The 288,358-nt window shown below is 45.8% G+C and overlaps 2 protein-coding genes across 5 annotated transcripts; both read left to right on the forward strand.

The window, feature by feature from the left end:
- Positions 1-6,598: 6,598 nt before the first annotated feature.
- On the forward strand, positions 6,599-98,593 carry LOC147673642 (uncharacterized). The gene is made up of 5 exons (XM_086947579.1): positions 6,599-6,756; positions 37,255-37,439; positions 58,471-58,614; positions 82,654-82,821; positions 98,120-98,593. Exons 2-5 carry the CDS (start codon positions 37,275-37,277, stop codon positions 98,249-98,251), a joined length of 609 nt encoding a protein of 202 aa, XP_086803705.1. The 5' UTR covers positions 6,599-6,756; positions 37,255-37,274; the 3' UTR covers positions 98,252-98,593.
- LOC147673643 (protein S100-A16-like) lies at positions 82,706-209,287 on the forward strand. Of its 4 annotated transcripts, none has more exons than XM_086947581.1 (5): positions 82,706-82,821; positions 154,196-154,353; positions 168,970-169,113; positions 198,137-198,304; positions 208,814-209,287. In XM_086947581.1, exons 2-5 carry the CDS (start codon positions 154,216-154,218, stop codon positions 208,943-208,945), a joined length of 582 nt encoding a protein of 193 aa, XP_086803707.1. In that variant the 5' UTR covers positions 82,706-82,821; positions 154,196-154,215; the 3' UTR covers positions 208,946-209,287. The 4 variants fall into 4 exon arrangements, with proteins under 4 accessions (XP_086803707.1, XP_086803706.1, XP_086803708.1 ...); XM_086947580.1 differs by lacking the exon at positions 82,706-82,821 and adding an exon at positions 108,700-108,946; XM_086947582.1 differs by lacking the exon at positions 82,706-82,821 and adding an exon at positions 108,731-108,946 and having other exon boundaries at positions 154,196-154,323.
- The last annotated feature ends 79,071 nt before the right edge of the window (positions 209,288-288,358 follow it).

A 288,358-nucleotide genomic window follows, 5' to 3' on the forward strand; every position in this document is an offset into this window, starting at 1 on the left:
AAAATTAGGAATCCACTGCCTGCAGTACGACGTGATACCTAAAAAGGCACGCACATCTCTTTGGGTTTGTGGCACAGCCATGCGCGCAATCGCTGCAATTCTCTCTGGGGTCAATCTCCTTCCCTCCTTTGACAATAAGTGACCTAGGTAGGTTACTTCTTGACAACAATATTGCAGTTTAGAAGGTGACACCTTGTGATGTAAGTCACAGAGATGTTGCAGCAACGACACTGTAGCTATTTTGCAGATGTCCTGAGTATCAGCAGCCACCAATAAGTCGTCGACGTATTGGATTAAAGCCGCACCAACCGGCAACCTAAACGCATCTAGTTGACCCTTCAAAGCTTGACTGTAAATCGATGGACTTTCACAGTAGCCCTGAGGAGCGCGTTTGAACCGGAAGCTACGTCCACCAAGAGAGAAACCGAAAAGGTCCCTACTCTCTTCGGCAATCGGGATGCTGAAAAACGCATTTTTCAAATCAATCACCGAAAACCATGAAGCAGTAGCTGGAATCAGAGTCAGTAGCGCCGTGATGTCAGGCACAACAGGGAATTGAGGAACCACAATTTTATTTACCTCCCGTAAATCGATAACAAAACGATAAACAGGCGGTTTGGTAGGATCAGTACGTTTAAGAATGGGCAGTACAGGACTATTGCACACGTTTCCCCGAGTCTCTTCAATGACATCTTTCTCGATCAAATCATAAATGATCGCTAACAAAGCTCGTTCACCATCAAGGGAGATACGGTATTGGGGAATACGTGGCAATTGCACATTCGATTTCAACTGAACAACGTAAGGGGAGATATCAAGTAGGCCCACGTCATTTGGACCCGTTGCCCACAAAGATGCAGGAAGAGAACTCAATTCCGGTGGAAGCTTATCAAGAGACAAGTACATGGGAGAGACTACTCTCTCTCCTAACGTAAGCTTTACACCCGCAGGAGAACAATACAAAGTTGCATACAAACGTTTAAGCAAATCCAGACCCAAAAGATTTTCACCACAACCAGTAGACAAAATCAATGGAGCTTCGAGCTCACGAGGCCCAATTTTAAGGGGCAAAGGGCGCGAAACTGGATTGCTAACGGGGGCGCCAGAAAATCCAACGGAAACATTTGTTAAGCCAGACAAAGGTGCGCCAGGGAGTTTCGAATGCATGATAGAACTTTTCGCTGCACCAGTGTCCAACAGAAAAGGCTCAACGACGCCCGATGTAGCAACTGCGACGTAAGGCCCTCTCTGATCAACCGGAACTGATACCACTCCCTCTCCTTGTCTTTGGCTGTCCTAGTAATTACTATCGTCAGTTCCCTGATCGACGTAATAATCGTCTACATTGTACTGCGCAGATCGTCCTTGCGATGATCCACGTTGATCGAAACAGTTATTAGAATTTGATGAATTGTCAGAGCGATCATTCTGAGCACCACGACCCCTACCACGCGATGCGTGCTGTGCACCACCACGACCTCCTCTAGACGAATTACCACCACTACGGTCATTTAAAGCAGGACAATTGAATTTAATGTGTCCCTCCTGTCTACAATAAGCACATTGGTTGTACCCTAATGAAGATCTCTGGAAAGAAGAATCATTGCGCGACTGCGATCGATTCGATTGCGACTGTGATCTATTCTGCTGAGGCGCATTCTGATTAGAACGCGGCGGATATGCTTGTTGTAACAACACTTTAGTTTTCAGCTCTTTCGTTTTTTTATCAGCACGGTCATTTTCCTCTTTTTCTCTATTCTCGTAATATTGTGCCGTAGCCAATATCTGAGCTGAGGTAGAGACAGCCCACGCACTCTCTGAATTCTTTAATTTATGGCTCAAGTCGGGCAATAAGTTTGACACAAACTTATCCACAAACAACCTCTGTCCACCCTCAGTACCCATATCCTGTCCACTATGATCAATGAATGCTTCCTCAAACCTCGTAAAGAAATCGGAAACACTCTCATCTTTCTTCTGCTTACAAGCTGACAACTTGTCCCAATTTACCTTCATAGCTGGCATAAGCGTTTTCATTAATGTAATGATTCGTTGGGGAAGAAGTTCAATCAACTGATCGGGTTTAGTAGCAGCCACTTGTCCAGCGTCTGCCGCTGTAATGGCAGCCCAATCACCACCTAATTCATTCGCGTGATCTTGGTGACGAATCTTGGCCCATACCGGTTGCGGTACGATATTACCAAACAACATGTCGATATCGGCCAGATTCATTATCGTAGCATCCACAAGCTGCGATAATTCTTTGTAATACCCCGCAGGATTTTTGCGAGGATCAGGCAAAGTTTGTTTCACCTGAAGCACTTCCGATCGTTTCCAAGGGAGGTGTATCCACACTCTCTGGAAATGTGCCGCCACTGGAGCATTAACATTAGTATTATCAGCGGGTATCCAAACTGGCGGAACTTCACGCATAGGATATTGGCCAGACCCATCTCCTTTCTCAATGTCCTCAACGAACAATGCATGAGGAATAGGAGCGGGACGAAGAGATAGCAACCGCTCAATAGCACGTCGGACATTAGTGTCAACTATCAGTCCACTTGCGAACTGAAGCCGAAGTTCGGACAGGGCGGACAGCACCTCGTCAGGCGCAACGGCCACTATCTGATCATGTAAGAACTTGCACATCTCATCAAACACATACCTCTGAGTAGGTATGTTGAATTGATCAAACGTTTCGAGGACAACACGTGGTGGATTTCTAACAGGGTTTATCATCCAACCCATCGCCATATTGTATAGCGCAACACGTTCTCTATTACCAGGAAGCTGACTACGTCTCTGAGGACCATCGGAACCAGCAGACCCAAAAACAGGTCCGAGCGACTGAAAGAAGTTTGTCGCAAGGGGAGAATCACGATTACGAGTAGAGGGAGAAGAATAAGACACAGGACTAACAAGAGAAGGAGTAGAGACATTAGCAACAACAGGGGTTAACAACACAGGAGTAGTAGCGGGAACAGGAGTATGTGGAAGCGGAGGAGCAGTAGGAATAGAACCAGGCAAAGGAGCAGGAACAGTCGGAAGAGCGGGTGCAGGGTGAGGAACAGGTGGAGGAATAACAGGTGGAAGAACAGGTACGGCAGGGACCACAGGAGCTGCGATACCCTGTACGTACGGAGGTGGCGACTTCATAAGATAGGACATTAAAGAATCCTCAACTGCCTCTTCCTTCTTATCCGACTCCGTAGGCAAAGCAGGATAGCATTTGTCTATGGACATACGCTGTAGCCTCTCAAACACTTCCTTATCCTTATCCTCCTTATCACGCTGAAACTGCTCAGCTTTCTTCACTATAGTAGCAACATTATCTCGCTCACTGCGTTTATTTTGTCTGATTTCTTTCTGTCGGGCTTCTTTGCGCCACAACCGAAAGGCATCAAACATGGCCGGCCTAGATTTGCGTTCGAACAACTTTATTTCCAAATTATCTAAGATCGACGCTTCGAAGCTACCGTGAGGTGGCCAACGAAGATCGCCGTCTTTCTTTGTATATTTTATCCAATAATCGTTAAAAGCAATCGGGCCTAGCCCATGTTTGCTATATAAATCATAAGTAGGAGTTCCAACCGGAGGTATCGGACACGAGTCCTCCAGCAGGGAATCCGCACCACAAGGTCTAAAGCAACTGAACAAAGTACTACGACCAGGCATCTTGCACACTAGCCGAGTTTCACAAACTTCAAGGGTTACGGGATTTCGGGATTTACCAAGTCCCAGCAAAGAACAAAACCCTCGGTTTTTGGCGGCTGCAGTCGTCAAACAAATACAACAACAACAAAGTACGCTAGCAAAGTGTCACCGACAAAAACACTCACACAGCGTGTACAACAAAGACACCCGCTAAAGTGTCTACAACAAAAACACTCGCTAAAGTGTTTACAACAAAGAACTCTGGGAGCGACCCACAAATACTTAACTCAAAGATCAATGGCGTCCTCAGGAAGGCCCGTCAATCGTCTCGCTATACCAAGGTCTACGCCAGGCGCCAAAACAGGTCTACAGTCAGGGCAGCAGTCCGTCGCAGCCGTTAGGAGGCGGGAATCTTCGCGGGAAAAGTCTTCGGGCCACTTATTTCGACAACAAGATCGATGAAGCGGGGTGCACCTTCCCTCGGAGATTTCACACGAAGTTCCTCACGATCGTCGGGCTTGGACCGGTACCACTGATGCAGTCCCATCTGGGGTGCCAACTGAAGGACTGGGTTCTTTTGGACCCAGCGGTGCCAGGGCACAACACCTGAAACCTTCGTGGGTAACCTGCTCCGGCGTATAAGTCACAGAGACACGGGACACTTCCTTCGGCGTCAAAGAGTCAAGGTTTATTTACTGCAGGGAACACAGAAGTCACAGGAAGTACATCGAGTGTAGTTCGGGGAGACTGCTTCAAATTGTATTTGTGGTTCGCTCCTTTTATACAGTTCTTACCCATAGGATAACATGATACACAATAGTTTACAACCTGGTTCCCACAAGTCGCTCTCAGAGGGGTCGTTTTAGATCACTTTGAAACACACAAAGTCCGGAACATAAGTGCGGAAACATTTGGCGGTTCCCAACTGTAAAAACCCATCTTCCCACCATTAGCACATTCCAATCAGCAGTAAAGTAGATCGAAATAGGAACGAAGACAGGTGCAGAGGAAGACGGAGACAGTGGGGAGCTCGGAAAAGGGTGTAAAAGGGGAGTGTCGAGAAGCACGAGATACAGGCATCAAAGGGACGTGCCTAATGAGATGCACGGCTGAGACAATAAGCCCGTGCGGCAAGATGAGCCTCGAGCGGCGTCATCTGCCTTACAGTAGCATCCCCCTTGTCATAAAGACACTTACAAAGGGCATGTGTCTTCCGCCATATCTTGGAAGTCCCAGGGTCGCGAAGCGGACAGCATCCGTTCGCTGGCTACTTGAGGGCAAGAGACAAAATGGATGCCGTATCTAAGATGGAACCCGTGGGTACAGATGAGAAACCCACATAACAAGCGAACGGTTTAAGTTAGCACAGCGAAACTGCGCACACTTACTAAACTCGTCATTTGCGGTTCATAGATACTAGACTCGACCATATTCGTACGAGTCGAAAACATCACTGACAATTGTCACGGAACCTCAGGGTCAGGCCTCCCTTACGTACATTCCTCCTCACAAGGTAGAATTGAGGCTCACAGAGGTATGACGTAGTAGATAAAAAAGAGAAGGTATTATTTTCGGGGACTCCTATGTCAAACTATAAATCACCTTTATAGTTAGTCTGTAAACCGAATGGCCTATTTCTTAGTAACTCACTGTCACCTAGGCTTAAAGGAACGAACACCGCAAGGCACAGCGTGCTGCCTGATCGCGCGCAGGCAGCCATATGTTTTGCAAATGTGTCATTTTAAAATGCAGGCTGGTACTTATTTGGACCGGAGGACGGTAGCGCTCCATTAACTGCTGGCCATTCACACCCAGTGTGTGCAAGGCAGGCTCAGGCCTTGGGCCACCGCAGGCAGCGGTAATTCGGATCTGGCGCCCTGGCCCGCCTCCAGTTAAAGTTGTCAGTCCAGGCTGAGCGGGGCCGTCCAGTGACAGAATGTCCTGGCGATAACTGCAACCCTGGTCATCACTGACTCCTCTCCAACTGCATTCGGCGGGGGGGTATTGCCGCCAGTTGGGTCCGTACCGCCTGATAAAATAACCGTCCCTTGCACAACTTTGTCATAGTTCGAGCAGCCCTACCATTGCATGCAGCCTGCCACAAGTTTTTTTTAAGTGTAGCCGCCCGCCCGCTCACGCTCCCGGCGCTGTAGCGTCATGACGTATTAATGTAAAGTCATCAATCATGCCGCGTGCGTGTAGTGAATTCTGCTACAGTGTAGCAGCTATAATAGCTGCAGACTCACCAATGCCCCAAAGCCTGCTGATCAGCACGTGTGCCGGGACTGGAGCAGCAGAGCCGGGGCACAGCACCAGCGGCGCGCACTGCCACCCTGCCGGTACTAGCTAGAGTCAGTCTGAGTGTGCCATAAATGCGTGACAATGCATTTCAGTGCGGTGGGGCGGAACACCACACTGAAATGCGTGAGCGTCACATCTGTTGAGTGACACTTGGCAGGCCTGTTCATTTGCATCGAGGTGTGAGGCTCCTGACTGCCCCCAGCCAGGAGACTCCAACTAAAGGAGGCCTAATGACCCCCCAGATTTAACCTTTGTTATGGGCCCAGCAGGAGTTTGAAATAAGAAAGACCCCTCCCCACATGCATATTGTTGGGATGGAAAGCAGACAACGTGCAGGAGCTGCTGAATGTGTCCTGGAGTTTGCAAATTACACAGGGATGAATTCAGCATTTTTTTCAGGGGGCCCAACCTCATGGCGGTGTGGACGGTGTCCACCCTGTGAAAATAGTGGGTGGACGCTGTCCACCAGCGTGTACTCTGTACTTATTTGTAAAGAACTCCGTTCACACGATGTAGATATCAATTAAGTTCTTCATTGAAAAGATCCCTCCCTGTATGTTTTCCTTAAGAGTAGGTTATGGAGTTCATAGTCCTTCCTTTGTTTCGGTATGTTCCCCTACAAGGAGTTTACAGCCTGTTGCTCAATCGGGTTCGGGGAATGCCCGTCCCAGCAGATAGAGATTCCGACGGGGACCTCTCAGGAACGCCGCGTAGGTGGGAAAACGAAACCTGCTGTGAACGCTCAACATAGAGCGCAACTCAGAATGCACCGCAAGAGACACCGGTAACGGCCGTGCCCAGGTAAGCGCTTAGGAGGGGGTCATTCTACCGCCCCTCTTTCTAATGGTACGCGCGCGCTGCACGCGCACCGTCGGTCCATTGATAGAAGTGACGTCGCCGGTCGTTCCTGTTGACCAAGCATGCTCCTCTGTCCCATATCGCCCCATGTTGTGTGAAATCTGTGCTTTCCATTTACCGGGCGTACAATACAGCTTAGGCTCGTTGACTAAATGATTACGCACCGCAGCTTCCGGCGCCCGCTGATTCGTTCCGTGAGAGCGCGTACCCAGAAACCTGGTGGACACACGGACGAGCACTCCCTCCGACCCTTATTATACCGGAACGGGGCATTGTTCAAGTTCATGGTGGGCGCAACGTTTACACGGTGTGGGGCTTATTTATAAGCCCCTTGCGCCACCCCTACGTCACTTTTCCCATGTTAAAAATGACGCAGAAGTGGCGCAAGGGGCATGTAAAAAAGCCAGTGCGCAGACAAAATTAGTTCTGCTAGAACGAGGGGAACGAAGGCCTTGCACCGCCGATGCGTCACTTTTAAAATGGGAAAAAGTGACGCACCGGTGGAGCAAGGCCTTCATAAATAAGGCCAATGGGTTTAGCCAGGATTTCAGGTCGCAATAGGTGCCTACACAAGAGTCGCGCCGTTTCAGCACAACCCTCCTCCCGTTTCTAATGTGAATGGCGGCGCCTCTCAGGGACCACAGCAAATCAAAGCATCTCTGTGCATTTAAATAAGGCTATGCAGAAGACAGCTTGTTTGTATTAGGTCTGAGGTGTACATTGTTAAATACATCTGTTACATAGCAGCCAGAAGCGATGATATTCAAGAAAGGGTCCTGTGGTATCTTGGGTGTAGTCCTGATGTGGGGTCTTAGATGGATCGCGCATCAGGATTCCCACGTATCTTGATGCATCGTAGAGAAAAAATACATATATATTCTTCTCGGTATTTAGAGTCTTAAATTGCGACAGCACTTCTTTATTTTGGAAGTCATCAGCACTGCACCGATGCTATCAGTGGGAGAGTACTTGTACTTCTCAGCAGCACACAGGTACTCTGGGACAAGCAGTAACTTGCACCTCTATATTTCCATTTCAAGCACTGTACCGACGGATGTAAGACTTACTTAATCAGTATACTTTTTTTAAATAATAGTTTCGATTTTTTTTGAGTTTATGATGGTATAGTAATTTAGAAACTACCACATATGCTGAATGTTTTTGGTAATGGTTTCATTATTTTAGGGTGCTCCGAAGTTTATAGTGTTATAGAGGAGAGTTTTGATGTGGTGTTTTCTATGACTACTTCGGTGATTAAATGTGGTGTAATAAGGTCTTAGAAGGAGTTTGCCTGCTTTGAGTCATGTTGTGTGTTGTGATTGTTAGTCTAAAACATTGTGGTGAATTCTAGTTTTACATGGTACCAGAGGTTTCCCACCCTATTATGGAATTGTACCTTAGACTATGGTCATCACTTGCTTTTTGATTGTTGCCTCGTTTCCCCTATGTTCTCTGTGACCCTGTGAATGTCCTGATGCAATCAGATTTGCTTTGCTACTTGGACTGTTGGTCGGATAGTTACTGCATTTGGTACCTGGGGATGAGTAGGGAAGTGCCCATACAGCTGGTACAGTTATACTGAAAATATGTACTTTTAACACGTAACTGTACTTGATGTTTCCTGAACCTATCTTGATGTGTGAATACATACGCTACCGCTATGTACTGTGGAATCCATGTTGATGACTGCAGCAGAAGCCTTTGCTAGACACCATGGTTATGTAACATCAAAATAAGGAATATATATTTATGGCTGGCTTTATCATAGCCAAAAGTGAGATCACAGCACAATGGAAAGACTAAGCCAACCACCAATGGGTCTAGGACAAGGGTAATGCAAAATTGGATATCAATGAAAAAATTTATGCAGTAAGATGATCTTAAAAAACATTTCTAAAGTCGTGGAGAGGTAGCTTCTTTATTGACTGAGTAAATAAAAAAACCTGAAAATGTTGACAAGCGGGATGAGAAAAGTCTCAAGAATAAGTGTAATAAACTTCAGTGAGTTGGTGTCTTGGGGGCACATGCACCATTCCTGCGGGCCCTAGGCCCATAGGAATAAATGGGAATTGCATGCGCAATTTGCGAGTTCCAAATTGGTACTCGCAAATTGCGCATGCAATTTCAGGGGTGATGGGGGACCAAAAGGACACCCTGATGCACCCCTGAAGTGCAATTAAAAATCATGTTGCACACACACATGCCCAAAGGGCATGTGTGTGTGCAACAAGGAACTTTGAAAAATGCACTTTCAATGCATTTTCAAAGTTTTTGCAAATTACCATCAACTTTAAGTTGTTGGTAATTTGCATTTCTTCTAATAGTTAAATTGCTAATTTGTTGTTCTTGATTTGCATTTACGGATTCACAATTTGTGATTCCCTAAATGCAAGGGCAATTTAAGTAATTGCAAATTTTGTGATTACTTAAATAGTGATTTTTGCATTTGATATGATGCATCCCAAATGCAAAAATTGCGGTCGCAAAGGGCAGATTCTGCGAATCTGCCTCTTTGTGACCGCAAAAAGCAATGATGTATGTGCCACTAAATCTCTCTGCCAAGATTGGCAACCAAGAGAATGCTTGTACATATTGTTATGTGTTTACTAATCTGTGCGGTAACCAATATGATTTTGGAATGATGGAAGGGGTACTCGGATTCCATCCCCCCAATCCCTGTGGCCTACCCACTGGGGCGCCTGACCATTTGAAGCTAATTTGTTGGAACATTGCGGGACTGGCCAACAAATTGGGGGAGCCAGACTGGGAAAATTACATCAAAATGGGGGACATTTGTATGTTCCAGGAAACATGGGCACGTGAGGACTATGGTCACCAAGGCTTTGCATCATTCTACATTCCAGCACAGTGGGAAGGCAAGGGTCGTCCGTCTGGCGGGCTTACGACCTGGGTAGCTTCTCATTTGGGCTGTGTGGCCACCCGTTTACCATTTAATTCTATAGACATACTTGTGGTCTCACTACTCTGGCCAAATAATGTGAAACTTGTGCTGGTTAACCTGTATTCCAGGCCGATGGGAAGGGCAAAGGAATCACCAACCATTGATGAACTTTCGAACCTTTTATCTGAACTGTCGAATGATTCATATTATGTGGTGGGTGGGGATTTTAACTCTCAATTTGAGCCATTACCCGGCCTTCTGGAAGGGCTTACAGTGGAAGAAGACGCAAGGTGGTCAGTTCCCGCGGTGGAAGCCCCGCCTGCGAAAGCTTGGTCCCCTCTAGCATTACAAATTACTGCCCTTACCCTAAGGTTTGGAATTAGAGCCTGTAATGGGCGGTGGGGATCCGATATTCCAAGCAAAACTACCTACAACAGACGGGGGAGAGAGTCTCGGTTGGACTATGTTATGGTCCAATTAACGAGGTGGGCCACAATCCGGGACTTTAGGGTGATGGAAAGGAGTGAGAGCGATCATAATGCCCTGGAGCTTGATCTGGTGCATCCAGGCCCCACAGTTTCGGGGACTTTAGTGGAAGGGAATAAACCCGCGCTCCTCCTAGATAACAGCAGGAGAAGAATTAGGTGGGAAAATATGGTTGCAACCAAGGACAAACTACCCCTGCTGTATGCTGAGATTGTCCCCATTTTGGAAGCTGTGGGGAGTGAAGACATGAGGAATAATAATATAGACTCCCAGACCAGAGTATTCAATGCCCATGAGGATCTCACAAAAATTGCGGCACTACATTTTACTAGTAGCGCACGTAAGACCAGAGATAGGCCCCGAGGTAAAGCACGCTGGTATAATCAAACTTGTAGACGGGCTAAATCAGAACTGCTCAAAGTAGTAAAGGAGGGGGTGGGAGGAGAACACCTGAAACATAGCAGGCAAGTCCATAAAAGAATACTGGAGCAGGCCAAAATAGAATGGGAAGAAAATCAGTGGGAAGATCTCACAAAGGCCCTAGCACTCCAAAACCAACGGTTATTTTGGAGGATAGTGAATGGGGGGTCAGGGAATCTACAATCGGCATTGGAGCCAAATATAGCACCTGGGGTTTGGAAGGACCATTTCCAATCGCTCTATAGCTCTGAACCAGGTGAAGCCCCTGAATCTATCGAGGTGGAGGGGCTGGGCCACCAAGGGGAGGCAATAACGTTGGGGGAGGTCAATGCCGCTATCTCGGGCCTGGCTTCCGCAAAGGCGCCAGGTCTGGATAGCTTACCGGGGGACTTGTTTAAACAGGAGCCCACTGTCTGGGCACCCTATCTCACGGCCCTTTTTAACAGTGTTCTCGGTGGGATGGAAATCCCTGGTACTTGGCTGGGGGCAGAGGTGGTCCCTATCTTTAAAAAGGGCTCCCCTCTTCTCCCAGCCAACTACAGGCCAATCAGCCTGATCGCTGTACCACAGAAGCTGTTCCGCAGGGTCTTGCTGAATAGGCTTCAGGACTGGATAGAGGAGGTAGATGCCCTTAGTCCCTATCAGGCGGGGTTTAGGAAGGGGGTATCCACAGTGGACCAGGTTTTTAGACTAAATCTGATATACTGGAAGACAGCAAAGTTCGATGGCGGCAGTTTGTACACAATTTTTGTGGACTTACGGGCCGCTTTCGACCTGGTCCCCAGGGGGAAATTATGGAGCGTCCTGGCTGAGATGGGCGTCCCCCCGGACATCCTGTCAATCTTACAGAGGCTGCATCATGGGAACTATGCCCGAGTGAGGTGCGGGAGGTCTGGGTAGCTTACTGATAGGTTCCCCGTTGACCGAGGGGTAAGGCAGGGCTGTGTGCTGGCGCCGACCCTGTTTTGCCTCTTTGTCAACGGGGTAATCGCCCATCTCAACGCCACTGAGCATACCGACGCCCCTAAACTTAATGGCCGCAGGGTGCCCGCAATCATGTTTGCGGACGACACCCTGCTGCTTTCTAAAACCCCTATGGGTATTCAAAGGATACTTGACTCCTTTTCCGCATTTTGCCTGGATAGAGGGTTAGAAATTAACGCCACTAAAACCAAATTCATGGTTTTAAACCCGAGTCACAAATTGCGCCAGAGTCCGTTGCTGGGAACTGCGCGGCTCGAGAGAGTGGCCACCTTCGAATACCTGGGTGTAACCCTCAATGAAACTATGACCTGGGGATCCCACCAGAGCAGGGCAAATCTCAAACTCGTGCAAACTACTGGGGGCATTGCACGAATCATGACCGGCTCGACGTACCGGCCGTTGGGCGCCTTAGTTCAGATATATAAGGCCCAGGCGAGGGGAGCAATTATGTATGGGGCTGAACTGTGGGGGCACACGCCTTGTCATAGCCTTTCTGTAACAGAAAACAAGTTTATAAGAAGGGTGGCTGCTCTCCCCCCGAGCACTCCGCTTCTTCCACTGAGGCTTGATTTAGGATTACGGCCTCTAGCGGATGAGATAGGCCTGAGACCCATAGCCTTCTGGCGCAGGCTATGGAGTAGTAACGATCTCACGGATTACAGGGCAGAATTGGTCGAAATACTGAAACACCCCAAGGTGCTTAGTGTCCCCTGGGTTAAAAATATCCAAGCCATCTGCATGGATTTGGGGCTTCCTGATCTATGGACAGACCCGGCCACGGCAGCACCCAATATTTCTAAGAAGTCTCTGTCGAATTTATACCATCAACACAAATTGGCAGGGGCTATAGCTGCCCAATCAGACGGGTCTTTGTCAGCCGTGTTCCTGCAAAGCAAGGACACTTATAAGTTTGAAAAGGTTCTGGACCCTATTTTTCCCTTACTGGCAAGAAGACTGTATCTCCAGTGGCGGTATGGCACACTACCCCTCCGGTCTTTTACTAGTCGATGGTCGCCGGCTGCCCCCAGCAAGTATTGCCCTGTGTGTGAGGATAGGGAGGAGAACGACCTGCATGTGGTCTTTTTTTGCCCAGCCTACAGGGCAGCTAGAAAGTATTGGCTGCTTCCGTTGATAAGGAACATGGGTGGTAGGGAATACGCACCAATGTACAGGGTTTTAAAAACTGATGTTACTGGCCCAACTGTTTTTGCACTTTCTAAATTTTTTACCAATGTGTGGTTTACACGAAACCGTTTTTTAAAGAATGTTGGGTAGTGACTGAACTTTTTTTTTTAAAAATTCACTATAAAGATGTTTATCCCTGTACTGAACTCTTTCTGCGTATCCATATTTTAAATGCAAAGTTGTTTGAATATGTGCTTTTTCTTCTTTGTACTGTGTATCTTTTATGACCAAATGGTCGAAATAAAGATTGAAACTGAACTGAATATGATTTTATAACGCAGTAAGGGAATTAAGCACTCTTTGAAAGGGGCAACCTCAACAAGGCAAACATAGCTTGGAAGTGTTCTTAAGCTGGGAGATAAGAGGAGTAGTCAGGGATGATGGGTTAATAAACAATACACATTCTAACTTACATCCAGGAGCATTTAAGGAAGTGGTATTAGATAAGTTAATGATGTGACACATGGTAAAGCCTGTCCACACGTGCAAGGCAATTTTAAAAGTAGAAAAGGCAACAGCCATGCAGTAAAATATATTGTAGGAGGGTGATGAAAGAGAGTGTGTGTGTGTGCGTGTGTGCCGAAACGCGTCGTCTTAGTGCATACATAAATACTTTTAGGCTGTCTGGAGTTGTGCCGCTGTGTTTATTCTTGGAGTTCCAGGAATCGCCTGAAGGATATTATATATATATATATATATATATATATATATATATATATATATATATATATACACACAAACACTCCATCTCCGTTTAAGGCAGCTGTAGACCCTTTCAAGGCGGCCCTTGCATGCGGTAAAAGGACACTCACTAACATCACTGCCACACTCCTCCAACAAGGAAGCTGCTGTACGCCAGATTTTGGAAACAATATGCGCTTTATTAAGAATCACAGACTGGACAGGCACCTTAATACATCGCTTAGGTGCTTTATTAAGAATCATAGACTGGGCAGGCACATTAATACATCTCTGACAGAGATGTATTAAGATGCCTGCCCAGTCTGTAATTCTTAATAAAGCGCCTATTGTTTCCAAAATTTGGCGTACAGCATCTTCCATGTTGGAGGAGTGTAGCAGATATGTGTATGTGTGTGTTTATTTATACTTATAGGGCATTGAATAACTCCTAAAAGAGACCTTATTACAGCGGTGGTGCCAAGTCCAGATTAAGTGTGTAGTGCGTACTTTATTAATCCCAACCTCTACCAAGTTACCAGGTGAAAGGCTCCAGTAAAGCAAAGGCCACAGAGACTGGATAAGAGAAAGCTTGTGACTCAGTCAAGATGCATTACTTGCACCCGAGTAAAAATAGAAATGTCTCCTGCCTTTTTTCTTAATTTAGAAAGCTCCTCTTTCAGCACCATTATCAGGCTCTCACTTTAACATCCAGCCTTCGGAGCCTCTGCCATGACCTAGGCTACGGAGCTTCTGCTATGAACTCCATTCCGTATTAGAATAGGTTCTTGGGAAATTACCAATCGTAATGAGGGAACTAGGAGTACTGAAACCTGCAACTTTGTATTTTGTTATTTACCTGAAGACTTTCAAATGATAATGTTTGGATTGGATTTATTTATGACACTATTATGCAGTGAACGTATATGAAATGAAGTATGTCTACAAAGTAGATGCAAAATTGAATAGGCAGTGTTTTTCTGAAGAGTGATGAACCACAATAGAAAAGACAAAAACACTATATTAAATCCAGTACGTTCAACTTCCTCTCAGAAAAGGATATCCTTGACATCATCATGAGCAGACCATCAGGATCATGTACATACTCTGCGCCACCAAAAACCTGTAATGATACACTTCGGACAAACTATGCAGGGGAGGGGAGGATCCTTGGAAGTAGGGTCATTCCCATCCAAGCTGAAAACCTTCATTAGATCACTCTTCGAATAGCAAAACCTCAACCCATCTGCAGACCGATATCTAATGGAACATTCCTATGAAAAATATTTCTAGAAGCAGTGTTTACACAACTTTCCAGGTTTTACTGAGAAAAATAACTTGATGTCGGACCATGAGTCTGGTTTCAGACCAGGCAGACAAGAAACAACCCTGGTCCGACCTCTTCTCGGAAATACTCTGCTATGCTTCTGCATTCTTTCAACCCCTGCCACTCATCGTCCCACTGCTGCTGCAACGCACAGCTCACAAGGAGCCTTCTCATGCACAACCTGCCACTTCACATTTAACACCAGACTCACAACACAAGCACCACCTACAACCAGACAGCCCTCAGCACACTGACCTGCCCGACCAGCAAACTAGCACCCTCCAGTACAACTCCCATGCATGCTATGCAGCATCCGTTCACTCTGCAGACGCATCACTGAGATGTGGGACCTGCTCAGCAATGATGCCCGAACCTCCTACTTCCCACACACGTCATGCCCCGGACATCGCCACAGCATTTCCATCAGGATACAAATTGCAAGGCAGGACTGACAACACAAACCAGGACAAGGAGTCACAATCATCTTCAAGGAATCCAACACACGACCACCTTCATGGAGCACTCTCACTTCAAACTTCAAGCTTCTCCCTGAACGGACCCCTCACCTACCGCCCACCTAGACTGCAGACAAATTTTACCGAAGACATCAGACTTCAGCACCCCCTCACCTTGGACCCCAAAGCCTACATCCTCCTAGGAGACCTCAACTTCTATCTGAAAGACCAGACTGACCCCAGCACAACAAGCACTCAGCAAAAGCCTCAGCGTCCTTTGACTCACCCATCACATCACCAAACCCACCCACGCTGCTGGATACACCCTCGACCCCATTTTACCACATTCAACAGAGTCCAGTTCACCGCCACTACACCCCTCACTTGGACTGACTCCATCATCCACTTCCAGATAACCACCCCTGCCTCAAGACACCCTCCCATACTAACCAGACAAAATGCAACTGGAGCAGTAGCTCAAAAGCATCCTGGGACCACACCCTGTTCAATACCAGACCCACCTTCACCAGGACATAAACACCAACTCAGTCCAACTCAACAATTGGTTATGCAACTGCGCCAGCACCCTGGCACTCCTCAACACAGCTACCAGAATAGAGTCAAAACACCTACGAACCATTACTCAGATGAACTCCAATGAACACTGCAAACAATTAGAGATCAACCGAAATGCAACCTACAATGACTCTTTTAGGGCCGCCCACAGACCATACCACCATCAGATTAGAGAAACTAAAAAGAGTGCCTTAGCTGAACGCATTGAGAAAGCGCAAACAGAAATAAGGAGATCTTCGTGATTGTTAAAGACTTGAGCTCACCACCCGTCTCCTCAAACAACAGCACCCATCGCAGGACCTGTGCGACCGACTATCTAACTACTTCAGTGACAAAATTCATACTGTCTCCAACAACTTCGACCCTCAACCGGACCTTCACAGCCTTGCCGCCAACCTACCAACTCACCAGACTGGAAGCTCCCTGTCAGCCTAGTAGACCATCACCACAAGAGAAACAACAAGCATTATTAGAACAATCCACTCCGGATCACCTACTGACTCATGTTCACACCACATCTAAACATGGTTGCCCACATGATCGGCGTACCACTCTGCCACATCCTGAGCACCTCCATCTCCACCGCCACTTTCCCAGATACCTGGAAGCACGCTGCGATAAATGCTCTGCTCAAGAAACTTTCGGAAGACCCTACTCAACTAGTAAACTACAGCCCGATCTTCATGCTACTACCCTTTCCAGCAAAGATCACAGTTAAGGTCATAAGCAGACAATTCTCCAACCACCTAGACCAACACCAGCTTCTCGATACCTCACAATCTGGATTCTGACCAATGTACAGCACAGAAACCGCACTCATCGCAGGACAAACGACATCATGATGGAGGAGAAACTGTGGCCCTTATCCTGTGCAACCTCTGTGCCTCTTTTGAACTGGTTTCCCACTCCACCATGATCAAAAGACTACATGAGGCTTCCATTCAAGGCTCTGCCCCGAAATGGATATGCTTCTTCCAAGGGAATAACACAAAGTCAGCATGACCATCTACAGGTCGAAAGCCATAAAGCTCATCTGTTGAGTTCCCCAAAGGCTCGTCTCTCAGCCCGACCCATGTACAACATCTGTTTGACACCACTAGTCGACATCATCAGATCCCTCAACTTTCTATTCTATTCAGACGACACCCAACTCATACTCTCCCTTTCAGATAAGAATCACGTGACCAAGATCAACTTCAACACCTGCATGGCTGCACTAGCCACATGAATGAAGTCCAACTGGCTCTAGCTCAACAGGGACAAAGCCGAGGTAGTGATCTCTGGAAACAAAACTTCCCTGTGGTGGCTGACGTACTTTGGACCCACCCTTACCTGGGACTTATCATGGATGAAAAACTGGACATGATACTGATGGAGCAAGGATTCGCACGTAATGTGACTTGCTTGAATTCAAGAACCTCGCATAATCAATAACATTATTAAATCAACCTGTTCTGTTATTAATATTGCACTTTCACACTACACGCGGGTGTTCCAGAGACGCTTGCTTATGTGTTTTCTAATCATAACAAAGCTTGCACACTGACTGGTCGCTGCTATGCGGGATTTCAGACTGCGCATGCGTCGGTCATACCCTTGTGATGTGACGCACTCGTAGTTCTGGAGGGATTTTTTCGCACATGCGCATTATTGCAAATATGGCCGCTTTGTCTTTAACACGCATCTTGCTTGCTGCCGCTGCTTTGGCACAATTGTCTATTTCTGCCTAAAAACCTAATGCTATAGATATTATGAAGTAAGGGATGTAGCATAGCCAATCACGGTATACAGTGTATTCATTTTTTCAGTGTTTCTAATTTGTTTTCGCTTACTTTTCATGTACCGCGTATCTGTGGGCCTGGGGAAAGGGAGCCACTCCATCTTTGAAACCCATGTCACCCTAATCACGTGGTAAGGGAGAAACCGAAATGCGCAGGAGTGAAACTAAGCCAGCTGGCTTCTGAAGCAGAGATGCGCCTGGGAAAGTGACCCTTGTACCAGGAGAAGATTTCAGCTGTACCTAAAACTGATACAATGTACATATTTTATGTGTGTCCTATTGTATTACACCTTCCACATGCCATGGGAACTGGAATGTAAGGGGTGGGTTCGAAAATATAAATATTCATTGTGGGAACCCTAAATTCTAGGTGGAGACAATGACCTAACCACCTCTCTTGTCCAATCCAAAATTGGGGATCCTGTCATTTGCAACATTTGTGGGTGGTCCACTGACCCGAAAACAGTATAACTAGCCTAGTATTAGATAGAGAAATTGTCCGACTTGTCCAAGTAGCAGACCTGTCACCGACCCTACGAACTCTATAGGTGATTGATACAGAGAGCTGCGGAGCACTCTGTCCGTAATTTCCACAAACTCCAAGGGGTGGAATAGATTTAAGTGCTGGCGAAGCACTTTGCTGGGAGATTCGAAAACCCAATCGGGGTTATTGGCAGATTCCGTGCAGAGAGGGAGTAGCGCAGGCGTTGCATCCGAAGCTGCAGGTGTTGGTCGTACCCTTTGATGAGCCCAGTCCTGATCCAAATCCTGAGGGGTATCCTGTCCTGACGGTCCATGAGCTGTACCTGCTCGCCTACTGGCATCCTAAGTCCTTGAGGGTCCTTGTCCTCGCCTTTCCCTAACTGACCCGTGGCCTGAGTTAGTCCTCATTCCCGTCCTAGGTAAATATATATCTGTGGGTGTTCATCTATCTATACTCTTTTCTCTCCTCCTTTAATAAAGCAGCATTGCCTATGTTATTTTTTTTCTGTCTTTTCTCAAAAGATTTTACATGCACAACTGTTTATTAGTTATGTTCCACTTTTACCCTCACCTGTAGGATATTATTAAATTGTCTGCTTATTCAGAGTGTTCACTTTTACCCTGCCTTAGTACCTAAGCCTTCAAGTAGTAAATAGCATAGGGTCTGTCTTTAATAGATCACTAATGAAATCTAGAACTCAGCTAAGTAGTATGTTCATTTCCACTTTACCTGCCTTAGTATAAGCCTGAAAACTGAATAGCATGTTCCCTGTTACCCTTTTCCTTTAGTTTTCTGACATTCAATGGTGCTCACTCTCATTCATAGTTATATTATAGTTCTGATCCTAATTATAGATATTCTAATCTGTGTGAACTTTATTCTCATGGTATATGGACTTTAACTTTTACTATATAAAGTCTTGAAAACCCTCCAGGTGTCTGTGGTTATTACAATAGTATAAATCATTATTCAAAATGTATATGGTATTTCTGGTTAACCTTATCTCCTACCCCTGCTAGCTCCTGATTCATCAGGAACATAGGTACCTGTGACAAGGATTGGTAAGTCAGGTACTCTGTAATCAATAGTAAGAAAACACAAGAATATAGTAAAAGTTAAAGTCCACATGCCATGAGAATAAAGTTCACACAGATTAGAATATCTTTTACTATATTCTTGTGTTTTCTTACTATTGATTACAGAGTACCTGACTTACCAATCCTTGTCACAGGATATTGCCCTTGATGATACAATTACAGTGATTGCAGTTTAAGCATGGTTGAGTACCTTTATAATGTTTGGTTGTAGGTGTAGGTTTAGTGAGAATCTCTTTAATGTTCTTACTCCGAGTATAGGCGAACAGAGGTGGACTTTGAAAAATGTCCCGAAAATCGGGTTCCATTTGTAGAATTGGCCAGTGATTGAGAATGATTCTCTTGTAGATGGTACTTGCCGTTGAGAATTTAGATACTAAAACCGTGCGTTGTTCAGCTTTTTTGGATGTTTTTAGTAAACTTTCCTGTCTGGTGATTTTAGCCACGCGGGTCTGAGCTTCCTTGAGAATGTGTTCAGGGTAACCTCTATCACAGAAGCGATCATGCATTTCCTTGATGCGGATGTTATAGGTTGGTTCATCTGATACTATGCGTTTGACTTGTAACATTTGAGAAAACGGCAAATGCTTCTTGAGTGATCCCTGGTGGAAGCTAGTGTAGTGTAAGGTGTTGTTGCGGGTCGGTGGTTTTTCTGTGTAAATCGGTGGTGAGTCCTTCGTCGGTGATTTTGATATTGACATCTAGGAATGATATTTCCTTGTCGCTTATTTGCCAAGTAAGTTTGATGCGTTCATCCTTGGTGTTCAATTCATTTAATGCGTGGCTGAGAGAGTCTTTGGTGTCCGTCCACATTAGAAACAAGTCGTCAATATATCTGACGTACATTTTCATCCTTCTTGTACGCCTCAAACCAAGACTGCTCAGTAATACAAGGACAAAATTCAGTGGCATCAAGGGCAGCAACTACACATTCAATATACTCAGCTTCCTCAGCTCCAGAAGAATCCTGCAAAGCCATGCGTGACAAACAGTCAGCTCTGAAGTTTTTTCCTCCAGAAAAATGTTTTATGCAAAAATGAAATTCATGCAATTTAGACAACAGTCTGACCAGCCTGGAAGAAGTTTTACCAAGACCATCACCGTTGAGCAACTGAGTGAGAGGTTTATGGTCAGTAAACAAATCAAACTCACGTCCCAAAATATAGTTCTTGAATTTCTCTATAGCCCACACACAAGCGAGTGATTCGCGTTCAATGGTACTATAATGTGTCTCTGAATCTTTAAGTTTCCTAGAAGAAAAAGCTATAGTATGCTCTTTTCCTGACACCTTTTGGCCTAAAACAGCTCCTAAACCCGTCAAACTGGCATCTACCATTAAAAAATATCTGGAAGAATCATGAAACGGGTGTAAAGCTGGAGCCTCAACAATCATGTTTTAACTTGATCAAAAGCAGAAGCAATATCCACTGACCATTCAAATTTTGACCCTTTACGTAAAAGAGCATGTCATGGTTCCACAATTTGTCCATACCCTTTAACAAAGCAAGCATAATATTCTGATAGGCTAGAAAAGAGCTACGGTCATCTTTATCTTTGGGTGGAGTGGCATGAGTAATAGCTTTGACAAGTTTTGGGTTTGATGCCCTCTGGGGACAAAGTATGACCTAAATACTCTAATGACTGAGTACCAAATTTATACTTATCAGCTCTGACTGTCATGCCAGACTCATCAAGTTAACTCAAAACAGAGGTCAAATTTGACAAATGTGAATCCCAATCAGCAGAAAATACCAAGATATCATCCTGGTAGGCTTGGACTCCGGGCATGTTCTCAAAAAGATTGTCCATAATCTTTAGGAAAACACTGGCCGCAGAGGCCAAGCCAAAAGGAAGTTTCAGATATTTGTAAACTCCAAAAGGAGTAACAAACGTGGTAAGCTCCTGACAATCCTTAGTCAATGGTACCTGATGGTAGGCTGAGCGTAAATCGATGATGGAAAAATATTTCGCACCCCCTAAGTTAGCAAGTAGATCATGGATTTTGGGGAGGGGGTGGCAGTCGACTAAAATATTCTTATTTAATGTGCGCAAATCAGTGCATAACCTGACCTCGCCATTTTTTTTCCCGAACAATTACAATGGGAGAAACCCATTCCGAAGAGTTGGAGGGTGCAATGATACCATTAACACATAAAAATTTGAAGCTGGTAGCACAATATATTTCTAAAGGTTGTCCAGAAAGCAGAAAACTTTCTAATGAATTAAAGGCTTTTGCCATGGTGGCTTCTGAGTTATCTTTGGTCAATAATATGATTATGAGACATGATGTTTTTGTACTTCCTTTTAGAATCAGAAATGATATTATTTAATTTGCGCACCAAGGTCATCTTGGAATCACAAAGACTTCTCAACTTATTAAGTTGCATTATTGGTGGTCCTCCATTGAATCTCAGGTTAAGTTCTTCATTGATTCTTGTCGTGAGTGTTTATACTTTCTGACAAAAAATGGAAGGTCATGAACACTCCCCTTCATCCTGTTTCTTTCCCAGAGAAACCTTGGGAGAAGGTTAGATTAGATTTTTCCGGTCCTTATGATATACTTTCTCATGAAATGAAGTATCTTATTTTATTGATTGACTATCATTCCAAATGGGTATATTATATGTTTTGTGATTCACCTAGTTCCACTAATGCTGTGAAATTTCTTAGAAACTTGTTTTTAATTGAAGGTTCTCCCTCTATTGTCGTGACAGACAATGGTTCTCGTTTTACTTCGGAGAAGTTCTCTTCATTTTTAAATGAACATGATGTTGTTCATTATAAAGTGGCTCTTTATTCTCCCACATCTAATGGTTTAGTGGAGAGAGCCAACAGGTTAGTCAAGGATGCTATTCAAACAGCCATTTCCTCTCACAAAGATGTTCAAGATTTTCTTGAGACTAAGTTGTGGTCCTATAACATTTCCCCACATTGTACCACAGGTGTCTCCCCATTTTCACTGTTAAGAAATAGACGTGTTCATACCAAGTTATATCCCAATTGGTTAACTCACAAAAATAATTGTAAAGTTGATAATGGGAAATTTACAGACAGGGTTTTGAAAGAGAATCTTGACAATCAAAACTTGACTGACAGGGTTTTGCAGAAGCAGAATCTTATGAAAACTAAACACGATTTTGGTAAAGCTTTTGTTTCATCTGATTTGAAAGTGGGTGATTGAGTTATAATAAAAAGTCCCAAGAAGGTTATTAAAGGGTCCTCAAAATGTTCCCCTCCTGTTCAAGTTACATCAGTCAGTAAAGCCTCTGCTTTACTTGGCAGCAGAGGTTGGTGGAATAAGAGGGCTTTGGTACATTTGTCTATCTCTCAGGCACGTTCATTACTCAGTTTGAATACAGATGAGTTTGAACACTGTGATTGGGCTTTTTGGCATAAAGTTCCAATCTCAAGTAGTTCCAATATGACTACATTAAGTTGTTCTACCAATCATTCTTTGTTGTCTGGTCCATCCACTTCGAATTCAACTTCTGAAGGTATTAATAATAGTGTACAGAGTTGTTCTACCAATCATTCTTTGTTGTCTGCTTCAGAATTGGGAGTCCGATGCAGGAGATTACCTGCAAAACTTAATGATTATGTCTTATCGTAAGCATTTTGTTTTTCTCTGTTTGTGTTAATTTTATTTTGTTTTCCTGAAGATTGAATTTTGTTTTCTTTGGAAAGGGGGAGAAGATGTAGTGTATTGTATTGCATGCATGTCATTGGTCCTCGTGCTGCAGTGCAGTGCGAGGACACATGTATACTCTTGAATGGTGTTCCATGTTCGGATGCCGCCGTCCTGCTCTTGGATTCCAGCAACGTTAGTCAGTTGCTTGGTGTCCTGGAGCGGAGCGGGAGCGTCTGGTCGTGGATGCTTCTACTATAAAGAATAAATCTACATCAAGAACATTTCCTGACGTCTTTGGAGTTATTTATACTACAGAGAGCGGAAGTGTTATGATCTGCTCACATGGTAACACTGCTGGGGGTCTAGAATCTTACCCATGTCATGGTTACCTAGGAATTGGAACAACGCCTGGGTCACTAGTGACATTATAGGGCATCACACAGTGGGTGTAGGGAATGGTTGGAGTGTTTACAGATCCCTCGAGTGAGAGGCAAGGTGGAGCTGATGTGGTAAGAGTGAAAAAAGGGTGAGAGATAAAGCTTACTGAGTAATAGCGTTAAGGTGAAGGAGAGGGCAGAGAGATGGGCTGAGAGAGAAAGAGAACCAAATGATGAAATGAGAAAATGGAACAAAGTGCTATATGGAGAGGGGGGCAGAGGTAGGGAACGAAAGAGAAGTTATCGAACCACTGGAATGCATCAAGAACAAAAACTCAGGTTTATACACAAGCAGACGGGCAGTGCTGGGCAGGGAAAAGGGGGGTCATAATTTGCAGACCTTGAGAAGACAGTCAACCCAGTGGTGTGTATAGTGATAGGAGCAGAAAGAGGAAGCCGAGATAATTAAAGGACAAAGTGAAGTTAGTTAAAAGAGGTGATGGGTCAATAAATGAGTGAAGAATAGAGACAGACAAGGTACGTGAGTTAAGAGAAGCGGGATGTGTTGTCTGTGGAAGTGGAGCAACATGAGAGGTAAGCTGCAATGAGACTCTAGCGAGAAGAGACAGTAGTTTGAGAGTGGAGGAGAGAGAACCTGTTTGTGTGTGTGAAGGTGATGATGATACTTTAAGTGGACCAACACAAGTATTAAATAAATACTAGGGATATATGGATAATGTTCTGGTAAGGCCTTAGTGTATTAATTGATGGTACACACTGTATTCAGCTTCAAATGTATTTTTATTCTTTTTCAGCTTCATTCACGGCATGGAGCAACTCTTCGGTCTGAAGGTCGAACCGCAACTGTCCTTGCCATTTGAACCTTCCTACCAGCGTTCACTCCGTGCACTAGTATACAGTCAAATCACACCAATGAAAGAACATTCAAAGCCATCCCCATACTACATCACCTCCCCCTTATATAAAATAAAACAAAATATATAAATAAATAAATAAATGTTCAAGATAGGGATAAACAAGCAAAACATTCTTAACAAATAACAATTACATTGCATGGCCTTCCCCCAAAGCCTGAAGGGGAAAAGCTAATTATTACAAAGTACACTTGCAAGTTAAGATAATAATGTATTTATTTAAGTAACATGGAGCAACCCCATGGCATGTCTGCATCTGCATCAACTGCCTTCATCCTCTGAGCAGCTCCTCAGAACATTCTAAGATGGCATGGTAACCATCACTAGGTAACATCCACAACATGGATGCTGGGATACAACACTAATATCTAACAAAATCATTGAACCTAATAGGAGCTCTTCTGACCCGATGACTAGACTCTTCCCTCACGGTAGTAGCACCTACCTCAGACCCACTGGCATTTGGATCTGGCCCCTGAGGTACCACTTCCAAATCACCATCTGTCACCGTTCCACTCCCCGCCCCAGATTGTAGCCATTCGTGATCCTTCATCCCGTCCTTCCTGTGCCTAATGATCTTTGCCTGATCCTATGTCACTTTCACCAGCTGCCTCTTGTCCCAGCAACCTTCACCTTCCATAAAAGCTGCTCCTTTACTGACCTTCCTAAGCTGCACAGGACCAGAAAATACAGAGTCCCCTTTCTTTACCTTGAGAGGCTTCTTAATTATCACCCATTCCCCCGCTGACACGTCCCTGTCAGTCAGATAACTCTTTATTGTCAAATAAAAATTTCATCAATAACTTCTTCACCCTCACCTTAGTTGCCACACTTCCTTCACTTAATTCCACACCTGCTTTCTCTGTCTTCATTTCCCACAACCAAGACGGAAATGAAACTGTGTGTGTCTTTCTGCCCCATAACAGCATAAATAGAGTAGCTCCTGTGGAACAGTGTGGTGACGTGTTATAACTTCACACTTTCTGCTCTAGGAACTCCCCCACATCCAGACCCACTGCAATTGCTGTTTGTATCCCTTCCATAACACTTTATTTCCTTGTTCAACCAAGCCATTTGAACTGGGCTAATATATCACCACTTTGAGGTGCTTTATATTCCACATATTCTTAAATTTGCACATTTGTTCGGACACAAAGTGTGTCCCGTTGTCTGTGACTAAAGCCTTAGGTGCCCCTCCAACAAAAATATCCTCTTTAAAAATGTCATAGTATTATCCGTATCAGGTGATTCCGCAAATCTTTAATACATTCACTTTGAATAATAAACATGGCCTAAATCAAGTACTTAATTTCTGTTGGTAAAATAGTATATGGCTCCGAGAAATCCACCCAATTTTTTCCCATACTGCCCTTGAAAATTGAGGCGGTGCAACAGTGTCTATACTGTCTTCCAGTGTTACCCGACAACAAACACTCAGCACAATTACTAATCATCCTCCTAACCTGAGTATCAATGGCAGTCCACCAATAGCCCTGTTTCACTTTCATACTTGTCTTAGTAACCTCCATGTGCCCCTGGTGTGCCACTCTTATGATAGACTCAGGGAAATCTGAAGGAGGAATTAATCGATCACCTCTCATTACCATGGTATCTTTCACTGATAACTCCTCAAGTCCCCATTCAAACATCTTACTTCGGGCCATTTATGCATAGTACACTCTATTACTTTAGTCAGTGTAGCATCTTTCCTGACCGCATCCCTCCAGCCGCTTTCCAACTAACCGCATTCCGCTACTGCATCCACCACTGCCACACTTTCCACATCACCCTCAATGAGATCATCCTCATCACCCTTCTCCATCAGCATTCTGGATAAGCAATCAGCTCTGTTTTTTCCCCTTGCAATGTGCCTTATCTCAAAATTATACTCTTGTAACTTTAACACCAGTCTGGTCAACATGTTATTGCTTTTTACCTTATTAAAAATGTAAGTTAATGGTTTATGTTTCATATAAATTTCAAACTTGCGACCCCAAATATACATTGTGAATTTTTGTGTTGCCCACACGCAAGCCTGTGCCTCACGCTCATTTGTACTGTACTGACATTCGAACTGGTTCAGGGATCCCGATGCAAACGCTACGGTCTGCTCTCTCCCTTCCACCCTCTGGCTTAGTACCGCCCCTAAACCTTGCATGCTCGCATCCAGTTATAATTGAGTTGTGGTCCTCATGAAAAGCATGAAGAGCTTGAGCGGATATAATTAACTCTTTTTCAAATACCACCTCAAGCTCCTCAGACCAGGAAATGTTTGTCCTTTCTTTAGCAGAGTGTGCAATGGCTCTACCGTCTGAGAATAATTAACTACAAATCTGGCATAATACTCTGCCGAACCCAAAAATGAGCGAAGAGTATCTCTATCCCTGGGGGCTTTTGCATCCTTTATCGCTCTAATCACCGAGAACTTTGGTCTAATGCCCACTTCTGACACCATGTGTCCCAAATACTCCAACTATCACTGGAAATTTGAAATCTGTCATCTCTTACAGTCATACCCCATTCACACAGACTAGACAACACCTTCCTTAATAACTTAGTGTGTTCTTCCAAGCTCTGCACAAAAAATCTAAATATTATCCAAATATGCCTGCACTCCCTTTGTGTCTCGAAACAGAGTGTTCATAAGCCTCTGGAACACGCTGGCCGCTGAAGTCAGTCCAAATGGAAGCCTCCGTAACTTATACACCCCAAAAGGGGTTACATTAGTCGTCAATGCCTGAGAGGCCCTTAATAATGGCACCTGATGACAGGCTGACCTTAGATCGATCAAGGAGAACGACTAAGCTCCCCCGATGTTCGCTAAAAGTTCCTGAATCCTAGGCAGGGGGTTGCAGTCCACAACAATATTTTTGTTGAGGCCACGAAGGTCTGCACACAGCCTAATCTCCCCTGACTTCTTCCGCGCCATCACTATGGGCGCCACCCACTGTGGCAAATTAGTTTATTGTATAATACCCTGTACACACAACCCCTGCAACATGGACTTTAACACCTTGTGTGCTACCGGTTGCCCATCCAGCAACAGTTTAATTAGGTGTTCCACTCCGTGCACAAGCCCTACTTGTTCACAGAATACAGTTTTAAACTCAGCTAACAGCTGCTTGACATCATCCCTTGTTTCATTCACATTAAACATACATACATCCCGCACCCTTATAGGTTCGTCATCGCTGGGCACCAAATACAGACTTATTCGCGCCAGTTCTTTCCACCTGACTATATTCTTCCCCTTGACTGCTACATGCACTTTTGTAAAAGTCTCTCAGCCCAGTACTTGTATTTTGGCCACGAAATATCCCATCATCTCAATATCTTTTTCCCTGAAAGCCTTGGGGTTTAGGTCTGTTTTCAGCAAAACAAAGTCTTTTCCTCAGTTTTCATAAAACGTGGAATCCTTAAGGATTGTTATGGGTGACCCTAAGTCTGCCATAACTTGTAATTCATTGTCATCAATAATAACCATACATAACAGTCCTTTCACTTTAATAGCTTCCACCTCGTAATCTAATGTTAACACCATATTGTTAAGAGATTGCACACATATGTCCGCTTCCACATCCACACTGCCTACCTTCATAGGCTTCTTATTACCCCTGAACACCTTCTGAAATGGCCCACTTTCTTACAATTCAAACAACGTTTGGCTATGGCCGTGCACCCAGTAAAATTGCTTAAATGAGATTTCGAACCACATCTGTAGCAAAAACTGTAACCTCTTTTTTGCATACCTTTTTGTGATTTATCCTTCGTGCCCACCGTGTACAGCCCTTCTTAATTGGTCTCATCCTGAGAAGAAGCCATGTTAACCCTATAAATCGTCTCCAACTGCATTGCCTTTGTCGAAATCGCAGATCTTTCTACACTAAATCAATATCTTCAGTTAGAGATGGATATTTACAACTCAGCAACCTTTCTTTGATTGAGAGCGAAGCACAGTTGAACACAAATTTGTCCCTAATGTAGTCATCTGACAAAGGGCCAAACCCACAAGTGGTTGCCAACACTCTCAATGCTGGTATGCATTCCTTCACCTTCTCATCTTCCATTTGCTCAGGCGTGTAAAAGTTATGCCGTTCCGGCATAATATTAGGGGTGTAGTGTAGTTCCTATATCCCTAATAGGCTCTGCGCATTGGAATAATATACACTATAGATTTGACATAAGACTGAGGTCAGTATTTCTCTATTGAGTATACTAAACTTAACTGTGTGTGTGCCAGCTAACTCAGAGGTCACTAGAAACTTTATCGAATTAACAAGAAGGTATTAGTGTCTGACAATCGCATAAACATGACAACTAGATAACTATTTCACTCAGTCAATCATGCATGCTTCGTTTCTACAGAGTGGCATAGAAATAGAGAGACAGGCGTTTCAATAAAAAGGGGTTTATTGAACAGTCTTCCTTCTCATGCAAGAGATATGAACTGCTACAATTGTTAGACAGATTGTGAAGTATAATGCGTACAGCGTAAACAGTAATATAAAATAATACTGTAATAGCATTGTCTGCTGCTATGCCATATATAAAAATATATACATAAATAACACAGGCTAAAATACTCAACTGTGCATTTGTAGGGCCCATGTCAATGCCTTTGTAACCATTGACGTGATTCTGTAGTAGAACCCCTAACACCAGAATCGCTGATATTACTTGTGTGCCTTTAAAGCCATGCATTCTCAGATGTATCTATAGATGTTTTTGCAAAAGACGTTGACTAACTGATATATATCTTTTTTGATATATAATTATAGTTGATTTGTTTTACTTTATATGATTCCATAAAGAAAAGCGAAAAATTTCCAACAAAACTCTGTATATTAAGCCACGTGCTTCCTCTGCCGAACCACTGATACGTCTGCTTCTATAGACCCCCAACAGCACATATAGAAGAATTGGCATGCAGTGAAAATGCCTAAGCAAATGATGTAAATATCTGGTGTAACATAGCATCTGGCTGAGACTCGTGCCTTTCCCCCAAACTCGCTGGAACCAAAATTCAATCACTGCAATATGCAGATGACACCATACTGGTCGAACAAACTCAAATCGGGTTGCAGCGGCTCCTTATTGCACTGTCACTATACTGTAAAACAAATCACCTGAAAATAAAGACTGCAAAAACAAAAGTTATGATGACCTCCAGGCAAACAAAGAGGAGAGGCTCATGGCACATCGGATGGAGGGGGCTTTTTGTAGAGCGAGGAACACCGATTTTACTAATTTAATCCAAGCTATGGGAGCAGTATGATTACCATAAGTGGCTCAAGGAGCAATAGCCTTTAATGACAAGATGTCACTGTGGCTGGACAGAGCTCATCCAGCCTGCTTTTGTAAAGTATTCTTTCTACCTTCCTCCACTTCTCACGGCCAAATCCAAATCCGTATGGAATTTAATCTGACATCTCAAAAATGTACACTAAAAGCCAGGTTTATAGCATACTACCTAAAAGCCAAAGAAGCATGTCGCTGAAGCTTATCTGGCAAATGATAAATGACCCTGGTTCAACCTGGCAAGACCTTTTAATACATTCTCTTGAAACACTGGCAGCCCGCTAAATAAGGGCCTCTCCCATTCCCATTTTGGCGGCCGGTAAACTTTTAACTAAACAAGTGGAAATAATGTCGGCGGACTGCGATGCAACAACTCCGAAAAAACTAAAGCTCCCCGTTAATGGCTCAATCATTTATTGTTTTTTAGGTCTTGCGTCTCAGTGCGCAGTACTGCTCGCGCAGCGCGAGACCTCTTGTACGGGGTTCTGAAAGCTGATCACACGCTTGTTCATGTGATCAGGCTTTCGCCGGCTGCCATTGGGTTTAGCCTGTCTTTTTTATAAAAATAATGCACGCAATTGGGCAAAGGTGGGCGCAAGTCCCGCCTTTGCTCTACCCAATCCCAACGATGTCTAGCACGCGCAGCAGCGCACATTCGCCTTATTGCCGCGCTCTCTAGCCCCCGCTCCTCTGTGGTGCGTGCGCACCAGTGGTTTCTTTGATTCCTGCCCTCGCTCAACTGTGGTGCGCGCGCACCACTGGTGTTTAAAGAATTTGCCAATCCCAAGCGTCGTGCTACGTAACTTGTTTTTATCAGAGCATGTTGGAGATGGAGGACTTGAGTTTGGTGCTTCGAGCCCGGGAGCCGTGCAGCTGTGGCAGTGGATGGAAACGTAAGAACTGTTGCTACAAAGTAAGAATTTATGTGCACTGTGACCTTTTATGGCAGCTTGCACTGTGCCCAGGGTGCAGTGCGCTGTTGCAATTCTTTAGGGCCTTTCATCTATCAATGAAAAGATGCATTTAAAACAGAGGGAGGGGCGGGAAAAGTAGTTTTTTTCATCTAAACACATTGCGCATTCCAAGGGATAAATTGCGTAACGAAGAGGTTTGTGTGGCTGTAAAGTTTCTCCCTTGGGGGATGCCTTCAAGGTGTTCTATTGTGTTTTGTCCAGTGCTTGATTTGTGATTGTTTTTTTTCTTACGCCGGCCTTATTCTTTTAATAATAAGTAACTGAAGTTAACAGATATCTGGACCTTAGTCACGTCCGCCAATAATCTTTCTTGCTACTGGTAGAGCTAAATTACAGAACGAAAAAAACACATTAGCAGGTAGAAAACCTAGAAAATTTCTCAGCAGTTTGTTCTTTTTTTAATAACGAAGTAGTTTATGTAGTGATTTTATTGTAGCTAAGCATTTCACGGAATCAGTGCCTGGGTCGTTCCATGGTTGTTAGGCATGACAAAAGCGTCTCATGGAGGGGCAATGAAACGAAATTTCATCAAGGAAATGTTAGTTATTTTCCTCCTCTTTTTAAAACAAACTCTGTAAGAAGGTACTCATTGATTTTGAATAGGCTTTCTTAGACATCACCTCTAACCTGTTGCTACTCTCTCAGCAGGCCTTGCATGTAGAGGCTGGCTAGACGCTAAAAATAATGAATATTCTTTGATCATCGTCTATTCCAAACTATTGTAGCGTTAACTTCTATTCCAAGCTATTGTGGCGTACACTTTTGTTCGTGTTCCATATCTATGAATCACAGTGAAACGGGGAAGTGACAGGCTTTCTAAAGCAAGGAGAGTACACTCTCTGATTTTGCATGCCAGTTCTTTAATACAAAACAAGATTCTTCTAGCTGTACAGAGTAATCATTTACTTTAGTGGGATAATTCCAAGTTACTATGTAACAAGGGTGGTTTCTGGTCTCCCTATTCTTCTATGTTACAAGATACAGGTGGAAATCCGTGGCAATATGTGAGACTATAGGGAGATCCTGTTGAATTAATTTGTAAACCCTAAACCAGTCTTTTAGAATGTGTGGGGGAAAAATGTTACGAAGATTTATAGGGGGATCTGCAGGGCTTTAAGTGGGATGAAAAAACGTGGTGGTCTCTCAAAGGGGCATGGCCGATGGAATTTAAGGGCTTGGCTTTAAAACACTTAACGCTAAAAATCTGTGTTTTGCTTAGTGTGCCGCCCGACGTAACAGTCACTTCATTATCTTGACTAAAACTATGACAATATGTATGGATGCTGTTTTAACATATGAGTTGCAACGGATACCAGTTTGGTTTGTGCTCCTTCAATTATGTCCCTTATGCAGGTATGATTGTTATGAAGCAGAACCTATATTATATTCATCTTTGTTCAGTGTAATGATTTTGTTTGTTTTTGATGTTGAGGCGTGCCACCTCCAGTATCATCCTTAATACTATGGAGTAGTCTTTATATTTATTGTTAATAGAATGGAAGCTTACCCTCATTATGGGTGTTAAAAATTCCTGCAGACTGTTTTGCAGCGACACATACCACAAGTTTTGCCTATTTGTAATGATTTGTAATTTATGATAATAAATGTCGGGTCCCTCGAAATATTGTGGTCTGTGTTGCTTACATTTGGAAACCTTCTAAATGTGGTTCTCTTAATCTGGCTGTGTGTGTTGACTTGCACCCTACATTGTAAACCTGTGTTGATACATTCATCTGGAAAGAGGGAGGTGGCAGTGTGTGCTAAGTCCTAAAAAAGCAAAAAAGGAATCTCGGCATTTTGGATAAGAATACCATAAATCCAATATGTCCTTGAGATAGATTCTAGATGGAATAGTTACGTCTACTGTAAGCCTCTACGAATTGTTTTCTCATTTTGATGGGTCAGCACTCCAGAGTTTCATACATTTAAATTAGGATGTTCTTTACATTTATCCACCCACCTTAATCTGTCATTTTAAGAGGTAAAAGTTACTTTTACAATAGTAAAGAGTTAATTAAGATGAGCAGCAGGTACAGCTGTTTATCTTTTGGATACATCTCTACCACCTTTACACATCTAAATCTGGCAATTTCTGACCTTTTTTTATTACAAAACAGTTCCATGTCTCTCAGGACCCTTAAAGATCCGTTACAGATCCCTACAATCTTTATGCCACCAAACTGGCAAGGCTGATCAAGCCACATGGTTTATCAGCGGTATCATATGCCGACAATATCCAAATTGTGGTAACAGTATCCAACCTAGAAATATAGCACTAACATTACACTATAAAGTGGTGACATCTCCTAATCACTGTACCTATTTAAGTTTGTGTTTAGTGATATGGCGTGTGCTGAAGTAATTTGTGACCTCATCATGAATGTTGCCAATTCTATGACAGCTCCACCACCTTTTCTCATGTCAGCGGGTGAACCAGCCATGGAATGGGAGGATTGGAGGAATTGTTTTGAAAACTATTTTTCGGTATCCCCTCTGCCTTATCACTAATGCCTTCTATTCTCTCTTATCCCTCTCTTCTCGCTAGTGTTTCAGCTAATTTTTAGGTGGAGCCTGTAGTAGTGCACATGCAAAAATGCAATGCAATAGCTATTGCTATTGGTGTTGCATTATTATTAGCAATGAGAATATCTCAAACTTTAATAATGCGAGACCTGTTGCATTGCAAATGCTTGTTGCTCTTTAGTTGCTTGCGTTATAATACTAAGGACCGTCTATTTCTTTCATGTTATTGGATCTGCATTAGTTCACCAGCTGGCTAGATATTCATGCAGCTGAGAGCTCTCTCATTCTTCCTCTGACTCTTGACATAGTCTGACTGTATACATCATGATTTCCTAACTGGAAGAGTGCATTCTATTATTATATTCTTTGATTTAACCCATCCTGTACCAATTTCCTATAAAGACATTTGTTCCCTTTTCGACCAGTTACCATCCATTCATTCCTTGAGATTGAAACATTGAACAAAGATCAATAAAGATTGCACAATTTGTCTGACCTGATCACTTTACGACCCCTATCTGTCTGCTTGCCATACTACCAACACACCACAATACAAAAGAGAAAACCAAACCATCAGATCCTTCAAAGGCTGCTCCACAGAGATCCTAATGCTTGAAGTCATCTCTCACCGTATCATCTCAGCATCTGACGCCAACACCATTCTAAACAGATGTAGTCATTTTTCAAAAAACAATGTCAACATCCACGTCCCAATTACAACACGCACATGAAAGTCAATGCATTCACCATCTTAGTATTTTAAAGACCTTGCTGGCGATAAAGAATCCATCCGCCGACAGGAAAGGAAATGGAAGAAAAACAGAACTCCAGAGGACCACCTGCTACTGAATTCCCTCTTTGCAACACGCAGACAGCTTATCACTTCAGGCAAAACAAATTACTATACTAACACCTTCAATGAAGTAACTAACAGAAGCAGAACACTGTTTTAGACAATCACTGATTCAAACCTTTGCCAGACCACAGATTCTCACCCCACCGAAAAGCGTAATGACATCAACCTCCTCGTCACTGACAAAATGCAGAAGATTTGACAGCAGATCGACAATACTGATCCGGCTTCATCTCTTACACCCATCTCTTTCTGTACAATCCTGCAATGATCAGCCTTCAAAACCTTATCTCCCCCAGATCTCACTTACATACTCAACTCCATCAACGCCACTTCTTAGGAAGATGATGTTTTGCCATTGTGCTTCTTCAAAGCTCTCTCTAGGGATGCTCTACTATCCCTACGTACCATAGTCAATGCCTCCCTCACTTCTGGCATCTTCTTAGAAGCGCTCAAGACAGACCATACCCCTCTGCTTCTACAGAAACCTACACTAGACTCTGATGACCCCGCTAGCTTCAGGTGATTCACTCACTTACCATTCGTAGCTACAGGCAATTCACTCACTTACCGTTCATCAGCAAGATCATTGAAAAAGCAGTCAGTGTTCAACTTCAAGATCACACCACTGCTAACCATCTCCTGTATGAATACCAGTCTGGCTTCATATCACACTGCATCATGGAGACCCCTACTGTACACATAGAAAACAATGCACTCTTATTCATAGATGAAGATGACCCCCTGTCCCCTTATATTGCTGGACCTCACTGCTGCCTTAAGACACAAGCTGACCATCCCCACCCTCGAACGCACCCTTCAGTCCCGAAAAGTATTCACTGTCAGTGTCCTTCATTGGTCTTCCTCCTAGCTTTCCTAGCGCCACCAATTTGCTCACATAGGGACCTCCAGATCCCTATCACCGGTGGATTCCACCAGGGTTCTATCCTGCCTACCGTCATCTTCAACCTTTACTTAGAGCTGCTTGGTGGTATACAGCCTCACGATTCAGCAATATGTGAATGATGCTCTACAGTACTTGAAAATCTCCTCTGCTTCGGAGATCCAAGTCCTCAAACACAGCTGGCACATCATCCGAACCTAGATGCTCAACATCACATGCTCAACAAATGCCAAGTCACTTGGATTCATCCTGGACACCAAAGTCAACCTCATGGAACGCGCTGCCAAAAAACAAAGGCAGCTGGGTACCAGCCCCCACTTCTAAAGTCAAACCATTTCTTCCAGAACGTGATTTTAGAACTCTGTTAACCCTCCTATTCTTCCATCTGGATGGTGGTAATGCCCTACACCTTGGCATCCCAGGCTCCTCGCTTAGGGCATCCTACACACAGCAGCACGTCTGATCGATGATCACATTACCCCTATCTTGATGTAACTCCATTTGCTTCCCTTGCCAGCCTGCACCCTCTTCAAAACCAGCGGCGTAATTTACAAAGTCAACACGTCAAGCATCCCGGCTTATCTAGCAGAGTATTTCACCATATCTGGTGGTCCTCGGCACGCCTGCAGCCAGGACACCATCAGACTGCAGGCCAAGAAAAATCCAAGGCAGCAGGCCTTTTCCATATGTGCAGGCTGGGTATGCAACAACATCCCCATATTCATCATGACCGTCCCAACACAGCTCCAATTTAGGAAAGAGTTGAAGACTCTCCTCTTTATGGAACACTATATCACTGTGCATTACCCGTCCACATCCTAGTGTCCTCTCCTATTACTCATTGTTTTTATACTTGTCACTGACCGCGTAACGTGTCCCACTGCCCGTTGGCTTGGCTTGCACTATAGAAATACCATATACATGCATATATACTTTGCTGAATCCTGGTATGCTAACATTGGACTCTAAGCAAATGGAGCACAGTTCCTCATCTCAGGAAAGAATGTATGACGTTAGAACGCATGCCTTTGCAACAAAGTTTTTACATCGCAACATCACTTACAACGCATTCCATTACATCGCATTTTTAGAAACTACCTTTACAACGCATTCCATTACATTGCATTATACCTTTACATTGCATTTCAGGTAAGTATTGTATAGTATGGGGTAAAAATTACGATTCTAACTCCAGGGGGTGCAACAGTAAGGTAAGTGTTGGATAGTGTAGGGGTAAAAATTCCTTTCCTAACTCCAGGGGGTGCAACAGTAGGGTAAGTGTTGGATAGTGTAGGGGTACTATACGTTGTAATGGTATGCGTTGTAATGCCTGCGTTGTAGTGACATGCGATGTAATGTCATGCGTTGTAATGGTATGTGTTGTAATGCCTGAGTTGTAGTGACATGCGTTGTAAAGGATGTTGCGATGTAATGACTGCGTTGTAAGTGTAGTACGATGTAATGGTTGCGTTGTAAAGGTTGTTTCCCCTCAGTAAACAAAGTACGTTTTTAGCAGTGCAAAGGGGTCTTTCCTCCTACATTGAAATCAGGAGAATTGAGCCTCTCTGGGATCGAGTAAGTTTTGTCAGAAAACAAATACTTCATCATAACATTCTACCTTGGGGGCTTTGCTGAAGACCAAAAATGGATTTCCCTGAGGTTTTCGGATATTGGGCCATATGTATGAAGCTATTTTCGATTCATAAAGGCCGAAATTCGCCGAATTTCGGCCTTTGCGAATCGGAAACGGCCATTTTTGCACATTTGCAATGTATGAAAAAGTAGCAAAATAAGGAATTGCAAAATTTTGCGATTCCTTATTTTGCCATAGCATTTAAGGAATCGCAATTTTGCGATTCCTTAATTGCTATGTAAGAAGCTTTTTTCTCTTGCGAATTTGGTTTAAGGAATCGCAATTTACCACCAACTGAAAGTTGGTGGTAAATTGCGATTCCTATTCAATAAGCACAAATTGGCATTTTTCATTGTGGCATGTGACGCACATGCATGCCCTTAGGGCATGTATGTTTGCCATATGCGCACACATGTCATTTTCAGGGGTGCAGCAGGGTGTTCTTGAGACACCCCCTGCACCCTTGAAAAATCGCACAATTTGCGATTAGCAAATTGCGATTAGCAAATTTCCCCTTCATTCCTATGGGCCTCCTGGCCCATAGAAATGAATGGGAGGTATTCCTTATTTGCGAATTCGCAATTTGCGAATTCGCAAATAAGGAATAGTAAGGAATCGCTAAAATTCCTAGATTACCTACATACATACCGTTTTGTGAATTCTAAATAGCGATTCCTTAAGATTCGCTATTTAAAATTCGCAAAACGGAAGTATGATAAATATGGCCCTAAGATTCAACGAATGGGCTACCATGCCCTGAGCTGCATGCTGATCCAGTGCCTACACTGAATAATTTGTAAACCATATTAGTTGACCCGAGAGTTTTCTGAGTGCATGAAGATGTGCCTAAAATTTCACAGATGACGACAAATTTTAGATTGCTGATTTTCGTTTTGGAACATCTCTCCTGACTGCATACTTCTATTTTTTTTTAAATTTGTTTAGCCTAGGTGTGCTGTGCAGTCATGGCGTCAAACCACATTGACCCAGGGGCCTGCATCATTGTCCTGGTGAATGCTTTCTACCAGTATGCCGGGAAGAAGGCTTTCTACCAGTTTTCAAGGAAGAGGAGGATGAACAGGAAGGAGTTTCAGAAGATGGTGAGCACGGAGCTGAACCACATCCTTACAGTGAGTGAAAGCCGCCCCTCTTTTCAATGCAGCATGGTACATGTCGAGTAGTGCTTTACGTTGGATGCGAAGGTTGGGGAATCTCAACAGGGGCTGTGGTCCAAGTAGCACCATCAAGGAACATTTATAACAGACATGGCCAGTGTAACTAAGGGTGTTGTCTAATACGTGTATACTGTGTTTGATAAACGTCAAATTTATACCTTCAGTTGTCTTCAGAGTAAACAATCGAAAACATTTAAATTAACAGCAACATAATTTCTATTCAACATTTTACATATTATATACATCCAACAAAAACCGAAAATAAGAGTATTTTGGAAAACCAAGGAGGCTATTTTCAGTCTTCCTCTAAGTGTATTTATTTAAAGAAACTGATGGTAGGGTGGTTGGGTTGCTGATAGAAATGAGCAAAAAAGAGTGCAATTACTAGTTTTGCACACAAATGAGTGAACTGAACAATTGCTCAAAAAGTGGTGTAGATTGGAGATATTTCCCTTGCAATTCTCATTCCCCCCACTGTCAACAAAATTCTCTTTTCTGATGGACTTTAGCTTCTGGAGATTACTTTGGAATCCCACCCAAGGCCCCTACCCAAATTGGAACTATTAAGAGTTACAGGCGCCGGGTAGGTCCACCTGGCTTCCGATGGCCATCTCACAACTTCTCTGCATGTATCGGAGCAGCCCTAGATATTGCAGCACACAAACTAGTGATATCGAGTCCTTTTTCCCGGACACCTGGATATGGAGCCGCAGATAGATTTTTCTTGGTTATTCTCCTTTAAAGTCTTTCGGTTCAAAACTATGTTCACCATGTCGCAGATCATGTTTGCTACTGACCCTCATACTGACTGATGGACTGAAATGAGAACATGCAGGCAAGCAGTAACCCATTGAAATGAGAACATGCAGGCAAGCAGTAACCCATTGGTTGGGTGGCTCCTTTATACCGCTTATATGCAGTGGAGTAACATTTGTAAAAATAAACATGAAAGCATTGAGGCAATCAGTTTCAGTAAGTCTTTATTTCGAAATAAAATTCATAAAAGACAATATACAATTCATGAAATATTAATAAATCATCATATCAGAAGAACATTTAAAAAGTTATTAAACAGTTGATAAAGACTTTACAATAAAATGCCATTGGACATTGTCTATTATAAACCAGCATCAATATATAAAACCATCATAAAATGTTCAAATTCCTAGTACGAATAATCCATGCCCAACCTAGGAACTTGGCCACACCGACCACAATAAACTCAGACAGGTTAGTGCGAAAAATCCTCAGGGCTTCAAGGTACCCCTTGCTGTCCAGTCTACAACATAAGGGTTTAATCTATTTTAGGCGTGGGGCACGATAGGCTGGGCAGGCAAAACAAAAGTGACCAATGCTCTCTAGATGATCCGGACAACAGTTATTTGAATTCACAGTCCACTTAGCAGTAAAGGAGTTAATAGGAAGCGTCCCGACACGGAATTGATGATATAGTTTCCGGTCGAGGGTTTTACAAATCACATCCCAGTATGGCTCAAGGGAAGGTGTCAGTTTATAAGTCAAAAAGAGACCTGTTAAGTTGGTAGCTTCCGATTGGGTGACTGCAGTTAATTTAACAGATGCCCAAATCTGGTCTTTGAAATCTTGTTTAGAGGGAAAGATGGAACCCCCCGGATTAGTCCAGAGCTGATGGAGACCCATTTCTATCAAAACCTTTTTCACTTCCCTAAGCCATGGGATTCTAGAAGCTCCCCACAAAGATTTAACCTCATCTAATTCTTTGGCAAAAAGGCTGAGGTCCGGAGTCGTCCAGATCCGTCGCCATAATGCCACCAAACGGAACCGGGCCATCTCATTTAGGGGTTTACAACCTTAGTCTAGCAACAACGGTTTGGTAGGTGTAGACTGAGGAAGGCCTACGAAATTTCGCAAAAACTTATTCTGTGCTTTCACCAAGAGGGATAAGTCTTTAAAACCCCATATGTCCGCACCATACAAAGTGGCTGTATTAATCTTAGCTTCATAGATTTTTAGTACAGGGGCGATTCGTTTAGTCAGGGATTTCTTTTGTTCCAGAAGCAAACAACCTGTGAGACGTACAAATTTGAGGTATAATGTCTCAATCTGGGGTTTCCAACTTAGATGATAATCCAGAGTCACACCCAGATAAGTCACTACCTGCACCTGTTCTATCGGAACACCATTCAAGCTAACAGAGCTAGTGATTGAATTTTTATTACTGAAGACCATAAATTTAGTTTTATCAACATTAATCTGCAGGTCATTTACCCTGCAAAACTCTGCAAACCTATTCAGAGCTGTTTGTAACCCACTGCGAGTTTTAGAGAGAAGCAGGGTATCGTCAGCAAAAATTAACATCGGGTATTTAGACCCGCCCAGAGCTGGTGCATCTGTCTGAGATGTGGAAAAAAAATTGACGACCTGGTTAATGAACAGGTGAAAAAGAGTAGGGGCCAACACACATCCCTGGCGCACCCCACGTGTTACCGGGAAGCTGTCGGTCACCTGTCCTTGTTTGCCCCACCTAACTCTGGCAAAGTTATCTTCGTGTAATCTCATAACTATGTCCAGAAGGTCTACGGGTAGGCCCATAAGTCTCAGTGTGTCCCACAATTTTGCTCTAGGAACCAAGTCGAAAGCCGACTTAAGATCCACAAAGGCGGCATAGATAACCCCTCCACCCAGCAAAACCACCTTCCAATATAACATAGTAAGTCTGAAGACCTGGTCTATGGTACTAGTGCCCAGTCTGAACCCAGCTTGCATGGGGGACAATATGTTTTCCTGCTCGATCCACCCCTGTATTCTTGCCAGTACCATCCTTGCAACAATTTTTTGAAGTGAATCTATCAGACTTATAGGGTGGTAATTTCCTGGGATTGAGCAGTCCCCTTTTTTAAAAACAGGTAGGATCTCCGCCCCTTTCCAGGAGTCGGGGATCCTAGCCCCTGCTGCAATGGCATTGGCCAACTTGGTTATGTACGGAACCCATACATCAAGATTCAATTTAAAAAGATCAGCAGGGATTGCATCCGATCCAGGTGCTTTCCCTATCTGTACTGCACCAAGGGCATGCTCTGTCTCAGTGCACAGGGCCGGACTGGGAACTGAAAGCAGCTCTGGCAAATTTTGCCAGATCAGCCCCCGTCCGGCGCGTAGCGAGCGAGCGCAGCGAGCGAGCCAGACCGCTTGTAGGAGGGTTTGGGGGGGTTCTCCCCCCAAGAAAATTTTGGAAAACGACAGACCAAAATGGTGAATTTTACAGCACATTTTTCCTTACGTATTCAATTGTATTAACTTTCAAAGCACAGTAAATAGTAGATGATGACCTTAAGGTGCACCAGGTTACCCACGCAGTCATATGTACCCATAGACATTGTTTCATAGACACAGTTCGGGAATCAGAGAGAACAAAGTAAAAGTGAGACTAGCCCCCGCATGGGTGTGTAGCAAGCAAGCGCAGTGAGCAACCACTACTGGGGGAAGTTTGGGGTGTTGAACTTGCCAATTCGGTGTAAGCCAATTTTACCATGATTGAAAGTAAAGCGCAAGCACTTTAGCACTGGTTAGTGGTGGTAAATTCACTGAGCCCTAAGAGCCAACAAAAATGGCATTTTTTGATGTAATAAAGCAGATCAACCCAGATTTTAATTTGGTGGAATCTGAGGCCGACAAGGACTTATCTAACCATGTCTCAGCAGTCAGTATGAACAATATGTATCTAAAAAGCATTTTACATGTGCTAATGGTGCTGGGACTTTTTATGAGATAGCTTCCTTCTATATCTCCTTGGGTACCTGATGAAAAGGATGCAGTTTAGAATGCAGGCATTTATCATCAGTTAGTGTCCTTTCCAAGTTCAATCATGGGATTAATTACTTACATTGTTTTTCAGTCCATGAAGAAAATATGACAGAGTGTCTTAATGTATGGGTCTTTTTTACCAGAAAGTGGCAGCCCGAGTCCAACATATATTTTGGTGCACAGAAGAACTACTCAGGCACCCTTATAAAGCAGATATTTCTGGATCTATATGTTAAATCTAATGCAAATTACTCATGCCATCCTTGTTAAATCATTATACATCGTTAATACAGTAGTCAGGGTAGAACCAAAACACCCAACAGACCTTGAGCATATAATCAGTTCTACCCTCTTACTTGAACCATACTGAAACCTGACCTACTCCCCTTTGTAATAATAGATGTAGTGATTTTGATGGTTAATGTAAAGCTTCCTTCTCCATACAACTTTAAATTGGAAGCTGGAAAGAATATGTAAAAAATTGGCAACATTCTCAGCTTGAATATTAAGTCTATTAAACCATGTGCCATGTTTTAAAAATCATATCCATGTGCCATTGTACACCAGAACCATGCCTTATCACTGCAGCACAATTTGTTCCTCGTCTGGCTCCCAATTGTTTTTCTTCTATGCTCTGTGTGCTACAATGCCTTAGTAACCAAAGGCTGTGCGAGAAAGGCTCTGACAATGTTCACTTGCAATTCCCCGCCTTCCTGCCTTTATTTAAGCAGAGAGCCTTAACTGTTGATTATAATACATCTCCTTTCAGATCTTCAATTGCATTTTTTTCAGATGAGCCAACCAAGTAACTTTATGAAATTTGCATGCAGAATATATGCTTAAGGCTAAAGTCACTTAATTAAGATTTATGCCAATTAACTTTGAAAGCACAGTATTATTAAATCTTAAATGCAGAGTTGGTAATTAAACACTATTCAGAACTCGAGTTCATTTGCTGCATGGCAGTCACTGGGAGATTTGCTGTTATGAGCTTGGTATTTTAGCACAAAACACAATGATTTGAATGGTGTCATTGCTTGTTATATAGCAAATGCTGATCTCCACCATACGTTTTCAGGTGAATTAATATAAGTACCTTATCTCAGAGACTCTGGCTGGTAAGAATGAAACTCAGTTAGGGGTGGCCATTGGCCAGGAGTAGCAGCTCCCACCCCTGGCTTGCCCTTGGGTACTCATGGTGTGGCACTGCCTTTGTTGGATTCTACCCCTGCACCAGGGGTAATGAAGAAGGCAGGAGCAGAAATAGAAACTACGGAATGTTTTAAAGGGCCTATTAGTGTGTGAAGTGCCCCATACCTGAAGACTTTAAAAACTTTTCACTATAAGAGAGAGGCGGAGAAGGGGCATAAACAAGGAGAGGTATGGCTAGCAAGTAGCCTGAGAGCCACACTTCTCCCTACCCTAAAAACTCTAGCAAAAGCTTCAGAGGCTACCACTAATTTCGTAGGGAGGTTGCTTGCAACCCGCTTTATGGAAGTCAGTAATGCAGAGCCTACACACACAAGCTGGAAGGCTGCTCTGTGCAAGGGTTTCCAGCTCCCCTTGTCTAGCACTTTGAGAATAGCTCTTTCCCGGGTGACCATGTGAAGGGAGCCAATAGACACACACTCACACCGTGTGAGGTAGCAGTTCTAGCTTCCACATCTTGCCCTTGCTGCCCCTGGGCCCTTAGGTGCAAGTAGGACTAGGAGGCTGTTGAAGGGCTTGGGCTGGGATCAGAGATCAACTCTGTGATGTCATCAGAGGATTGGTGATGTCATTTGCCTAACACTGCGCCTTCTGTAGAGAACTCTGTGCAGCTAATTTGTTCCAGATTGTAATCGATGCAAGGCAGACCCAGCCTTTTCAGCTTTATTAGGCCAAAAAACACTAATACTATTCAGCTGGATAATCTGTTCCTTAGACATTGAAAACAAAACATCATAGAACACACAAGAATTGGGTATTATGAAACAGCAAGACTCTTTCGAAAACTTCTGTCAGACTGCATACTGGGAACTGTAGCTACTGTACCATCACTGTGGTCCGATTGCATCTTTTAGAAGTGAACCATCCGCTGAACAGCAAAATGTGCACATTTTAACAGCGCAAACTCCTTTCATGTGAAATCCGGACTGAAATCCGGACAATTAAAAAAAATAGAGAGGTCACGAACCAACTGAGCCAGTGTCAAGGGAACTCACTGAGGGCTCCCAGAAATGTACATGTTAGCCTAAGTGGCAAGTGCCAGTGGCAACAACACCAGTGGCAAACAACACAAAAGGACTCAGTTGTGTTAAACAAACAAAAAAACACACTAGAAAGCCCTGTTGTTTGCTTAAAATATATTTGTCAGCACAAGCCTTGTGCTTAAAAATATATTTTAAGCAGACTTGCTGACTCCAACCTTCGCCCAAGTTACAGCCCCCAAGAGTCAAGCAGCACAGCGCCACCAAAGGGAGCAGCACACATATCCTGCCTGCTGGCTCTGAATATTTCAGCTGGCCTGACCCTGCTCGGAGTTGGATACACACACAAACTCCACCGGACAAAAAGAAAACCCATTTATACAGAATATGACCTGAGATCATGTTTGAGGTCAGTGCTGCACTGCTGGGGCGGCGGCCCATGGGCCATGTGAGGAGGAACCGAAGGGCTGCCAGTGCCCTTGCTCAGCATCCTGTGATTCTGGGCAAATCACATAATCTCCCCTTCCCTAACAAAATGAATGTGTATGTCTGCAACACAACTGGTGCTCATGTAAAGCAGTCTGATACCTTCAAGTTGAGGTTGTGCTATATACAACTCCAAAAAAAGGGCGACACAAAACCTTGATAAGTGTGGCCCTCAGTCTTTGATGAGACTATACAGTTATCTGAATCTGCAATGGTATACTGAGAGTGAGCTTAGAAGTGTATGCACTATCAGGCATCTGTCTCTTTGCCATTGTGAATAACACATCTTACAAACCGTAAAATGTCAATAGAGCGGTGGCAGATGGAGAACATTCCAACAGCTGTCGCATGCACATCCTGCCCGCACTGCACTGAGTTAACAAAGGAAGAGGGTAAGCTTGACTGCCACAAAGGGCAAAAGGTTGAAGGGAGGTGGGTCTATCCATGAGACAGTATGCAAAACAATGAATTAAACAATACATCTTACAGTATCATTTGAAGACTCTACCTCTGATGGACACTAATAAAATCATCCACTACTTCATGGACGGCTAACGCAAACATTCAGAATATAATTAAACCAACTGGTGCAATTTACAGTACCCCTTCACAGATACATTGATTTACAAAGTGTTTTGCAGCAAGCTCAAACTACTGTATTGTTTAATTTAATCTAGTTTTATATGTCCCCGTCTCATCAGCTTGGGTATGTACCAGCACCAATGTACGTTAAATAGGCCAGCTTCTACAATTAATTGGGTATGCCTTATGAGCTAGTAAATGCAGTGTGGCAGATTTATACTACCAATATCAAAATACTGATTTTGACAACCAAAGGTTTGTGAAAGTAGGTATCTATAGGGAAGAACTTTTGATATTTAACTCCACATATATGTACCTTGACAATATATCCTTATACTTCTTCAAAGTATGTAGATGTTGAGTTAAGAATGCTAAATCAATCCCTACCTATTTACTGTAAGAAAGTAGTAGATTATTGTTTGTGGTGGACTGCCACCCACCTAAAGGAAGAATAACACTAAATTGTCAGGGTGAACCCTAAAGTCATTAATTTCACCTGAGCTTAACCCCAAGGTGGCTATTGTACAGAGGAGTAATTATGCAGTATCAAAACAGTAATAAAGTTAAAATATGAAACAATAAAATGACTGAAAACAATTTAGAAAAATTTAGTAAGTTTTAATGATCAAAATGACACCAAAACAACAAACATTCATCAAGTGGATTCGGAGATGCCAATTTCTAAAGGCTTAACTTCTTTGATGCGTTGGGCGGCCCCCGGACATTTGACGTCACAGTGGGCATGTGCGGAGGATGGCCGGGGGCTTTCCGAACCGCGCACGTGTAATTTTTTAAGTCCGGCGCAGCGAAGAGGATAAGTAAAAATAGTACCTAAAAGTACAAAGCACCCAGCACCCATGATAGCAATATAGAAGTGGTCGGCCTAGACCTAGGCGTGATATCGGGGAGATCCCGATGGAGCGTTGGTCAGATACACCAAGCTACTTCATCCAGGTCAAAGGTTTTACCGCCTGACTTCTTATGGAGCTCTAAATCCTCCAGCAGGGCAAGCCTGAAACCCTACCAGAGGCAGGTGCAATACAATGGGCATTTTTACTGTGAGGACCCCCCCCTCCCACAACCAACAGATCTAGAGGTCTTGGAAGTCCAAAAATGGTCACAGACCCAACTTTGCAGGGTTTCTATAGAAGCTCCTCTAGGTCACCTCTAAGGCTCTGAGTACCTAAAGGACAGCCATTAGGGGCCAGGAATAACTTCAACAGAGGCCACTAAAAAGGTCCAGTCCATATCCAGTTGGTACTGGCCAAATGGTCATTCCTTGAAAAAAGGCCTCTTGCCGCTTGTTAAGTCCGAGAACATAGAAGTCAACCTCATAAACCTTTGGCATCTGCTTCTTTGACCTCGTTGCAAGCGAGATAACGTCTAGCCCTTCAGGGTTTCTTTCAGATTACACTGATGGGCCTTGTGTCCTGACACAATTTAAAACTCGTGCTTTTTCTTTCAGTGTAGGATGTTGTATAATAATATATTCATTAGGAAACACTGCATCAAACTGGGATGGCATCTCCTGGGCCATTAATATTTGCCTTCTGTGCATTCCGTTCAATTTCACCTGTCACATTTATATTCTCAATGGTACACTCACATGAGACTTCCTGCTTAGGATAAATATTGCTCCCATGTAATAAAGTAGTGGACTCTGCACTTTTGGAAAACGTCATAGGCTTCTCACCAGAACTTGCTACAAATTCTGTATATTTTGATCCATTTAAGGTGAACAACAAAGTTTATTGTAAAACATCACTATGCCCATTTTTATAGTGGAGAACGCACCCAAACTTTCCGGAAAATGTTGCCCAAGCTAACTCTGTGGCCCCTGGCCCGGTGCAGTTGATTTAAATATATTTGCCAGGGTTGATTTTAGTTCCCAGACAAACTGTAACCACGGTGCGATATTTATCAGCGCTACAGTCTTTAATCAGCACAGTAGCATGAAGTTTCCCAATATATTTATGACAAAATATTTAAAATGGAGAAAGAGGCAACTCGCTGAAATATTAATCATGCAGAACTATCGGCTCTGAAATGATCGAGCTCGCAGAATTCAGCTTTATTCTGAAATTAGTGAAGTCACACTCAGGGGGCCAGGGCGCTAGAAGTGCGCTGTGCTGCCTGCGTCGGGCCAGGGGTTAAACAAAAAGGTATAGGCCAAGGCCCTGGGCCTGGGCCGGAATTAGTATTTTTTTCTTACACAGTTAAATTACTCTTTTTTAAAAATGTACTTGATTTTAAAAGAGATAAAGAACTATCCCTGTTTTTTTTTACATACAGGCTGTGTCTGTTAACCCCAGGGCCGTTTCCTCAAATAATCTTCATCACTGTAATAACAAATGTATTTGACATTGAGACTGTCATACCTTATGGGAAAGTCAAAGTACATTCGATGCAGCGGCCTCGTTTGCTAATCTCCGCGCCTCTGCTGCTCCTGCTTGTCAGCTCCACGGGATGCCAACAAGATATCACACAGCACTGATGGTACTGTTAATGTGCAGCGCTTTCACTTGTTGCTCCGATCCCGATGCACAGACCGACTTTGCACAGGCACAAGAAGAGTATTAGAAGCCTCGTCTGAGTAATTGGGACAATGCTGCAGGGGGTGGGTGGGGGCGGGCTACACCTTTTGTTTAGTCCTGTCACGCCCCGGTCCACATTGCCATTGGGAATCTGATTGCGGCGGGCGGCACAAGGTACAGGCAGAGCCCAGGGCTAGAAATAATTTCATTATGGGGTGCTGCCTTACCTCGACACGTTTTAGACAAACTCTGGCTGTGTTCTGGATTGCTCCTCTCGACCTGCCCTGGGCTCATGGGGTCACGCGCACGTTTTATTGCGCGAGCCACGGCGGCAGAGACGTCTGCGCGCTGCGCACGCCCCTATTAAGCATTGCACAATTGGTTCTCCAATGCATTATTTTTATGGATCATTGAAGTACAGAATCCACTCCGCAGAGATTGGTGATAGTTGTGCTTTTTTATGCCCTCATGGAGCACGGAACCAGGGGACACGAGGGGTAGTGAATGATTACTGTGAGTGAACTTCTTTGATTTTCGCCCGAACAAAAATCGGTCCCCAGCAACAACCGGCCCCTGGCCAAAAAAACCGGCCCCGCCCCTGGCAGCCTACCGGGGAATTGCCCGGTGCCCGGCCTTGCCAGTCCGGGCCTGTCAGTGCATGAAAAGGTAAGCACGGCCCCATCAAAGGGAGTCGGATCTGCTGTAAGCACCTGCTGAGTTTCATGTAATGCACTCATATCTTTAAATTGAGCAGAGTAGAAGACCACCCAGTCTACTGCAGTACTGAAATTAGTTTACTGTGAGCTACCCTACAACTCTTATTATACCACCTTTTGCGAGCGTTATCTTTCTTTGACCTCAGTGGCTTAGTGAGCAAAATTTTTAGTTCCCTGAAACATTTCTCATGTAAATCGATTATTAGGGAGTTAACACCAGCGTGAGATGGAAAATCCGCCATGGCACCCATTGTTTTCTTTACTACCTCCTCTTTGTTTTTGATAAGGGAAGGGTCTGCAATGACCTTGGTCCATTGTACCCGTCTACTGTCATTACACAGAATGACATCAGATGTTAAAACTGCTGTTGCAGAGGGTCCAACCCCCGCACCGGGTATCCTCAGTCCCAATGAGAGAGGGTTATGATCACTCTCAGGCCGAACCACAACCTCCATATCAACCACGAAAGACCAAAAATCTAGTTTAACTAGTACATAGTCTATCCGACTCATACTAATCCCATTATTAAAGGTAGGTTGACCGGACTTATCAGAGGGTGTACGCCCATTCACTGCCCTCAACCCCCACTCCAGACAAAATCCTGTCCAGAGAAGTGCCGCCTTGGTTCCCCTGACCCCCTTACTTATGGTCAATGGCGGGATGTTCCAAACAGTATCCTCATCATCTCCCACATTCTCCACTAAACTAGGGATAGGTTCAAATGAACAATTTAAATCCCCTGCCACTAGGATAAAATTGTCACTCCCTAATTCCCTCAAAAGCAAATCGAGGTCGTTCAAAACTGGCTGTTTACGTCCTCCTTGGCAGCCCCGGTCATAAATATTTATTAATACAATGCTCCGATCATTTCCCCTATTGAGTTTGATACATAAAAGGTCCGGGTTGTCCACCAGAATTTCAGAGGGTCGGTACCCCAGAGAGTGTCTAATCCACACCACCAATCCTCCAGAGGCTCTTCCCTTTAGGCCCTGGATAGCAGGTTTATGGTAATTTAAATATCCTGCTCTAAATAACGGGACTGTTGCCCAACTCTCCTGCAGCACGACAATGTCAAAGGTGTTGATGAATTCGGCCCAGTCTTCATTGTCCAAACGACCCCTTAACCCTGCTATGTTCCAGGAGACCACTTTGAGCAACCCCGCTTGGCTACAGGCGAGATTAGCCTCTAATGAGTTAACATCCGCCACCCTGGTCTCAGTGATCTTAAGGACAGGACTCAGGCTCATGCTCTGACTGGGACCTTCAGGCAAACGTGCAGTGTCTTCACAATGTTCAGGTGGGATAGAGGCAGTACTCACAGAAAGGGGGATATGTTCAGGATCATAAGCAGGTACCTTTATCCTCGTGAGTCAATCGACCTCATCTAAACATCCATACCGATTAAAAGTTGGGGCCCCTTCCCAACAACCATTTCGACCTTGCATTCCATCCATTCGCCCACCCCGCACTGGGTTTCGAGCTAATGACCAATTCCCCTCTTGATTTAAATTTGGCCGTGGGGGGTAGAAGAAGGTAAGTGGTCTAACAACAATTGTTGAATTTTCACCTCGTGCATCCCATGAGCATAGGTGTTGTGCCGTGTGAGGATCTGCAAAGGAGACAACAATGCAGTCACCAGGTATGGATTTAGAAGTTGGGCCTATCCATGGGATCCTTCGCACCATTAGGACATTACTTCTTAAATGAGTAGGTAATTGTCTATTTGTATTAAGCCAGTGAATTACCTTATTTTTTAATGACCAGAAATTCTCCTGGGATTGTGTCTCCAATACAGGCACTCCAGCCAAGATCACAACATAGGGCCTAGCATCTGGGGGTAGGTCTATAAAAACCCCACGAAAGTTATGTGCATTTCGGGATCCCTGTGGGTGTGCGCGATGTATCAGTGTTATTTAGTTTTGGGGGAGCAGCCTGTTTGGTAAGTGGCATACGTTGGGCGGGGCGGGGAGCGCGGGCAATTGTTTGGAGAGTAGTGGCTGTGGGATTATAACTCTTTGTGCGTGGTTTGGGTATTGGTTTGGGCGGGGATTGGGCAGGTGTAGCTGCTACTGGTACCTGCACAGTATTCTCAACTCCCAGTAACATTTTTGGTTCCATTTGCTTAAGGCTAAGGCTAGCTAGTGTGACAATCGTCTTGTCCATCTCTAGCAGATGGTTTTCTATGCGTGAGAGTCTGAGTTCAAGGGGGGATAAAAGCTTTTTCAGGGTCTCCCATACTGTTTTTAAAAAGTTTTCATCACTCCCCTCTAACTCGCACGCGGGTCCACCATCAATCCCCGCGACAGGATGTGAGTGAGCCTCATTGGCTAGTATATCTAATTCAACTTTGTCTGTGCTTGTACAGGGCTCCTCATCACTTAGACTTAGGTCAGCTTGGGGCACATCTTCATCCACCCTGCTTAATACAGGGGGTCTTCTATTATGAAAGAATTGTGCCTTTGCAATTTTGGCCTTCTTTTTAGCATAGGCTGATCTTGCAGTGCTTTTTCTTTTTTGAGTGACAACCCTATGATGATTGGGACTCACGATCACATGATTCTTATCAGAATTTTTATTGGGGATATTTAGATCTAGTACAGGGGGAAAAGACTTCGGCTCAGGCTTAGGAGAAGCAGGCCCTGAAGTAATAGCTTGCACGGATGGTAAAGTGACTGTAGGGTGTTGAATGACCGCCTCTGTTATTATTAACGGGCGCTCGGGGGTTTTGGCGGAGGCAATTTTACCTAAGGATGACCTTTTAGACATGGCTAGGTCCTGGGATAGTCTTCTAGCCGCGTCTAGCTCGATAGAAACTCTATGTTGCATTTTGGTAATTTCATTGTCAATAGCCGTGTTGGTCTTTGTTATGAAGTCATCAAGTGTTCCGTTCAGCATTTTCCCTCCCTTTGCGGTCTTACTGCGACTTCCTCGTGAACACATGGTATGTCTCTTGACCCAAATGCAAACAGAATAAAATGGGCAACGAGGAAAGTAACAAGGGAAATGGCCCAGTCCAGTCCTTACCGTCCTCGAACGGCCTCAAACGGCCCGCTCTTTGCCCGGTCTTCGCCCCGAGCTGCGTCCCGCGCTGCGGGAGACCAGCCCCAATATATGGAGGTGGTTGCGGCCAGAGGGCGGAGCAACAGGGAGAGCGGACCGGAAGATGGGTGTCGGTCAGGCAGGGACTCCTGGGTATTGGAGTCCCTGCAACGCTCGCAGCCCCGTTGCCTGCCTCTACCCGGGTCCAGTGGATCACGACACCCTCGATGGCAGCCTCTATCTCCGCAAGGCGAAGCGGCACCCGCGAAGCGGGTGCGGCGAGGTCCGATGTGCAAAGTTGTGCGTTGTGCAAAATAAGCAGGCAAGTCCTCCTCCCTTCAGCAACTACTCTCCGCCGGTAGGGTCTTTAGAGGTGCGCCCGCCAGGTAGCAAGAAGCAGGGGATTTAATGCTCCTCAGGTGGCCAGAGGGCGGAGCAACAGGGAGAACTGACCGGAAGATGGGTGTCGGTCAGGCAGGGACTCCTGGGTATTGGAGTCCCTGCAACGCTCGCAGCCCCGTTGCCTGCCTCTACCCGGGTCCAGTGGATCACGACACCCTCGATGGCAGCCTCTATCTCCGCAAGGCGAAGCGGGTGCGGCGAGGTCCGGTGTGCAAAGTTGTGCGTTGTGCAAAATAAGCAGGCAAGTCCTCCTCCCTTCAGCAAATACTCTCCGCCGGTAGGGTCTTTTGAGGCAATCAATTTAGGGCATCAGCACCTTGCCAAAAAACTATAACTGGGAAATATATTGTATCAGCACTTTAACAATGGGTTTATGTAACGTACAAGGAAAAAACAGTAACTTCGCTGAGCTGAAGAACTGAAGGTCAAATCTACAGAAATTTGAGTTAAAAGAGCGATCAATACAAAAGAATCAAGACAACGCACTTTAAAACCCGGGACAACGAGAAAGAAGACCCTTGGATTGAAATGCACCTCTGCATAATAGCACTTTAAACACTAGCTCTTGTATATTGAATAATAGGATCGCATAAAGCCCTGAGAAAAATTGACATGAACTGAGTAGCAAGTTTTTCAAATTGAGGACATACAAGAACTGCACTTATGTAATTGTTATACCTATTTTTAAAATGAAAGTACAAGTTTTTTTTAAAAGATTTGTCAGAAACATAAGTTTAGAATAACATTTTATGAAATGTAATGAATGATTGACTGTGTAACGGTTTTTATTGACCAAAAGCATAAAACTAAATAAAATACAAAGAAATAGACTGACTGTCTGCCCTGTGGTATTTGAGTAAGAAGCACAGCAGGGTGCTTCCTCTGCGCTCAAAGGCATCCAAGACTAACTGCTAGACAAGAAACCAAGCTTTACATGACATCCATCATAAGTCGGTCTAGGACTCCACTGAAAACCAAGACCCAATCTGTAACCACTCCTTCAGAGAAAGGACATACAAATATAAATATGACGGCAGATCATATTTGATTCAACTTTTTTAGATTTCGGCTCTAGACGGCCCCCATACGCTGTCTCGAACCAAGACATGCTATATCTGCTTTGTGGTACAGAAAGTATTTGGGGGCATATGTAGGTAATTTCCATTTTGCGATTCTCAAATAGCGGTTTTTAAGGAATCGCTATTGGAGAATAGCAAAATGGAATGTAGGTATTAATTCGCAATTTTTTTTGCGAATCTCTAACATTCCTTATTTGCAATTAGCAAATTGCGAATCACAATTAAGGATGAGTGTCCCATTCATTCCTATGGGCCTTTTGGCCCATAGGAATGAATGGGGATATAGTCTCAAATTGCAATTTTCTGTGAGAAAATCGCAATTTGAGAATCGCAATTCCAAGGGTGCCTGAGTGTCCAAAGGACACCTGTTGCACCCCTGGAATGTGCCTGTAAGTACATGTGGCGCACATACATGCCCTAAGGGCATGTCTGTGTGCCACATGGCACTTTGAATTTTTTTTAAAAATGCATTTTTAAAGGAAATCGCAAAATACCATCTACTTGAAGTAGGTGGTATTTTGCGATTCCTTATGCCAAAATCGCAAATTTTAAGGCACCCCTAGATAGCATTCAAGGAATCGCAAAATTGCGATTCCTTAAATGCTATAAGCAAAATAAGGAATCGCAATTTTTGCGATTCCTTATTTTGCTAAGTGCCACCTACATACCAAAGGGGCGTTTGCGATTCGCAAACGCCTACCTACATATGCCCCTTGGTCCAGAAACTCTCTAGATAATGCAATTAAATGAGCCTATCCTGACTCAACAGCAGTCGTCATAGAACTCCAATTAAAAGGAGAGTGGAAAATACCATTCTTGAGTCGAGGGAAGAGCGTGACACCATTACAACACATAAACACAAAAATCAATTGAAAATAATTCAACATTTTATGGAAGCCACATACATATGTACACATTGAAGTGGTTGCTCCATTGTGCACAATAGAAGTGCTTGAAAAAAGTGCTCGCTCATAGTTGAAAAAGAAGTCAAAAGGAATACAACATAATTTAGGCAAATTGAAACAGCGATTTATGTAGTGCCTTGGCCTGTCTGAGACCTTTACTTTTGAATCAATCAATTTCCATCCACGATATATAGGTACAGTGATCAAATCAGTACTGTCCTGGCTAATTTAATTGCCGTATCTAGAGAGTTTCCATTAGGACCAAATCTTTTCTGTACCGCACTGTACCAAGGTCATACACTCTACTGGGTTACCCCGTTGTTATGTAATCTATCTGCTTTGTGGGCTTCATCCCGTCCATAGGCTTGCCATTTGATGGCTCCAACATCGCTCTGTTATTCCTTATCCTCATTTGTCCTTGACATGCATGCATCAAGCTTCTTGCCGTTTTTACCACTCCCTGAATGCTGGGACCAAGAACACTAACCCTCCATTATCCCTTATTGTATGATGAATTTAGGGACTTTTTAATCTTTGTTTAGGAGCCCTCAGAAGCGCCGTTGTTTTTATTCTCGTTGCTTTAATCGTTTTTTTCTTATCCCATCCCTCCCCCCATGGCTACTTGCCTTGTGCTTCCCCACGATCACATCCCCTTTATTTTTAAAGCAGACCTGTATCTACCACCATTGTGGCCGACTTTGAGGCTCATTTAACATCGGCTCAGCTAACCACGATCACTACTGCTAAAGAGTAAAATAACTGAAACACAGACCGGCCCCCACACACTCACCTGCCTACACCCTACTTCCGACTCTTCCCTTCCCACTAGTCAGACTCCTGCCCTTCTTCTCCTCTCATTCCTCCACCAAGCCCAAATACCTTCTTCCCACCACAGTTATTACCCTTCTTCGCCTCAACCAATACACAACACATCTATTTCTTTCAGTGAATGCCCTGAGAACTTCATTTACTCCACAGCAGCACCCACACACATTTCCTGTCAACAACACCTGACATTGCACCCTCCACACCATAATCCAATACCCCCCACATCACCTCACCCCCACTTCCTCACTCCACCTCTCAAGAAAGAACTTCCGTCAGAACCCGTCGCCCCTCTAGAGCAATTTAATATTCCATGTTCAGTTCTGCCTACCCTTGAAAATAAACTAGTTTACCTCAATTCCACAATCTCTCATCTTGACGCTACTATCTCCCACATAAGCTCTAAAATGTCTACTGTACTCAACTCCTTACTCCCCATGATGAGCAGACAATACCCTAAACTCCTAATCCTGAGGAGTACTCTTCTCCTTCGCCCTAAAAAAGCTGCGCATAGTCTCTCCCTAACAGAAAATTGCTAATTTACTTGTTAGCTATAATACTTCTAACTCTCCCACCATACCCTCTCCAGGCAGCACACATCTATGCAATATACCTACCATCTTCCTGTTCCGAACCAAATGAAGCCACTTACAAACCAGGCACCGACCTACAGAATATAACCCCTATGCCTTTCTCCGGAACTTAATGTGCAGCATCTTTGCCATTTACCACCCGCCAGGTAACTGCTCTACCTTCACTGAGGAATTCACTGACTTTGAAAATGACATATATTCACAAAGCGATAAATTGATTTTTCTAGGAGACTTTAATCTTCATTGAGGCATCTCACAAGATTCGGCCACCAACCAGCTTGTTACATTCCTCTCAGGAAATAATCTTTTACAACACAACCATGAGCAAGACGCTCCAAAGACTCCACACTTGACCGAATCATTTCCAAAGATGACCTGCTAACAACTGATGATTCTGTGCAGTGGGCTAGTTTAACCATTTCCCTTTCTCACTGCACCTCTCTCATTTTGTAACCCTGGGCCAACCTAAAAGAGTACGGTATCTACCTGGTTTTGCAACACTAAAAACATTGACCTAGACAGTCTCTGCGACACAGCCAAGAAGGCACTACCCAGACTTCAACCCCAACTCCAATGTTAATGACTTGACCACCCATTGTCTCACCAATATTTACGTCTTGATAGACAATGTAGCACCACTTCAAAGGAAAAAGAAAAGGCCCACAGCCTCTGTCCCATAGTTCAATAAGTCCCTCTAGGATGAAAGGGAAAACCAGAGATACCTGGAGAAGAAATGGAGATAGCCCCCCCCCCCATTATTAATCTCTCAAATCTCTTTACGCAAGATCGTGCTTTCACAAACACATCTTTAGTCAAAAAGCGAATCACTTTAGAACCCTCCTCGATTCTACCAAGAACAGACCAAAGAAACTCTTTGACCTAATGAAATCTACAAGCAATGCCGCCTCATCTTCAACCATCAAATTTGATGCTCCACCTAAGAAAGCAGCAGAATTTGCACAATTTTTCTAAGCAAATGTGAAATCGCCCCTTGACCACATCCGACCCAACTTGAGAACTGCAAATCCAAAGGCTACTGGCACAGCTTTGACGTCATCACTTAAAAATGCCCTCCTCAAGAGCATTCTGAAAATAAAACCTTCAAACCATTCTATTGACACTATCCCTAGCGACATTGTAAAAGACTTCTACACCTACACGCTCCCCTAATGGACTAATCTGGTTAACCTCTTTCTCAGCCAAGGCTCCTTCCCTGATGCCCTCAAAACAGGTCAGGTGACCCCACTTCTAAAGAAATCCTCCGCTGATGTGAATGACTTTAACAACTTCTGCCCTATCACCAACCTCCCCTTCCTTGCTAAAATCACTAAGAGATGTGTAGTGGAGGAACTCTCCCAACATACCAAGGACAATGACCTTCTTGATAAATTTCAGTCCGGCTTCAATCAAGGATGCAGCACTGAAACTGCACTGCTACATGTTATCGACGATGCCCTGCAAGTTTGTGACTCGGGCAGAAGTTGTTAAAGTCATTCACATCAGCGGAGGATTTCTTTAGAAGTGGGGTCATCTGACTCGGGCAACTCCTGATCCTTCTTGACCTTTCTGCAGCCTTTGACACTGTAAACCATGAGACACTTCTGAACACATTAAAACAAAGAATGAGATTTGAAGGCACTGTCCTCAAATGGTTTGAATCGTACCTCACAGGCAGATCTCAGATGAGTAAAATGTAAAACTGTCTCACCACATCAAGGGCTGTGAATCAAGTTTTTACATGGAACCACTGGGAGACCTACTGAAAAAGACTGGGATCTATTATCCCCGCTATGCTGACGACACCCAACTCTACCTCAAGGTGTCCTCCATACATGATATTTCATTCCTCCCCACCACCCTCAACTCCTTCCAAGAATGGATGATGTCTCATCATCTAAATCTGAATCCCTCTAAAACCCAATTCCTTCTTATCTCAACCTCAAACTCTCCACCTCCTGTGCAATCATGGATGGATAATCTTAGCATTCTTAACAGCAAACCTACCATTGTTGAAAGTGCCAAATCCCTATGTGTCATCCTGGACAAAAGACGTAACCTCCAATCCCAAATCACGACAATGGCATAGAAAGCACGCTTCCAACTGCACTTTCTCTCTGGGATCCAGCTTTTCATTCCTGAGCAAGACCGGAAAACTCTGGTTCAATCTTTAGTACTCCTCCAGACTGTACTACTATAACTCTCTTGTTGCAGGCCTCCCACCAACCTCCCACCAACCCACCTATCCCTTCTAAAATCCATCTCCCATTCAGCAGCGCGTTACATCTACGTGGCCAAAAGAAACAACCATATTACACCCATACTGATTTCTCTTTGCTGACTTCCCGTTGTAGCTAGGTCAATATATAAGACAGCGTGCACCGCACACACTTTCACCCTTCCACCCTTGCTACCTGGCTAACAAAATCAAAATATCAGGCGGCTCCAAAACTTCACCCAATCCTGAAAATCTACTGCTCGAACCTCCAACTTTTAAAAAGGAAAAACTCATGGCACAGTCCTTCTCAGGTAATGAGAATAGAATTTGGAACTCGCTACCTCCAAACCTTCGCACCACCACCCCTTTCGGATTTTTCAAAACGGCCTTGTTTGGCCAATTTGGGCACCTACAGCTAACATCTCACCATTTTTTTCATTCCTACAGCTGCAAAATCTCATGCAGAGGCAGACGGTCCCGGTAGTCATCTCTCACCTACTCCTCTGCTCCAATCACTATATTACCTTCCTGAGTCCTTCAGATGTTTGGAACATATGGGGGATCAGCTGGTTTTTCCAAATTTGTTAGGCGAGAACAGCAGATCAGTGGTTTCTGTTAATAAAGAGATCGGATTACTCCCTGTCATTCCTCCAAACACCCACTTGTGTCCCACCTCACCCTGCCACCCCTCACCAGCGTCTGGCTGAAAGAGGTTCTTCCTCTTCTTGTGCAGCATTCAACGGGAACACTTCCTATTTGTCTGAGGGAAATTATGTTATCTCGGATACCTGCTTGAGCTGATGAAAGGTAAAGGGATAGGCTCAACTCTTGATTAGTGATTTCTGAACAAATTTCTGAAACACAAGATGGTCAGAATAATCACCCCTGAGCAAGTCCTTTCTTTTTTGCAGGAACAAGATGTGATGGCTCGCCGAGACCTTTACGATGCTGGATTTCTTAGTTATAGGTAGTGACAGTTTTAGGAAGGCCTGATTGAGAGAGATGTTGTCTCTGATGTAAGTGATTGTTTCACAAAATGTGGCAATAATTCACTGCATTTGTCAGTCAAGAGAAGGACATCTAAAGCTGGAGAAGAGGCCGGTCAGAAAAACTGAAATGATGATGAGATAAAGGCAAATTATTGCAATACTCTCTTTAGAAAACAGAAGCTGTAATTAGATAGTGATTTTCTTCATAGGGTTTAATCTTAAAAAGGGATTATCTGTGATGTATGGGTTCCAGCAACATGTATTTTATGCGTATGTTTTAATGACAATTCAAGCTAAGTTAAAAGTATATTGGTATTCCGCTTTTGGAATGGAGCTCACCTGAATGAAGTGGTTTTCAGGAGAATACAACTGAAGATACAATCTTCCTGGAACTTATAAGAATAGAAGGATCCACATTTGTTGTCCTTTAAGGTACAGACTAAGTCTAGATAAGCATAGACGGTAATTCCAGGTTTCTAGTTCATTATGCAATGTCAGGAGTTCTTCCATTGGCAATTGAAGGCTTGCTGGTTCACTATTTTATTTTTATTTAAGTCATATTAATATTATTGGATCTTTGAAAATAAATCGAGCAACGCATTTCTGAAATATGCCCTTGTCAATCATTTTTTAATTTCCTTATGCCTAGGGCACCACTGACACCGAAAAGGTCAATGAACTCTTCGAGTCGTTTGATACCAATAAAGATGGCAAGATAAGCTTTGAGGAGTACTGGGGCCTTATTAGCTCGCTCGCCGACTCACAGAGCGATCAAATGGCCATGCAGTCCGAAGTAAGTGGCTAGAGGAGAAGCACCAGGGTCTGTGACTAATCTTGGCCATGAGAGATTGCAGATTTTATGGTGGGTGCAAAATTCATTCCTTGTCCATTGTTTTAGTAATGGTAGGTTACCTTTCCCAAAATACACTCTCCCGTTGTGTTCATAGCAATGGATAATTGGGAGCAATGCATGCACAAATTAATACAATTTATGTGTAACATGAATATTTTTCCCTCTGGTGCGTTTTTACTTTTTGGGGCAAGTCTGATGGAGGAAGTTGAAAGAAAACATTTTTTGCAGGATTAATCTCCCGTTTATTCATTTGCTGTGCATTTTGTATGTTTTTTTGTATGCATATATGTGTTATAAGTGTAAAGTGAATCTATCCAAAATGCAGCGGAGTGCTGTACAGCGTCAGCTTCAGACAGCAAGTGACTGGAGGGATAGCTAGTTTCTGTGCATAGAAGTGAGCTATAACTGTACTTCGATGAAGCTGTGTTCATGGCGGCATCTAAGCCGAAATTTTAAATAAAAAGATGTAGTAAGATTGTCAGCATATGGATGAATTTTGATGCTTTTATCCGGAGTAGAACTTAAGGGGCTTCATGTAGAGGGTGAAGATTACTGTCGACTGTTATGGGGTTTAAATCAGATTTCAAAGCAGTGATTTGATGTACCAATACAGAGCAGAGGAGCAGGCAATGATATGAAGACCATGCACTAAAAGGGCAAAGGACAAGAAGAGGACAGAGAAGGTAAGGTAACCCTAACATGTACAAGTAGGGAAAGGAACCTAAAACTGGTCAAATACACTAGATTGCCATAAGGTTTAATCAATAAATCAATCATTTGTACAGCGTGCTACATACCCGTGAGGGTCTCAAGGTGCTGGGGGGAGGTGTGGGGGGGACGAAACGGGGGGCTGCTACTGGTCGAAAAGCCAGGTCTTGAGAAGTCTTCTGAAGGCCAGCAGGTCCTGGGTCAGTCGTAGGCCGGTAGGGAGAGTGTTCCAGGTCTTGGCGGCGAGGTAGGAGAAGGATCTGCCGCCGGCAGTGGTTTTCCTGGTGCGTGCAACTGTGGCGAGGGCGAGGTTGGCTGAGCGGAGGCTGCGGGTGGGGGTGTAGAAGCTGAGTCGACCGTTGAGGTATGCTGGTCCGGCATTGTGTAGGGCTTTGTGCACGTGGATGAGGGGTTTGAAGGTGATCCTCTTGTTTACGGGGAGCCAATGCAGGTCTCTAAGGTGGGTGTGATGGGGCTTCGTTGGGGGATGTCGAGGACCAGTTGTGCCGAGGCGTTCTGGATGCGTTGCAGCCGTCTCAGGAGCTTGGTTGTTGTTCCTGCGTAGAGGGCGTTCCCGTAGTCCAGTCTGCAGGTGACAAGGGCCTGGGTGACGGTTTTTCTCGTGTTGGAGGGGATCCACTTGTAGATCCTGCGGAGCATTCGGAGGGTGTTGAAGCAGGAAGCGGAGATGGGGTTGACCTGCTTGGTCATGGAGAGGGCGGAGTCGAGGATGACCCCCAGGTTGCTTGCGTGGTCGGTGGGTTCTGGGGCTGTTCCTTGCGATGTTGGCCACCAGGAGTCGTCCCAGGCTGAGGGGGTGGAGCCGAGGATGAGGACCTCCATCTTGTCTGAATTCAGCTTCAACCTGCTGTCCTTCATCCATTCGGGGACGGCCTTCATTCCTCTGTGGAGGTTGGCTTTGGCGGTGCGGGGGTCTTCGGTGAGGGAGATGATCAGCTGGGTGTCGTCAGCGTAGAAGATGATGTTGAGGCTATGCTGTCGGGCGACGTAGGCGAGTGGTGTCATGTAGATATTGAACAGCATCGGGCTGAGGGATGATCCCTGTGGAACGCCGCAGATGATCTCGGTGGTCTTGGAGCGGAAGGGTGGGAGGCGGATGCTCTGGGTTCTGCCGAAGAGGAAGGATGTGGTCCAGGCCAGGGCCTTCTCTTGGATTCCGGCGTTGTGGAGGCGTGCTGTTAGGGTGCGGTGGCAGACCGTGTCGAAAGCTGCTGATAGGTCCAGAAGGATGAGGGCGGCTGTTTCTCCTTTGTCCAGAAGGATCCTGATGTTGTCGGTGGCGGCGATGAGGGCGGTCTCGGTGCTGTGGTTGCTGCGGAAGCCGGACTGGGATGGGTCCAGGATGTTGTTGTCTTCGAGGTAGCGGGTCAGCTGTCTGTTGACGATCTTCTCCGTGACTTTCGCTGGGAAAGGGAGCATGGAGATGGGCCGGAAGTTCTTGAGGTCCTTGGGGTCCGCCTTGGGTTTCTTTAGTAGGGTGTTGATCTCTGCGTGCTTCCAGCTCTCCAAGAAGGTTGCTGTCTCGAAGGAGATGTTGATTGTTTTCCGGAGATGGGGTGCGATGGCTGTGCTGGCTTTGTTGAAAACGTGGTGTGGGCATGGGTCAGATGGGGATCCGGAGTGGATGGAGTTCATGGTCTTGATGGTGTCTTCGTCGCTGATGTTGGACCAGGCGGTCAGGCGACTGGTGTGGGTGGTGGCCGCAGGGGTGGTGGTCTCGGCGGTGGATGTGGGGGTGGCAGTGTTGAAGCTGTCATGGATGTCGGTGATCTTGCGGTGAAAGAAGGTGGCAAGTGAGTCGCACAGGTCTTGCGATGGGGGAATGTCGTTGGTGTTGGAGCTGGGGTTGGAGAGTTCTTTCACGATGTTGAAGAGCTCTTTGCTGTTGTGTGCGTTGCTGTCTAGGCGGTCCTTGAAGGCGGCCCTCTTGGAGGTCCTGATGAGTTGGTGGTATCTGCGGGTGGCGTTCTTGTGGGCTGTGTAGCTGTCTGGTGTTCGGTCGCAGAGCCATCTCTTCTCTAGTTTCCGACAGGTGCGCTTGGAGGTCTGGAGGTCTTCGGTGAACCATGTGGCTTTCTTGTTGGTGTGATTGGTGGCGGGGGTCCTGAGTGGGGCGAGGGTGTCAGCGCAGTCATTGATCCACTGTTTGAGGTTGATGGCGGCGGTGTCGGGGTCGGTGGGGTCAGCGGGTGGTCCCAAGGCGAAGGTGGTGGTCAGTTGGTCCTCGGTGACCTTGCCCCAGCACCGGCATGGCATCTGTTGGGCGCAGTGGTGTGTGGTGGGTTTCCTGAAGGTGAAGTGGACGCATCTGTGGTCGGTCCAGTTGGGTTCGGTGGTGTGGTTGAAGGAGACGTGGGGACTTGCGGAGAAGATGGAGTCCAGTGTGTGTCCAGCGGCGTGGGTGAGTGTCGTTACGAGCTGTTTGAGTCCGAGGTTGGCGAGGTTGTCGATCAGGGCGGTGGAGTTGGCGTAGTTGTTGTTCTCGAGGGGGAAGTTCAGGTCCCCGAGGAGGATGTAGTCCGTGGAGGCGAGGGCGTGGGTGCTGATGAGGTCGGTGATGGTGTCGCTGAACTGTGGTTGGGGTCCGGGTGGTCTGTAGATGAGTGTACCTCTGAGGGTGGTGTTGGGGTCGGTGTGGATCTGGAAGTGCATCTGCTCGGCGGTGGTGACGGTGTCGTCGGTGTTGGTCGAGACTCGGAGGGTGTTCTTGTGGATGATGGCGATTCCCCCTCCCACTCCGTTGGTGCGGTCTCTGCGGGAGACCTTGTAGCCTTCTGGGATGGCTATGGCGATGTCTGGTGCCGAGGTGGTGTTCAGCCAGGTCTCCAGCAGGAAGGCGACGTCAGGGGTGGTTGAGTCTAGGAGGTCCAGAGTTCGATGGCGTGTTTGCGAGCGGAGCGGTGTTAGACCTGGCACCTTGGCGTGAGTCTCCCTTCCACTTTTTGCTGATGTGCCTCCGATGTTTTGCTGGTTTTCCGATACTCAGGGCACTGCGCCACGGCTGATCCGTGCCGCAGTGCAAGTGCTCCCTACTGTAAATTGTACTTACGATTGGTATCCATGATTGGTGCATTGGATCTACTGTCAGTCCCTAGTAAAGTGCACGAGAGAGTGCCGGGGCTTGTAGATGCCGATACTGCTGGTGGGCCTGCAGCGCTGGTTGCGCCACCCACCGAAGCAGCCGTAAAGATGTGTCTGGGAACTGCGACCGCAGAACCCGCGTGCGGTCTCGTGCTGTCACGCTAGCTGGGCAAGTGTCCCCACTTGCCAGCACCGACCCTTCCCTTGACTACATATTAGTCACCCCTATGGTAGGCCTGCGGGCAGGGTGCGTTGTAGGTGTAAGGTAGGACAAGCCCTGATGTGCGTGGCATGTCCTGGTAGTGACTTACAACGAAGACCGTATTTCACTACTGAAGGCTACCTGCTCCATTAGGCCAGACTGAGCTGCGAGGATTGTTACACCCTATAATCCCCGCAGGCTCAAGGAGCATGGTAGTGAGTCATGTTTAGTATGCCTGAACTCAGGATAATGAGATATTTCTTGTAGTCAAGTTTATTTTAGTATCCTGGGTTTGCAAATGCTACTTTTAGAAAGTTAGCATTTGCTTGCTTAACCATTTCAGCCGCCTCTGCTGGTATGTGTATCTGACTGTCTGGGATGTGTGAGTGACAGGGCTGGAGGGATGACAGGTGGTGAATGCGCAGATTACACCTTAGTGGGAGGTAGGAGTGCCTCTTGACTCGAACTGTCACTGTGCTCGGCCACCACAATGCTGGCTCCACCCTCCTGGGGAGCGGCGGATGACTCTGCCGGCACCTGGCCCAGGAAGGGCGAAACCCCCATCAACAAGGTACTCTGGCCACTCCTGTCCAGACAATGCTGGCTCCACCTCCTGTGGGGCGTCTGATGCGCCTGCCCCTCACACTGAAAGCAGAAGCCGGAGTACACCCGCCGGGGCACTCCAGAACTGAGAGTGGCTATGCAAAGGGCCCCCTGGCCTGCGAGAACAAAAGAATTGGCCTATAAAAGAAGGAGCCCTGCTCCTTGAAAGTTAGATCCGGTTTGGGCCACAGAAGGACTCTGCCCGACGAGAAGGACCGTGAGAGACAAGGAGGGGTGCTGACTCTTGCCTGTGTCTGGTGCCTTGCTGCTGAAGGAGAGACAAGAGAAAAGACTACGAGAAGACTTTTGCTTTACTTTGTGCCAAACTCTGCTAAAGAGATCTCCAAGGGCTTGCCACTGAACTTGCCCCCTGACCAGCGTCCCAGGACCAGTGGACGCTAACCCCCTTGGAAGAAAGCGACTGCGGGTGCTGACCATCGCCGCAGTATCGACAAAGAGGAATCTCCTCTAAGGCATCAACGTCATCCCGACCACCGTGACCGGGGCCCACAGCAACAGCGGGAGCAAAGCAAGGACCAGCCGCCGCTGGCCCGAACACCGTGACCGCAACTGCACCGGGAGCCCGAGAGCAAAGGGAAGGAGGACCCGTCCGGTCCGAGCTCTCGAGGAGACTGCATAGCGAGCAGTCACTCACCTGCAAGGACGGGCAGCTGCCCTACGAGAATCCACAAGGTCGGTAGCCTGCCCGACAGCCCAGCTGTGAGCCCACAGCTGCACCGACATTTGGCCGGGTACGTCCTGCACTTGGGGACCGTACTGCCACTTGTCACCGCCGCACAGCCGCCGTCTCCAGGGTCGGAGCGGACGACGAGGAGAGGACCCTGCCGCCACAGAACACCGCTGCCCCGGACGACCAGTGACCTGCTTGGCCGAAGAGCCGCAACGATCAGCGACCCCGGGAAGGCAACGCGACGTGGGACAGATCCCCTGGAAGCCGCCGGCTCCACAAAAGAACTTTGACCAACACCGGCCTACGGGCCTCAAGAGAACTGCTATAAGAACTGTGGTAACCTGAATCAAGTAATCTGCAACCGTTTTCATAAAGTATATCGACTGTATTCACAAGCCTGCTTAAAATCTATATAAAGATATATATTTTTGCAGAATACAGTCTGGTCTCGTTGTGTGGTGGGTTGGTTGTAAAGGTGTACTATTGCAAGTGTTTAACCTTATGTGCCCCAAAGATTAGCCTACGACTGCTTAAGCCACACTACCTAGAGGGTAAGCAGAGGTTGTCTGGAAGGTAACCCTCAGCCCTGACGAGGAAGAGAGAGTCCCTGCTTGTCGCCAGTGTTGCACTGCGCCAACTAGAGCCTCCCCCTTCCTACATTGGTGGCAGCGGTGGGATTTCGAATTTACACTTGCGATATCTATACCTGAGCTTCTGACCACTACACAAGGATTACGGTCCAGTTACTTAGCCACAGACTTTGCTTTTTGAATTTTGCCGAAAGAAGATTCCGAGTGCAGAAACCATGCCGGGCACAAAGAGCCTGGATGGAGCGGAGTCCACGACCTCCGAGGTGTTGGAGATAGAGTGGGATGCCGCAAAACTGGACAAATACTCAAAGATGGAGCTGAAGTTTTTCTGTAGGAAACTAAAGGTTCCGCACGCTGGTTGCAAAAACAAGCCGGAGCTCTACAAGGCCCTGAAAGCCTGGGTGGAGTCCAGAAAGACCCCGGAAGAGCAAGACGTCCTCGCCGAGCAGAATACGACGGAGGAGCAGAATGCGCTTGGGGATCTGATCGATCTAGAGAGGCAAGACAGCGAGCACAGCTTGGGTAAAGGCCTGTCGCCAGAGGAGCTGGCAGACAGGAAGGAAACCCGGAATCACGAGAGAAAGTTGGCAGAAATGAAAATCCAGCTGGAGCTTGAAACCAAAAGAATGGCGCTGGAAGAGCGAAAGCACCAGATGGATTATGAGGTGAAAATGAGGGAGATAAGTCTCAAGGAGAGAGGCTTGGATCGTCCTCCCTCTGGTGGCAGCACATCGCCAGTGCAGGTAGAGTCAAGAGTGCATATCCCGAAGGACGTAGTCAAGGAGTTCTTTAAGGGGGATGACATAGGACAGTGGTTTAGGGCATACGAGGTAGCCATGTCCTCCCACCGGGTCCCTGACAAAGATTGGGGAGCGGGGTTGTGGGGAAGGTTCCTTAGCGAAGGGAGAGATACCTTGCTAGATTTGCCCGTTGAGAATCAGAGATCCTATGCCCACATGAAAGAAGCTTTATTGAACAGGTACGGGCTTACCCCTGAAATGTATAGACAGAAGTTTAGGGGATGTACTAAGCGGCCTGGGAATACGTATGTGGAGTATGTGACTTACTTTTGCAGAGCACTGGATGGTTGGGTGAAAGGTAACAAAGTTAATGATTTTCAAGGTCTCTTTGATTTAATTGCATGGGAGCACTTGTCTGATCACTGTTTTCCTGAGTTACGCCAACACCTGATCGATAGCAAGCTGTCCAACCCGAGGAAGCTTGCTGAGGAGGCGGACCGCTGGCTCAGCACCAGGGTCCACAAGGGTCCCGTGGGAGATTCCGCCAAAAGTGGGCAGGGTCCCCAGCAGAAGAGTGGGGGGGACAAGGGGGGAAAACAGAAAGGGTTCCAAAAAGGCCCCCAAAGTAGTTCCCAAGGGAATCCGCAGCAGGGTTCTCAGCCTCCCCCACCCCCGAAGCAGAATGGGGCCCCGACAGGTAAACCTGTTCCAAAGGGGCCCTTCAATTGTTTCAAATGTGGCGAGCCTGGGCACATATCCAGTGACCCCAAGTGTCGCCTATTTGGAAAACCCGCACCCACTGGTGCTCCGCCCCGACAAGTGACTAGCGTTCACCTGGGAGAAGAAATGATGGTCCCGGGGGGTGGAGATCCCGTTCACATGACCCTGGTCTCGTTAGGAGACAGCGAGATGATCCCTACGAACTACCTGCCCTCTAACACTAAAAAATATGGGCAGGTGGTGATCATCAATGGTAAGGAAGCCGAGGCTCTTAGAGACACAGGAGCCAGTGTGACTGCAGTGAGGCAGCACCTGGTGTCTCAAGAGCAGGTTGTACCCCATGCCTACTGTAGGGTTATCAACGCTGATAATTCTGAGAGTCAGTGTCCGATGGCTCAAGTTCCCTTCGAGTGGGGGGGGGTCTCTGGTACTCTGCAGGTCTGTGTGAGAAAAACCATGCCTGTTGACTGTTTGCTAGGGAACGACTTGGAGCACTCCCCTTGGGAAAAGGTGGAGAAAACGACTCACCTGCGGATGGTGGGTCTGCCTGACTGGGCGTGCGTGACCACCCGGTCGATGGCAGCCAGTAGGGGTGATCGAGAGATCCTGGGGCCTGATGGAGAGGCCCAGGAACCGGCCTTAGGGAGAAGGCGCAGGGGGCGCGGGAAACCGGCTCCTGAAGTTCCCACGGTCCAGGAGGAAGCAGACCTTGAGGGGGATGCCCTGGAGCCTACAGGGGAACAGATCGCCGAACTGGGGGACCTGCCTGAGCTGACCCATTGGCAGCAAGAAGGAGGACCCTCCAGGGAGGAATTCTGCAGGGAGCAGAAAGAATGCCCTTCTCTCGTGGGTATGCGGCAGCAGGCTGCAGACCAGGCCAATGGTGTCCAGGCCAAAACACATTACGTGTACTGGGAGAACGACCTCCTGTATTCCGAGCCTAAGGCTGCTGAACCTGGGTCAGCCCGTGTGCTGGTGGTACCCCAGAAGTTCAGAGCCTTCCTACTGGGTCTGGCTCATGATGTGCCTTTAGCAGGACATTTGGGGATGGACAAGACCTATGACAGGCTTGTCACCCACTTTTACTGGCCCCAAATGCATAAGAGCTCAGACGCTTATTGCAGAACCTGCCCGACTTGCCAGGCAAGTGGGAAGACGGGAGGGAAGAACAAGGCTCCCCTCCAACCCTTCCCTGTGGTCGGTACGCCATTCCAGCGAGTGGGTATTGACATCGTTGGGCCTCTGGACCCCAAGACAGCCATGGGCAACAGGTTCATCCTGGTCTTGGTGGACCATGCCACCCGGTACCCTGAAGCCATCCCTCTGAGGACAGTGACGGCTCCCGTGGTGGGGCGTGCACTGATGGGAATTTTCTCACGAGTAGGATTCCCTCTAGAGGTGGTGAGCGACAGGGGGACCAATTTCATATCGAAATATATGAAGTCCCTTTGGCAGGAGTGCGGCGTAACGTACAAGTTCACCACACCCTACCATCCCCAAGGTAACGGGTTGGTTGAAAGATTCAACCGAACCCTCAAAGGCATGATCATGGGCCTGGAAGGTCCGATGAGGCGTAAGTGGGACGTCCTCTTGCCATGCCTGCTTTTTGCATATCGCGAGGTACCACAGAAGCCCCTAGGGTTCAGCCCCTTTGAACTGCTGTACGGCCACCCCGTGAGAGGACCACTGAGTTTGGTAAAGGAAGGCTGGGAGCAATCTCCCAGGAAACCTCCCCAGAATGTATATAGCTACATGCTGGCCTTCAGAAACCAAACCAGACGCTTCAGACAACTTGCCGAGGCAAATCTGGAAGCGAGCCAGGAGGAAATGAAGCGGTGGTACGATCAGAATGCCACTCTGGTCGAGCTTCAGCCTGGACAGGAGGTGTATGTCTTGGCCCCAGTGGAGCCCTGTGCCCTTCAGGATAAGTGGACAGGACCATTTGAGGTTGTGGAGCGCAAGAGCCCCGTGACATACTTGGTGGACATGAAGACGCCCAGGAACCCTTTGCGGGTCCTACAAGTCAACCGCCTCAAGCCCCACTTGCGAAGGTCCGAAGTGGGCATGTTGTTGGCAACCGATGACGGAATGGAGGAGGAGTCAGAGCCTCTTCCGGACCTCTTGGTGGCCTGTGAGAAGGATGGGTCAGTGGATGGAGTTAACCTCTCACCCTCCCTGACCGCCGAACAACAGGAGGATTGCCGCCAGTTGCTGGGGCAGTTTCCAGACCTGTTTTCCCTGGTTCCGAGTGTCACAGATTGGTGCGTCCATGATGTGGACACTGGAGACAGCTTACCGGGGAAGCATAAGGCTTACAGGGTAACTGACAGGGTACGGGCCTGCATCAAGGAGGAGGTCTCCAAGATGCTTGCCCTCGGGGTGGTTGAGTCTTCCAGCAGTCCTTGGTCCAGCCCCGTGGTCTTGGTTCCGAAGGCTGCTGCGCCGGGAGCCACACCCGAACTCCGGTTCTGTGTGGACTACAGAGGACTCAATTCAGTCACGAAGACTGACGCGCACCCCATCCCCAGAGCTGACGAGCTCATTGATCGGCTAGGGGCTGCCCGGTTCCTCAGCACGTTTGATTTAACGTCTGGGTACTGGCAGATCGCCTTGACCGATGGGGCAAAGGAGAGGTCGGCATTCTCTACACCAGATGGGCATTTCCAGTTCCGGGTTATGCCATTTGGAATGAAGAATGCCCCTGCCACCTTTCAGAGATTGGTCAACCAGGTGTTGGCTGGACTGGACGAGTTCAGTGCCGCCTACCTGGATGACATCGCGGTGTTCAGCAGCACCTGGCCCGAACACCTGCGACACCTCTGGGAAGTGTTGATGGCCCTGCGCAGAGCAGGCCTCACAATCAAGGCAAGCAAGTGCCAGATTGGGCAGGGTTCAGTGGTGTACTTGGGACACCAAGTTGGGAGTGGCAAGGTGGCCCCCTTGCAGCCCAAGATCGAAACCATCCTGGCTTGGGAACCCCCCAAGACCCAGACTGCAGTGAGAGCCTTCCTGGGGCTCACTGGGTATTACATGAGGTTTGTCAAGGGCTATGGCACGATCGTGACCCCCTTGACAGAGCTGACTTCGAAGAAGCAGCCCAGGAATGTGATTTGGACTGACACCTGTCAGATGGCTTTTGACACCCTGAAGACTGCCATGTGCACGGCGCCCGTGCTCCTGGCTCCTGACTTCTCCAAGGAATTCATAGTGCAAACAGACGCTTCAGAGCATGGTGTAGGGGCTGTTCTTTCACAGATGACTGAGGAGGGCTTTGACCAACCCGTAGCCTTCATAAGTCGGAGGTTACTTCCACGGGAAAGTAGGTGGAGTGCAATAGAGCGAGAAGCATTTGCTGTGGTCTGGGCGCTGAAGAAGCTAAGACCCTACTTGTTTGGGTCTCACTTCCGAGTTCAGACGGACCACAGGCCCCTCAGATGGTTGATGCAAATGAGGGGTGAGAACCCGAAACTGTTGAGGTGGTCCATTTCTCTACAGAGTATGGACTTTACGGTGGAACACCGCCCTGGCACCGATCACGCCAACGCTGACGGTCTGTCCAGATTTTTCCGCCTTAGTGATGTGGAACTCCCTGGGGAAGGGTAGTTCCCCCCACATTTCAGCTGGAGGGGACACATGTTAGACCTGGCACCTTGGCGTGAGTCTCCCTTCCACTTTTTGCTGATGTGCCTCCGATGTTTTGCTGGTTTTCCGATACTCAGGGCACTGCGCCACGGCTGATCCGTGCCGCAGTGCAAGTGCTCCCTACTGTAAATTGTACTTACGATTGGTATCCATGATTGGTGCATTGGATCTACTGGCAGTCCCTAGTAAAGTGCACGAGAGAGTGCCGGGGCTTGTAGATGCCGATACTGCTGGTGGGCCTGCAGCGCTGGTTGCACCACCCACCGAAGCAGCCGTAAAGATGTGTCTGGGAACTGCGACCGCAGAACCCGCGTGCGGTCTCGTACTGTCACGCTAGCTGGGCAAGTGTCCCCACTTGCCAGCACCGACCCTTCCCTTGACTACATATTAGTCACCCCTATGGTAGGCCTGCGGGCAGGGTGCGTTGTAGGTGTAAGGTAGGACAAGCCCTGATGTGCGTGGCATGTCCTGGTAGTGACTTACAACGAAGACCGTATTTCACTACTGAAGGCTACCTGCTCCATTAGGCCAGACTGAGCTGCGAGGATTGTTACACCCTATAATCCCCGCAGGCTCAAGGAGCATGGTAGTGAGTCATGTTTAGTATGCCTGAACTCAGGATAATGAGATATTTCTTGTAGTCAAGTTTATTTTAGTATCCTGGGTTTGCAAATGCTACTTTTAGAAAGTTAGCATTTGCTTGCTTAACCATTTCAGCCGCCTCTGCTGGTATGTGTATCTGACTGTCTGGGATGTGTGAGTGACAGGGCTGGAGGGATGACAGGTGGTGAATGCGCAGATTACACCTTAGTGGGAGGTAGGAGTGCCTCTTGACTCGAACTGTCACTGTGCTCGGCCACCACAATGCTGGCTCCACCCTCCTGGGGAGCGGCGGATGACTCTGCCGGCACCTGGCCCAGGAAGGGCGAAACCCCCATCAACAAGGTACTCTGGCCACCCCTGTCCGGACAATGCTGGCTCCACCTCCTGTGGGGCGTCTGATGCGCCTGCCCCTCACACTGAAAGCAGAAGCCGTAGTACACCCGCCGGGGCACTCCAGAACTGAGAGTGGCTATGCAAAGGCCCCCCTGGCCTGCGAGAACAAAAGAATTGGCCTATAAAAGAAGGAGCCCTGCTCCTTGAAAGTTAGATCCGGTTTGGGCCACAGAAGGACTCTGCCCGACGAGAAGGACCGTGAGAGACAAGGAGGGGTGCTGACTCTTGCCTGTGTCTGGTGCCTTGCTGCTGAAGGAGAGACAAGAGAAAAGACTACGAGAAGACTTTTGCTTTACTTTGTGCCAAACTCTGCTAAAGAGATCTCCAAGGGCTTGCCACTGAACTTGCCCCCTGACCAGCATCCCAGGACCAGTGGACGCTAACCCCCTTGGAAGAAAGCGACTGCGGGTGCTGACCATCGCCGCAGTATCGACAAAGAGGAATCTCCTCTAAGGCATCAACGTCATCCCGACCACCGTGACCGGGGCCCACAGCAACAGCGGGAGCAAAGCAAGGACCAGCCGCCGCTGGCCCGAACACCGTGACCGCAACTGCACCGGGAGCCCGAGAGCAAAGGTAAGGAGGACCCGTCCGGTCCGAGCTCTCGAGGAGACTGCATAGCGAGCAGTCACTCACCTGCAAGGACGGGCAGCTGCCCTACGAGAATCCACAAGGTCAGTAGCCTGCCCGACAGCCCAGCTGTGAGCCCACAGCTGCACCGACATTTGGCCGGGTACGTCCTGCACTTGGGGACCGTACTGCCACTTGTCACCGCCGCACAGCCGCCGTCTCCAGGGTCGGAGCGGACGACGAGGAGAGGACCCTGCCGCCACAGAACACCGCTGCCCCGGACGACCAGTGACCTGCGCGGCCGAAGAGCCGCAACGATCAGCGACCCCGGGAAGGCAACGCGACGTGGGACAGATCCCCTGGAAGCCGCCGGCTCCACAAAGAACTTTGGTTAACACCGGCCTACGGGCCTCAAGAGAACTGCTATAAGAACTGTGGTAACCTGAATCAAGTAATCTGCAACCGTTTTCATAAAGTATATCGACTGTATTCACAAGCCTGCTTAAAATCTATATAAAGATATATATTTTTACAGAATACAGTCTGGTCTCGTTGTGTGGTGGGTTGGTTGTAAAGGTGTACTATTGCAAGTGTTTAACCCTATGTGCCCCAAAGATTAGCCTACGACTGCTTAAGCCACACTACCTAGAGGGTAAGCAGAGGTTGTCTGGAAGGTAACCCTCAGCCCTGACGAGGAAGAGAGAGTCCCTGCTTGTCGCCAGTGTTGCACTGCGCCAACTAGAGCCTCCCCCTTCCTACAAGCGGGTGTTGAGGAGGATGCACCGGAGGTGATTGGGTTCTCTGATTTTTTTTTAAAAACCTTTATTTGGAGATAAGCTGGAGACAGCAGCAGTGCAATCATGATACATACAAATGTATAAAGACAGTGCAATATGGCATTACAATCAGAAAGTCCAGAGTACAGGTCGACATATAGGACAGTGCATACAGTAATGGAAAAGGCATATAGCAATCGCAAACGTGCATCGTATAGCGTATCCAAACAGAGTAGCAGACTGTGGCAGGGGCATAAGCTTTTAGCGTACATTCTTGGTGGAAGGGAGAATCGTATCATACCAGCGGACGATCCAACCCCCAAGCATTATGTGGTCCACACAGGCCCACCCTCCGATCACCATCGATAAGAAGACAGGCATCGGCCCACCATCCCGTACACTGGAGTATCATAGTAGGGCATATAGATTCCCCATCTCAACAGAAGAAGGAGATAATCACCACCCCAACCTACGCTAGAGACCCAGCAAATGTCAGTGCAGCACAACAAGCTCTACGCCGGCGTTAACCAACCCCAACCCGGTCCTCACTTTCAGAATCAGAGTCCTGCACCGCCCTAGTGAGGAGGTACACCTGTAACGGGCTCCAAAAATCCTTGGGCCTACATCTCACGGGCATCAGCTCCGCATAAACGTTATATTGGTCCTGACAATAAATGAGATCACGTAGCCAATCCTTAAACTGTGGCACCCTGCCACGTCCCCAACAACAGGCCACTCTACGTTTAGCTAACAATAAGGCCATATCAGCAAATCTACGGTGGAGGGCAGGTACCTCCTTGGTATACCCCAGCAGGAGGACCAAGGGGTCGAACAACACTCCATCCTCAGTCATAATCTGAAGAGCAGCATGGACCTGCACCCAGTACTCCAAAACGTCCGCACATTCCCACGCCAGATGCAGGAAGTCGGCACCCTCCGCCCGGCACCTAGTACATCTATCGTCCTCCGACAATCGAAACCGAAGTTTCCTTGCCGGGGTATAATAAAACCTTTGGACGAATTTGTAGTGTATAATTTTCAGACGGCAACTGGAGGAGACATTAGCAGTACTTCCACTGTTCGTCAGTGATAGTGATGCCCAGCTCAGCGTCCTATTGCTCTTGCACCCGACTGGCCGGGACAGCACGTTGCCGCCGAATGGCACCATACAGCTTCGAAACCAAATGACGACCATCAGAAACCAGGAGTACGTGGAGTGGGAGGGTAACCTCCGGTTCCGTAGGGAAATCCGGCAGCAAGACACGCAGGCCCTGCCTCAGGCGAACATAATAAAACAGCTCCAAAGGGGAACAAACGACAGCTCCAAAAAACTGAGCCCGGGTACGGAAAGTGCCCTCATGAAAAATGCCACCCCATGTAAGGATCCCAAGCCGCTTGCAAAGACGCTGAAACCCCGTCTCCTGTAACAGAGACAAAGCAGGGTGATAGGCTAGGGGCAGTGCCGGCGAGTAAAGAAAAGAAACACCCAGTAAACGCGCCACTCGTTTCCAAGCATCTACCGTGCACGTCACCGTCGTCTGATGCGTGTCCACATCGGCCACATTGCCCAGTACCATTCCCTCCAGTGGAAGCGGGTGGGCGACCCAGTGTTCAGCCGCAACTTGTGGCATAAACGGCGTGGTACGCATCCAATGGTAAGCATAGTGCGTTTGATCGCTAAGGTAGTAAAGTTCAAAATCAGGGACATCAAAGCCCCCATCGGCATAGGGTAACGTAAGGGTAGCCCACGCCACACGTGGCTGTTTGCCCCCCCAGAACAACCGGATGAGCTCCGACCGGAGTCGACGAAAAAAGTAAGCCCCAGGGTGATACGGAATATTTTGAAACAGATACAGAAACCGGGGCAGAACCACCATTTTGATAAGGGACACCCGACCAGCCATGGACAGAGGTAACGACATCCACCTTGTGACGTCATCCGCCAGCTTAGTAATAGCCACGCCGTAATTAAGCCTGACAGTCTCCTCTCTGTCCAACAAGACAACAATACCGAGGTACCGCAGCTCCGAGTCGCACCACTCCAAAGGGAAATCCAGAGGAAATCGATGAACCGCCGCAGTGAGCGGGAAGAGTTGGGACTTCTGCCAGTTGATATGTATCCTGGAGACACCCCCAAAAGCAACCAGCTCACGCAACAGCGCATTAAGATTCGTCTGTGGATCTTTCACATAAAGTGTGACATCATCCGCATATAAAGAGATTCCGACTTGGCGTTGAAAACAATTGAACGCGCTCTGTTGGTGCCGTTGGCGAATCCGGCAGGCTAGGGGCTCTATGGCAATGGCAAATAGGAGGGGCGAAAGGGGACATCCCTGTCTGGTCCCCCTAGTAAGAGGAAACTGGGGGGAAAGCACACCATTCACCACCACTCTCGCCACCGGGTCGGTATACAATAGTTTGACCCAAGATATAAAGATCCGAGGAAATCCCATCCTGCACAGAACATCAATAAGGTAACCCCACTCCACTGAATCAAACGCCTTAGTGGCGTCTAGAAAAACGGCTGCAACCGGGAGCTCAGGAGCAATAGTCGGGATAAGGGAAAACAAAGTTCGAAGATTGTGGGAAGTCGCGCGGCCAGGCACAAACCCAGACTGGTCAGGCAAAACAATAACGGGCATGAGCTCAGACAGCCTAACCGCCAACACTTTTGCGAGTATCTTGACATCACAATTAAGTAATGAAAGGGGACTATAAGAACCCACGTCTAGGGGATCCTTACCTGGTTTGAGTAACGAGGTAATAGCGACTTCTCTCATAGAACACGGCAGTCGTCCCTCCTCCAGGGACTCCTCAAAAACCTCACGGAGAACAGGAGCCATAATATCCACGTAACATTTATAGAATTCAGCAGGAAGGCCGTCCAAACCAGTGACCTTCCCGTTGTTTAGGGACATGATGGCCCCCCTGATCTCCTCCACCTCAAGGGGTCTACCCAAGAACGCCCTATAATCGTCCGACAGCCAACAGAGTGCCAAATCATCCAGGAATCCGCCATATCGTGCCTCCCCTAACTGCTGTGTTGTGTACAATTGGGTGTAGTGGTGAATAAATGTCTGCTGAATCTCCGCAGTGTCCCTACAGTGAGTGCCATCCGGCAAGACCAGTTCCAGCACGTCCGAACTATACCTTTGATGCCTAGTAAGCGCAGCAAGGACCTTCCCAGGTCTCCCCCCCTCACAGTATCTCCTCGCCGTCCAATACTTCCCCCTATGTTTAGCCTCCCTGGCAGCCTCTTCCTCATATTCTGAGAGCTTGGTTCGAAACTGGCCCAAGAGGTCGGGATCAGAACCAGCCTGCAGTCTATGCTCCAAGTGTCGTAAATCACCCTCTAAGCCCTCGAGAGTTCGAACTATCAATTTAAGCATTCCACAACTCTTGGAGATAGTGACACCCCGGATCGTAACCTTAAATGCCTCCCATATCACCTCCACACTATCAACAGATCCTTTGTTTCTCGGAAAGAAAGCTTCCACCTCCTCGCCAAGTTCCGCCTTAAACACAGGTTCCAGCAGGGCAGTTGGGAAAAGTCTCCAGGGTGGGCGCGGCCTGTGCAGCCCGGGCACAGAGAGCACAACCTTAATCGGGCAGTGATCAGAGTATGTCCTAGCCAGGTGTACCGCCTCTCGCAGACCAGCTACCAGCCCTCTGGAAAGAAAGACATAGTCTAGCCTCGCCCATGAGCGCGCGTGTGCAGTGTAATGTGTGCCCTCTCTAGTGGTTGGATGAGCATACCTCCAGCTGTCGATTAACCCAGCCTCCTCCACAATACCCCGCAAAACATCCCTAGCTTGCACATTGTACTGAGGGCAACCTTCCGACCTATCCACCAGAGCCTGAATCGCAAAATTGAAATCCCCCCCCCATACAATATGGGAGGCCTCCACAGCAAGCACGTGGCCCCACAGGGTAAGGAAGAAAGCTGGCGTATCAATGTTAGGTGCATAGCAGTTGACAAAGAGCACAGTGATCTGCCCAAGCCGCCCCCACAACAGCACATAGCGCCCATCAGGATCCACCATAGACCCCAATTCTTGAAAGGCGAGCGATTTCTTAACAAGGATAACAGTCCCACGTGCATATGAGGAGTACGATGCAAATATCCTAACCGCAGCCCACCGCGCACCAAACCTAGGAGCGGGCACACGCCGCAGATGCGTCTCCTGCAGGAGAGCCACATGTATCGCATGCCTATCCAGATACTGTAATACACTTCGACATTTCCTGGCATCATTAAGACCCCGTACATTCCAAGACAATATTGATATCTTGTCTACAGTTTCAGTCGACATCAGCCATGATCAGGGTACCATAGGACCCAGTGATACGGGGCACTGTCCCAAATTCCCAGTGCAAGACAGCGACAAGCCACCAGCACACACCACAACCGCCCCAACACACACACTCCACAGACATCCCAGCCATCTCCAAACCAACCAACCAGAGACCCCCCTCCCAGCCCCAAACAACACCATCCGTGCAACAGGCACGCAAGAAGTACCAAGTGCTTCGTGCGGCACACACATCCCGTCCGGTCCACAACACTCACGTGCATTTCCTGTGCAGCTCGCTCTCGCCCATCCACCACACTGCAACAGCGGCCATGACACTCAGGCACAGTGAACACGTGAGCGCACTTCGCAGAGCCGTTAGGGTCCAGCACGCCAGAGGACCAACCAGTGCAGCGGCCATGTGCCAATATCAGTGCAATCACACAGCAGGAGCAAAGATCACCACAAGGACCAGGCCGAACACGTGACGCCAACGTAGTCCCCCCCCCCCCCCCCCCCCCACCCACCTGATGAACCAACTATCAGGAACCCCAGACACCCACCCCCCACCTCCCCCAAACATCCATCCAGTCAACCAACAAAGGACTCGAATCAAGAAACCAAGTAATAGTGGGGAACACCCAGTGGGGTACCCCCTAGAGGTGCACAGCACCACTCCCACACACCACGCCATTCTCCGAGCCAACGGGCTCACACACGGCCCAGGCGCAGTGCGGGGGTGGGTGCCCGGAGCACAAGAAAGTCGTCAACCATCGTTCCCTCACTGACCCCCAGTAGCTGCACCCAAGAACCAATCGGCAAACCATCATGTTCATCCCCCCACAGTACAAGGCAGGGAATGCCGAGGCCCCAGGAGCAGTCAAGCAAATGGGCGCGCCATCACCGTCTCGTCAAAGAAAAATCACCACATTCAAGCGTCCTCCTCCTCTCCCGCCGACCGGTCGCCTTCAGGGTCCCGCTCACCCTGCCGGTCCGCTGCAGATCGTTCCCTCCTGAGGCGTTTTACAAAGTCTTTTGCATGCTGCGGGTTCGTGAAAAAATGCTGCTTTGCCTGATGGGTCACCCTCAGCTTAGCAGGATAGAGCAAAGCGTAGTCCACTTGAAGATCTCGAAGTTTCTTCTTTACCCCTAGGAATTTACGACGCTGGTCCTGCACCATCGGCGTGAAGTCAGGATACACGGTGAAGTTAACCCCATCAAAGGAAAGGGTGCGAGTAGTGCGGGCCGCTCGGAGGGCCGCGTCCCGGTCGCGATAGTTCAGGAGCCGTGCAATTATAGGGCGCGGCGCAGATCCAGTGGCCGGCCTCGGCCCAAGGGAACGGTGCGCCCTTTCGACAATGAACTGCGCAGAGAAGACCTCCGCACCAATGGCACCAACAAGGAGCCTTTCCACATACGTCTCCATTTTCCCAACATTCGTCGTCTCCGGCACACCTACAATGCGTATGTTGTTGTGCCGACTCCTCGCCTCCAACTCCTCATTCTTAGCGGCGATCACCCGCAGGATATTGTCAATTCTCGCCAACTGGGTGGTATGGGTGGCAGCAGTATCGTCATGATCAGAGATGCGCTGTTCCGCCGATGTCAGGCGCTCCTCATGCACATCTAGTTTCTGCACCACCGCATCCATGCGCGACGACAGTTTGTCCACTTTGCCCACAATAGTGGCAAATCCTTGCCGCATCTCCTGCAACATCTGCTGAAAGTCCGGGGCGTGTGGCTGTAGCCCCGCATTGGCGACGGGAGGGGGGGAGAACGCGAGCTCCCAGCCTCCTGTACTAGGCGCGTACCCCTCCTGGCCACCACCGAGTCAAAAGACAATTTGGGCTGCTTATTGTCCGGTTTCCCCATGACGATCCGCTACCAGCTCGGGGAAGCACACAAATCGATAAAGGCCACTGTGCAGGTAGCTTCCCAGCACGTTCCAAAGCACCACAGGCGGGGGCACGAGCAGGCACGAACACCCCGCCACTCCCGCCGGAATAATGGCCGCCGCTCACCTCGGGCCAAGGGCGCGATACCTTCGCGCTTCAACGACAGGCTCCGGTGTATCTGCTACACCACAGCTCCGGAACAGCTCGCAATGGAGACCGCCACTAAGTCTCGTTCCAAGGGAGTGCTCAGCAGCGTGCCCAGTCCTCAACCGGATCCGGAGGGGGAGGGGGACCTGGGCCTCCACCCCACGTGCGAAGCCTCGGACTAGAGTAGATAGGGACGCCGGGCTATGGAGCACCCGACTTCCAGAGCGCCAGTCGGGGAAAACTTCGTGTCCTCGTAACTTCCGTCAGCAGGCACCGATCAGCACAGGAGTTGGACCAAGTGTGGCCAACAGGTATACCAGCAGGATTCCGGGGTCAGATCAGGGTACAGTGATGGTCAACAGGATCAATATACGGATAAAAGCTCCGGGCTGGGTTCTCTGGTTGATCGTTTGGTGGGCCGGGTGCTGGTGAAGCTGCAGTTCCGGCAGGTGAAGGGCCGTTGGGTGCGCTTCGGGGTGGCCCGGTAGCAGGTGTGTTCTCGTCCTGGGTTGAGTGCGTGGAGGGTGCTGGAGTCGTAGTGCAGTCTGGTGTTGTGGCGGCTTCGGGATCCAGGGGTTCTGGCGCTCTGCGCGGTCCAGGTGCGGACGGGCACAGACGGGCTTGCCATTGGTGCACCCCTGCGCTGCCGCGCAGCGGCCGCCATAAGAAGGGGAGGAGCAGCTGGGAGGGGGGAGGGAGTCAATGGGGGCGGGGCCGCAGGGGACGCAGCGGCGGGAAGAGGGAACGGGCACAACAGGAAGGAAAACAAGCCCAAGGTAAGGCAAAGCAGCAACAAGCACTGAAGTACAGAAGCAAAAACGGTCACAGAAGCAAACAGTCACAAAAACTGGGGGCACAAATACAGACGGTCACAAAAGAGTTCTGGGGGCACAAGTACAGGTGGCAACTACATACCTAAGCAGGGCTCGAAAAATCCAAAGATTCTTATTAGACCGGCAGGTCTAGTAACTTCAAAAATCTACTCGACCTAACTGTAATGCACTTGACCTCTGTGAGCAAATGTGACAAGTTAGCACGATTTAAAGGCATTTTTATTGCTCATTCACTTTGTGAGCAGTAACAATGCTTTTAAATCTTACTATCTTGTCACATTTGCTCTGCTTTCAGAGACAGAGGTCAAAAGTAAGTCTGTTTTCCTACTGGCCAGAAAGGGCGAGTTGGACCTAATAATAGCTTGCCCTATTTAAATCTGGCTCGCAAATGCGAGCGGGCGAGTGGATTTTACGAGCCCTGCTAAGGCCCACTGGCCACCAGGGATGAGGCGCAGGTGGTAGCCTGCGAGTGGAGGCGGGCCTCGAACACCCACAGAACAAAGTCAGGAGCGGGAGCACAGGAGCATGGGCGCAGTCAGGTCGAGCTGCGTGGCGTGGGGAGCGACCTACCTGAAGACAGGGTCAAGGGTCGCTCTCACTGCCGCGCAGCGGCCGCCATAAGAAGGGGAGGTGGGAGGGAGGAGCAGCTGGGAGGGGGGAGGGAGCCAATGGGGGCGGGGGGACGGGGCCGCAGGGGATGCAGCGGCGAGAAGAGGGAACGGGCACACCAGGAAGGAAAACAAGCCCAAGCTAAGGCAAAGCAGCAACAAGCACTGAAGTACAGAAGCAAAAACGGTCACAGAAGCAAGCGGTCACAAACACTGGGGGCACAAATACAGACGGTCACCAAAGAGTACTAGGGGCACAAGTACAGGTGGCAACTACATACCTATGGCCCACTGGCCACCAGGGATGAGGTGCAGGTGGTAGCCTGCGGGTGGAGGCGGGCCTCGAACAACCACAGAACGAAGTCAGCAGCGGGAGCACAGGGGCACGGGCGTAGTCAGGTGGAGCTGCGCGGCGTGGGGAGCGACCTGCCTGAAGACAGGGTCAAATAAGTCTTAGTCCCTTTGTACTTTTGTAATCTTTGTACTTTGTACTTTTGTAATCTTTGTACTGTGTGCAGCATTGGAATACTTGCTAGAACCGAATGTGTTGGTACCAGAAAGCAAAGATCTATTCCACTGTTAGGATTTTGGGAGATTTTGTGAGAGGCCAACAGAACAAAATCAATAATATATCAGGCAGACACGTAACCAACTCTGCCACAGCCCTGCTGGTCCTTCAGTGGCACATACTTGTCATACAATCTCCTGATTGACCAATCCACTGTTGCTTGTGAAAGTTGGAACCATTCCTTCTCATCATGGCTGCCTATTCCTAGATGTGTTCTCCAATTACAGTGTATAGTTGAGTGGAGTCCACGAAACTTCTGCTTGATCGCCTTCTCCTTTGCTCTCCTCTTCTTTCCTAGGTTAAACCTTCAAATGCTCAGGTCAGTCGAATAACCGATGTCGAACGTTCCATCAATAGCATTGTACGGTATTTCTATGAACATTCAACTGCACTTATAATTGGGGCAGATCACTAAAAAGAAAGCATTTAAAACAAGCATTTGCAATGCAATAGGTCTAGTATTTCAGTTTGCGCTATTGGCATTGTAAATGACAATGCCTTTTATTAATGTGTTTTGAAAACCTGCAAGCGGTGCATGAACACGCACTTAGTACTGATAGTACTTGCTTACGAGAAGCAAGGCTGGCAGTAAAAGAGGTGCAGCTACTGCCAGCCTTGCTTCCCCTAAATAAGGACTACAAGTACAAAGTGCGTGTTTAAGCAAAGCTTGCAGGTTTTCAAAATGCATAAATAAAAGGCATTATCATTTACAATGCCATTAGCTCAAACTCTCGCAAATGCGAGACCTGTTGCATTGCAAATGCTTGTTCTTAACAGTGTTGGATAACCCTATGTACATGCTTCTATGTGCCAGCACTGTCTTGCGTTGGTTTAAGTCAGCCTGGAAACTACACTTACTCAGGCTTATGCCTGCACCTCGAGGAAATGTTTTGACTTCTGTAGACATACATGCAACACATTTTAGAAGCGGAGAGAGGGGGATTTAAAAAACTAAAATCGTGTGAATGTGTTTCTTTTATTGACTTCTATTGAAGGAGATACAATTTCAGGTGGGAGACAGTCAAAATAATGACAAAAATTGGGAGTCTCCCTGGTGAATCGGATCTATTTGCATGTATGCACAGATTTGTCACAGAGTGCCCCTTGGAATCTACATTTCTTGCTTATTCCCAGGACTGCTCGCATGCGTCTTCACAAATAAAATATACTTTTCTTCTACTGTTCATGAAATATATAAAGAAAATAGTTGTTTCTGTGGGAGAACATTTTCCTGTGGTGCAACCTCTTGTCCAATTGCTCCATCAGTTTTAGGAGTGTTCCCTCCCCACATGCACTCTAAAACTTTATTCCTGCATTTGACAGGGGTAAATCCCTAAACATTTTCTGGGAAGGAAGATACCTCCAAAACTTTATAGAATACTGACAGCCTGTGCGTGATCACCAACGTTTGCAGGTGGAGCCACTTTGAAACGTTAACACACCTGGCTTTACTTTTGAGCTAATCTGCTCAGACTGGTAGAATTTCTGAGTAAGCACATCCACATTTCGTACTGGCAATATACTATAATTCCGATTCTGTGCATCAGAAACTAAAATATTTACCTACAAATAGTACTATTAACACACCTGTTTCACTTGTGCAAATAGCTTTATACTCGGGCCTTAGGACTCTACCCTAAATGAAAACTGTGATGAATTTGCTAAGTTGGCTATTCCCAGGCCTATAAAGGTTTGTTAACATTGCTAAATCCACAATGTTAAAAAATGGATACTAAAGAATAGTGGGTAAAAATCCCACAAAAAGTAGATTTGGTCAGAGAAAAAAAACAATAAGTGCTACTTTTTGGGGAAAATTCTAACCAAGAATTTGTTTGCAAAATTAATCTCTTGCAGAAGCATTTGTGTGCTGTACAATGGATGTATGAATGTTTTTTTGCAAATTGGATGTCGAAATTAGCATTGAATAATCTTTGTACTGTGTGCAGCATTGGAATACGTGCTAGAACCGAATGTGCTGGTACCAGAAAGCAAAGCTCTATTCCACTGTTAGGATATTGGGAGATGATTTTGTGAGAGGCCAACAGGACAGAATCAATAATATATCAGGCAGACATGTAACCAACTCTGCCACAGCCCTGCTGGTCCTTCAGTGGCACATACCTGTCATACAATCTCCTGATTGACCAATCCACTGTTGCTTGTGAAAGTTGGGGCCATTCCTTCTCATCATGGCTGCCTATTCCTAGATGTGTTCTCCAATTACAGTGTATAGTTGAGTGGAGTCCACAAAACATCTGCTGATCGCCTTCTCATTTGCTCTCCTCTTTTTTCCTAGGTTAAACCTTCAAATGCTCAGGTCAGTCGAATAACCGATGTCGAACGTTCCATAAATAGCATTGTACGGTATTTCTATGAACATTCGACGATGCAGGGGAACACGAAGACCGTCACCATAGAAGAGTTCAAGACAATGTTGGAGGCAGATTTCCTGGACTGCATTAAGGTGAAGGCTTATTTTTCCCCAATCTTGTGCTCTCTGTCCTTCCTCCTGTTCACATTGCTAAACCTTGTGTGGCAGCATGCTGTCCATAGAGTAGGGCTCAGGCTCCACTAGGCAAGAGGCTGGAAACTAGAGCAAGCATCCAACCCATAAGCAGTGAGCCATGCAGTGCACTGACACTTTGTGTGTTTCTGAACAACTATGGACCTAGAAGGGATCAGCCCTGACACCAAAAACCAGTCCGCAGTGCGGGGAGGATGAGTGGGTCGGTAAGGAATCTGCGGTTAGATCATATCTCGACCAGATAAGACTTTATCAAAGGTAAGTAACTAGTCCATCTGCTAGAGACATCTAGTCAGATTCCTTATCTTTGACTTGACACCCAAGCTACAACATCCCCAGGGAAGGGACTGCAGATAAGTTTAGACAAGGAAGCCATGCAGGACAGATCGGCCAAAAAGGATGTCCCTTTAGATTTTCCTGTCCAGGCAGTAGTACTTGGTAAACATGTGCAGAGATGCCGGCGTTGCTGCATCACAAACGTCAAAGACTGGAACACTGCATTGCAACACTGTGGTAGCAGCCTTCGCTCTGGTGAAGTAAGCTCTGAAGATTTCAGGAGATTGCTATTTGGCCAGAGCATAGCAAATTGTGATGCAAAGGATGACCCATCATGAGATAGTCCTCTTCTGCACCCCACAACCTTTCTTAATTCCAGCGTACCCCATGAAGAGTTGGCACTCCACCGGGAACTCTTAAGTGCGTTCAAGGTAGAAGGACAACACTCTTTTTGAGTACAGACAGTGGAGTTGCTCCTTTTTAGGTCTCGCACCTGCAACGCATCGCGAAGCGATGTCGAATCGAGACCTTTTGTCGGCGAGTTTGCTTTCATGGAGACAGGAGATGGGCACGCGCAGCATGCCGTAATCGGATCAGGTTGCGCGTGCGTTCACCATCTCCTGTCTCCCGTGAAAGCCTCCAACACACACAGCCACACCCCCATGCTTTCATGCATGCACACACACACACACACACAGACACAGGCATGCACACACACACACGAGCACACACGCAGAGAGACACATGTACGCACACACACAAGCGCACATACACGCACGCACACACACACACACACATACAGAGACACACACCACACACGCCACCACCCCCCCGCCGCCGCCACCCCACCACCCCCCAGTACAACTAAGTCCCACTCACCGCATCGGCTCCACTCCGGACTTCTGCAGCCTCCGCCGGGCTCTCCCTTTGGCATGGGAGCCCCACGTCACCACTGCTCCTCTGGGCCAGCCACTCCACGGAAGTCCCGCTCCACAACAGGCGTGACGTTCCCTAACTTCCGGTACATCTCCTCGCAGCTTGTTTGGTTTGCGGACAGTCGCAGAATCAAAAGCACAGACTTTCAGTGACTGTTTTTTTAAATGTATTTATTTAAATCGATTATTATGACTATGCTTTTGTCCCTGCCTGTTCAGCTTCAGCGCCCATCTTTGCCGCCCCCTCCCCATCACTTTGTTATTGTTTCTGCAAAGCGGAGCAACCGGATTCCAGCAGAGCCGAAACCCCAGTAGGTCGCCGTACACCACGTTAAGGTAGGGGAATTACAAGTCCGTTTCATGCTAGATTTCAGTCTAGTTTCACGTTAAGTTTTCAGTTTGGTATGACTTTTTTGTCGTTCGTAGTGCTACTTAAAATGAGCGTCATTTTTTCATCTGCAGAATCGAAACAGTGACCTACAAGAAACACATCACTGCATCGGGCTCTTAGCTCAGTAAATCACATTAAAACTTCAGAGCTAGTTACCACCACAGAGCACATTTACCAATCCAAGCTCAGGCGCTTTGGTAGCGGCGATGGGACTATGCAATATTATTTTGGTTGGTGTGAAGAGGCCACCTCTTTGGGTCTACAAAAAAAGGACTGCGCATCATGTGTGAGTTGATATGTGGAGTGCAGAAATCATTTAATTAAGCATATGCCCCAGAAAGTAAAAGCCTTGTACGTGCTTCCACTCAGCACACTAAAAGTTAACAAGTTTTTGCAATGCAATAGGTCTTGTAATTACGTGTTTTTGTAGCATTGGATGCATTAGTCCACTGTGGACTTTTAACTCTGTTGATACCTCGCCCTGTTGCCACAGACTCCCAGACAGTATAAGTTAGAACAGCGAATCCACTGATTGAGGGTCTTGAGCCCCTGCCTTGTGCCGTAGTCTGTCAGCAAATTCTCAAGGAGAGTTAATACCCTGCCAATGGGGATGTTAATGTAACCCTGTGAATTGCAAGGAGGCGCAGGGCGGAAGCAGCGTTCTGACCGGGATGCCTGTACACAAACAACACAAATTGAGAGGTACGGCAAAAAAAACATGCAGTGCCAAGAAGTTGATAGGCAGCGCCGCTGCTGCAGCATACCAAAGCTAACACACAGTGAAGTGTACATTTCAAGATAATTTGTTTACACTTTAATTTTTTTTTTAAAAACACAGGAACTTAGTCTTGGTCTGTTTTATAATAGTCAGTAAAAACAATTTCCGGTCCTGTATGTGCTTTTACCTCCCGAACAGCATACTCTCAGTCTCTTTCCGTTTAAACGCCATCTGGACGAAATTGAGATGCTTTTAGTGCCTGACATCTTTTACTTCTCTTGTGTCTAGTTTGGTTATCCGAGTGCACTTTAATGTGTATGTGTGTGCGTGCTTCACCTCCCAAAAAGCATACTTTCAGCCTTTTCCAGCTAAAACTTCTTCGGGACGAAATTGAGGTGTTTCTATTGCATGTTATCTTTTAATTTAACTCTTGTGTCTAATTGGGTTACCCGAGTGCACTTCAATGTATTTGTGAGTGCGCGCATCTGAGCAGTCTGATGAAAGCAGGTTGTCACATTTACAATGCAATAGGTCTTGCATTTGCGAGAGTTTATGCTATTCAATCAATCAATCAATCACGTCATTTGTATAGCGCACTACTCACCCGGGAGGGTCTCAAGGCGCTGGGGGAGGGGAAAGTTACTGCTCGAACAGCCAGGTCTTGAGCTGCTTCCTGAAGGCGAGATGGTCTTGGGTTCCCCGAAGGTGGGTGGGGAGGGAGTTCCACGTCTTGGCTGCCAGGTAGGAGAAGGATCTTCCTCCGGCGGTGGCTCTGCGGATGCGTGGTACGGTGGCGAGTGCGTGGCCGGTCGATCGTAGCTGGCGGGTGGGCGCGTAGAAGGTCATGCGGTAGTTGAGGTACTTGGGGCCCAGGTCGTGGAGAGCCTTGTGTGCGTGGGTGAGGAGTCTGAACGTGATTCTCTTGCTGACGGGGACCCAGTGCAGGTCTCTCAGGTGTCCGGTGATGTGGCTGTGTCGGGGGATGTCGAGGATGAGTCGGGCGGAGGCTTTCTGGATGCGTTGGAGTCTTTTTTGAAGTTTCGCTGTGGTTCCGGCGTAGAGGGTGTTCCCGTAGTCCAGTCGGCTGGTGACGAGTGCCTGGGTGACGGTCTTCCTGGTTTCCGTGGGGATCCATCTGAAGATCTTGCGGAGTATGCGCAGGGTGTTGTAGCACGAGGATAAGACGGCGTTGACTTGTCTGGTCATTGAGAGGGAGGAGTCCAGGATGAAGCCCAGGTTGCGTGCGTGGTCCGTCGGTTTGGGAGCGGTGCCCAGGGCCGGGGGCCACCAGGAGTCGTCCCAGGCGGAGGGTGATGATCCCAGGATGAGGACTTCCGTCTTGTCCGAGTTCAGTTTAAGGCGGCTGTTCCTCATCCAGTCGGCAACGTTTTTCATCCCTTCGTGTAGGTTGGCTCTGGCGGGGGTGGGGTCGCTGGTGAGGGAGAGGATGAGCTGGGTGTCGTCGGCGTAGGAGATGATGTTGAGGTTGTGCTGGCGTGCGATGGCTGCGAGGGGGCTCATGTAGACGTTGAAGAGGGTTGGGCTGAGTGAAGATCCTTGTGGTACGCCGCAGATGACTTCGGTGGCCTCGGATCTGAACGGAGGGAGGCGGACTCTCTGGGTTCTTCTGGTGAGGAACGAGATGATCCATTCCAGCGCTTTTTCTCGAATACCGATGTTGCTGAGGCGCTTCACTAGAGTTTGGTGGCAGACGCTGTCGAATGCCGCAGAGAGGTCCAGGAGGATGAGGGCCGCTGTTTCCCCGTTGTCGATCAGGGTTCTGATGTCGTCAATGGCTGCGATCAGGGCGGTCTCGGTGCTGTGGTTGGCCCGAAACCCGGACTGCGAGGGGTCGAGGGATCCGTTCGTCTCGAGGAAGGCGGCCAGCTGTTTGTTGACGGTCTTCTCGATGACTTTGGCCGGAAAAGGAAGGAGCGAGATGGGACGGTAGTTCTTGAGGTCGGTGGGGTCCGCCGTTGGTTTCTTCAGGAGGGCGGTCAGCTCGGCGTCCTTCCAGCTCTCCGGGAAGGTGGCTGTGTGGAAGGAGGAGTTGATGGTGTTTCGGAGATGGGGTGCGATGGTGGCGTCTGCTTTGTTGAAGACGTGGTGTGGGCACGTGTCGGTTGGTGATCCGGAGTGGATGGAGTTCATCGTACGGGTGGTGTCTTCGGTGCTGATCGGGGTCCAGTTGCAGAGGGTGGTGGTGGCGGGCGTTGGTTCGGTGGTAGGGTGCGTGGTCTGTGCGTCGAAGCTGTTGTGTATGTCGGCGATCTTGCGGTGGAAGAACGAGGCGAGTGAGTTGCAGAGGTCTTGCGAGGGACTGATGTCGTTGTTTCCGGCGCTGGGGTTGGAGAACTCTATGACGATGCTGAAGAGTTCCTTGCTGTCGTGGGTGTTGTTGTTCAGTCGTTCTTTGAGTGCCGTCTTCTTGGTGGCGCGGATCAGCTGATGGTGTTTGCGGATGGCGTGCTTGAGGGCGGTCCTGTTGTCTGTGGTGTGGTCGAGCCGCCAGGCTTTCTCGAGGGTGCGGCAGTTCTTCTTGGATTCCTTGAGTTCGTCGGTGAACCAGGGGGTTTTCTTGCTGCCGTGTCTGCTGGGAGGGTTCTTTAGTGGTGCGAGGTCATCGGCGCAGGCGGTCAGCCACTTGGTGAGGTTGCTGGCTGCTTCGTTGGGGTCCGTTGTGCTGGTGGGAGTGTTCTGGCGAGGGAGGCGGTGAGCTGCTCGGCGGTGATCTTGCTCCAGCATGACAATGCCTTTTATTTATTTGTTTAAAAAACCAACACATTAATAAAAGGCATTGTAATCTACAATGCCAATAGCTCAAACTCTAGTAAATGCGAGACCTATTGCATTGCAAATGCTTGTTTTTATAGAGGTGCGGAGGAGCATGGTAAGTGGGCAAGGTGACCGATTTCTCCACATGTAATGGTGTTTCCACTTTTGGGAATAAAGAGGACTTAGTGAGAAGCACAAACTTATCAGGGCAGATGGTCAGGTAAAGTGGCTTAGATGACAAAGCCTGCAATCCGCTCACCCTCCCAGCAGAAGTGATTGCCACTAAAAATGCTGTTTTGATAGTAAACAAGTGTGCAAGGGATTTAACAGGGCTCACATTAGCAAAGTGGGAATCAAATTAAGATAACACTGAGGCATAATGAAAGGGGAAGGTGGGAACATAAGTACAAGTCCTTTAAGGAATATATTTACAGTCGGAGATTTCAATAATGAGGGTTGGTGTGGGAGCCTCAGAAAGGCAGACTGACTCAAAGGGTACCCTTTAAGTGTGCCCAGTGCAGAACCCTGCTGGGCAAGGATCAAAATGAAAAGCATGACTTGGAAAAAAGGGGAGCAGAAAGAGGATCAATAGACCTTTCTGTACAATATTTTACAAATTTGTTCCACCGGCAAATGTACACGGTCCTGGTGGAGCTCCGCTTGCCCACCAAAATAATATTACATACTTCAGGAGGAAGGTTGAATGCTATTAACTGCCGCCACTCAATATCCACGCAAGAAGACGTAGAGTGGACAGGTGCGGATGGAGGACACTCCCCTGCTGATGTGACTCAAGATCCTCCCGAAGGGGCAGTGGTATTTGCGGAAAGGCGTATACGAGAACCTGAGCTCCACTTGAGACGGAAAGCACTCGGAGAAAGAGCCACCTTGGAGACTCCAGCGCCAAAATAGCTGACATTTTGTATTCTCGTCGGGGGCAAACAGATCTAACCAAGGCTCTGCCTACTGCTGAAAGAGAACTTATGCCACCTTCGGAAGGAGATGCTATTTGTGATCCGCTAGGCATTGATGGCTAAGTTTGTCCGCCCTGGTGTTTAGCTAACCTGCCAGCTGTTGAACCACCAGGTATATGTCCTGCTGTTCCAGCCAAGTCAGATGCAGGGCCTCTTGACAAAGGGTCCACGACCCCACCATGTATGTTGCAGTACCACGTGGCGGTGGTGTTGTCCATAAACACTTGCAATAGCTTCCCTTGATGGAAGGAAGGAAGGCATTCAATGCCAAACGAATTGCTCGGAGCTCCAGTAAGTTGAGGTGGGGTCTTGTTTCCACTGAGTCCCTAGATCTCCACCTTTCCCAGATGGCCGCTCCATCCAGGAATTATTCATCTGTCACTACTATGTGGTCTGGTTGGGGAAGGGAGAGAGGTCTGCCTCTGACCTAATCGTGGTCTGTTAGCCACCACTGTCCTATGCAGTTCTCTCCGATATCTAGACCATGTCGGAGAGATTCCCTTTAATGCTGCGCCCACTGGAACTTCAAGTTCCACTGCCGAGCCCACATAGGTCACCTGGAATGTGTCACTAGCAGGATGCAGGAGGCCATGAGGACCAGCAGCCTCAGAGTCATTCATACGGAAATCCAGGATAAAGGCTTAAAAGTATGTATCATAGTCTGAATATCCTAGCCTCGCCAGTCGGGAGGATAGGCTCAAAACTACACTGTGTCCAGAACAGCTCTGATGAAATGGAAATCTGAGAGGACGTCAGATGTGATTTTGGCACGTTGATTTTGAACTGCAGAGATTGCAGGAGGCTTGACGTAATCTGGAGGTGGGAGACGACAGCCTGGGGCAAGCTCGCCTTCAACAGCCAGTCGTCGAGGTAGGGGAAGACTGGCACCTCTGATCTACATAGAAGAGCTTTGACCACTGCCATTACTTTGGTGAACACCCAAGGGGCGCTAGTAAGGCCAAAGGAGAGCACGGTGAACTGAGAGTGCTTGTGGCCTATTGTAAACCGCAGGTAGCACCGATGGGCAGGTAGGGAATATGAAACTAGGCGTCCTGCAAATCCATCGCTACCATCCAGTCTCCTAGGTCCAGGGCATCTTGACTTTTCCTTTTTGAACCAGGATAGGGCACAAACTCTTTTCCTTTTTGGGTACCATAAAGTAGTGGGAATAACAACCACAGCCTACTTCTGGCGCTAGAACCCTCTCTATGGCTCCAATAGCTAAGAGAGTCATGACTTACTCCTGAAGCAAATTCAGGTGATTCTCTGCCTGCCAGTCATAAGTTGGAGGCTTAGAGGGAGTGATAGTCTCGAAAGGAAAGGAGTAGCTCCTTCGGACTATTTCGAGGACCCTCCTGTCTGAGGTGATATTCTTAAATATAGAAGAGAGAGGCCCCACTACTCCAGGAGGCAGGGTTCCAAGTGCAACTCAATTGTCAAAAGTAAATTCCCTTGGAGAACACCATGTGTTCACTTATTCCCATACCTCAACATCTCAAAGGTCACGCAGTCACATACACCAGTCTTAAAAGAGACCAAAACGACAATTCTTAATAATCAAATTTTAATACTAGTCATATCAAATAATTCATGCAAATTTATAAAAATACATCAAATAAAATCAGTTAAAAACTAGTAATAAATGATTTGACAAACTTTCAGACATGCATCATAATAAGAGAGACAAGACATTGGTCATAAAAAATTGTTAATTTGAAAGAATCAATTAAAGTGCTGTGTCTAAGAATTTTTTTCAACATGCAGCACTTTGTTCCTCAAATCTAACAGAGGTAGGCGTTGATGCGCTTCGATGGGAAAAATAGGATACAACCACCTTCTTCAGGACAACTAAAGATCAGCACCGAAGACACCATCCGCACGATGAACTCCATCCACTCCGGATCACCGACCGACCCCTGCCCTCACCACGTCTTCAACAAGGCCGACGCCGTCATCGCACCCCACCTGCGAGACATCATCAACACATCCTTCGACACCACCATCTTCCCCGAGAGCTGGAAACACGCCGAACTCAGCGCTCTACTCAAGAAACCAACAGCGGACCCCACCGATTTCAAGAATTACCGCCCCATCTCGCTCCTCCCGTTTCCAGCCAAAGTCATCGAGAAGACCGTCAACAAGCAGATGGCCGCCTTCCTCGAGACGAACGGATCCCTCGACCCCTCACAGTCCGGCTTCCGAGCCAACCACAGCACCGAGACCGCCCTCATCGCCGCCACCGATGACATCCGAGCCCTGATGGACAACGGAGAAACAGCGGCCCTCATCCTCCTAGACCTCTCCGCGGCATTCGACACGGTCTGCCACCGCACCCTAGTACGGCGCCTCAGCAACGTCGGAATCCAGGACAAGGCGCTGGAATGGATCATCTCCTTCCTCGACGGGAGAACACAGAGAGTCCACCTACCACCGTACAAGTCAGAGGCCACCGAAGTCATCTGCGGCGTCCCCCAAGGATCATCTCTGAGCCCCACCCTCTTCAACGTCTACATGAGCCCCCTCGCGGCCATCGTACGCAAACACAACCTCAGCATAATCTCCTACGCCGACGACACCCAGCTGATCCTCTCCCTGACCAACGACCCCGCCGCCGCCAGAGCCAACCTGCACGAAGGGATGAAAGAGGTAGCCGAGTGGATGACGACCAGCCGCCTGAAACTGAACTCGGACAAGACGGAGGTCCTCATCCTGGGCTCCTCTCCCTCCGCCTGGGACGACTCCTGGTGGCCTCCCGCCCTGGGCACCGCACCCAAAACGACAGACCATGCACGCAACCTGGGCTTCATCCTGGACTCCTCCCTCTCCATGACCAGGCAAGTCAACAACGTCTCCTCGGCATGCTTCAACATCCTACGCATGCTACGGAAGATCTTCTGGTGGATCCCCACCGAGACCAGGAAGACCGTCACCCAGGCCCTCGTCACCAGCCGACTGGACTACGGCAACGCCCTCTACGCCGGTACCACCGCCAAGCTCCAGAAGAGACTCCAGCGGATCCAGAACGCCTCAGCCAGACTCATCCTCGACATCCCACGAACCAGCCACATCTCCGGACATCTGAGAGACCTTCACTGGCTCCCCGTCAACAAAAGAATCACCTTCCGCCTCCTCACCCACGCACACAAAGCCCTACACGATCAAGGCCCGAGCTACCTCAACAGCCGAGTCAACTTCTACGCTCCCAAACGCCACCTCCGATCAGCCAACCACGCCCTCGCCGCCGTCCCCCGCATCCGAAGAGCGACTACAGGAGGAAGTTCCTTCTCCTACCTGGCCGCCAAGACCTGGAACTCCCTCCCGACCGACCTGCGCCTGACCCAAGACCACCTCTCCTTCAGGAAGAAGCTGAAGACCTGGCTGTTCGAGCAGTAGCGGCTCCCCCCCCCCAGCGCCTTGAGACCCTACGGGTATGTAGCGCGCTTTATAAGTGTCACTGATTGATAGTCCCACCTAATTAATTACAGAATATTGTTCTGCATAATACTTTTCCTGCATAAAAAACATAAAACAAATATCAGAGAAGACCACATGTAATTTAAAACATAATACAAAAAGAGAATATAGTACATCTAAAAAGAGAATATAGCAAATGACCATCTTATTTACATTTTTCAATTTTCCAAACCAAACAGTATGTATTATTCCCAATATCTACAAGATCAGAACCTTAATTCTGTAGTTCTTTTATATATAGACTTAGAATAATTGTCCAAAAAGTCCCATCAAGACTGGAGTACAAGAACCACCAACAAGCAACCCACCGCTACACTCATACTCATCCATTCTGTGATCTCATACTATCTACTCACCTAATATGTTTTAAGGTGAGGCAAATGCGGATCTGTAAATGCAGTTCTTTAAAATATAGAAGCAGGTTTCAGTCCTGAACAACGGTGAGGAAAAAGAATGTGTATAAAAATAGCCCCAGGTAAAACGTATCACAGCTAATATCCAAAAGATCTAGTGGGTAACAACCCTAAGTTTGCCCCACTGTGCATACCTCATTAGATACAACTCCGACTTCAATTTATGTCCAAATCAAGTAGCAATATGTAAAAACATAAATTGGATATTCTTTGCTGTTCAGTCAGAGCGCTGAAAAAGAAAGTTCTATATAAGAAAAGAACTAAATGGGCTAATATAAACACTTAAACTGACAATTAACAATCAAGGTGATATTCTGCCAGTGGTGAAGGTGATGGCTGATCCTGCTACCAACAGGCTGCTTATGATCTTTGGATCATAAGCTTGGAGGCTGAGGTTGTGGGGTGTGCAGGAATCTGGGGGTTTGGGGGATGTGTGGTTGGACTGCACAGATGCTGTTGCACTTGCGTGTTCTTGTGGCTGGGGTATTGCTGGCGGGGCTGAAAGCCCCTTCCGTAGCCACGAAAGGAGTGAAAGGTAGACGGGGATGTGTGGCCACTAAGAGGCCCAAGGACTTGGCCATAGTCCGTGAATCCTTAAAGAGCTCCAGTGCCATGTCTGCCTCTTCTCCGAAGATACTGGTACCATCAGAGGGCATGTCTACGAAAGAAGCCTGGACATCCCCTAAAAAGCCAGATGTCCTTAACCAGATGTGGCTTTGAACAGCCACCATCGATACAATTGCTCTCCCCAGAGAGTCGGTCGTGTCAAGACAAAAATGAATGGCGAACGTTGCCGAATCTCTTTCATCTGATACTGCTTTGGAGAGGATGGCCCGACCCTCCTCTGGGACCCATGGCAGCACTAGCGCAATCGGTTTCCACAAAGTGTGGTAATAACGTCCTAATAAGTATGAGTTGTTCAACAACTGCAATGCAAGCCTGGAAGAAGAAAACATTTTCTTGCCCCAACTATCCAGCCTCTTGGGTGCCCTATCCGGGGGTGCAGAAGGGAATGTGACTTGGGAGGTAGAGGCTTGGTCCACCAAGCTCATCCGGGTAGGGTGGTTGGTGAGTAAATTTGGCTCACCCGGTGGAGGGCGATTTACTTTTGGCATTTGTCCTATTCACTGGAGCACCTGAGCTGGGCTTAGACCAGGTGCTCAGTAGGACATTGGTTAAGGCCTTGTTGAAAGGCAGCTGGGATTCTGAGGAGGAGACACCAGGCTGCAGAACTCTGTCAAGATATTCGTCTTGACTCCAACGGAAGGGAGCTAAAGGCCTAAGACCTCTGCTGCCCTTTGCAGTCCATTTCCTGACAAGGCTGGTCTTGTAAAGAGTACAGCGATTCCTCCCAATCTTCCTCCATTCCTAGCCCTTCAGAATAGGGCTGAGGAAATGACCAAGAACCTAAGAGTTGTGTCCTAGGAGTTCTGTCCGAAGCCGATCTGGTTATGGGTCGTCAGGGATGAGAATGGGGCTGACGCCGCTGGTGGGCGCCGGGATTCTCAGCACTGGGACTGGCGCCAGGGAAGATCGCAGTGGTACAACCGGCATCAGTCCGGATCCATCACTGGATTCATGGGGGGTCATCGGCACCAGGCTGGAGCTGCTAATGCTAAACCCGATGAGGTCCCTTGGGAGCCTCCGGGTCCCGAAGGCATGCCAGTAGGGTGGAGCTGCCAATGCTGAACCCGATGAGGTCCCTTGGGAGCCTCCGGGTCCCGAAGGCATGCCAGTAGGGTCAGGCCATCCAAATATGAGGCACATGGCATCATAAAATTTCTTAAGCTGGCCGGGGGCCGCTTCGGTGCCTGGGAAGGCTAGAAAGCGCAGAGTCGACCCAAGGGCAGGAATGCACCATGACTCCTCTGTCGCCTCTGTTGACGGATGGGCAGAAGTCGAAGCGAGCTGTTTTTTTGTGCTTTTTACTTGACCGACTCAACAACTTCGAGTGGGAAGATAAACACATAGGACTTCCCGAGCAGTACCCGAACCTTCCTCCCGACCAGGACCGTAAACAAGACCTCCGGGGAGAACAACGCAGTACCGAGCACCGGGCTGCAAGCAAGGTGGTGCCTATATAGGTGATGCGGATGTCACAACACCTCTGACGACGCCATCACATGGAGCCGACCAATACCACCTACCGGCACGCAGGGGTATTGCCTATATTTGGGGAAATGAGCGAATGTCAAAATTTCAGTCAGGTGCAATAGCAGGCAGTTAACCCAGTATCCTTTGAGTATGTGCGGGCTGATTTGCCTGTGTCTTGGTATCTATAAAAAAAAAACATGTATAGAAAAAACTGAAGTATTATGGTAATTTGAAGAGCAGGCCATCTGAATCCTTTAAACCTTCATTTGAAGGTTTGAACTTATGCTGTAGCTCCTTTCAGCACTCTTAGACTGCACCTGTATTCTATGCTGCCAGAAGTTTCTTGTACCTACTGGTGAGAACTGATTAAGTGGCCCATCTCACTACATGCAAGAATTTGTTCCATTAAAGTGAAGCGTCTGAGAAAGGTCTGAAGCGGCACATGAGCCTTAGTTTAGGACAGAGAAAGGCTTACATTCTAGTAAATGGGTACAAATGTAATAGATTGTGCTCTGCATTCTCTGCCAGTATCCCGGTTTTTAGGTCTCGCCTGTCGATGCGCATGCGCATCGAGCAAGCGAGAGTATTGCGACTTATCCACTCTTTATCTACACTGCAAGGAATCGTGGCGATTCCTTGCAGTGCCCGTGACTTTTAAGGTCAATGCGCATGCGCATTGAGCTTATGCGCATGCGCATTGACCTTAAAAGCGCGTGCGCGTGCACGTCCGTCTTTGTTTACCCGCTCCGCCCCCTCCCGCCGTGTCGCATTTCTCCTCCCCCTCCCCTCTCTTCCTTCCGCTGTGGTCGCATCCCCTGTGCTCTTCCGAGTGGTAGTCCAGTGGAACACAGGCCGGCCACCCCGTCTTCCACCATCTATGTCTGTTGTGGGCTCATCAATGTGCCTGCGCCATGTCCGCCAGGAGGCGTCCAATTATGTGCTACTACTTCTCCTGCACACCATCTTGTGGTGGCTCTAGGGTCCCAAGCCTCGCCCCCTTCGCCCTCTGTTTTTCCCTCCTGATTGTGCTCGTCCAACCCTTCCACCTTCTTTTGGCCCCTCAGTGTCTCACTGAACAGGACAGTCTTACCCTGTCTCGTGCTCACCCGGTTCTGTCCTCCGAGATTGTACTGGTCAGCTTCTGCTGTGGGGGAGGGAGGCGCTTATAGCTCCCAGGGCCGGCCTGTCTCAGTGAGGGCAGCGGCTCCTTACTCCATTCACCCCGTGGTGTCTGCTTTAGATGTCCAAGGGTAAGGCTGCAGAGGGAGAACGCCCCAGTCCTGTCACAACCTTGCTGTTTCCGTCTACGGGACCGCTACACTCCTCACTGGTTCAGGCCTCACGCCATTTGTACATACTTCCCCGTTCGCTGGGTCAGATCGCCTTTTCCTTTTTTTCCTCTGCTCGTTGCTGGTTGTATCTGCCAGCGTCCCTCCCTTCACTGCCAGCCTGTTTGGGCCTCCGCACGCACTGTCCGGGCTTTGATCCGCGGGTTCTTGGTGGTTTCTGCGGCTGCCTGCAGTGTCTCTACTTTTTCAGGAATCCAGGGGGTCTGACTCGGGTTTCTGGGCCCCCGCGGTTCACTTCCACACTGTCACAGGGTCAGGCCCCCGCACGTCTCTCTGTCTTTCCAGTATTCGAGAAGCTCTGCTCCAGGCCCGTTTCTCTGCAAGAGCCTCGATTGTCTCTTCCGCTGCTTTCACCATGCAGACCCCCCTCTGTGATCGCCTACATCATCCTGCTGTTCACCTTTCAGGCCGTAACCGCATTTGCGGAGCCTCCGATCTCGGCCTTTCGGTAGCTTCCTCTCAGGCAGCTGCACCCTGCTGTCCTGCCACTGTCCGGCCACACTCACTGTCCTAGGGCATGATGGCAAATAGCTATGGGTATTTTCGATGTTTAACAAGGAGGTGTGTCTGGAGTAAATAACTTCATATTTTTGGATGACGGAATCTGCATTTTACATATATGTTTCCCAAGCATATTTAAGTGTCAGAATCCGTGGCATCCCAATTTAGAGGTAGCGACCTTTGGATGTTGGTTAAGAACTGCATGTATCCAGCTATCTGGCCTTGAATTTAGGATGAGAGCACATTTACATTTTTCCAAGGACAATGAACCACATCTTTGCTAGCAAATCATATGCTTTGGTGCTATACGCCCAGTTGTTAGTAGCAGGATGAAAATGGCAGGGCTTACGTCAAAGATAAAAAAACACAAGAAGGTAGTGGTGGTAATAAATGTTGCACCTCACACTCACAGGCCTGCCTGCCTGCACCTACCCCTTCATGTGCGCGCGCACACCAGACGCAAACCCTCTGCCCTTTTCTCCTTACCTGCCCCTACCGGCATGCACATGCTGCTTGTTTCATTTGACACTTACTGCTCTTAAAAACACATACATGCACGTCTCCTTTCGGCCCTGTGCTGTCTACATGCTCCCTCAGACTCCTACAAGCCTCCTGTCCTGTTCGGGAGCACTCACACATACAGCTCCTCCCCCCTCCTCCTTCTACTCTCCTCCCCTGCCTGCCTGCCGTGTCGCACCTCTCCCCTCTCCGCCCCCTCCCCTGCCCGCCACCTCCCCTGCCCGCCGTGTTACGGTGAAAGGCTTGTTGAAGTAATTACTTTTTTGGGAGGAGTAAGGGCTAGTCACTTGCCAAGCACTACTCCGATATATTGGTAAACAAAGCAGTTACTCCAGTATTGGAAATTTCATAGATTCACATGCTTGAACCATTTCCCGTCGTCGAGATGGGAGACTCCCACGTCGACTAGGGAATTGATTCAAGCATTTCGAATCTATGAAAGATTCCAATACTGGAGAAATACAGTTAGAGGTAAGTAACTTATTTCCTTGCTGTTTCCTGGTTTGAAGTTTTACAATTCTCACAGACTAGCATCAACATTGGAATTGTTAATGTTAAGTGGCTGTAAATAAATAATTGACAATTTAATCAAATTGACCATAAATTATTATAAAATGTTTTCAGTAAACCTACTGAATCAATGAATAGGCTAACATTTCTTTCATTTGTGGTGCCCTTCTGGTCTCTCCCTTTCCTCTTCCACCACCATTAACTTGAGGTTTTACTCATCCCTCAGTCCGTTACCCTACTATTTACTTTCTCTGCCTTTTGTTAATGTTTTCCAATTTCCTATCACCTGCTCTTTCTGTTTATATACAGGAGTATTCAGATCCTAGCCAGGTGCTGAAGGACCTTGACTCTGAGAGCCAGGAAATTGAATTCTCTGAATACTGGAAGATAATCAAAAGGTTTGCCAATGATCTAAATAAAGAAGTAAAGAAAAAGCATTGATGGAACCAGGCTACAGCACAAGATCTGGAGGAAGGCAGACAAGCGAGTGGAAAAGATGCTGACAGAGCTTTTGTAGACAAGGGACATTAAGGAGGAAAGACTGATGGACTAGTCCTCCGTGGGCCCATGAGGTTTCAAGGATGAGCTGTTCCTGGGGGCAGGAGTATAGTCCGTGACTTTCCCTCATTTTGTGACCCCTCTAAAAGTTCTTGCTTTTAAGAAAATCTCTATATTCCAATACAGTAAAGTATGGTTCTCAGGAAGGACCATCTAAAAAATAATATGGAGGATTTGCTTTTTACGAATATGGTAACCGTCAATAAAGCGGTTTCTTAAATTGTATATGCGTTTTTCATTTTTTCCATATTTTTCTTTTAGACCTACCATCCTTGCTTATCATTGTCAGAACAATAATTTACTGGCCCAATGTTTCTAGAAAGTGAACAAAGTATGCTTGGGAAGGCATTCTAGGTCCCTGAGGTCTTCCCAGCATAAAACCTAGATAATTCTAAGAACCTTGTTCTGAAGGGCTTGGTATAAACGGGGACAAAACCACCCTGGGTAAGTTCCTTTACCACATGGTTGTGGGATTTGCCCAGACAGTGTTTGTGCCAGATTCAGATTGAGCTGTGAAGGGAAATAATGCCTGGTACCAATTTCTCCGACCTGTAAAGTTGCAAAGCATTCCGCTTTGTACACTCTTTTGGTGGAGCCTAAGCCACCAGGTAATTACTGGAGGGATTTGTGTGGCCAAAACCCTTGGTCAGAGCTCCATTTGCACCTGATTGCTGATTTTACAATATACAAATATCATTTGCCCCCAAATGCTGATTTATCGTGATATTCAGAAGTAGGCTATTGAATGTACAGTCCAAAGAACATTAAACAGTAGACAGACCCCTTGAAGACCAACGAGTGGTATGGGCCAATGATGGCTGGTACAGAACTCCTGTTTAGGCCTGGGTGGAGTGAAACTCAGTGAAGTGACAAAAGAAATACAGTAACTACCTCGCCAAGCACGTTTTTAATATTACCAGCCGGAGGCTTGATTAAAAAAGTTTTTTAACCCCACCAGCCAGGTAATTTTTAACATCACTTTCACCACTCCACCACTCACGTTCTTTACCCCACTCACCACCACACATAGTTTACACCATAAAAGTGATCCCGCTCAAACGTTTGGTCGCAGCACGCCGCATTCCGTAGAGGGATGCAAAGACCCCAATGATGGTAGAATGACACCAAGGGTCCTTTTGGTGTGTGAGGGGTATTAAAACAACACTGTGTGCTCCCAACGATAGTAGGGACCACACTCCTTATCCCCAGTGGATTCTATTTTGTTTATCTACTTCTGTTCCAATGTTCATCTTTCTGTTTCTCTCTTTTAACTTAGAACATTCTAGCCTAACCACCCGTGGGTGTAATGTTTTAATAGTTTTAAAGCACTACTGGCTCAGGTAATAGCAGTTGTCATAGGGCATCTCCCTTGTCTAGGCCGTTGGCTACGGCTCAAGCCAAGAACCTCTGTTTGTTGCTTGTAAGAACTGTTTTTGCCATCAGCAGCGTGCTATTATGGCTAATTAAATATAGCATGCTGTTATTAAATGACATGGCAAAACTCTTAAAACTGCATTATTTGCTGCTATAACTGTAGACTGCACCTTGTGCTCGGTTCAGGGTTTGACCCTGTTTCTCTGCAGTATTCTGCGACCAGCATGCTTTTCTGGTGCTTGTGAGGCGGAGACTGTAACCTTATCGAACTTATGTGGGCTAGGTTAAGAGCAGTAGATGCGAGTCAGAAACAGCTCCATTCTACGTGGGCTTGTGTTAAATCCTGCCTGTCACCTGCAGTCCTCGTTCTATTAGATGTGATGACATCCATCAAAGGTTGCAGTCTCTGAGCAGCTGAATCACCTGCTGTTTGTCTCTGTCATTTTCGGTTTTCAGCTGTTTCGTTAGTCCTGCTTAGCTTGTGCCCTTCATTCTGCTTCTTTCTGCACTGCACTGGCAGCATTTCTGTAGGTTCTGGTTTTTCTAGGTAACTTCTTCCTTTGCCTGTTTTCATCCTCTTGTTTTCCTGAATGCTGATTTGATAGCATCTCCATATATCACTGTTGCTGTTCTACCATGCTTCATGAATATGTTCAGTCCCAGGTAACCATGTCACTTGCCATCTTCCCTCTCTTTGGGATTCGGTTGCTCACCTTCTCCCTTCTATACCAGAAGGTCCACGGACGGAATTACTTTGTCTACTGCTGCATGGCAGAAGCATGGCACAATTCTCCCTTAGGTCATGCCAGGATGCAACTGACTCTATGGGATGGGTACTTTCTCGCGCTGTGGCTTTATGCTGCCATGCTTGGCTGCGCGACAGTCGCTTCCCAGATCAATTTCGGGATACCTTCAGAGATCTTTCGTTCAATGTAGTGAATCTTTTTGACCGCCATGCGGATTCGGCGGTCTCCTGTCTTTTGTCAGGGCTGCAATAAATCTTGTTGCCATATTCTCTGCCTTATTTTCCGACACCCAACCTAATGCACAGGTTGGTTTAAGTGCCTGGTTACTGTTCATGGCTGGTTAGCCATCTCTATGTTCGTCCGGCACAGCCGTTTGGCTGATTTTCTTCTTTTCAGTGCTCTGACTGTGTGCTTAGACCCTACTGGGAATTAGCCTCACCCTATGTGGGGTTGTTGATGGCATTAGGTTCTGCCTTAGCCTTGGTGCGCTCCTATGGAGTCTCAAAGCAGACGTCCCGCTGGAAGTCACTTGTCTCTTCCTACAGAGTTCCTTGTATAACTTGCTCTTTTGCACATTGGGCTGGTCTGTCTGTAGTGCATTGGAACCTGGCATATGTTCTGTGCTGTGTGGTGTCTATTTCACACGCCTGGTGAGACACCTTGTTATTGCAGTTCTTTCCCGAATGACACCCTATTTATCGCAGTGCGGCTTGCTTCTTATTGTTCTTATTGGTGCCACTTGAACGTACAGCCCCTTCTGGGTTTGTCCTCCAAGATAGTGGATTAGCTAATGTTCTCTGCTATGCGTGGTCATGGCCTCTTTCTGGCCACTTATCCTACAGCAGTGTCCTTATTCCCTGCTGTTTCTCTACAAGTGTTTCCACGCTTTTGCTTGGGTTCATACTTTGCACTCTCAAAGGGGCATGTTTTCCCAGGATACTCGCTCCTTGGGGTCCTGGACCTTTACATTTGTCCTCACTTTTTCCACTGTAGTGACTAGTTCTTTCTCCTACTCTGTCTTGCAGGGGACTGTTGTTCCTCTCAGGCAAGGGGCATGGGTTACTTAATGCTCTGGACATTGTCCTACCAAGTTTCTGCATGTTCAGCATACTCTAAACTCTTGTTCGGTCACGTTTTCATTGTCTCAACGTTTTTCCTCCTGCTTTGTATCTGCTATGTGTTCTTACCCAACTGATTTGTGAAGGTTCCTTCATTTATGCGGTGTCCGTGGTTCCTGACCCGGTCTACTTTTACCACCAGCTCTTGTGGTGTCCGGCGTGCTGGTGCCCTTTTTGGGCTGTTGCCTTCTTGCTGTTGTGTGCCTCTGAGCTGCTATGCTACCCGACAGGTAGTCTTTGCTTAATGCGTATGGTTCCAGTGTCCGGTCTTCGCTTTTGTTTGTAGTTGCTCGACTGCTTGTCATCAGCCCTTCACATATTGTGACAACACCACCTAGGCCTGGCGTGTCTTGTGCTTTCGTACTACTGGCATCTTGTGGCCAGGGATTGGCTTTCTGTCACTGCTGTCACTTGTGTCTTCTGGTACCTGTTTCAACAGGGTTCTTTTTCGCTGTTGTACATATCGGGCCGATGTTTCATGTCTCTGTCATACCAGTTGCCGTCTCTCGAGGCTTTGCTGCAATTGGCACGCTGCATCCGGTGGTTCTCTCAAACCCTCGGTTCAGCTCCACTTCTTGCGAAGTCATAACCTTCCTTTTTACTCCAGCTTATCTAGTATATGGTTTCTTCTCCATGCTGGCACTTACTGGGTAAGGGTCAGCCTATTGCCACTGCTGCCCCACGTGCCTTTACAGGTACAGGTTCCACAGTGCTTTTTACCACTGTTTTGCTTGGTCGACCGGTAATTGCTTTTGCTTTCTGTTGCCCCCTCGGATCCTGTGGATCCTTCACACCCTGGGCTGGTTCATCATCATTTTGGAAGTTATGAACTCTCTTTTTGTCACGGGCCTCCTGACTCTGTGCTTCCTTCTCTCAACCCGGTATACACAAAGTGGTTTTACGCGTTGTTCTTGACGGCTTCTAGTTCCTTTGCAACCCATGTCTTTCCGCTCTCATTAGAGCCTCATGGTCTGGTGGTTAACTGCGCTAACATTACTGTCCTAAATGTGGTTCGTCGCCAAGGTTAACGGTGCAGTTAAGTCACCTTAAGGATGACTAAGCTCTTTCAGGAACTTGGTGGGGTTCAGTTGCAGACCCGCCTCCTCTATGGGTATGGCTTTGGTATCTATTCCAATTTAAGCAATCTGCAACTAGACGTCTATCAGATGAACGAGTTACTTACCTTCGGTAACGATGTATCTGGTAGAGACATAGTCTAGCCGCAGATTCCTTAATGCCCACCCATCCTCCCCGTTATGTGAGGACCTTTTCAGGTTGGGGCTTTCTATACTCGCCTCCCTTGGGTTGGCTTGCCCTTTTTTCAGGGTGATATTCTCTCACTTCAACTCAGACTGCTGCGTTCTGTTTCTCTGCTCCGTCCTGCCCATTCTCTAGATTAGGCGATAGGTTAATGGCTCATGTGTTCTTTCCAGCCCTCGACCTGGTTTGTAGGGTGTGAAGCCTATCCACGCTTCTCCCATCATCCCGTTCTCCATTTCTACATTGCCTTGTGGTCTTTGCCTCCCCTGCGGCTTTCCTCCAGATCTATTAGCTCTGTGCATTTAGGGTTTTTTGATTTGAGTTGTGACGTCTCTTTCTGGTGACATCTTCTGGTGAACTTTCCTTAATCTTTCGGACTTGTTCTCCTTTGCGGTTTTACTTTCTGGATACTGACTTTCTACCCTCTGCCAGGCTTTTTTCCACATCCTTGTCTTCCTTTAACGATAATTGAGCATGCGCTCTTGCGGGGTGACTTTTCAGAGCACTGCTCTCTCTCACCTGTCAGTTTCTTTTATTTTTTCATAATTTTTGCACACTGTTCCCATATTCTCACAGTTTTTTGGTGATGGCTCCGTGTTCTGACGCAAAAAACTTTTTCCGACGAAAACTGATGTCAGTGCGCCGGGAGGGGCATATATGGCTCCACTGATGACATGACCATGGACGACGTCGGTGGCGGAGCCGGGTGGCGCGGCCCCACGGCGCGCAGAGGTGCTGCTGTGGAAAGAGTTTCTGGATCCAGTCTGACGCCTGGGGACATTCTAAGTTAAGGAATCTGCAGCTAGACTATGTCTCTACCAGATACATCATTACCGAAGGTAAGTAACTCATTCTACAGGCCCTGGGTACCCCCTGTAACCATATACTAGGGATTTAAAAGGTAGTTAATCTGAGCCAATTGAATATAAACCAAACATACACTTTTAAGGGTCAGAGCAGTGGCACTGAGGTTTGGTTAGCAGGCTTTGCTGCACTGTCCGAGACGGAAAACCAGCAGCACTTTAAATTATGCGAGGCCCAATGCGCATGCGGGAATGACAGCAGTAGCACCCTAGAGAGGCGCGCAGATGCGGCGGAGGAGGAGACAGAGCGCATTGCGCACAGGCACCTACTCCTCCTCCTCCTGAAAAGTTGGGTTGCATACCGCACTGCGGCACAGGTAAATCTGTGCTGTTTTCCCTGCAGCTGCAGGCTGTCCACACCAGCACTGTGACTGTCTGAGTCTGACTACACATAGACTGTCAGACTCAGACAGTTAGTCAGACAGGGACTTGAAGTGACTCACGTCACTCACCACGGTCGGACTGAAAATCGGCCCGCGTCCCGGCAGCCACAAAACCGGCCCCCTGTTGGAAAACTGGCCCCCACCCCATCCAGCCTACCGGAGGATTGCCAGGTGCCCGAAAGTACCAGTCCGGCCCAGTTCAGGGTGGGTATGGGTTTGGGGTGTAGGGGTAATTTTAGGGTTCAGGGTTGGTTTGGGTTTTGGGGAGGCAAGGGTAATTTTAGGGTTTGAGGTGGGTATGGGTTTTGGGGTGCTAAGGGTAATTTTAGGGTTCAGGGTGGGTATGGGTTTTTGGGTACTAAGGGTAATTTTGGGATTTTAGGGGGTATTAAACACACGCACACACACATATATATACCATTACTTACCTTAACCACTTTTACCACGTTTATGCCTTTACCACGCATTCTTTTGCGTTGTAATGGCATGTGTGGTAAAGGCTTATGCGTATTAAAAGTATGCGTTGTAATGGTAACGCGTTGTTATAACTGTGTTACAATGGCATGCGATGTGTTGGCATGCGATGTATCATCATATATTCAAATGTGCCATTTTCCCACATTTTAAACATAAAGCAACAAAAATCATGATGAAAAAAACATTAAGATTTTTTATCCTGCATAAACTACTCCTAAATATTTTAAAAGTAACCGAGGAGACTTAACAGTGTTAAATAACAAGCATTTGCAATGCAATAGGTCTCGCATTAGGAAAGTGTGAGCTATTGGTATTGTAAATGACACATGTTTTTAATATGTGTTGGCTTTGAAAATATATAAATTAATAGCATCGTTATTCACAAAGCCAATAGCTTACACTTTCTTAATGCAAGTCCTATTGACTATGGCAATGCTTGTTGGTAGCAAGCAAGGACAGTGCTGTTGTGGTGCTGAGTGATGATGTGGTTGGGCTGAGTGATGATGTGGTTGGGCTGAGTGATGTGGTGGTGTATTAGAGTGATGTGGTGGTGTATTAGAGTGATGTGGTGGTGTCCCAGAGTGATGTGGTGGTGTCCCCGAGTGATGTGGTGGTGTCCCCGAGTGATGTGGTGGTGTCCCCGAGTGATGTGGAGGTGTCCCCGACTGATGTGATGGTGTTCCCGACTGATGTGGTAGTGTCCCCGAGTGATGTGGTGGTGTCCCTGAGTAATGCGGTGGTGTCCCCGAGTGATGCAGTGGTGTTCCCGAGTGATGCGGTGGTGTCCCCGAGTGATGTGGTGGTGTCCCAGAGTGATGTGGTGGTGCCCCTGAGTGATGTGGTGGTGACCCTGAGTGATGTGGTGGTGCCCCTGAGTGATGTGGTGGTGTCCCTGAGTGATGTGGTGGTACCCCCGAGTCGTGCCCCTGAGTGATGTGGTGGTGGCCCTGAGTGATGTGGTGGTGTCCCCGAGTGATGTGGTGGTGTCCCCCAGTGATGTGGTGGTGTCCCCGAGTGATGTGGAGGTGTCTCCGAGTGATGTGGTGGTGTCCCCGAGTGATGTGCTGGTGTCCCCGAGTGATGTGGTGGTGTCCCTGAGTGATGTGGTGGTGCCCCTGAGTGATGTGGTGGTGTCCCTGAGCGATGTGGTGGTGTTCCAGAGTGATGTGGTGGTGTTCCCGAGTGATGTGGTGGTGTCCCGAGTGATGTGGTGGTGTCCCAGAGTGATGTGGTGGTGCCCCTGAGGGATGTGGTGGTGTCCCTGAGTGATGTGGTGGTGCCCCTGAGTGATGTGGAGGTGTCCCCGACTGATGTGGTGGTGTCCCCGAGTGATGTGGTGGTGTCCCCGAGTGATGTAGTGGTGCCCCGGAGTGGTGCCCCTGAGTGATGTGGTGGTGTCCCTGAGTGATGTGGTGGTGCCCCTGAGTGATGTGGTGGTGCCCCTGAGTGATGTGGTGGTGTCCCCGAGTGATGAGTGCTGGTGTCCCCGAGTGATGTGGTGGTGCCCCTGAGTGATGTGGGGTTGTTCCTGAGTGATGTGGTGGTATCCCAGAGTGATGTGGTGGTGACCCCGAATGATGTATAAAGAAAAAAAATGTATGAATGTACAAGATGCATGGTTGTAAACAGTTGTAGATGGTGACAGGCAGCACGAGTACGCAGAATCAGTGTAGCTAACACCAAAGGAAGACGGGGGCGGAAGGAGGCTGTAGATTGCAGTTCAGTAATGTAAAGAAAAAAAGAGCTTGCAGCAACACGGATAAAGTTACGTGCAATATAAGGGGGGCAGGGAAGAGAAACGTTCAGTCGGTGCACAGTGATTGGAACTACAACGGACGGATGAGTAAAGTACAGAAGAGACTTTAGTAACTTACGAAATGCGGGCAGCACGCTTAAAACAGAGGGGTGGAAGAAATCAGAGAAAGAAAAGAGTAGAGAAACATCTGTTGGTGGGAATGAATGATACGGCCGAAAAGGCTATGTCGAAAAAGCAGTTTTAGGTGTAGAGTGAAGCAAATACTATATCAGGAGGGCGCGTGTAATGTACAAAGGTTGGCTAATAAATTATTATGATGAGAACGTGATACAAGGCAAGATGCCCCCAAAAATAATACGGCAACGTGAACGATGGGCAGAACGAAGAGAAAATCAGAACGTGAAGCAGGCAAAACTAAATCATAATGGTCAGGGTACAAAGGTAAATGGTGGAAATGAAGCGGGGGAAATGTGCTGGAATGCAACGGCGATAAGCGAAACATGGTGATAGAAAAGAAACCGATTGAGGCAGAGGTACAGCTGTGGCAGGGGCGGGAGCGCATTCCTTTGAAGTGTGATGGGGGGTGCGGGGAGCGGTAGCCTTTGAAGTCTGATGCGAGGCTCAGACAAATGGTGGAATGGTGGTGTGCCAGCGGCATCCTTTCAAGTGTGATTGGGGTGGAGGGGCGGGGGAGCAAATGGCAAGCGCGCGCCCGGCGCACATGCACTGTCCATAATCCGCATTCCAAAGCCCTCTTGGTAAGCTTTCCTGGAGCACCTCTATATCTCTCCCATAGCGATTGCTTACGCAATAGCTAGACGAGACCTAAAAAGTTTATGGAGAATTTTGCAAGAAGTAGGTGCCAATTTTAAGTTCATGGTAGATGGTAGTACCTGCTTCAAACAACACTCTTACCTTGAATTAGAAGCATTCCTAAAACTAAAACAATGTATCTAATTCAACAAAAAAGCAACACATTTCCTGCATTTCAAAGCAGATAGTTAAGCCTCGAACACTCCATGCAAAGCCTCCTCCCAGAATGATGGCGGAGATGTCTGATGTCTATCTCTCACTCCCATCTTCCTTTAGGTGGTGGTAGCCTTAGGCAGGGCTTTAAGTGGGATGAAAAAAACGGGGGTCTCTCATAGGGGGGAGGCCGATGTAATTAAGGGGGTGGCCTAAAACACTTCAGCAAAAAATCTGTACTGAGCATAGTGTGCCGCCCCACTGCTATTTTGCTGTTTCTGTCAATTTATCCAGCTATGTAACACAAGTAACATTACACGTACAACTAGCCAGAACTATTGTCAATGGATGTAAACTGCATAAAGTAAATAAGCAACAACTTTCACTATTGTATATAATATTGAAATTGCTTCCATTCTTGTGGGCGAGGTTATGGCGTAAGGCTAGAGCTGCCGACTTTCGAGCTGAGAAAGCAGGTTTGAGCCTCATGTGGGCTCAACATCCTGTGATTCAAACCATGAATGTGTGCTTGTGTTTTGTAACTGGGATTCACGTTTGCGCTATATAATACTGAAAAATGAGTGTTTTTGAAGCTACATCAAAGGCAGTGATGGATGGTGCTATCGCTGAGTTATGCTTTTTTTTCCCACCGTGGAGGTAAAAATTGAGAGCCCGATATGGACCCGTTTCGGCACCTGCCCTTAAGAACTGCTGGTGCTCAGCACCGGAGAGACCCAGCCCACTTAAAGCCCTGGCCTTAGGATGTGGGTGAAACCTGAGTCTGGATTACAAATAAGGCTCCCAGTATTCCGTTTTTGCTGATTTTTACAGATACAGGCCGAAAACAATGTGCTTATACTGTCTGCATTTATTTTTTAATGCAGAAAATTTTCTTTTTGTGAGAGACTCTCCATGCTGTCCTTTATGAATTCCAGGCTGACTGATGAGCAGATAGCATGGGGAGTTAAAAATAACATGATGCGATTTTCCTAAATATAGGCATCTGTTAACATATATTTATATATTATGCTAATATCAGTGGGTTCTAGTGTTATAATATATTTGTCTGCTTCATTTGCTAACATGTGGCAGGCCTCATGCATGTTTATCACTTAAATAAATAAGGAAATATAAAATGTTACGACTCCATTGCTTCTCAAAACACTAAATATGTATAAAATGTTACGACTTCATTCCTTCTCAAAACACTAAATACATATTGAGAACTAGCAATAAGATGGACAGAGAATATAGACGGATAAATGCCGACGGAAATGTTTTTTTAAAAAATACCATAAACCTGTGAGCCCTAATTACAAACTCGCTAGTCCCTCCTTCGTTTTCATATACTTACTTATCCCTGTATTTTTTCCGTAAGACTAGGTTATGTCGTATGAAGCGCATAGTCCTTCCTTTGTTTTTGAATTTTTCCCATACAACGAGAATAGAGCCTCTCCTGCTCAATCGGGTTCGGGAAATGCCAGTCACCGCAGGGCTTCCCAAATCAGATAGAGATTCCGACGGGGGCCTCTCGGGAATGCCGCTTACGTGGGAAAACGAAACCTGCTGTGAACGCTCAACATAGAGCGCAACTCAGAATGCTCCACAAGGGACCTCGCTAACTGCCGTGCCCAGGTAACCACTAAAGCAGTCGGTCATTTTACACCCCCACCCCCTTGTGAATGGTATGCGCGCGCTGCATGCGCACCGACGGTGTTTGAATAACTAAGCAGGACCTTCGTGTGTGTGGTCCGTTGGTAGAAGTGACGTCGCCGGTCGTTCCTGTTGACCAAGCATGCTCTCTGTCCCATATCGCCACATGTTGTGTGAAATCTGTGCTTTCCATTTACAGGGCGTACAATACAGTTTAGGCTCGTTGACTAAATGATTACGCACTGCAGCTTCCGGCGCCCGCTGATTCGTTCTGTGAAAGCTAGAAACCTGGCGGACACATGGACGAGCACACCTTCCAACCCCCATAATACGAGAACGGGGCATTGTTCAAGTTCATGGTGGGCGCAACGTTTACACAGTGTGTGTGCAGACACAATTAGTCCTGCTAGAACGAGGGCAATGATCCATGGGGTTAACCAAGAGTTCAGCTCAAAATAGGTGCTCCGGACTGTACTTAAAAGGAGCGCCGTTCAGGACAACCACTCCCGTTTCTAATGTGAATGGCGGTGCCTCTCTGGGACCCTCAGCAAATCAAAGCACCCATGTGCTTTTAAATAAGGTTATCTAGAAGACAGCTTGCTGGCATTAGGTCTGAGTCAGGTGTACATTTTTAAATTCATTTGTTAAGTAACAGCCAGATGCGATGTTATTCAAGAAAGACTCCTGTAGTATCTTGGGTGTAGTCCCGATGTGGGGTCTTAGATGGATCGCGCACCAGGATTAGAGCCAAGGCAGTATCTAACACGTATCTTGATGTCTAGTAGACCTCACTTCTTTATTTTGGAAGGGATAGTACCGTAAGTATTCAGCACTGCCCCGATGGTTTCAGTTGGAGAGTACTGGCACTTCTCAGCAGCACACAGGTACTGTGGGATAAGCAGTAACGTGCACCTCTATATTACCATTTCAAGCACTGTACGGACGAATGTAAGACTGACTTTATCAGTATACCTATTTTTTATAATGGTTTAGAAAACATATTTTGAGTTTATGGTGGTATACTCATTTAGAAACTACCACATAAGCTGAATGTTTTTGGTAATGATTTTATTTCAGGGTGTTCCGAAGTTTATAGTGTTATAGAGGAGAGCGTTTTTATGTAGTGTTTACTGACGGCCTTTCTATGAGTACTTATGTGATTAAATTGTGGTGTACTAAGGTCTTAGAAGGAGTTTACCTTCTTTCAGTCTTGTTGGGTGTTGATTGGTAGTCGAAAACATTGTGGTGACTTTTTGTTTTACATGGTACCAGAGGTTTGCCACCCTGTTATGGAATTGCACCTTAGACTACGGTCATCACTTGCTTTTTGATTGTTGCCTCTTTTCCCCTATGTTCTCTGTGAATGTCCTGATGCATTCAAATTTGCGGACAATTCACCAACCACCTAGACTGACACCAGCTTCTGGACACCTTGCAATCCGTATTCTGACCAAACTACAGCACAGAAACTACACTCATCACAGCCACAAACAACATCAGGATGCACCTTAGTGTGGCTCACTGGTTAGAGGCGGCAGACCAGAGAGCAGAGGACGGCCCGGGACCAGGGTTCGATTCCCGGCGCGGCAGGTTTCTGGACCAGGGTCAGCGGACTCGATAATTCTCTCGCCTTGGTGCCCACTCTGATCAGCGATCACACTCGGCAACTCTGGGCATTAGCTTGCCTCATCTTCACTAACGGCCCCACCAGACCGCCGGGGATGCCTGGTCTCACCCTGGAGATACCCATTAAGGGACCATCTCTCAGGGAAGCCAGGAAGGGTTTCGCAGCGGTCGAAGCGCCTTGGGACCCTACGGGTAAGTAGTGCGCTATATAAATGCCTATACATTTACATTTACATTTACCTTGTGAAACTGTGGACCTCATCCAGAGCGACCTCTGTGCCTCTTTGAAACGGTTTTCCACTCCACCATGATCAAAAGACTACTTGAGGCTGCCATCCAAAGCCCTATCCCGAAATGGATATGCTCCTTCTTCAAGGGAATAACACAAAATCAGGATGACACCCTACACGTCGAAAGCCATAAAGCTCCTCTTTGGAGTTCCCAGAGGCTTGTCTCTCAGGCTGATCCATATACAACATCTGTATGACACCACTGGCCGACATCATCAGATCCCTCAAACCCTTACCCTACTCAGATGACACCCAACTCGTACTCTCCCTTTCAGATAAGACTCAGGTGACCAAGATCAACTTCAACACCTGCATGGCTGCAGTAGCCATGTGAATGAGGTCCAACTGCCTCAAGCTCAACAGGGACAAAACCAGGGCGGTGATCTCTGGAAACAAAATTTCCCCGTGGTGGCTGGCATACTTTGGACCCACCCATGTCAGAAACCTGGGATGAAAAACTGGGCATGACAGCACAGGTTACCTGCACCTGCTAAATATGCTGAAAGAAATCTCCATGTGGATAATGGAAATCACTAGGAAAACAATCACATAAGCACTCATAACAAGCGGACTGGGCTACGGCAAAGCGCTCTGGTCCAGAATCAATTACCAGCTCCTGAACAGACTCCAAACCATCCAGAATGCCTCCGCAAGACTCGCCCGCAACCTTCCGAAACACCCCCACACCTCAGGAAAATCCACTGACTACCTTTACACAAACACATCCACTTCAAACTCATTCCTTACACCTACAAGGCCCTGCACAACATAGGCTTTGCTTACCTCAATGCACGCATCCACTTCTGCCAACTCTCCAGGCACCTCCTCTCTTCCTGTCTCTCGTTCACATTGTCTGCATACACAAGACCAGAGGAGGAGGTTGTGCCTTCTCACACATCTCTCTTAAAGCTTGGAACAACTGCACCCACCACATAAGGTCCTCTGTGTCAGTCCTCAAATTCTACGGGAAGCTGAAGACTCGGCTCTTTGATTTACTCCAGGCAAACTCCCACCTACCCACCATCAAGAGCCTGGATAACCTCACGGGTGATTAGCGCACTATAAAAATCTGCAAAGAGTCAGCTCTTATATCAATTTGGGCTGACCTGAAGCTCGCCCTAGACCGAGTAGCTGCCCTATTGCTTATAGGTTTATCAGTGGCATTTGACAGTGTCCGCCACTGCATGCTACTTCAAAGACGTAATCCAAGTCAGCAAGAAATGCTCTAAAAAGATTGTCTCTTACTTCAGAGACAGACAAAATATAGCACACCTACATCAGCTCCTCATGCCAAACACTGTGCTGGCTCCCTGGAGCCTATCATATCACCTCTATTCTTCAACAGCACCCTAACCCTCTTGCCAGACCTGATTAAATGATTCAACATCACCTGGTACAGCTATGCAGATGAAAACACAGATGGCCTTTGTTGGAAATGGCCCTTTTTGCAGGGTTATCCGCAAACTTGTCTTCCTCCTATTTTTCCTGACCCGTGGTTGTTGGCTTTAAGACTCTGGGCACTTTACCACTGCTAATCAGTGCTAAAGTGCATATACTCTCTGTGTAAATTGTTAGTGTGATTGGTTATACATGATTGGCATATTTGATTTACCAGTAGGTCCTTTGTAAAGTGCACTGAGTGTGCCAGGGCTGGTAAATCAAATGCTTCTAGTGGGTCTGCAGCACTTGTTGTGCCACCCACATGAGTAGCCCTAAAAATATGTCTCAGGCCTGCCACTGCGGTGCCTGTGCGCAGTTTAACTGCCATGTCTACTTGGCAAGTGCACCCACTTGCCAGGCCTAACCTGCCCTTTTCTTACATATAGGGCAACCCATGGTAGGCCACGGTACCCCCTGGGCAGGGAGCAGTGTATGGGAAAGGTAGGAAATGTACTGGTGTGTGTAACATGTCCTGACAGTGAAATATTGCTAGTTTCGTTTTTCACCATTGAAAGGCTATCTTGCCCCGTAGGACAGAATGGGGAATGCATTTTGACATTTTACAAGCATACCTTTTCATAGGGATAAGATGGAAAAATTGAGTTTGGTATCCCTGAAATCAGGATTTAATAACGCATCTGTTAGTAAAGATGGTTTTTAAAATGTGTATTTGAAAGTAGAATTTTTAGAAAGTGGCTATTTACTTGTTTAACCATCCTGTGTGCCTATGCCTCTTTGTGAATTGACTGTCTGGTGTTGGAGTGACGGGGGCTGGGGAGGTGCATTGGCTCCAGGAGTCTGGATGAGTCAGCACTAGGCTGAATAGGCATGATCTGCATTTGAAAAGGTGGGAGGAATAGCACCTGTACCTGAATAAGGCTGTGTCTGCCTTCCACAATGCTGGATCCGCCCCCGTTGTGTGTCTGGAGCCAAAGTTCTCACTGACAATGGATGTTGTTGTGCACTTGCAGAGTGCCCCCCAGAACTGGTTTGAACTGAGATCAGAGCCCCTTGCACAAATCGAACAAATACATTTTGGGCTATGAGTATTAGACCTTAACACCTTGGCTGCTATGGCTTTTCCCCTCTTGTGCTGACTATTTATGAGCCCCATTGTTCATGACGAGCTCAGCTCGCCATCAGCACAGCTCAACTGTGCCTCATGACGAGCTGAGCTCGTCATGAGCATGGAAGGGGTTAAACTCCGGAACTTTAGATCATCCCTGGAATTCAAGAGGAACCTTTGCCAAGGAGAAGAGCTGGAGAGACTGTGGAGAAGTACTACCCTTGCTGTGTGTCTGGTGTTGGCCTGCAATTGTTGTTTCTGCCAAGGAAAGTAAAAGGACTTTGCTGCGTCCCCTGCTTGAAGGAGATCTCCAAGGGCCTGAAGTGAGCTGGCCTCCTGTTCTGAAGTCTCAGAGACACAAAAACATCACCCACTGCCCCTCTGAACTCTGCTCCTGTGAGATCTAGCATGCCAAGAGGTGCCTGTGTCAGATTTGGGCCTCTGGAGGTTGTTGCTGCTGTTTGGGAGCTGGAAGAAAGAAGAAACGTGAAGAACTGCTAAAATCAACGCATTGATCTTCTTGCGGCTGTTTTCCCGATGCATCTCCTCGGCGCGGGAAGAATTTCCACGCATTGCAGCGCCGCTGCGGAAAGCGCCGCAGCGCCTGTCGCTGCTGCAAGAATCGACGCATCGAGGAATTGAGGCTGAAGAAGACCGACACAGTGCTGCTTGACGCCACCGCATCGATCGCGGACGCATCCCGGAGTTTCACGCATCGTGCGGCACGCTTTCCTGACGCTTCACTTGCGAACCTGAACTGCCACGAAGGATTGACTCATCACTCCCCATACAGACCGGATATGACACAACTCATCCTTTGCGTGGTGCAGAAATTTCGCAACGCCTCCCCAAGGTCTCAGGACTCTCATCTCTGTTTTCCGACGCTGTGACTGTTTGGCTTGAGAACTTTGACGCAGCCATCTACAGGTACTTTGGTGAAGAGTCACTCATCCATGGTTTTCTATGGTACCAGTTCTTGAAACGTTTTTAAAGTCATATTTTTAACTGTATATATTGAATTTTTGTCGTTTTGGTCTTGGTACGTTTAGATAAAGATATTTTATTTTTCTAAACTGGTGTGGTATTCTTTTGTGGTGTTTTCACTGTGTTACTGTGTGTGTTGGTACAAATACTTTACACATTGCCTTTGGAATAAGCCTGTCTGCTCGTGCCAAGCTACCAAGGGGGTGAGCAGGGGTTATCTAAAGTGTGTATCCCCCTTTCCCTGACTAGAAGCAAGGGTCCAGATTTGGACAAAGGTACCTACCTCTGCCAATTAGATTCCCCGTTTTCTAACAGCCTTTAAGACTTCTACAACTCAAAACTTGATAACTACCTTCGTGCCATAAATGCATGAGTGATGAATAATAACTTTAAGTTCACCATTGCAAAGATAAGACACTGGCAGACATACCAACATATGGTTCTATACACTCAAGGCCTACCCAATAACAAGAAAAGTAAGAAACCATGGATTCAGACTTATCCTTATTGTATATGCTAACAAGGTCACAAAGAGCACCTTCTACTCCTTGAAAACGTGGTATCACATCTGCCAATACCTTGGATGCCAGCAAACGCTCCAAGCTAACTTCCCACTTGTAATATCCAAGTTTGACTGTGTCAACAGCTAGTATCTTGGCACCCACAGTTTCATCTTACACAAAATACAACTAATCTAACATGCTGCTGCAAGACTCTTTTATCTTCATCCAAGAGAATGCATGACTCCAGTCCTGCTATCACTCTATGGCTACATACAGCTAAAAGAGCAATGTTTAACTCTTCATTGTCCACAGAGGCTCCCAAGGAATAGGACCAGTATAACTTCAAATTAAATTCAAGCAATACTAACAAAATAAAACACAGTTGTTCAGGCTTGCACAAGAGATCATCATATCACTTGGTTATAAGGCATCCGTAGGAGGAACCACTTTCTCAGTTTCAAGTCACTAATTTCTGGAACTCCCTATTCACCTGAGATTAGAAGTGTTCACAAGCATACCCTACTCGGAAAGGACTTCAAAACATGGCTATTTCCAAGATAACTGCATCATCCTGCAACCCTGAGACAGAACCCAAAATAATAATTGCATCTTCATGTGTAATCTGCAGTCCACAGATAGGGAACAGTAAGAGAAGCACACACAATTTTCTGTTGTCTATCTTATCAAGTGCCGACCTATGTCAAGCCTCAGTATTAAATAGCAATGTCAATTCGTATATAACTCTCCCGGCCCTGTCCAGACCGAATACTAATACCATAACGCTCCGTGGTTGGGATGCTGATTGTAATTCATACAGGTTGAATTATAATTCCATATTACTGCTTGATCCTCTTACACTATGAGACCGGTCTGTTACAGGTCATGCCTGTCGACCATTACTCTACCAGTTTATAGCAATAAATCACCCCTATAATCAACCAAACAGGCATGGAATAACTGAAGCGATCTGCCATATACCACTGGTCAACATAGGGCTCCTAATTCAGTCTATCACTGAAGGTTCCAACTAGCTACATACTATGAACATATCTTCCACCCCAGCACATCAACTTGCACTCCTCACCCCCTCACATCCTCTCTTCCGCTGTTGTCCCCTACGACACCCTCTCACTCCCTCAAAAAAAGCATTGACAAAGCCAATAGGGCTTGCCTACAGCTAGAGCTAATGGCTTTGCCAATATGTTTAAGCCATGTTGTATACCAGTGTGGCTGTCTCTCAGCATGGCTAAAAGTGGAGTAAAGGAGAGATGTAGAGTCGAGTATCTTAAAGTGGAGTAGAGTGGAGTGTTATGGAGTGGAGTGTTGTAGAGTTGACTGGCATGGAGTGGAGTGAATTGTAGTGTCATGGAGTGGTGTCGAGTGTGAAGGGAGTAGAGCGTTGTAGAATGTCAGTGGAGTGGTATAAAGTGTCATGGTTTAGAACGGAGTGATGTAGAGGATGTTGCTTTGAGTGGAGTAGAGTGTTGTAGTCAGAGTGGCATAAAGTAGCATAGAGTCTAATGTCAGAGTGCAGTAGTTGAGTGGAGAGTGTCAGGAAATAGAGTGGATTAAAGTGATATGGGGTGGCATAGAGGGAGTTGCGTAGAACGCCGCACAGTGGAGTAGTGATGTAGAGTGTGGTAAAGTGGTGTGGCTTAGGGTGGAGTTACGTGGAGTATAGTTTCATGGAGTAGAATATAGAATGCAGAGTGTAGTGGCCTAGAATGAAGTGGAGTATAATACAGCGGTGTAGAGTGTATTGGCTTAGAGTGCAGAAATGTAGAGTGGCGCAGAGTGTACTGGCATAAAGAAGGGTTCAGTGGTGTAGAGTGCTGTGGAGTACAGTGTGATGGCATAGAGTAGATTGTTTCAGAGTAGAGTGAAGTGCCGTAGAGTGGAGTGGTACAAGGCAGAGTGCAGTGGTGCAGAATAGATTAGAGTGGTGTAGAGTGTTGTGGCTTAGAGTTTACTGGCATAGAGTGCATTGGCGTAGAGTGGCATAGATTTGAGTGGTGCAGAGTAGCGTAGGATGCTATGGTGGAGAGTGCAGTCTTGCAAAGTGGTGCAGAGTTCAGTGACGCAGAGTACAATGGTATGCAGAGTAGAAAAGAGTAGTGCAGTGGCATAGAGTTGTTTGCACAGAGTCCAGTTGGACAGAGTAGTTGGCGTAGAGTACCTTGGTTTTGAGTAAAGTGGTGTTGAGTGCAGTGGTTTAGAATAGAGTGGTGTAGAGCACAGTGGTATAGAGTGGTGCAGAGTAGAGTGGCACAGCATAAAGTGCAGGGGTGTAGCGTGTAGAGGTGTAGAGTGCTGAAGAGTAGAGCATAGTGGCATAGAATGCAGTGTAGTTGGCGTACAGTGCAGGTGCATAGAGTGCATTGGTTTAGAGTAAAGTATTGTTGAGTGCATTGGCGTAGAGTGCAGTAGTTTAGAGTAGAGCGCAGTGGAGTAGAGCAGCTTGGCGCAGAGTGGGGTAGAGAGGCATAGAGTGCAGTTGCATAGAGTAGATTATTTCAGAGTAGTGAAGTAAAATAGAGTGGAGTGGTGCAGAGTAGGGTGCAGGCCCGTAGTGTGGAGTGGTGCAAAGTAGAGTGGAGAGATGGATTATGGAATATGCGTGGTGTGGTAGCACACTTCCATTTTTGACAACACATCTTCAATTGAAATCACCATTCTATTTGCACAGACTTACAGCTTTACTGATAAAAGTATACAGTGCTTAAACAATAATGTGTGGAAATGTCATCACCTAGTGTATACATTTGTTTTGATCGTTTAAAAATATTTTTTTCCACCACACTTCAGAATTACCAAAAATGTGCTCATTTGGGCTTTTCTAATTCTGAAATATCTGCGTAGTTCACTTACAGAATTTCACATTTTGTTGTGTAGTAGAAAAAAACAACTTTGGACAGCCTTCTTCAAACACTCCTCTGAAGCTGGCATGATTGTCACATAATGCTCTCCCTTTTTAAGTCAGAGAAAGAAAAGTTAACACCAAGCTCCCAGGAAGACAGAGACTGACATTTGACCTCTGTCTGAATACACAGCAAATGTGACAAGAACAAGATTTAACCCCTTCCGTGCTCCCAACGGCCGATGGGAGCACTCCCTTCCTGGTGCAGCGAACGACCGTTTGCCGTCGCAGCCCCGCCCACACTTTAGAACGCCCGCCCCGCTGCGGAATTGCTGCTGCAGTTAAGGCGTTAAAGGCCTGTTTACAGAAATTGAGCACTGGTGGACGAATACAGCAAATAGGGTTTGGGCAAGGGAAGGGATGAACCCGAGCTGGACACCCTAAAACAAAGAGAGCCATCAAGTAGGCATCAAACAAATGTAAGTTACAAACCACAAAGCCAATGGTAAACAATGGGCGGAATACATTCCCAGGGAAGCTTTCCATATGTCCCTAAGGTGTCTTTAGGAAACCAGACCGCTGCGAGCTAAATGTACTTAAGTGCCCAGAAAAAGGGGGTTTGCAGCAAAGCTACTGTCTGCGGGAGACAGGCATGAGAGCAATAAGCCTCTGCTCTTCTCTATTATTATTATTATTATTATTATTTATTATTTCTATCACAGGTGAATTTATTTTATATGCCCTCATTGTCTGCAAATGTTTGTGTGTGTGTGTGTGTGTGTGTGTGTATATATATATATATATATATATATGTATCTATCATGCTGACGGGATCAATGCAATGGAATTCTTTTTGAGAAATAGACCTATAGAAAAATGCCGACATGGGAAAATGATTGTTGACATGATTGCTTTTTTTACATAACAATTTTTTCATGTTTAATAACGACATTTACCAGCAAACCAGAGGTGTTGCTATGGGAGCCTACTTCTCCCCTAGTTACGCATGTTTACACGTGGGCTGGTGGGAGGAGGAGGTTCTTAAGATAGCACAAGGGGAGATCTGGAAGGAGCACATCCTTTGCTGGATTCGCTTCATCGTTGATATATTTCTGGTATGGAAGGGTTCACAGGAATCGGCTAGGGTTTTTATTGTGATATCAACAATAGCCTCAACCTACAGTTTACAGTTACTGTGGATCATGATTCTATTGATTTCCTATATGTCCATCTCTATATTAAAGAGAATAAATTGGAGACTACTCTCCATGGAAAGACGACTGCAGGCAACTCTACACTACACGCGTCTAGCTTTCACCTGGGCTATCTAATAAGGAGTATCCCCTATTGGGAATTCCTTAGATTAAGTAGAATATGCAGCACTGATGCCGCATTTGAAAGCAGAGAAAGTAGCAGTTGGTTTAGGGCTAGAGGATATGATAACAAAACCATTTCACAAGCCCTAGCGAAGGTAAGAACCCACAAACGCACCAATCTGTGGTGTAATGGTGTAAAGTATAGATCTAGCAAGCCCCCAAGAGATTGAAAAGGAAAAACACGACCCAATACACCACGGTATATGGCCCTAGTATCTGTCAGTTGAGAAGTAGATATTATTGTCGCACTGAATATGCAGTTTATGTTTTAACCTGCTCCTGCAGACTCAAATACGTGGGTAGCACCAAACTGCAAGTGCACATGTGCATCCTCCAACACATAAGAGCTATTGTAAATTCAGACATGACTTACCCCATAGCGAGACATTTCAAATCAGTACATAGAAACCTTCTCAATGATTTGAAATATTTTGTCATTGCATCAGTACCACCACTAAAAAGAGGTGGTAATAGGGAAAAACTCTTGAGAAAACTTGAATCGAAATTCATATTAGAGTTGGACACTAGAGCTCGTAATGGATTGAAACATGGGGAGGAATTACATAATTTCTTATAAAACTCCTTCATTTTCTGCATATTGACCTCCTATTGCCCCTGGTACTGTAAGAGTTATTACGCACTTTGCAATGGAATTTTCTGCTATATATTCCCCTCTGTTTTGAAGTTAAGATTTTAATGCACAGCACTTTGTGTAATTATTTGCACTAGCACCATTTTGCACTTTCTTGATTTTTAGGAAACTGTGAAAAAATCTACATATACTCCCATATAATTGGGTACCAAGTACTGATCTTAATACAATGAGCATTTTATTATATTGCATACAATAGGGGAGATCTAAGGCCAGAAATAAGGTATCGGAGGTTAATTCCAATTGGTTTTTAAGGAAATTAGTGCCATCTACGTTCACAATTCTATAGCTTTAATTCCACCATGCTTACATGTCAAGAATATGCGTCTAAGCTGAGTCTATAAAGATTAATTTAGCATTTTATGTGATTGGCACAGTGGTACCTGATATATATTTTTTCAACACATATATGTATTTATAGATCAGGTTATATTGCAAGCATCCTGCATTTTATACACCATTTCTAGTAACAAATGCATTATCTGTATATTTTTTTATGAATTATGTCATCATATATCTGAAATGCGGTGAGCACTTTTTGATACATCAGTAATCTAGTGGTATTCGTAAATAGTATCTTCCTGTACAGTTTAAAAAACTAGGAATTTGCATTATTTGCACGCAGTATATCAATTCATTTTAAAGGTTTTTAAGCTTATGAATTGTTTTTATGCCAATAGTATACCTGTATTGTACTGTGCATTTTTAAGGATCTAGCCGTATTTGTACTTATCATTATTTTGCACACCTTATAGATTCAGGATTCTGCATTATTTGCACACTATGATATTTGCACAATGTTGATAATTTTGGCCAAACTAATAATTTTGGTCAAACTAGTATTCTTACTGTAATAGAAACCACTACATGTGTAGAGTTTGTTTACCATTTTTACTGTGCCATTTAGGCGGTCACATGGTGCATGTTGTATAAAGACTTTCACAACTATCCTCGTTATGTGAACAAGCCCACGAGGTGGGCGAAACGCGTTTTCTTGCCATGTACAGCGTGACTGAATAAAAGTAAAAAAGGAGCACTCAACTGGTGTCTGTGTCCCGTTTTCAGCCGATAGCTGAGGGAGCTTGGAGTTGAATGAAAAATATATATATATATATATATATATATATATATATATATATATATATATATATATATATATATATATATACAACGCAAGATGCCCTTAGCTTTCTGAAAGCACTCGACAGTTCTCTGCCCCTCCGGGTTAGAATTCAGCATGCCTTCCCACTTCACTTGTTCAATTAGAATGCCTGACGCGTTTCAGGGAACCACCCCTTCCTCATGGGCTGCAAAATGACACTCGAAGACTGCATCACTCATTTCCGACTTTTTATTAACACAAGCCCCCTGGTGGGCGTTGATTGAACAAGTAAAGTGGAAAGGCATGCTGAATTCTAACCCGGAGGGGCAGAGAACTGTCAATTGCTTTCAGAAAGCTAAGGGCATCTTGCGTTGTTATATTCATCTTCGAAATGCGTCAGGCATCCAGGGCAAATTGAACTGCTTAAAGCTATCATTGTGCTGGCGGACTGTATACCATAAAGGCTTTCCACGGGCATGTTGCTGTTCGAGTGCTCCTTGGGTACTTTGGAAAATAAATAAACAAATAAATAAAAAAAATATATATATATGTGTGTGTGTGTGTGTGTATATATATATATATATGTGTGTGTATGTATATATATATATGTGTGTGTATATAAATATGTGTACACACAATGATGTAGTGAGCAAGGCGGACTTGTCCACCGAAACGCGTCTGATCGTTTTTTCTTGCAAATAAAGACCCTTGATTGGAATCCCACGGAGTTGGTGCCTGTTTTTCGAAGGATTGTGAACACAGGATTGGGTTCATATATATATCCAAGCTCCAAAGTACCCAAGGAGCACTTGAACGGCAACATGCCCATGAAGAACCTTTAAGGTATACAGTCCGCCAGCACAATGATAGCTTTAAGCAGTTCAATTTGCTGTGGATGCCTGACGCAATTCGAAGTGTTCCCACTTCTCTTTAGAGGCTTTGGCAATTTAAGGCGGATAGGACACAGCCCTCATCATTCAAATGCTTTAATGCATGCCCTGATGGGATGCTCTGCCGTGACTAGCCGAGCATTATGGGCCTTGTAGTGTCCTTTGTCTCCAGATGGAGCGCGCAATGTTGCTGCTGTAACGTACGTTGGGTACTTGGAGCTTGAATATGTATATATTCACAGAAAAAAACAAAGGTTAGAGGAACGCTATAGTTAGGAAATAGAATTTAAAAAACCTTAGACATTCAGTAAGAAAACCAAAGGTTACCGGGACCTTAAAGTTAGCTTCAGAATTTACACACAAAAAAAATATAGAAATATAGCAGTTATAGTTAGTCATGTCAAGAAACTATAACCGGTGCCTAAGGTAACTATAGCTCGCAGCCTATCACAAGACGGAATACACTTTTATGCAGCCTATTACAAGGTGGAACCATTTTGAGGTCTTTCACGGACTCCTCCAGTCTGACTCTAGCTCTTTGCGTTTCCAGTACTTTCCATGGACGGTGATAGTGACAACAGTGAAGGATATAATATGCTTCCACTTTAGACTGTGATATTGCGTTGTTGGCAGAGCTTCAAAATAAAAGTGGTCGTGACATTTCATTAGATGTGGAATTTACAGTTCCAGAGTGTCCGACCATTGCTGAATGGCTACATTTTGCAGTTGTTGTTTAGAAAAAAGCTGAAACCCTTGAGATGGTGCTTCGTCCAGAGCAGCCCAAAAAAATGTTGTTCAGGAGGTTACAGCTGAAAAACAGTCTTTGGAAAACACTACCTTTTAATGAGGGATTAAAATTCAAGTGAGCAGTGCAGAAATGGATGCTGGTACAATCTCACTGGGGGTTCATTTACCCTTTTGTTAATTGTTACATTAGCCTGTAGACAATATTTCACATCCAGTAAGCACAACACAGACAAAACGGTTAAGAATCAAGTCCTATCCAACAGCAGTCAATAGACTATTATAAAAAAAAAGAAAGAAAAGTCAGGCACCTTCCACCACGTGTATCCATAACGTAAAAGCCCAGGCTCTCTGCTGCTCAAACGCAATATCAGACACTCGCCCAACACAAGGCTGCGTTCAGACTAACGGCTGAGGAACAGACTTCTCTTCACCAAGGAGATTAAAAAGTGAAAATAAAAAAATAAAGCTCATTGGGGACAACCCCTACTTAAAAAAATAATAAATCACCATCTGAATGAATTAAGACACTGTCACCCATCCTTCTACCATGACCACTTCATGATCCTCCTACACTTTAGCCCAATTACGAATAAAATCGTACAGTCAATAAAACACAGTTCAAGGGAGAGACCAGATTGTAATGTCTAAAAGCCGCCATCATCATATGATGTCTTGTACTCTGGGCTGCAAGACCATCAACATCATGGAAGTAAACATTGCAGAAGACCCATAGCGTTTGGAAGCCAAGGTAATGGCAGATGTTTATAATGCAAATACAGTTACTGTGACAGTAGTGGAGGCAATCTATAGATTTTGGCTAGCTTGATTGTATTTTTCGAACACCTAATCACAGAGAACTAGTCATTTTTCAGACTTTTAAAGAGATGTATTGTTTTCACCACTGGCATTGATTCACAAAAAAACTATGAGGGTTGGGCACGAGACATCACACTTGCCAGATGACATTTCAGGAGATGACAATAGGGGAAGTAGAAACTGTCACATTCTCTGCACATGTAAAAAAAACTAGCTTCAAAATCTCATAGCAGATGCTAAGCCTACAGTTTTATCAAACAAAATCCATTAAAATTGATGACCAAGGACATGCACACATGAGATTCAGGTAGGGTGTGGGGGCTCAACCTTCTATCCTGGACAGCCAGTGGGCTGGAAAGCAAGGTGAAGAGAGAGGTAGAGATGCAATTCTTGAACAAGCAGAACCCGAATGTCATAGTACTGAAGGGGCACACCTGGCCAGTTGTGACTGTACGTTCCTAGAGAGGGGTAGGTACAAAGTTCTAGTGCATTCTGCATTCAATTCAGGATCACGGGGAGTGGGTTTCCCGGTATGCAGGTCCATCCCACTTGAGGTTACCAAAACATGGGTGGACCTGGGGGTTTTCTTTGCAGTGGTAATTGGGAGCTGATAATGATGGCCTCGTGAATATAGTAATGGATGTTAACGATGCTAGAAGATTGGCTAGTGAGTGTCCTCGAGATGCGCATCATAGAGGGTGGGTCAGGAGAGGACCTCAAACGCACTATGAGGAGAGACTGGGATAGGTTTGTTCATTACCGTCAACTGAGGGGTAGAGACAAATGACTACAGGCCTTTATAGAGGCTATATATTTGTGGCGTGAACGGAACCTCAATGCCAGACAAGATTCCTTTATGTCGGGCATACCAGGTTCGATGTGCAGCCTGGATTATTTCCTGGTCCCCGAGCACAAGAGCAAAGATAGTCAGACACTTTGTTCCTACCACAGTGGATTTCTGACCACTTGCTGCTGGGCATAGGGTCCTATGCGGCAGTTCACATAAAGACTGGACCTGTGCGGACTGTTTAACTGGCACACAAGCAAGTTCATAATAGCTGGCACAGAGCACTATTTTAAAGAAAATGCTACTTTTGTCCTGTCGCGGATCAGTGTCTGGGAAGCTTACAAGGTAGTGGTCAGGGGTCTTCTGATTTCGCAAGTAACTGGGAAAAAGAAAGGTTTAAAACTATAGTGGAACTGGAAGATAGGAGACTTTTCAGTTGAGAAGCTGCATATGTGCTACAACCGAGCTCCGAGTTGCTACATCGATTAGCAGTATATGGGAGGAGTATAGGGTTACCATTGATGGCAGGGCAAAGGCACACTATGGGGCTAAGCAACAAAGCTGTTTGAAGTGCGGTGACAATGTAGGCAGGCTGCTGGCCTGGCTAGCGCAGAAGTAGGAAGGTCGACAGTTGATACATAAAATAAAAACCAAGTTGAGGACCCTGGTGGAAGAGGCGGGGAAACTAGCAGAGACCTTTGCAACCTGTTTTTCTGACTATGTAACAATCCAAAATGGGGTAACAATCAGAGGAACTCCAGAGGATTGTTACCATCATACCGATGTCCACGTTAGATGAGGACAACAGACGATGTTGGATCAGGAATTAGGGCGAATGAGATTGGGAACATCATTAGGCAGCTTAAAGCAGTGAAGGCACAGGGACCTAACTGGTTTCCAGCTGAATATTTTAAACTCCGTGGGAGTAAACTTTTGGAACCGCTCTTAGAATTGCTGTACAAGGCAAAGAAAGTGAGAGGTATACCTATACATCTTAGGACAGCCGCTATTTTGTTTTGCCATAATTAAGGCAAACCGGTAGATCAGTGAGCCGCTTACAGGTCTATCACCCTGTTAAACATTGAAGCCAAAATCTTAGCAAAGGTTCTAGCTGATCAGCTTATACAGTCTTTGACAAATTGATAGTGGCAGACCAATCTGGCTTCATGCTGCTGAGGCCCAAGCAGCATGATCTGAGGAGGCTGTATGGTTGCCTGGCAAGATGGGGGTAATGGTGTTCAATGCACAGAAGGCATTTGTCTCGGTAAAGTGGCGATTTCTTATGGCAACTTAGCAGAAGGTTTACTTTGGTCCTGAGTTCTCAGCATGGATAAAGCTACGAGAGACCAGTGGCAAGAGTATGAGTCAACTGTGCACTGTCCAGGGAACTTGAAAAGGGGAGGGGAAAAAGGAGGGGTGCCCACTCTCCCCCCTGTTTGGGCTAGCACTGAAATCATTTGCCAACTGGGGAAGAGTGAACGCCTAGATATATGGGATACGATGGAAGCCAGATTGGGAAGACCTAAGCCTCCTGTACACAGATGATATTGTACTATACCTGACGACCCGCTGCAGTCTGTTGTCAGAATAGTCGAAGTTTTGACCATATTAGAGAAATTCCATGTTACGCATTAATTGATACGTCAGTGGCATTCCCGCTAACCCCATGGCGCCTCTCCCCCGACGGGCTGGGAGCGCCCCAAGCGTGAGGGGTTTCGATACTTCGGCATATACATAATGCTAGATCCGGGCCGAGTTCCAAAGACGTGATCTAGGGAAGATCCTTGAAGAATATAGGAAAGAAGTGAGTCACTTTTGCAGACTCTCCATCTCGCTGCTAGGTGGGGCAGTTCTATATAAATTATAACGCTACCAAAATATTTATAGATGCTACAAAGCACGCTGTTTGAGGTCCCCGACAACATCTTGTGAACTGTGGGCAGACTGACGACTGTTATTATGGGTTGGTGGTTTACTGAGATTGGCACTTGTGACCCTAACTAGGAACCCCTTACAACGGGGGAATATCCATCCCCTATCTGAAGTTGTACTACTGGGCAGTGCAATAGTTGATAGTGAACAACTGGGTGATCGCGGACCAGCAGGAGCCGGCACTAAGGGCAGATAGACATGATATGGACACTCTGAGGTATCCATCTAGACTGTATAGCAAAGCTCGACTAGTCCGAGGTCAGTCCACGACAGACACAGTGTTTTGGATGTGGAAAAAAACTATGCAAATGCTGAGCTAGGAAGGGAAGGTTACACTAGACGCAACCCCTGTAGGACTCCGACTTTCTAACTGATTTGAAGGGGCTTGAGGGGTGGAGACAATGGGATGAGTTGGGCAATTCCAAACTGGGAGACATGGAATGAGCATTACAGAAAAAATACCAGGTAGCGAAATCTCGCAGATGAAGCACACTCTAGCATGTCACAGGGATAAACCACAAGAGGTGGGGAGAAAACCCCATAAAGTCCTGAATCCTGGATACCACCTTGCACAGGCTCTCCACTTCACATATCCACAGAACACTGTTGGGCGCTCATCAGCCCACCCTGGACACGCTAAAGGGGAAATGGCAACGAGACCTAGGGAGGGCAAAGCGGGGAGAAGCATGTCGATACACCAGGGAGGTTGCAATTAAGGCAGGATTTTGACTGGTACAATTTAAAATCCTGCACCGAGCATACTTTACACAGACCAGACCCTACTATGTGGGGAGGACAGTCAATGAATACTGCCTGACAGGCTCTGGCAAGAGCGGCCCACTGCTTCATACCTTATGGAGCTGATCACGCATACAGCCTTTCTGGTCGGGTAAACAGCGTTTAGTTTGCAAGAGGAACAACGCATGCATGCTATTACAACGTGGTCCTTACAACGACTGCGTTGTTATTTCGCATACCGTTACAACACAAGTCGGAAAAACGACTTGCGCTAAGAGGGAAGAAGGTGTTGGATTTAAAATCCAACACCTTCCCTAGTGTCCGCACGGACTGGAGTTGGAATAATAAATTATACTATTCCAACATCCAGCGCCCCCCCTACAGCAAGTCGTTATTCCCACTTGCGTCGTAACGGTATGCGAAATAACAGTCGTTTTAACAACTGCGTCGTTATGGCATGCATTGTAAACGCATGCAAAAAAAAGTATATATTCTTCCGGCCCAGTTACAATACAGCACTAATACTGGTTAGGAGAGATATTGTCAGATTGTGGGTAGCACAATATTTGTAGCAGTGGAATAATGGACAGCACATGGACCGGTGCATGCTTCGGGAACTGTCTGTCTGCAGGGTACGGGGATGCCCTCTGAAGTTTGAGAATGTTTCGAGTCCAAGAAGAGACTTTTGAGACTAGGTATAAGCTCCTTCACTTGTAAAAGGACCCTAGGTGTCTGAATAGAAATTGGAGCCTGGCTCTGGGGAGTTGGGTTGAAAACGGGATGGGAGGGCTAGGCACTTAAAGTGTTTACATGTGCGGACCCATGTAGGTGTCTTCCAGAACCGTCCATTGGAGAACATTGAATACGAGTATATGTGATTCCAAGTGTCCGATCAAGTATTCGCGTTGTTTTGCATTTGTTGATTGAAAGCATCTTAATAGAAACAGTTTTTTAAAAATCCACTGAAATTATTCCCACATGTAGTGTATAGAGATAGGCCCCTTAACAGATTGGCATGTCCCCCAAGAAATGCTTATCATAAACTAAGACAAACGGCTACAATCAAAACACAGTTCCAAGAATATTGAGAAATATACTTTGTATTGGCTATAGGATGTAAGGACCTCAGAGGGGAAGACCATGACTTCCTTTCTGTAAATCAGTATTTCCTAATAGATTCAATGTACAGCAACACAGACTGTTTTCCTGGTTGCATAATATGGCACCCAGAATCTATCTGGTCAGCAGACTTTTGAATCCGAAGACCCTCTGCTACTTTCAGAATCATAGCATGCCTCCTAGTTTTAGAATCTGTGGAACCGCTGGGGTTACTCTAAACAACCAAAGGTTAGGAAGTAGGAGGCCCACGGGAGTCACGTGCAGTGTCTAAACACACCCGCGGTTTACCATTGACTTTCTGTAGAAAACGAACAAGTTACAATTTTAAAGATTAAGGACACTTCTTGGTTAACTACGATAAAACCATTTTAGACTAGGACCCTTGGAGGGCCAAGCACCTCGACACTACCAGAGTATCAGTGTTGCCTCACCCACGGAAGCCGGGTGCATAGGTGTCTTTTGATGTCGGGTTTCGTCATCAATTTCAATGGAGATCTGCAAAGAAGTGCTGCAGGCGACCAGAGGAAAAGTGTCCGGGTGGATCCAAGGGTGGATCGAAGATTTGAAGAACCTGAAAGCAGAAGGGACAGAGTCTGGGTCACTTGCCAGTGACCAGGAAGGAACCAGGAAGGAACCAGGCGATGTCGGGTGATTTTCAGGTGAAGAGGTGAAGCTTGTCTCTGCAGCCACGAGGTCCAGGAGGCGTTGACGATGACCAGGAGCTGGAGTCGAGCTGTCCCACAAAGGATCTAGTTGACTGCGATGTCGTTATCCGGATTGGACCCAACAAGCCTTGGCAAATGCAATCCACGCAGGAGATGAAGATTGGCTTTGTTGCAGACCAGCAAGGTCTATGGCACTTCTCCTTTGTAGGGAAGCTGGAGCAAGCATGGAGCAACCAGGAAAGCAAGTTAGATTTCTAAGTAATTGTTCGGGGGACTCACTAGCCAACGGACTAGGAACCGGGAAAACGCGATGAGCCGAAATGCCAGAGCAGGCCCCACGGGTCACTCGTGGAGTGTGGGGGCCTGAGCTTCGGTACAAATGGTGCTCGGGGTGGGGCTTCTCGTACCCCAATGCACAACTGCGAGATACCTCGGTAGTCGATGCAGTTAGCAAAATGCAGGATGTCCAGGAGTTCTGGTCCCACGTCTCTCGTGTCCGCCACGGGTCTCAGCATTGCTGGGAACGTCGAACAGCATCAGAGATGTCTGGAAGTCCGTGTCCTGTGTTGCAGAGTCTTCGAGTTCCGACGGGAGCCTCGAAAATGCATACCGGCAAAGTTGTTGTTGGTACCTGTTTGCACAGGGTGGTCACTCCTTGACCACAGGGAAGGTGTCTTCCGTCTTCCAGTCGAAATGGAATGTCGAAGGTCCAGGATTTATGTTTCAAAGTTTTGTCCCGGGTAATCTAACGTCCTAGGGACACAGCTCCTATACTTATACTAAGTTTAGGGGTTGGACTACCTGTAAGGTCCCTCCTATGGGTGGACCTGGGAAGGGGGTGGTTACACCCCTTTCCCTTTGTCCAGTTTCGCGCCAGAGCTGGGGCTGAGTGCCCCAGCAACTGGTTTGAACTGGGCTATGTGTGGAGCACCTTGTGTGCCCCAGGCAGTGTCTGGAAGGCATTCACTGAATGCAGCCCTCCTTGCCCCAAAACACTACAGCCTGTCTGGGGAGGTGCCAGCACCTCCCTGGACAGGAGACCTATTGTCCAGGCCTCCCCTGCCAGAGTTTCGTCCAGTAGCAGGAGGTCAGACACGTGTCTGTGGCAGCAGCATCCATTTTGTGATGCTGAGGCTTTGTTTTAACTTTAACAGGGTTTACCAGTAACTACATGTCTTCTCCCTCTAGAAGGGTGGAATGCTACCCCCGCCGCCAGGACTGGCGGGGGTAGTATTCCAAAGTGTTTGACAACTTACACATGTTTTGATAAAGCCAAACCAAAGTTAGCATTAACCGCGAGGATTATAATGCACTTAAGAGTATATGGTATGGCTATATCATAGAACAGCTATAAGGAGATGGTTCCGAAAGCTGCAGAAGGGCTCAGCTCATGCTAGGGCACCCTCTCACATAAAACCAAGCACTCTGCCTCCGGGATTGTCAAGTCCTGCCATAGGAGTGACTTATAGGTGTATATGTGAACATCGGACTGTAGGAGACAAACGGCGTGTTTTGGTGCAATGGCTTACCTTTGATAAAGTTCCATGGAGAACGAAACGCGTCAGGACAATGCCACATGCTGCTCAAATTCATCATTAAAAATCGTCAAACAAGTTTCGTGTGCGACTCGGATTCTTTCCAGCAGGAGAGTAATTGAGAATTAATATAGATCGGCTGGTTCCGCCGAGAGGCAACATACCACCACAAGAGCGCCATCATTCTCCAACCTTGAACCCACTGTGAAGAATCGTGAAAACGGCCTAGGAGAATGCGGTGCTGCCGAGGACCTGCCTCGGTATTGGACCCGAGTCAGCTTTGAAAGTGAGCTGACACGGGGAAACTTTTGCCTGTGAATTTTACCTGTGAATGTTACAAACCTCAACAAGAGTGATTTACGTTTTAACAGCATTAAATGACACCGCCCACTGTAGGGAAGAAAATATGACACAGCCGTTTGGAACTACAGGATCCATAATGCAATTCATCAAAGGAAGTGAATTCAAAACGAGAAAACCATCAGAGGAAATTAATTCCAAGTGAGAACATCGGACTGTAGGAGACAAACGACGTGTTTTGGTGCAATGACTTACCTTTGATAAAGTTCCATGGAGAACGAAACGCGTCCGTATAATGCTACATGCTGCTTAAATTCATCATTTCAAATCGGCAAACAACAAGTTTCGTGTGCGGCTCAGATTCTTTCCAGCAGGAGAGTAATTGAGAATTTATATATATAAAGAGAGAGAGAGATATAGGTATACTATGTCTAAGTAAGGGGTGATTACACCACCTTACCCAGGCTGTGTGAACAGACCTGTGGTGTCAGTTCAGTTTGGAGGGCCAGCCAGGGGTGGCATAATACATGCTGCAGCCCCTGGTAGGCCTTGGATGCACCTATGCCCTGGGTACCTATGGTACACTATACAGGGGCTCACAAAGGTGACCCAATACCCAATCTGGTATGTACCTAAAGTACATGGTATCAATTTAGAGAAAGAATAGCTAGGCTGTAGTCCTGATTAGCAGGACCACAGCCAGACTAAGTCAAAAAACCAGAGAATCACAGCAAAAAGTGGGGGTAACCATAGGAAGCAGACCCTACTCTCCTACAACCAGAACAAACGGTCTTCCCCACAAAATAATTCTTAAACTTGTCTACAGCCCATACACAACCCAATGTCTCCTTTTCGTTGGTACTATAATGCTGTTGAGTTCTTCTGATAGCCCTCGAAATAAATGAAATCATTCTTTCCTTACCCTCAACCAGTTGAGTGAACACTGCCCCAAAACCAATGGCACAGGCATCCACTGCCACAAATGATTTTTCATTAGGATCAAAAGTATTAACACCTGGAGCTTGCACAATAAGTTTCTTCACTTGATCAAAAGCTTCATCATGCTTCAAGGTCCACACAAAAGATGCAATTTTTTTTTTTAAAAAGCTGCCTCAAAGGTTCCACCACTAGGGCATTCCCTCTCACAAATCACGCATAATACCCTCCAACACCCAAAAATGACCAAAGAGAATCCTTGTCATAAGGCTTACTAGCTTTGTCTAATGCCTAACTAGTGCATTGGACAAGGCTAGTCCAATCAGCCTTAGGAAAGATACCATCACTAGTTATTCTGTGAGCTAAATAATCTCTTTTACCATCAATCTACGCTTGTCCTTACTCACTGTCATACCTCTGGTTTCCAACACACTTAATACTGCATCCAATAAATTGTCACGTTCCTCACATGGTCCTGCAAAAATCAGAATGTCATCTTGAAAGGCCTGAACTCCTTCCAACCCCTGAAATAAAACCTCAGTCAAAATTTCTGAAAAACACTGGCTGCTGAAGCCAGTCTAAATGACATCCTCAAAACCTATTAACTCCAAACTGAGTAATGTATGCTGTAAGATCTTTAGAAGCTTCATCAAGTACCACCTGGTGATAAGCAGACTTGAACCCAATCGATTGAAAAATATTTAGCTCCATTTACCGCAGCCAGTAACTCCTGCATCTTTGGTAAAGGATATGTATCAATGACAATATTCTTGTTCTAAGACCTCAGATCCTCACATAATCTCAACTCTTTATTCTTCTTAAGAGTGATAGCAATAGAAACCTACTCAGAGCTGTCCGTCGGCTCAATGATGCCATCACACAAAGCATCCAAATGAGACTTCAAATTTTAATGAACTCCTAAAGGTACCATATGTACTTTATGCCGCACTGAAATTACACCTTTCTTGAGCTTAATCTTATGGGTAAAATCTTATACGTGTCCCACCTTGTTCTCAAACACTGCATTGTGTTTATCAACAATACTTTCAACATTTGACCTTTATTTATTTATTTTATTTTAAAGGTTTTATATAGTGCTGGCTAGACCCGGAGGTATCAGAGCGCTCTACTTGAGCATCAGATCAAAGTTACAGGTTACATCGTTACAAAGGTTACACAGTTATTAGAGCATGGCAACATACTTACTTGTAAGGTCAGGATAAACAATAAGCACAAATACGTAAGGGGAAAAGCAGGCAAGGGGAAAGATTTAGGGCAGGGGGGAAAGGAGCTGGGGAAGTAGACAAGTAATGAAGGTGGGAAAGAGGAGGGGAGGGTGAAGGACACCGCAAGGAAAGAGGAGGAGAAGGGTGACTGGGACACAAACTGGTAGACGAGTCAAAGCAACGTCCAAAGTCCAGTAAGCTGTGATCCCAGGGAAGTGGTATCACTTCCCTATCTCTGTTGCGGGAGGCTCCCTTTACGCAGTGGACTCTCTCAGAGGAGTCTCTGAGACTCCAAGGCCTACATACTGGATCCTTCCTCAAAAAGGGGAGAGTGAGTCCTTTGGCAAGGGGTGCCATACCATACCTCAGCTGTGGCACATTTACATTATTGACAGATATCTCCCTTAACCTAATGGGACAATCAGTCCCTGGACACAAAATAATACCTAGCTTCACAAGATCATACATTTTTGTGGCCACATTGTGTCCTTTAATTTCCAGGTTCTCCTCAAAAAACCCCACCATGTCTATGTCCAAGTTACCAAATGCTTTGGGATTCATATCTGTGTTCTTCGATTTGACATCGCTCCAATTTTCTTTAAAAAAATCTGACCAAATAGTGATTGGGGAGCCTGAATCCGCCATAACTTCTAAACAAACCCACATTACCAATATGTACCTTCCCCAAAGGTGGTTTGAGCGCCACCCCAATATTGTTGACCCTAAACTGCACCAACGGATCACACAAAGAACAATATTTTCTAAATCTTCCTGGGCAATAGTAACCAAATTTACAGTGGCATTCAAACATGCTTGTGGTGCTCTGCAAACGTTTTGAAAGTGACCATACTTATTACACTATATACATTTCTTTTTTAATGTTGGGCATTCCCCACTATTGGCCAAATGCATTTTTGACCCACACCTGTAGCAGCTTTCACCGGCTTCTTAACCGATTGTACCATACATACAGAAGAAGAGATTTTAGCTTCTTCTGATGTTATTGCTTTAGCTGACTGAAATGATCTTTCTATGCCTTTCGCAAAATCCAATACTTAGGCCACAGTAAGATTATGATATGCTAACAGTATTTATTGTACTTTCTTTGACTCGCAATTGAAGAAAAATTGATCTCTGATGCATTTATCAACATTAGCTCCAAATTCACAGTTAGCCGTTAGTACTCTTAGTGCTGCTACATACTCTTTAGCTGACTCCTCAGCATATGTTTTTCTTTTATGAAAACTGTCTTTCAATCATCACGTTGGGCTCCTCTACAAACTGCTTTTCCAATCTTGCTACTGCTTCTTTAAAAACATTCCAACCATCACCTTGATGCGTAGGTGCGGTCATAGGAGGTAAGTTTTCAAAAATATCAATGGCTTAGTAACAAAGCTTTTTTCCTGTCTGCTGAAAACACATTTTCATCAATTCCAAATAAATAGTTCTCGAAAGTTTTAAACCATTTCTTCCAAATTAACTTTGGTTCACCTGGTACCTGTAAAATAATTGCAGGTTGATTACATAACTGCGAGCTAGCCATTACTTCTTTTACACATTAATAAACCTGCACAAGTGTAAGTTAAAATATATAAAAAACTGAAACCCCAAAACAACCAAAATGAGGAACAATTCTTGTGTAACTAAATTCACAATAGGCACATCTTCAGTGTGTACATCACTGCGTAATCAGTTTGCATTCCAACCACCAAGTTAGTGTGCTCGTCACTGCTTGATGAAAGCCAACCAAAAGGAGCAAGAAGAAAAGAATCCAAGATAATCTATAATGTGCGTGTCACTGACACGCAGAAAGCCTGGCAAAGTTTCACTCACGAGGCAAGTGTGCGTATCACTGATATGGGCTTTTACGCAGTGGTAATTACACAACTAAACCTTTCCAATGAGCTCCGGAACTCATGCCTTCCTGAATGATCTCAAAATGGCTGCCAAAGGGCGTCGTGTACGTGCTTGTTTACATGGGTGTTGTGTTTCTTTAAAGAATTGTATAACTTGCGCTGCTGCATGAGTATTGTTATGCTTTAGTATGTTATGGCTTGAGAATACATTCTGATTCCTTCAGTTGTTCTCCCAGGCAATCTAGCCAGTTGAGTGTGCCGTGACTGGGAGAAGGACTTAGGGAAGCTTGCTCCATCGATGTTCACATCCTGAATAAATCCTTCAAAGTCCTGAATTTTGGAGTATTTCTTAAAAAATTGGTGACGAGGGAACATCGATTTTATATGAACAACCCATGAATATTTTTTTTTAAGATTATTGAAGCTTTTGTGGATTTTCGTGGTTCATCCCCTTTGAGAATTTTCTTATTGAGGAGCAATTTTCACGTACTTCACTGGGGTAAGACTTTACTTCAGATTTTTTTAAAGAATATTAATCCCCACTCACTTTGCGCGACTTTCATGCCTTGCATCTTTTGAATTGAGAGGTACCGTGCTTGTGCTGCGCCACACGTTGGAACCGAGACGCTTGTTGGAACCTTCGCCTCGCAGCTCCTGGATTGTTGTGATGTTTGTTGGAGACACGCGTCTATGCAATCACGCGTGCGCGTAGGGTCACGTACAGTGTCAGTACGTGCCGCCATCTTGATTTATTGTTGGAAACTTCGGAAAGCCCACAATAAATACATTGGTACATTTTAGTCATTTATTTTAAAATAATAATAAAACAACGCACAATCGTCATTTTAAGTGCACGTTTCTTCCTTCAGTCATTCTGATATTTCTCCTCACTTTCATACTGTACAATTTTCATTATTCTGGAATTTTAATTTCTGATTTTAATTCTGTATTTTATTGTGCCTGTTCTATTTTGTTTTGTTTTGTCATTTAATACAAGATGGCTTCAGAGCAAAATTTCACAATTCAACCCCCTCAACCATTTTGGTCTTCTGGTGCTGAGCCTTCAATAAAATGGTTAGAGTGGAAAGCTTATTTTTTAAACTTCATTAAGGCTATTGACTTGGATAATAAAATGTCCGCAGACAGGAAGAAAACACTTTTCTTTTGTTCAATTGGTCCTGCAGGAATAAAAGCTCATGACCGCATGCAAAAACGAACTGTCAATGGAGATGTTAATGAATTTTTGGCGATGTTAAAAGATTTTGATAACCACTTTGCGCCTAAAGTTTGTATTGGAATTACAAAGTACACATTTTTTAATAGGAAGCAACAGGCAGATGAGACTATTGATGAATATGTTTCTGCCCTGAGACTCATTGCTGATGATTGAAAATTTGACCATTTAGAAGATCAATTAATAAGGGACCAGTAGTGGTTATGCGCGCAAGAGATTCATCTATCCAAGATCGCCTATGGATTAATGGCGATTCAGAGTTAAGATATCCTTGCAATTGTAAGAAAGGCGGAACTGTCCAGTCGTAGCGCTAAAGCATTAAAAAACGAAACTAAAATTGATAAAAAAATTAGACTACCGTCAGCAGGATTAAGGATAAATCTTCTGATAAGAACAAAAAGTCTAACTTTAAATCTTCTGAGCAGGATTTATCTAAGAAGTTTGAAAGCTTAAAATGTTATCGTTGTGGTAGTAGTTCACATTTGGCATCTAACAAATTATGCCCTGCTTTAAAACAAAGGTGTACAAACTGTAACATTATTGGGCTTTTTGCCAAAGTATGCCATAGGAAGAAATCTGTTAAAGTCAAATGTATTGATGATGTTGATTCTAGCTCAGATGAGGATAATAGCTTAGTTAAGAAGCTTTCTTCACACCCTGTTGCAGATAACCTGGTCATTGACAACTGTATTTTGATCATAAAGAAAGGTTTTTAATGAATATAATTGACAAGTCGGGGGGGAAAAAAAAGGAAACCTTTGTGCTTATTATCCCTTGGTGGTGTTGACATTCAAATATATGCAGATTCCGGATCCCCATGGACAATAGTTCATGAGGACGTGTGGAATAATAAGTTTGCTAAGAATCTGGGAAATCAATTATCTCCTCCTGATATTCATCCTGAAGGATTTTCGGGAGAAAAGATAGATATGGTTGGTTTCCGATCACTTCTTTTTAGATTTAAAGGAAGGGAATCCTTTGGGAAATTATATGTTTCAAAAAAGGGTCCCTCAGTATTGGGATGGAAAGATCAAGGTGATCTTGGTATCATACTTAATCCCAATAGTGACAATCCTGTCATGCTCATAGATGACAACACAGATTTTTGCAAAGAAATCTTAAACACCTTCCCTAAAGTTTTCAGGAAAGAAATAGGCAAGTTGAATGATTTCACGCATAAGATAGTTTTGAAACCTGACGCTTGCCCGAAAATTCATAAAGTTAGAAATATTCCTATTTGTTTGAGAAAAGAGGTTGAACTTGAACTAGAGACATTTGTCAAAGCTGATATAATTGAGCCAATTGAGTTGTCACAATGTATTTCTCCAATTGTTGTAGCACGCCACTGCAATGGTAAGTTGAGGCTATGCATTGATTTAAGACATCTCAATAACAACATTGTAGTGGATAAGTTCCCCTTACCAAAAATGTCAGAGATGTTAAGTTTAATTAAAGATGGCAATTGGTTTTCCACGATAGACCTATCTGCTGCATATCATCAGATTTGGCTCTCTGAGGAAAGCAAACCTTTGACAGCGTTCATTACTCATTTTGGGTGCTTCCAGTACAAACGTTTACCTTTTGGTCTCGCATCTGCGGCTGCAATCTCTCAAAGGTTAATGCACTGACTATTTAATAAATGTGATAATGTACGTTGTTTTCAGGACGATATCTTAGTCTATAGTAAGGAAAAGCAGGAACATGACAGGATCCTTAAAGACGTTTTAGCTGTCTGGAACAGACGGGGTTGACTGGAACACACCAAGTGTAAATTTGCAGGAGAATCCATCACATATTTAGGACCTGTCATTAGTGGTGAAGGGATCTCAACCAAACCTGCTCTTGTTGACTCAGTTTTGAGTGCTCCTCATCCAAACAACAAAGATGAAGTTCGAACTTTTGTTGGATTGGTTGAATTTCCACTTCTTTTCTCTCTCCTTTCTCTCCTCTCCTAATGTATTGCTGATTATTTGATGCAATGTGTGATTGTTGATCTTTTTCTGTTATACTGTTAAACCACATTGTTGCACTTCCTTTCGTCCCTCCTGTCGTCACCTCCCGCATCCTCTATTTATGTCTCTAGGTCTCTCCGTCTCCCCTCTCTCAATGTACTGAGACCGAATTTTTTTGTATGATGCCCGATGGAGCTACCTGGTTTAGCTATAGGTGAGATGGGCCGTGGATTCCCTCCTTGGTCTTCACCTACCCAGTCGGTCCTTAGACTGACTTCTTTTCGTCTCTCCGTATTGTCTCTTCCCTTATCCTCCCTTTCTCACCTCCCCTGCCCCCTCCACTACTTTTCTCTCTCCTTTCTCTCCTCTCCTAATTGTATTGCCTATTTGTTTGGGATTTATTGTGTAATTGTTGAACTCTTTATGTTACATTGTTGATTCTCATGTAAAGCGCTCTGATACCTCCTGGTCTAGCCAGCGCTATATAAAACTCTTAAAATAAATAAATACTCAAAATTTGTAAAGGTCTTTTCAAGCAAGATTTTCAATATTCGTCAATTACTTAAAAACAAGTCTAAATTCATTTGGTCTGAAGAGTGTAACATGGAATTTGAAAACATTAAGAAAGCAATTTCTGTTGCACCGGCTTTGTGTGCATTTGATCCTGAACTTCAGAATTGCATTACAGTTGATGCCAGCAACAAGGGTTTGGGTGGAGTGTTCTCTCAGGTGGATACATTTGGGAAATAGCGTATTATTGCTTATGCCTCCAGGGCTCTTTCGCCCACGGAAGAGAAATTCTCAGTAATTGAGAAGGAAACTTTAGCCTGCATTTGGTCTCTGGAACATTTTAGGGCATTTGTATGGGAAAAACCATGCATTCTTAAAACGGACCATAAACCTTTGGTTAAGTTGTTGACAACTGAAGGTTTATTCAATGCTTCCTCTAGGATTGCAAGAATGTCCTTAAGACTACAAGATTATATTTACAATATTGTATACGTACCAGGGAAGGAGAACACTGTAGCAGATGTTTTGTCACGAATGCCAATTAATCTTACAGAATGGTTTGGATCATGAATGGGAAAATATTCAGTTGGCTTTAGTACATGACCAAGGTTTACCTAAAATTGACAAGGATGTGTGGGAAAAGTCCCGTAAAGAAGACAATGTCTTAATGAAGTTGTTTTCTTTTATTGCGAATGGTTGGCCATCTAAATGTTCTTTACCTGATGCAATGAACTTTCTACATCAAATGGTAACATCATGAGAAATGATAAAGTTATTCCGCCAACTAGTCTTAGAGAAGCAATAGTTAAAATGTGTCATGAGGGTCATGGAGGAATTGTTCAATCTAAACAAAAGATCAAACCATGGTACTGGTGGCCAGGGATGGATTTATTTATAGAAGGATTTGTTAGGAATTTTGTCTGGTGTGTAAACTCAGACAAAACTCTTGTTACTCTAAAACCTTCCATGGCTGAACCTATAATACCAAAATCTCCTTGGCACAGTATTGCTATTGACATAATGGGACCTATCGGCTCTCAGAACAAATATGCTTTAGCTGTTATAGATCTTTTTTCTAGGTGGCCTGTTTTGAAGGTCGTCGAAGATTAATTCTGAGGTGGTAATACAGTTTTTGGATGATGTTTTTGTTGAAGAAGGACTCCCTGCTCTTTTAGTAAGTGACAACGGTGTACAGTTTACATCCAAATTTGCTAAGGAGTATTTTGACAAAGTAGGGATAAGACACTGTACTACTTCTCTTTATAACCTGAGTGGAAACGGCATGATTGAGCGTTTCAACAGTGTCTTAAAAAATTACATACAATCTGCTATTTGTAATAATTGCGATTGGGAATTACAACTATTTAAAACTATTTGGATGTATAGAACGTCTCTGCATGAAGTTTTAGGTGTTTCACCTTTTGAAGTAAATAGAGGGAGAACTGTTCGTACTAAATGTAATCCTGATTGGTTGTTTAATACTACTAAATCCTGCATACCTATGGACACTCTGAGGTCCAGGGTTGGAAACAAGCACTTGAGAAACAAAGAGATATGATTTAAAACATAATGTTAAGTTTTGTGATATCAGTGTGGGTTCATGGGTTAAGGTCAAGAAGCCTTGGAAAGTCAAAAAAGGCGAAAGTCCATTCTCGGAGCCTTTAAAAGTCATTAAAATCTTTCGAAATGCTGTACAATAGAGTGATGGAAAGGTATGGAACCTGAAACGCATTGCTGTACTTAAAAGTGACATTCATTTGTACAAGAAATGTGAACTCCGGGTTGTCAAGGAAAGCATCTCAGTATTTTATTATTGAAGATGACCTTATTCGTACTGACAACAGGAATTCTGGAGTGATTGTTCAAGATGGTACTAATGATGTTGTTCGTCCTGCTGAAGAGTCCCTAACTGTTGATACAGGTGAATACCCCGCTGTGGATTCTTCCTTTGCGAAGAGCAGCATGGTTGACACTGGTGTTAGCGTTGGGACATCTGGAACAGTAGATGATGCCAATGTCACTTTAGATACTTTTTTGTGTATTAAGGAGGAAGATGTGTTGTGTTTCTTTAAAGAATTGTATAACTTGCGCTGCTGCACAAGTATTGTTATGCTTTAGTATGCTATTGTTTACATTCTGATTCCTTCAGTTGTTCTCCCAGGCAATCTAGCCAGTTGAGTGAGCCGTGACTGGGAGAAGGACTGAGGGAAACTTGCTCCATCGATGTTCACAACCTGAATACACTCTTCAAAGTCCTGAATTTTGGAGTATTTCTTAACAATGGGCAGTGGAGCTTGGAGTCAGATTCTACACCCCACGTAGCGCGCCACGCAACGTCACAGTGCGTCATCAAACCCTGTCACAGCCACGTAAGGCAAGCTCCTGAAGGGAGCACGTGCAGACATCCATCCAGCACGAGATCTCAAGTGGACGAGATCTCAAGTGGCACAGCAGTGTGCAATCTCCAACCTCTTTAACGGTAAGCACTAACGTGACTCTCACAGTACCTTACTCGAATTGCCAGCAGATATACGTGAAATCATGCTTGAGGTTTTAAAATATCACAGTCTTCGCTGTCCACTGCTCACTCCCCACAATCTTAGTCAGCTAGTACTTCGACACAAATCCTGCTATTAGATCGCCTCTCCATCTCTCTGCAACAACATAAATTAAAAGGTAACTCCTACACAGTGGGCCAGCACTAGTAACTCGTCACCATTGTAATGAAGCTATAATGTAAAAAATTATAAAATAAACGAAGTTTAGTTAATTGCCAATTAATGGGCCCACTGGTTCGGAGGAGAAACACGTCCAGCCACCACCAGATCCAACCGCTTCACCATTGCATTCCTAATGACATCACCATTGACGTAGTAATAATTCCATTGTAGTACATTCCAATCACATACTGAATACCTACTATAAGACAACAAGTACCCATACCACAGGAAGGGTACAGGTTGACAGGGTGGGAGAGAAGGAGGGTCTCTGAGTGGGAGAGCGGAATTGTTATGATCTGCTCACATGGTAGCACTACTGGGAAATTACAGCCAAATTCACTAAGCTTAATTGCGCTCGCAAAGGGCCAGATTCTGAGAATCTGGCCCTTTGCGAGTGCAATTTTTGCATTTGGGATTTATCATCCCAAATGCAAAATTCGCTAATAAAGAATCCGCATGTTTGCGAGGAATTGGGAGTGGGAGAGCGGAATTGTTATGATCTGCTCACATGGTAGCACTACTGGGAAATTACGGCCAAATTCACTAAGCTTAATTGCGCTCGCAAAGGGCCAGATTCTGAGAATCTGGCCCTTTGCGAGTGCAATTTTTGCATTTGGGATTTATCATCCCAAATGCAAAATTCGCTAATAAAGAATCCGCATGTTTGCGAGGAATTGCATTTAAGGAATCTCTATTTGAGATTCCTTAAATGTAATTCATGAACCATTTTAAAATTGCGAAATCGCAATTTTGGGCCGCTTTTTACCGCGAGGTCAAACCTCCTGGTAAATAGCGAAAACTTAGAAGAATGCGTTTAAATGCATTTTTCTAAGTTGCATGTTACACACACACATGTCCTTTGGACATGTGTGTGCGCAACACCAATGTAGATTACATTTCAAGGGTGCTACAGGGTGTCCTTTGGACACCCCTGGCACCCTTGAAATCGCATCCTTATTTGCGATTAGCAATTTGCTAATCGTAAATAAGAAATGTGTAGGAATCTCAATTTATTTAGCGATTCCTACATGAATCCCGTTTTGCAAGTCCTTAATAGCGATTCCTTAATAATCGCTATTAAGGACTCGCAAAACGGCACTATGATGAATCTAGCTGTTAGACTCTTCCTTTGTCATTGTTTCCTAGGCGTTAGAACAGTGCCTAGGTTAGTAATGACATCATAGAGCATCATGCACTGGGTGCAAGGAATGGTTGGAGTGTATACAGACGTCTCGAGTGAGAGACAAGGTGGAACTGATATGGTAAGAGGGGAAAAGGGGGAGAGATAAAGCCTACTGAGTAATAGCGTAAAGGCGAAGGAGAGGGCAGAGAGATGGGTTGAGAGAGAAAGCGTACCGAATGATGAAATAAGAAAAGGGAACCAAGCACTATATGGAGAGGGGGGCAGAGGTATTGAACAAAATAGAAGTTCTCAACCCACTAGAATACAAGGAGAATTCCTCAAGAACAAAAACACAGATGTGTCCACAATCAGAGAGGTGCAGTGCTGGGCAGGGAAAGAGGGGTCATCATTTGCAGACCGTGTGAAGACAGTTAAACCAGGGGTGAGTATGTATGGAGATAGGAGCAAAAAGAAGAAGCGGAGAGACCTAAAGAACAGCGTGAAGATAGGTAAAGGAGGAGAGGGGTTAATATGAGTGAAGAATAAAGACGGACAAGGTACGTGAGTTAGAGGAGTGGGATGTGTTGTGCGTGGAAGAGGGGGAGACACTAGTGGTAAGCTGCAATGAGTCTCAAGCGAGAAGAGACCTTCGTTTGAGAGTGGAGGAGAGAGAACCTGAGTGTCAAGGTGATGATGATACTTTTCAGTGGACTAACACAAGTATTAAATAAAGATTAGGGCTATTTGGATAAGCATCCTGGTAAGGCCTTAGCTAATGTTGATGTTGTAAATGCAGGGACACAGTGGCCCATGTGAGGTGGCAGCTCCACCTCATTATGGCCGGCATGGGCTCCATCGCCGCTCTTGCTTGGAGGCCTTTACTGAAGACTAGGCTTTTCCCTTGAGTGTGCTGCGATGTCCGTCTCGGTTATTGCCATAGCGCTGGGATGCCCCTGGGTAGCTTTGCGCGTAACAAATGCTGTTTTTATTTCATTTCATTTAATCTCATTCACATTAGGGCCCATTGCGCCATTTCTGCAACCTCCTGGGTGTGTGGAGGTTAGGAGAAGGCATTTCTATCTGAGAAGCTGTGCAGATGGGATGTGTGTTTGAGGTATTCCAGTACTAGGCAGATGCTATGAGCCGGGGCGTGTGGCTCAGTGGACTAATGCGCCCACTGTAGGGGCCTGCGTTCGACCTCATCGTCACAGGTTCAAATCTTGGCGTGACCATTCAGTCGTTCATCCTTCTGAGGTCGATAACATGAGTACCACTCAGCTCTGTTATTAACGGCCAAGAGGCATGGGGTGAACGTGCGCTTTACAAATACACGTTATGTGAGTGAAAGAAGCCCTTTTGTTAAAAGTTCATCCTCAGTGTGAGTGAAAGATGCTCGCTGTGGAGATGCTGAAAAAAATGTGTAAATGCGCCCCTGAGAGATCTGCTGATGTGGTATTAATGCTGTGGATGAGAAGCCATCCCTCAGCTGTCTTGATGCTATGAGGTTGGTCTGAATAAGTTAAGTTGTACAATTGGTGTGCACATGGAATGAAAGAGCTTTGCTGGTGCTGTTTTGATGATGTGACTTGGAAAGTGGTATTATGTTTTTCATTGGGGCTTTTTTAAAGTATCAACTCATGCCTTCCTGGCAATTACTCAAACTGCAAAAAACTAATGTTAATGAGAGCATGTTGCATTTACCCAGTTTGGTCTGTTGCTAAGCGTTCTGTAAAGCAACGCGTTGTCGTGTTTTAATAAATATCACTCTCTCAGCCTCCTCAAAGTCTGGAATATGTTTAATAACTGAAAGCATGGAAAGTATTACCAGGAAATCCACCTACGTAACTTCACCCTCACAAAGTTATTGAGTACATAATGCTAACCCGCCTGGACATTGCATTATTTTTGTACACGTTCTCACATAGGCAAGCGAAAGAGTCACATGATCAAGAGGGAAACCCCAGATAACACGACCTGGGGCAGGTGAACCCCGTTCTGCTGAGAAAATGGTGGAAAGGACCGTGAAGAAGGGATGTACTGCAGAATCTTCTCTTCTTAGCTAACTGGGCTCCAACTTGTTCGCCTGCGAGTGCCAAAGTGAATACCAGGCCTAGGACCTCAAAGGTGAGAAGGCCGGCGCATCTTGGTATACCACAAGAATGTATTGTAAATACGATTCCAAAACAGCTTGGCTGATGCTATGGCCCATTCTAATAAATGTACTACTATTCGTACGCGCACAGCCGTAAGGGAGCGTTCTACAAACCTTTGGATATTTTTTTTAGGCGGGTTAGTTGACATTTAAGAGACCTTATCACATAGAGAAATTCCGTAGGTATGCAATTTTCTTCTTTTTGTATGAAAATAGAATTTTACTTTGGAAAGCGGAGACACCGGGCACAGTGTATTTTACATTCGGATGGCATGTCAACGCTAGACTAAATTGATTACACATGCATTAAAGACACAAATGCTAACCAAGAAAAAATATAAACAGTTTATTATTTTCTTATTAATATTCTTATCTCTCTTTAGATTTAAAAAAATATATATATATTTACAGTCTTAATACTCATTTATGAGCCACATGTATTATCTTCGTTTTACAGTTGGTGCATTTCATATCTTTTCATAACTATATTTCAAGTAGCAGGATTGTCAGCATTTTAAATCAATTGTACACACATAATTTTTTCTTTTTCAACTTTAGTCAAAAGAAGTGTATATTAAAACACATAAATCACAAGAAACTTAATGCACAGAGACGGGCGGCATGTTGACAAACAACGCGTTTCAGCTAGGCCTTCGTCAGGACTCAGTCACAGTGATTACTCGTAGGTGTCTAGGTAACACTGTCCTCGAGTAATATGAGACATGTAATGTCTCTAACCTGGATGTGTGATGGCTTCTCTTTAAGTCTTCTTTATATGTCACTATATAATAATAATATTGCAATGCAGCTACAAGTACACCTCGTCAGGATGGTATCAGTAAGTCTTCCTTCCTCTTGACTGGTGCTCAGCATCTTCCTGCCGAGTGGTTGCTCATTATTGATGTATGCGTTACTTAACCCCTTCGATGCTGATGACGAGCTGGGCTCGTCATGGTGTAGCCCGCTCGCACGCTGATGACGAGCCCAGCTCGTCACGTAACATGCGGTTTTGAAAATCTCAGCGTAGGAGCAAAATTGCGCTAGCGCGTGTGGTTAAGTAGCAACAGCAAAGGTTACCACTGTCCTGGTGGTGTTGGGTTTAACTTTGCACTACTAAAGTATATTTAGCGATGGGTCAGGATCAATCTATATATATAAAAACGAAAGTATGTCTGTTTGTCCTTTATGCATTACTACACCATTCATCCGATCGCCATGAAACTTTGGGAAGTTGTTGAGTACACTCCCGCAAAGGTTTCTGGCAAAAAAAATGTTAAATATCGGTCCCCCGGCCCACCAGGGCCCTCATAATCTTTCCAATACTGAACGTTTACAGTTTAGGGTGCGACTCGCTTTTGCAATGATCATCAACAAAGCACAAGGACAATCGCTGCAAGTGTGTGGACTAGATTTGGAGAATCCGTGCTTCTCACATGGACAACTGTATGCGGCCAGCTCACACGTCCGAAAACCTTCTTATTTATGTGTGTACGCACCAGACTGAAAAACAAAAAATACTGTGTATCCTAAAGCACTCAAATAAATAAACAGAATTAAAACAACACTTTAAAATGTTTTCCATATTAAAATGAATACGTTTCAATAAAAATTACACAATGTAAATTGAATGTTATCATAACAAGTTTCCTTAAATGTCATTTCTTCTGAGATTGCAGCAACGCGCTACGGGTAAGCTAGTTCTCTATATAAGTCATAATCATGTGCCGATACTCTATAATCTGGCATCCATGCTCCCGCTTTCCCAACGCCGGCGTTGCGAATGGTCTTGCATTACCTAATTGGTACTAGCAAACTAGGTAATGCAAAGACAAGGGTGCCCTGGGCCCTAAGGCCCCTTGAAGAGCCCCATAAAAATCAAAGTAGCACATGTAAGGCACACATCGCTACAAGGCACTTTGAAAAATGCAGTTTTGTGCATTTTTCAGGGTTTGTAATAGCTTTTACTAAATTGCAATTCCCTATTTGCATTCACAGTGTCATATAGCTACTTCTTTTCTATATACTGTGTTAAGTTAGCATGAGCTTATTAAATGTTTAAACGCCATTTTACCTTTCTGCCTCTTTTTGTACACAACACATAATTGTTGTTTTAGCTTTCAACCCAGAAGAGCTTCGTGATTTACTTGAGAAATAATATGTTATTGCTCTGATATCAGTTTTGCTCGGTACACTGTCTGCACAGTGAGTGCTGAAGGCTGCAAGGATAACTCGACACGATGTTGTTGGCAGGTCTGATCTTCGCACTTCCATAGACATAACCCACATGCTGCTGCCAAAATCTAGCTCTAGGCGGGTTTTATATTGTTGTGCTGAACACACACGTAGGACACTTGATGGTGCTTCGCATGCAGAGAGCTGGTGGAAGATGATGTGATCCTCTGCCACTGAGATTTTGAGGTATGGGCCCGCCCTGCTAAAACCCAAATGAGACCTTCATAGATATAAAATACTATGCTAAATAGGGAGGGTGTGAATTAGGTGTTGTTAATTCCTATTCATTTCAGCATCTTAGTATGCTGTCACCATTCGCCTTTTATGGACTAATAACTATGCTGATAACTTTGTGGCTTATAATATGTTTGCTAGTATTGTACAAGATACTGCGTTTGAGAACCATGCATTAGTAAATAATTATTTCAAACATGCGCCTGTCCTCATTTACTCCATGTTCTGGTTTGCAATGATTATATAACGAAAGAGTGTTCATGTACAATACGATTCTGAAACTACAGAGCGTACTACATACAGCCGCGCGTTTAGTCCTTGGATTGCCCCGCAGATCTTCCATCACTGCAGCGCTTCGATCCCTCCACTGGCTACCCCTTCACAAAAGAATTCTCTTTAAAATTCTGATCATAGCCTTCCGGGCCTACAACAAAACAGGCCCTAAATACCTTACCAGGCGTTTTCCCCACTACACCCCTAGTCGCCATCTTCGCTCTACCCATGACAATCTCATCCTTTCCTCTAAATACAATTTGAAAACTAAAGGTGGGAAAACCCTCTGTTTCCTTGCCACCAAAGCCTGGAATAAACTGCCTAAAACCCTCAGACAACTAACCCAGGAAAAACCTTTTAGAAAGCTTCTTAAAACCTGGATTTTCACTCTCCCCGACGATTACTCCAAAGCAGCTATTTAATCCTCTTGGACTGGTTTTCACAGGATCTTAAGCGCCAAGATGTTCCCTTCGGAGCGAACGCTGCGCTCTATAAATACCCCACAAATATCATGTGTTCCACGATACCTGAGGTAATCTAAGTTCATGTTCTGGTTTGTCTAAGCATTGGGAGTTTGTTATGACCAATGAGACACTGTAGCTAGCTCGGTAAGGGGATTTTGGGTACTGAGGTGAGTTTTGGGCCATCCTAATTCACCGAGGTTCCAGGTCTCTATGCACAGTTCTGTAGGAGAACGGAATTCCCGCTACAACAGTTTAGGTAATCGCTAAACAATATGATTACCTAAATTGCCAAAGCCTTTCATACATTCAGAAAGGCCATTTTGCATTCGGAAACTGGCACATTTTATTTGCAGTTTCCAAATGCAAAATACTTTGATAAATGTGGCCATAATCTTTATTAGTTTTTTGCAAAAACAAACTAAGAGTATGGTAAAGCAAGTAAAAAAGAAACCAATTGTGCCATGCCACAAAATCATCAGTAGTGTCATAATACATTAACAAGCACAAGTTGAGCAGGTATAAGAGCAAAACAAGATATGGGGAGGAGAGAAGACTGTGCAGTAGTTGCATCTTGTATATGCACAGTTGAAAATACAGTGAACAACTGATGGTCTTTGTGAGGGAGTGATTTCCAGTGAGCTGATTGTTTGTTCCTTATGGGTTGCATTATTGGTGGTTAAGAACAAATAGTTAAGGCGGAGTACATAGTGCATCTTTCTGCTTCAGTTCATAGTGGGAGCGCTGTCTGTCTGAGATGGTATGAACAATACGGTAGCATAGTCGAATGAACCCCACATAGGCCTGGTGGGAGTTCGCCTGGGAGTAATTTGCAATGCAGCATTGTCTGCTCCTCTAAGAAATGCAAGCCACTCTCCCCACATATGAAAGGATTCAATGCCGGAGTTATTCCAATTAGAGAGAATTAGTTTACAAGCTAGCGATAGCTTCAAGTCTAGAAGAAACTTGCCAGCTTCCCTTGCTATTTGTGGATCCAGTTGCCTAATAATACATAAGAGTATTCATGAGAGGGGGTAGTGCCCAAGGTACATTTTATAATCTTAAAAATGCTACCCCAGTATTTTTGCAGTGTGGAACAGTAAAAGAGCTTATGAACAAGGTCAACTTTGTGATCTCGCAATCCCACAAGTTAGGATCTGGGCATAGATTATGTTTATATAGTTTTTCAGGGATCCAGAAGGATCTGTGAATGAGAATACATTTAGGGGGTCATTTGGATCGCGGATGGACTTAAGTCCGTCCGCGACCCCTGAGTAGGAGGGAACGTCCGCATGGGCTGCGGCGTTCCCTCTGTGCGATTAGGATGTGACCGCCAGGGTGGCGGTCACATCCTCTATTTTTAACATTGCGCGGGTGGAGCTTCAAGCTGCACCCGCAGCAATGTTAAAAAAGCACGCACTGCATTTGTATGTAGAAAGTGGCAGGCACCGCGCGGTGCCTGCCGCTTACTGCATACAAATGTGCAGGGCGGTACCATAGGTACCCCCCGTGTGCACCCCCCCTTCACCTAGGGGGCCCGCAACGGGCCCCCGCAGTGAAGTTACACATGCTTTTCCACGGCGGAAAAGCCGCCGCGGAAAAGCATGTTTCCGAGCACATCCTAATCTGACTGACGGTGTGTGAGAGACACCGTCACCATATTAGTGCTTTTCCACCGCGGTTGTAAGCCAACCGCGGCGGAAAAGCTGCGGACGGAAACCAGGACCCATCAGCCATCCTAATGTGGCGGTGGGTCTTGGTGGGTCCGCAGAGGATTTTCCGCATCCTCTGGGCCGGCGGTGGCTTCCGCCGGCCCGGAGGATGCGGAAAATCCTCCATCCTAATCAGCCCCTTAGTTAGTGATACTTAATTTGTGAAAGGGATTTGTAAATATTCTTCCACTCAAATTTTATGTTGCGTTTGCGTGGTTTTGCTGCTCATTTTTGTTCATTTTGTGAATGAAGTTTAGTTGATTTTGCAGGAGTAGCTTGTATACTTTGGAAACCACTTGGCCAGCTTTACATAAGCTAGTAACGAGGTCAGGTAGTGATGGTTCTTCATTTAGAACTGAGTGTTTAGATAACTGAACCTTAAGTTTTAGAAATATGTAGAAATCAAGGTTTTCCAACTGGTAACGCTCTTGCAAATCGGAGTAGGGGATTGGAGCGGTCTGGACAGATTGATTCCTTTCTTCGACCAGTCAGTCCACACAACTGAGTGTCCATCACTTTTCATTTTGGGGTTGAGACAGATGGATGCCAAGTTGGAGTTGCGGATCCTTGTTTTTAGAATGGTTGTCCGTTCTCAGTATAGCTTTCTTAGTGTTGTTCATGATATGTATTCTAAAAATGTTTATTCAAAGGACCACTTTGCTTGACTTTCTGTCTGTAACAATGCAATGTCCTTTACCGTATCCTAACTTGCCTTTATTAAAATCATTGATAATATATTTATTTATGTTAACGCTAATTCTCACCATAAGTATACATGTTATTGATATATTTTAAAGCAAAATCTAATTCAGCAAATTTACTCTGACATTTAATTCATCCCTTCGTTAATTTTAGTTTACTAATAATTTCAGGTACTTACTGTTAACACTTACCATAAGTTAAACAAGGGCACGTTGTCATCACTAAATACTAATTTATTGTCTTTTGCTGTTATACTAAATTACCATTACATAACAGTGGGGTGACACAATCACCCCTTCACGTATCTCTTTGGAGCAACCATATATGTATATAATGTAACTAGATTTTGTGTTTTTCAAAACACAGAAACATTTATACATTCAAATGTGTTTCCTTTGTGTGTGATGTTATGTTTTGACAATAATATAAGCAAATTCTCCCTTACATTCAGAAAGAGTACTTACCCCATCCTTATACGGGTTGTGGCTTATTAAGAAGTATTTAGGATAAGTATATTCATTAAAACCATATCCGTATAGTGGATCTGCCTTATTTAACTACTGCGGCACATAACTTTATACTCAATTAGACTTCAAAGTAATTTTCCTGATGCTTGGGCAAATTGACTATTTAACTCAGTAAATGTACGCAAAGTAAACATGTTGTCAGAGTAATTGCTATTTACTTATTAACACTATTGCGGAGACAGTAGCAAGGTGAAGTAATGGTTGAACTTCATTGGTACAAAGGGCCATGGACAGAATTTTTTGTATGAATATGTGCATTTGTAGGGCCCCTGTCAATGCCTTTGTAACCATTGACGTGCTTGTGCAGTAGAACCACTAACACCAGAATCGCTGATATTACTTGTGTGCCTTCAAAGCCATGCACACCCAGATGTATCTTTAGATGTTTTGCAAAAGACGTTGACTTACTGATGTATATCTTTTTATATATAATTCTCGGTATATTTTTCTTTTATATGATTCCGTAAAGAAAAGCGAAACATTTCCAGCAAAACTCTGTATATTAAGCCACATACTGCCGAGCCACTGATATGCCTGCTTCTGTAGAACCCCAACAGCACATATAGGAGCTTTGGCATGCAGTGAAAATGCCTAAGCAAATGATGTAAATATCTGGTGCAAAGTGAGAGATTCCGGTGTTATGGTAGCAATACCTGGCATGAGGTATGAGTAGTATCTAGTATGAGTATCCTGGATATACAATCGTAAAAGCTGCCTCTTAGGAAATTAGAGCTATATCAACCATACAGTAGTAGCACCCTAGTGTGTTGCCTACATGTGCACGAACATGACTATTTGTGGTATATCTTTGGGTATGCATGTGATGTGATGTGATGCCTATGCTTGCCTGTTTGAGTGTGTTTTTATGTAACAAAACCACCCATAAATGGCCTGTCACTGCTTAATCTTTTATTGTTTATTGTCTTCGGTTGCCTTCGTTATAATACTAAGTACCAACTATTTCTTTCACATTATTGGATCTGCATCAGTTCACCAGCTGGCTCAATATTCTTGCAGCTGAGAGCACTCTCATTCTTCCCTTGACATTCTCTGGACTGTATACATCAGGATATCCTTACTGGAAGATGTGCATTCAATTATTATATTCTTTGGTTTAACCCATCCTCTATCAATTTTCTATAATACGTTTGTTCTCTTTTCGACCAGTTAACACCCATTCATTCTTTGAGATTGAAACATTGAACAAAGAGCAATGAAGATTGCACAGTTTGACTGGACTGACCATTTTACCATCCCTAACACACTGCTTGCCTTACTACCAATACACCAAGGTGAATACAAAAGAGAAAACCAAACCATCAAACCCTTCAAAGACTTCTCCATAGACATCCTAATACTTGAAGTCATCTTTCACTGTATCATCTCCACATCCGATGTCAACACCATTCTAAACAAATAAAATCACTTTTCAAAAAACAATGTGAACATCGCACCCCAATCACAACAGGCATATGGATTCACCATCTTGATATTTTAAAGAACTTGCTGACGATGAACAATCCATTCGCCAATTGGAAAGCAAATGGAAGAAAAACAGAACTCCAGAGTACCCCCTGCTACTGAATTCCCTCTGTGCAACACGTTGACAGCCTATCACATCAGCAAAAAAAAAACCTATACTAACACAATCAATGAAGCAACTAACAGAAGCAGAACGCTGCTTGAGACAATCAAGCACTGCATAAAACCTTTGCCAGACCCACAGATTCTTACTCCACTGAAAAGTATGACTTCAACCTACTCTTTACTGAAAGAATGCAGAAGATCTGACAGCATATCAACGATACTAAGCTGGATTCATCTTATACCCATCCCTTTTCCATACAATCCTGAAATGTTCTGTCTTTTAAACCTTATCGCTGTCAGATCTCACTTACATACTCAACTCCCTCTAAGCCACTTCCTAGGAAGATGAGGTTTTACCCTTGTGCTTCTTCAAAGCTCTCTCTAGGGATGCTCTTTTATCCCTACTTATCATTGTCAGTGCATCCTCACTTTTTGCATCTTCCCAGAAGTGCTCAAGTCAGACCATACCCTTCTACTCCTAAAGAAACCTTCACTAGACCCTGATGACCTCGCTAACTACAGGTGATTCACTCACCTACCGTTCATCTGCAAGATCATTGCTAAACAGTCCATGCTCAACTTCAAGATCACATCAATGCTAACCATCTAAGATGTGAATACGAGTCTGGCGTCTTATCAAGCAGCATGGAGACCGCTACTGTACACGTAGAAAACAGTGCCCTCTTAATCATGGATGAAGATGACCCCCTTACCCTGATATTGCTGGACCTCACTGCTGCCTGTAGACACAAGTTGACCATCCCCACCCCTGTACGCACCCTTGAGTCTCGAATGGTATACACTGACAGTGTCCCTCAATGGTCCTCCTACCCTTCCTACCTCCACCAATTTGCTCACATGTGGACCTCCAGATCCCTATCACCTGTGGATTCCACCAGGGTTCTATCCTGCCTACCGTCATCTTCAACCTTTACTTGAAGCCACTTGGTGCAATACCTCATCACGATTCTCCAATATGCGAATGATGTACCACAGACTTGAAAATCTCCTCTGCTTCGGCGATCCAACTCCTCAAACACTGCTGGCACATCATCCGAGCCTAGATGTTCAACATCTACCTGAAGCTCAACCAAACCATGGCAGAATTTCCGTTATTTGCTAAGAACAACACAGATCTAGTACAAACACATCTCAGTGACCTGAACCGTGACAACTTCAAACCGCAACTTTCACCAAATGCCAAGTCACTTGGATTCATCCTGGACACCAAACTCATCCTTGTTAAACACTCTGCCAAAAAACAAAGGCTACCTGGTACCGGCTCTCGCTTCTAAATTCAAACCATTTTTTCCAGAACGTGATTTCAGGAATCTGTTAATTCCTCATACTCTTGGATCTGGCTGGTCGTAATGCCCTACACCATGGCATCCCAGGCTCCTCACTTAGGGGCATCCTACACACAGCAGCACAACTCTTCAAGGGACACAAGAAATATGATCATATTACCCCATCTTGATGCAACTCAATTGGTCTCCCTTGCCAGCCTGCACCATCTTCAAAGCCAGCTGCATAATTTACCAAGTCAACACGTCAAGCATCCCAGCTTACTTCTCAGAATATCTCACCATCTCTGGTGGTCCTCGGCAGTTTGCAGCCAGGACACCATCAGACTGCAGACTAAGAATTGTAAAAATGAAAAACATCCAAGGCACCAGGCCTTCTCGTTTTGTGCAGGCTGGATATGCAACTACATCCCCCATATTCATCATGACCGTCCCAACACCGCTCCAATTTAGGAAAGAATTGAAGGCTCTCCTCTTTATGGAACACTACATCACAGTGCATTACCTGTCCACATCCTAGTGTCCTCTCCTATTACTCATTGTTTTTATACATGTCACTGACCAGGTAACGCGTCCCACTGCCTTTTGGCTCGGTTCGCACTACAGAAAATTCCCATATACATGCATATATACTTTGCTGAATCCTGATATGCTAACATTGGACTCTAAGCAATGGAGCACAGTTCCTCATCTCAGAAAAGAAAGTACTTTTTTTTTAGCAATGCATAGGGGTCTTTCTTCCTACAATGAAATCAGGAGAATTGAGCCTCTCTGGGATTGAGTCAGGAAATAAATGCTTCAACCTAATATTCTACATTGGGGGCTTTGCTGAAGACCGAAAATGGGTTTCCCTGAGGTTTTGGGATATTGTTTCAACTAATGGCTTACAATGCCCTGAGGTGCATGTTGATCCAATGCCTACACTAAATTATTTGTAAACCGTGTTAGTAATTCTAAGAGTTTTCTAAGTGCATGTAGATGTGCACGATTACAACGCGTGTTAGATGGCTTATTTTCATTTTGGAGCTTCCCTCCTGACTTTATACTTCTATTTGTTTTGATTAGTCTAGGGGTGCTGTGCAGTCATGGCGTCGAATGACATTGACCCAGAGTTCTGCATCGGTGTCCTGGTGAAGACTTTCTACCAGTATGCCGGGAAGAGGAGAATGAACAGGAAGGAGTTTCAGAAGATGGTTAGCACGGAGCTGAACCACATCCTTACAGTGAGTGAAAGCCGCCCCTCTTTCAATGCAGCATGCTATATGTTGAGTAGTGCTTTAAATTGGATGAAAAGGTTGGGGAATCTCAACACCGGCTGTTGTCCAAGTAGCACTACCATGGAACATTTGTAATAGGCTGGCCAGTGTAACTAAGGGTGTTGCCTATTCATGTATACTGTGCTTGATCAATGTCTAAATTAAACCTTCATTTGGCTTCAGAGTACAGAATAGGAAAAAATTAAATTAACAGCAGCATAATTTCTATTCACATTTTGCATATTAGATACATCCAACAAACACTGAAAATCAGTATTTTGGAAGATCACGGGGGCCATTTTCAGTCTTCCACAAAGTGCGTTAATTTAAAGAAGCTTGTGGTAGGGTGGTTGAGTTGCTGGTAGAAATGTGCAAAAAGTTGTTCAATTACTAGTTTTGCCCACAAATGAGTGAACTGAGCAGTTGCTATAAACGTGGTGTAGATTGAAGATATTTCCTTTGCAACTCTCAATCCCCTCAGTGTCAACAAAATTCTCTTTTCTGATGGACATTAGCTTCTGGAGAGTATTTCAGAATCCCCCCCAGGGCCCCTACCCAATCTGAAACTAATAAGAGTCACAGGCTCCAGGAAGGGCCACCTGGCTTCAGTTGGGCATCTCACAACTTCTCTGCATGTAACGTAGCAGCCCTAGATATTGCGCCTCACAAACTAGTGATATCCATTCCTTTTCCCCACACATCTGGCGATGGATCCGCCGATAGATTTTTCTTGGCCAATTCTCCTCCAAAGTCTTTCTGTTCAAAGCTATGTATATCGTGTTGCAGATCATGTTTGCTGCTGACCATCATAATGACTGATGGACTGCCCTGTTGTGTTTGAGTAAAAAGCACAGCTCTACACTGCTCTATACTAACTGCTAGACGAGAAACCACGCATCCATCAAAAGTCGGTTTAGGACTCCACTGAAAACCAAGACCTGATCATGTACTCAATCCGTAACTACTTCTTCAGAGAAAGGACATACAAATATAAATATAACAGCAGATCATTTTCGCATCAACTTTTTTAGATCTCGGCACTAGACGGCGCCCATGTGCTGTCTTAAATTAAGACATGCTTTATCGGCTTTGTGGTACAGAAAGGATTTGGTCCGTAAACTCTCTAGATACTGCAACTGAATGAGCCTATCCTGACTTTACACCAGGAGCCATAGAACCCAATCCAAAGGAGAGTGGAAATTACCATTCATGACTCAAGGGAAGAGTGTGACACCATTACAACAAACAAGCTCAAAAATCAATTGAAAAAAATCTAAATTGTATTGAAGCTATATACATATATACACCTTAAAGTGGTTGCACCATTGTCTAAAATAGAAGTGCTTGAAAAAAGTGCTTGTTCATAGATGAAAAAGAAGTCAAAAGGAATACAACATCATTTAAGCAAATTGAAACAACGATTTATGTAGCGCCTTGACCTGTCTGAGACCTTTACTTTTAGAATCTATCAAATTCCATATACAATATATAGGTACAGTGTTCAAATCAGTACTGTCCTAGCTAATTCAAATGCTGTATCTAGAGAGTTTCTGTTAGGACCAAATCCTTTCTGTACTGCAGTGTACCCAGGTCCTACAGTCTACTGGGTTACCCCGTTATATGTAATGTATATGCTTTGTGGGCTTCATCCTGCCCATAGGCTTGCCATTTGCTGGCTCCAACATCGCTCTGTTATTCCTTATCCTCATTTGTCCATGGCATGCATGCGTCATGCCTCTTCCAGTTTTTAGCACTCCCCCGGGCGCAGGGACCAAGTACACTAACCCTCCATTCTCCCTCATTGTATGACCAATTTAGGGACTTTTTTCCCCTTTGTTTATGAGCCCGCTGGAGCGCTGCTGTTTTCATTCTCACGAGCGCCGTTTTATCATTTTTTTCCTTATCCCATCCCTTTCCCCGTGACTACTTGCCTTGTGCAACCCCATGATCACTTCCCCTTTATTTTTCATGCAGACCTGTAGCTGCCGCCATCATGGCCGACTTTGAGACACCTTTAACATCGGCTCAGAAGGCAAACCGCAATCACTGCCACTAAAGGATAAAAGAACTGAAACACAGACCGACCTCCACACACTCACACAACCTAGCCATTGTGCCTCCACCTCTCTTCCCTCTCTTTCTTTTCCACTATTCAGACTCCTGCCCTTCCCCTCTCATTCCTCCCCCAAACCCACATACTTTCTTCCCACCACAGTTCAAAGTTATCACCCTTCTTCACCTCAACCAATACACAACACATCCATTTCTTTCAGTGAATGCCCTGAGAACTTCCTTTACTCCACAGCAGCATCCACACATATTTCCTGCCAACACATGACGTTGCACACTCCACTCCATAACCCATCAACTCACCCCCCTTCCTCACTTCACCTCTCAAGAAGAACTCCCCTCAGAACCAGTCACCCCCCCTCGAGCAATATCAATGCTCAGCTCTGCCCACCCTGGAAAATAAACCATGTTACCTCAATTCCACAATCTCCCAGCTTGAAGCCACCATCTCCCACATAAGCTCTAAAACTTCTACTGTACTCAACTCCTTACTCTCCTGGCGAACACACAATACCCTTAACTCCTAATCCAGAGGAGTACTCTTCTCCCTCAATCAAAAAGAGCAGCGCACAATCTCTCTTTACCAAACAGAAATTGCTAATTTACTTGCTAGCTATAATACCTTTAACTCTCCCACTATATCCTCTCCAGACAACACAAATCTATGCACTATACCTACCAACTACTTGGTCTAAACCAAACGGCAGCCACTTACAACCTAAGCACCAACCTGCAGGAACAGTGCCTTCCTCTGGAAATTAAAGTGCAGCACTGTTCCCCTTTCAGCAGCTATGCCATTTACCACCCGCCAGGTAACTGCTCTGTCTTCACTGAGAAATTCACTGACTTTGGAAATGACATATGTTCACAAATTGATCTTTCTAGGAGACTTTAAACTTCATTGGGGCATCTCACAAGATTTGGCCACCAACCTGCCTGCGACATTCCGCTCAGGAAATAATCTTTTACAACACACCCCTAAACCAACATGCTACAAAGACTCCACGCTTGACCTTATTTCCAAAGATGCCCTGCTAACAGCTGATGATCTTATACCAGGAGACTGGTCTGACCACTTCATCATTCCTTTCTCACGGATGTATGCCATTACAACGCATGCTTTTATCACGCATGCTGTTACAACGCAGGTTTTACTACGCATACCGTTATGACGCATAGCGCTTTGGAGTGCTGGATAGTGAATAATTTAATTTACTATTCCAACTCCAGTCCCCGTGGACACTAGGGAAGTTGTTGGATAGTAAATTACATCTATTCCCTATCCTAGAGTGCCCCCCCGCGCAATGCGTTGTAATGGTTTTCTTTGTAAAACCTGCGTTGTAATAGCACTGCGTGGTAAAAGTTGCGTTGTAAAGGATGTTTCCCCTTTCTCACTGCACCTCTCTCATTTTGTAACCCTGGGTCACTCTAAAAGAGCAACTACCTGGTTTTGCAACACTGGAAACATCGACCGAGACACACTCTGCAACACAGCCAAGAAGGTACTACCATACATCAACACCAATGACTTGACCACCATTGTCTCACTAATCTTTCCATCTTGATAGACAATGTAGCTCCACTTCAAAGCAGAAAGAAAAGGCACACACCCTCTGCCCCATAGTTCAACAAGTCCCTCTATGATGAAAGGAAAAACCTGAAAAGAGATGGAGATAGCACCCTCCATCATTAATCTCTCAAATCTCTGTTAAGCAAGATCGTGCTATCACTAACACATCTTTAGTCAAAAAGCGAATCCCTTTAGAACCCTCCTCGATTCTGCCCAGAACAGAGCAAAGAAACATTTTGACATAATCAAAACTACCAGCAAAGCTGCCTCATCTTCACACATCAAATTTGATGATCCACCTAAGAAAGCAAAAGACAAACAATTGATGGCTGGAATGCAGAACAAATCAAAGCATTCATCCCTAGTCAAGAGATCTGGGTTAAATCCATCATTCTTTTGCTCACCATGCCACCCCAGTTTAAACCTGGCCATACCTGGCACACTTAGGGCGAGAAGACAAAAGACAAACAATTGATGGCCGGAATGCAGAACAAATCAAAACATTCACCCCCAGTCAAGAGATCTGGGTTAAATCCATTATTCTTTTGCTCACCATGACACCCCAGTTTAGACCTGGCCATATGCAAATCAGTCTTGACCCTGTGCCCCATGTTAAGAGTCCAGCCCGAACTGCCAAGCCAGGTCCTTCCTGGACCGGAAACAAGTATAGATGGCATGGTGAGCAACAAAACAATGGATTTATGCCCAGATCTCTGTACTGGGGTGAATGTATGACATTGTTCTACATTCTGTCCATCAATAGTTCTTTTTGCATTTGTCACCCCAAGTGGGACGGGTATGCTCAGATGTGAGTCCCGTGCTCTCCATGCCACTGGAGTTAAGCTATCCTGGCTGAAGAGGGGTGAAACCACAAAACTGGTCCTAGGATGCTTGTTTCCAGTCCAGGGAGGACCTGGCCTGGCAGTTCGGGCTGGATTGTTCCCCACAAAACTGGTCCTAGGATGCTTGTTTCCAGTCCAGGGAGGACCTGGCCTGGCAGTTCGGGCTGGATTGTTCCCATTGGGCGCAGGGTCAAGACTGATTTGCATATGGCTGGGTCCAAACTGAAATGGCATGGTGAGCAAAAAAACTATGGATGTAGGCCCAGATCTCTGTACTGGGGTGAAGTATGACATTGTTCTGCACAGGGGCGTAACACAAGCCCCCCCCCCCCCCCCCCCCCAGGCCCCGCGTTGCAAGGGGGCACCGCGCTCCGGGGGGCCCCGGCCGGGCCCCTCCTCACGTCAGTAATACAATACTGCTGTGGCTCTTAAATGGTGTGCAGCGCTGGCCCCGGCCGGCAGGGGCCCCTGAGAGTATTTGAAATGGTGCGGGGCCCCGGCCGGGGCCCCTGGGAGTCTTCTAAATGGTGCGTGCGGGGCCGAACACTCCGAAGTAAGTGCCTGCCTCCACAGTCCAACTTTGCCATCAATTACAAATTACAATTGCACTGTACAAGAAAATGAGATTCATACTTCGTCAGTTATGATGAGGCATATTAGACGTTTGCACTTCTGTGTATAGCTTGCATTGAATTGAACTATTAGAGTGGAACATCCTTATCCTACGTTTTATCCGAAGTGCTGGTTTTAATTTCAACCAACAACACCCCACCGGCCTATAACCCACCGCACACACAAGAGAGAAATTGATGGCAGTTTCTGGCAGGTCAATGAAATAAGTGTGCGGTTACATTGGTCAATGTTAATTAGAAAGAAATAAATGTCTCTGTGATTCGCTGTAGCTAAACGCGGTATAGAAGGCCACACTAGTATAAACCATTGGTCATCTGTCTGTCCGTCTGTCGGCCTTCAGTGTGCAATCCGATGGCAGAATTGGGAAGTCTTTCTCTTTATTACCTCACTGCAGAGATGTGTGACAAAGACCCAGTACATTTCCTTAGAACATCGCACACTACTTGCCTCAGCGCTCAGCCCGCAGCACTTTGTACCCGGACGTTCTTTCTTGAGAGAGTGAAATCACTGCACCCATCCCGTTCTGTCCCTGAAACATTTCCTTAATTGCACGCACACTGTACGTCTGTTCCTTTAAATATGAGGTTCTCAAGAGGGGGGCAGGCCTAGGGAGGGGGGGGGGGAGAATTGATTCCAAGGTGGATACCTTATCCCGTTGGGATAAATGCTACTCAAAAAACAGTGCTGCATTAGGCCACCGTGTAATGTGCCATCACTAACATGTTTTGTCACTCATAGCCAAGGGGCCGAGGAGGAGGTCCAAATAATCCTTAACTCTCCACCCCCCTCATTTCGGATAAAGAATCATATTGTGGATAGTTGTACACTTTAGTAAGACCGGGCTGCCCATAGCCTGGTGCCAATCATGTATTTGACCGCATTTTTAAAGGGAAGAGCGGAACATAAGTATAAAGTTTCAAAATATAGTTAGACCATTTTCTAGAAGAATTGTGAAAACATATTGTCACATGGGGGCAGGAGGAAAACTGGAAGAGCACTGCTTTAAACTCATACCAATGTTGCTTTACATGCAGACCTGTGTATCTGAGGAATGCGTGCCCTAATATAGCATTTTGATCACATGCACCAGCAGTTTCCGAACCAAGCCTGTCGGAATGTCCGCGAACATGTGAGGTAACACGAGTGGCGCCATGTTGGCGAATGCTGAGTGAGCGCGCGAGCAGGGCACGGCCTGTGGTTGGTCCTCAGTATGGGTCTTTAGTTAGGCAGGGGGCAGAGTGCATTGAATGGATGGACTCTAGCTCCTGTTTATAAACACCGCCCGTGCCCCCCCCCCCCCCCCCCACCCCCCCGAACTGCCCCCAATGCAGTGGTTTTGTGGGGGTCCCCTCTGACTGAACCCTTCCTTAGAGAGGAACCCTGGTCTGCGGCCCCCTCCCAGATAAATAATACCACTTGGAGCTCGCAGCGTTAGAAGTGGGCGGGGACGGAAGGGCACGGCGTGCCCTTACTTCTTAAAATTATGTTAGTCCGTTCCCCTACTTCTTAGTTTTGAAAGAGCGTACCGGGGACTGTAAAATTGCCATACTTTAAAGTACACCTTTTTTTCTTTTTCATGCATGAGTGGTGCAACGTGAATATTCAGAAGGCCTCTGCACTGCGCCCGGCCTCCTCCCCTTCCCCGCTGGGTCTAATGGGCCTGCAAAGTGAGACTGAAAGGGCCATCAGTGTAGCATAGTGCGAAAACGGCTACTCTGATGGCCCTGCGGCTGCTGTGAGCCCGTGATCACACCTCATTTGTGAGGACGCTGCCAGCAAGTTTACATGCCAATTTAAAGCTGCTATTAGTTGGGTTTTGTGGCAGTGATATTCACAGTGTTTACCTGCTGAAACAACGTTCATCAATGCCTACCAGACTGTTTCCCGGCAATCTCGGCCCGGAGGTGCACCGGGGCCGTTTTCACGCCACTTCTAGTTCTGTTGACAGTTGTCCTCCCCATACAGGCCCCGGTGTAACACACACCATTCCAAAGATGTTTGAGAAACCCAAGAGCAAGAGTGGTTTTGCACACCTAACCAAACGAGTAAGCTCATATTTGGAAGCAGTATTTACACCACCTCCTGACTCATGTGCACATGATTTGGCAGATTTAATAATTGCATGTACTAACAGATTCGCCCCCCTGCAAAGCCCCATTGATAATGACGCCATCTGTGCAGACACATCTTTTCCAACTCAAGCAATGACAGCCCCGGCGTTTGACCCCAGTATTTAGGAGTCTGTTAGTGATTTAAGAAAATATTCCAATGTTCTGAAGTCTATGATTGGTGACCTTATGGGGATGATGAAGGGCAGGAGCAGTGATGGGGCAGGAGCAGTGATGGGGCAGGAGAGGTGACCGGGCAGGAGAGGAGACGTGGAAGGAGAGGCAATAGGGCAGGAGAGGTGACCGGGCACAAGAAGTGACGGGCAGGTGACATGACAGGCAGGTGATGTGATGGGCAGGTGCGGTGATGGGCAGGAGAGGTGACGGGGCAGGAGAGGTGACGGGGCAGGAGAGGTGACGGGGCAGGAGAGGTGACGGGGCAGGAGAGGTGACGGGGCAGGAGCGGTGAGCGGGGCAGGAGCGGTGAACAGGGCAGGAGCGGTGAGCGGGGCAGGAGCGGTGAGCGGGGCAGGAGCGGTGAACAGGGCAGGAGCGGTGAACAGGGCAGGAGCGGTGAACAGGGCAGGAGCGGTGAACAGGGCAGGAGCAGTGACGGGAAGGAGAAGTGACGGGCCAGTAGAAGTGACGGGCCAGGAGAAGGGAGGGGTCGGGGGAATTGACGAAGCAGGAGTGTTGATCGAGCATGAACAGGAGTACTGACTGGATAGGAGCAGTGAAAGGGCAGGAGTAGGCGTTTCCCAAGGCGACTGGAAGGGTAGGGGGCCAGTTTAGTTTGGGGGGACCGGTTTTGTGCAAGTGTAGGAGTTTTAAAAACACTGCAAAGTTATTTGTATATTCAGCAGGTTTCGGCCAACAATACAAGTGCCAAGATAACTTTGGTGATCAATGTACCTGCTGGAGGGAGATGGGAGCATGTTTTGTCTACTGGCTATTTTACTCATCTAAGGTAGTGCAGAGGGGTAATATGCCTGCTGCAAAGAACATGTACCATGCATATCAAAGAGCAATATGTTATGTGTATAGTTCAGTGGGTACTGCTTTGTGTTCACTTCCCGAATGAAAGGACACAAATACATATGGCCTGGCAGTTCGGGCTGGACTGTTCACATTGGGCGCAGGATCAAGACTGATTTGCATATGGCTGGGTCCAAACTGGAATGGCATGGTGAGCAAAAAACGATGGATTTAAGCCCCGATCTCTGAACTGGGGTGAATGTATGACCTTGTTCTGCATTCTGTCCATCAATTGTTCTTTTTGCATTTGTCACCCCGAGTGGGACAGGTATGCTCAGACATGAGTCCTGTGCTCTCCATGCCAATGGAATCAAGCTATCCTGGCTGATGAGGGCTGAAAGCCCGAAACCGGTCCTAGGATGCTTGTTTCCAGTCCAGGGAGGACCTGGCCTGGCAGTTCGGGCTACACTGTTCTCATTGGGCACAGGATCAAGACTGATTTGCATATGGCTGGGTCCAAACTGAAATCGCATGTGAGCAAATAAACAATGGATTTAGGCCCATCTCTCTGCACTGGGGTGAATGTATGATATTGCTCTGCATTCTGTCCACCAGTTGTTCTTTTTACTATATTATGATTGAGCAGCCAGCTGGCTGACATGAATATGAAGGAGCCTTTGTGGGTTTCTGTGAGTCTAGATTCTCCTGAAGAGTCCCTTTCTCTTCTGAGCCCTGCTTAACACATCTGTATAGGAGGAGCCCTGCATTCATGACCTCAATGTTTGAGACAAAAAATAATCATGGATTTCTGAACAATGAGAGTAAAAGCATTAAGGTAACATGTTGTTCCTGCTTATATTTCACATGCTTTACATAAACCTGTATTCCCTATGAGTGTTTGCTTTTTCCTGAATTAAACCTCAAATAAACATATCCATTCTTTTAATTAAATAACGTTATAAGCTGTAACTGGTCAGTGAAATGCTAAACGTACTAAAAATTGGTATGTTTTGCTATTTCTAGCCACACCCCTGACTCCGCCCACTGATTCAATCTTCGGTTGTTCCCGCCCCTGATTCTCCACCCACAGTTCCCCTACTTTTTTTTCCCCACTTCGACCACTGGGAGCTCGAGACCTGGAACGCTGCTTCTGGAAGACTTTGAGCATGTTGTTGGTGTTGCCATGGGAACCGTGCCTGCAAACATTATGCGCACGCGATGAGTGGCATTTTAACATCACAGGGGAACTAGGAGGTGTAATGTGCGTTATCTGAGAGGTAGATATTGTCACGAAAACATGTCTTTAAAATTCGAATTCTACATATTGTACGAATGTTACCATGGATTAAAACACCAAGGATGCTCCCAAAAGCATAAGTAAGCCATGCTTTCCAAAATATCCTGTAATAGCTGATTATTGGTCGTTGCGAGATTGAACAACGACGCGCATCACTCCGTTTTCTTAAAGACCATGAACATACATGTAAATACCACTTTTAGCTGGAGATTCACCACAATAAACACGCGAGCCAGAGTTTTAATTACTACCTTGTCAGAAACCCAGAGCATGATGGATTTCTACGTCGACTTCTGAAGTATTTATGTATGTATATATATGTATTTCTTTGCGTATATATTTAAGGATTTATATAGCGCAAAGTCCACCCAAGCCCTTTTCAGAGCGCTGTATAATCAGCGTAGAGATTTTTAGTGGCAGTGGGTGTCTGCATCTATGCAGCAGGCTGGGTATTGAGAGCATTGAAGGCAAGTAGCCTAAAGGGATAGAGCAATTACAAATTAAGTGCAAAAACTGGTACAGTATTGAGAATACAAGATCAACAACGTGCATAGGTGTAGGTGGAACAATGTCAGCTGCGAGTGCATTATGGTGACGAGAGACAGAGAGTCAGGCAGGTTGCGAGCATACCGGTTGTCATTCTGACATGTTAGTCAACACTAAATGTCACAGAAAGAGAGTAAAAACAGGAAACAATAGAGCTGTGGAGACAGGAGGGGAAAGAAAGGATGTAGAGGCAGGAGGCAAGGCAGCCAAGGGAGGGATAGGACGCTTAGAGACAGTGATTCAAACTAAGCACGAGGAGCTTGCAGGGGAGGAGACAGGAAACAATAGGAAGACAGGCTTACCAAGACGAGGGTGTGGGGTGTGGATAGAAATCCAGAAGAGATGTATACTGCAGGCGGTGAAGGGTGGACCACCGATCTCAGGAGATGGCTCAGTGGCTCACATGAAGGCATCAAAGGGGGAGGGAGAGTTTGACTTGGGGAATTTTGGGGGTCCAAGGGTGTGATATTGTGTGTGCTGATATTTTGTGATGCAGGAGGTGCCTGCGTGAAGATGCCCTGTGTCACTCCTCAGAGGCTTAAAATGTTATTATTATTATTATAATTAGCAGAAATGGGATAAAGTACGTGTCATTCATTATGAGGATATATATTATAAGTCTCTGAGGAGTATATAATGCCATGACTAAGCTAAATTCAAACATCCCTTTAATATATGGAAATCCCTGCACTGCTGCCAGGCTCTTAAAAGTAAATGACCACAATAACTTACATCATAGTGCTCCAAGATTTCACCAAAAAAGACGACCTCCTAGCCACATGTCGTACCGTGGTAAGCAACTTTTGTCCACAGAGCCTGGCACTGCCTTTTCATTTAAAGTAGTGAGGAGGTAGATACATTGTGATGTGATATACAACCACCTCATTCATTCATAAATATTTTCTAAACAATGGTCCCTTTAGACAACCAGTCCAAATATGCATATAACCGGGAGCCAAAACTACAGAAAGACAATGACCTACACTTAAACCTAGCTGGTTCACACTAAAAATGTTAATGTGCTGGCAGAAAGCCATATTCATGAGTCAAAAGCACTCTGGCCATTGCCCTTCCCGCAATATGGATATCTGGCCAATTAATGCATGCCTATTTACTGAAAAAGCTGACTACAAGTGATATGTTAAAATAAGGAAAATAAAGAATTATCATGGGTCAGCTGCAGGTGCCAGGAGTGTGTATCCTGGGAGAGATGCGAGCCACGCACTGGTTGAATCTTCAGCTACTTTGGCGTGCATTTCTAGGGCCTGGAACTGCAATGTAAATGACATCAGGCTACTGAGCAGTAATCGAAGAGCGTGAGGGACCAGCATTCTATTACTCATAGGAACCCCGCAAGAGAGGAAGGGGTGCAGTCACATAACACAGCAACAAGGTGTAAAAATAGGACAGCCGACTCCGTAAGGTTGGCATATTTGGGCAAAATGGAAGGCTTGGGCAAAGTGCGCAGAGGAATAGGATGCCAAGCAGCAGGGGTGGTGCTGACAGCAAGGAGGCATTTCATTTAAAGTTGGAGGTTTCAAAGCAAAATATGCTACATTTCTGGGTGGTAGGGCAAAGTGGTACATGGTGGGCCGCGCGGCTGGGGAGGAATGGTGGGCCGCGCCGCGGGGGGGGGGCACTCCATGTGCTTTGCAGGGGGGCCCCCTCAAGTTTCGTTACGCCACTGGTTCTGCATTCTGTCTGCAATAGTTCTTTTTGCATTTGCCACCTAAGAAAGCAGCAGAATTTGCACAATTCTTCTAAGAAAACATGAAACAGCTCCTTGACCATGTTACACATTCATTCCCACTTGAGGACTGCAAATCCAAAGGCTTCTAGCACAGCTTTGACTTCATCACTGAAAATGCCCTCTTCTATAGAGCATTCTGAAAACAAAACCTTTGAACCGTTCTATTGACCCTATCCCTAGAGACATTGTAAAAGACTTCTACACCTACACGCTTCCCTAACTGACTAATCTGGTTAACCTCTTTCTCAGCCGAGGCTCCTTTCCTGATGCCCTCAAAACAGGTCAGGTGACCGCACTTCTAAAGAAATCCTCCGCTGATGTGAATGACTTTAACAACTTCTGCTCTATCACCAACCTCCCCTTCCTTGCTAAAGGATTGAGAGATGTGTAGTCGAGGAACTCTCCCAACATACCAAGGACAATGACCTTCTTGATGAATTTCATTCCGGCTTCAATCAAGGCTGCAGCACTGATACTGCACTGCTACAAGTTATCGACGATGCCCTGCAAGTTTGTGACTCTGGCAACTCCTGATTCTTCTGGACCTTTCTGCAGCCTTTGACACTTTAAACCATAGAACACTTCTGAACACATTACAACAAAGAATGGGATTTGAAGGCACAGTCCTCACATGGTTTGAATCGTAGCTCACAGGCAGATCTCAGATTATTAAAATTGAAAGCTGTCTCTCTACATCAAAGGCTGTGAATCCCCACACCCACCCTATTCATTCTTTACATGGAACCGCTGGGAGACCTACTGAAAAAGACCCGGGATCCATTATCACCTCTATGCTGATGACACCCAACTCTACCTCAGGTTGTCCTCTGCACATGACATTTCATTCCTCGCGACCACCCTCAACTCCCTCCAAGAATGGATTATGTCTCATCACCTAAATCTGAATCCCTCTAAAACTGAATTTCTTCTTATCTCAACCTCAAACTCTCCACCCCCTGTGCAATCATGGATGGATAATCTGAACATTCTTAACAGAAAACCTGCCATTGTTGAAAGTGCCAAATCCATAGGTGTCATCCTGGACAAAAGAGTCAACCTCCAATCCCAAATCACCACCATGGCCAAGAACTCACACTCCCAACTGCACCTTCTCTGGGGGATCCGGTGTTTCATTCTTGACCAAGACCTGAAAATACTGGTTCAGTCTTTGGTGCTCTCCAGACAGGACTACTGTAACTCTCTCTTTGGAGGCCTCCCACCAATCCCTTTTAAAATCCATCTTCCATTTGTCTAAGTGTTACGTCTACGGGGCCATATTTCACCCATAATGGTTTCTGTACGCTGGCATCCCATTGAAGCTAGTTCACTATACAAGACTGCATGCATCACCTGTAAAGCCATACACACTTCCACCCCTCGATACCAGGCTAACAAACTCAAAATATCAGGCGGCTGCAAACCTTCACACAATGCTATAAATCTACTGAACCAGCAACTTTTAAAAGAATAAACTCATGGCGCAGCCCTTCTCAGGTAATGTACCTAGAATTTGGTGTTCACTACCTCCAAACCTTCGCACATCCTTCAGTTTTTTCAAAAAGGGCCTTATTTGGCCTATTTGGGCAGCTGCAGCTAATATCTCAACAACTTTTTCATTCCTACAGCTGCAAAAGCTCATGCAGAGGCAGACGGTCATCTCTCACCTACTCCAGCCACTAGAATACCTTCCTGAGTGCTTCAGATGTTTGGGCCATATGGAGGGTCAGGTGGTTTCTCCAAATTTGTTAGGCGAGAACAGCAGATCAGTGGTTTCTGTTAATAAAGAGATCAGGTTACTCCCTGTCATTCCTCCAAACACCCACTTGTGTCCCACCTCACCCTGCCACCCCACACCAGCGTCTTGCTGAAAGAGGTTCTTTCTCTTCTTGTGCAGTGTTCAACTGGAATTGTTCCTATTTGTCTGAGGGAAATTATATTATTCCGGATACCTGCTTGAGCTGACGAAAGGTAGAGTGATAGACTCAACTCTTGATTTGTGATTTCTGAACAAATGTTTGAAACACAAAATGGTCAGAATTATCCCCCCTGGGCAAGTCCTCTCTTCCTTTCAGGATCAAGATGTGATGTCTTCCTGAAATCTTCACGATGCTGGATTTCTTAGTTTAAGGTGATGCCAGTTTTAGGAGGGTTTGATTGATAGAGATGTTGTCTCTGATGAAAGTGATTGGTTCACAAAATGTGACAGGAATTCATTGCATTTAACAGTTGAGAGAAGGACATCTAAAGCTGGAGAGGAGGCCGCTCGGATAAACTGAAATGATGATCAGATCAAGAGAAATGATTACAATACTCTCTTGACAAAAACAGAAGTTCTCATTTTCTTCATGGGGTTTAATCTGAAAAGGGGTTTATCTGTGATGTGTGGGTTCTTGCAGCATGTATCTTATGTGTATGTTTTATTACAAATTCGAAATAGGTTAGAAGTATAGTGGTATTCCTCTTTTGGAATGGAGCTCATCTGAATTAAGTAATCTTCAGGAGAATATCTCTCAAGATAGAATCTTCTTGGAACTTCTAAGAATAGAAGGATGCACGTGTGTTGTCCTTTAAGGTATAGACTAAATCTAGCGAAGAATAGAGGATAATTCCAAGTTTCTGGTCCATTATACAATGTCAGGAGTTCTTGCATTGGCAATTGAAGGCTTGCTGGTTCACCATTTTCTTTTTCTTTAAGTCATATTAATATTATTGGATCTTTGAGAATAAATCGAGCAACGCATTGCTGAAGAAATATGCCCTTGTCAATCATTTTTTAATGTCCTTATGCCTAGAGCACCGAAGACAAAGAAGAGGTCAATGAGCTCGTCAGATTGATTGATGCCAATGAAGATGGCAAGATCAGCTTTGAGGAGTACTGGAGCCTGATCAGCCTGATCACCGACACACTGAGCAAGCAAATGGCCATGCATTCCGAGGTAAGTGGCTAGAGGAGAAGCCTTGGCCAAGGACTAGTCTTGGCCGTGAGAGATTCCACATTTTATGGTGGTTGCAAAATTCATTCCTTGGCGATGTGTTAGTAATGGTAGATTAGCTTTCCCAAAATACACTCACCCTTTGTGTTCTTAGCAATGAGTAGTTGGGAGCAATGTATGCACAAATTAATACAATTAATGTTTAACATAAATGTTTTTCCCTTAGGTGCATTTTTTTCATTTTGGGGCAAGTCTGCTTGGGGAAGTTGAAAGAAAACATTTTTTGCATGATGAATCTCCTGTTTATTGGTTTGCTGTGTATTATGTATGTGTTTCATATTAATATATGTGTTATAAGTGTAAAGGGAACCTACCTAAAATGCAGCAGAGTGCTGTACAGTGTCTGTTGAGACAACAAATGACTGGGGGGCTAGCTGGTTTCTGTGCACATAAGTGAACTGTTACTGTACCTTGATAAAGTGCTGCTCATAGAGGGATTGTCAAAGCTGAAATCTTAAATAAAATTAATGTTTTAAGATTTTTCTCTGGAAGCAAGTTTTTTTCTGCTGAGTGGCATGTGATGCTCCAGAGCTCTAATAGAACGCCTAACAAACAAGTCTGAGCACAGATAGATACACTCTTGTTCAGCAACATAAATGTACACACCAGTTCAGTTTTCAGGCAAAGCAACCCGCTGTGTATTCATTATGCACGAGGCAGCTACCTCCTTGTACATCTGATAACATTTACTAAACAGTACAATCTGCCTACTGTGGATATAGCCTTGGGGAACACTTGCAAATACCAGAATGAACATCATATCTCACTCCTCAGTCTTCCCAAACCATCCTAAACTGAGCTCTGCAAAATACCATTTACATTTTTAGTTGCTGAAACTTATGCCTGCGTTAGTGCCGCAGCAATGTGCTCATGTGACTTAGGCAAGATGGAGTAGGTTTAGGTTTTGCTATTTTGGCCTAGGCACTCACAGTATGTCTTTAACTCTTTTCTGAAGTGGAGCAGAAATGGTACGGTCTTACTGGATGCTGGGATGTGCATCTAGATTCCAGGTACCTCCTTGTTTTTTCTTTTTTACACTTTACAGCCTTCACTCTGATGGTGTTCTGCCTGCAGCTGATGGCGCACTGCGATTACCTGCTCAGTTTTAACAGGGTCACCTGGGCCCATACACACACACACCTTGAACAGGTAATCCTAGGCTTTACCTTTCCTGCCAATCAGAATTTATTTCAACTATGACCTTTACCATTGACTCACCAATCCTTGTTATCTGTAGATAAACAGTCCTAAGGGATTAAGGGAGTTAGCATAATATGTAGATAATAACATTTACCTTCATAAAATAACCACAGACTCAGGAAAGTTTCAACACTTTATCTATGTAAATTTAAATGTCATGGTCCATAATAATGCAGTTAAAGTCTTTCAGGAAAATAATAACTAATGCAATGAGGTGTAGAAATATTACAAAATTAAATTTGAGCATGGATTATCGGGAAAGGTGGGAAGGGGATAACATTGCAAATACATACCCACACAGAATTATATGTTCGAGGCATATGAGCTGCAGAGTCTACACTTTACATTAGATAGTCACGAGATAGGTGACTTCTCCCTTGGACGATAGTGCGCATGGGCATCGGCTCCATCCTTAGATTGTTTTTTTCCGCCACTGGGTTCGGATGCAACTTTTCCGCTCCGGTTCCAAAATCTACTTTTCAAAGACTTTGACGCGCAAAACTTTCTAAAAATAGACTTTAACATCAATATACATAGAGTCGACTTCATCACTTCGATTCCCGTCGTCGACGCGGGCCGTTGGGCCTACCCACGTGGTGAGGCCTACAATTCATGGAAAGGATACCATTCAAAAAATGCCCTGGGTGTGGAGCAAAATTTCCACACAGCGACCATCACGAGGTGTGTAATCTGTGTTTATCACCTGAACACGAGGAGTTGAGCTGCACAGCTTGTGCGTCCTTTCGATCCTAGAAGACCATTCAAGATCGGAGGGCCCTTCGACGCGACATGCAAAGATCAGCTCCGGAACCGGTGGATATCTTCTACGAAGGTCCATGTGTCCCCGAGGAAGATTCCGATGATCTCCATATCGCATCTGACGCAAACGACTCCGATGACTCCATACCTTCAGGTCAATGCGTGAGTACGCACTTCCCTAACCCCAGCCCCAACCCCTAAACCAAAGGCTAAGGTCAAAACTCCACCTTCGGGGCCCAGTCGAGACCGAGACATTGCTTCGAAAGCCCCACCATCGAGCCCGACTCCGAAGAAAATATTAAAGCCTCTCGGTAGCTCCATACCGAGCAAACCGCACGTGCCGATACTACCAGCTCCCTCTGTACCGAAACCGAAAAGTCCCGGTTCCGAAAAACACTCAGAAATTATCGACTCCTAAAGACAAGACAGCACCGAAACCAATGAAGCCTGCTTCCACCCCAAAACCTTCTGTGACGAAACTTACAAAGCCTGCTTCCGATGCCTCCAAGCCCTCGAACCAGGCCTCGACTCCAAAAACAATACCTTCGGTGACGAAAAGTACGCCAAAGGACTATACAACAACTCCTAAGGCTAAAGACAAGCAGAAACAAGGCCCGGAGCTGAAAAAATTGGCGCCGAAAGCAATTTCTCAAAAAGACGAGCTTTTTAGACCTGATCCCTTGCACAAAAGGATCTACATTGATCCACAAACAGTACATGTTTCTACTATACCACACAGAAAGAGGAAGTTTGGTACAGCACCTACAACTCCGGTGCCTGTCAAGAAGAATGATTCTGCCACATCACCTATGCACCCTTCTTCTCCTGTACTTCCTCTTTCACCTTCTATTCCTTTTAACACCTCACCTCAAATTTCACCTGCTCGTTCACCACACAATTCTCCACCTCAATCTTCACCTCCACAGACACCTCCTCAGAATGAAGATGAGTATAACATATGGGATGGGGGAGACCCAGCTGAGCCTTTTCCATACCCCACTGATATACCAGACTGGGAATATCCAAACCCACAAGATGTACCAGATATCCCTGAACCACATACATCTCCATCCAAACCATCTTCTCCTGAAGATAATATTGGGTTTGGACATCTAATTAATATGGCTGCCATCTATCATAATGTAACAATGCACTCAGATGAGGCAGAGGAAGATTTTTTGTTAGACACTTTTGAGCAATCACAAAAATCTGTTCAAATATTACCCATGATGAAAGGGGTCATTAGGCATGCCCCAGAAGTGTTTATAGATCCTGTAAGAGCTAGGATCATAAATCCAAGAATAGAAAAAAAGTTCAGGTCCGCTCCTGGGGATCCTGCTTACATTAAAGGTCAGGTACATAAGAGAAAGGGTCAGTGTTTGATCATTCAAATACGGAATGATTCCCAAAAAGACATCAGAGAATTAATGAAAAAAAGCAAACATTTTTAAATCATATCGCCATCTCATAGTTTTTGCACACAATGAATTTTAATGAGCAGATAATAAAGTGGAGACACAAAATCAATTATATAGCTCCAAAAAATATTCACAATGTTAAATCAACAAAATACAAACATAACTCTTATTAATCAAAGTTATCTGTATACTATTAAAATTGAGCGTGCTCTCAGTGAGGGGAAAGAAAAGGTAATTGGGTAACATGGTGGTGATTGGGTACGTGGGGGACTGGGTAAAGGTGGTGTCACAATAACACAATCGCAGTACAATTAAAGAAAGACCTTTACAGGCTAACACGATCGAAAGTTCCCTAAAACTCTTCACACACAGGATGGATTCCTAAATTCTAGTTATATCCCACTCGTGTGAGGTGATGCTGTAGTCTACGTTTCGACCCCGCTTGATATAAGGGTTATTCGCGCCTCAATCTGGGGTCTTCATCAGGGCAATATAAGGTGAGAGCACTTCAAGTGCGGACGACAAATGACCAACAGTACTGGACCTTTGGTAAGTTCCTCGGTTGTTAGCTTGATCTTCGGGAGTGGACTTTGTTGGAAGCGGTAAAGAATCGCCGTGTTCCCAAGCTTCTATTCGCTTCCAATCGACTGGCGTAATTAATATGCCATCTCGAGGTGCCCGATCAATCAGGCCGCCTGGCTGAGTCTGTGGGCCTCCACATCCGCCTTCACTGCCTTTCGACTAGGTGAAAGGCAGGTCAATGACCCAGGTCAGGTAGGTCAATGACCCAGGTCTGGTAGTTTCAGGGTAGACCCCATTAAAGGTCAGCTACCCTTAGATTCCCTAGTTGTGTCAAATTCTAGAAAAAGAGCAAATTCACAGACATCAGGTGAGGCACCACCTACTGATAAGGAATCAAAAATAATAGATGCTTCAGGCAAAGGTATAGCTGCACAAGCTAGCACTACATGGCGTATAGCTAGCACACAAGCTCTCCTCGCAAGATACGACAGGACTCATTATGACCAGTTAGAAACCCTTTTACAACATCTACCTGACCAACATAAGGCACAAGCGAATGACCTTATACAGGAGGGTAAGCTTATTTCAAATGCCTCAATCAACTGCACTCTTGATGTAGCAGACACTGCATCTAGAGCAATAAACACTAGAGTTCTCCTTAGAAGGCATGCATGGCTACACATTTCAGGATTTAAGCAAGAGGTGCAAACAACCATCTTAAATAACCATTCAATCAACAACAATTGTTTGGGCCAGAGGTAGAAGTAGCACTTGAAAAAATTAAAAAACACACTGATACTGCAAAATCTATGGGAGCTTTGCAGTCCACTCAACCAAGAGGCTCCTTTAGTCGCTCCTTTTATAGAGGAGGCTCCAAACAAACTGGAGCAGACAATTCAACTTCCTTTAAAAACAATACGCAAGCATCCTCCAATAGAGGATATTTTAGGGGAGGTTACAGAGGGAATAACAATAAAGGAAGAGGTCGAGGTAATAACAACAGTCGATCCTTTCCACCACTAAACAGTGACTTCCTTCAGCTCCCCCAACAGCATACCACTCCTGTAGGGGGGAGATTAACACAGTTCCTACCTGTCTGGAATTCCATCACAACAGACAAGTGGGTAAGACAAATTATCCAGTATGGTTACTGCCTAGAGCTTACAGCTACACTCTACATATACCACCCAGACAGCGTTTAATGTCCACAGAACATCTAACGCTGCTCCAACAAGAAGTTCTCTCCTTGCTGCAAAAAGATGCAATAGAGCTAGTTCCGTTAAGACATCAAGGAACAGGGGTTTACTCACTTTATTTCCTAATACCCAAAAAAGACGGAACACTCAGACCAATTCTAGGCCTAAGGCCTCTCAATCTGTATATACAATCAGATAATTTTCACATGATCACTTTACAACAAGTGCTCCCATTTTTGCAACAAGGCGATTTCCTAACCACACTAGACATCAGGGACGCCTACTTCCACATTCCCATACATCCTTCTCACAGGAAGTATCTCAGATTTGTACTAGAAGGACAACACTATCAGTTCAAAGTCCTTCCATTCGGGGTCACAACTGCACCACGAGTGTTTACAAAGTGCCTAGCAGTAGTAGAAGCACATCTCAGAAGACAACATATCCACGTCTTACCATACTTAGACGATTGGCTCATAAAAGCCAAGTCATTCAATCAGTGTCCTACACACATCTCAAACAATGCAAACACTGCACGACTCGGGGTTTACAATCAACTACACCAAGTCACATCTCCAGCCCACTCATGTACATCAATACCTAGGAGCTACCATAAACACCAAATACAGCTCTAGCTTATCCCAGTCCAGCCAGGATACAGAGCATTCAAGCCTTAGTTACAAGGTTTCAAAACCAACACTCTCTTCCAGCCAGAGTGTTCATGCAATTAATAGGCATGATGGCATCTTGCATTTTTATTTTACCATATGCAAGACTGCAAATGCACCCATTGCAGGAATGTCTAGCACATCAGTGGAATCAGGCACAAAGACAACTAACAGACCTGGTGTTGGTGGACAGCCACACACATTGCTCTCTGCAGTGGTGGAACACCAAAAACTTGTCCAGAGGGCGGCCGTTCCTAAAGCCAGTTCCACAGATAGTACTGACAACGGACGCATCCCTGACAGGATGGGGAGCACATCTGCTCCACCACACAACTCAGGGAAGATGGACCACTCAACAAAAGGTGCTTCACATAAATCACCTAGAGTTGCTGGCAATTTTCCTAGCACTAAAGTCCTTTCAAGTGCACATACAGAACAAAGCTGTCCTAATCCGGACGGACAACATGACAGCCATGTACTACAAACAAAAACAAGGAGGCACACATTCCCTGCAGCTGTCCCAGCTCGCACAAAACATTTGGAGATGGGCCATTTCACAAAAGATATATCTGCTTGCACAGCACCTTCCAGGAGTTCACAATCAGATAGCTGATCTGTTAAGTCGACAGACACAACAGATTTACGAATGGGAACCACATCTGCAAGTTCTTCAACCAGTCTTTCACAAGTGGGGCCATCCAGAAATAGACCTGTTTGCCACACACGAAAACGCAAAATGGCCAACCTTCGCCGCCAGGTTTCCACACCCGTTGTCCAAGGGCAATGCGATATGGATGAACTGGTCAGGCAGATTTGCGTACGCTTTTCTGCCACTCCCACATATACCACTAGTGGTACGCAAGCTCAGACAACAGTCTCTCAAACTGATCCTGGTAGCTCCCACATGGGCACGCCAACTGTGGTTCACCACACTGCTAGAACATTCTCAAGTTCCACACCAAAAACTATCTCTGACACCATCCATGCTAACTCAGAACCATGGAGACATCAGGCATCCAGATCCAAGTCAACTGAATCTGGCGATCTGGCTCCTGAAGTCTTAGAGTTTGGTTACATTAACCTGCCACCAGACTGTATGAATGTCATTAAAGAAGCCAGAAGACCTACTACTAGAGCTTGCTATGCTGATAAATGGAAACGATGTGCCATTTACTGCACTAATATTCAAATTGATTCTTTGGATGCTTCCATCCAAAATATTATCTGTTACCTTCTCCATTTACAGAGATGTAATCTGGCATATTCATCTATACCAGTGGTTCCCAAACTTTTTTGACCCATGGCTCCCTTGCCCTTATTCGCAGTTGGCCGTGGCTCTCCCCCATTTTTTTACCGGTGGACGGGTGGGTGGGGATGTAAGCCCGACCTCGGGAGTACTTCCTGTTGCACTCTGACTGCCCCCTCTGTCCATGCCTGTCCCCACGCCCTCAGACTGCCCCTTCCCTCCATGCCTCCTTTCTTCGTGCCCTGAGACTCCCCCTTCTATCCATGCCTGCTCCCTTCGTGCCCTGAGACTGCCCCTTCCCTCCATGCCTGCTCCCTTTGTGCCCAGAGACTGCCCCTTCCCTCCATGCCTTCTCCCTTTGTGCCCTGAGACTCCCCCTTCTATCCATGCCTGCTCCCTTCGTGCCCTGAGACTGCCCCTTCCCTCCATGCCTGCTCCCTTTGTGCCCAGAGACTGCCCCTTCCCTCCATGCCTTCTCCCTTTGTGCCCTGAGACTCCCCCTTCTATCCATGCCTGCTCCCTTCGTGCCCTGAGACAGCCCCTTCCCTCCATGCCTCCTCCCTTTGTGCCCTGAGACTGCCCCTTCCTTCCATGCCTGCTCCCTTCGCGCCCTGAGACTGCTATATACATTTACTCCTGCGTATAGGTGAATATACCAACCTCGCCCCTCCCCAAGTAACATCAGTCCATTTTCTTTAATGTCAATGGGTACCCCACACTGTACAATGGTTCTGTTCATCAATTCATGCCACGGGCATAGCTATCAGTAGTGCAGCAGATGAAGTGGCACCAGGGCTCATGTATGTTATACTTAGGTGTGGAATGAAAAGCTGGTAATGCACCAAGGATTTGGAACAATATCCCCATATCCATCTGGACAGCCCGCACACTACATCGTCATGCAGTAACAGACCACCAACCATCTACCCCTCCTATCAAATGTTGACTGAGTCTTTGGCTTTGGCCCTGTACAGAGGTCTGCAGACATTTGGCTAAGTTTGTGCTGTATTTATACCACATACATACAGGCATAATATACTAATCAAACAAAAGTGGGGAATTTTCTTAAATATAGAAGACTTGGAGAGACCTTGGCCAAACCCTTCTGCCCACTCTGTGTATAATGAAGTATTTCCTCTAAATAGAACTTCAAAATATATGTACCTATTTTATCAAGGTTATGATTTAGACTTTTTATGTTTTTCTGCTATCTTCATCAATAAGGTTGCTTCTTGCAAAGGAGCTTCGGCAATCGTTAATCGCTGGCACCTCCTGTGATGTCATTGTCTGTGATGTCACAATGTAAGTAAATCAGAGGAGCTTCACTCATTTCCCCCCAGAAGCCTTGGGCCCTTCAGCCGTGACTGGATCCTGGGGTCCCAGGCCAGAGAGGCTTCCTCCTTGATGCTTGAGGGGATATTATTAGAAATACAGCAGAAGGAGAAGCTGAATTGCCAAGATTATATTAGACAGAACAGCATGAAGCAGACTCCAGGTGTCAGTGGGGGCGAACCATTTTTTCTTATTCAGATAATCAAGTAGACATGTCCATGAAAGAAAAAAAGCCTCTGCTTGGATTTATGGTTGAATATAGGCACTGAGATATTCTATTCGAAGGACTATAGAAGATTAGCAGACAAATCACTTGAGAAAACCTGCTTCAATAATGTGCAGCTAACCGCTCTGGACAGCATGTTAAGCATCTAATTACACGAGCTGCGCACCCTACAGCAGTTGTACCTCACTACATATCCCAGCATACAGCTCTTCAAAGCAGCTGTGATTCAGACAGTCATCAGCATCTCCTTCTGAGGACCGACCTCGTTCCTTTCACAGCCGGTGCTGCAAGCACAGCCAGCCACCGATGTGGCGACCAGTAAGGGGACAAAGCTGACCCTCAGCAGCCCCTCAGCTCCTTACACGTCAAGAGAGGTCTGTGCTCGCGAAGCAGTGAGGGGACCTGGCGTGTGCTCCACCAGCACAATGGTTCCTGGTTGTCCGGAGACAGACGGCTGTCCGCTCCGGTCTTTGATTTCAGGCGGTGCACATCTGAGGCAGGAGAACACACTTCACTGTGAGGGGCACGTTCTTCAAACACATGCCAGATAAATGTGCATGCCTACATCTTCTCAGACAGCAGTAGTGAGCAGAACCAGGTAGCATTTATCCACTGTGATGGTGAAAGGAATGTGCTGTAACAGTGCACTAGACATGCACTCTGAAGAGCATGCATCCTGGTGTGAGACTGAATGCCTCGTGCACACCGGTAACGGTGCACACACACACACACTGTTCTTCTTGTTAGAGCGCACACACAGCCACACCCCAGCACTTCACAGGTCGTTAAAAGACCATTTGCATGTTAATGAGGCCTTGCTGTTGTTTCACCCCTTCCAAGAGCCCCTGCAGCTCACCCTTTCTTTCCATCCCTGTTTCCTTAAAGCGGCGGGTTTGACACTATTATGCAGGTGTCATTTCTAAATTGCTAGCGCTGCCACTGCAATTTCACACATCGTGCCGCGGCGCCCCTGGCAACTGATAACGGCGCACCGGGGCGCCGCGGCGCACAGTTTGGGAACCACGGATCTATACGATTACATCCTGCAGCCATTGCAGCATACCTACAAAACAGACAACATATGTAGTTGTTTAGAGTACCAGTGTTGGACCTAGGTTTTCCAAGTCTACATAAGGTAGCTTGGCACAGTAGTGGCTACAGCTAACTCAAGGCGTTGGTTAAGTGCTTACAAGTCTCACTCACAGTAACTCAGTGATGAACCACTAAAATAAAAGACACAACACCAATGTTTGGAAAAATACCGTTACCTTTTATAAAAATAATATGACTCTTTTCATGCAAAATGGGTTTACAATTAGTTGAGCACTAATGTACCTGTGTTACATCAATTTCAGTATTTTCCCACACTAGGAACACTAATTCATGGGTACATTTCCTTTGTAAGAAACTGTTATCACCCTCACAAAATTACTTTTCCAATAAGACTTCACAGTCAGTACTATTCTCTATACAGGTTACACATTTACATCACAGACCTGGCATGTACATTTCATTACAGTTTCAGTGTGCCCTTTTTAGAGATATTAGCCTGCTTCAGTAGTAATTTTCAATAAACCATAGCATCACTACTCTGTATCCAATTCTGTAATTACCCTGGGATACCAAGCTAGCTCTCAGCCTCAATCAACCCTGGTTTCTATAATGAACTCTTATTTCTCCTCTCCACAACTAAGAGTTTTCACTAGCATTAAGCGGTCCCCAGTTCTCAGTATCTCCAGTGGCCCCTCTTCCCTGCTCCTTACTTTAGCGTGGGGACGATGTTGTCCCAGTCCCCACGCGTCACTGCTGCCTTAGGGCGCCTGCCGGCTTCTCTGCCTCTCTCTCCCTTGGCTCCGCCGAACCGGCGCTTTGCTGGGGGGCTGGGCGGAGGATCGGTTGGGATCCCAACTCTCCCTTCCCTGCTCGTGTCCGCTCCTCTCTGTGACACTCGAGCGGGGAAGGCAAAACGGAGCAACACACCTTGGCCTTCTTTCTCTCGTTCGCGCTGGCTCCTCCAGTTAGCGCTCGAGCGTGGGGGGATTGATGCAGCCGATGCGGCGCTCAGGGAATCCTTCCGGCGCCTCCTCAGTCAACCCGATGGTCGCGCTGAACTCCTGGGCATGCGCGATGCTCCTCAGCGGCTCCGCCTCCGCTCCCGCCTCCTCTAGCGGCCGCTCTCAGGAAGGACGCTGCTCACCTCGGAGTCGCTGCTCTTCTGGGCCTGCTCGAACCTAGGCCCCTCCTGCCTCCACAGTAGTGATCTCGCGGGGGACATGCGCGATAGCGCTTTCTTCTTTAATTAACGCGGCCGGTGCCCCCGGGGTCCCACAGCCGATCGGAGCAGCGCCGCTGCTCTTCCCCAGTCACTTGCCTCACCGGCCTCACAGGAAGGATGTGCCCACGCAGCGCCCTCGCTCCTCAGGACATACAAGGCTCCACAGTCCCCCGACCTCACCAGGGCACGTCAAGGGACTCCAGCCACGTCACGGGGTTCACAGCTGTTCCTTCACGCTGGTAGGTGCAGCGCTGGGCAGGGGAAGTTAGGATGATCTTCAGTAAGAGTGTCCTGTCAGCTTTCACTGGGGTGCAGGTTAAGAAGGGTCTCCCTTCACACTCAGGTAGCTGTTCTTCTCAGCAATTGATGTATGGGGAGGGATTGGTCAGAGGCTGAAGGGGGAACGTCCCTCTGAAGTGACTGTCTGCCTCCAAGACAAACTAGCTGCTCTCAGTGCGTCCACCTCCTCTCACCACTGCCTCACTCCTCCACTCTTGGGTCGGCACAAAATGGCTGCTGGTCACTGGCCTTATATAGGGTGGCCTGAGACCTGCAGAAGTCTCTAGTTGATTCTAGAAAGTTCCCTAATGTTAGCCTATGGGCCTGTCCTCCAGTAGTGTCCGTTATGGCAGTTGGGGGGCACCATTTTAGGTTTCTGGAGTTCCCTAGATTTTCAAGGGGCCTGACTAGGCCTCACAGGTTATGAGGGAAAAATGGCGTCATAGCCAAGGAACACCTAGCCCCCTGACAGCATTGAAAAATCCTGATGGACATATGTAAAAATAAAAAATAGAAACTCTGGGAGGCTAAGGGGGACAAAAAAATAAATAATAATGGTTAGAGTATCCCCAGAAGCAGACAGGTCTAATACGCGTCCCCCCCAGCTGAAAGTGGGGAGAACTACCCAACCCCTTGGGAGTCCTCATCACTAAGGCGGAAATACCTGGATCGTCTGCATTGGCATGGTCCGTCCCAGGTCGGTGTTCCACCCTAAAGTCCATTCCCTGTAGGGAGATGGACCACCTCAGCAACTTGGGATTCTCCCCCTTCATTTGCATCAGCCAACGAAGGGGGCGGTGGTCAGTCTGAACTAGGAAGTGCGAGCCAAACAAGTATGGCCGCAGCTTCTTCAGAGCCCAAACCACCGCAAAGGCTTCTCTCTCAATTGTACTCCACCTCCTTTCCCTGGGGAGTAGTCTCCTAGACAGGAAGACCACGGGTTGATCCAAGCCCTCATCATTTAGCTGCGATAACACTGCCCCAATGCCATGTTCTGACGCATCTGTTTGGACAATGAATTCTCTAGCAAAATCAGGGGCTTTGAGAATGGGAGCGGAACACAATGCTTGTTTCAAGGTCATGAAGGCTCGCTGGCAAGCCTCCGTCCAGACTACCCGTCGGGGTTGCTTCTTAGAAGTAAGTTCAGTGAGGGGTGCCACGATAGTGCCATACCCCTTCACGAAGCGACGGTAGTATCCAGTGAGGCCCAGGAAGGCTCGAACCTCTGTTTGAGTCTTGGGGGGCTCCCAGGCGATGATAGCCTCAATCTTTGCCTGGAGGGGCTACACCGTCCCTCTGCCCACCAAGTGACCTAGGTACACCACCGACCCCTGTCCGATCTGACACTTGCTGGCCTTGATTGTCAAGCCAGCCTGTTGCAGGGCATGAAGAACAGCTTGCAGGTGCTGCAAATGGTCCTCCCAGCTGCTACTGAAGACAGCAATGTCGTCCAGGTATGCAGCAGAAAAAGCTTCCATTCCAGAAAGGACCCTGTTCACCAGCCGCTGAAAAGTGGCAGGGGCATTCTTGAGCCCGAAGGGCATCACACGAAATTGGTAGTGTCCCTGAGGTGTAGAGAAGGCTGACCTTTCCTTCGCCTCCTCGGTAAGGGAAATCTGCCAGTACCCTGAAGTTAGGTCAAAGGTACTTAAGTATTGAGCAGCTCCCAGCCGGTCAATAAGCTCATCCGCCCGTGGGATGGGATGTGCATCAGTTTTGGTTACTGAATTCAAGCCTCGGTAGTCCACACAGAATCTCAATTCAGGTGTGGTGTCTGGTGGGGCAGCTTTTGGTACCAAAACCACCGGGCTAGACCAAGGGCTACCAGAAGGTTCAATCACTCCTAGCTCCAGCATCTTGGCGACTTCACTTTTGATGCTGGCCTTCACCTTGTCCGACAGCCGGTAGATTTTAGACTTCACAGGTGGGCTGTCTCCTGTGTCCACGTCATGGGTACACAGGTGGGTCCTACCTGGGACAAGGGAGAACAGAGAAGAAAATTGCTCCAGGATCTGGCGGCAATCACTCTGCTGTTCAGGAGTCAGGGATGGCGAGAGAATTACTCCCTCCACCGACCCATCCTTTTCTTGGGACGAGAGAAGATCAGGGAGAGGTTCACTTTCTTCTTCCTCTGCTCCATCGGTTACCATCATTAAGACAACCTCGGGCCTCTCATGATGTGGCTTGAGGCGATTGGCATGCAGCACCCTGTGGGGCTGCCTCGGGGTCTTAAGATCCACCAAATAGGTGGACTTCCCCTTTTTCTCCAAAACCTCAAAGGGGCCTGTCCAACGGTCCTGGAGGGCGTTTAGCTCTCCAGGTTCCATTACCCACACTTTCTGTCCAGGCTCCAGTTCCACTGGGTGAGCGTTGTGGTCATACCACTCTTTCATAACTGCTTGGCTGGCCTCCAAGTTGTCTGAAGCTTGCTTCCACAACTTAGCCATTTGGCTCCGGAAGGCCAGCATGTAGCTCACCACGTCCTGGGGAAGCTTCCTGGGAGTCCGTTCCCATCCGTCTTTCACCAGCTGAGAGGTCCCCGTACAGGGTGCCCGTACAAAAGTTCGAAGGGGCTGAAGCCCACTCCCTTCTGTGGCACTTCCCTGTAGGAAAACAAGAGACAGGGTAGGAGGACGTCCCATTTCCTCCGCAGGCTCTCAGGTAGACTCCCTATCATACCTTTCAAGGTTTTGTTAAACCTTTCCACAAGACCATTGGTTTGTGGGTGATAAGGAGTGGTAAACCGATAGGTAACACCGCACTCCTTCCACATAGCCCGCATGTACGCTGAAAGGAAGTTAGTCCCCCTGTCGGACACAACCTCCTTGGGGAAACCCACTCGGGTGAAGATCCCCATCAGGGCCCTTGCCACTACAGGTGCCGTGATGGTCCTCAGAGGTATTGCCTCTGGGTACCGTGTGGCATGATCCACCAAAACCAGTATGAACCGGTGACCAGCTGAAGTTGGTGGATCTAATGGCCCTACAATGTCGATGCCCACCCTCTCAAAGGGGGTGCTAACGACAGGTAGTGGTTCCAGGGGAGCTTTTAGCTTCACCCCTGTTTTCCCACTGGCTTGGCAAGACACACACGTCCGACAATATGTATCAGACGCCACTTTCATTCGAGGCCAGTAGAAGTGGGGGACAAGCCGGGCAAAGGTCTTGTCCTGTCCTAGGTGTCCTGCCAATGGTATCTCATGAGCCAGTTCCAGTAGAAAGGCTCTAAAGCATTGAGGGACCACCAAGGCCCTGGATGAACCATGGCCAGGTGCCTTGGGCTCACTGTAGAGGAGTCCATCCTCCCAGTAAATCCGGTAGCTCCCTACAATGTTTCCTGCTGCCTGGGCTTTGGCCTGTTGCCGCAGCCCCTCGAGAGTAGGACACTCTTTCTGAGCTTCGCAGAACTCTTCCCTGGAAGGACCTCCCTCCACATGCCATTCAGTAGGGATGGGTAGGTTTTCCAGGGAAGCAACATTCTCCCCTGTGGACTCCAGATCCACCTCCGCAGGTGGCCCATCTGTCTCACGAGGTGGAGATGTCGAGGCAGGGTCCTCCGGCCTCCTGTCCTTCTCCTCTCTGGCAGCCGGCTGGGCCATTGTTCCAGGCTCCAGCGTAAGTGAACTCCCCCTTCGGGCAGTCGCGGATCTTGTGCTGACACAAGTCCAGTCAGGGGGTCCCAGCATCTCAGAGTGAGTCTGGTACTCCACCCTCCTCCAAGCATTGTGCTCCATATCATTCCCTAACAGGCAGTCAACAGGCACAGCAGGGCTTACGGCAACTCGAAGTGGACCTGCAACCCCTCCCCACTCAAAGGGAACCTCAGCCACAGGGTAGTGGCCCAATCTGCCGTCAGCCATTACGGCGGGATGGAGTACATCTGGGATGACCTGCTCTGGAGACACCAGCTGACTCCTTACCATAGTCATGCTGGCTCCTGTATCTCTCAGAGCCTCCCCTCTACGGCCATTGATGGTGACCCACTGCTCATACTTAGTAGTATTAGAGGGCAGTTGGGTCTTTGGAACCATCTCCTTATCTCCCAGGGACACTAAAGTGACACCCGCCCGCTCCCCTCCGTTACCCAAAGGCATCTCCTCCCCGAGCACTACACTAGTTATTCCCGGGGCTTTTCCTCCAGTGGGAGGGGGTGGTCTTTTTGGGCATCTCACATCTCCTTTATAGTGTCCCACACCACCACACTCAAAACAATGAACAACCCTTGGCTGCTGGCTTTGGCCAGGGGTAGGGTTGCGAGGGGGGTTACTCTTAGGGATGAATCCTCTGCCCCTTCCTTGCGAAGTATTTTGTGGCCCTTTTGAGAACTCCCTCTTATTTTCCCCTCCCTCTTTCTTCTGGGGGGCGCCCTGTCCATGCTTCTGGGAATCCCCTCCAGTCCCCTTAGTCGACACCCGGGTACTAACCCAGATGTCCGCCTCCTCAGCAAGCTTCCTGGGGCTGGTCAGCTTGCTGTCCACCAGATGCTGTCGTAGTTCGGGAAGACATTTCTCGAGTAGGTGTTCCTTGAGTATGAGGTCATATAGTCCCTCATAGTCCCCTACCTCGCTGCCTCTCACCCAACCCTCCAGGGCCTTCCTGGAGTAATCCAAAAAGTCTACCCAGTTCTGCGTGCCTAGCTTGTGGCTGCCCCGGAACTTTTGCCTATACTTCTCAGGGGTCAACCCAAACTTTCTGAGCAGCGCTGACTTCATCGCCGGGTAGTAGGTCTGTTCACTCTGATCTAGGGCCAACAAAGTATCCCTGCCAGTGGGGGGCATGTATTTATATAACCCACCCCCCCAGTGGACTTCCAAAATCCCATGGGCCCTCAGTGAGACCTCGTAGGCGGCTAGCCATTTGGCAATGTCATCACTGGGTACATAGCATGCCATAATATCTTTTGGTAGGTAAGGTCTGGGTTCCCTGATGTTGGTCTGGATATAGCTGCCACCATTCTCTGATTTGGGGGTTCGTAGGTTTAGGGCTTGTAAATCCATCTCTTTGATGGTCCGTTCATGCGCCAACCTCTTGTCCTCCCTTTCCATGTCCATCCTGGCTAGTTCTATTCTCATCCTCCTCTCCTCCCTCCTATCCTCTAACTCGGCGTCGGTCAAACCCCTCTCTGAGACACTACTGCCCACTCTGGAAGGTGTCCTAGGGCCTGTTAAAAGGTTCCCCCCTCCCGCCTGGTACAGTGTTGCGATCTCCAGGACAGTGTCCTTGTCACTCCCCTCAGGATCTACCTCCTCCCCGGAATGAGCCTCCACCCATGCCCGGATACTGGTCAGCAGCTCAACTTTCCTGGCGCCTTTCTTAAAAAACACCCCCTGCTGCTGACACCATTCCTTCAATTGGGTCACGGTACAATTTTCCAGCTCTTCCACATTTATCTCCATTTCTATTTGGAGTATAAACTTCTACACAAGAGAAATCCACAAAGTGACTTGGGGTCAACCTCCACCCACCACCAGTAGTTAATTTAGAAAAAGCAAAATTTAGATTAGGAGGGCCGCAGGGAGAAAACTCCAGGTGAGGTCTCGTGGTTGGCACTGCGTTACTAATAAGTGAGTGTAAGCACAAATCCGTGATCCCACCGCTGAAACACCAATTATGTTGGACCTAGGTTTTCCAAGTCTACATAAGGTAGCTTGGCACAGTAGTGGCTACAGCTAACTCAAGGCGTTGGTTAAGTGCTTACAAGTCTCACTCACAGTAACTCAGTGATGAACCACTAAAATAAAAGACACAACACCAATGTTTGGAAAAATACCGTTACCTTTTATAAAAATAATATGACTCTTTTCATGCAAAATGGGTTTACAATTAGTTGAGCACTAATGTACCTGTGTTACATCAATTTCAGTATTTTCCCACACTAGGAACACTAATTCATGGGTACATTTCCTTTGTAAGAAACTGTTATCACCCTCACAAAATGACTTTTCCAATAAGACTTCACAGTCAGTACTATTCTCTATACAGGTTACACATTTACATCACAGACCTGGCATGTACATTTCATTACAGTTTCAGTGTGCCCTTTTTAGAGATATTAGCCTGCTTCAGTAGTAATTTTCAATAAACCATAGCATCACTACTCTGTATCCAATTCTGTAATTACCCTGGGATACCAAGCTAGCTCTCAGCCTCAATCAACCCTGGTTTCTATAATGAACTCTTATTTCTCCTCTCCACAACTAAGAGTTTTCACTAGCATTAAGCGGTCCCCAGTTCTCAGTATCTCCAGTGGCCCCTCTTCCCTGCTCCTTACTTTAGCGTGGGGACGATGTTGTCCCAGTCCCCACGCGTCACTGCTGCCTTAGGGCGCCTGCCGGCTTCTCTGCCTCTCTCTCCCTTGGCTCCGCCGAACCGGCGCTTTGCTGGGGGGCTGGGCGGTGGATCGGTTGGGATCCCAGCTCTCCCTTCCCTGCTCGTGTCCGCTCCTCTCTGTGACACTCGAGCGGGGAAGGCAAAACGGAGCAACACACCTTGGCCTTCTTTCTCTCGTTCGCGCTGGCTCCTCCAGTTAGCGCTCGAGCGTGGGGGGATTGATGCAGCCGACGCGGCGCTCAGGGAATCCTTCCGGCGCCTCCTCAGTCAACCCGATGGTCGCGCTGAACTCCTGGGCATGCGCGATGCTCCTCAGCGGCTCCGCCTCCGCTCCCGCCTCCTCTAGCGGCCGCTCTCAGGAAGGACGCTGCTCACCTCGGAGTCGCTGCTCTTCTGGGCCTGCTCGAACCTAGGCCCCTCCTGCCTCCACAGTAGTGATCTCGCAGGGGACATGCGCGATAGCGCTTTCTTCTTTAATTAACGCGGCCGGTGCCCCCGGGGTCCCACAGCCGATCGGAGCAGCGCCGCTGCTCTTCCCCAGTCACTTCCCTCACCGGCCTCACAGGAAGGATGTGCCCACGCAGCGCCCTCGCTCCTCAGGACATACAAGGCTCCACAGTCCCCCGACCTCACCAGGGCACGTCAAGGGACTCCAGCCACGTCACGGGGTTCACAGCTGTTCCTTCACGCTGGTAGGTGCAGCGCTGGGCAGGGGAAGTTAGGATGATCTTCAGTAAGAGTGTCCTGTCAGCTTTCACTGGGGTGCAGGTTAAGAAGGGTCTCCCTTCACACTCAGGTAGCTGTTCTTCTCAGCAATTGATGTATGGGGAGGGATTGGTCAGAGGCTGAAGGGGGAACGTCCCTCTGAAGTGACTGTCTGCCTCCAAGACAAACTAGCTGCTTTCAGTGCGTCCACCTCCTCTCACCACTGCCTCACTCCTCCACTCTTGGGTCAGCACAAAATGGCTGCTGGTCACTGGCCTTATATAGGGTGGCCTGAGACCTGCAGAAGTCTCTAGTTGATTCTAGAAAGTTCCCTAATGTTAGCCTATGGGCCTGTCCTCCAGTAGTGTCCGTTATGGCAGTTGGTGGACACCATTTTAGGTTTCTGGAGTTCCCTAGATTTTCAAGGGGCCTGACTAGGCCTCACAGGTTATGAGGGAAAAATGGCGTCATAGCCAAGGAACACCTAGCCCCCTGACAGCATTGAAAAATCCTGATGGACATATGTAAAAATAAAAAATAGAAACTCTGGGAGGCTAAGGGGGACAAAAAAATAAATAATAATGGTTAGAGTATCCCCAGAAGCAGACAGGTCTAACAACCAGCAATAAAAGCTTTTATGGAGAAATTAAAAAGAATTATTCCTCCTAGGTTACCCCCCTCTCCAGTGAGGAACCTAAATCGTGTTCTTACCAGGCTCATGGGACCCCCTTTTGAACCTTTACACAAATGTGAATTGCAATTTCTCACATGGAAAACCGCTTTCCTCATTGCTATTACCTCTCTTAGAAGAGTTAGTGAGATTCAAGATTTCACTATACAAGAACCATTCTTACAATTACACCGTAACAAAGTGGTTCTAAGGACTAATCCTAAACTCCATCCCAAAGTAATTACTCCTTTTTCATCTAAACCAATCTGTAGAGTTACCAGTGTTTTTTCAAAACCCAGACTCTGTAGCAGAGAGAGCTCTACATACACTAGATGTCAAAAGAGCTCTTCTCTATTGCATTGATAGGACAAAATCCTTTCGCAAAACAAGGCAACTATTTGTAGCTTTCTCTCCACCACATAAAGGCAACCCCATTTCTAAATCATGAATTGCAAGGTGGAGTGTTAAATGTATACAAATATGCTATCACAAGGCAAAACGCACATTAACAGTTCCTCCTAGAGCGCACACCACACGCAAACTAGGAGCCTCCATGGCTTTCTTAGGGAACATTCCCCTAGAAGACATCTGCAAGGCGGCAACATGGTCTACAACACACACCTTCATTAAACACTATTGTGTTGATGTGCAAGCCAAGTCGCAAGCTGCAGTAGGCCAAGCTGTCCTCAAAATTCACTTTCAAACTACTGCAACAGATACAGGGGACCACCGCTAGGGGAGACACTGCTGCACAATCAATGCAAAGTGTAGAATCTGCAGCTCATATGCCTCGAACGGAAAATGCTACTTACCTGTATGCATCTGTTCTTGGCATGTAGAGCTGCAGATTTCTACACGCCCTCCCGCCTCCCCAGGACCTGTATCTGTTCCAGTTTTATCTTAATTAGATATACACGCATGGACATCCTTTCTTTCTTTCTACTAACTCCATCATGGCGAAAAACAATCTAAGGATGGAGCCGATGCCCATGCGCTCTATCGTCCAAGGGAGGAGTCACCTATCTCGTTACTACAAAGACTTCTTCCAAGATGACAACAACATGCAATCATCCGAGCCCAACACCAGGTGGCGATCTAATGCAAAGTGTAGAAGTCTGCAGCTCTACATGCCAAGAACCGATGCATACTGGTAAGTAGCATTTTCCTTACCTAGAAAGGGGTGAAGACTAACCCTGCCCACCGGCTGGGACAAGATACAGGACTCCTGATAAATCCAGGTACCAATAGGACAGGACAGGTACAGTTCAGGATAGGTAAGGCCCAGGATGGGACGGATGCAGGTCAGGACAGGTACCCTCAGCTAAGTGCGACGCCAGCTGCACACCCCTCTCTGTGGCTAATAGTCGGACCCCGATTGGGTTATCGATTCTTCTCCCGAACCCCGATTGGGTTATCGATTCTTCTCCCGAACCCCGATTGGGTTAACGAATTTCCTCCCAAACCCCGATTGTGTTATCGATTCTTCTGAGAGAGTGCTCCGCCAGCACCTCTGCTCTCGATCTCCTATAGCGCGCGTTGGGTCAGTGACAGGTCAGCTATTCGGACAAGTCGGACAATCTAACTAAGCCTACCTTAGTTATACCATTTCCAGGGCAATGTATCACCTCCCAATGTTGCGAATATGTGTGTTCCCCATGATTTGATTGGTCAGAAAGACGAGGAGAGGTCATCACACCATACCAGTATCAGATCATTTCATCAATTATTCAGGTTAATGTTCATGCCTATAATTTAGTTTCCCATGAATTTTATTCCACCCGGCAATATTATTTCAATTTATATACAATGTATAATATTCTGTGCTCTTGCTTCCGTGTGGAAGTTCATGGGGTCAGGTTCCCATGTGCATCGCAGTCAAGACAGTCCCTGCCATAAGTACAATGCCATTGCTTGAGGATTCTACAGAAATCCGACACATCTGCAGTGTGGGTTCTCAAAATGGAGTTGCAAAAACATCCCCGACCCAAACACGAGCTGATAACAAAGTCAAAGAAGGACACATTAGAATACCAATATAAATGAATGCACTGTATACCACTTATGTCTACTCTATTTCCATTACTTTAATATGACTATAGCATTAATAGTTAAGCAGAACGATCAATGTTTAGTTAGAGTAGCAGCAGGTGCACAAGTGTGTGAAACATGAACAAGCCATCTTTAATACTAGTGTGCAGCTGCAAGAAAATCCCTCCAAGCATAGATACATCACACCACGTGAGTGTGGCAGATGCATGGGCAGTACAATTCCAGCGGTTTCAGCTGCCATTTTAATGCACTCTGGTTACTGTTAATAAAAGCACATAGGCGAACTTCCCCTAGATCCTAAAAATGTCATGTGGTGTAAATATTAGTATGACAAACATGTTAAATAATACATTAGCTGTTATTTCGAGAGGGTTGAATCCAAGCAAGTTTCTTCATGTATGAAACCTTGCTCCATCACAGGTGTGCTGAGAGTCACCAGGGATGTTTTGCTGGTCAGACAGACAGGATTGGGGGTGGGGGCGGGTGCTGGTTGAGGTGGCTTTGCAAATGATGCAGTGGCTTATGAAGATGGTGATGGGTTGCAAGGGAGATCCAGTTGAATTCCGCCCAGGGAGGGTGATATGATCATATTTCTTCAGGAACTGAATGAGAGACTGCAGCACGTACCATGCCCCCTGGGCATGGAGTCTAGGATACCATGGGGAAGGGGATTTCCACCATCCAGATGCAAGAGTACCGTGGGTTGAAAGAGCAGTTTTGAAGTCTGTTTCTGGTAGGACTGTTCTCAGTTTCTTTAGTAGTGAGCTGGTACCAGGTCATCCTGTTTTCTTGGCATTGTGTTCCTTGAGAGTGTGGTTGGTATCCACATTGAGTCCAAGGGATTTGAAAGAATGGGATTAAAGTCGTCACTTCAGGTTATTGAGCCATGTTTGGACTATTTCTTGCCTGTTCTTGGTAAATAACAGGAATTCTGTCTTGAGCTCAGGTTGGTGCTGCAAGCAGTGTTCGAGGGATGGGATGTTTGCAGTGGATAAGACGTTTAGTAGAGTTGTGTATTGTCGGCATATTGATGAATTCTGATGCAGTGATAGCGCCAAAGGGGCTTCATGTAAAGGGCGAAGATGACTGTATACTCTTATGGGGATGTACATCAGATTACAAGGCAGAGATTTGGCGTACCAATATAGAGGAGCAGGCAATGACATGAAGACCAGGCACAAACAGAGTAAAGCACAAGAAGAGGACAGAGAAGGCAAGGCAAACCTAACATGTACAAGTAGGGAAAGGAACCAAAAACTGTTCAAATACACTAGATTGCCATAAGGTTTATACACCGTTAAGGCTCAGTACTTTTCTAGACTGATAGGGAACCTCATTGTCTATGTCAAATAAAACAAGGGGACTGAAAAGAACAACTCAATCAGACGCATGCATATGGGACAGGAAGCAAAGGGGAATGGTAGAAGAGAAAGAACAAATTAGGAGCACATTAGAGAGGGCTCAACCCAGAGGTTGCTCCTTACTTGAGACAAAAGGAATAAAACAGTAAAACAAAATGCATTGCAGGGCATAGGGAAATCTGCAGCAAGCTGGACTAGAACAGGATAAGCTGAATATTGGTCAGCAGACAGGAAACAAGAGTTCTACGACACAGAGTTTTAAACGTCATTGCATTGACTAAGTGTTTTAGGGAATTGTGCCTCCCAGTTCTAGGCAGTAGCAAGCCCGGCGTGGAGCTGCATGATTGGGCAGCACAGGACTAGCCTCCAGTGTGGTAAATCACATTCTCTCACATGTGCTTTGAGAGAGTCCAATGCAGAGCAGTAGCAGTTCTATTGAATGCATTGCATAGTGGTTGCTGTGTCTGTCTGAATACTTGGCAGTTCACTCGGGGATGTGCAGTTCATGAAAACAAATGTAGATTTTCTGTGGGTCTAGGATTGAAATAGCATGCAGTCCGAAGTCATAATAGGACTTTTGGGTGAGTTCTAGTGTGATTTGCTGGCTGCAGTTGGTCCAAGTGCTGCATCTTCCAGGAGGTGTGCAGATGGAATCGTAATATGGCAGATAAAACCCTGGGGGACTCCACAGGTGATGTGGGACTGCCTGAGACTTGGAGGTGCCAATGTGAACGAACTGATGTCGGTTGGAAAGGGAAGGAAACCAATGAAGGACATTGCCAGTGAATCCCATTCAAGATTGCTGGGTGTGGATGACGGTAGGGCGGTCAATGGAGTCGAAGGCGGCTGAGAAGTCCTGTAATATCCAACGGCAGAGTCTTTATCTACAGACAGAAGGTCCTCGTCTGCGATTTGTTTGGTAGCTGTCAAATGCTGACACATATATTTGTAGTAGTACAGGAGAGGGTTGACATTAATGTAATCTTGATGTTAAGCACAGAGTGCATTTTTTATGAGATTGCCGATGGAGAGTAGGTTATTATGGGCTGGTAGTTCGCAGTCATCAAGGTCTAGTGTAGATTTCTTTAGTATTTGGAGAGTTTGTCCAGTCTTGAGAGCTTCGGGGAAGGAGCCTTGGCTTGAGGAGCCTTCCTCGTGCAACAAAGCTGTTTTTGATTCATAGCTCCCAAAGTCTGCCACAAACCATAGTCAGCGGAATGATGTCCACTATTATTTACTATTTGCCATGAACCTCATGTTCTGCATTGGCTTATTGTCCTGTGCCAGTCTGGTTACAAACTTGTGACTTCACCTTTTGTGCTCGCTGGAGAATCCTAACATTTTAAAGTTTGTGTTCTGCTCGACGGGGGGCCAGTACAATGACTACAAGGCTGGTGTTAGGTTCTCCAGCAGGATTAGGCTTGGGGGCAGCCTTGTTGCTTGGGTTTGGCCACCTGCAGTTATTGTTTCAAAACAGTTTTGGAAAAACGTTTCAATTTGCCACCTCTGTCTTGTGTTGGGCTAAGTCGGCATAAAAACTACACTTACTCTGGCGTCTGCCTGCAATTTGAGTACAGTTTTGATTTTCATAGACATCCATGACAACATTTTAGAAGAGGAAAGAGAGAAATTTAAAATCAAATTCGTGACAATGTGTTTCTCTCATTGACTTCTATTGAAGGAGATACAATTTCAGGTGGAAGATGAAAAAAACTGAATCGGATCTGTCGGCATGTATGCACACATTTATCACAGAATGCCCTTGGATTCTGCAGCTCTTGCTTATTCCCCAGAACTCTCACATGGGTCTTCACAAATAAAAATATATTGATGTTCTATTGTTCATGCAAAAAAAATTAAATATATACATTTCTTAGTTTGTCTGTGGGAAAACATTTTCCTGTGCTGCAACCTCTTGCCCTACAGCCCCATCAGTTTTAGGAGTGTTCCCTTCCCAGATCCTCTTTAAAACGTTATTCCTGCATTTGATAGGAGTAAATCTCTGAATATTTTCTGGGAAGGAAAATACCTCCAAAACTGTTGTGTCCTATGAAGGTAGACACAAGGAGCCAGGAAGTGTATTTAAGTCTTCTTTATTCAGTTTCTGTCCAAGTTACATCAGTCTTGACTCCAGCCAGCCTATGTGGTACCGGCCCCACCAGGAGCAGCCTGCCTAGCTGCTCAGCCCATCTCTAACTCTCCCCACTCATCCACTCAGACACCCAGGCATTCCATGCATCACAGGCACACCGACATTCCATGACCAACTCACACTCTGGCTGAGCAGCTAGAGGCAGCAGGGCTAGAGTACATGCAAATACAACTAAGTAGAGTATAACATGATCCCTTTTTCTTCAAAGAAAAAAAAATGAAAATAATATAACAACAAGCAAGAACTATGAACAAGAAAAATCAATAATGATACAAGGCTCTAGGATGCAGCAATAAAAACAGAACATCACGAGAAAGAACCATTAAGACAAGAAAGGATGGTTAAGATATAGCATACAAACAATTGAGCAACAATATCCCCCATCCTCCCTAATAGGAGAATATAAAACATTTTGAAGTGTAAGCAAAAGCATAGCATTACAAGAAATACAGTTCGAAGCATTTTGTATCATACACTGTAACGTAATGAACTATAACGCAAAGGGTAAAAGACCCCGCAACATAAATGCCAAAAAGCATAACATAGAGTTGCGCCGAAAATAGAATACCTACAACCTCAATCCCAAGAATAAGGGAAACAAAAACAAATAGGTCGTCACCCATAGAAACACTTGTAAAGGGATGTACAATTGTACTGCGCGCAACTGTAACAGTGATAAAACCCACATCCAACCCCGATAAGTGTTAACCTAGGTACATATGTATGGGAACTAACCCATGTCCCAACACCCTTGTGGAGATTGCGTACCCTCATGTAGGAGTAACAAAATATAAATGAGAAAAGAGCTCCCAACCCCCTTGTGGAGGTTACATACCCCCATGTAGGAGTAACAAACGTAACTGAGCAAAGGGCTGTTACCCACAACCTTCCTTCCTTGTATGGGAACAATGTGATGACCACCCACAGGACATCAAGGAAGAACCATCCTTAGTAAAACGTAAGCCTGTGGCATTACGACATTTGAAACTATTACAATGCTAATACTAATGCAATTGCATTAACTGTAGAGCACTGGTGCTATGTGCCCCATGCCGGTGAGCGATCTCACATTTCAGTGAAATACATTTCAACGTAAACATAACATGAACTGAAGTAACATAATACAACATTAAGACCCTTCTCTTCAATACCTCACCTCGAAGAAGTGCAACCAGGGCAAAGCACACAGCAATACCTTGTTGGGAACAACACCATGTCCAACCAGCAGCTACGGACGGCAGTGGGAGTACCTGCAGGGCGGTGACGTGGGGAGGGGGAGGGGCAGGGTGGGGGGTAGTAATGTAAGGATTACGGAGTTTTACAGGTAAGTAAACATTTAAATAGATAAAACTAATTTCGTTGAGTGCACTGCATCCCCAAATGCGATGCAGTGCACGCAACAACATTCGTTTTATTTATTTAAATGTTTACTTACCTGTAAAACTCCGTAATCCATACATTACTACCCCCCACCCTGCCCCTTCCCCTCCCCACGTCACCGCCCTGCAGGTACTCCCACTGACGGCCGTGGCTGCCAACCAATGTTGCGTGTCAAAAGTGGGAGCATTCTGGCACGTACCTCAGTACCTTCAAATACAGCGACTATCCGGCGTGATGTACAGAAAGCTTGGATACAGAAAGCTAGAGTCACCTTCAAAACGGTTACACTGCTTGCAAATAATAAGTGAAGGCAGAAAAACAATTTGTAGCCGGAATAAGAAAAAAACAACTCGTAGCAGGCATCAAGGTTGCGACGTGTAGCAGGCATGCACACAACTGTGGGAACAGTTATTTATTTACAAATTTACAATACCTCCGACATCCATGAAACGGAGGTTCTACAAGAAGATTCCAAAATCGACGATTCCAGATGATGTTAAAGTCGTGAAGACACCGCGTTGTCTCCGGTCCTCATGTCGACTTCCAGAAAACTTTATTGAATAGAAACACAAACACCGTGGTTGGCAGAAGGAAGCTGTGTGGATGGCAACTTTGCAGCAAACAGGAACCACCAAAGGAGAAAGGCAAGAGCGGCCGCCAACCACAAGATGGCGGCACGCTGTCAACGTCGCTGCAGAGTGGCTCAGAGTGCGTCCGTGCACCAAACGTCCACAAGAGCCAGACGACCGAGTTGAGGCAGCCGTGCACGTCACACTGAAGATGCACAAATACAGGGAACTTCGCCGGAGGACTGCGTGCGACCCTGTAACTGGACAAAGGTAAGCGCGGGCATGGCTTGTCTCGTGACATGACTAAATTTGAAAATGAAGGCTGCGGTTAAACTGCCAAAAGACCAAGGGGCAGCCACAAACCGTAAAAATTAAGAAAATGGCTTACCCACATACTTGCACAATTAAAGTGGATGGCCGGGGAACGTCGATTAACCAACCGGTTCAAATGGAAGAAAAACGCAGAAAAAGTCCACTGCCCACCCTGTGCTTTGGGAATCACATGGGCTGGTTTCTGCGTTTGCTCCAATGCAGACAGGAATCATGACACCTTCCATTAAGTGTCCAAACAAAGGGTTTGACCCTCACCTACTTAAACAGCACTCTCTAATGTAGCACATAGTCCAAAGTAGATGTACTATCTTTAGTTGAAATTGAAGTCGCACACTTTGATGCAAATTCTTGACAGGCATCAAGCGTTGCCTTAAGACAACATGTGCTAACCTTGTGCTAGCGAAATCCAGAGAAAGACCCCATGTGGGGATCTTTGTACCAATGTAGACAGGAACCAACATCTAGAAACCAAAGAGTGCCCAAAGACCTTGAGCTGGCACCACGCCTCTAGAGCAGACCTCAAGAGGTAGACAAACCAGGGACAGGTTCCACATTTCTTTAAACATGTTTCTTTAAACAGGCCGCAGCACAATAGCACGTAGTATCAAGTTGATTGACTGACATAGTAGTAATTCTTGTCACTCGCCTAGGTTAATATTCCAGTCAGGCATATTGTGACACAATACCTTTTCAATTGAAGTCACTGTAGTCTTGGAGGCACTTCAAATCATTGTGGCTGGAGCATCCCATGGCTGTAATGTAACCACTCCGCCAACTCACTGTAAACCTTTAGAGTATGATGTGGCTGGAACACCAGATGTGGCTGTAGTTTAACCACTCCTCCAACTCATTGTAGTCCTATATGTGGCTGTAGTATACCTAGGCGATAGTGTCACTTGGTGGTGACACTGGTCGGTGGGGCTGTCCATAGGAAGGACACTGGTGGGGCAGGCGCTGGCTTGCCTGGAAATATTTTCTTTGTGGATGTAGTTGCTTGTAGGATCTCTTGGTTTCTCTTGTAGTTTCTTTGTAGTCACTTTGTTTCTGTGCTGTACCAAGAGTCTTTAGGTCCAAGTCCGCTCGTCGCCAAAATATATTGTGTCCTATGAAGGTAGACACCAGGAGCCAGGATGTATATTTAAGTCTTCTTTATTCAGTTTCAGTCCAAGTTACATCAGTCTTGACTCCAGCCAGCCTAGTGTGGTACCAGTCCCACCAGGAGCAGCCTGCCTAGTTGATCAGCCCATCTCTGTCACCACCCAGGCATTCCATGCATCACAGGCACACCAACATTCCATGACCAACTCACACTCTGGCTGAGCAGCTAGAGGCAGCAGGGCTGTAATACATGCAAATACAACTAGGTAGGGTATAACAAAAACTTTATAGAATACAGCCTGTGCGTGAAAACCAACGTTTTCAGGTGGAGACCCCTTGAAACTTTAACACACCTGCCTTTCCTTTTGAGCTAATCTGCTCAGATTGGTAGCATTTCTGAATAAGCAAATCCTAATTTGGCACTGGCAATATCCTATAATTCCGATTCTGTGCATCAGAAACTAAATGTTTACCTACAAATAGTGCTATTAACACACATGTTTCACTTAGTTGTGCAAATAGCTTTATACTCGGGCCTTAGGGCTCTACCCTAAATGAAAGCTCTGATCAATTTTCTAAGTTGGCTATTCCCAGGTCTATAATGGTTTGTTAAAACTGCTAAATCCACAATGTTGAAGAATTGTTACTAAAGAATAGTGGATAAAAGTCCCACAAAAAGTTGATTTGGTGAGGAAAAAACAAGAGCTACTTTTAGGTAAGATTTTACCCAACAAAATATTTGTTTGCAAAATTTCTCTTGCAGAAGCATTTGTGTGCTGTAAAATATATGTGCTAATGATGTTTTGAAATTTGATGTCGAACTTAGCAGTGAATGATCCTCGTGCTGTGTGCTGGATTGGAATACTTGCTAGAACCGAATGTGTTGGTACCAGAAAGCAAAGATCTATTCCACTGTTAGGATTTTGGGAGATTTTGTGAGAGGCCAACAGGACAGAATCAATAATATATCAGACAGACATGTAACCAACTCTGCCACAGCCCTGCTGGTCCTTCAGTGGCACATACCTGTTAGCAATCTCCTGATTGACCAATCAACTGTTGCTTGTGCTAGTTGAAGCCATCCCTTCTCATCATGGCTGCCTGTACCTAGATGTGTTCTCCAATTACAGGTTATAGTTGAGTGGAGTCCACAAAACATCTGCTGATCGCCTTCTCCATTGCCTCTTCTTCTTGCCTAGGTTAAACCTTCAAATGCTCAGGTTGATCAAATGACCGATGTCGAACGAAGCATCAATACCATTGTACGGTATTTCTATGAACATTCAACGGTTCAGGGGGACCCGAAGACCGTCTCCACAGAAGAGCTCAAGAGAATGTTGCAGGCAGATTTCCTGAACTGCATCAAGGTAAAGGCTTATTTTCCCCCAATCTTGCGCTCTTTGTCCTGCCTCCTGTTCACAGTACTAAACCTTGTGCGCAGCATGCTTTCCATAGAGTAGGGCTCAGGCTCCACTAGGCAAGAGGCTGGAAACTAGAGCAAGCATGTTATTAATACTGTATGCCCTGTTGACCAAATAGCTCCTAGGTTGGTGAGGGAAATAGCAGAGGGGATTAAAAAAAGTAGTGGTGTTATTTTGTTTGTGAGCATGCACACACATCAAGAAGTACAGGAGATAGTGAGAGTTCCTTCTTACTGTTTTCTGTCCTGTGGAACCTGTTCTGGCCTCTACCTACAGCTCTGGTTACTCTTATTCTGTAGTAGGGGATCTCTGTTATAGTCATAATCTAGTGAATAGTCCCGCCCATGTGCGTGGACCCCGGAGCAATCAAAAGTAATCTCTTAAAGCGTCGGAAAAATGCAGAACTGCACAGACACTTAAGAGAGAATTTAAAGACATATAATGCAGCCTATGAACAGGGTACACTGTCCAGTACTTCAACTAGAAATTCCACCAAAAATCCATAAACAGCAAAGCCTGTCCAGATTTCCTTTGCCCTAGCAGCAAAAACCCTCTGAAATGATAGAGAGGAAGAGATGGACAGACAAGCCCCATAGGCACACATTGTTGCAAGAAACACACACATCGAGAGCAGTAGAAGATCCAGGGAGCCTGAGACTCATTACGAGTTACTTAGCCGCTGCAGGGAAGATAAGAGCTATCATATGTAGAAACTGGAAAACGCTACAAGCAGATACTGTGGTGAGCAGGGAACTCCCAGACTATCCTAAAATTTTGTTAAGAAAATCTCGATCTATAAGAGATCCTCTAGTGGAGAGTCATCCTCCCCCGCACAAAACAGGTTCCAGTCTGCAGGACCTTCATGGTTCTTTCCCATGCGGGAAATGCAAAGCTTGCTCTACCAGCAAGATAGTCACTACATATCAGACTCCAGGGGGTCGGAAACAGACAAAGATGACTAAGTTTAGACCTGTACCACGACCCATGTGGTTTACTGCTTGGAATGTCCATGTGGCCTCCGCTACGTGGGCAGCACCATACACTCTGTAAAAATGAGTGTTCTAACACCAACGAGCGATCACAAACAACGATGCGAGTTGCCCTGTGGTACGTCACTTCCAAAGCGACCATAGCAACAACAGGGCACTCCTACAGTTCTTCTGTTTAGATTGTATCCCTAATGAAATGAGGGGAGGAGACAGGGAGAAGAGGTTACGACGTCTGAAGTTGAGATATTTTATCGAGCTCCAGCCGAAGTTTCCTAGTGGACTGAATGGAGGGGGGGAGCTGGTAACACATCTGTGATATGAATATTGAGCGCAGCACGAGTAGAGTTCTGGCAATGGAGGACTAAACAAATGGTGTAAATATTAATGCATAGCACATGTCAAGGTGGATATTATGCATGGAATGACCCACTCTAAGCCCATCCAGGGGCAGTGAATAGTAATAGTGTATGGACATATTAAATATGGAGAATGCATATGTCCATTCAGGGCTTAGTAACGGAAAGTGAAATGTTTCAATGACATGTGACATGCTGTGTACAAATAGTGTTAGAAAGGATTATCCACCAGATTACTATAGAGGTGGAGTGAAGTTGAGATCTGATAAGTCTCCTTTGTATATTGTGCACCACAATGAATTGAAGGTATAATTTTTTTTTTTTAGAAATAGAACCGATGCAATGGATATAATAACCCTGTTAATTGAAGTTTGTTTTATTGCAATGAATGATAATTGTAATTTGACGCTATACAACAAAATCAATGAAACGGTTAAGAATGATTTGAATTCATACACCTTTGCACACTTATGTGGTGCTGACCATTTGTAAATGAACTGTCCTTCGTTAGTTTTGTTAATGTTAACCTATATGTACTTCCGTTTCTATTGCACCCGTCGACACTGACGAAGGCTGAAGCTGAAACGCGTTTGTTGTTTATTTTCTGTGCATGAATAAATTCGTAATTGGATTTAAAATCAACGAGAGTGATGATCCTTGCTGTTTCAATAGGCAGCGGAGCGTTTTGTATATAGATATATATATATATATCCTTGCCTTGTTGCTCTTTCCAGATTAAATCCAAAAGTTCCAGTAGGCGCACTATCAGGGTATAGTGCACTCGAACCACACAACTTCTTGCGTGGTTCGAGTGTACACTGAGAGCACGCCTACTAGAACTTTTGGAATATATATATATATATTTATTTATTTATGTATTTTAGGCTCCAAACAGAATTCTGACCAGCACTCACAGGAGAAGAATTATTCTTTTTATTGGATTATTTGTGCACTCATAACAGACGCGTTTCGGTAAAGCACCTATATAAAAATGTTCATCATGCAGAAATAATAAGGAAAAGGCCAGCCTTGTGGTGATATAGAATCAACCTTTAAGTAAGAAACCAAAGTGAAGAAACTGAACATTTTCAAATAACAAGCTGAAATCAAATTAGTTCAAATGTAAGTTTCCCCAGGAATGTGAAGAGGAATGAAAGAGTCAGAGCTAGACTATTGAACTTCATTGTGAATTATCACTTTATTAACACAAACATAATTTATCCTAAAGCAAAATACTCTCTGCAATCATTCAGCAAAAGCAAAGAAATTGGACTACTACATTACTAAGTCCTTGAAACAGAGCTGCAGGTCAGCTAGTGCCTTGGTAACGAGAGAGGCTTAATTGGAAGTGTTACCCTCCAAGATACTGCAGTTCTATGTTAGAGTGTGGCGGATGAGATGCCCCATCACAGACATGGCAGATGTCCTAGCTGACTTATTACATGCGCACTATGGTTTATGTAATTTGTAATAGGGAAATTAGGATATCCACCACGTTTTGACAGGGTATCTGTGCCTAATTCTGGCCTAGAAGGGCCAGGTCCATGCATAACTTTCAGAATATCCTCAAAACATATATTTACATATGTTAAACTACATGGGATTCTTTTAGATAGTTCCTATTCTGATAATTCAACATGGATCTTGCCTTCCTGCACCTTGGTCGAACATCTCTGCTTTCTAGTAACAATGAGAAAATATATTTTTTGTTGTGCAGCTAACCAATTTGTTATTTAAAAATATTGTTTATTGTTCTCTGATCCCACAGAGAAATTAAGTATTTGATTCCAAATTCCCCATAACTTGATTGATCAACTTGTGTGAAACGTTTATTTGTAGAAATGAATTAATGTCTCTGTTTCAGTCTGGTACAGTAGCAGGTAGTTAATCAAGTATCCTTTGAGTATGTGTGGGCTAATTTGCCTGTGTCTTGATAGCTATATAAACAGAAGTAGTATAGCAAAAACTGGAGTATTATGGTCATTTGAAACGCAGGCCATCTGAATCCTACAAACCTTCACTTGAGGATATGGATTCACACTTTAGCTCCTTCAGCACTCTTAGACTGCACCTGTATTTTATGCTGTCAGAAGCTTTTTTGTACCTACTGGTTCTGTAGTAGGGTATCTCTGTGTATAGTCATAATCTTGTGAATAGTCCCGCCCAGGTGCGGGGACCCAGGAGCAATCAAAATAGTCTCTTAGGTTGTCTTCTTCTGCAGTCCTGCATAGACACTTAAGAGAAAATCAAAGACAAATAATGCAGCCTAAAACTACAAGGCTACATTGGCCAGCACTTCATCTCAAAGTGAAAAAGATAGCCAATAATATCAAATTTTACACATTTTGTAAAGTTTCACACCTAGAGAAACTTCCCTTCACAAAAATCCTTTGTCGTGATAGAGAGGAAGGGTTGGACAGACAAGCCCCATTGGCTGCCATTATGTGTCTGGAAAAGGGATACCGTGCTTTTAAGGAACTCTCCAGAGACCCTCGGTATTCCAGGATGCACAGCCAAAGGCATTTTACTTTCAGTTCTTTTTTCCGGCTCCTGCTAGCAGGACCCTGGAGCATTGAGCTCTACCTTTTTGGGTATATCTTCTATTTTTGGAGCTTTTCTAGTGTTTTGAGTGTTTCACTCGACGTCTGGGGTCTTCCTCTTCCAGTGCTGTCTTTTTTGACCAGTTTCGCCACCTCTTTTCTGTCGAAATGCCAGCTTTATTCGACAAGTGCCCTGAGTGTGGTAGGAAGAAGGCTAAATCTGACCCCCACAGAGTGTGCATACTCTGTCTCCCTTCTACCCATGTCCCTGACTCCTGTAATATCTGTCACTCTTTATCCTGGAGGACCCTGCGTGACAGGGAGAACATTGGTCTCCAAGGCCTGGAGCAGAGGAGACATCAAGAACCAGGTGGGACTTCTGGGCATGGAGGGACTCTGTCATCGTCCTCTGCCCGTGCATCGGCCTCTGGGGGGCTCCCCAGGCCAGAAAAGGCACCGGTCTCGGTTGACGTCGATGACTTCATCGTCGGCGATGAGAGGTATGACTATCATCTGCTCCCCGTCGACCCAGGGCTCTGGGTCGAAGCGACGTCGACGTTCGGCGTCGAGGGGTAGGACCTCAATACCTCTGACGAGGTTGACGTCGAGGACTTCCCCGGGGTCGACACACCATCGATGTCGTGATGAGTCCCGAAAAGCCAGGCGCTCGCCGTCGAGGGGACACCGCCGTTTGCCTTCAACGTCGACACGAAGATCCCTTCGAGGAGAGAAAGATCGTCGATGAGGCGAAGACGCTCGACGTCGGGGAGTTCCTCGACGTCAGGAAGATCGACGTCGAGAAGAGAGAAGTCAAAGAGATCGACGTCGAGGAGGGAAAAGTCGATGTGGATGTGGAAGGGTAAGTCGAGGCCCAGAACGGTGTCTAGTGCCTCTGTGGTCAGCGTGTCATCGTCATCGGCGAGTTCCTGGTCGCGGCGGCGCTGGCGCTCGCGCTTAGAGAGGTCTGCCTCCAGAGCGGCCTCCCCGAGGCCTGCTCGTAAGAAGAGGAGAGTCCTTAGGTCACCGGACTCTGATTATTCCAGGACCTATTCGCTTGCAAGGCCCAGGATGCCTATGCCTCCTCTTCCGCAACTTCCTCCTCCTCCTCCTCCTCTTCCTCTGCCTCCACTTCCACCACCTCCTCCTCCGCCTCGGCCTCCACAACCGCAACCTTTGGTTCCGGCTCAGCCGCTTCCGTTTCCCCAGCCTCCTGGGCCGGTGGCTCCTGCAAGGCCCAGAAAGCCAAGGTCAAGATCTAGAGGGAGGCATCGCTCTCGCAGTGAGCGTAGATCATCGACAAGGTCTAGTCATCGCCGGCGGAGGGAAAGGTCACGGTCCAGGTACATGGACTCGTCCAGTGACAGGAGATACTCTCCCACTTTGTCGGACTCTCCTCCAACGAGAGTGTCGCCAGTGGATGACATTGTGACTTTCAACTATGTGCTGCTGCGAGGGACAGCGAAGTTTGGGATCACGTTGACTGTGCCCACCCCTTCCACTTCGGTGATTTTTGAAACGTTGCAGCACAGGCACCTCTCTCGACCTTTGCTGCCGTTGGTGCCAGGACTGGAGGAACCAGCCATGGAGCTGTTTCTGACACCGTCCCCGGTGAAGTCGGCGCCGTCTCGACTTTAAAAAAAGTATAAACCCCCGTATTCGGATCCAGCGTTCTTAAGAACAGATCCTGTCCCGGAGTCTGTCATTGTGACAGCGGCCAGGAAGCAGCACTCTATGGCTCCTTCTGCTACAGTCCCTCCCTATAAGGAGAGCCGCCAAATGGATTTGGTAGGAAGGAAAGTCTGCAGTACAGCTGCCACCTCGATGAAAGCGGCAAGTGCACCAGCGCTTTTGGGTCGGTATGACCGTTCCTAGTGGGAGTCCCTGCAACAGTTCAATGAGCTCCTTCTGAGGGACAGGAGAGAAGACTTCCAGGAGATATTGAATGAGGGCATGATGGTCTCGAATCAGGTCATCAGCTCGGCAGCAGACGCCTCTCTCCTGGCTGCTCATGGGTACTGCCATGGCATAAACTTGAGACGCCACTCCTGGTTGCGCCTGACATCGCTTAAATCAGAAGCGCAACAGCGGATTGCTAACTTGCCCTTTTCTGGATCTACCCTCTTCGGGACTCATGTGGATGAGGAGATGGCCCACATGAAGGTGGAAGTAGAAACGTTAAAAGCTGTCGGTTTGGAGAAACCGAAGGAACAGCGGAAGTCTTCCCAGAGATATCAGCGAGGGCAAGGTGGCCAACAGCAGCAGCAACAACAGCAATACCAGCGTCAGCCTTTCCAGAAACAACAAAGGGGTATAGGTGGCCAGCAGGCCTCCTTGGCGAATAAGAGCTCGGCCGAGTCTAAGCCCTGTGAAGTTGCTTCCCCCTCGTCCGTTACCCGCTCCGGTGGGGGGAAGCATTACTTGGCAAGTGGAGAGAAATTACTCAGGACAAGTGGGTGCTGAATATTGTTTGCAGTAGATACAGTCTTCGCTTTGTCAACCCTCCTCCAGCTATTCCACTGGTTTGTTCGCAATACCAGCTGCGCGAACTACAAGCGGAGGCCAATACCCTGTTAAGAAAAAGGGCGTTAGAAGACGTCCCTCTGTCTCAAAGGGGAAAGGGTCTATACTCAAGGTTCTTTCTGGTACGCAAAAACGGCAAAAACGAGTTTAGGCCCATTCTGGATTTGCGACAAGCAAACAAATGTATTCGCAGGGAGAAATGCCGCATGCTGTCCTTGCACCAGATCTATCCTCAGCTGCACCGAGGAGACTGGCTTTGCGCAATAGATCTGCAGGATGCGTACTTCCATGTGCCCATTGCACAGAAACACCGGAAGTTCCTGCGCTTCCTGGTCGGCACCAATCACTTTCAATACACCGTACTACCGTTTGGTCTGAAGTCTGCAACCAGACTTTTTCAAAATGCATGGCAGTGGTGGCAGCGCAGCTGAGAAAGAACAACGTGTTTGTCTACCCATACCTGGACGACTGGCTGATCAAAGCCTCCACCTTCCAGGAAGCGCAATTGCATTTCAACAGGACGGCCGTTCTGTTGAACCAGCTGGTTTGCACATCAACATGTCCAAGTCCGTTCCGACTTCTGTTCTGTGCCTGCAGTACTTGGGAGCCTCCATCAATACTCTCAGAGCAAGCGTGTCTCCTTCGGGGGAGCGGCGCTTATCGATCCTTCGGAAGGCTGAGGCTCTTATGTTCATTCCATCAACTACAGTGAGGACGATGTCTTCTCTTCTGGGGTCAATGGCCTCTTGCATCTTCCTCCACCACATGCACGCCTCCATATGAGACCGCTGCAGGAATGTCTGGAGGATCAATGGGACAAGAAACAAGGGAGCTGGGACGACAGGATCCAACTGTCTCTACACGCTTAACAGTCCCTGAGATGGTGGTGTTCAGCGGAGAACCTCCTCAAGGGTGTTCCGTAACACTAGGACATTCCCACGCAGACTATTGTCACGGATGCTTCTCTCCATGGCTGGGGAGCGCATTCCGGCCATCTACAGATCCAAGGAACGTGGTCCCAGGCGGAATTCATGTACCACATCAATTTCCTGGAACTCAGAGCTGTGCATTTGGCGCTGAAGGCCTTTCATCCGTCCTTCCGGACCAACTCTTTGCTTGTACAGACCGATAATACGACCACAATGTATTACCTCAACAAGCAGGGGGGCTCAAGATCGCGCACACTGTCCCAGGAAGCACAGGCGATCTGGCACTGACTGCTAGCCAGAGGACTGACGATAACGGCTACCCATCTACCAGGTGTGCAGAAAGCTCAGGTGGACGCATTCAGCAGGCTCGTCCAGGAAAACCACGAGTGGGTTCTAAACGACGTGGTGCTAGAAAACCTCTTCAAAAGATGGGGCACTCCAGAAATAGATCTGTTCGCCACCGCGGAAAACAGAAAATGCAGAGATTTCGCCTCCAGGTTTTACAAACCGGGGACTCTGGGAAATGCGCTATGGATCAGCTGGTTGAACTGCTTTCTGTACGCTTTTCCACCCATTCCCCTGATTCCGGCAGTACTCATCAAGCTGTCTCAGTCCAGAGCGCGAATGATCCTCATTGCTCCGGAGTGGCCTCAGCTGTGGTGGTTTACAGACCTGCTCCACCGGTCTCTCCAACCCCACCTGCGGCTTCCATGTCGGCCGGACCTTCTAACGAAGTTCGGGGGGCAGACGGTGCATCCCAACCTCTCATCGTTGAGTTTGGCGGCATGGCTCCTGAGATAGTACAGTATGGACACTTGAACTTGCCTGACAACTGCATGTAGATACTCAAGGAGGCTAAGAGACCTTCCACTAGAACTTCCTATGCCTACAAGTGGAAGAGGTTCTGCATCTGGTGCATGTCCAAGAACGCTCGTCCTACCTCCTGCAAGGAAGATGTCATCCTTCCATATCTCTTGTATTTGGCTCAATCTGGCCTTAATTTCCATTCTAGTAAAGTTCACCTCGCAGCATTAACTGCGTATAGGAAATGCCCTTCACAAACATCCTTCTTCCAGATTCCTGTAATTAAAGATTTTCTGGAGGGATTGAAGAAAGTATTTCCCCCTGTTAGACGCCCGGCGCCTTCATGGGAACTGAATGTGGTGCTGTCCCGGTTGATGAAGGAACCTTTTGAACCTATTCATAAGGCTTCTTTACAGCATCTGTCCTGGAAGGCGGCCTTCCTTGTGGCTATAACATCGGCCCGCAGGGTGAGTCAGATTCAGACCTTGTGTTGCCAAGAGCCTTATACTGTGTTTCATGCTTCTAAGGTTGTCATGAGGACTCACCCTAAGTTTCTGCCTAAAGTGATTTCTGATTTTCATGTCAATCAGACTATAACTTTACCTACGTTTATTCAACATCCTTCCTCTCCGACGGGGAGGTCTCTTCATTCCCTGGATGTAAGAAGGGTGTTGAAGTTTTACTTAGATAAGACCAAGGGCATTCGTAGGTCAGACCAATTGTTTGTCAATTATGATTCGGTCAGGACTGGCCTGGCCACATCTAAACAGTCCATTTCTAGATGGATTGTGTCCTGTATCCAGTTATGTTACCAAAAGGCTAACAAGACCTTACGGGGTAAGCCTAAGGCTCATTCCATCAGGGGCAAACCGGCTACAACAGCTTTGCTACGTAATGTTCCCATTGCAGATATCTGTAGGGCTGCCACGTGGAAGTCGGTCCATACCTTTGCCAAACACTACTGCCTGGACTCTGATGCCAGGGCAGACGCTCAGGTTGGGCAGGCTTCGTTGAGAAATCTGTTTGCACAGTAGTGGTTGTGTCTGTTTCCTCCACCGCTGTTTTCGTTGTTGGGATGGGATTGCCATTCTATTCACAAGATTATGACTATACACAGAGATCCCCTGCTACAGAAGGAGTAGTTTCTTACCTGTAACTCCAGTTCTGTAGTAGGGGTATCTCTGTTATTGTCATAAGCGCCCGCCCCCCTCCCCGGTGGATGAAACAATAAGATACTGAATGCTACAGGCCTGGCTTTTATACACCTGCAATAAGAACTGAAAGTAAAAGGCCTTTGTCTGTGCATCCTGGGATACAGAGGGTCTCTGGAGAGTTCCTTAAAGGCACGGTATCCTTTTCCAGACACATAATGGCAGCCTATGGGACTTGTCTGTCCAGCCCTTCCTCTCTATCATGACAAAAGATTTTTGTGAAGGGAAGTTTCTCTAGGTGTGAAACTTTACAAAATGTGTAAAATTTAATATTATTTGGCTATCTTTTTCACTTCGAGATGATGTAGCCTTGTAGTTTTAGGCTGCATTATTTGTCTTTGATTTTCTCTTAAGTGTCTATGCAGGTCTGCAGAAGAAGACAACTTAAGAGACTATTTCGATTGCTCCGGGGTCCCCGCACATGGGCGGGACTATTCACAAGATTATGACTATAACAGAGATACCCCTACTACAGAACTGGAGTTACAGGTAAGAAACTACTCCTTACAACTGATTAAGTGGTCCATCTGACTCTACATGTAAGCATTTGTTCTATTAAGCTGGAGCATTCGATAAAGGTCTGAATTGGCACATGAGCATTAGTTTATGACAAAAAGACTTTCTAGAAAATGGTTACAGATGTAATAGCATGTGATCTGCATTCTCTGCATGTTTCCCAATTTTTTAAGTTCCTACTTTTTTAGGGAGCAGTAAGGGCTAATCGCCTGCCAAACACTACTCCTATATCAATAAACAAAGCAGTTACTGTTTCTTGGTTTGAAGTTTTACAATTTTCAGAGACTAGAATCAACATTGGAAGTTGTAATTTTAAGTGGCTGTAAGTAAATAATTGACTGTTTAATACAATTGACCATAAATGTTTATAAAATGTTTTCAGTAGACGTACTGAATCAATGAAGAGACTAACATTTCTTTAATTTGTGGTGCTTTTATTCTTCTGGCCTCCACTTTCTCTTCTTAAAAGCCTTGACCTGTGTTTTTACTCATCCTTCACTCCTTTACCCTACTATTCACTTTCTATGCCTTTCATTACGCGTTTAATGTTTCCCAATTTCCTATCACCTGCTCTTTCTGTTTATATACAGGCGTATTCAGATCCTGGCCAGGTGCTGAAGGGCCTTGATTCTAAGAGCCAGGACATTGAATTCTCTGAATACTGGAAGATAATTGAAAGGTTTGCCAACGATCTAAAGAAACAAGAAAAGAAAAAGCATTGATAGATCCAGGCTACAGCGCAAGATCTGGAGGAAGGCAGTCAAGCGAGTGGAAAAGATGCAGATGGAGCTTTTGTAGAGAAAGGATGCAGAGGAGGAAAGACAGATGGACTAGTCTGCCATGGAATCATGTGTTTTCAAGGATGAGCTCTTCCTTAGGGCAGGAGTTCAGTCCATGACTTTCCCCCACTTTGTGACTCCTCCAAAAGTTCTTGCGTTTAAGAAAATCTCCATATTGCACTACAGTAAAGCATGGTTCTCAGGAAGGACCATCAGAACAATAATATGGAGAATTTGCTTCTTCCGAGTATGGTAAACTTCAATAAAGCGGTTTCTTAAATTGTATATGCGTTTTTCATTTCTTCCATATTTTTCTTTGCTTCTCACTCTCAAAACAATAAGTTACTGCCGCAGTGTTTCTAGACAGTGAACAATGTATGCTTGGGAAGGCATTTCTAGGACCCTGAGATATTCCCAGCATAAATCCTAGACAATTCTAAGAGCCTTGTTCTGAAGAGCTTGGTGTAAATGGGAACAAAACCACACTGGGCAAATTCCTTTATCACATGGTTGTGGGATTTGCCCAGACAGTGTTTGTGCCCGATTCAGATTGAGCGAGGAGGGAAATAATGCCTGGTCCCTGACCAGTACAGGTGCAGAGCATTTAGCTTTGTACACTGTTTTTGTGGCGCTTAAGCCACCAGGTTATTACTGAAGGGATTTGTGTGGCCAAAACCCTCAGTCGGCGCTCCATTTGCACCTGATTGCTGAGTTACAATATACAAATTTTGTTTGCCCCCGAATGCAGATTTAGCATGATAGTCAGGATACTTTTGATTTGTATCACAAAGTTTGCATAATACACAGTACTATCACTGGCTAGAGCACAGGAGCCTACATATAATTATGGTATGTCAGTGGCATGATTCCATTTTACACTCAATTTTATTAGAACATTGGACAGTATGGAAGACCATAGATTGGCTCTGGGCCAATAATGACTGGTTCCGAAATCCTGCTAAAATGTTCCAATGTTCTTCTTTCTGTTTCTCCCTTTTAACCTAGAACATTCTAGTCCCACCACCCGTGGGTGTCATGTTTTATTAGTTTTATAGCACTACTGGCTCAGGCAATAACAGTTGTCAAGGCTCCTTACCCTTGTCTAGGCCGTCGTCTGCGGCTTAAGCCAATAACCTAGGTTTGTTGCATTTAAGAACTGTTATTGCCCACAGCAGCGTGCTATAATGGTTAAATACATATAGCTTGCTGTTATTAAATGACAGGGCAAATCTCTTAAAACTGCCTTATTTCCTTCTATAACAGTAGACTGCTGTGGGTTCAGGGTTTGATTCTGTTTCTCTGCAGTCTACTGCGTCCTGCATGCTTTTCTGGTGCTTTTGAGCCGGAGACCGGAACCTTATCAAACTGATGTGGGCTAAGTTAAGATCAGCAGATGTGAGTCAGAACCAGCTCCATTCTACATGGGCTTGTGCTGGAAGGGGGTGTAAAATCCTGCCTGTCGGCTGCAGTCCTTAGTCCGTTAGCTGTGATGACACCCATCATATGTTGCGGTCTCTGAGTAGCCGTATGGTCTTCTGTTTGTCTCTTTGTCCCATTTTGGTTTCCAGGTCTGCTTTGTTTGTCCTGCTTAGCCTGTGCCGTTAATTCTGCTTCTTTGGGCTCTGTACTGGCACCATCTCTGCAGGTTCTGGTATTTCCAGGTAACTTTCTTCCTTTCCCTTTGCTTGTTCTCATCCTTTTGTTTTCCTTAATGTTGATTTGACACCATCTCCATAGATCACTTTTGCTGTTCTACCATGCTTCATGAATATCTTCTTTCCCAGGTAACCATGTCACTTGACGTCTTCCCTCTTAGTCCTGATAGATTCTGTGTGCTGATTTGGCAGCATCTCCACCAATCCATACTGTTCTTCAACAGCATCTCTGTTACTGATGCCGAGGTGCAACTCACAGTCTCTGTTTGCTCCAAGTACCCTTGTTGATGTCTTTCCTTTTTCTCAGCACCCATGTGCCCCTTACACCTACTATACAGCATCAGCATGCACCCATGCTACGGTCCCATAGTGCTTTGTGCCTGCTGTCCTCCCACCAATGGAAACTCTCCCAGCCTCCATTTCCCCTGATGATGATTTGCTCCACGCATACCCCCTTTTTTGGTTGAGCCTGGGCCAGCTTGCGCTGCTCTGCGAGGCATGCTGTATTCAGGTAGGGACTTGAAGCTCCGCCCACTCTTCTCTCATATTTTTTATTGCCTTGTGTCACTGTCCACTGTAAACTGTAGCTGTTCATTTGTCCAAAGGCTTAGTAGTCCCTCCTTAGTACCGCCTAGTCTCATTCATTTTGTTACCTCCCATGGCAACACCCCCGCGTACGTGTGTTGTTACTCAGTAGGCTTTATTTACAGCCTCCTAGCAATATTTTCTCAAATAACTTTGTAATGCCTGTTGTTGCACCTGGGTTTCGAATATGCTTTTGGCGCTTATTTCGTGCTTTAAGCCTGTCTCAGAGGGCTCACATGTAATATTAGTGGGCAGTGGCGCAGAGCGAGTATGCTAACCCCAGAAAGCCTGCGACTGCATCCCGCTGAATCTATACATTTACCACCATATTTCAGTTTAGTAAATATACCATAAGACTGGGCACTGAGACTGCCCAACTCCTACACCCTCCAGATAACATCCAGTCATTTTTTATTAAAACATACTTTTAATAGCAACCTTTAAATTTTTCCAAAAAAAACAAACCTTTCCAAAATCAGCGTAGAGAAACAGGTCAAAGAGTGATTGGCTAACGGCACACAATGTGCCCACACGAGGAGGACAGCGCCAAAAACCATGTGCCCTGGTTCAACAGTTTCCAACTAGTCCACTAGACCATAACCTCAGTGGCAGTGATACTGATGGCAGGGCCAGGGAACTATATAACAAGAGATCACTGAATGGGGGACGAACATGGATGTTAAAATCTTCTGTTAGAGTAATCAGACGTCAATTAAAACAGAGGCCAAAGACTCACATGTATTATTAGTATCATTATTATTATTAATATTTTGCCCTCATTTAGTATTCTAGGTATTATTGACATGCCAAATAGAAAGTGCGGACTTGAGGAAGATTTTAAAGTGAGAATTGCTGAAGTTCAAATATTAAAGAAGTTAAACGATAAAACCCCATTTCTAGTATTCTAAGCTAACTGTCCAGAACTTAAGCATCTTGGTCCGCTGCAAAATATAATATTAAATTGGTGTGGGAATACACATATGTGAAAGGAGGTAGTCCATTACAGAGGGATTCACAGTGGGGGATATGATAAATCAAATCTGCATGACCGTTATCGTATGATAAATCTTCTTGTCATATCTTAACACTTCACAAAAGTTGAAACACTATATTTCCCTAAAGATTTCCAATCTCAGTGTGAGGCAAGTATCTACAGTAAGAAATGGAGGACCGAGCCCCAATTAACCTTTGACACGGGCAGGTTGAAAATAAATGCATTTCTCGGAACAAAAAGTGTGAGCGCATAGCGAACTGTCTTTTCGTATCCCGATTTTTTTCTGGACAGCATGCATTAATCACATGTTTACCCATAAATATACAATATTTTAAAAATGGATTGCAGTAGGACCAACCTTTCAACTGTGACAACCAGCGAGTTCTGACACATCTAAGAGAGAAAGGCTTCACCACAGTGAAAAGTAAACCAACAGTGCCATCTACTGGCATAAAAAGGTATCTATTTTCTAAACTAATGGCATCAACAAGTGTTGTACTCCGTTGTTCTGTAAGTCGTGGTTCCGTCCTTCGTTGTTCAGCCTTTCGTTGTTCCGGCCGACGTTGAGCAGGCTTCGTTATTCGCACCTCGTTGTTCAGGTTAGTCGTGGTTCAATCATCGTGGTTTAGGATGTTTCCCTCCACACTCAACAAAGTAACATAACAATCAAGACAGTCCTTATCTGCTTATTGAAAGGCTTCCAGTTCACAAGTGTTTCTTTTTATTCCAGACTGTTCTTTATTGAATATTCCGTTAGAATTCTAAAACCATAGCCGACGCGTTTAGTCCCCAAAGGGACTTCTTCAGGGCGATATAAAAAAGCATATATACAAACATTTAAAAACAAATTCACATGTATACAAAGATGCACTGGAACAATTTGTTTCTTACAATATGATATGTTCCAATGATAACAGAGTTAGCTATTCCTTTCCAATCATTTTATTAGTATTTCCAAAATAAGAGTATTAAGGTCCATCTTTTTAATAGTTGGGGCGATGGTGGATACTTGTTAACAATAAATTCAAATTGATCATCATTTATTTAAATAAAGAGAGCCATAGGGGACAGTTCTTAACAGATTTACATAGTGCACAGGTCAGTCAGTCAATACAAAGTTTATTGTGTAGATTATCAAGACAATATAAAACATTTAAAAGGCATATTAGGCTGAGAAAAAAAGAGAAGATGGGTCCGTGCAATAGCTGGCACTTGGTGCCCAAAGATAACATTCAAGGTATGCAAGCAGTTTTAATTAAATTTAGGTTGTTTGACTATTTAAAATCTGTTATAAGAAAGCCGGTTTGAGTTTTTTTATACAGAAAGTAAAAATAGTTTAAAAATCAACTGCAAAATAGGGTGAAAGCATGGCAGATGTTAAAACTCAAATACAAGGAGGTCCAACATTACTATGCCTAATATCCAAGAGGCAAAAACTAGGAATTGTCAATCCACAAACATCTCTATGCTTGGTTGTGTGTTTTTAAGAAGGTCCTGCACAACTTTGAAAAATGTGCCTATTTTTGCCAATTCAAGGGGAATCATGGAATTAAAAATCCAGTTCATTGCATTGTTGCATGTTCTTATGCCATGGGTTAAAAAAAGTGGCTTTAATACTGCTTGCCGGACATCGAGCAGCGTTGGAAAACTGCAAAGTAGATGTACAGGTGTGTATGGACATTATCACATACCCCCACAATATAGTAAATTGCTTCCACTAGTGACATTGGTTTTGTAGTCTGGCTTAAGTCCTATGTTCAAATGTTTTGTACGGTGTACATCATTTACTGATCTAATGTGCAGTATTTGTACATAATTACTCATATTGCTATTGCAAAGCATCAAATTCTGATTGATTCAATAATTAATGCCGCTATTTTTTTCTTCGTAAGTATGACATACACTCTTTAACCCCTTGCATGCGTCATGGTGGGTGTGTGCGTTGGACGGCCGGGGGACGTCTAATTTGTGCACGCGTGGAATTCGCCCGCACGGCGGAGGAATTCCAGCTGCGCCCAAAGGGTTAAGAGTTCTCTTTATACCTTATGTTTACTGGCACTTGTCTCAACACAATGCCCTTACGCATTCTAGCATATATCCAATATACAATTTTGCTTTAATTTATATTATCCAATATGTTTATATCAGTTCAGTTTTACACAACACATTTAGTTTCTTTTATACATTTAATCATGTACACATCCATTATACATTGATCGACAAAGTGTATGGTAAAGATTGTCATTATGAGACACCTGTCACTATCAGAGTTATAAGATACGATCTCAAGTACGCTTAAACTGCTATCCGTTAAGCTGTGCACCCCTTATTCACTATGCTATATTAACAAGCATTTGCAATGCAATGGTCTCGGCATCATTAAAGGTAGAGCAATTGGCATTGCTCATGACATTTCTTTTTTTTTCTTTAAATCATAAATAAATGGCATTGTCATTTACATTGCCAATACACACCACTCTGCACCTGCACTCACTGCTCTGCACACTCACTACTCTGCACTCACTACTCTGCACTCACTACTCTGCACTCACTACTCTGCACTCACTACTCTGCACTCTGCACTCACTACTCTGCACTCTGCACTCACTACTCTGCACTCTGCACTCACTACTCTGCACTCACTACTCTGCACTCTGCACTCACTACTCTGCACTCACTACTCTGCACTCACTACTCTGCACTCACTACTCTGCACTCACTACTCTGCACTCTGCACGCACTACTCTGCACTCTGCACGCACTACTCTGCACTCTGCACGCACTACTCTGCACTCTGCACGCACTACTCTGCACTCTGCACGCACTACTCTGCACTCTGCACGCACTACTCTGCACTCACTACTCTGCACTCACTACTCACTACTCACTACTCACTACTCACTACTCTGCACTCACTACTCTGCACTCACTACTCTGCACTCACTACTCTGCACTCACTACTCTGCACTCACTACTCTGCACTCACTACTCTGCACTCTGCACTCACTACTCTGCACTCTGCACTCACTACTCTGCACTCACTACTCTGCACTCTGCACTCACTACTCTGCACTCACTACTCTGCACTCACTACTCTGCACTCACTACTCTGCACTCACTACTCTGCACTCACTACTCTGCACTCACTACTCTGCACTCACTACTCTGCACTCTGCACTCACTACTCTGCACTCACTACTCTGCACTCACTACTCTGCACTCACTACTCTGCACTCACTACTCTGCACTCACTACTCTGCACTCACTACTCTGCACTCACTACTCTGCACTCACTACTCTGCACTCACTACTCTGCACTCTGCACTCACTACTCTGCACTCTGCACTCACTACTCTGCACTCTGCACTCACTACTCTGCACTCTGCACTCACTACTCTGCACTCACTACTCTGCACTCACTACTCTGCACTCACTACTCACTACTCACTACTCTGCACTCACTACTCTGCACTCACTACTCTGCACTCACTACTCTGCACTCACTACTCTGCACTCACTACTCTGCACTCACTACTCTGCACTCACTACTCTGCACTCACTACTCTGCACTCACTACTCTGCACTCACTACTCTGCACTCACTACTCTGCACTCTGCACTCACTACTCTGCACTCACTACTCTGCACTCACTACTCTGCACTCACTACTCTGCACTCACTACTCTGCACTCACTACTCAGTACTCTGCACTCACTACTCACTACTCTGCACTCACTACTCACTACTCTGCACTCACTACTCACTACTCTGCACTCACTACTCACTACTTTGCACTCACTACTCTGCACTCACTACTCTGCACTCACTACTCTGCACTCACTACTCTGCACTCACTACTCTGCACTCTGCACTCACTACTCTGCACTCACTACTCTACACTCACTACTCACACTCACTACTCACACTCACTACTCTGCACTCACTACAGCTTCCTTCCACAGCTAGAACTAGTGCATAATGTCAAAACAGAGAAAACAAGGAAACACACTGAAGCTGTCTGTACCACGCCAAGTTCACATTTCGAGCAGCATGTGTTAAATCACGCTTTAGACTACTTCTCTACTCAAAAGTAGTACATTTCCTTCAAAAAGATAAAAATATGACATGCAAACAGTAATGCCGAAACAAACTGTTCAGCATGGGTTTTGATTTACATGAAAACATTAATTTCACTTAAAATAATAAAAGGTTTTAGCTAAATTAAATTTACATTTGGATTTAGGGCATATTCACATATTTTTAGTAAATTTAAATGTCAGTGGCAGATGGACACGCTTTCATTTAGCAGCCAAATATACAATAACTTACTGCCCCCGGAATTCCGCCGCGGCCGCACCGGAAGTCAGGCAAGGTCGCCTGTGACGGGGGCGGAGCCGCGTCCGGACCGGAAGAGGAGGCAGGCGGAGGAAATGCGTGGAGCGGCCCGGGGCTCCTGCGAGCGTGGAGAGCCCCCGGGGCCGACAACAGGACGTTGCACGCGTGTTGCGGGGCTCCCTTGACCAAGAGGGAGTCCCGGGATAGGAGCCGCAGCGTCAACTCTCCCTGCCGGTGCGGAGCAGTAAGTTAAAGGGGAGGGGGGGGCCGGCGCGCGCACGCGTGTGTGTGTGTGTGTGTGTGTGTGTGTGTGTATGAGTGGGGGGTTCTGTATGTATGTGCGTGCGTGAGCGCTTCTGTTTCTATGTATGCGTGTGTTGTGTGGGAGCCTCGCGCAGCGCTCGTGCTAATGCGCGTGCCAGTTTAGAATCGCCTGCGCGCGGCCAGGAGTGTCTCCTGGGACTGCTACTCGCTGACATAAGATCTCGGCGGAGACGCGCTTACGCGCGTCTTTTAGCCGAGACCTAATAAAAGGGGAGACAAATGCAAACTTGTTAGCATAAGGGGAGACATATGCAAGCTTGCATGTTTTTAAAGTCCGAAGAGAGTACAAGCTCAAGATGGAGCCGATACGATCACGCGCCATCTTGAAGCACGCAAATCTGTTTTACAGCCGACTAAAATGGGAACTGTTGGTAAGAGAGGAGACATATGCAAACTTGCATGTTTTTAAAGACCTAAAAAAGTTCAGGCTCAAGACGGAGCCCATACGCTCACACACCATCTTGAAGCGTGCAAAGTCTGTATTGCGGCCAACTAAAATAGGAACTATACAATTTGTTTTTAAACGTAGAAACGAATTAGCCATTTTTGGGACATCAGTAAAAATGTTGTTTCTATGTTTGTTTAAAAATCCATCCTAAATGTATCATGTGAGAAGTCTAAAACAACCCGTCCTATATCTGTCAATTTACGTTTTGAATTTCCTATTTATACGGCCCAGTAAAAGGCAATCAATTCATGCCTCAATATCCATATTTTTGGACACTGACCAAGTATGATAAGCCCTTTGAATTTGAAATTAGCCCTGTTGCACCCAGCAAGCAAGCCAGCCTTTGCCTCGTCACTGCCATAAGAAAACCGGGACCGGGAGTGTAGTGAGTGAGAGGACTACACTCCCCAGGGTCCATTGCGGCAAATCATGCCCTCACGCACCCGCCGACATCACCGGAGCGCCAGGAGGTGCGGTTAAAAGTGCCTAGGGTTTCCCACAGCGTGGGATGCGCGCGGGCATGCCCAGGCAATGCCCGGGCCAAGGACGGGCACGTCCTTGCCCCTCATTGCCAGGAAGAGGCAGGGCAGGGCCACCCCTGTTCCATCTGTGCCCAGGTGCCGATTCAACGAGGGCGGGAATCCTAAGGTACTGTGTCATCGATTGCTTTCTCTTGAACTAAAAAACTGAGAGTGATCTGGTTACCTGGACTATCTGGACTAGAGTTTGCATCCTTTGGGTAAAGTTACTCTGTCACTCTTTTATTTCTTGTACCCTGTGTAATACATTGCTAAAGTGTCAGAAAAGCCAAGGTTTGCCTAAGATTCAGGAGAAGTGCGCTATCCAGGGTTGGCAGGGATACCACTTTACCAGCACAACCTTGCATAGTCAAATGGGAAAACGAAAGGCACTGGAAGAGAGTGGGGAGGGGAGTGAGGGTGGGGTAAGACGTGATAACAGGGGAAAGAAGGCAAAAAAAACACTAAAATCGGCAGCGAGTAACTGTATAACGGACCGGATAGTGTCTGTGAGTGCGTGCGAGGATATCTTAGAATTAACCCCCATGATGCATGCAAAAAACAACAATAAAACTAACCCTAAGCAGAAGCAACCAGCGAAGCCAGCAATTCCTGAAATGTTTCGCAAATCAAATAAGAAAGTAGCATCTGACAAAAATGATGTGGTATAGGATTGCATCGCAACATTCCCTACTGACAACGAGCCAAATAAGCAAATTTTAGAAATAGACTATATAGATCCTATAGTGATCTGCACCAACAGATTTCAGCCATTAGTAGATTTGGATGGTAAAAACAATGAGAGCGGGGATGGACTTTAGAAGGCGCAAACCCCACCGAACCTAGCTGCACATGAACAAGATATAGAACCAGGTTCAAGCCTAGAATGGTATCACATGTACCAAGTCGTCACCACATTAAGAACTGAAGTGGGGTCCATGAAGGGCATGTTAGAGGAGTTGTTTATAGTGGTCAAATCGTTATTACAAGATCCAGTTCGAAGTGGGAATGGAAGCATACAGGTTGGCAGGGATTTGGAAGATCCACATGGTCCTATACCCAATACTGCTCTGGGCTCACTGACTGTCCCAGGCCCAGCTTGTAATAAAGTAGTGAGAGGGGTAAAACAAAACCTAGGCCTAGCTAAGCCAAGCAGTAACGAGGCAAAACCATTAATGGTGAAGCGCCCAACACTTATTACAGCTGGTAATAATATAAAGCCTAGTAAGCCAGCAGTGATGAGGACTCATTCATCTCAAGGAAGTAAAACCTCTTCGTATAGGGGCTGTTAGAAATGGGTAATGCAGTACAGAGCGGGCAGGCCAAACTCCTGAGGACATGTGTGAAGCATCCAGGCAGTACACACAGACGACACAACAGGCACACCACAAAAACAGACACAACACCAGTTTTGGTGAAAAAGAATAACTTTTGTATTGTACCAAACCTACACAGGGAATCCCCTCCAAGACCAGGAAGACGGTCACCCAGGCCCTCGTCACCAGCCGACTGGACTACAGCAACGCCCTCTACGCCGTAACCACCGCCAAGCTCCAGAAGAGACTCCAGCGGATCCAGAACGCCTCAGCCAGACTCATCCTCGACATCCCACGACACAGCCACATCTCCGGACATCTGAGAGACCTGCACTGGCTCCCCGTCAACAAAAGAATCACCTTCCGTCTCCTCACCCACGCACACAAAGCCCTACACGATCATGGCCCGAGCTACCTCAACAACCGCATCAACTTCTACGCTCCCAAACGCCATCTCCGATCAGCCAGTCACGCCCTCGCCGCCGTCCCCCGCATCCGAAGAATGACAACAGGAGGAAGGTCCTTCTCCTACCTGGCCGCCAAGACCTGGAACTCCCTCCCGTCCGACCTGCGCCTGACCCAAGACCACCTCTCCTTCAGGAAGAAGCTCAAGGCCTGGCTGTTCGAGCAGTAGCAGCACCCCCCCCCCCCCCCAAGCGCCTTGAGACCCTCCGGGTAAGTAGTGCGCTCTATAAATGTCTTTGATTGATTGAATATCCAGGTTCTTCCAACCCAGAGCCAGGACATCCAAGCAATTAGACTGACCACACGTGACCATCTGAAAATAGACATATATAACGTCTATGTTAGAGGAACAAGAGGGAAAAGGTTGGGAGTTTTAGCGGCTCTCGAAGAGCTTCTCGACTCATATCAGGACGTCTTGAATACTATAACAGCGGGGGACTTTAATACAACATTTGAAACTCTTACCAATGAAGGTGGTTACTTAACAGATGAAGAAGACAACAAATGGGGTATTCCAATAAGTTAACCCCTATAAGTAAGTGGTCGGATGTGGTCATTCAAATGAACAATATTTGCATGGAAAAGGGCTTGCGGGCCTTAAATGGGCGTGCACAATCTGATAGACAAGGGGCTAATACTTTTAATAATGGCCATAGTGCTAGCAAAATTGATTATGTTCTGGTGAGCTTGGAGCTATGGCATTCCACGGTGGACATGGCGGTCATAGATAGGCTAGAAAGTGACCTTGTGTGGGTCCATGGATCTGAGCTGTCAAAAGACCTGCACACAAGCTAGGAACAGATATTCCCTAGGCGACATTGTACCAACCAACGATTTAAGATGGCTTAAGTGGGTAAGAATAATAGAAATTCCAGATCTGCTAGACAACATTCTTAAGAGCACGGATTGTGCCACTAATTAATTAGAGGCTAATGTAGCTAAAAATAGGGACTTCGCTAATTCAACACGTAAACACAACTCATGTTTTAGCCACTTGCGTACCTATTTGTTTAAGCAGGGAAAGAACCCTAACGCACCTAATCCAAAAGTGGGGCAATGGTACAATAAAGAATGCCGAGATGCACGCCAAGCTTTAGGGGCTACCATCAAAGATGGGGACCCCAAAAAAATTAGAGCTGCAAGGTCTCTCTATAGGGGCATCCAGGCAAAAGCTAAGAGATCGTGGGACAAATGGGATAAGGCTGAGCCACCTCAAAACCATGTATCGCAGTGGGATTGGGTGAACCATTTTAAACCCCAATATGCCTCAAATATATCTGGAGGGGAGGGGGAGATTATAAGAACATTATACCTGCATGACACCTTTAGTAGGGCTGAGGTAGAGACAGCACTTAAATAAGTACTGGCTGGAAAGGCACGAGGTCCGGACGGCATACATGGGGAATTTTTTTTATACGATAAGGATAGATGGTGCCGCTATATTTCCTTGTTGACAAATGCTATCGCCCAAGAAGCCCCCATACCCGACTCCTGGAAGGGAGTGGAGATCATCCCTGTGTATAAGAAAGGGGACAAATCATGTCCTGGGAACTATAAGCCAATCAGCCTAATTGACTGTCTGCAGAAAATAACTGGGAGGCTGGTGCTCAATATACTTCAAGAATGGATTGAGGAGTTTAGGGTTTTGTCCCCATTGCAAGCTGGATTTCGCGCTTTCACCAGCACAATTGATCAGGTGTTTTGGTTTGTCCTGATACACTGGAAGATAGTGATCATTGGTAAGGGAAGCCTTTATGCCGCCTTTGCACTCGCACTAAATTATGGTTAACCTTACAAGATCTAGGGATGCCATCCGAACTCCTGACCTTGATTATTAGATTGTATGAAGATCACAGCGCAAAAATTAGATGGGGTGGACAGGGGGAAGTTACCGAATCATTCCCCGTAGAGAGAGGCATGCGTCAAGGCTGCGTTATGGCCACAACGCTATTCTCATTATATATTAATGGGATAGTGGACCATATGAGTTCTACCCCTTTGGATGCCCCGGTATTGGCCGGCGATAAAATGCCAATATTAATGTTTGCTGATGACACATTGATTTTATCCAAGACCCCAAGCAGACTCCAGAGAGCCCTAAAAATATTCGAGGGATTCTGTTCACAGCGGGGCTTCGAGGTCAATGTGAGGAAATAGAAATTTTACATGGTCAATGTGTCCCCTGCTTGTACCCCACGTTTAGTGTATGTGCATGTCACCCATGCAATTTTCCCTCTATGGCCTGTAATAATGATGCCTCTGCATTTCCGTCCCACATTAGAATGTCAGTTACCAAGTCCCCCATGAAAGAAACGTTAATTCTGCACTGAGGCCTATGTTGCCAATGTATTTGCATTGTGCACGTTTAAAAGTTCGAGATGAACCCGTTTTGTGGCTCAGCCTGAGCCAGTCTCCAAATTCAGGTTCCTTGCCCCCGGACACTTTGAAAGTTGCAGCTCAGCTACGTATCCCTGACCTCTCGCATACTTCTGGCTCAGCCGAGAGGGGCCCAGCCCGGCCTGCCAAGACAGTATTTTGCACACAGTTATCTGCATGCTCCACAGAAACACATTCCTGCCTAGTGAAGAAGGTAAACATACCCCGTCTACAGAGATAGGGCCTAGCCTTTCTGTCTCCGTTTAAGTGATTTACCGAGCTTGCATCCATAGAAGGCCCATGGCCCCCACGCAATGCACAAAGAAATATGTGCACACACTGGCTCTTGGTGATGAGCAACCTTTGCTTGAGCGACCTTTACTTCAGACGATACATTTTCCAAACTCAAGATATCAGATAAATACCAGACGTGCAGGTCGTCCCGACACTGAAGGTTTCTCTACTAGATCGAAAGTCAGCTCCCCCCAGCTTCACGTTAATTGCACGTCATGACCAAGTTGCGCGCACAAGTAGGGTAAAGGTTCCAGCTGACCATGCAGACCCCCTCCATGTATCCACCCACCTATGACTCACCTATGACTCCTAAAGTGAACGCCTTCTTACACGCCCTCTTGAACGCCCAAATGCTCTTATCTCTCTCTTTCTCTTGCTCTGCCTGGAGCGCTCCTCCTTCTCTATGCAAGTTAATGTATTTCCAATGTATAAATATTGTACTCTGTGAATAAAGTTCAGAAGACCCTTCCTGAACCTTAGAGGTGATGGAACCCGATTCTCCCTTAACTCGAGTTACTGAAATAAAGACCTTTTGAATCGGACACCACGGACTCTGCCTCTCATTATATGCATGACCCTTTGTTTAAGTATAGAAATTCTGTAATATTTAATTTACCAAATAATTCTGGCGCCCGAATAGGGACAAGTCCCCCTCCCCACGCGCCGGCGATGTAGGTCCAGCCCTTGCCCCCTTCTACAGCCGTGACAGACTTCAAAGTGTACACACCAGCGGGTCTTCCTGCGTACTCCCTCAGGCCCACGGAGGAGACGGACTGCGACCAGGCATCCACACGAGGCGTTGAGGATCGCGGATCATCCCAACCAGAGCCCAAGCCGTGAGAGAGCAAGGTCCGAGGTTTCCAGAGGCCCACCTGTTCCGAGGCGCATGCGCAGCAGTATTGAGTTCACGCAGTATCAAGTTTTCCGAGGCCTTCAAGTTCTGCTTCCCGGTGAGTACCGTTATAGGGAACGCATAAAGATTCAAGACGGGTTCATTTATTTGAGCTCGGTAAAGACGTGTCTGTTCACACAGGCACGGTAAAGACGGGTCCATTTCGGTGGGCACGGTAAAGACGTGTCTCTTTACGAGACCGGTATGGCTGTACTGTATTCCAGTGCATAAAGTTAACAGCTTTCAAGTTCATGTTTTTTTCCCCATGTATCAGTTAGAATGTATCTGTGTAATGTTTTAGTGTTGTAGTGTGAATGATTGTTTCAGCCGGAGTATTTTTGTGTTTATTGTGTTGTTCATTAAGTTAGTTTCAACATGCCACTGTTTTCGAAATTACGTCAGATAGGGACCAGGAAAGGAATACTCGAAGAGTCAGTTCCCGTCCCGCCTAGAGACACACCTGGTCATTACATGTACAATAAACATGGGCTAGATGCCATATTGTTTTTAGACTTATGGGTAGATTACACGAAGGATTTAGAGGAGAAGTACAGATGGCCTGCCTCAGGAACATGGGATTCTGAATGCATTATGAAAGTAGAGGAAGCGCTATGGAAAAGGAAAGTAAGACCGTCTCAGAAAGATGCCATTGAGTTATGGCATAAAGAAGCGCATAGGAGAGCAGGGAAAGAATTCCATCAAGCAGAGAGAAGTAAACAAGCAGCGGAAAAAGCCAGAGAAAAAGAACTGCGGGAGGAGGGGGAACGGGTCAAGGCAGAACAAGCTGATAGAGAAAGAAATGCCCTTGTTGCTGGTATTTATCCTGTCCTCTCAGAAGAACTAGCTAAAGGGACACCCTCAGAAATACCCCGTAGGTCGCATACGCCACCACCAGTACCCTTTAGAGTCCGTAGAACAAAGCCGACAGCATCAGAAGCATTTATTTCCTCCTATCTAGAAGAGCCCGTACCGGACTATGTGAATGCAGAATTCCCTCCGCCCCCATCAGAGGATCAGCTCATACAGCTTCAGCTTCCGCAGGTCATGAAAGAGGATGTAGGGCCAGGGGTAGTAGGGGGAGGGCCACCGCCAACACCACGAGCACCACTAGGGCCACCACGAACGCCACGAACGCCACAAATGACATCAACACCATTCAAGTATTCTGTAGGTGTAACAGTTCCACGTTATATATACGATCCAGTACCAGGAGAGTGTTCAATGCTCGTGTTTTCACTAAGATTAAGACATGCCGTCGACTACTTGGTCACATTACCAGACATGAAGGAACACCTAGATAAAATATACCATTTCATTACAACGGGGGAGGGACCCGAGTGTATAAAAAAGGCCATGGAACACAGAAAGGTGGAGGTTAAGAACTTCATTCTACGTTTTATGATTAACTGTCTGATCAGGGAACAAGACCAACCAGACAATAATGTAAAGAAAGGCCTGATGGATTGGAGTGACAACATAGCTGCCGGTCGGCATGATAGACTGGGACAGACAGAAAGTATGTACAAGAAAATACGAAAGGAGATCATACAAATACACAATGAAGTGTCTGACGGGCAGTTTGAGTCATCATCGGAAGATTTTGAACCAGAAAATGAGGCAAAGGACAAAATGAATTACGCAGGCAGAGCCCGACAGTTTGACAGGCCCAAGTGCCTCGACTACCGCAAACAGGGACATTCTATAAAAGAAAGATATTCCCTTGAGAATTTATTCCAAGCTACTGAAAAAGCCCTGAAACGACGGATAGAGCGCGAACGATCCCACACCCCGCACGAAAAGGAATTGGTCCGGTCAGCCGTCCAATGGGTGTCCAATTCTAACATATATAGCAATGATATAGTGGCCCAGACTTTCTTGAGCCTTCCACCGAACGAACAGCTTTTGGCTGGTATTTACATGGTTCAACATTTAATAACGTTGTATGAGAGCCAATATTCTGATCCTGGTCACTTGTATAAATTACTGGACGATATACTTCTAGAAAGATGGACAGGCCTAGGTACTGATTTAATTAATGTCATTCTGGACCAACGACATAAGTACTTAACTTCTCTGACCACATGCATGTTTCCCGCCCCACACCATGACAGAAAAAGCTTATACATAGACAGACAGAACCCCCTACGAGAGGTAAATCCCGTCAAAAATGCAGCGGGTGAACTTCAGCGAGTGTATGTTTACACACCCTTGACGAAATTAGAAATACTGGAAATGAAAAAGATGTTGCCCTGCCATGATAAAGACCCGGGGGGTTTCACCGAGATTCAAAAGACATTCTCCGCATAGGGGATTACACGTACGCTGACATTATAAAATTATTGAAAGTACTGTTTCCTGCTGGTATTTATGAAAAGCTTAAGGAAAAAGACTGGGAGGTGGGAGAGAAAAAGTTAAGTTGGTCAGAATTGGAAGCAGAGGATAAAGACCGGCACCCTGGTGTTGGTCTTGGGGACAAAGCTAAAGCACTAACTGAACTCCTAATACAGGTTTTGCCAAGATTATTGATTACTAAAAAAGAAGACTGGGATGCTATTTCAGCCTGTAAACAGAAACAAGACGAGGACACCAGTGATTTCTATTCTAGATTCGAGAAATGCTTTTCTATTAATAGTGGTCTTAAGCCCAGTAGCGAGTCATATCCACATCTTTTTGTGAGCAAATTAGTAGAGAATTCCTTACCCCAGATAAAGAATAGAGTACTGAAAGTTGAGAGTACTTGGCAAGCAAATAGCCCTTCCCAAATGTTGCAAATGTTACAATATCAGCAGAACAGGATTAGAGAAGAACAGGATCATGAAAAGAGACGCATGAAAGATACGAAAATGAAAGTGCTGGTTGCCCAAAAGGTACCAGCTAACGCGAACAAAAAGGGCACGACACTTGTTAATGTGAACTGTAATTATTGCAAACAGCCAGGTCACTTTGTAAAAGATTGTGCTGTCCTGAAACATAATATAGCTACAGGCAAGACAAAAGAACGACCGCATCCTCCTAGGCAGAATAACACGCCACAGAACACGCAACAGACAGTAGCGAATTTTCCACCCCCACCACCAGCTGTTAATGCCACACAACAAATGTATCAGTACACGCAGTCAGACTATCCAGAATACCAACAGTTCTCATGTAACAGCCTAGGGAGGGAAGTTGGCTTGCCCCTTATTGAGGTTCCTGTAGATCAAGAGGGTCCCTATGTACATAGTTGTGTATTGGGAAAGGACAGAACATTTCTGATTGACACAGAGACTAGCAGAACTACCATCAGCCATGACGAGGTTCCAGGGGCACCACTCTCAGGCTCACAGAATGTTTCCCTGGGATTTTCAGGAAAGCCTATTGTTAATGAAGTATCGAAACCAGTTTCCCTAGGGGTTGGTCCATTGTCACGTACCACAGACTTGCTACTTACTAAGTCATGTCCAGAAAATTTACTTGGTATAAAGACGTTAAAAGAACTAGGAGCAGTTATATGTTGTTCTCCGGAAGGAGTACGACTGTTCTTACGTGATTTTAAGGGACATTATGTGTTGAGGGATTTTGACCACAGACTCCGGAATGTACCACAGCACCTATGGGCACAAGGTCCGACTGACGTAGGTTGCATGCACATTACACCACACCGTGTCACTCTCAAGACAGGAGTAGTACTACCACGTATCCGACAATACAAGTTACCACCTGATGCCGTAGTAGCCTTACTGAAAATTGTTGACGAGCTCATTGCACAAGGGGTGGTAGTGGAGACTGACTCGAATGTATGTAATTCACCTGTCATCCCTATTCTTAAACGAACAGACCCTAATGCACCACCAGTTTACAGACTGGTTGTTGACCTTCGAGAATTGAACAAATGTGTAGTGCCTCAATACCCAGTAGTCCCAGACATTTCTTCATTACTGACTGCTATTGATTCTGAGGCAACGTTCTTTACTGTAATTGACTTGAAGAATGCCTTTTTCAGTGTCCCGATTCATCCAGATAGCCAGTACCTTTTCGGATTCAGTTTAAATGGACGCAGCTTTAAATTTACGAGAGCTCCCCAAGGTTTTACAGAGAGTCCTAGCATTTACAGCCAAGCATTAAAAAGGCAGCTGGACAGTATTCATATGCCTACCAACACTGCACTGCTCCAGTATGTAGACGACATCCTAATCACAGCACGATCAGAACCAGACTGCGAAAATGCATCACTGACAGTTTTACACTTTCTGGCAGACAAGGGGCACAAAGTGTCCCCTTCGAAGTTGCAATTCTGTGCACAGCAAGTGGTGTACCTTGGACACTTGCTGTCCAAGAGGGGTAGACAGCTGACACAAGAACGTATTCAGTTAATTGCTAACCTTTCACAGCCCAAGACACAAAAGGAAGTACGGGCCTTCATTGGCCTCACTTCATACTGCAGACAATGGATTTCCCAGTATGCCTATCTAGCCAAACCACTCATACAGTTGACGTCACAGGAGGCAGCGTCTACGACTGTCCTCCCTTGGACACAAGAACATACCTTGGCATTTGAAGAATTAAAAAGAGCCTTATGTCAAGCACCAGTTTTAGCGACTCCTTGTTACAGCAAACCTTTTATGCTTTTCGTCACTGAACGAGATGGAACAGCATTATCTGTCCTCACACAAGATCAGGCATGAAAACACAAGCCTTGTGCTTATTTTTCTAGTACACTGGATCCAGTGGCCCAGGCTCTGCCTGCGTGCCTGAAATCAGTTGCAGCAACAGCCCTAGCCATAAGACAGAGTGACTCCATAGTGCTGGGACACTCCCTGACAGTCCAGGTACCACACGCAGTGGAAGTTCTCTTGAACAGGACACAGACACAGCACTTGACTGTAGCGAGACTGACAGGATATGAACTGACGTTATTTCAGCCACACATAGAGATCAGACGATGCAATATTCTCAACCCTGCTACACTTTTGCCCTCAAGTACAGTAGACACTGCACCACATGACTGTGTGGAAGTAATGAATACAGTGACGAAACCAAGACAAGACCTGACTGACATTGCACTGCCAGACCCTGACCTGACACTTTATGTAGATGGTTCATGCATGAGAACAAGCACAGGAGAGTTAGTGGCCGCATATGCCGTGACCACTGATACTGAAGTCATAGAGACACAAAGAATAGACACATTGTCAGCACAAGCAGAAGAGCTTATCGCTCTGACACAAGCCTGCATAAGAGCCAAGAACTTGAAAGTGAACATTTACACAGATTCACAGTACGCATTCGGTGTTGTTCATGATTTTGGAGTGTTATGGAGAGAGAGAGGTTTCTTGACCTCTCATGGGGCTGAAATTCAGCACGGTCCGCTTATTCAGGCTCTGTTAGAAGCAATACATTTGCCTACAGCCATAGCTATCCTGAAATGCAAAGCACACACCAAAGTTACAGACACCATTTCCCAGGGTAATGACCTGGCTGACCGACCTGCTAAACTTACAGCCCAGACACCAACAGACACGACAAAGACAGAAGTACCATTACTGACAAAAAGCATGACAGTCAGGGATCCTTCACAAGATGTACTCGACATACAGACACATGCCACTCCAGATGAAATAAAGAAATGGACTGAACAAGGAGGGGTCCAGACTGACCAAGGTTGGATGACTAAGGGCAAAGCTACATGGTTTCTCCCAGACTCTATGGTACAAGTCATCATAAACACAGCACATAGTCCAGCACACTTAGGAGAAAAGGCAATGCTAGACAGCTTACAGAATATCTGGTTTAACAAGCACCTACGTGCAGCAGCAAAACAGAAAGTACGTACCTGTATGATCTGTTGCCAGTTCAATCCAGGCAAAGGCATTCCGGTGGAGCAAGGCGGATTTCATCCTCCTGACCATCCTTTTGAAGTCCTCCAGATGGATTATATCCAGATGGACAAATGTAGAGGTTACAAGTATGTCCTGATAGTTGTGTGTGCACTATCTAGATGGACAGAAGCGTACCCAGTCCCAGATTATACTGCTGTGACCACCGCCAGGCAATTGGTGCGTGAATTCTTCCCACAATATGGATTGCCCCGTGTTGTGTACTCAGATAATGGTCAGCCCTTTTCTTCTGAATTAATGAAACAAGTGTCCCTTCTGTTAGGATACCAGTGGAAGTTTCATTGTGTACGACACCCTGAAGCAGCTGGACTTGTCGAGCGCCATAATCAGACACTTAAGACGAAATTAGCAAAAGTCTGTGCAGAAAAAGGCGTGGATTGGATGGTAGCCTTGCCGGTTGCCCTCTTTTACATGCGTATGGTAGCTCATTCCAGAACAGGCCTATCTCCTTATGAAGTGGTTTTCGGAAGACCACCGAATATGTGGGGTACGCCTATGCCTAAGAAAATAACTGATGTTGACAGTAACATGCAGACAGATTACCTGGCTTCCTTGATGTCTGCACTACTCTCTTGTCGTTCACAGGTTGCCGCCGCCTTCCCTGACAACAACCAAGTCAAGGAACATGCCATCGTCCCTGGTGATTACGTCTATGTGCGTAATTTTGATCGATCAAGCCCCCTCGAGCCACGCTGGAAGACACCGAAATTAGTACTGCTTACCACGAGGACTGCCGTCAAGGTCGAAGGACGTAAAGGATGGCTTCACGCCCAACACTGCAAGAAATTCTTTGGAGATTCCGGAACTTTGATCAAGACTAAAGACAGTGCCGATAGTACTGACTCTAAGCCCCCTTTGCTAGAAAAGACTCCGCAACAAGAATACAGGTCCAAGTTACGATCTAGTAAGTCAGACAGCGTTTAATTGTTTAAGTCCACTAGGTGGTGAATCGGTTAGACAGGTTCCTGACATGTATAAGATCGTAGACCAGAATAGTAAAAAGAGCAAGATGAGAGAGAAATACTGCATGATTTTACGCAGTAGATGATAGTAACTCTGATTTTTATGTCTCTTCTGAGTATAACCATGATATGTATCAGCTTGACACTACATGTTTTCTTTCCTCCTATTTCTGACACTGTAGAGCACACATTTAGTGATCTGCCACCCCATGAACTGTCATATCTACTAGCCCTGCGCAACAATACTTTTATTCGAATGTTGCACCATTCTCATCAGACCAGCAATGTAACAAATTGCTGGGTATGTGGCCGACTCCCACCTTATCAGAAAACGAAGGGAGTTCTGCCCCTCTTTCCTTTTCCGTTCTCGCACATTGGTTCGTGCGGAGCATGGTTTGCTTTAATGTCATCATTAGACAGAAAGTCCGCAGTTTCCCAGGGCGACTGGATATGGGGAGATTTAAATAAAGTAATGAATGAGGCATGTTTTCCAGACGATGATGGTCTTCCTCAAAGGAAAGGGACCGATCTAGAAAATGAAGTGTACGAACAAGGAAATGCTTCCCTTAACTTTATGATTCTGAATGTCCAGCCCGAGCAAAATACAAGTCCACCGTTTATATCAGTCCTACCGGTAAAAGGTGAATTGTGCGTTAGAAAGAAAGGATCAGTGCATTTGGGACACAGTGAATGTAATACTGTAGTTGAGTTTACTGACAAAGGAAAGTCTTCTTTCAAAGCCTCCCGCCATTCCTATTTCATTTGCGGTCAGACAGCCTATGTACGTCTGCCCTTAGACTGGGGTGGGACATGTTATATAGCGTTCCTGCTGCCACCCGTCTTTCTAGCTCCATCCCATTATCATCGTGATTCACGACTAGTGCATGTTAGACACAGGAGGGAGAACGATTCCCCAGTGGTTGATCAGACTGAGACAGCTTGGGAGCAATATACAGATTTCATTAAAGGATACTTCTGGTTCATAGGTCCCGTCCAAAACAGTAAACTCATACGCAGGTTAACAAGAACTCTAGAAGCAGTAGTGAATGAGACAACTTCTGCCCTGGCGAACTTGACAGAGGAGCAGTCTGCCATGCGACTTGTTCTTCAGAATCGCCTTGTTCTTGACGTCATCCTGGCAGATAGGGGCGGGGCTTGTAGAGTGATCGGCTCCAGTTGTTGCGTGTTTATTCCAAATAACGCGCCATCTGTGTACGCAGCAATAACAAGGCTCCATAAGATAGCACACAAGATGCATCAAGACCCATGGACTTGGTCCGGTTGGCTCTGGAGTGTAATATCGGGATGGGGATGGACAGTGTTATCGTTCCTAGGAATGATACTGCTTATGATATTCGGTTGCTGTCTCTGTCTGCAATGTGGCCCGGCGATTTGTGGCCTGTGTGCCACTGCCTGTATTCCCCATCCACGTATACAAAAGAGAAAAGACGAACAAATGATGCTGTATGATCAGATATACGGTCTCATGAATATAGATGTGTCCTGAAGGGCACAGTAGGGGACAAGGAGGGAATGAAGAAATAGAAATTTTACATGGTCAATGTGTCCCCTGCTTGTACCCCACGTTTAGTGTATGTGCATGTCACCCATGCAATTTTCCCTCTATGGCCTGTAATAATGATGCCTCTGCATTTCCGTCCCACATTAGAATGTCAGTTACCAAGTCCCCCATGAAAGAAACGTTAATTCTGCACTGAGGCCTATGTTGCCAATGTATTTGCATTGTGCACGTTTAAAAGTCGAGATGAACCCGTTTTGTGGCTCAGCCTGAGCCAGTCTCCGAATTCAGGTTCCTTGCCCCCGGACACTCTGAAAGTTGCAGCTCAGCTACGTATCCCTGACCTCTCGCATACTTCTGGCTCAGCCGAGAGGGGCCCAGCCCGGCCTGCCAAGACAGTATTTTGCACACAGTTATCTGCATGCTCCACAGAAACACATTCCTGCCTAGTGAAGAAGGTAAACATAACCCGTCTACAGAGATAGGGCCTAGCCTTTCTGTCTCCGTTTAAGTGATTTACCGTGCTTGCATCCATAGAAGGCCCATGGCCCCCACGCAATGCACAAAGAAATATGTGCACACACTGGCTCTTGGTGATGAGCAACCTTTGCTTGAGCGAACTTTACTTCAGACGATACATCCTCCAAACTCAAGATATCAGATAAATACCAGACGTGCAGGTCGTCCCGACACTGAAGGTTTCTCTACTAGATCGAAAGTCAGCTCCCCCCAGCTTCCCCCAGTTACACGTTAATTGCACGTCATGACCAAGTTGCGCGCACAAGTAGGGTAAAGGTTCCAGCTGACCATGCAGACCCCCTCCATGTATCCACCCACCTATGACTCCTAAAGTGAACGCCTTCTTACACGCCCTCTTGAACGCCCACATGCTCTTATCTCTCTCTTTCTCTTGCTCTGCCTGGAGCGCTCCTCCTTCTCTATGCAAGTTAATGTATTTCCAATGTATAAATACTGTACTCTGTGAATAAAGTTCAGAAGACCCTTCCTGAACCTTAGAGGTGATGGAACCCGATTCTCACTTAACTCGAGTTACTGAAATAAAGCCCTTTTGATCCGGACACCACGGACTCTGCCTCTCATTATATGCATGACCCTTTGTTTAAGTATAGAAATTCTGACAGGGTAATATTTAATTTACCACATGCTATCGCCCAAGAAGCCCCCATACCCGACTCCTGGAAGGGAGTGGAGATCATCCCTGTGTATAAGAAAGGGGACAAATCATGTCCTGGGAACTATAAGCCAATCAGCCTAATTGACTGTCTGCAGAAAATAACTGGGAGGCTGGTGCTCAATATACTTCAAGAATGGATTGAGGAGTTTAGGGTTTTGTCCCCATTGCAAGCTGGATTTCGCGCTTTCACCAGCACAATTGATCAGGTGTTTTGGTTTGTCCTGATACACTGGAAGATAGTGATCATTGGTAAGGGAAGCCTTTATGCCGCCTTTGTAGACCTTAAGTCGGCATTCGACCTCGCCCTCGCACTAAATTATGGTTAACCTTACAAGATCTAGGGATTCCATCAGAACTCCTGACCTTGATTATTAGACTGTATGAAGATCACAGCGCAAAAATTAGATGGGGTGGACAGGGGGAAGTTACCGAATCATTCCCCGTAGAGAGAGGCATGCGTCAAGGCTGCGTGATGGCCACAACGCTATTCTCATTATATATTAATGGGATAGTGGACCATATGAGTTCTACCCCTTCGGATGCCCCGGTATTGGCAGGCGATAAAATGCCAATATTAATGTTTGCTGATGACACATTGATTGTCTCCAAGACCCCACGCGGACTCCAGAGAGCCCTAAAAATATTCGAGGGATTCTGTTCACAGCGGGGCTTCAAGGTCAATGTGTCAAAGACAAAACTGGTGGAATTTAATCCACATAGGGCCTTCAAGGGGGGCATGCGAATGAACGATAGGCCGCTAAATTGGTCAAGGAGTTCACCTATTTAGGGGTTAACTTTCAAGACCATATGAAGTGGGATCATCAGATAGATCTAGCATCCCTTAAACATAGGCAACTGTCAGGGATTCTACACCTGGAACATAACTCTTCATATACTAAGCCAGTTAGCCCAGTTTTAGAAATTTACAACATGAAAGTCATTAGCTCAGCCCTATATGGTTCTGAACTCTGGGGGTGCGAGAACCTACTAACTCTCACGTCTTCTGAAAATAGGTTCTTGAGAAAAATTACTAGACTTCCACAAAGTACCCCAATGTACTCATTATTAATTGATCTAGGGAGAAAACCGATTGCAGCCGTAGCTAAACTTCTACCCCTCCTCTATTGGCGGAGACTTTGGACTACGTCAGAGCTCGTAGGTTATGCGAAAAGGTTTCTTAGAAATAATAAGGGCTGATACTTCACACCGTATTAAATGGCTATGGGCAGTCGGAGACCTCTTGTCTAACATAGATATGTCCTCCCTATGGTCTGATCCTGAAAACTCAAGTTTTCCCCACAAAGGAGTTTCTGAAGGCTACATATTGCGAATGGACTCAGTATAACATCATTAGACTAAGTGAGCATCCTCTCTAAATGGCCTTTTTTTGGAACATAAAGCTATCCCGAACCTGGAGACATACTGGGATCTAATTACGAAACCGCTAGACCGTAAACTGTATTTTCAGTTTAGGGTAGGCACACTGCCAGTGAGAGCATTCACTGCTAGATGGAACAAACCAACTGTAGACACATGTCCGGTGTGTAAGTCTAGCAACAAACCTTTGGCTCATCTTCTTTTTGTTTGTGCTGGGTATGTTGCTCCGCGTCGCGTTTGGTTTCTCCCAATTTGTAAACTTCTGGGCACCAGACGGGCTAGCGAAGCCGAAAAAAATTTGCGGACCGATACCTCAGCAACAATTGCTATAGCCATGGCAACATTTTTATGGTGGTCATGGGTATTAATGGCCAACTCAATATGTCTATGTGAGGATAAATAATGTAGTGATCTAATACAGCTATTTTGTATTAAGCAGTCCAGGAACACAACAGCGATAATCATTTATCTAGATCTTAATGAGTTTTTAACATGTAAGTAAGATCATAACAAGTGTTTAATTTATATAAAATTGTGATGTGTATTGTACATATATTAGATGCTTTTTTTGTATTCAGATCGTTTTTATTGAAGAAAAGGAACATAAGATGAACAGAAAGTAAAAGACAAAAGCATAATACAAAAGCTACATACGATACATACGGATATGGCTGGCACTGGAACCACATGACAAATGGTGTGAAAGATAGTATTACAAAGATGCACATTTATGTCATTATACCTGTAATATATACAGCCATGAAATTGTTTTGCAAGACTGAATAAAATATACAAGGAATAAATAAAGTATAAAGTATAAAATACACAAATACTTGAATGGTTGAAGTAAGATGAGGCGAAGAATTACAAATGATAGCACATAAACTGGTACTTAACGCCAAGATATTGAATACAGCCCATACCAAGTTCTTGGCAGTGTCGCAATATTAGATATTAGAATCTTTTACCATACTTTTTGTATGTGATTTGATCAAGTTTTATGATAAATGTATCCACCAAAAATGTTAAAAGGTTTGGATTGCACGCCCTATCGTTCAGTATTATGATATAGAGTCTATATAGATGACCGTAATAAGTGTGTGCATTTTATTTGAAAATCTATCCAATTTTCGAATTTACATGTCTTTATTTTGGCAGCTGTTTCTATCTGTATTATTGTAAATACTTTTATGACTTAAATTTGTCGAATAAAGCTGTTGAAATGAAATGACAAGAATGTGTAAAAACCGAAAGTATCGACATCGGCAGCATGCTAACAGCGTTATCAAAGCTATGTAAGGTAACCACCATCTTAAAGTGGATGTTACTCCATCAGTTATACAAAAAGATCGATGAGCAAACCATTTGTGTTTGTGGCGTATGGCTTATATATACAAACGTATGTACTTTTGGCACACATAAAAAATAGTAAGCCATTTTTAAGACTTGAAAACTTTCTTCCCTAATCGTATGCCATTTAAAGGTCTGCCCTATATATATTACTGCATTCAATCCAATCCTATATTTTTGTCAAATTATACATTTAACTCACCATTTTCACGACTCGGTAACCAGCAATCTTTTGGTGCATCAGTTTCAAGAATTGGAAACCGAGCCGCTTGTAACGGGCATTTTTACACTGTAGTTCAAAGATCTGGAACACCTGAGAAAGTAAACATCGACAATGCCCATATGTGAGAGTCTCTACGGTGTGTACAAACCTAGCTAGTCGTACATCGCTTCCACTATGAAGACTTTTTGTTACACCATGCCCCTATCTGCAGCCTTTTAACCACTTGTGTACACTCTCTAAGAATTACCCCAAAACTCTTATCCCCTTCTACTTCATATGCCCCAATGCTTAGTGTCTGTTGGCTCCCCCCATACCCCTTAACAACCTCACATAATCCGCGTTTTCCCTCCACCAGTCCTGGAGTGAGCCGTTATCTCCTCTCCCACCGCCACCATCCTCACCTTTTTCTCTGCTCTTTTTGTTGTCCAACTACTCTCCATATTAGGTAATACTCCAAACTCCTCGGCTTTGTTACACTCCAGCTCCATTAGATTTCCTCCCATTTTAACAGTCCTTCCCAACATCTATCCGGGCAACCTACTATCTCACTTGCCTGATTGCCCCTTCTTGGTCAACCACTCAGTCCCCTACCATGACCTTCCTATCCTCTAGTCCTTTTCATTCCTTCACTCAGTCACCTCATCTTTGTAGTTTAAAACCATTTCCTGTCTCCCATCAAATGCCATTCACACTCAGTCCACTATCACTTCTTGGTTGATACATTAATCCCTGGCTCCTCCCATCTCCTACCACCCCATCAGATAGGTTCTTGTGTCTCCTCCTCAGTAGATCAAAGTAACTCCTTGACCAGTGCCACTGAACTGCTCCAAACATGACTGGGATATGCCTTAATGCACTTACTACTGCCACTGGATGGATTCTCTGGCCTTCCTCTTGCTTTTGCCTCCTGCTGCAGGCCTTAACGGTGATGTGGGACCGCATGAAGACCCGACTTAGTTCCATTTGGGTTGAGGTGATGTGATCATATTTCTTTAGGACCTCTATTGAAAGTGTGCAGTAGCATACAGGATGCCTGTAAGTGCGGCCACTGATACATTTGGAGCCCACAGAGCAGGGCGTTGCCACATGTGTTAGTATGAGGGCTTGAATGGCAGTTGTGAAGTCTCTTTCTGGAATAAACAGTTTCATTTTTTTCATAGAGGAAGCTGCAACCAAGCCATCGTGGTTTTCCTGATGATTTGTTTGTGAAGGGTAAGGCCAGTGCAGGCACCCTCGCGCCTTTGATAAGGGGGCCTGCGTTGTAAGCAGGATTGTTTTTGTGCAGGATGGGATACCTTCCTGCACTTCCATGAATGAGTTTACCAAAGTAATAAAAGCGATCAAGAAAATTGCAGGGAACTAGGGAAACTGACTCTAAACAATTAAAGATGAAGTTTCACAGGAGGAACAAGATAAAACACCACTGCTCAATAATCTGGCAGCTTCACAGAAGACGAAAGCTACATACAACTTGTGGGAAATAGTGTCTAGTGCCTTGAAGGTTACTGTGCAGACAGAATACATGCAGTTAAGAACAGAACTGCAGAGCAGAAGATATGTTGTCAAGAAGACAGAGAAATGGGGGGCATATTTACAATAATTTGGCGTAGGGCAGCGCCACAAGCCTTCTAGCGGCTGTACATTGTTACAACGCAGTCTTACAACGCAAGTTGTTACAACGACTTGCGTTCTAGGGCGTGGATTTAGGACTCTTATAATTTTATATTCCAACACCAGTTGGAAGGTGTTGGAATATAAAATGGCAAGATTCCTTATCCCACAGCGCCATCCAGCGCAAGTCGTAGTAATGACTTGCGTTGTAATAGCTGCGGGGTAAAGGCACTGCGGTGTAAAAACCGCCTCGTAAACGATGTTCCCCCTTCTAGCTGTGCTGTACTGCACCAAAAGAAAAGAGCAGGATTGCCCTGTTTCTACAAGATACAACACATTTCTGTTCTTTCTTCTGGCACACAAACTGCAGCCAAGCGCAAACACAGGAACCCTTGCACCATGGTGCAAGGGTGCTTGTGTTGTTGGCATAATTGTTTTATGCAGAAAGGGACACATTTCAACCCTGGAAGGACACCTTTCAACCTTGAAGGGACGCCTTCCTACACAAAAACAATCAAAGGAGGCATTTTCCTAATTTAATGTGTGCTGCAGAATGCCACATTTAAACCACATTTAAAGGCCAAAGTTAAAAGCACATTGGACTTTCCTTACCAATTTTTCTAGGCATTGCTTATCTTTGGTAGTTTGCGTTTTTTATACTAACACTCTTTTGATCCACAACCTCTATGGTATTTATCTGTAGCTATAACAAATGCAAATGACTTTTGTGTAGGATTACAATTGTTTGCTATTCACAAAGGGATTTACGAGTAGAATCTTTACGAGGGCGGAGTCTCCGCACATAAAGCAGGTCTTTTCATCTGCAGCAACTCCACATGCGTTAAAAAGGTTCCAAACTTGTTGCTTTTGTGATTAGGTTCCTTGACACTGAAAGGCTGCTGTTGCTCTTGTAACTGAAAAGCATGGACCAGAAAATTAAAAAAAGATAGGGCTCCCGGTTTTATTATGGCTGAGATACCCGCCACCCCCTCTCAACACAATCCCCAAAGGAGGGAAACAGGAAACAGTTCTTGAAGTTTTTGGAAGAGGGAGGGAGTGACCCTCCCGGCCGTATTTATTAAAACAAAATTAAAACATTAAATCAACAGTTTCATATTAATGTACAATTTCATTACCACATTGCGATGTTTGGCTAACCTTAACAGATTCTCTAATACAGAGGTTCTCCTAGCCGAACTAACATCCTACAAACATTAACTTGAAATTATAAAATTGTACATCCTAACGTTTAAGGGCCAACGGCAAGGTCGTAACCGGTGTCAAGATCCCTAACCAGAAATACCCCCCCCCACTTGTGAGGGGCGACAGCACTGAGGCGTACCTCAAGTGCAACTACCAATTTCCCTTTGACTTGAAGGGGGCACCAATAAAACTCGACGCCACTTAAAGGTCGTTCGAGGACTCGTGTGAGGTATCTAGAAGGTAGCGTAGACCCCCCCCCAAACCCCGCACAACTTACCACATCTGCCGTCGCAGACGTCACTGGCCCCGGGAAATTCCCAGGAGGGGGCTGTAACCCCTCCTACACAGGAAGGGGCCTTGACCGCCTTTCCTTTTCTTTCGGCGACCCATCCTTAGAAGGGACCGCCTCCCCGTTGAGGGGCCAATGGCCACCTCTCCCGAGCGCTCCCATCCGTGTTGGGTGACGCCCACTCATAGGGATCTTCCAATTAGTGCTCACCGATCATGACCTTACCGCCACAGGCCGGATAGTTGACCGGCTATCCGGACCCCCCACAAAGCTCCTACCTAAAGGTCATGTCTTAACGTTTTTAACCATGCTAAGAAGTCTCCTATGAGTAACTCATTCCCCACCCGAGACAAATGCACACCATCCCCCACATACATACTGTCATCATTAATACAGCCATGCGAAATAGAATGCAATGTCCTGGAACGGAACAACCTACTCACTTTGTTATTAAGCTTTCTCACAGAGTGATTCAAAGCAGGAACAGAAATAGCCCCTCGCCACACCTTTCGTGGGATCATATGGGACCACGCAATTGTGCACCCCGGAACTCTCCTCGCCAACCAACTTACCGTGGAAAGCATTGCCTCCAGGAGAAGTCGTCTACCGGTGGTGACCAAATCATTGCCCCCTAGATGTACTATGACTATAGACGGCGGTGACCTCGTCCGCCCTAACAAACCCTCGAAAAATGCTTGAAACTGGTCAATACAGAGACCGCCTCTTCCGTAGAAGGACACACTGTACCCGTATTCCCCAGCTACGTGAATCATGTCACCTGCTTTGAATACGTCCGCGGCACGCCTCACGTATGAGTGGCCCACGACCCACACCTCCTTTTTCACAGCCGGTGATGTCTGACCGCTGGCCCGGTGTTGGGTCGACTGCATAGTCCGCCCCGCCTCGTAGGCTTGCGCAACTGAAAACCAAACAAAAACAAGAAGCGTGAGTACATCATTACAGCTTCACAACATGTGCAACCGCACATACCTCTTATAACACTTGGAGGACCAACGCCCCACTCGTTTCACTTGTTCAACATTAAGACCCCTGGCTGTAGCTTCCGTAGCAGCCCCTATCCGAAAGGAATGGGTCCCAAACTCGCCCGGGTTCAAGCCCGCAGCGGCAATTGACATCGCAAGCACCCGCTGAAACTGAAATTTCGTCAGTGGGGTGTCGTCCGCGTGTCTCAACAAGGTCCCCCCCCATGATGCCACCCTTCGTGCTAGGTAGTCTTCTAAACACTTTACCGGACACATGGAGGACCCGGGAATCCTGCGTATGATTATGCAGTCACCCATCCCATCTTGATCGGTCTTGGACCTGACAAAGGAGACAGTCATTGTCTCTCCTCTGATCTGAACGTGTTCCTGGCACAAACCCCCTGTCACATCCCGTTTGTTCCTTGCCACCAGTTCGCTTACCCGCATCGCTCCATGAAATGCCAGCGTAAAAGCGGCTCGGAACAACACCGTCTCAAACTGAGATGAACATGTGGCAGGGAGTGTGGCCAGCAACTGGGCCAACCTATCCAAACCTATCGGGCGCCTCTCATCTACTCTGCGACCCTCAAGGCGTTGCCACCCACGCAGCGCTTTCTGTACAACGAAAGACGCTGTCGGGTCCTGGATACCATGAGCCCTGGAAACAAAGGAAATGGCAGCACGATGCCTCTGGGCCGTAGCCACCGATTTCCCAGCCCTACGTAAGGACATCAGAAAATTCACTACTTATTCCTCGTGGCCCCAAAGCCCCTCTCTAACAGTCCCCAAAAAGGCTAAATAGGACCGAAACGCCCCTTCATATGCCTTCCTTGTCCTTGGTGCTAGGCTCTCTCCCACGAGGTGACGAAGTTCGGGGCACCGAGAGACCAGAGAGCTTCGGGAAAGGGTGCCGGCCCTGGGTCCGCTGTGGGAAGGAAACCCGAGAAAGCCTGCATATGAAAACGAGACAGTGCATCAGCCGCCTGATTCATTACCCCCGGGACATGTTTTGCTCTGAATAGCACATTCAGTTGCATACACAGTAAAACAATTTCTTTGAGCAGTCTTAAAATCAGTTTACATCGTGCTGCCTGGCTATTGATGCACTCGACCACGGTCATATTGTCAGACCAAAATACCACAGAGTGATCTTTGAACCCTTCGGGCCAGGTTCTCAGGGCCACCAAAATGGGGAAAAGTTCCAGGAAAGCAATATTACTTGTCAGTCCATTGTCATGCCACCATGCCGGCCATCTTTGTGCCGACCATTTTGTGCCGAAGATGGCACCAAAACCTATGCTACCTGCCGAATCTGTCCATAGCCCCAGCTCTTCAGAGGACACGGCCGGTTTGTTCCAGACGACTCGACCATTAAAATCGGCCAGAAATGCTAACCAAATGCGCATGTCCTGGCGGACCTCAGCCGATAGTCTCGTGCGATGATGACCCTCCTTTAGGCCGACCATAGCTTGGGCAATTGAACGGGAAAAGGGGAGGGCCATCGGTATAACCCTCAGGGCAAAATTCAACTGTCCCACCAACTGCTGTAATTGATGCAGCGTAACTTTAGATCCATTTATACACATTTGCAGGGCTGCCCTGAACTTTCCCACTTTGTCAGCTGGTAAACGAAAACAACCCTCACTGGAGTCTAACTCGATCCCCAGAAACTCGAGGCAAGTCGCAGGACCCACCGTCTTACCTGGTGCCAATGGCACACCAAACTGCTTCATTAACACACAAAATTCGGCCAAGGCCCGGCCACATTCGAGATCCCCGGCTGCCCCAAGGAACAGAAAATCATCAAGGTAATGCATTACATGTTGGAAACCCGTCTTCTTTGTGAAGACCCATTGTAGAAAACTACTGAATTTCTCGAAATAGGCACAAGATATAGAGCACCCCATCGGCATACACCTATCCATGTAATAATGACCCTGAAACATAAAACCTAGGAGACGCTGGTCGTCTGGGTGTACCGGGAGCAATCGGAACGCTGACTCGATATCTGACTTCGCCATCAGCGCCCCGGGCCCCAGGCGATTCAAAATGGCTACGGCCTCATCGAAGGATGCGTACCGCACCGAACACATTTCTGGGTCTATTGCATCGTTTACAGAAAGACCACGTGGAGCTGATAAATTATGAATCAGCCGGAACTCACCCGGGTCCTTCTTGGGGACCACCCCTAAAGGAGAACAAACAAAACTCTGCACCGGGGGTACACTAAACGGGCCGGCAACCCGACCTCGAGTAACCTCTTTCCGGATCTTATCCTGTACCACGGTCGTATGCTGCAGGACCGACAGTTGATTTTTACACTTCTCCACACCCTGAAAGTCCCCTACTGGGATGCGGAAACCATACGAAAACCCGTTCCGCAGCACCCCAGCAGAAGTACGATCCGGGTATTCACTGAGCCAGGGAATCATCGCCAAGGTATCAATCGGGGTAGGTAAAGGCGCCCCTCGGACTATGTTAGACCTGTTTGGCGCCTCCTCTACCCCCGTTATCACCTGTTTTGGCTCTGCACGTGGACTCAGGATGGGACGACCCGCACCCACTACATTCGTGTTTAAATTTACACGATCCCTGGGGCCTAGTACATTTACCTCTGTTGAAATTCCAGCAGAACCCCCTTTTCCCTGTATTGCTGGCAGGTCTCGAGTAATCGTCGGTACCCGTACCTGATCGAAAGGGCGTCCCCGCATATTGGCGGGAGGATTCGCCAACATTACTCCCTACCAATGGCATTTTCAACATACCTGTCTCCTTCATTTTATCCCATGTCAAAGAATTGTAACAATCCCAGGTTAAGCTTTTATTATGCTCTTTAGCCTTTCTAAAAAGATTGTCGTAGCAGAACCAATGGTTACCCTGGTGTGACGTCGAGTACCCCATGATTCGCGACTGATAGGTCGGCAACTCGGAAAGCAACTCGGGCCTACGTTCCCCCAAGATCGACGTAAAAATCCCCCATGCTTTGCCCCAATTGCCAATATTCTCATTCACTTTAAAGGCGGCCATTTTTGCGCGCCAAACACTCGGATGCATGAGGTCTTTCTGGCCCTTAACATGCTCCACCTCATAATGATCAACAAGCAACGAGAAGATGTTCACATATTCCTCCGCCCAAATCTTCTCTTTAATTGCCAAAGGCACATGTTGACCCAACCTTTCTCTACGAGAGGGTGCTGACTCATCCCTCGCAATCGGCAATGGCCGCTTACCTGCACCGGACGCTGCCTCTGCGGTCGTAATCGTCCCTTGTGGCTTGTCAACTACTGCAGCCGGCGAGGACACCTTGGCTGCATCCCGTTTCTCGCGCAATTGCTTCATCAGCGCCTGCGCGTCGACAGCCGTGGCGCCCTCACTACTTTCGGCCAACCATGCTGCAAGCTGTGCTGCCAGCTCGGGCGGCATATCTTCATTGGACACCGGGGTGACCACCACGGGAATCGGATTCCCCTCCACGGGTACTGGGGTTGGCGCTTCGAGCGGGGTACGGGGAACCGGGACGTCTCCCCCAGCCGGTCCCCTCCTTGGCCTCTTGGCTCTCCCTCCTGGGGCTGCTCCGGCCGAAGGACGTTCCGGCCCCCCTTCCCCCTCTCTCTCCGCCACCCGCTTCTTCAGCTCGGTCATCTCCTTCATGAGGACCCGAAGCATCTGTTCAGTCGTCATTCTCTTTCCGCCTTTCTTGGGCATTTCTCCGACAGAGTATCTGTAAGACAAAAGAAAGATTACAACGCTCAAAATTGGCTCTTCGTTCCGTCTCGAGCTCACGTGCAGCGAGGAGGTGCAGCTTCAGAGCACAGGAACAAGAGGATGCCTTCTGGTCTTGCGTCCCCTTTTATCCGTCTTCAGGGCGGGCGTAAACCCGCCCCTGCCTGCCCCGAGGGCGTGGCCAGCCGCGTCAGTGTCTAGGCCAGCCCACTCTAGGGCGGGAAAAAGCGCGCCCCGGCTACGCCGCTTCGGGCAAACCAGCCGAGACACGCTTCCCGCCCAAGATGGCTTCCCGGGGGGATCGTGGTACTCTGCCATACGTGCGGGGGGACCGAGTGGTCGCCCCTTTCCAGGTATTTATTTTTTCATCATTTTCCTCTGCATTCACCCATAGTTTTTTTTGCTCTTTTTGTCTGTATTTATCCATTTTTATTTTGTGTTTTCTCTATAAATGAGGCTGCAATGGGTATTATTCCACATTTATTAAAGTTATAAATGTGTACTCACTAGCAGAAAGTACAGAAATGTGTTGTATCTGAAACTGAACTCGGACAAGACAGAGGTCCTCATCCTTGGCTCTAACCCCTCCGCATGGGACGACTCCTGGTGGCCAACCACACTGGGAGCTGCCCCGGCACCCACCAACAATGTACGCAACCTGGGAGTCATTCTGGACTCAACACTCTGTATGACCCAGCAAGTCAACAGTTTCCTCCTCCTGCTTCAATACCCTCTGAATGCTCTGCAAAATCTATAGATGGATCCCCACCGAAACCAGAAGAACGGTCACCCAAGCACTTGTCAGCAGCAGGCTGGACTATGGCAATGCCCTCTATGCAGGAACCACAGCCACACTCCAGTAGAGATTCCAATGCATACAAAACGCCTCCGCACGACTCATCCTCATACTCACGCGCCACAGCCACATCACCACCCACCTGAGAGATCTGCACTGGCTCCTGGTCAACAAGAGGATCACCTTCAAGCTCCTCACCCACGCTCACAAAGCACTCCACAATGCCGGACCAGCATACCTCAACGAACGACTGTCCTTCTACACCCTGAACCGCTATCTTTGATCCGCTGACATCGCACTTGCTATGGTCCCACGCATCCGCCAAACGATCACCAGCGGAAGATCCTTCTCCCACCTCACCGCCAAGACATGGAACCCCCTCCCCATCCACCTGCGCCACACCCAGGACCTGCTGACCTTCAGGAGACGTCTCAAGACCTGACTGTTCGACCAGTGGCTGCTCCCCCCTACTCCCCTCAGCGCCATAAGACCCTCGCGGGTGAATAGCGCGCTCTACAAATGTTTGATTGATTGTATCTTATAGATACATGGCATTTGAATATCGTAAAGTTTTCAGCTGTTTAAAGTGCAATAGCGTTAGCTGAAAACACTTATACTGTGGAAAAGCATAAATAACTGTAGATCTGCACCTAATTAAACTTACTTAGAAAATCTATTATATTTTTTCATCTACCCTACGTCTCAATCTGTACTTCTACCAGAGGTGCAACTAGAGCCAAATTTCAGGGGGGCTAAGAAAAAATTTCGGGGGGAGGCTGAACCTTTAATCAGTAGGCAGAGTGGAGCTGCAGGGGCTCTTAGAAGGGGTGAAACAACTGCAAGGCCTAATTAACATTCAAATGATCTTTTAAAGACCTGTGAAAAGTTCGGGTGCGGCTCTGTGTGTGTGTGCCCGGGATCTGTCTCATCCCGGGCTGCCACACACGCACGACGGGGGGGGCTGAAGCCCGGTGAGTCCAATGGGTGTTGCGCGCCTGACTTCTACTGACCTAACACTCCTACTCCTGATTGACAGTAGAAGAAATCCTCCAAAGATGCCTATTTTCTGTATTTAAATATACAGACAGGAAAGTAAATAGTTTTGTGTCTATATTTATCTATAAAAATCAGTAAAAACAGAAAACTGGGAGCCCTAAATATCAACAATAAATATATGCAAACGAAGTTTGGTTAAGAATACATACATGCATACGTTGTTTTGAATATGCTTATATGGACGTGTAGTCGAAATATTAATAAAAAGGACACTGATCGTAAAGTTTGCATTTGACAAGTGCGATTTTTAAACCAAAATGAGTTACAGTTCTGAAGATAGACTGCTGATCATGTTAATTGTAGTACAATTAGGACCGCGTTTTCACGCTTTTCCTGTCTGTAAATGTAACTGGGTTGCTGTATTACATCTAGACACCAGATGGCGGTGTCCTACAATGAATACTTTCAAATAGCATGTGGAACCTTTTAAGACACTTGCCAAAGGACGTGTGTGATACATCAGTTGGGAATGTCGAGATGAGCCAAGTGGCTCGAGTATTGGAATTTGTAACAAAAACCTCCAGTCTCAACGCGCTCTCATTAAACAGACTTCTGTTTTAGATCTGGTTCTGCAGCCAGAAAGCTTTAGCTGTCGAGAAGACCTCAAGTCACCCAACTGTACAAACCTCACATTAGGAAGATCTACAGAGTGAGAGATTGGGCTTGGAGCAGCCCTTTATAGCACTGGACATTGTCTTTCATGTATGTTGGTAGTCTGCCTTTGCTAGGGTGGGAACTTTCCAGACTGTTGGTGTTCCCATTACGTTTGAGAAGAAGGTTATACTGCAGCTTGTAATTAATCACACTTGCAAGTTCCTTTGTTTTACTTTGCTGTCATAACATCTTGTTGCAGTTACCTTTTTTTGGTTCACTAAAAAAATCAAGATTTTTGAGCCCAGAGCTTTTCTTAAAGATGTAATTTTTGTTCATGTTGCACTGAAATTGACCTTGGGCACAGTTTCGGGGGGGGAGGGGGGGGGGGGGGGGGTTCCGGGGGGAGGTCCAGTCTTGGCAGGGACAATCAACATCCTGTGATTTTGGGCAAATCGCCTAATCTCCCCGGGGCAGAATTACAAGGCCCTTGCGCCACTTTCTTACATGGGAAAAGTGACGAAAAAGTGGCTCAATAGGCTTGTAAATAAGCCCCCTCGTGTCTATATATATATATATATATATATATATATATATTTTTTTTTTTTTTAAATGATTGTGTCTGTCTGTAATGCAACTGGTGCTCATGTAAAGCGCGCTGATACCTTCGGGTGAAGTTCGCACTGTATGAAACTCCGAAAACAAAGTAAACATGCATGCACATAAGCCGTCTTGGAAATGGAATTAAAGTCCTAGCTTTTTGTCTGTGGTCTATTACAATTACCACATTAACACCCACACAACTGTCTTGCTAAGAAAAACAACCACATACTAATTGCTAACATCCACACTCCCGTAAATAAGTTGATTTGCAGACACATCATACATTATCTACAAATACCAACTTTTTAAAAGCTCCATGAATAACATCGCTGCCTCATTTCTTTTTGCATGAAACTACCATACTACTATTCTATGAGGTACTAGTCTCTTGAAAAAGCACCCTTATATTCTAAATATATACCCTATAGCTTTTCTTCTACTAAATTCTGAATGTTAATGTATCTTATTGTATAATCAATTTGTATAATAATTCTTTTTCAGTACACTTTACCATGAGCTTTCAGAAACCATCTTTTTTTCTACTCTTAAAATAGTGTTCCAATTATAAACCAAATTACGTAACAATGAAAAATCATGACTCTATGTAACAGATATGAAGGTGGTGGCAATAATCCTTGAATCGATCTCTGCCACTCGTAATCACTCGAGGATACATTCCAGTTTACTTTTTTCTACCCATAATTCCACTCTAGAAAGAGAGCCAACATATGCAGATCAGTCTTGGCATCGCTCCAATAGCAACACTGCAGCCCGACCTGCCAGGTTACGTCCCACTCAGACGGGAACACAAAGTGCCGCCACCAACAATAAACTTCTTATAAAAAGTCTTTTATTGCAAGATTCCCATGCTTTATTTCTAAACTTTGGGCTTCGGGATTCATTACTTCAGCATAAGATTCACGAATCCTGTAAAAAATGAAGAAAAAATAGTTAGAGCAATACTACTGCGCTCAACTGACGGGCACCCGAAGGAGGTGGGCGCATTTGGTGGGGTGGAAGCAGGGACTGGTGTGGGCAACCCACTGTTGAGCAAGGTGGAATGCCATGAGTTGCAGGGCCGAGCCCTGGCAAATGGCTCGCCCCGGGGGGGGGGGGGGGGGGTGTTTGGGGGTGCAGCTGAGCTCTTTGCCAGGGCTGGTTTTAGCTGATTTTGTTACAGGGCTGATATTGTGGCAAAAACGGCCCTCTAACAGAAAAGCCGCCAGGGGCACATAACCGGCCCCACCGGGGCCATGCCAGGTGCCTGCTACGGCCAGTCCGGCCCTGATGAGTAGCTAGGGTTGGCTGCTGTGGGGAGCTGAGTGCAGGTCTGGGCAAGAGGCCAGACAATGCTGCCAACCCCCCTGCACATAGTCAAGGCCTTGCACAGCAGAGGTCAATGCGCAGCTGGGGTTGGACACCTTCAGAGGGTAAGAAACTGGGCTTGGAGGTATGCCCTGTGGCCAATCCTGCAGCACATGGCAGAAACAGCCCACGCCCCTGCAGGAAAGTGCGGTGGGACCTGGTGGGGAGGTTTTGACAGATGATGAGGGAAAATGTATTATTTATTTAATTTCTCCTCCTCATTGTCTGTCGAAATACCCCCCCCCCACCTGGCCCCACCGATCTTAGCTGCAGAGGCAGCGGCTGGGCAGAAGGCTGTGCGCAGTGATGATAGATCACCCGGGGAGGGTTGGGTGGACAGCCTGCATGGCATTATGGAACTTATAAATCTGTGATTACCCTTATAAATACGAGATCACAATTTTAGCATACAAAGTGTTCACTACAACACTAGGACAGGCTGATGGTATCACATTTAACATCTTTCCAGTAGTGTTGGCTGAAGATGCAACATGCAAAATGTTCCCACTAGTCCCTGGCTGAGAGGCAGCATGCCACATGCTTCCACTAGTGGCCTTCTGAAGGTGCCACATGCTTCAATCAGTGACTGCAGGTCCGTAGCTAGGAATATTTGTTTGGGGGGGGGGCATGGCCCTGAGCAATGACAGCAATATAAGAGTGGTTCAGTGGATGGGAAAATAAGCTTTCTCATTGAATTGTTTAACATTTTTTACATGTTGGTGATATTGTAAAGACTGCTGGAAGCAGGACATGCAGTGAGAGTGAGTGTATACATTTTGGGAGAGTGTAGGAAGGGCTCACAGAAGGTTTTTGGTTTGGATAGTGAACACAAGGACCATTTCTTTGTTAACCGTCACAGCAACAATAGATTGCCAAGCACTCCCTTGCGAAATCACAAAAAAGGGTTTAGAAATGTATACCAAATCGAAATTTGGATGGGGTGGGTCCAGCATCCCTGTTGCATTTAAAAATGCTATGTAATAATTGGGTCGCAAACCATTTTTAGGTTACCAATTCTTCAAAGGTGGTTGCAACCCAATCAGAAAGGCGAAGTGGTCATCTTAAACACTTTCCTGTTGTGAATGTAAAACAAAAGTTTGGAGTGGGAAGTGGTCCAGTGGAACTTTAATAAACAGAATTTTAAATGTAGCACTGTTTCTGTAAAAAAAAGGCGCATTTAAAACAAAAAAAATATTTAAAACAAGATCAGACATGGTAATCTGCTGACAGCAGGCCACCATTCCTCAAATGGCCATCCACTGGAGTAAATCACAATTTGCTACCGAATTCATGAAGTGTAATGGGGTAGGTAGGATTGTGCCTCACTCCAAATCCTTATTGTGCAAACCAACCTATTAATACATCGGTCGGTTCACAAAATAATTTAGCTGCGACAAAAATATATGTTGCAAATTATGCACATGTGCCATAGGTTTCTGTTATGAATTGCTACTAATAATTGCATAGTAAATGTCCTTTGCAGAGGGTTATACAAATAACAGATTTCTATTAGTATCACTTCTTCTTTGTTATTGGTTCAAAGAGATAGGGAAACTGTTCCTTCCCCCCTTAGATCTCAACACAACATACGCAAAAACAGGGGCAGGGTTTTTTCAATAGTCGCTGTGTTTCCTTGGGAGGGGGTCTCTCTGCTTGGGAGTAACATTTTCATATTTCCAGCAGCAGAAAACAAATAGGCCTGATGCAATGTCTGCAGCTAAGTGAGGAGGTGGTCAGGACTGCCAACTGGCCCCAAAATGCAGGACTGACTTCATTTAGTTGTGCTTTTTAGCCAACACCTTTTTGGTATTCTGGAATTTGCAGACTCACTTTCCCAAACTATGTATGAGTTGCATATTGAAAAGTGTTATTGGCTATAAGGTGGTCTGGCTCAAGATGTCAACAGTGACAGTTGACAGGTATTTGTGAGTAAGTGTGAAATAGATTATCTATCTTATTCCAATTAGACAAATTCAATCCATGTAATGAACTAATCTCACAGAGTCCTCAGGTTTTACTCTTGACTTGTGCACTCTTGGTGTTATGTGTGAGTGGTCTTAGGTACCCCACCTATGTTCGAGAAAGTCTGAATGTTTAAAGGCATCCATTTGTTGCGATTCTGCATCTACACTACTTTAAGTTTAAAATGTTTCCTCCTCTGCTTTGCGTTGTTTTTCCACCCATGTGTATAGCATGTGTATAGCATTGTGTTTAAGTTATTAGGTTATATTCATACTGTGTAGCCCCTTGTTTCCTCTCTGCCTTACGCTGACTACCTCCACCTTAAGGGCTGGTCTCTTAATATCTCTATTGACCTGCAGATGAAGTAGTTGAGCCTGCTGCAGACCAGACCTTTCTTCTTCTCCCTGGTAACTGTTGCTCAGCTCACTTATTTTATTTATCCCTTCAACGTGTCCATCGGCATCAAACTAATGGGAAGAAGGATAAATTGTCTATCAGTGGTGTGTTCGCTGTTTGTGCTTGATAGATGAGATGGCTTTAGCCAGGGTTTGATTCCCTTCCATCTCTGATCTCTTGTTCTCCCAGTCCCTCCCCACTCCACCCTGCGTGAACTCCATACACTACTGTTTTGGCAGTTTATTCAATGTCACATATGGATAGACTCTTTTGTAGTTTAACAATCTCTCCAATAGATTACTCCTTTGTTTGTACTGAGCGAATATTATACATCAATCTTGTGATCTTTTAACAGCACCTTCAATTAGTTGCTCTTCTGTTTCTCCCAGATGCTTCTAGACAGACTTCACATAATACCCTTGTGGTAAATAAAATTACCGGGACTATTTTTCTATACATTAAATGACAATAAGGATAGCTCAATAAAATGAGAGGCAGAGTCCGTGATATCTGAGTCATACGGGCTTTAATTAAGTGGCTCGAGACACTGGACATCGAGTTCCATCCCCACTAAGGTTCAGGAAGGGATATTCAACATTTTATTAACATCACACATTATATATAGTAAAACAGTATAATTGAAATGAATACAGTAGGCGTAACCAGTGAAAAAGAGAAAGATAAGAACACATGGGCGTAAAAGAGGGCGTGTACAGGGGTGTACACGGGGGTGTGTGCTGGAAACGTCACAGAAGTGTCATAGGTGGGTGGATGCATAGAGGGATTCTGCAGGGTCAGCAGAAACCTTTGACATGGGTGCGCGTGCAACTGAGCATGACGTGGTATTGACGTGTAACTGGGGAGAGCTGGGGGGCTTGACTTTAGCACTAGTAGAGAAGTCTGGTGTCTGGGATGTCAGAACGACCTGCACCTATAGCATATCTGGTATCTTATGTTTGGAGGATGTGTTGTCTGAAGTAAAAGGTCTCTCGGGCAGAGGCTGTACATCATTGAATGCTAGTGGGTGCATACGTGTCTTGGTACAATGCGCGGGGGCTATGGGCCTACCATGGTAACGGGTTCGGTAAATCACTTGCAAGGAGACAGGAAGGCCGGGCCCTTTGCTCTGCAGGCTGGAATATGTTTACCTATTTCATTAGACTGGAATGTGTTTTTGCGGAGGCTGAGCAGATAACTGTAGGCAAAATACTGTCTTGGCAGGCAGGCAAGGCCGAGCCGGGCACCGCTTGGCTGGGCAGGAAGTAAGGTAGAGGTCAGGGATGCATACCTAAACTGCAGCTTTCAGAGACAGAAGAGACTCGGAGCCTCAATTAAGGGCCTGGCTCGGCTGAGCCAGAAAAACGTGGAAAACGTGTGCTTCGCGTTATTTAAAAGTGCACCATGTAAATGCATTGGAAACGTGGGCCCTAATGCGGAATTGGTACTTTATACATGAAGGGCTCACTAACTGACATGCTAACATTGGACGGAAATGCATTTGCATTATCATGGCGGACACGGGAAAGGAATTACATGACATACATGGGGCACGGGTGCATGGATAGGGTGCGAGTGGGGGTCACACTGACTACCTAAAAATTTCTATTTCCTCATTCCCTCCTTGGTCCCTGCTGCGCTCTTTACGATATATCTATTTTCATGAGACCATCTATTTGTTCGTATAACATCATTTGCTCATCTTTTTTCATTCGGGAACGTGAACGTGGATGGGGAATACAGGCTGTGGCGCACAAGCCGCAAATCGCTGGCCCACATTGCAGACAGAGACAACAACTGAATACTATAAGCAGTATTATTCCTAGGAATGACAGTACTTTCCATCCCCAGGCCGATATCACACTCCAGAGCCAACCGGACCAAGTCCAGGTGCCAGGATTCTGGTGTATCTGGTGAGCTATTTTATGAAGCCTTGTTATTGCTTTATATACTGATGGTGCGTTATTAGGAATAAACACACAACAACTAGATCCGATCACTCTACAAGCTCCGCCCCTATCGGCCAGGATGACGTCAAGTACAAGACGGTTTTGAAGAACAACAAGTCTCATAGCAGACTGTTCTTCGGTCAGGTTACCTAAGGCAGAAGTAGTCTCATTCACTACTGCTTCAAGAGTTCGTGTTAATTTCCGTATCAGTTTACTATTTTGGACAGGACCTACAAAGAAAAAGAATCCTTTATTGAAATCTGTATATTGCTCCCACACTGTCTCAGTCTGATCAACAATTGGGGACTCGATCCCCCTTCTATGTCTTATATGTACAAGGTGTGAATTTCGATGATAATCGGATGGGGCTAGAAAAACAGGTGGTAATAGGAACGCGATGTAACACGTTCCATCCCAATCTAATGGCAGACGTACATAAGCTGTCTGACCACATATAAAATAGGAATGGCGGGAAGCTTTGAAAGTAGACTTTCCTTTATCACTGAATTCGACCACAGTATTACAATCACTGTGTCCTAAGTGTACTGAACCATTCTTTCTGACGCATAATTCACCTTTCACTGGTAAAACTGTTATAAACGGCAAGTCCGAATTAGTCTCGGACTGAACGTTCAGGATCATGAGGCTAAGCGTATAATTTCCTAGTCCATACACTTCGTTTTCTAGATCGGTCCCTGTCCTTTGGGGAAGACCGTCTTTGTCTGGGAAACAGGCTTTATTCATAACTGTATTCAGGTCTCCCCATATCCAATTGCTCTGGGAAACTGTGGACTTACTGTCTAAGGAGGACATTAAAGTAAACCATGCTCCGCACGAACCATTATGTGTAAACGGATAAGGAAAGAGAGGCAGAGCTCCCTTGTATCTCTGGTAAGGTGGGAGTCGGCCACATACCCAGCAATTCGTGACATTGCTGGTCTGGTGAGAATGGTGTAACATACGGATAAAAGTATTGTTGCGCAGTGCTAGACGATAGGATAGTTCGTGAGGGGGCAGGTCACTGAAAGTGTGCTCTATAGTGTCATTGAAAGAAGAATGTACATGTGAACCAAGAGGAGGAAAGAAAACATGTAACGTCCAGCTTATACATATGATCGTAATACTCAGAAAAAACATAAAAATCAAAGTGATAATACATCTGCTGTGGAGGTTTTTGCAGTATTTGTCTCTCTTCTCATTTCGCCTATCTCTCTGGCTATTTGGGTCTATCTCATACATGTCAGAAACCTGTCTAACCGCTTCACCCGAGGGGGACTTAAACAATTAAACGCTGTCTGACTTACTAGACCTCAACTTTGTTTTATACTCCTGTTGCGGAGTTTTCTCTAACAAGGGGAGTTTAGTATCGGTATCAGAAACGGGGCAGTCCTTGGGAAATGTCTCTGGACACAGTCCATGAAAACGTTTGATGTGGCTGGAATGGAGCCACCCTTTTCTTCCCTCAACCTTCACTGCGGTCCTCGTGGTCATCAACACCAGTTTCGGTTCCTTCCACCTGGGCTCCAGAGGGCTTGAGCGGTCGAAATTACGTATGCATATCAGGTCGCCTGGAACGATTTCATGCGGTTTCACTTGGGTGTTGTCCGGGAAGGCAGCCGCGACCTGTGAACGACAAGAGAGTAGTGCAGACATCAAGGAAGCCAGGTAATCTGTCAGCATACTACTATCAACATCTGTAATTCTACGCGGCATAGGCGTACCCCACATGTTTGGTGGTCTGCCGAAGACTACCTCATAAGGAGCTAGTCCGGTTCTGGAATGAGCTACCATACGCATGTAAAAGAGGGCAACCGGTAGGGCTACCATCCAATCTACTCCTTTTTCTGCACAGACCTTCGCTAACCGTGTTTTCAGAGTCTGATTATGTCTCTCGACGAGACCAGCTGCTTCGGGGTGTCGTACACAGTGAAATTTCCACTGGTATCCCAACAGGAGTGATACCTGTTTCATGAGTTCGGACGAGAATGGCTATCCATTATCTGAGTACACAACACGGGGCAAGCCGTATCGCGGGAAAAATTCACGGACCAACTGTTTGGCAGTGGTTACAGCAGTGTAATCTGAGACTGGGTAAGCTTCTGTCCATCGGGAAAGGGCACATACAACTACGAGGACATACTTAAATCCTCGACATCTGTCCATCTGGATATAATCCATCTGGAGGACTTCAAAAGGATGGTCAGGAGGATGAAATCCACCTTGTTCCACGGGAATGCCTTTGCCTGGATTGAACTGACAACAGATCATACAGGTACGTACTTTCTGTTTCGCTGCTGCACGAAAATGCTTGTTGAACCAAATATTCTGGATACTGTCTAGCATGGCTTTTTCTCCTAAGTGAGCTGGACTATGTGCTGTATTAATGATAACTTGAACCATAGAGTCGGGGAGAAACCATGTGGCTTTTCCCTTCGTCATCCATCCCTGATCTGTCTGGACCCCTCCTTGTTCAGTCCATTTCTTGATTTCGTCTGGAGTTGCATGTGACTGTATGTCGAGTACATCTTGTGTGGGATCCCTGACTGTCATGCAATGTGTCAGTGGAGTTACTTCAGTCTTTGTCGTGTCAGTCGGTATGTCTGTTTGAGTCTGAGCTGTAAGCTTGGCTGTTCGATCTGCCAGGTCGTTACCCTGGGAAATAGTGTCAGTGACTTTCGTATGTGCTTTGCACTTCATGATGGCTATGGCTGTAGGCAAGTGTTTTGCATCTAACAGAGCTTGAATGAGGGGACCATGTTGTATCTTGGCTCCGTGAGAGGTCAAGAAACCTCTCTCTTGCCAGAGAACGCCGAAGTCGTGAACGACTCCTGTTGAGGGGGAAGGAAAGCCCTCTGGGGTGTGGTCACGAGTCACAACCTACAAACAACCCTGCTGTGGTCATAAGCCGTGGTCACAGGTCACCGACGCACACTTCACTGAGGAACAAGGAACAAGTAACAAAGATTACAGTTGGGTGACATTTTATTGCACAAAACACATGTATTTCAATAAAACGCATTTCTAGTGAATATTCTTTAATACAGTCTGGCTTCACTCTGCCAGGAGTATATGCTAAATAGAACTTGCTTCTAGAGTGCTGCGAGGCAAGCTGGAATGATCCATTGAAATCACATTTAAATCAGTTAGAGCTAGAATTTAAGAAGGACACAGAATACATTCTATGAACATATAGAGAACTTGAAACCAGCCTTCATGAAGAGAATAATTCCTGCAGATTGAATAGTTTAATGTGAGGGGCCAGCATTATTACGGCGGCACAATTTAAATTACTTAGGGGATGAAACCTACTCTTGACTGCAAAGCTCTTAATGTACCTGTCAAGTGTGAGTGGAACAACGTTATTGCTTTGCAATTGCAATAATGTTTTTTAGAATAAAGGCAGAGCAGAGGAGAGAGAAAAATACAATTTTAAAGTGTCAGAAAGAATTAGAGCTTCAGCCAAAGGTGCATAGATAGGCTGAAGGAAACAACACAAGCGCCAGTGACCCAACGGGTCACTGCCACGAGGTCGTCTGTTGGATGGTCTGAGGAACAGATTTTTATACTCTTTCGCTGATGAACTATTGACATGAGGATGACGACATTACCAAGTGTCTGTACAGGACATGACACATTTTGGTCTTGTCTGGAACATTTTTAAGAACACAGAAGTTTCACCCACGCTATGTTTCTCAAAAGGTCACAGGAAGTTTGACCGTGAATCATAATGAAATTGCACACCGATTGACCAGGATTTGCGTCACTTCAGGGAAATTTTTATAAAAAAAGGAGAAACATTTAGAAAGATATTGGTCGCATGTCTTAGTTATATTATGGCTAGCAACAGATACACTAATATGATAGATGACAGACGGCAAGTGGATCATCAGGTATTGCGTGATGTCTCTCTTAGCTCAGGAAGATCCCTGTTCTTGTGGTATTGCTATTCTTACAGCATCTTCGTGTGTGTAAGAGACGACGTGCAGATCGAGAGAGTGGGGGCCCAGGGGGAACTGGGCCTCACTGAGACGATTTGTATGAGAGAGACACTTTGGGGCCTATTCATAGAAAAAGAGCAGCTGGGACAAAATGGGTCAATTTAACAGATTCCTTTTTATGCTGGCTCGTGGGGGTCTCATGCTTCAAGGGTGGGCAGAATTGGCCTGGGGTAAAAACTAGACCCTGCATCATCTCCCCCCTTTTCGTTCATCTCAAAAAGAACGAAATTATACGTGCTACGTGTCAATTCTGCCATTCTCAGGAGGTGCAGGAAGTGCTACGGACACAGCCCATATCTTTTTAGAAACAAGTATGACACATGCGCTTTTCTGTGTCTGTCGGCCAGTGTGCAAGCATAACATACTGTCCTGTCAACTGTCCCCTTGTCCCATCCTTATCAATGGCTATCTACTATATTCGGTACGATATCTCTCTACCATTTAAGCAGTATCTTCGGTATGGCACTGTGATCATAATACATTTAAGTCATTATATTTGCAGTAAATAGTATCAATACTGCTAGTAGCACTCATTATCATTTTTATTCTTTGTTCTGAAAGTCTTGAGGCATTGTTCCAATCGTTGGTACGTGTGGTTGGTGTGATTAGTTGGAAGAATGTCTTATTTTCTGCTGTACTTTAAGTCTTTTCAAAACTAAGCTGAAAAATTAAACAGATCTTCAGTGATCATTTCTGTAAACAGAAAAAATTAACCGTTGGTGCCTGTCTTCAGGTAATTTGAGAGGTTTGCAAGCACTTCTATTACCTAGGCACTTTCAAATATGAAAAAACAAAGTGATGAAGACGGAAAAGATATCTCGTCACAACTTGCAGATTGAGGGGTTGGGGCATTTGAAGTTCCAGACGTCTTTAGGTGATGTATCGTTGGGGTCTGCTTACACTCTTTCTTCCTCTGCTGTGTAGCACATGCAACCCATCAGGATGATCTTGGGATAACATCCCCACTTGGTGCTTTTCATGGGGCGGAGTCAATGCTTTCTTTGTAGGAGAACCATGGATCAAGAAAGTCAGTCACTAGCACTGGAAGAGAACGTAGGGGTCCTTGGATGATAGTATCAAGAGGCCTGGCCTGCAGCAAGCAGGGATCTGCCTCTCCTCTAATCCATCCTGTCGTTGCTGGTCTGCTGGAGTGCACATTGTACCTGTGGCGTACCTTAGATGACACTCTTGGTGCATGTTGAGCTTGCCCCCCTTTGTCTGGCCAGGCTTCTGGTGTCCCTTCTTCAGGAAGGCCTTTCAGAATTTAACAATGTTAGTCGTTGTAGTGCCACTCATGGACAACAGAGCAAGTGGAAGTGCATCAATCCAGTCTGTGTAGCTCCTCGCCCCTTGCACACCCCTTCAATCACGTGTGAGATGAACGGTGGTCAATTGTCAGAACACAAAAGCATAGGCACTTAAAGGTGTGGAATGAACTCCTTCAGGAGGCATTTTGGCAAGAATTTATACATTGCAGTGCTTGGATCGGTGTACCAACACGTACTTGCAGTCTCAAATAGGGGGCTATGATGAGTCCCGGCACCAAGGTGAGATGAAGCAGTCCATTTCATGTGCATTTAACCTAAGTACCAGCATTTTAGAAAAACACAGTAACAATCTGATCACATCCTATAAGTCATAGACAATGAAAAAGACTTTAGGGAAATAGTACATCTCATTATCTTCTATCTTCATATCGTGATATCATGTGGAGAAGAAGCAATTTGAACCATTGTGTACAGACAACCAGTTACCTCGTGATATACAGTCCTTGGAGGAGGTGTGTGCAGCACATTCTACAATTGAAACTCTTTTTAATAGCAACAGACCTTTCAATAAATGTGCTATTACTGATGCATGCTGTATGTTTGCCAGCTGACGTAAGAAGGGCGCTCCAAATGAAGAAAGCAGCCTAAAAATTATATTGGCATCCCTGTGTTACATAGTATTCTTTTTGTTCACTAATGCAAAAGGCTGTATTATTAGGATGAGCGCTCTAGGTAAATCTTTGAAGCCTAGACTGTAATTTTGATACTTGTTAGGGTATAAAAATGTGTACACTTATTTTCAATATTTAGCAATGTGATGCTATGCATATTGCTCACAGGATATTCCCCAATTAGATGCAAATATTTGCAGAAGCTTCAACGCAAGACCGATAATTCTTTTCTTTAAAAATAAAATGTTCACAAAACAGAATGCAAAATCATTCCACCACACTACTGGAATAAGGTGGTATGTACCATTCTTTGTAATACAAAAATAAACAAGCATTGGTAAAATTCAGTAGGCCTCAAACATTTTGTTAACCTTTTGGCTTTGTCAATGCACAATCAGTATTTCAGTCCCTGGCTTATGTACTGCTTAAAAAAAGCATTTTAGCACAGTCGCCGTACAGTATCTCCTGCAATTTTGAAGAACCTAGAAAAAAATTATTAATATACCTACATATTACTTCTGTTATGCACATATATATATATTTGTATATATACATATGTATATATTTCTCATTTTGTGTGATCCTGCGATCATCGACGTTCCAACTGCCTCGTTACAGACCACAGGAAATGTATTTCCTGCCTGGCTCAATGCCCAGAATCTTGTGGTTGGTTACTTCCAACGGCAGAGAAAGCCTGTTAACTCTTTTGTCACCTTGTAACATCTAAAAACATGTGCTTTTTAATTGTAGGCTATGCTGACCAGAATATTTAACATCACATTAAACACAGGCTCATGTTCTCTGTATGTCGTGCATGCTGAGTAAACGCCGTATATTCCATTCCATAATTTTATCCCCCTATTCTCTCACTATTTCTGTGCATAAGAAATTGTGGGAGATTTTTCTATTTTATTATTATCTGCTCCGACATCTACATTGCTCTAAGGCTAGTGGCATCATTCAACTTGAACGCAAGCCAAAATTTCAAAAACCCTATTTTGTAATGGCGAACATCAACTGTCAGTGCCCTGTTGTAACACCCTCCCCGATCTGTTCCTGCATTCAGACCATTACTTGCCTACTTAAACTGGGACTGGATTCGGATGCTGGTAAGAATAAATTATTTTGTATTTAGTACCTGGGTGCTGCAGCATTTTTTCTTTTTGGGGCATTATTTTGTGTATAGGTGTCTATTGTTGCTGTTGCATGGGAACGTGCATTCACAGGAACTATTGTTGGACTTGGGCCACATTCATAGGGGCCATAGGGGCTTAGTCCTTGTTGGGCTGGACTCATAAGTTGCTGGCTTTGGTCTCGAAGCCTATTGCGGCACTGTCTTTGCATGTGACCTATTCTGTGGCAATAATAACAAGTGCGCTGTGTTGGCTGTGATTGGAGCCTCAGTTGTACCATTCCATTTACTCTTCCCTGTATACCTGATTTTCTGGTGGCATTCTTTCTGTTATTTATATAATAATTTTGTTGGTCATTTCTGTAGGCATGCTGTGCTGCTATGTATGGTACTGGGGGCTGTGGCTGTATGTACTGATCAGCTGGCTGTCGTTGGGCCTGAACGTATTGTGCATATTGTTGTGGCTGGGTCGCTACGTATAATATGGCAGGCTGTAATGGGGCCTGGATGTATTGCATGGTGAGCTGTTGTAGCAGCGCAGGCGGTATATTGACTGCCGTCATTTGACTGACAGGTGGAGCTATCATGACAACTTATTAGTTTAGAATGACTATTTAAAAGTTCAATAGCAATCAGTCAGAAATCCCAAACTGCGGAAATTTTAACCGTGCACGAATTTACAATTTTAAAGCACATACAAATGCAATGAAAGGGTGAAATGTCATGGTCCTATGGCACTGAACCAAGGCGGCTTTTATTTGAGGGGGTGCTTTGCAAATTTATGACATAAATAGATGTGCACGTTATAGAGAAAATACCTCATTTATATGGTAGAAGAACTGTTTTCAACATTACACTGGGCATTTGGCAAAGTCTTGGCATTTACATGCACATTTCTGGAGTGCAAATCAGACTCATTCAAATGCAAAGAATAATATCTTAAATCAATGGAACTACTTAAAAATGTAACCTACAATGAAAAACACACTAGGTGCTCATGTCAACCACCACTGCTTTGTGATTGCAACAAGCTTCTCCAACCAGTAGCTCTTGAGCTACTGGTAGCTCTCCAGTATGCAGTTCAATTTACGAAATTAAAACCTATTTAGTGCTTTGTTGAATTAATGTATGTATATCAAAATTGAAACGCACATATTTGATATAAAAGATTGGTATATTCTAAACGCGTAATGTTATTTTTGAAGAAACAATTTTTGAATTTGCCAATATTTGTAAAGCTTATTTTAGAGTAATAAATCATGCAGCATTGGGAGTCTTATTCCTCATATTATTTCCTTGGTGCTAGGGTCATTGAAGCTTTAGCTGCTATTTATTGCCCACCTAGAAGCATTCCATGTTAAATGCCCCCCAGTTAAATGTATAAATGCAGGATAATCTTTTAATGGGGGTCTATGGTGTGACACTCTCTGCCTATACTCTTCCTTCTTAGTTGCTGTAATTGAGATCTTGTATAGGTCCCTCTTCTATACCCTTAATGACACAGGGGTATATACCGTCTTATAATTCTTGATCCTGTGCAGCGGCGCAACCAGGGTAGTGGAGCTGGCTGCCACAACTGGCATAGGCAATCTTAGACTGACATGGGTATTTTGTTCAAAAGCTTGATAGAACTAGCAGTCTTTCCCAATTTTCAATTTTAAGATAAAATATATGTCAAAGTCAGTAGGTATTCTTATATATAGTAGAACTCAGTATCTTATTCATAGGGACACTAGTATCTGTGTTGTTCACTGTGAGCCTGTGAGGAGAAATGTTATTTGCTTGCTTGGGTGTGCCCTGCTTGTATCTTTACCCTAGATGTTGGGAAAGTTGGGGAATCGATCTAGTGTTCATTTCTCAAACACTGCCTGACGCATCTGCATGGGGATTTTTGTCTTGGTGGTGACGAATGGGTGGACTTACAACAGACTGCGTTGAATCTGATGAATCTGAGTCTTCCCCATCAGTGATGACAATGGAGTTTGAGCCGTCTGAGAGACCGGAATGGATCGAATGAGCGGAGTGGGACGTGGATAGGGCGTCAGAACTAGACGAGTTGTCAGAGTTGCAGAATAATGTATGTGTGGTGGCACATACGTCAGTCATGGAAATGGTAGAGATGTGAACCTGGGTGTTGGGAGTGAAGATGAACCCCAGAAGTTCCCAAGCAGTGGCTAGTCTCTCTCGGCTCTTGTTATCAAGCTCTGTTAACGTGTTAAAAGTGGTGTTATGGACTGATATAGGGACGTCATGTACCAGATGGATAGAGCAATTTATGGTACGTGGGGTGGTGTTGGACATCACGGATATAGAGGATGTGATGAGGACGTCAAGGGGCTAGGAGGAATACTTGGATACACGTCCCCCCTTTTTGGCTATCAGTCGCTATAGCTAATGATAGACAAGAACCCTCGTTATTCCAGAGGAAAGGAGAAGCAACGTCAGTGCGTATCTTTAGACTGCTAGCCACCTACCTAGCAGGGCTGCGATAAGGAAAGGGAGATACAACTCAGACAGCAATGGGAAAGGGAAGGCCGAGTAGGGCACCTGGCGGCTGTGGGAGATGATGCAACTAGGACTGAGACGCTATGTCACTGGACGCACAGAGAAGCACCTTCAAAGCACAACTACTACACAGAGCAAAGCAATGGACAGTTTACATGGAACAAAAACAAATATCCACCTTGACAATACTTTCAAAGACAAATCAAACAGCAAGGCAAAAAACAAATAGCAACCATGACAACATATTCAAAGACAAATCAAAAGCATATGAAGATGCATCATAAAAACTGAAAGCACAGTAAAAAGGACCTAGATATTAAATCTCACTAAACACGGTGGAGCACCATGGTGCGCAAGAATGGGCGAGGAAGGAGGGGGGAATCTGAAATTACCACAAGTGACTTCCTCTTTCTGTACCTTCGTGGAACGAGAGAACAAGGCAGCAACTGACAAAGCCAGTCAGTAAAGCAGACTAAAAGTGGAACTGAACAAAAGATATGGACACCCAAACCTTGCTAAAATAAATCGTGAGGAGAAGAAAGTAAACAATGGAAGGGCGTGAAGGCAGCCCTCATGGAAGAGAACGTAGGGGCACAAGTGGCAGAGGAAGGGCGCAGGAGAGAAGAATGGGCAACAAGGAAGTGCGAAGATGAGAACTGAACAGACCAGAACAGAGGAAGAGCACAAAATGCTATGTAAATAGGCAATAAACAGTTTTGAGAGAAAAAAAAAAATAATAAAAAAGAAAATACTATATGCAAAGTAGTAATGTGTTATCAACCTAGAACATGGCAAAGAACAAAATGCAATTGTACGTCAAACCATAATGCAACAATGGAGAACTAGGGGAGCCTTCAACTCCGACCCCAGACACAGAGGCTCCGGGGGACACCCTGCACACAGACTTGAACTGGAGAGGGATCATAAACCTGCCCACAGATTTGAACTGTAGAAGGGGAGACTCTACCTCCGACCCCGGACACAGAGGCTCCGGGGGACACCCTGCGCACAGACTTTAACTGTCGAGGGATCAAAAACCTAGAACCATTGACGCTATAATCATTCCCTCCGGACCGGAACCGGCAGGGCAAACAAGAGTGCAAAACAGGAAAACCACCAACCTTGAAGGCACAACAGTTATGAACCAATATGCAGCAGAAAAGCCTATACTGGCCTCTGACAAGAAAGTGACAAATCGTGACCTCGCAAAGACAGAGAGAGAGAGGGTTCAAATCGTGACTAGAGATAGTGCTGCAGGGGACAGGTGTCAGCCAGAGACAGTCCAAAAAGAGTCAGTCGCACCCTCAGGCAGCAGAGACCCAGCAGATTCAAGGAAAAACAAAAACCTTGTCTTACCCGTGGTCTCTGCCGCAAAGGAGCGGAGCCCGGACCCCTCAGGGACCTGTTGTGGATGTGCACCGGATCCTCTGCAAACAGTACGTAGTACGATTTTATGTTGGGCGCCAGCTGTTGAGGGGGAAGGAAAGCCCTCTGGGGTGTGGTCACGAGTCACAACCTACAAACAACCCTGCTGTGGTCATAAGCCGTGGTCACAGGTCACCGACGCACACTTCACTGAGGAACAAGGAACAAGTAACAAAGATTACAGTTGGGTGACATTTTATTGCACAAAACACATGTATTTCAATAAAACGCATTTCTAGTGAATATTCTTTAATACAGTCTGGCTTCACTCTGCCAGGAGTATATGCTAAATAGAACTTGCTTCTAGAGTGCTGCGAGGCAAGCTGGAATGATCCATTGAAATCACATTTAAATCAGTTAGAGCTAGAATTTAAGAAGGACACAGAATACATTCTATGAACATATAGAGAACTTGAAACCAGCCTTCATGAAGAGAATAATTCCTGCAGATTGAATAGTTTAATGTGAGGGGCCAGCATTATTACGGCGGCACAATTTAAATTACTTAGGGGATGAAACCTACTCTTGACTGCAAAGCTCTTAATGTACCTGTCAAGTGTGAGTGGAACAACGTTATTGCTTTGCAATTGCAATAATGTTTTTTAGAATAAAGGCAGAGCAGAGGAGAGAGAAAAATACAATTTTAAAGTGTCAGAAAGAATTAGAGCTTCAGCCAAAGGTGCATAGATAGGCTGAAGGAAACAACACAAGCGCCAGTGACCCAACGGGTCACTGCCACGAGGTCGTCTGTTGGATGGTCTGAGGAACAGATTTTTATACTCTTTCGCTGATGAACTATTGACATGAGGATGACGACATTACCAAGTGTCTGTACAGGACATGACACATTTTGGTCTTGTCTGGAACATTTTTAAGAACACAGAAGTTTCACCCACGCTATGTTTCTCAAAAGGTCACAGGAAGTTTGACCGTGAATCATAATGAAATTGCACACCGATTGACCAGGATTTGCGTCACTTCAGGGAAATTTTTATAAAAAAAGGAGAAACATTTAGAAAGATATTGGTCGCATGTCTTAGTTATATTATGGCTAGCAACAGATACACTAATATGATAGATGACAGACGGCAAGTGGATCATCAGGTATTGCGTGATGTCTCTCTTAGCTCAGGAAGATCCCTGTTCTTGTGGTATTGCTATTCTTACAGCATCTTCGTGTGTGTAAGAGACGACGTGCAGATCGAGAGAGTGGGGGCCCAGGGGGAACTGGGCCTCACTGAGACGATTTGTATGAGAGAGACACTTTGGGGCCTATTCATAGAAAAAGAGCAGCTGGGACAAAATGGGTCAATTTAACAGATTCCTTTTTATGCTGGCTCGTGGGGGTCTCATGCTTCAAGGGTGGGCAGAATTGGCCTGGGGTAAAAACTAGACCCTGCATCACTCCGAATGCATACTGTGAATCTGTGTATATGTTTACCTTCAGGTTCTTAGCTCGTATGCAGGCTTGGGTCAGAGCGATGAGCTCTGCTGCTTGAGCAGACAGTGTGTCAATACGATGTGTTTCTATGACTTCAGTTTCAGTAGTTACTGCATATGCGGCTACTAACTCTCCTATACTTGTTCTCATACATGAACCATCCACATAAAGTGTCAGGTCTGGGTCAGGTAATGCAATGTCTGTCAAGTCTTGTCTTGGCTTTGTTACGGTATTAATGACGTCCACACAGTCATGTGGTGTAGGATCTGCTGTTATTGAGGGTAACAGTGTAGCAGGGCTTAGTACGTTGCAACGTCTGATCTCTATGTGTGGTTGAAACAGTGTCAGTTCATATCCTGTCAGTCGTGCTATGGCCAAGTGCTGAGTCTGTGTCCTGTTTAAGAGAACTTCCACGGAGTGTGGAACCTGTACTGTCAGGGGATGTCCTAACACTATGGAGTCGCTTTGTCTGATTGCTAGAGCTGTTGCTGCAACTGATTTCAGGCACGCAGGCAGAGCCTGGGCTACTGGATCCAATGTACTAGAAAAATAAGCACAAGGCTTGTGTTTTCCTGCTTGATCTTGTGTGAGAACAGATAATGCTGTGCCATCGCGTTCAGTGACAAAAAGTGTAAAAGGTTTGCTGTAACATGGTGTCGCTAAAACAGGTGCTTGACATAAAGCTTTCTTCAGTTCATCAAAAGCTTGTGTATGTTCCTGAGTCCAAGGGAGGACAGTCGAAGTCGCTGCCTCCTGTGTTGTCAACTGTATGAGTGGTTTGGCTAGATATGCATACTGAGGAATCCATTGTCTACAGTAAGAAGTGAGGCCAATGAAGGCCCGTACTTCCTTTTGTGTCTTGGGTTGTGGAAGATGTGCAATTAACTGAATGCGGTCAGGTGTCAACTGTCTACCCCTCTTGAACAGCAAGTGTCCAAGGTAAACCACTTGCTGGGCACAGAATTGTAGCTTCGAAGGGGACACTTTATGCCCCTTTTCGGCCAGAAAATACAAGACTGTCAGTGATGCACGTTCGCAATCTCGTTCCGTTCGCGCAGTGATCAATAGATCATCAACATACTGAAGCAGAGCAGTGTCAGTAGGCATGTGAATACTGTCTAGTTGTCGTTTCAGTGCTTGGCTGTAAATACTAGGGCTTTCTGTGAACCCTTGAGGAGCACGTGCAAATTTGAAGCTTCAGCCATTTAAACAGAATCCGAAAAGATACTGGCTTTCCGGGTGAATGGGGACACTAAAGAAGGCGTTCTTGAGATCGATTACAGTAAAGAACGCAGCTTCGGAATCAATGGCAGTCAATAGGGAAGAAATGTCTGGGACCACTGGGTACTGCGGTATTATACATTTGTTTAATTCTTGAAGATCGATCACCAGTCTGTAGACCGGTGGCGCATTCGGGTCAGTTCGTTTAAGAATCGGGATGATTGGAGAATTGCACACATTGGAGTCAGTTTCTACAACCACTCCTTGAGCAATGAGCTCGTCAATAATTTTCAGTAAGGCCACTACAGCCTCGGGTGGTAACTTGTATTGTCGGATTCGGGGCAGTACAACTCCTTGTTTGAGAGTAACACGATATGGTGTAATGTGCATACAACCTACATCAGTTGGACCTTGTGCCCATAAATGCTGTGGTACATTCTACAATCTTGGATCAAAATCTCTCAACACATAATGTCCTTTAAAATCACGTAAAAACAATCTCACTCCTTCCGGAGAACAACAAATCACTGCTCCTAGCGCTTTCAATGTTTTTATACCAAGCAAGTTTTCTGGACATGATTTCGTAAGTAACAAGTCAGTAGTACGGGACAATGGACCAACTTCCAGGGAAACTGGCTTTGACACTTCGTTAACAATAGGCTTTCCTGAAAATCCCAGGGAAACTTTCTGTGAGCCTGAGAGGGGGGCCCCTGGAACCTCGTCATGACTGATGGTAGTTCTGCTCGCCCCTGTGTCAATCAAAAATTTTCTGTCTTTCCCTAATACCTGACTATGTACATAGGGACCCTCTTGATCTACAGGAACCTCGATAAGGGGCAAGCCAACCACCCTCTCTAGGCTGTTTCATGAATACTGTTGATAATTGGGGTAATCTGACTGAGCATACTGGTACATTTGTTGCGTGACATGTTGTGTGGCAGCGATAGGTTGGGGTTGGGGTACAGCTACTGTCTGTTGTGTGTTCTGAGGAGGTTGCGTGTTCGGCGGAATATTTTGTGGAACATGTTCTTGTCTAGGTGGACGCGGTCTTTCTTTTGTTTTGCCGGTGGCTATATTATATTTCAGGACGGTACATTAATTTATATAGTGGCCTGGCTGTTTACAATAATTGCAGTTCCCTTTAACAAGAGCTACAGATTGACTGGTCGGTGTCATACCCCTCTTCTGACCATCAGCTGGGACAGACTGAGCAACTAGTACTTTCATTTTCGTGTCTTTCATACGTCTCTGTTCGTGTTCGTGTTCTTCTCTAATTCGGTTCTGATGGTACTGTAACATTTGTAACATTTGAGAAGGGGTATTAGCTTGCCATGTACTCTCAACTTTCAGTACTCTATTTTTATCCTGTGGTAAGGAATTTTCTACTAATTTGGTCACAAACAGATGTGGATATGATTCACTACTTGTTTTCAGGCCGCTATTAATAATGAAACATTTCTCGAATCTGGAATAAAAATCACTAGTGTCTTCGTCTTGTTTCTGTTTGCAGGCTGAGATAGCATCCCAGTCTTCCTTTTTAGTTGTCAATAACCTCGGCAGGACCTGTACTAATAATCCTGGTAATGCTTTAGCTTTTTCCCCAAGACCAGTACCAGGGACTCGTGTATTTTCTTCGTGTTCTAATTCTGCCCAATTAATCTTTGTCTCTCCCACCTCCCATTCTTTTTCTTTACGTTTTTCGTAAATGCCGGCTGGCAACAGTACCTTTTACATTTTAGTGATATCGGGATACGTATACTCCCCCATGAGGAGCATGTCTTTTAATTCACGGTGGAATCCTGCTGGATCTTTATCATGACAAGGCACTAATTTTTTCATTTCCAATAATTCCATTTTGGTTAAGGGTGTGTATACGAATACTCGTTCAAGCTCACCCCCTTCTGTCCGGACGGGATGAACTTCTCGTAAGGGATTCTGTCTGTCTATGTAAAATGTTTTCCTTACTGGGGGTGGAACAGGAATGAAATGTGGAGTCAGGAAAGTTCTGTATTTGTGTCGCTGTTCTAGAATGACATTAATTAAATCGGTACCTAGGCCTCTCCATCTACCTAGGAGTAACTCTTCCAATATATTATATAAGGGACCTGGATCAGAATGCTGACTTTCGTACAGTGTAATGAGATGTTGAATCATGTACATACCAGCTAATCGCTGTTCGTCTGGAGAAAGGTTAAAAAATGTTTGCGCTACTATGTCATCTTTATATACGCTAGTATTGCCAGCCCATTGGACTGCTGACCGGGCTAGTTCCTGTTCATGCATTGTACTAAGTTCGCTATAACCTATTCGTTGTTTCAATACTTTATCAGTGGCTTGGAATAGATGTTCAAGAGAACATTGTCCTGGTATGCGAGAAAGAAAACTTTTCTTACATTCTAGGCGTATGGGTTTGTCAAAGGGTCTCGCCCTTCCTACGTACGCTATTCTACCTCGTGTTTCTGTTTCTATATCATCGTCTTCTGAGACTTCATCATTCGCTTTCTCGGTTTCTCTCGCTGCTTTTTCCCTTTCGTGTATGTCTAGAATTTCTTTACGAATCTTTCTGTACATGGATTCTATACAACCTTGTTTACTATGTTTTCCATCAGCTATGTTGTCACTCCATTTAGTCAGGACCTTCATCTCTTCTTTGTCTTTACCTGGCTGATCTTGTTCCCTTATCAAACAATTTATCAAAAACTGTAAGATCATATTTTGAGTCTCCACCTTCCTGTGTGCCATGGCTTCGTGAATGCTTTCTGGTCTCTCCCCCGTTCTAATAAAATGATATATGTTGTCTAAATGTTCCCTCATGTCTGGTAAAATAGTCAAATAATTTGTAACACGGCGTATACGTATTGAATATAATATCATCTGGTCTTCGCCTGGTACTGGATCATATCTGCAATCAGTAAGGTACTGCTTAAGGGTTGCGTATGTAGTTACTTTTGGTGTACGTTGTAATGCTGCTTCTCTTAATGTTGTGCGTTTTACTTGAGGCGGGGTGACAGGAATACCTCCTACTGCTCCTCCTGAAGCGTAATCGTCAACAATTACGGGCTGTGCTGTCGCTGGTGGTAATGTAGCTGGTAAAGTAGGTGTAGGTAATGTAGGTTGGCCCTGGGTTACAGGTGCATTAAAAGGATTGCCAGGACCAGTGGCAGGAGAGACAGTGGGGGGAATCGTGTTTTGAACAGGGTTGTGGGGATGAATAATTGGAGGAGGATTCGTATTTGCATATTCTGGGACAGTGTCATCTAAGTAAGAAGAAAGGAAAATATCCGCTGCGGTCTGTTTATGACGGAGTTTAGTCGGAACCAGTGGTGGCGGTAAATTACTGGGTACTTCCGGGGTAGCCTTAGGTAGGCCCTCGGCGAGAAGGGGGTACATGCCTTGCATAAGGGCATTTCTTTGTCGGTCTAACTGTTCTTCTTTAACTCGTTCACCTTCTTCTAGTAGTTCTTTTTCTTGGGCTTTCTCTGATGATTCTCTACTTTTCTCTGCCTTCCTAATTTCTTTCTCTGTTCTTCTATGTGCTTCTTTACGCCACAGTTCTATGGCATCTTTCTGGGATTGTCTGGCTTTCTTTTTCCACAATGCTTCCTCTACTCTCATGATGCAATCAGCATCCCATGTCCCTGAGACAGGCCATCTATATTTCTCTTCCAGATCCTTGGTATAGTCAACCCATAAATCTAAGTACAGTATGGCCTCTAAGCCATGTTTATGGTACATAAAATGTCCGGGAGTGTCCCTAGGCGGGACGGGAACTGCCTCTTCGAGTATCCCTTTCCTGGTTCCTATCTGACGTAATTTCGAAAACAGCGGCATATTTGAACTTACTTGAGCGTGTACACAATAAACACAGTAATGAATAGCAAACAATCATTCATACCACGACATTAAACACATTAAAACATTTCAGACTGATACTACCTGGTACATAGAAAAACATAAATTCTGTAAAACTCGGAAAACAATACTAGAATACTGGATTACTGGATGCACTGCTAAAACAGTACAGACATACCGGTCCCATAAAGAGACACGTCATACCGTATCCACCTAAGTGAACACGTCTGGACCGGGTCTGTGTACCCAGACCCGTCTTGACCGGGCACAATTTAATGAACCCGTCTGGATGCGTTCCCAACAACGGTACTCACCGGGAAGCAAAACTGAAGGCCTTGGAAACTCGACACTGGACTGGACTGGACTGCTACGGCGTCTGGCTGCTACTACGCATGCGCTTCAGAACAGGTGGGCTTCCAGATACCTCGGACCTTGCTCTCTCGGCTTGGGCTCTGGTCGGGACTCTCCGCATTCCTCACCGCCTCGTCTGGATGCCAGACCGCAGTCTCCGTCTCCTCCGTGGGCCTGAGGGAGATAGCAGGAAAACCCGCAGGTGTGCACAGGAGTCCGTCACGGCTGTAGAAGGGGTCAAGGGCCTGCGTTACATCGCCGGCGCGTGGGGAAGGGGAGGTGTCCCTATTCGGGCGCCAGATTTATGTGGTATATAAAATTACCGGGACTATTTTTCTAAACATTAAATGACAATAAGGATAGCTCAATAAAATGAGAGGCAGAGTCCGTGATATCTGAGTCATACGGGCTTTAATTAAGTGGCTCGAGACACTGGACATCGAGTTCCATCACCACTAAGGTTCAGGAAGGGATATTCAACATTTTATTAACATCACACATTATATATAGTAAAACAGTATAATTGAAATGAATACAGTAGGCGTAACCAGTGAAAAAGAGAAAGATAAGAACACATGGGCGTAAAAGAGGGCGTGTACAGGGGTGTACACGGAGGTGTGTGCTGGAAACGTCACAGAAGTGTCATAGGTGGGTGGATGCATAGAGGGATTCTGCAGGGTCAGCAGAAACCTTTGACATGGGTGCGCGCGCAACTGAGCATGACGTGGTATTGACGTGTAACTGGGGAGAGCTGGGGGGCTTGACTTTAGCACTAGTAGAGAAGTCTGGTGTCTGGGATGTCAGAACGACCTGCACCTATAGCATATCTGGTATCTTATGTTTGGAGGATGTGTTGTCTGAAGTAAAAGGTCTCTCGGGCAGAGGCCGTACATCATTGAATGCTAGTGGGTGCATACGTGTCTTGGTACAATGCGCGGGGGCTATGGGCCTACCATGGTAACGGGTTCGGTAAATCACTTGCAAGGAGACAGGAAGGCCGGGCCCTTTGCTCTGCAGGCTGGAATATGTTTACCTATTTCATTAGACTGGAATGTGTTTTTGCGGAGGCTGAGCAGATAACTGTAGGCAAAGTACTGTCTTGGCAGGCAGGCCAGGCCGAACCGGGCACCGCTTGGCTGGGCAGGAAGTAAGGTAGAGGTCAGGGATGCATACCTAAACTGCAGCTTTCAGAGACAGAAGAGACTCGGAGCCTCAATTAAGGGCCTGGCTCGGCTGAGCCAGAAAAACGTGGAAAACGTGTGCTTCGCGTTATTTAAAAGTGCACCATGTAAATGCATTGGAAACGTGGGCCCTAATGCGGGATTGGTACTTTATACATGAAGGGCTCACTAACTGACATGCTAACATTGGACGGAAATGCATTTGCATTATCATGGCGGACACGGGAAAGGAATTACATGACATACATTGGGCACGGGTGCATGGATAGGGTGCGAGTGGGGGTCACACTGACTACCTATAAATTTCTATTTCCTCACCCTGAAACCTCAAATCCCTGTATAAATGCCCATGCCACATTTCTTTAAAACCATTGAGTTGGCACACATCTAGTCATCTATAATAAAGAAAAAACATTGCTGCTCAGCTATATGATACTACAGTTGAGTTCAGACATCAGAATGCCTGCTGGCAGCAGCCAGTCTAAAAGGCAGTTTAACCAATGAAAATGGGAGCTGGCTATTCCTTTTAATATATTTTCCTAAAAAGAAAAGTGAACAGCAATGAAGAGATATTCATGCAAAGGTGTTTATTTTTTACCACACTGTAGGTCATTGCAAGAAAGTTAGAATCTCTACAAGTTTCTACACAATATGATCCACAGCCTTTTTAACCTGACTTGCATTAAACTGATTCTGTTATATTTTTGAAAGAAATTAGCATGTGCATTTGGTGTGCTTGCAAAACAGATTCTGCTTACATACTTCTTATCTGTAATGAACATAAAAGAGCAAGACACCAAGGCCCAGATAACCAAACATGTTGTGCTGCTTTCGTGTCACAAAAGTGACGCAAACCTGTGCAATTTGTTTTTTTTTAATTTACTTTACAGCGCAAAACTTTAGTTCCCTTAAAGAAACGCATAGAAGCCATTAGTTTTGTATTACTCTGCAAAGATGGGTGTTGCTTGGGTTGCAGGCATTAAAAAGGAGAAATTATTTTATTTCTCCTAACTGTTCCCACTTGGCATGTGTGTTGCACTGCAAAGGGGTCATTCATGAGTTGTATATGTGCGTTCTCATGCAACCACCCGTGTTAGTTTATGAAAAAACCCTATTTACTTACAGTAGTAGGCAGGGTTTTGTGCCAAGAATAATGCCATTTTGAAACAGGCATTAAAAGGAGAAATGCTTTTATTTCTCCTAACACTTCCCACTTTGCATGTGTGCTGCACTGCACAACATTCATCCGAAGTGGGACCCGTTTTAAAGTTACTCTGCATAGTATTTTGTACTGAAAAGGTGTTCTTCCAGTACAGAACATATGCAAGGCTCATGCGGATGCCCTTGCAAAATGATGCAAATGTGTGCATGGTATTCAGCAGCCTGATTGTGCGTTGCCACTTGGAAGAGAGCAGGAGAGTTCCATATCTATGTAGATATGGCGCTTTTCTCCTCTCTCCTTGTCACTCGACTCAGTGCAGCAAAGGTGGTTGCTGCGCTGTATTTTGTAACATCTTTGATTATCTAGGTCCAAGGTTTTAAGATGTTTGCAGGAAGGGGGATGTTATACTTGTCCTTCGGCTTTGCTCCTCTATGTTATGTTATGTTATGTTAGAAATTTTGTAGAGCGCTCAGCTGCCACAGCAAAGTGGCGTCCCGGCGCTATGTTGGAAAATAACACAACCAGATAGAAAGACCAGATAAGCGAGGGGACAGAATTAAAGTGATGGGAACAAAAAGGTCTTGATAGCTCTTCTAAAAGACAATAGATCCGGTAGGGCACGAATGTCAACGTGTAGAGTGTTCCAGAGACTCGCTGCCAGGACACCGAAGGAGCGTCCACCAATTCTGATTTTCCTGAAGCGGGGGGCACAGGCCAGGAATTGACCCGTTGAAGGTAGAACTCTGGAAGGAGTATAGTAGGAGATTGCCTGTGCGAGAATGGGGGGGGGGGAAGAAGCCTTTAAGATCTTAAAAACCAGGCACAGGGCTTTGAACTTAATCCTCTGTCCGACGGGCAGCCAATGTAGGTCATAGATGGTACGTCTGGCAGAACAGAATTTAGGCAAGCCTACCAACATTCTGGCAGCCGCGTTTTGCACGCGCTGGAGGCGTGTCAGTTCAGCTTGGTTAACGCCCAAAAGAAGCGAGCTGGCGTAGTCCAATCTAGAGAGCACTGTAGCTTGGACAATGAGTTGCCTTGTAGGAGCATCAAAAAATTTAAAAAATGGGTCTAAGGCTCTGAAGGACACCAAAACAGGTGCCGGCAACTTTTTTAGTGTGAGGGATGAAAGTCAAGTTGGAATCGAGCCAGACCCCAAGGTTCTTAGCTTCTGTCACAGGGATAGGGGCTTGACCTAGCTCCGGTGGCCACCAGCGGTCTCCCCAGAGATGAGCCTGCTTGCCCAAAACTAAGACCTCTGTCTTCGCTGCATTGAGTTGGAGACAGTTCTCCGTCATCCAACTAGCCGCCTCCTTGAGGGCGGTCTGGAAATTGGGGGCATCAACCCCAGGGTCCCCATTTAGTGCAACCGCTAGCTGGGTGTCATCGGCGTACGACACCATAGTTAGACCCCATCTCTTAGCGACAGTGGATAGCGGCTGCACGTACAGGTTAAAAAGGGTCGGGCTGATTGCGGAACCTTGCGGGACCCCTTGGGAAATGTTGCGTGGGGCAGATTCAAAAGGAGGGGTGGATACTTTGAAGGTGCGTCCTGATAAAAAGGAGCGAAACCATTCAAATGCTGTATTCTCCACACCGGCCTCTCGCAACCGTTGAAGAAGGATGGAGTGGGAGACAGTGTCGAAAGCGGCACTGAGATCCAAAAGGATCAGTGCCGCCGTCTGTCCTGAGTCCATCATCCTCCGCAGATGTTCCACCATCGCCAACAAGGCCGTCTCCGTGCTATGACCTGCACGGAAACCATTCTGGGATGGATCTAGAATGCCTGAGCTTTGGAGATGGCAAGACAGGATTTTGTTTGCATGTGCCTCCGCAAGTTTGGATACCCATGGGAGGAGAGAGATTGGTCGATAATGTTCAGGTTTCGATGGGTCCATAGTAGGCTTCTTTAAAATTGGGATGACCGTAGCCTGCTTCCATTTACTGGGAACAGTCCCGGACTCAAAGGATAACCCAATAAGATCATACACTGAAGAAAAGCAGACCTCCGCGGATTCTTTGAATTGTGCAGGTCTTAGTGGATCGGCGGGCGAGCCTGATTTAATTTTTATAGCAAGAGATTTAAACTCTTCCTGAGATGGTTTAGGTATTGATGAAAGAGACCTAAAGGTCATAGGAATGCATTCTAAGTTGTTAGCAGGCACAGTTTGCGGGGGGAATGTACGGTAGATCGCCTCGACTTTCTCCACAAAGAAGGCCGCCAACTCTTCACAGTGAGTCAGGGAGCGTTTTTCCATTACCGCAGTTTTTTTGCTAGTAAGATCTTTGCAGACCTTAAAAATGAGTTTTATGGGGTTGGGACTGTTCTTAAACTCAGCGGAGTAAAAAGTAGCTCGAGCTTTGCAGATGGCTCGATGGTATACTTTAATACTGGCCAAGTATTAAAGTCTGGGAACTCCTTGGTGACTTGCAATATCTTTATAACATACTGCAGGGAACACTTTGTTCTAATATTAATACTACTTGTGATTTAACAATTCCTCCAATATATGTATGGTCTCCTGTTGGTAGTTGGTCAGCGCTGTGTTCCATGTCCATTCAGATGCACATGAACAGTGGGTTCCATCTGGAGGGCATGCAGGTGCGTCTGAGTGTTTCTTACACCCTTCTGCAACACTTATGTGCAGCTAAACTCAATGTGACATGTGCCCACTATGTAATCATATTATTTGAATACATTTTATTTAATGTTCTTTAATTTTTACAGCTTTATATCTCGCAAACTCAACCCGAAGGTATTGGAGTGCTTTACAAGAGCACCAGTTGCTTTAAACAATGTCACATTTATTTATTTATTTATTTTAGGCACAGAGAGATTAAGTGATTTGCCCAGAATCACAGGATGTTGCGCCGATGCTGAGACTCGCGTCTACAGCACATCCACTACTCTTATACCTCACGCTCTTCACTTAACATGTCCAATAAAGGTCAAACCACCCTTTCACCCATGCACCAAGCAGCTGATACAAATTGCGTGCTTCAATATCTTTGTCACTGGTATGGAACAGTTTATAAATAATGAAACCAGACTATCCAGTAATGTGATTTAGACATTGCAAGTGACAGGCTCCTTGGTACGTAAAAAAAAATACAATTAAATACAATCGTTTTCCAAAGTCTAATTGACATTTTATGAATTCTAACATTGTGTCCCAAACTAAGATTGCTTTTCTGCTTTCATTTATCTTGTTTCTAAGTTCATTTATATTTAATGTAGCCCTGCCTTGCATTTTTTATTCTAATTTGCAGGTCATGCATTCATTAAATGACTCCCAGCAACACACATGCATTTTAATTTCCAGATGCAATACCAATATGAACTTACTTTTACTCAAGTCCAGGTTGCATGTAAATGTAAATGTGTTGTATAGCACGAACAGTAACCCGTAAGCATCCCGGCGCTTGTACTCCTACCACAAGGGAACCCCTCCTGGCTTTTCCTTGTGAGGTGTCCACTCCTGGGTATCCCATGGTGAAACCAGGCATCCCTTGTGTATCGGGGGCCGTTGTGGAGACTAAGCAAGCTATTGCCCAGAGTTGCAGCGTGGGGCCCATGCTTAGATTCGGCACTGAGGCGAGAATATCCGGTCAGAGGAATTTAAGCCCGATCCCGCCGAGGCGGGAATCGAACCCTGGTCCCTGGCAGGCGCTCTGCATCAAGGTCTGCCGCTTTAACCCTTGAGCCACACTCCTCCATGTGTTAAACTTGTACATTGTACAGTTCCCAGCCACTTATTGGAACACAAACCACCACGTTCTGAAATTGGAGTGTTTAAATAGAAGAGGAAGTTGGATTCATTATTGTCATAACAAGAATGCTAAGTATTTTTCTTAAGAAATATTTATTATTAACTGGAACGCACTTCACTTTAGCTTACATTCTGTGTTTATTCCGAGACAAAAAAATGCATTGATTGTACTAAGCATTTCTTTCAGAATCTCCTTTTCACCTGCATACTTCCAAGGACGTTTGGGGGGCCAAGCATCAAGATGGGGGTGCTGGGTCCTGCTGTGCCCCCCGTGGCTACGTCCCTGAGTGACTGGCTTAAGGTGCTACATGCCCCCACCAGTGGCTGTCTGAAGATGCTGCATGCTCCCACCTGTGGCTGGCTGAAGGTGCCACATGCTCCAATCAGTGACTGGCTGAAGTTACTACATGCTCCTACTAGTGGTCGTCTGAAGTTGTGCCACATGCTCCCACTAGTGGCCGTCTGAAGGTGCTGCATGCTCCCACCAGTGGCTGTCTGAAGGTGCCACAAGCTCCAATCAGTGACTGGCTGAAGGTGCCAGTGGCAGTCTGAAGGTGCTGCATGCTCCAATCAGTGACTGGCTGAAGGTGCTACAAGCTCCCACCAGTGGCTGTCTGAAGGAGGCCGCATGCTCCAATCAGTGACTGTCTGAAGGTACTACATGCTCCAATCAGTGACTGGCTGAAGTTGCTACATGCTCCTACTAGTGGCCGTCTGAAGGTGCTACATGCTCCAATCAGTGACTGGCTGAAGGTGCTGCATGCTCCCACCAGTGGCTGTCTGAAGGTGCCACATGCTCCAATCAGTGACTGGCTGAAGTTACTACATGCTCCTACTAGTGGTCGTCTGAAGTTGTGCCACATGCTCCCACTAGTGGCCGTCTGAAGGTGCTGCATGCTCCCACCAGTGGCTGTCTGAAGGTGCCACAAGCTCCAATCAGTGACTGGCTGAAGGTGCCAGTGGCAGTCTGAAGGTGCTGCATGCTCCATTCAGTGACTGGCTGAAGGTGCTACAAGCTCCCACCAGTGGCTGTCTGAAGGTGCCGCATGCTCCAATCAGTGACTGTCTGAAGGTACTACATGCTCCAATCAGTGACTGGCTGAAGTTGCTACATGCTCCTACTAGTGGCCGTCTGTAGGTGCCCCATGCTCCAATCAGTGACTGGCTGAAGATGCTACATGCTCCTACTAGTGGCCGTCTGAAGGTGCTACATGCTCCAATCAGTGACTGGCTGAAGGTGCTGCATGCTTCCACCAGTGACTGGCTGAAGGTGTCAGTGGCTGTCTTTCGGTGCTATATGCGCCAATCAGTAACTCCTGAAGGTGCTACATGCTCAAACTAGTGGGTGTCTGAAGGTGCCACATGCTCCAATCAGTGACTGGCTGAAGGTGCTATATGCTCCAATCAGTGACTGACTGAAGGTGCTGCAGTCTCCCAGCAGTGACAGGCTGAATGGGCCAGTGGCTGTCTTAAGGTGCTGCATGCTCCAATCAGTGACTGGCTGAAGGTGCTACATGCTCCCACCAGTGGTTGTCTGAAGGTTCCACATGCTCCAATCAGTGAATGGCTGAAGGTGCCACATGCTCCAATCAGTGACTGGCTGAATATGCTGCGTGCTCCCACCAGTGGCTGTCTGAAGGTGCTACATGCTCCAATCAGTGACTGGCTGAAGGTGCTACAAGCTCCCTCCAGTGGCTCTCTGAAGGTGCCACATGCTCCAATCAGTGACTGGCTGAAGGTGCTGCATGCTCCCACCAGTGACTGTCTGAAGGTGCCCTATGCTCCCACCAGTGGCTGTCTGAAGGTGCCACAAGCTCCAATCAGTGACTGGCTGAAGGTGCTACATGCTCCCTCCAGTGGCTGTCTGAAGGTGCTACATGCTCCAATCAGTGACTGGCTGAAGGTGCTACAAGCTCCCTCCAGTGGCTCTCTGAAGGTGCCACATGCTCCAATCAGTGACTGGCTGAAGGTGCTGCATGCTCCCACCAGTGACTGTCTGAAGGTGCCCTATGCTCCCACCAGTGGCTGTCTGAAGGTGCCACAAGCTCCAATCAGTGACTGGCTGAAGGTGCTACATGCTCCCTCCAGTGGCTGTCTGAAGGTGCTACATGCTCCAATCAGTGACTGGCTGAAGGTGCTACAAGCTCCCTCCAGTGGCTCTCTGAAGGTGCCACATGCTCCAATCAGTGACTGGCTGAAGGTGCTGCATGCTCCCATCAGTGACTGACTAAAGGTACTACATGCTCCCACCAGTGGCTGTCTGAAGGTGGCACATGCTCCAATCAGTGACTGGCTAAAGGTGCTACATGCCCCCAACAGTGGCTGGCTGAAGGTTCCCCATGCTCCAATCATTGACTGGCTGAAGGTGCCAGTGGCAGTCTGAAGGTGCTGCATGCTCCAATCAGTGACTTGATGATGGTGCTACAAGCTCCCACCAGTGGCTGTCTGAAGATGCCACATGCTCCAATCATTGACTGGCTGAAGGTGCCAGTGGCCGTCTGAAGGTGCCACATGCTCCAATCAGTAACTGGCTGAAGTTGCTACATGCTCCTACTAGTGGTCGTCTGAAGGTACCACATGCTCCCACTAGTGGCCGTCTGTAGGTGCCCCATGCTCCAATCAGTGACTGGCTGAAGATGCTACATGCTCCCAGTGGCTGTCTGAAGGTACCACATGCTCCAATCAGTGACTGGCTGAAGGTGCTGGATGCTCCTAGCAGTGACTGGCTGAAGGTGCTACATGCTCCCACAAGTGGCTGTCTGAAGGTGCTACATGCTCCCACCAGTGACTGAAGGTACCACAAGCTCCAATCAGTGACTTGCTGAAGGTGCTACAAGCTCCCAAGGTGCAACATGTTTATTAATTAATGAATTAATTGTGGGTTTGTAATGGGCTAGAATTGACTCCCGAAGGAGTATCTCTGCGCAGTAGACCGCTGGGGAACCCGTCCTGGCTTTCCCTGTGAGATGGTACCTACTGGGTATCTCCAAGGTGAAACCAGGCATCCCCGGCATATGTGGGGGCCGTTGTGGAGATGAGGCAAGCTAATGCCCAGAGTTGTCGAGTGTTATCCCTGGTTAGAGTAGGCACCGAGATGAGAATTATCGAGTCCGCTGACCCTGCCGCATCGGGAATTGAACCATGGTCCCAGGCCGTCCTCTGCTCTCGGGTCTGCCGCCTCTAACCAGTGAGCCACACCACTCCACACCATTCCCACCAGTGGCTGTCCGAAGGTGCCACATGCTCCAATCAGTGACTGGTTGAAGGTGCTACATGCTCCAATTAGTGGCTGAATGTAGGTGCAACTTGTTCCAGGCAGTGATTGACTGAAGGTGCTACATGATGCCACCAGTGGCTGTCTGAAGGTGCAACCTGCTGCAATCAGTGACTGGCTGAATGTGCTACATGCTCCAATTAGTGACTGAATGAAGGGGTAACGTGTTCCAGTCAGTGATTGGCTGAAGTTGCTACATGCTCCGGCCCGTGAGTGGCTGAAGGTGCTACATGTTCCCACCAGTGGCTGGCTGAAGGTGCAACATGTTCCCACCAGTGGCTGTCTGAAGGTGCCACATGCTCCAATCAGTGACTGGTTGAAGGTGCTACATGCTATGGCCCGTGGTTGGCTAAAGGTGCTACATGCTCCAATCAGTGACTGTCTGAAGGTGCTACATGCTCCAATCAGTGGCTGTCTGAAGGTGCCACATGCTCTAATCAGTGGCTGTCTGAAGGTGCTACATGCTATGGCCCGTGGTTGGCTAAAGTTGCCACATGCTCCAATCAGTGGCTGTCTGAAGGTGCTACATGCTATGGCCTGTGATTGCCTAAAGCTGCTACATGCTCCCACCAGTGGCTGGCTGATGGTGCAACATGTTCCCACCAGTGGCTCGCTGAAAATGTAATATGCAAATTGTTCCTACCAGTGCTTTACAGAAGCCAACTGCTGGCGATATAAAAGGCACCATTGTTTCTGAAGTCTTTAAAGGGAAACCAGCAATTCTACCAATAAACATTTACCACGCTCTCTAGGATGGGGAATATCTGACAGTTCTCACTGTCTTCACAAGGCATGGAGGAATGGTGACAGCCCCCAAAATGCGGCAACTGCCTACGTCATCTGTGCCTTCGAACAGCCTAGCATGAAAATCGTGGAGACGGTCAGGACTGAAGTTACATTGGACTGACTAGTTTTTAACAAGAGTGTCAAATGGACCGGAAAAAGGCCTGTGTCGCTGCATATTTAACAAAATGAAAACAGTTGTCTCTTAAGGGGACAGCAGCCAGTCTTCCCTCCCGTCAGTGCTCAGGTGTCTCCTGAGTTCAGCAGTCTAGTGCTTTGCTAGTGAATACACAATGCCTAAAACCCTCCCAAGTCTTCAAGGTACTCATTAGCTCCTCCAGTTGTGCTTGCATTCTGGAACTTGTAGTTCTTTGTAACACATTAGACAACCAGGACAACAAACCCATAATGCAAAGTCAGAAACCTAGGCTTGATGAGGTATTCATGCATGAAGGTGGGGAACTTAAGAGCTCTGAAGCACATATTCTAAGTAACCCTGTGGTCTTGAAAATTTCAAGCCCCCTGGAGAAAAACAGAAAGGACGAGCCAGAAAAAATAAAAGGGAAGTGGAAGGATTGTACACAAGGTGTGTGGCTACTTTCAATGTCGCAGTGGCGACAGATGGCACCCATCAGTCTAAAAGGAGAATATCTGACAGAAATACTTGAGCTAATGCTCCTAAACCGCAGACAGTGTCTGAAGGAAACAATCACATGGCCATTAGCTGGTGTCAGGGCCAGACTGGTACTCTGACAACTTCCGGGTACGCAGCAATGGAGGACAACTTCCGGGTATGCAGCAATGGGGGACGACTTCCGGGTATGCAGCAATGGAGGACGACTTCCGGGTACGCAGCAGACTAGGGGTGTTTCATTCAGAGCTGGGTGGGCTACCACCAAATATGTCAGCCCCGTTCTAGTCCCAGCCTTCTGCAATGTGAGCTAGGTTGAACTTTTTTTGCTAGGGCTGAGTTTGGTTGCCTTAGCTGGCCCGGGTGGGCTCATTAGGAGGACAATATCATAAAGATCGGCCCAGCACCCCCCCATAACTGGCCTGACTGACGGCTCTTAAGCTGTGTCCCAGCAAAGGCCTGGGGCCTGGCACACACAGTGTCTGCTGTGGGTTTCCCAGGCCCAAGCAGTGAGCCGTCTCTGCTGTCTGTAACGCAGGCGGTTGAAATATCTACCTGGAGATTCTTTTACAAGGTGTGACAGCAGCCCCAGGGTAGGGCCGCCCTTAAAATCGGAGAAGAAGAGTATTAGGAACTGGATGCTTCTCTTAGAGTTCCTCGGATAACTACCTCCCAGCAAAACTCGACTGTAAAGACGTGTTTGGATTTGCCTGTATGAAGTAGAAGCGCATGGAGGCAGCAGGCTTGAACATAAACACTCCTTTATTCATATATAACAAACATTAGGAAACAGTATAGGAGTACAGAGCCCAGGAGAAGACAACCAGTCCCAAGGACACTCTCGAGTCCCCAATCCTTACAGTCCAGCCAGTCTCGACTAACAGCAAATTGAGAATGCAATTTCAAGGTTGTAAGGGTGCTAAAAGGACACCCTGTTGCACCCCTGAAATATACTTGTGTGCACATTTTCCGCACATACATGCCCTAAGGGCATGTATGTGCCACATATGGCAACATATGGCACATTAAAAAAAATTAAAAAGTGCATTTTTAAAGGAAATCGCAAATTACCACCAACTTGAAGTTGGTGGTGATTTGCAATTTGCAATTCCTTATGGCCAAATAGTAAATTTCTGGTGCTTCCAGAATTGCATTTAAGGAATCGCAATTTGCAATTCCTTAATTGTATTTGCAAAATAGGGAATCTCAAATTTTGCAATTCTCTATTTTGCAAAGGCCTTTTGGGATGATACATCCCAAAAGGCTTTTTCCAACTCGCAAACGGGCTGATTCTGAGAATCTGCCTGTTTGCAAACGGGAAAAAGGCATGATACATAAGGCCCTTAGTGCGAGAACCCCTTCTTGGTAGAGCAACAAGATTTCTGCTTTGATTGGGAATACTCTTGCACTGTGCATTTTCCACCAAACCTGAGTTCCTGTTACCCCCTACCTCAATACTCCCACTCAGTCTAGCCACACCGCATAAGTTCCACCATTGTCCATTAGAAATCTGCCCAGAATTCCCACACACAGTTTTCACCTGCATAGGTTCCCTAAATTTAGACAAACCTTTTCTCAAAAGTAACAGGTCTTTGATGTGATCCTAATCACCAACTTGCACTGCCACAGTATTCATGTGTTTCTTCTTCCCATCTACCTCTTCCACATTAGGCATGATGGCCTCATCACCTGCCACTCTGGCTTTCTCATTGAACACCTTCACATCAACACCCTCATCAATCACACCCGATATCCAATCCGGATACAAACAAGATCTCCCAATTCAAAGGTACTTGACCATTAACGTAGTGTGAAGGGGTGCAGTATGCCCAAATGGTGTCCCTGATAGCTTCAGCACAATCCACTCTGGAGTTATGTGAACTTTGCACACATTCCACCAACGCTTTGTTAAATCTTTCAACTCAGCCGTTAAATATTGGGCTATACAAGGGCGTACGTACATGCCTAATTCCATGTTTCTGAAAAAACTCCTGCATGGGGGTAGAAATAAATTGTACCCCATTATCAGACAAAACTTCAGCCGGAATACCTTTTATGTAAAACACTTCTTTGAAGAATTTCAACACACTAGCAGTATTATGCCCGGCCACACCTTCACCTCCACCCATCTAGATAACTGATCAATCATTACAATAATATATCTCATTTGCATAGGTAGAATATGAAAGAGACCCAAAAAAATCAATAGACACTTTTTTCCAAACACTCCCTGGGCTCAAAACAATAGTTGGTCACAGAACTGAAGTAACAAGAGGCTTATCGCTAATGCAACACTGACCACACTCTCCTACCACCTCATCTACTTCCCTGTCCATGGATGGCCACCAACACCTTGTTCTTATTCATCTCTTGGTGGCCGTCATTCCCAAATGGCCAGCATGTTCAGTTTCAATAATCCTCATCCTATAACTCACAGGTGGGATCAATTTCTCTCCTCTGACCAAAACACCACTCTCAATGGATAATTAATTTGCAACCTTCCAATATGGCTGCAAAGAAAATCTCTAACTCTTTTCCTTAGGTCAACCTTCCAACACGAACGTCATCACTTCTGTTAGGTCAACATCCCCATTAACGCACAACACCACTCCTCTACAACATCTCCCACCATTGCTATCCTGCATTCTTTTATTTCTTCCTCCTCCCTAGAATTTTCTTGATCAACAACAGGTAACCGCGACAATCAGTCCACTTTGCAATTCATCCCTCCAGGAATATACATCATTTCAAAACTGAACTCCAGCAACTTCACAGAGAGTCAAACAAGTCTAGCGTTTTGTTTTTTTAAATCTTGTTATCTGAGTGTTCACCAAAGGGCATTGGTCCATCTGAAGACAAAATGATCTTCCCCACAAGTACGGCTTGAATGTTTCAATACCCCAGGTGCATTTCAGCATTTCTTTTTCAATTACAGAATATCCAGATCGATGTCAGATAATCTTCTCAATGCAAAACCAGTGGTTGAGTTTGTAACACCATCATTAAGCGAATTCCATACGCACCTGCATCCACCGTATTAAAAGTTCTGTTGCCAGCCACATATGGTTGCAGAGCAGACACCATACTTTCCTTGATAATATCAAAATGTTGTTGACCTATAGGTGATCAAGTGAATTCTGTATTGTGTTTAAGAAATGTCTAAAGCACTCTGTCGAATCAGAGTTATTCCTGACAAACTTTGAATAGAACTCGAACATCCCCAAGAAAGACCTAAGTTGATATTGTCCTCGGGATGTGGAGCCTTTGCAAACGCCTCCACCAAGCCTGGCTTAGCTTTGACCCTCCTCGGAAGAAATAATGTGACCAAGGTATTCTACCTCCTTGACCGCAGAAATACGTTTGTTTTTCCTCAAAGTTACACCATTCTCACACAACACATTCAATATCAGTTTAAGAGTCCTGTTGTGCTCCTCCAAAGTATTGGCAAACACCAGAATATCTTCTTGGAAAGCCACAACATTATTGATCCCCTGCAAAATCCTAGTCATAATCTTAATCTTCTTAAACACCTATGCAGCTGAGGCCAGACCAAATAGCATCCTGCAAAACTGGAAAGTACCATTAGGTATAACAAAAGCTGTCAAATGAGGCAACTCAGCCTCCAACACCACCTGATGGTACGCTGTTTTCAAATCCAACACAAAAAGAACAATTGATGGACAGAGTGCAGAACAATGTCATACATTCACCCCAGTACAGAGATCTGGGCCTAAATCCATCGTTTTTTCTCACCATGCCATTCCAGTTTGGACCCAGCGATATGAAAATCAGTCTTGACCCTGCGCACTTTTGTGGGAACAGTCCAGCACAAACTGACTGGTCGGGTCCTCCCTGGAGTGGAAACAAGCATCCTAGGAAGGTGCAGGTTCAAGACTGATTTGCATATGGCTGGGTTTAAACTGGGGTGGCATGGTGAGCAAAAGAACAATGGATTTAACCCAGATCCCTTGACTGGGGGTGAATGTATGATTCATTCAGCATTCTGTCCATCATTTGTTTACGTAGCACTTTTCGCCCTATGTGGGATGGGTATGTCCAGACATTGGTCCCTTGCTCACTGTGCCACTGGATTCAAGTTAGCCTGGCTGAAGAAGGGTGACATACCCTGAAAATCAGTCCCAGGATGCTTGTTTCCGGTCCCGGGAGGACCTGGGTTGGCAGTTCGGTCTGGACTGTTCCCATGAGGCACATGGTCAAGACTGACTTGCATTTGGCTGGGTCTAAATTGGGGTGGCATGGTGAGCAAAAGTATACAAAAAGATTTTCCTTTCCGTGCAAACCAATAGTATTAGACTCAGAACCTTATTATACAGTTGGAATCAAACCTGAAGTATATACCTCAACACACAAATTGTAAAATATTTGTCTTGATTTTATTAAAAACTGGCAATTGATGCCACAGATGTCATAATTTTTGCAAACATATAATACACAATTCACAATATAAAAAGACCTTTTGTTACACAAAATACAAAATATACATATTATAACAAATCAAATACAATATAAAAGCAGTCCTTTTGTCGACGCGTTTCGGTGTCTTGATCTTATTTTGCGAACACCTTCCTCAGGACAGGTTAATTAAATATAAAAACACTTCAAATTTAAAAGAGCATATATCTTTAATCCTTCTAGTTATCCTTAGAATTGGACCGATTGTTGGCATTTGGTCCTCCTTTTAGAGTGTTCAACGGGACATAGACATGTTTATCTCACGCAGGGTTTTTCAGAGATATGAGGTCATCATATTTTAATATTGATGCTCCTGGGGATTACAATCCTCCTTCTATATTCTGTCACGTACGTCCTTTCGTACCACCATGCAATTGTGGATGTGCATTTGGTAAAAATTACCCCTGGCGTTCAGTGAGAGTACGTCCTCGTCGGTCTCCGTTAGTGTTCCTTCATGGCTTTAACCCAGATCTCTTGACTGGTCGTGAAAGTATGATTCATTCAGCATTCCGTCCATCATTTGTTAGCGTAGCACTTTTCGCCCTATGTGGGAAGGGTATGCCCAGATGTGGGTCCTTGCTCACTGTGCCACTGGATTCAAGCTAGTGTGGCTGAAGAAGGGTGACGTACCCTGAAACAGGTCCCAGGATGCTTGTTTCCAGTCCAGGGAGGACCTGGCTTTGCAGTTCGGTCTGGCCTGTTCCCATGAGGCACAGGGTCAAGACTGATTTGCATATGGCTTGGTCTTAAACTAGGGTGGTATGGTGAGCAAAAGAACAATGGATTTAACCCAAATCTCTTGACTGAGGGTGAATGTATGATTCATTCAGCATTCCTTCCATCATTTGTTTGCATAGCAGTTTTCAAATCCAACTTCGTGTACCATTTGGTCTGACCCACCACTGTGATTAGATTTTCTATGTGTGGCAGCGGGAAATTTTCCAGTCAAATAGCGATGTTTACACTTCTCAAATCAATGCACTGCCGTAACTCTCCATAGCTCTTTGCTAGAACCACTGGAGATAAACATAAAGTGGCATCCACTGGCTCAATTATGCCATCCTGCTGCATGTTTGCCAATTTTTTTGTTAAATCATCGCTCTCAATGAGAGGAATATTACGTAGTTTGTGCTTAATGGGCACACATCCATCTTGAACCTTGATAACATGTTATGTTATGTTATGTTATGTTATGTTAAATTGGTCTTCTATAGCGCACTGCTACTCCGATAGAGTGTCCCAGCGCTTTTATTGGCAACCAGAAATAGACAAACACGAAACAGTGAAAAAGAAGACAACAGTAAGGATAAAAACAAATCCAGCGGTGGAAAGAGAGCGCACTAACGGGCAAAGAGCCATGTTTTGAGGCCTTTCCTAAAAGTCAGTAGGTTAGATGTACTGCGTAGTGCCAAGGGCAGAGAATTCCAAAGCTGCGGTGCCCGCAACCTGAAGGAGCGGCCTCCAATGCGGGCCTTTTTTACTCGAGGAACCACTGCCAGGAACAAAGACTCAGATCTCAGAGATCGGGCCGGATGGTAAAAGGCAAGCCTCCTTTGGAGATAATTTCACCCACCTCATCAGTTAATATTTTAGGAAATTCAGAAACCCAATGAATATTCTCTTTGGATACCACACCCCGATATCAAAACATACCCTCAAGAGTGACAGGTGGTTCTCTACCAGGTCTTATGACAATGCCAAAACCAGCCTGGTGCCACCAACCAAGTACATTGACAACATTCTTTGTTACATAAACTTTCCCTTGGTTGTATTATTAGAAAAACCAATGGTTTCCAAAAATAACCTTGCATATGAATTCTGCTTCCTTCTTAAGCTGTTGTGACCAGATCAGCAGGTAACAAAACCTGACCAGCCCATTTTTAATGTAATTTGAAGACATCAGCAATGGTTATTCTAGCTCCCTAATCAACTAAGAAAGGGATAAAGACTCCATTAATGGAAACCTCCACCAAAGGATCACTGTGACAGTGTCTCCCTCCCCTTTGGCCTCCACCACATTCACAGCCAACACCAATTCTTCCAATTTATTTTGTGCAGCCTAAAAATCATCATCTGGTTCCTGACCTTGTACAGCTCGAATCTGCCCCCCTTTCAAGTTACCTGCTGGCAGAACTTCTACTATCCCTACAAACCCTTCCAAAATGCCCTAGCCTGTTACTCTTTCAGCACTCCTGTGATATTGCAGGACACTTTAAAGAACTCACATGGTAAAGCGAACCACACCTAAAACATTGAGACTTGGAAATCCCTTGCCCTTTTGTTGAAGATGTGGCGCCAGATTGCACACTATCAGACTGCTGACCCATATTAATGTGAGCTTTGCTGGTCCCCTGGTTAACACTGGCAATCTGCTGAGTATTTGTTTCCAATCACTTTGAATCCTACTGTGAAGACTTAATGCTCTTTGAAATACCAAATGCTTTATCCAAAGTGGGATTCTTGCAAGCTAACAATCTTTCTTGTTATCTTCTTAGAACTGCACCTTGCCACCAGCTGATCCCTAATAAGCTGCAAAGTAAATTTATCAAAATCACAGTAGGAAGCCAACAATTGTAAAGAAGAAATGCATGTGTCAATGGACTTAGATGGTGCTTGCACACAGGTGAAATATTGATGTGTGCACACCACAAGATTAACTCTGCCCTCAAAATGAATTTCTAACTGTTTGGCTGCACACTGAAACTCATCCAACTCATCGGCTTCAGCTGGATTCAACTCTGATAAATGCTGAAAAATATTTTGCCCTTCCACCCCCATATAATAAAGTAATACATAACATTTCTGACCATCAATGTCCCCAAAATAGGCATTAAACGATATAATCCAGAGTCTCCACTTCAGTGGTGGTTCCACAGACTCCTGGAAAAATGGTGAAGGTGGAGTGACAGTTTGCATCATGGCACACTGCAAGCAGGTACACACAATATACAACAAATAAAGAGAGTTGTAAAAAAAAGCCTAAAGAAGAAT

Source organism: Lissotriton vulgaris, chromosome 12 (genome assembly GCF_964263255.1).
Source record: "Lissotriton vulgaris chromosome 12, aLisVul1.2, whole genome shotgun sequence".
In the NCBI taxonomy this organism is placed as follows: Eukaryota; Metazoa; Chordata; class Amphibia; order Caudata; family Salamandridae; genus Lissotriton; species Lissotriton vulgaris.

What these genes read in the sequence shown, in the direction of transcription:
- LOC147673642 (XM_086947579.1), top strand. Translation starts at nt 37,275, where the DNA reads ATGGCGTCAAACCACATTGACCCAGGGGCCTGCATCATTGTCCTGGTG. An exon ending in AGCTGAACCACATCCTTACA is followed by an intron (nt 37,440 to 58,470) that starts GTGAGTGAAAGC and finishes CCTTATGCCTAG; the next exon opens with GGCACCACTGACACCGAAAA. An exon ending in ATTTCCTGGACTGCATTAAG is followed by an intron (nt 82,822 to 98,119) that starts GTGAAGGCTTAT and finishes GTTTATATACAG; the next exon opens with GAGTATTCAGATCCTAGCCA.
- LOC147673643 (XM_086947581.1), top strand. Translation starts at nt 154,216, where the DNA reads ATGGCGTCGAATGACATTGACCCAGAGTTCTGCATCGGTGTCCTGGTG. An exon ending in AGCTGAACCACATCCTTACA is followed by an intron (nt 154,354 to 168,969) that starts GTGAGTGAAAGC and finishes CCTTATGCCTAG; the next exon opens with AGCACCGAAGACAAAGAAGA. An exon ending in AAATGGCCATGCATTCCGAG is followed by an intron (nt 169,114 to 198,136) that starts GTAAGTGGCTAG and finishes CTTCTTGCCTAG; the next exon opens with GTTAAACCTTCAAATGCTCA.